Source organism: Lissotriton vulgaris, chromosome 8 (assembly GCF_964263255.1).
Source record: "Lissotriton vulgaris chromosome 8, aLisVul1.2, whole genome shotgun sequence".
In the NCBI taxonomy this organism is placed as follows: domain Eukaryota; kingdom Metazoa; phylum Chordata; class Amphibia; order Caudata; family Salamandridae; genus Lissotriton; species Lissotriton vulgaris.
This window is the reverse complement of record NC_141696.1, coordinates 1122698957-1122987314: the sequence shown is the minus strand read 5'-3', so window position 1 is coordinate 1122987314 and position 288358 is coordinate 1122698957. Positions and strand designations below refer to the sequence as shown.

The 288358-nt window shown below is 47.4% G+C and overlaps 1 protein-coding gene across 1 annotated transcript; it reads right to left on the bottom strand.

Annotated features, from left to right (window-relative positions):
• Positions 1 to 110301: 110301 nt before the first annotated feature.
• Positions 110302 to 287977, bottom strand: SPRYD7 (SPRY domain containing 7). Its single transcript, XM_086934955.1, has 5 exons — positions 287762 to 287977; positions 232202 to 232318; positions 192485 to 192651; positions 153863 to 153965; positions 110302 to 111972 (listed from the first exon to the last, which is right to left on the bottom strand). The coding sequence occupies exons 1-5, from the start codon at positions 287862 to 287864 to the stop codon at positions 111875 to 111877; spliced, it is 588 nt and encodes a 195-aa protein (XP_086791081.1). The 5' UTR covers positions 287865 to 287977; the 3' UTR covers positions 110302 to 111874.
• Between the last annotated feature and the right edge of the window lie 381 nt (positions 287978 to 288358).

Here is a 288358-nt window from a genome sequence, read left to right as displayed (position 1 = left end):
GCTATTTGTGGCCTTTGTGCCACTTCGTGTGCACGGAAACCTGTCCAGAGAGAGATACTCGGTAACAGGATGATGTTACAGCAACATATCGATGACCTGATGAATATAGATCCAGATTCAGATTAACATGGGTTTGGGTTTGTTGCCTATGATAGGGCAAAAGGAGGGCCTGTGGTTCCGTGGTTTACGAACTGGGTTCGATGGTTCCGAACCCGTTCAATAAAGATCGTCGGAAATGGACGATTTTGGTGTCAGCAGACCGCAAATGGCGAGTGTGGAGTGTCTGAGTGTTTTCGTATGAATCGATATAGGAGAACACTCCGTATTCAAGGATTTAGTTTGAACCTTCGGGTTCCATTTTGTATACGGCAGCCATTTTGTGTGGTTGCCCTAACATAGGCCTGATGACTGTGGCCGAGCGAGTCCTTGAGACACGTACGCCTTAGCTGACTTCTGGGTGACCTGGCCAAACTGACTCCTAGCCCGAGGCTGACCTCGCTGAGCCAGTTCCTTGTTCAGCAGCTGGCCTGATAAAGATCAAAGAGCAGGATATGCCCGAGTTTATGGTACACTGCTCCCACCTTTCTATCTCCTCTCCAATCTGTTTCTGCCTTTCCTTTACGACATAATCATTGATTTGGGTCGAAGGGTTTATGATGGGTTTGTCCGGCCTGATCGAACAGGAAACCGGGAATGTGCGTGGTCATTTCTGGTGGGCTGGACAACGGAAAATGGGATTGTCTTTGACTGTCGTCATTCGCTACTTTTGAAATGTTACACTGTCATTGGTCAGTTTGTGATGCACCGAATGTAAATTGGAATGTTGCCTGAGGCTTGATTTTTGGCATAAAAGACCATGCTCCGCTTATCGAATTTGTGCAGTCTCTGTCGAACTACCCGTGTGTACTTCGTAGATCTCTGTTCCTGGTTGCAGCCAATAAACTTTGGTCTTTGACGTCATCAAGAAGTATCCTGTGTCTCTGTTTGCCAAGACAGGGGAACTCAAAGGTATCAGGCGTTCTTCCTGATGCCACTGGGTTCTAAAACCCGGTCCTTCAGATACACATCCAGTCCCCCTTAGAAGCATGCTACCCTATTATAAACGTGGGATACCCAGAACCGAAATCAATACAATATGCTGCACGACGGTGGCCTGGCAAGCCCTGGGCCGGAGGGCTGACAAGCTCCCACTGTATGCCCGGCTACTCCCAATAGTGCACCATCGAGCTCTGTTGGTCACGCAGGAGTTAGGGGTGCTGAATATCCTACAACAGGCAGGTCTAGAAAAGATGGAGGACAACTACCTGAATGGTAGGTTTCTCATGTCAGAGGACTTAAGGAACCAAATACATAAGGAACCAAAACACCACTGTTTGCATTCACATACCATAGACTCCGGGCAACTGTGAGGGAGCTCTACCCCACATTCCCAGTGGAACCTCCGGCACTATTCACACTACAGAAGCTTTTGGTTAGTCCCACGTGGCACAAATTAGTTACTAAGTTATACAAAGTGGCTAGGGACGAAATAAAGACTGACTCAAATCTCAGCTTAGACCACTGGCACGAGAAGCTCCAACTCCAAATTACTCAGGAGGATTGAGTGTACTGTTGTAAGCAGACCTAGGGCCAGATGTAGGAAGGCAAATACCGATTTCGGCCGTTACCGACCGGTATTTGGAGTTTGGGATGTAGGGGCATATTAAAATACAGATTCGGTAATTTTGACAGAATCTGTAATTTTACCGATTTGGTAAAATTTCCGAATCTGTATTTTGACATTTAGGTAGCACTGTAATCAGTGCTACAGGGGTTTAAGAATTCGTTATTTACCACCAACTAGAAGTTGGTGGTAAATAATGAAAACCCTTTAAAAAGCATTTTTTTTGCTTTTAAAACAGTGCCATGTTGCAGACATACATGCCCTAAGGGCATGTATGTCTGCAACATGTGCACCCATGCACAATTGAGGGGTGCAACAGGGTCTCAAAGTGACACCCTGCCACCCTTCTATGTTTCCCCCAATTACCGAATCGGTATTTACCGATTCGGTAATTGCCATTCATTCCTATGGGCCTCCAGGCCCATAGGAATGAATGGCAATTACCGAATCGGTAAATACCGATTCGGTAATTACCGAATCATACCGATTCGGTAATTAAATCGTTAAAATTACCTACATCCCGATTGCCAGTTCTTAAATACCGAATCGGTATGATTCTGTATTTAAGAATCGGTATCTGGGATTACCTACATCGGGCCCCTAGTGGCTTCCAAGGTAGCGCACCTTTAGATGCATGAGGAAGTAGCTACAGGACCATTAGCCTAAATAGGTAGTATACTCGTTCTCATTTTGTATTGTTTACTCAGGTAGCTTTCTTTAAATAAAAAATTGGCATGCATAACATTTTTAGTATAACGTTTTTTCAAGTTACAGATTTTTTTGTGTGTATATTTTATTCTGCAAGCATTTTGCATTCATGCTTCTGCATGTAATTGCATTATAGGTAGCTTTAAATTGTTACATTTTGCGAACATGAGTTCACATTTTTATACTGGACGACTGCCATTATCACAAGCTGAGCTCTCAGCGCACTGCATTTCCTTAGAGCACTCACCTTAATAGCAAAGGATTTTGTATTACTGAATCATATGGACACATTTGAACAACCCATAAATATGGATACACATCTTTCTTATGCGTGAGATGTTTGCAAGTACTAGTCAGATAAGCGGAGGTGTCTTGAAGGTTTGTGAAAGCAGATACAATTGTTGAGGAATGCTGGGCCAGTGTTATGTAGCGCCTTGAAATTGTGGGTGACTTTTAATTGTGTTCATTTGTTTATGGGGAACCAGTAGACTTCCTTTAGGTGTGGTATGATGCAAGTGCAGTGTGGGGGGCTGAGGAAGAGTCTGGCCACAGAGTTTTCAATGGTCTGCAGCTTTCTGGTGAGTGTTTTTTTTGTAGATCCCATAGAGGGTGTTTTCATAGTCCAGTTTGCTTGTGACGAGGGCGTGCGTGGCGATTTATTCAGGTGTTGTCCCAGGATCTTTTCTGCTCCAATGAGTAAACAGGTTCCCTCTCTATGCACTAGACTGTTCAGAGGTAGCAAAGTAAACCAGTGAAGCAGTGGACCATAAGCCATAGACAGCAGACACAGCACAAAAGAGAAAATAACACACAGCACACCCAATGTCAAGTGATAGCTAACTCCTTTAAGAAGAACAAGTATTTAGTTAGAGGTAAGTAAAGTAAGATTGTTAAAATACGCACAGTGCTTCACATGGGCAGTACGGTCTTGAACTGAGTACCAGCACTAGGTTAATTTGGAAGGGAGAGTACTTGCACTTTTGCAATAAATTTAATGGGAGAGTACCGGCACTTCTCAGTAGCAAAAAAAGAGCAATAAATAGTGAGTCCCTGCACTTTTATATTTCCATTTAAAGCACTGAATATATATACACAAAATACAACTTCAGACATTTTTAAAGTATTTACACACTAGGGGTATGACTTATGCTTCCCATATGCTAACTACAATGCGCAGTATGCACACCGACTTGTTTCAAAATAAAAATTCAATTTGCGACCAATGTGCTAATAGGTGGCATTGCAAAGCGTACTTCCCGGGTGTCACAAAACAACCTCTTTGATGAGTATTCAACAGGTTGCACTGTGGGATCACTTGTTATTGGCCGCAACTGTAGGAATGAAGCTTTGCAAAGGACAGCAGACCGCCATCCCTGTATCTCCATCCCTAAAAAAATAATTTAAAAAACCTTGTGTACATTAAAGAGACAGGTGCAGCTTTGAAAAAATCTTTTTCCCTTTTGAGAACACAATTGGGGAGCAGGCAGTGGTCCACGTGATCCCCAAAGTGTCAGATTACCCTATATAAATCAGTCACCACTCCAACTCTGGGGTTGGTAAATGATCAATCGTTTGCAACTGCAACTATGAATCCTAAATAGGAGGATGATGCCTTGTTTATGCCTTCTCATATTTGCTGTTCAAAATGGATTGCAAAAGCCTTTTTACGATTGCAAGTAACCTTCTGACTCCTAGTTACTAGGTAACCTTGGGTACAAGGTTGGACAAAGTAGTAGGGTAAAACCATTCCAGGAAAATGTCCCCACAAAACCAGTCAAAAAAGCAAAAACCTGAAAACTTACATCACAAGCTGGAACACGGTCCTTCCCAAATGCCAAAAAGTTATTTAAGTTCGAGTAATGAGTCTAGCGGGAATACAGAAGTCAAGGTTTCAGTTCATTGGTCAGAATCACTTGACAGAGAATATTAGGAAGACTTTCAACTGTTCATATGTTAAATGCACATGTTCTGGTGTGAACATGGGCTTCTATTGGAATTTTCCAGGGCATATTATCAAGCCCATTATTGCCGCTTTAGCTGCAGTTTTCTGCCGCAAAAACTGCGATAATTTTAACACCCTGCTTGATAAGATGCCCCCACATCTTTAAGAGACTGTGCAGGGAGGAGCTCACATATTACCAACAGTGAGGAAGGAGGACACTTTATAATGAAATACCTAAGAGAGAAGCAGGACCCCTTGCAAACCAGCATGATGTCAGACTACTAATCTATTTGTATGCCCTGAACGTGGGTGAGACTTAAGATGCCAATAATAGAGAAACAGATCAGGCAAGCAAGGTTCTGCTGGTTCCACCTGCCTACCAGAGAAAAGTCAGACAGCTAGGAGTACAACCCAAGGAAGGGTTGTGGGTTGGCAGATAGTAAGCACAACTGCAGCATTGGTGGTAGAAGCCAGAAGGAGATAAAATGAGTAAGAAATTAAACAGTTGTGATGTTATAAAGCCACATGTACTCAACTGAGTACCAGAAGGCTCTTATATATATATATATATATATATATATATATATATATATATATATATATATATTCTATTTATTTTATTATGTTTTGGCTCTCAACGAGGGCCACATAAAATTCACGATACAATTTACATACAAAGAAAAGAGAAATTCAATAAACAAACACAATACAAGTTACATCCATTGGCAAAATAATCCAGAATAGGCAGCGTCAGACATCTCCATAACACATTAATAAATAGCTAAAAAACCTTTAAAAAAGTTAAAAATGTGGAAGCAAAACATTTCATTTGGGGGACAGTATAGAAATTGTAAAAATATATTTACATTAGAGATACCTAGTAGGAAACATATTGGTTTTAACCATTTAAACCGCAATGAGCGGAGTGCCGGGCAAATCAACAGGACATGCGTTCGATCCTGAATACTCAAATTACAAAAATTGCACGTGGGAGAAGATCCATACCATTTAGATAACAGTAAATTATACAGTATATATTGTCTTGAATATGAATGCCACAGTTAGTTTATAAGTTGGAAAATATAAGTCCACCGTGAAACCAGAGAAGAAAATCCTGAAATCTATATTATATACCTATACATATATATGCAAAAAAGAAGCAGAGAACTCTGGGTAGTTCTCAAGTTTAGGTGGAAAGCAGCTCCTGTATGAAGCACTCTCAACAACAGCAACACTCTAGATCTGCTCACCTCAAATGTCTGCTTTTCTATCAAATTCTTTAAGCGTAGGATTAGCACAGTGCTATCCACGCCGAGATAGAAATGGACAAAGTCTTTTGCCATTTCTACAGCAAAGGTTTTAAGCATAGGACTAGCACAGTGCTGTCCTTGCCGAGCTGTAAGATGACAAAAGCCATTTATCACTCCAGGCACAATATTACAGCTTTGAATTGGTAACATACCAACCAAGCCAACCTGAAATGAATAAAAGCAACCCCTGACACAGTGTTTTGCTCTAATTAGAGCTCTTCAGAGAGGTATAGCTTTGTCCAGACACAAGGGAGCACCCAGTATAAGTAAAAAAATACCCCTTCAAGCATAGAGTGACGTATAAATTATGCAAAAATGAACTCTATGCCCAAAAGGCGTGTATACATGCATTAGTCATTCGGAACATCCGCTGCTCCTGTTCCCAACCAGGTCACAAAGGGTACCCAGATGTCTTTTGGCCTGGATCTGCTTGGCATTAGCTGCCAATAATGGGACAGTTGATCTGTGCAGGTGGTGGCGGCTCCCACCCATTCTGCTATAGGCGGAGGTGTCTGCTTTTTCCAATGTATCGCCACCTGCCTTTTTGCTAAGAGTAACAGGATTGCTGTAAGTTTTCTCTGACCCTTCGGTACCTCTAGCACATATCCCAGTAATGCTATCAACGGTGTACATGTCAGTAGATTGCTCGCCATTTGGCCAATGTGACCAAATACTGCTAGCTAAAATTGTGCTATCGGTCTGCATTCCCAAGCTAGGTCAATGAATGTGGCTCTTTGGGAGCCACACCTCTAGCAGCGCGTGTCTGGGTGTAGTCCCATGCGGTGTAACTGAGTTGGTTTGCGATACACTCGATGCAGATAATTAAAATGAATCAACCTAAGCAGATAATTTGGCGATAGGTGTTCAATCTGGGCACAGCAGAACGTTTATTGTTTGTCTGTGAAAATAATAATGCCTGCGTCTGTCTTTACTACTACTAAATTGAGAAAAATCCTTATTTTAAGACTTTCGGTATTTACAGAAGGCATTTAGGAGTCCTAAAGTTAGGACTCCTAACTTTAGGACTCCTAAACTGAGAAAAATCCTAATGTTAAGGCTTTCGGTATTCACAGAAGGCATTTAGGAGTCCTAAAGTTAGGAGTACTAAAGTTACTACTACTAAATTGAGAAAGATCCCAAATTTAGGACTTTCGGTATTCACAGAAGGCATTTAGGAGTCCTAAAGTTAGGATTCCTAACTTTACTACTACTAAATTGAGAAAAATCCTAATTTTAAGACGTTCGGTATTCACAGAAGGCATTCAGGAGTCCTAAAGTTAGGAGTCCTAACTTTACTACTACTAAATTGAGAAAAATCCTAATCTCAAGACTTTCGGTATTCACAGAAGGCATTAAGGAGTCCTAAAGTTAGGAGTCCTAACTTTACTACTACTAAATTGAGAAAAATCCTAATTTTAAGACTTACGGTATTCACAGAAGGCATTTAGGAGTCCTAAAGTTAGGAGTCCTAACTTCTGTGAATACCGAAATGAGTAAGTTCATTCTGTGAATACCAAAAGTAGTAAGTGCATTCTGTGAATGCCAAAAGTAGTAAGTGCAATCTGTGAATACCAAAACAGTAGTAAGTTTAGGATTGAGTCTTAAGTTCATTCTGTGAATCGGGCCCGCAGTGTTTGTGGTAAGAAAACTGTTTCCTGTGCTTCCAAGTATACCTGCAGTAATCTAGGCGCTAGTATATCTGCATATTCTTTGTAGAATGCCGTGGTCAAACCGTCAGCGCCTGGGGCCTTATCTGTTGGCATGCTGTTTATTACTTAATAATAATAATAATAATAATAAAAACATTTATAGAGCGCCTGGCTGCACAAAACTGTGTGTCCCCGCGCTAACTGCTTACAATTCATAAACTGAGGAGGATGAAACCTGAGGGAGTAAAAACAGCAATTATTTGGGGAATAGAAGAGTTTTCAATTTGGCCCTGAATAGTGTTTCGGAGGGTTCCATCCGAAGAGGAAGTGGAAGGGCACTTGCCTGTCATCCGCCGTAAATGGTAGTTCCATATATTCACGTTGCCATCTATTAAACCATACTAACGCTAGCGTGTCTAGGTAGTCAATTCTATCAGACTGCAGTGGGTCAGTTTGGGAGGTATATAACGTTTGATAAAATTGTGTCATAATGCTTAGTACATCTAATGGTGTTCGGGCGGGCGTACCCCTTTCAGTTCGGAATTCGGTTATGTATGCCAAGCTTATTGGTGCTCGCATTAGACCTGCTAGTGTTTTCCCTGGCCGCTTTCCCTCCCTGTATCTATGTGCCTGTGCTTATTTGTGCATATATTTGGTTTCCCTGTCTGCTGCTCCTTGAAATTCTGTCAGTTTACTTCTTATCTGTGCTATCGTGGTAGAAGAGGGGGTGATATAATATTGTTGTTCTAGATCTCTGATTTCTCCCTCCAATCGTTTGATGGTGTTATGCATGTCTCTGAGTACTCCTGCCTTTAGTGTTATGCATTCTCCTCTTGTTACCACCTTAAAGGCTTCCCAGAGTGTCCCCGGTGAATCTACAATGCCTTCATTTATTGTAAAGTAGTCTATTATCTTAGTTCTTAATTCATCTCGAAACACCTGATCCAGCAGGGCACGAGATGGAAATCTCCAGCTAAATGGTTGGGTGTATGGTTTGGGTATGTGTAGAGAAAGTACGCGGATGATGAGTTGCTTCAGCTACCCTGGCGTGTAGATCTTTAGCTGTGAGCCAGTAATCTAGCCTCGACCACGCGTTCCGATGATATGTTATGCAGGTTCCTTCTCCGTCATTGGGGTGTAACACTCTCCAGGAGTCTACAAGCTGGATGTCATCAATGATATCTTTCAACACTGCAGCTGCCTGTGGGTGATGTTCCCGGGGTGCTCCCTGTCTGTCTGCCACTGTTGAAATTACCACATTAGAATCTCCGCCCCATAAAAGTGCTGCATTCCCCATCACCTGAAGCTCGCACCATATCTGTTGAAAAAATGCGGGACTAACTGAATTTGGGCCGTATGTGTTCACTATTTTCATCGGACTGTTGTATAGTTGCCTTGTATCAGGATATATCTCCCATCCCTATCTATTATTGCGTGGTGTGTCTTCCACTGAAGGCCTATCTATATTAATACTGCCACCCCTCCGGAATAGTTAGAGTATCCGGAGCCAAATATCTCCCCCCATCTGTTATTTTTCAGGATTCTGGCTGATGCATTTGTCAGATGTGTTTCTTGTAGTAAACAAATGTCCACCGCGTGTCTGGTGAGATAAGAGTGAATGAGTCTAGTCTTTCTTCGATCATTTAGCCCTCTTACTTTCCAGAGAAGGCATGTCAGTGTATTCACGGTGTTGCTATGCGATATACTTTAAGTATAGAGAGTATTTCAGCCATATCTTATTATTACTAAGAAACGCGTCTGCTGCTTAATAGTACTTCTGGATATTTTACCATCTGCCACTACTCGTGTAGGTGTATATGCGTAGGTGCGTGACGTCTTCCCTCGGTAACAAACTACCTGTACAGGTTCCGGCGGTGCTTCATAACAAAACATTCCTCCCCTCCCTTCCCCCTCCCACACCAACCCCCCAATCAGGTTGTGTACTTCCCTCCAAAGTCCCGGATTTTGAAATATAGGGATTCTTCCCATGGGAGTACGTGGGGTCGACGGCAAACACCCCTGCGTGTTCAGCAGTTAGCACTCAACATGTGACCTTGGCCCATAGTCCCATTTGTCTCTCTATGCCTTCATTAACTTTAAGGCTGAAAGTTCCAGTGTTCTTAGCACCCAACCCGGTGTCAGGCACAGTGTCTTTCTCAATATATCTTATGTGCATTGTTTATAAAGATACATAGTGTCACATCGGAGCCCTCACACAACACGCAGGAGACGGTAGGGTTCCAGCAGGCATTTCCTTTATTGCAATGATGACATCACTGTACAGCATGCTCTGTGCCCTGACCTCTTGCCTCGAGGTCCTGATCCCAACTGACCCCTGATCCCCTCCCCTGACAGGATGTGGTGTCCGGTGCCCCTGTCCCCAAGCCCTGAGTCCCCAGGGTCCTAGTGCCATCGTGTGGGCACGACATCTCCCCCCTTGTTGCGAACAAAAGTTGTTCCAATTGTCCCATGGCTCATGGCAGTGATAGAAAAAGAGTAGAAAAAAGAGAGAGAGATATGGAGAGAGAGAGAGAGAGAGAGATATCTCGTAATATGCGGAGAGATGTGTTGAATGATATTCCTTCACATCTCTTTGATCAGTCTCTTGGTCTTTTTGCATTCTCTCCTTGGTCGTTGTTCTCCGACATCTGGTGTTGGGTCTTCCTGCGATGTATCTCTGGTCTGTTCTTGCGTTGGCGTCTCTGTTTCTTCTTTGGTTTTCACTTCCTTAAAGTGGGAACTGTTTCTAGTGATCTGACGTTGGCCAGCTGCAGCTGTGATCATGGGCCCATTCACTTTCACCACTTTTAGTGGATCCCTTGCGAACGCGCTGTCTGACTTTCTCACCTGCCGCTGTTTCACAAACACCATGTCCCCTTCCTCTATCTTGTGGTTTGTTGCATGTCTTCTTTGATCCTCGTGTTCTTTCATCTTTGCTTTCTGCCCCTTGTCTTTGATGGCGATGTTTTCCTGGTCCACTTTTTTTTCTTCCTTTATCTGTGGTAGTCGTGTTCTGCTCACTCGCCCTAGTACCAATTCAGCGGGGTATCTTCCCGTGGAACTGTGGGGTGTGTTCCGATAGTCCCTAAGTACCTGGCATAAGGCTTGTCCAATTGATATTTCTGTTATCTTTGCTCTTTGCACCGCCTTTTTGATGGTCCCCATGAACCTCTCCGCCATCCCGTTTGCTTGCGGCCACAGGGGGGTTATGCGTCTGTGATGCCTAGGTATGCCATGAATCTCTTGAATTCTTCGCCTGAGAAAGGTGGGCCATTGTCTGTTTTTAATGTCTGCGGCGAACCCCATGCCGCAAAAATGTCATCCAACACTGGCAGTGTTGCGTTCGCAGACGTCGATGACACTGGCTTTACTATGGGAAACCTTGAGTACTCATCGATCACTACTAGAAAGTAATTTCCTGTTTCTAGAGACCCATAAAAGTCTGCGGCCAGCTCCGTCCACACCGCTTTTGGTAGTGGAGACATTTACAGTGGTTCCGGTCTTGAGGGTGGTCCTATTATTTGACATACATGGCACTTTGTCACCATTTCCTCCACCATGCTGTCAAGTCCTGGGAACCACACCTTTTCCCGCAGCATCTTTTTGGTGGCCACCATGCCCCGGTGTGACTCGTGCGCCAATTCCACTGTCCTTCTTCTCAGCGTTTGGGGCATCACTATTCTAGTGCCTCTTATTATTGTTCCGTTTTCACATTCTGATAGTTCCTCGTTTATTCTTTTGAATGCCAGCAATTCTTCTTTGTCTACTCCTTTGCCTACTCACATGTTACTATTCACGTGTCTCCATCGTTGAGCCTTGTTCATCCTCATTGCCTCTTGCATGGTGTCGTCCTGTCTCGTTGCTTGTTCCAGTTCACTCACTGTTATTGTCGCAGGTGTACTGAGTTTCAGTGCAAAATTTAAATATTCTTCTGCCATCGTGGTCACTTGGGAGTTTGGTGGTAGGGGGTGTCTTGACACGTAGTCTGCTGGATTTTGTTCTTTGCCTGGCTTGTGGATGATTTTAAAATTGTAGTCCATGAGCCTGATTCCCCATCTTTCTATTCTTGGCGGTATCTTTGCATTCGGGTTGCCATATATTGTGATCAAGGCCTGATGATCCGTTACGATCGTGAACGGCTTTCCGTACACGAACATGTGGTAGTGTTCAAAGGCCCACACTACCGCCAGACTCTCTTTTTCAGGTTGTGAGTATCCTTTCTCAACATCTGTCAGACTCTTGCTCCCATACGGGACGATGTGTCTTGGGGATCTCTCCCGGGTTGATGTTGTGCTAGAATTGCTCCCAAACCCACGGGGCTTGCATCCACTGTCAGCTCTGTGCATAGTTTCGGGTTGAAGTAGGCCAGATGATCCACTGCTGTCACTGCCTTTCTTATCTCCTCGAACCCTTTGTCACACTCGCTGGTCCATCGAAAGGTTTGTCCCTGTTTCGTCAGCTCTCTCAGTGGTGCGCTGACGGTGGCAAAGTCCTTGATGTAGCGCGCGCAGTAGCTCGCTAGCCCCAGAAACAATCTCACTTCTGCCACGTCTGTGGGCTTCTTTGCCTTTTCCAAAGTTTCCACCTTGCTGTGGTCTGGCCGCATTCCTTTTTTGGAAAAAATGTGACCGAAGAACACCAGCTCATTTCGCCCCAGTTCACATTTTTATTTATTCAGCGTTAAACCTGCTTCTTCTAGGTGTGAGCCCACCGCGCTTAGGGCAGTGTCATGTTCTTCATCCGATTTGCCGAACACCAGGATATCATCACTGTAATTCAGGCTGTTCTTGACCGGCCTAATGACTTGACGAATTGTCTCTTGAAAGATTTCCGCAGCTGACGAGATCCCGAAGCTCAGACGCTTGTATCTAAATAGCACCAGGTGGGTGGAGAATGTCGTAATATACCGCAACTGTGGGTCGATTTCCAGTTGGTGGTATCCCTTGCATAGATCCAATTTTGAGAATCTTCTTGTACCCGTGAGACAGCTAATCATGTCGTCTAGGTGTGGGCCTGGGTGTCGCTCACGTTCGATTGCCTTGTTCGGAATCCTCATGTCCACGCATATTCTTATTTTCGATTTGTCTTTCTTTGGGACAGCCACGATGGGTGACACCCACGGTGTCGGTCCATCTGCTGGTTCTATGATGTCCTGTTTTAGGAGGGCTTCCAGCTCTTCCTCCACTTGTGGTTGTAGATGTATGGGCACCCTTCTGTGATGTTGCGCAACTGTTCTCACCGTTTCATCAATGTGTAACGTTATCTGTCGACCTTTCAGTTTTCCTAATCCTTCTATCAGCTTTGGATATTCTTTTAGAATGTTTTTTTTCTCTGACATGTGATACGTCATTTCCATCAGTCCCATCACTTGTGCTGTGACGTTGCTCAACAAACATGGCGCGGGGATGTCTCCTTTGAGCACATGTATCTATTCCATTAGCCTTTGATCCTTGTATCTTAATTCTTCCTTGACTTTCCCCAGGTTGATCACTGGTCGCTTTGCCCCCCATGTGAAGACTTTCACTTGTGACGGCTTCAAGGTCGGCTTTATTTTCATTTTCTCATACTCAGATAATATTGCACGTTGCACCACTGTCCAAGACAAAAGTGGCATCATGTGGCCCCACTTTTATTGTTACCGACTCCGTTTTCCTTATTTTCTTCTTGTACACCAGGCATATTGTTTCATTGCACTCTTCCTCATCGTCCTCTGAGTCTGTGTTAACCTCTGTCATGAGGTACAGTCGCTCTGTTTTCTCTTCTTCGTAGTCTTCCCCTGACTCTGCGGATGAACTTCTCACTCCAGTCTCGACATGCCTGATGTGTCTCCGGGTCGACATTCTTCCTCTGCTCGTTCTTCCACGGTCATTCCTGAACTGTGCTCCTCGACATACGCTTGCGTAATGGTCTCTTCCATTGCATTTTCTGCACGTCTGGCCAAATGCTGGGCATTGTCCTCGGTGTGGGAACTCTAGTCCGCATCTGTAACACGTTCCTTCTTGCGGCTTCCTCACTGCCTGGTCACCTCTGTCTTGTCTCCAGTTTCCTGTTTTGCTGTTGCTCGCCATCCGATTAATTTGTTCTCCACCTCTTCCTTTGCCACGTTCCATTACTTGTGCGTGTGTTGTTGCTCGCGCTTCTGCCCTCCCTAGTGCGAGGATGTTCTCTAGGGCTATCGGTTCTTTTAGTATTCTTGTTCGGAATTCTATGTCCCAATAGCCTGTGATGATTAGTAGTTGTATGGCCTGCTCGTTGTCGAATTTATCAAATTAACAGTGGGTCACTAGTTTCCTCAACCTCGTTGCGAAGTCGTCTAGTGATTCATCAGCTTGTTGGAAAGCAATCGTGAAACTGTATCTCTCAAAATCCACATTTCTTTGCGGGTCAAACTTGTCCGTTAGGCATTTTATTAGTTTGTCATAGGTGTCAATGTCTTTGGTTGGCAGTGTCACCAGCAGGTCCTCGACCTCATCACCCACTAAATTTAGAAACAGTCCTCGTTTTTTGGCCACTGTGACATCTGTTGCCTCTGAATAGTTTTCAAAACGCCTGAGCCATTTCTCCCATCTTATCCCTGTTTGCGGTTCAGACAGGCTGAATGGCAATGGTCTTCTATATTGCGCGCTTTGTTTTGGGTCTGCCATTTCTTGTTTCTGCTTCTTTTTCCTCCGTCTTATGTGTGTTTCCTTGGTATCTTTGGCTTTGTGTCTCTTTATTTCCTTCTTTATTGCCTTTGTTAAACTTTTATTGCTTCTATTGCTTTCCGTGTGCTTGGTGCTCTTTTTCTATTACTTTTGCTTTTTTGTTGCCCTCTATTTTCTTTTGTTAGCCGTTTCCTTCTTTGTTTGTCTTCTATTGTGCTTATTTGGGTGTTTTTCCGAGAACACCGGCACTTTCCTTTGAAGATCGATCTCTTCCTGACCTTAAGATGGCCGCCGAGCCTTTCTGGCTTCCTATTGGTCTATTTGCCTGTTTCCAAGATGGCCAGCGATAGTCTCGCGAGACTTCGCGGCCAATCCGCTTCTTGCCTGGCTCTAAAATGGCCGCCGGTGCTTTCCTGCCTCCCTATTGGACCTTGCGCCTGACTCTAAAATGGCCGTCGAGACTCTCGCGAGAGCTCGCGTGACGGCTCTTTAAACTTCGCGCTTCTTTACTCAGCGCTTACCGGCACAATCGGGCAGTCTTCGCAGCGGTCGGGGTGGGCTCCCGCGTCGCTGTGTTTCTTCTTTTCTTCGTTTTTCTCCCTCACATCAGCTTCTTCTTCTCTGAGCACGACGGTGCACTCCCGACATGAAGGACGATCTTCTCACCGATCTGCACGCAGGTCAGTGCGGTCACCTTCGTCGCCAGTTGTCACATCGGAGCCCTCACACAACACGCAGGAGACAGTAGGGTTCCAGCAGGCATTTCCTTTATTGCAATGATGACATCACTGTACAGCATGCTCTGTGCCCTGACCTCTTGCCTCGAGGTCCTGATCCCAACTGACCCCTGATCCCCTCCCCTGACCGGATGTGGTGTCTGGTGTCCCTGTCCCCAAGCCCTGAGTCCCCAGGGTCCTAGTGCCATCGTGTGGGCACAACACATAGCATGCCACTTATCAGCAGTTTCAACACACCAGTTCTCTCTCAGTTCAGTCATTGTCACTCAAATTGTTTTCTGCCTGTTCATCTACTGCCGACATCCGTTGTTTGTGATCCTTGGCCATCTGTTTCGCATAGTTCAATGCTGCTTTTGCGTCCATGAAGAAAGTGGGTCAACAGTGTCCTTGGATTTTGTGCTTAGCAGGGTATATTAGTGCATATTTGGTTCCAAGTTGCTGAAGTATTTTTTGGCCGGCAAAATTCCCTGCGGGCAGCCTGTACTTGCAGTGTGAAATCTCGATAGATTAAAATGCTGTTTCCTTGGTAGTGGAGGGAACCTTTGTCTCTGGCTAGCCTTAAAATCATGTCCTGATCTCGATATTTTAAAACCCGCACCAGTATTGGTCGTATCATTGCCCCTGATGGTGGTCTGGGGCCCTAGAGTGCGATGCGCTCACAAAATGGCGGATTTACTGACCCCGGGGATCCTGGTTTTTGTGATCTGCTTACCCTCGCTTCGTATGGCCTCCGCACCGCACACGCCGGTCTCCTTCAACTCTTCGCTGCTTCTTTCCCGTCGGCAAGATCCGGTGTATGTGTGTTACTTATTTGGAGCCGTGGCTTCTGTCTGCAGCGCCTTTGTGGGCTGGTAAGTGTATCATGTACAGTGTGTCGGCCGCCCGGGGATCAGTGATCCGCTGGTTGTGTCTACACTGTTTGTGTCTCAGGAGCGCGCCTGCTTCTGTGATCGCGCGTCTGCAAAAAGTGCGCTGTCTGACCTTTAGATTTCCGCGCCGTACCGGCGATTACCGATGTCTCCTCCCGGCTTTCCGCTCTGTCCTCGCCGGGTGGGCTCCAACTCCAGTCCCTGGCTTCCAATTTGTGACCACATGACTAGGCCGCTCAGGAGTGCAGGGTGTTCGTCAGTTATAAGTCAGCTCCCAGGCCGCACTTCCCCTTTCCACTTCAGCAACGGTCACCCATTATAATCAGCTGCTGGTTTCGCTTGTTTGAGACTATGGGTTCTTGTCTAATGTGCGGATATTTTCCAGATTTTGGGCTCGGCCGGCGGAGCCTCCTTAGTGTGTGGCCATCTCGCTGCTCAGCATAGCCACGCCACCCCTTGGAGCCCACATTTATGTAGTCTTAGCGGCTTGTGGTAAAACTGATGGATGTGGTTTTAATTTCTGGTGTTGGTTTATTCTGTGCGTTAAGGTAAGAAATGGGCCTTTTCCGGGTGTATGTGGGGAGGCTGTTGTAAAACTATCAGACGCATTAACTTATCCGTTGTTTTCCTTCTCCCTAGCGCGCAGGTTTCGCCGTTAACATGCACAGCGAAACTGGTAGAGATGTCGTTTGAGATAGGATATTTGCGGCTATCTTCTCTGCCTCATTACCTTAGCGACCAGTGTCGTATTCCCCTTATTCTGGTGGGGCCTGCCACGGAAGCAGAAGAGCAGAACATGTGGTGCTGCTAACCAAACGGCTCCTGGTCTTGGAGCTCTTGGCTTTATTTAGTAAGCTTACTAGTCATACTAAAGAAGGAGTTCTTAGTGCCACGCCTCGTTGTCTTACGAAAGTGGCAAGCACGACTAGAGTTTTTTTCTGCATGACAACTACGGTGCTCCAGAAGCAGTGCTGTAAGTTGAAACAATTCATATGAGCCCCCATAACTTGGTGGCAAGCGGTGAAAGCCGAAACGGGTTGTCACGAAGGAAATCTGAAAAGCAAAGTATGACAGTTGGTTTACACTTTAAATTTATTTTTATTTTTATCTCGACTGCGAATAAATTGGCAACACGAAGGTGTGCGTTAAGGTAAGAAATGGGCCTTTTCCGGGTGTATGTGGGGAGGCTGTTGTAAAACTATCAGACGCATTAACTTCTCCGTTGGTTTCCTTCTTCCTGGGCGCCGGTTTCGCCGTTAACATGCACAGCGAAACTGGTAGTGATGTCGTTTGAGATAGGACATTTGCAGCTATCTTCTCTGCCTCATTAAATTGGCAACACGAAGGAACTCTGTTATGGCTTACTTAATTGGTCACATACCTTCTGCATTTTGAAATAGCTTACCTGGGTGAGGGCCCTGCTGTTGAGAGCTTTGTGTGCCCAGAAAGCTTTCACGAAATAGAAATACCCTTAATGGTACTTTGGTGGTTAATACACTTTCCGGATACCTCTGTAGTTTGTTAAGCCACAGTTATAACTCCTAAACTAGGGTAGAGGTATTAATGTGCCTTTCTGTAAAGACCAGCGTCTACCATGTAGATCCAATATTTTTATTTTATGGCTAGGGAGTGCAGAGTGGCTAGGGAGTGCAGAGTGGCTACGGAGTGCAGAGTGGCTAGGGAGTGCTAGGGACTGCAGAGTGACTAGGGAGTGCTAGGGACTGCAGGGCGACTAGGGAGTGCTAGGGACTGCAGAGTGACTAGGGAGTGCTAGGGACTGCAGAGTGACTAGGGAGTGCAGAGTGACTGCAGAGATTAGGCTAATGACAATGTAAATGACAATGCCATTTATTTATCTGTTTTCAAAACCAACACATAAATACAAATTTTGTCATTTACAATGCCAATAGCTCTAACTTTTCCAAAGGCGAAACCATTGCATTGTAAATGCTTGTTTAAGTAGTCCCCACCTCAGAGGGCAGATCAGACGTTTTTAAGATGATCTGCTTTCTAGGGGAGAGGGGGGAATCACTAGACACCAGGGATTGTATGTTGTATATGGCAGGGAGTGGCCCTTTGGGGGCAGGTCTACTATATTTTTAGGCCCATCTTCTCCCACGGGGGTAGAAAGCCACTAGACACCAGTGATTTTTAAACTTACATATCAGGGAGCGGCCCCCTGGACAAGGCTCACTCACCGTTTTCTTGGGGCATTTTTATGGACATTTTCGGCCCCACCCCCGGGGGCAGATGGGCCATATTTTAAGGCCCCTCTGCCCCCCGGGGGGCATAAAGCCACTAGTCACCAGAGGCTTTACTTATTTATTTAGTCGGGGAGCGGCACCTTCGGCTAGGGTCGCTCCCCTTTTTTAGGGCATGTACTTTGGCTGTTTCTGCCACCCTTAGGGTTAGATCAGCCATATTTGTAGGCCCATCTGTCCCCAAGGGTGCAGAAAACCACTAGACACCAGGGAAAGTTTCTGTGTATGTGTGAACTGGAGTTTGTGATATTTGTGAGGGTATTTCTAGAGCGCGACGTTCGCTCCGGAGGGAGCATCTTGGCGCTGAAATCCTGGATGACCGGTCCTGGGGATAGTAGGGGATTAGATGGCTGCCTTGGAGTAGTCATCGGAGAGGTTAAATATCCAGGTCTTTAGGGGTTTTCTGAAGGGTTTTTCGGGGGTTTGTTGTCTAAGATTGTAGGGCAAGTTGTTCCAGGCTTTAGTGGCCAGGAGGCTTAAGATTTTTCCGCCCTTCGTCTTCAGGTTGTATTTAGCAGGGAGAATGAGGTTGTCCTGGGATGAGCGGAGTGATCGAGTGGGGGTGTAGTGGGGAAAGCGTCTGGAGAGGTATATTGGGCCGGAATTGTTAAAAGCTCGAAAGGCGATGATCAATATTTTAAAAAGAATTCTTTTGTGAAGAGCCAGCCAGTGCAGGGATCGTAGGGCTGCGGAGATAGATGCTCTACGGGGCAGTTTGAGGACCAGTCGAGCGGCCGTGTGAAGCACACTTTGTAGTTTCGATAGAGTTTTCTTTTTTGCGCCTGCAAGAAGACCGTTGCAGTAGTCTAAGCGTGAAATTATAGGGGCTACTGTCACCGTTTTTTCTGGCGTCAAGTGGAAGGAAGTCAAAGAACTTTCTTAGTGATTTTATTATTCCGAAACATTTACCTGCTACAGTCCTGGCATGTTGATCGAAGGAAAGGTCTGAGTCGAATATGACCCCAAGATTCAGCTGATGGTCTGCGTGTAATCGGTGGGTGTGGGCCTGTGCTTGGATGGTGATGTGTGTGTAGACTGACACCTGCCTGGCAGTTGGCTTGTGGTGTGCATGAAGTGGCGCTTGGCTGGCAGTGAGCGTGGCTTGGCACTTGGCTGCTGTTGAGCGTGAAATGTCACTTGGCTGGCGGTATTGTTGGGCTGGTGGTGTTTGTGGACTGGCGTTTGACTTGCGATCTGTGTGGCTGGCATTTGAATGGTGATGGACAGACTTTATCGTTTTTTTATAACGTTAACTGTTTTATTTTTTATTTTTTGTCATCATTTGTGATAGTAATGTTTTCTTTCTCCTTTTTATTCTAGATCAAAGCTTTTGTTTTCCTTTGCTGTGACTCCTGCTTACAGTTTCGGTGCTGGTAGATCTGCAGTTTGTGTAGGTGCATGTGTTTGGTAAGAACATTGTTTTGTACTGTTTACTCAAAATGAGTATCATTGTCCTGTATAAATGTGTTGTTTTGTAAATACTGCAATACTAGCAGCATATTTAGCCTCTATTTGATTGTGTGTGAAATTCTACTTGAATTGTGCACAATATGTATTGTGTTGTTTTGTGTATGATTTTCTTTTGTTTCTGCTTTCTAGTGGGATATAGTTGGTGCTTGCTGTGTCTGTGCAGAGTAGGTAATGCTGAGTAAAGCTTTCTTTGGCAAGCGAGTGGTGTTGTTTTACTGTATAGAGGTCTTTGTGTGCTTTGTATTGATTGTCTTAACTCTGATCATGATTATGAGTCTGACTCTGTATTTGAGGCAGAGAAGGAAGTCTAGGATTCTGGCAGTGAATTTTCTGTCTGAGTGGCATTTTCGGATGATGAAGCCACTCAAAGGAAGTGCCTCTTTTAGAGGAGGATACTGATGTGCCGATTGTGCTGCAAGAGGCATCTAGATTGCAGCCTCGGGCTGAAAGGCTTCCTATTGAAACAGCTGAACTTTGGGTTGCCCAAACATGGTGCAGCCGGCATTGCTTACCTATGTTGGTGTCGCAGGGTGTAGAGTGAATACTGAAAACCTTTTGTTTATACATTTCTTGCAGTTGTATATGCAAGATGTATTTTTATATGATATTGTTGACCAGACTAATTTGTATGCAGAACAGCATATGAGGGACAACAGTGCCATACTTAAGCCCCACTCTAGAGCTACCAGCTGCAGCTCAGTTATTGGCTCTTGGTACCTCGGGTTATTGGTGAACCTACTAGCCCTATATATCCCCGCAACCAGAAGGGGCTCCAGCAGACATAACAGTGTATTGCTTTTGAAAATCTGCCATAGTTAGAAAAAGTTACAGATAAACCAGAGACAAATTGCAGTTTTTTTCAACTCTATTTCAATATTTTGTATTTTTCAACTGTTTCTTTTTATAGGAAACCCTTGAAGGATCTACACAAATGGCCCCTTGCTGAATTCAGAATAATTTTGTCTACTTTGCAGAACTATATAGCTCTGCAAGATCCACCATGGGTTTCACACTCGTTTCCACCACTAACTGTAAGGAGGTTGATAGCACAAAAGATAGGAAAAATGGGTTATGGCCCAGTTAAATGCCAAACCTTTGTTGAAAAATGTGGTTTTCTGATTCAAGTCTGCCTGTTCCTAAAAGCTCTGAAGATGGTGATTTTAGTACCGTACACCCTTCGTTGATGCCATTAGCAGGTAAAAACAGATGCATTTTTCTGCAGCACCCACCCCCCCCAAAAAAATGTAGCTATATTTAGGCTAATTTCTCAGTCCCCTCCAAGGGAATCCACAAACCCTGGGTACCTTTAGAATCCGCAGGATGTTGGGGAAAAAGGTTTCAAATTTGGCTGGATACGTTATGTGGACAAAAAGTTATGGGGGTTATACTCGCAACTACTGCAAATGTCAAAAAAACAGGAAGGCTTAGCACCGGGGAGCAGGAAAGACCTAGTAGTGAAGGGGTAACTAAAAAAATAACGTGACATTCATTTATACATTCAAAGAGTTAAAAGTTAAAATATTTTATAATTAAATAATAAACATTTTAGATTTTTTAACAATATATCATTTGTAACTATTAAAAATAATTTAATTAAATGTAATATTTCCTATTAATTCCTATAACTTACCTCCTTATTTTCTATGGGAGGGTGTTGCAGTACCGGAGGCTGGCCATGAGTGGTGCTGGATTTACTCCAGCTCTAAGCCCTTTGAGTCCCTTTTTGGCTGTAATAACTTTAAAATTGTAGTGTGTGGTTAGAAGTGGGCTCAGTCTTTTGTGAATGGGTGCATGTCCCACCCACCCCAGGCTCCTCCTTACTCCTTCCTAAACCCCTCTCATTTAGTATTAAATATGCCCTTCTTTCCAGCAAATCCCCCGGTCTCTCCCCCATTTACTACTAAACTATTTATTTTTAGGAAGTAGCAATTCACACTAGTAAATTTGTCTCCGCCTCTTTTTTCAGGTGGTGAAGACGTGTAGGTTTACACTTTTGATTAACATTATACTTGGATTTTGAGGAGCCAAAAGTAGTAAATGTACTCAAACGCATAAAAGTAAATTACATGTGTAAGTTAATCAGAAGTGTAAGATACCTTTGTGAATAGCCAAATGAATCCTGTGCACCTACTCTGCCCCTTAACCGGCTTGTCGCAAGAAGATGAGTCACTGGCAAAGCATTACCTTATGCGCAGTTGCTCGTTTGCGGGTAATGTAGATATCCAGTGTTTAGATCTTGTAACAGTAAGAACGTCGGCATGAGCACCCTTGATTTCCCGATATATTCTCATATGGTGTTGATTCAAACAGTCAAAATTACATTAGCGTCACATAAGGTCTTATATTCAATGGTACAACATAACACAACAAGCATTTGCAATGTGATAGGTCTCGCATTAGGAAAGTTTGAGCTATTGTTATTGTAAATGACACATTTTTTATTTATGTGTTGGTTTTGAAAATAGCGAAATTAAAAGCTTTGTCATTTACAATGCCAATACTTTTAACTTTTGCAAATGTGACACCTATAGCATTTGTAATGCAACATGTTTTGTATTTACGTAACTTAGATGTATTGATATTACAAATAACAATGGCTTTTAATTTTTTTAAATAATTAATTCTTAATTAAAAGTTATTGTAATTTATAATGGCAATAGCTTAAACTTTTGTAAATAACTTTTGTGAAGATTATGTTCAGTGTATTTTATTGTGACGAAAATCCCAAAACAAGTGAAATATTAACATCTTTTTGTGACATTTGTAATAAAGCTTGAAACATTGAGAGAACATATTTGAACCAGTTGTTGTTGAATGGTTGCACAGATTGATGCTGTGGTGGTGCTGAGTGATGTTGTGGTGGCGACGAGTGATGCTGTGGCGTTCAGTGATGCTGTGGTAGCGCATAGTGATGTTGTGGTACCCCTGAGTGATGCTGTGGTGCTCCTGAGTGATGCTGTGGTGGTGCGATAGATAGATAGAGTGAGGGCGATAGATAGATAGAGGAAGGGCGATAGATAGAGTGAGGGCGATAGATAGATAAATAGAGTGAGGGCGATAGAAAGATAGAGGGAGGGCGATAGATAGAGTGAGGGCGATAGATAGATAGACAGAGTGAGGACGATCAATAGATAGATAGATTGATGGCGATAGAGTGAGTGCGATAGATAGACAGATAGATAGAGTGAGGGCGATAGATAGACAGATAGATAGAGTGAGGGCGATAGATAGATAGACAGAGTGAGGGCGATCGATAGATAGATAGAGTGATGGCGATGGAGTGGGGTGATAGATAGACAGATAGATAGAGTGAGGGCGATATATAGATAGATAGATAGATAGATAGATAGATAGATAGATAGATAGATAGATAGATAGATAGATAGATAGATAGATAGATAGATAGATAGAGGGCGCTAGATAGATAGAGGGCAATAGATAGATAGAGGGTGATAGGTAGAGTCAGGGAGATAGATAGATAGACAGATAGATAGATAGATAGATAGATAGATAGATAGATAGATAGATAGATAGATAGATAGGTAGATAGATAGATAGATAGATAGAGTGAGGCCAATAGACAGATAGATAGATAGATAGATAGATAGATAGATAGATAGATAGATAGATAGATAGATAGATAGTGAGGGCGATAGATTGATAGATAGAGTGAGGGCAATAGATAGATAGAGTGAGGGCGATAGATAGATGTGTGTGGTTGTGTGTGTGTGGTTGTGTGTGACATTGTGTGTGTTGTGTGTTTGTGAGTGTTTGTGTGGATGTGTGTGTGTGGTTGGATGTGTGTGTGTGCGTGGTTGTATGTATGTGTGTGTGCGGTTAGAGAAGGATGTATGTGGAAGAGAGCAGGAGATCAGCACAGCAGAAGAGAACAGGGAGTTAAAGAAGGAGGCAGGTTGACGAGAGCAGCAGATCAGCACAGGAGAAGAGAACAGGGAGTTAAGGAAAGAGGTGGGTGGAAGAGAGCAGCAGATCAGCACAGGAGAAGAGAAAACAGGGAGTTAGAGAAGGAGGCGGGGTAGAAGAGAGCAGCAGATCAGCACAGGAGAAGAGAACAGGGAGTTAACGAAGGAGGTGGGGTGGAAGAGAGCAGCAGATCAGCGCGGGAGGAAAGAACAGGGAGTTAGAGAAGGAGGCGAGTTGGAAGAGAGCAGCAGATCAGCAGAAGAGAACAGGGAGTTAGAGAAGGGGACAGGTGGAAGAGAGCAGCAGATCAGCACAAGAGAAGAGAACAGGGAGTTAAAGAAGGAGGTGGGTGGAAGAGAACAGCAGATTAGCGCGGGAGGAAAGAACAGGGAGTTAAAGAAGGAGGCGGGGTGAAAGAGAGCAGCAGATCAGCACAGGAGAAGAGAACAGGGAGTTAAAGAAGGAGGTGGGGTGGAAGTGAGCAGTAGATCCGCACAGGAGAAGAGAACAGGGATTTAAGGAAGGAGGCGGGTGGAAGAAAACAGCAGATTAGGAGAAGAGACCAGGGAGTTAAAGAAGGAGGCAGGTGGAAGAGAGCAGCAGATCAGAACAGGATAAAAGAACGGGGAGTTAAAGAAGGAGGCGGGGTGGAAGAGAGTAGCAGATCTGCACAGGAGAAAAGAACAGGGAGTTAAAGAAGGAGGCGGTGGAAGAGAGCAGCAGATCAGTACGGGAGAAGAGAAGAGAACAGGGAGTTAGAGAAAGAGGCGGGTGGAAGAGATCAGCATAGGAGAAGAGAACAGGTAGTTAAAGAAGGGGGCGGTGGAAGAGAGGATCAGATAAGCACAGGAGAAGAGAACAGGGAGTTAAAGAAGGAGGCTGGTGAAAGAGAACAGCAGATCAGCACAGGAGAAAAGAACAGGGAATTAAAGAAGGAGGTGGGGTGGAAGAGAGCAGTAGATCAGCACAGGTGAAGCCAACATGGAGTTAAAGAAGGAGGTGGGGTGGAAGAGAGGAGCAGATCAGCACAGGAGAAGAGAACAGGGAGCTAAAGAAGGAAGCGGGTGGAAGAGAACAGCATATTAGCACAGGAGAAGAGAACAGGGAGTTAAGGAAGGAAGCGGGTGGAAGAGAACAGCAGACCAGCACAGGAGAAGAGAACAGGGAGTTAGAGAATGAGGCGGGAGGAAGGGAACTGCAGATCAGCATGGGAGAAGAGAACAGTGAGTTAGAGAAGGAGGTGGGTGAAAAGGGAACAGCAGATCAGCAAGGAAGAAGTGGGCAGGGAGTTAGAACAGCAGGCTGGGAGGGAGAGGGCTGCAGATTAGCAATTGTTGCCAATTTAGCCCTGTCACTTAAAAGATTGGTTTGCATCTCTGCCATGATGTGCATCCAGTAGTTTGTTTTCCTGCCGGGCTGTGTCTTCCATCCTTCAGAGGTTGGTATTTGAAGTATGATTAAAAGCTGGTAATAGCAGTAATGGCTATTTACAGCGCTTACAATCTGCAACTAGTTGCTGCTCTTTGCACGTGGTGGAAGCTTGGAATGGTACACTCAGTACAGCAGCTGCTGTTTGAGCATGTATGCTCTTGCTCTGCTGGTGACACTGCGAGAGGGACCCTTGAGCTCACCGACATTTAAGAAAATACTTTTCACGAGGTCAAAGGGGAAAAACATAGTCTTTCTAAATGACTGGGGAAGGAGGAGCGTGACTGCATAGATTGGCACTGGGGTGTGGTGACTGTGAGAGTCTGGGGAAGGAGGAGTGTGACTGCATAGATTGGCACTGGAGTGTGGGGGCTGTGAGAGTCTGGGGAAGGAGGAATGTTCCTGCATATATTGGCACTGGAGTGTGGAGGCTGTGAGAGTCTGGGGAAGGAGGAGTGTGACTGCATAGATTGGCACTGGAGTGTGGGGGCTGTGAGAGTCTGGGGAAGGAGGAATGTTCCTGCATATATTGGCACTGGAGTGTGGAGGCTGTGAGAGTCTGGGGAAGGAGGAGTGTGGGGGCTGTGAGTGTCTGGGGAAGGAGAAGTGTGACTGCACAGATTGGCACTAGAGTGTGGGGGGCTGTGAGTGTCTGGGGAAGGAGAAGCATTACAGCACAGTATGAGACTGGGGGGTGGGGAGCCTGGGAGTGCCTGTGGAAGGAGTAGAGTGACTGCGCAAAATGAGACTGTAGGGTGGGGGGATGTGAGTGGCTGGGGATAGAGTAGTATGCTGTCACAATACCAGACTGGAGAATACAGGGCCAGGGTGTAAGAGGACGTAGTACAAAAGTTGAATGAGAATTTAGAAGTGAAATGGCACAGCATGAGACTGGAGGATGAGGGGTCTGGGAGTGCCTGGGGATGGAGACGTGTGACTGCACCAGTATTAGACTGGAGGGTGGGGGGGCGTGTGAGTGCCTGGGGACGGAGACGTGTGACTGCACCGGTATTAGACTGGAGGGTGGTGGGGCGTGTGAGCACCTGTGGATGGAGGGGTGTGATGGCACAGCCTGAGACTGGAGGTTGGGGGACTAGGAGTGTCCAGGGTTGAAGAAAATGATGACACCGTATGAGAATGGAGAGTTGGCGCCTGAAAGTATCTTGGGATAGAGGCGTGGGGTGGCACAGTGTGGGGAGCTTTAGGGCCTGCAAGGTTGGCGAAGTGCGAAGTCACAATAAGAGTCTGGAGGATGAGAGGCCAGGGAGTTTCTGAGGAAGGAGGGTGTGACGTCGTGGTGCGATCCTGGAGGGTGAGAGGCTTGGGCACCTCCAGAGACGGCGGAGCGTGATGCACAACATGAGTCTTGAGGGTGAGGACCTGGGAGTGTCCTGGGATGGAGGAGTGCAATGGTACAGTGTGTTCATGGGGGGGTGCGTGGGGGGAGGGGCTTGGGAGTGTCTTTGGGTGGAGGGGTGTAATGTTGCAGTACAAGCCTGGAGGGTGCGAGAATTGGGCGCCCATAGGGATGGAGGAGTGTGATGTCACAGCATGAGCCTGGAGGGTGAGGGGCTGCATAAATATTCACCTGGCCATTTGTCTTGAAGCCTGCACGTTGAAAAGAAGTGTATCCTTTTGATTGGCAGTTTTAATGCATTCCATAAAGAAACAAAGAATTTAGCTAAATGCAAGTTAACGTGTAAACCAATTTGGGACGACTTTAAGTTCCCTCTCGCTTACTCCCAAACGTTGACACGTATGGCCGAGCTCTAACGACCACTGTTGGTGGCGTGAGCACAGCCCTGCAACTGAGGAGCAGGGAGAACGAAGACTAGCATTCGGAGCAGTGGCAGCAAAAGGATGTATGCAGCTTACCGCTGCAGAGCACCTTCTCATATAACTGTACATGTGCAAGGGGACAGTATAGTACATGGCGACACAACACATAAAAAGATACCGAAAGGCGACGGCACACTCTCCGGTGCAATGCCTCATTCCCTAGGAAATACCAGTGAAGCCATTAAACTGCTGGAAACTTCCCGGAGAAAGTCTTTTCACCAGGGCAGATATGCACTGCACAGGAAGTGTTGGATGCGGCCACAGGAAACTACGCACTGACAAAGAGTAGTACAGGTCGGGTGGCTTTGGTCTGCGGAAGGTTAATCCCCAGCATTGGTCCCTGTTGCGTGTTTCACACTGTTCTTCCTGCTTCTTCAGGACGCCGATCGCCAAAGTGGTCGGTGAAGCGAGAGGAGCCAGTTAATGTAGAAGGGACACACGCAGCAGCTCAGCATGCCGTGAAAGCCAGCATCACACCGCAAGAAAAGACAGATGGCGGAGAAGTGCAATAGAAAAAGGAGCGGGGTGAAAAAAACGGAGAACTCAGTGTCAGGCAAACCCCCGCACATAGAGTACGTTGGGGTATGTCCTGAGGGTGAAATAGACGCGAATCACAACAAAAACATCATCAGTAACGACCATGACAGAGAGGCAGCGGCCGCGAGACGCGCTCTGTGGAGGGGGAGGGGTGAGCAAGACAGAGGCAGACCGAGCCAGTGAGAAGGAGACATGTGTGTTTGCCATTGTTTAGCATTAATGGCGTGCTGCCCAGAAGAAAAGCAAAGCCGGGCAGCCTATGTTTTAGATTAGGAGTGCTGCGCCTTTAAAAAAAAAATACACTCCATCACAAGTTAAACAAGCTGTCACTTTGTAACTAATAAAATAAACTAGGTTTTAGTAAGACGTATTGGAAACCATAGAAGGAGGAAAGGAAGCGCTGGGAGGGGGGCTGGGCAACCATGCCAGTATTCCGATTCACGAGCAGATAGTCCCGTTTATGACCTGCGGAGCGCGTGAAGTGGCTGGTGGCAAATGGAATCAGAGCGGCCGCTGTCGCTTTGATGTTCTTTTCTTGTCTTGCTTTGTGGGAGGGGTAGGGGGAGCGAATTCCTGTGCCCGCGCTTGGATCACATGAACTGTACGCGATCCGCAGTGGGTAGACTTTTAGGTCTCCTTATTATAAATCTCGCCTACTATCCCTACGGGATGGAATAGAAGAGACCTAAAAACACACAGTGTATAGTCTCTAGGCTCCTGCCATTCGAGCCCTTCTGTGCATCACTCTACATTCGTTTCCATTGAAAGAACATATTAACTTCAGGGCGCTCTATTTTATTCACCGAGCATTCTATCATTTTGGTCCTCTTCTTTTGTCTGATCTGGTAGTACCCTCTATGCCAACCAGAAACCTGTGATCTGTGACTCTTGTCCTTTTTGAAGTTCCTCAGGTCTGTAGGGTCCGTTGTAGCAGATGGTCATTTTGGTTCCTTGGACCCAAGTTGTGTAACGATTTGCATACATAGCTGCGTCTGATTTCAGAATTTCCTTGCTGTAATTAAGCTCTCAAAAGTTACTCAGAGCCTGAGTCAGAGTTTGGCGGGCAGGTTACTCTGTCACAAATAGCATCTTATTACAAGTGCCAAGTGATGTAATGCACTTGGGGACAAGATATCGATCACATTTATGATGGATCAACCTGTCTGCCAAACTCTAACTCTGGCTACAAGTCTATTAAGGTTCTGTCTGTAGTAATCACTTCCTTTCTTTCACTGCCTTCTTGCTATCCTTGGTGAAAAGAAGCTTCATCTGATGAAGGCCGAGCTCTACAATTAATAAATGAATAAATATGGAAAAATCTTCAGAGAAAAAAGGTAATTTCTGTGAGAAAAAAAACAAAAAGGTTTGTGCTGTTCTGTGACTGTCAGTCTGTGCCATGAGACCCATTACCCTAAGAGCTGGAGACCTTACAAGAAAGAGCTAGTAGTCTAAGTGAATGCCGACAAACGTTCTAGAAGACAGATACATATACAGCACTGTTGCAAAAAGAGGAGTCCGCGGTAATGCATGTACTTAAACACTGCTGCTCGTTCTTTGGCAATGCAGTGCATGCAGCACGCTAGTTACCCTTGATGCTGAGATTGTGGACCTGAGCATTGCAACTCACCCTTTGATATCACCAAGTAGTCTCTAGATTGCCCCCATAACAGAGGCAGTGAATACTGTCCACGAGGCAAAAGGCATGGGTTCAGTTTCGCCATTCTGATTTGTGACCCTCAATATCTTCCTCGCTCTTGACTGTTCAGGGTATAGTTGAGAAATATTAGTAGGCCGGGAACCACCTAATAGTCGAGATTAAAGTCTTCGGTTTTGCCTCAAAATGTTTACTTACTGTCAAATAGGGAGGTCCAGCAAAGAGTTTTAAACGAATAGCCCCGGCTGTTACCCCAGTGAACACTGCCATTTGTAACAATTCACTAGCCAATGGGCAAGTCCTGCCCTTTTGCAAAACAGCGCCTGTTACTCCTCTTTTCAAGAAAACATCTATAGATTCCAGCAAATTATCACCCCATCTCCTTACTCCCTTTTCTCACTAAGAATCTAGAGACCTGGGTTAATTCCAAACTATTCCTATATATTGAACAGAACAATATTGTTAACAAACAAACTCCAATACGGTTTTAGACCTATGATGAGTACTGAGACTGTGTTAATGGCTGCAGCTAACAATATATGAATGATCTTAGATGATGGGGGCTCTGCAACCTTCATTCTCCTTTATTTGTTGGCAGCATTTGACATGGTCTCCCATCCCACTCTTTAGATAGGTTTGATTGGTATTCAATGAAGTGTTCTGCAATGGTTTGAATCTTTTTTGAGTGCTGGAACATAGGCAGTCCAATTGGCATCCATCCGTTCCAGTCAACCGATGTGATCAGTGGGGTAAAACAGAGCTCTGCCCCTAGCCCTACACATTTTAATATCATTGTAGCCCAACTGGAAGAACTGATTACCTCTTTTGGCTTTCAAGATTATGCCTATGTGGACAATGCCTAGAACATCATGCAAATGAATAGGAAACTCGGTATCTTACAGGGTCTCTCCAAATGTCTGTTCGAAGTAGCTAGTTGGATGAATATCAGCTCCCTTCGTTTGAATTCCAATAAGCTGAAAACTTGTGTTTGCCAACTGTTCTTGTTGGTCTTCATTGTGGTGGCCTCAGTCGCTGGGTACTTGTTACATTCCAACAGCTAATTCCCGCTATCTTGGAATCTTTTTTATTTTAGAAAGTCCTTTGAACCCCATGTTAGGAAACTCATGACCACCTGATTATGAAAGTGCTAAAAAAAAGACTTCCATTCATTTCCCAGGCAGCAAGGCAGCTTGAGATACCATCACTGATCATTAGTAGGCTGGATTACTGCAATGCCCGGTTTGTTGGTTTTCCAGTCTATCTGATACACAGACTGCAGCTAATTCAGAATGGTGCTGCAAGATTGGTACTAGGTATGTGGAAGTTTGACAGTATTCATTAAAAAAAACTCCATTAGCTTCAAGTACAGGACAAAGCCGCTGTAAGACCCTCTGCTTCTGCCACAAAGCCTTCTACACTGCCCATCGTCCTAATTGCATTTTCGCTATGTTCAGAAGATATCCCTCTCCAAACTGTTACGTTTTGCTTCTACTAATCTTGTTGTCGTACTTAAATTTCATAGGCCCAGGCTTGGTGGACAAGCCTTCCCAATGGTTACAGCACAGACATGGAACAATCTCTCCTTGAGTTAAGTTCCATAACCAATCCTTTAGGATTCCGTAAGTCCCTAAAAATCTACTTATTTCAATATTTGTTAGTGCAGGGATGCTTTCCTCTTGAGCCCCAGGAAACCTTTGTGTAATTACGCGCTCTAAAAACTAAATTTGTCTCCTTAAGAATGAGACCTACCACAGGAGTTGCAATGTATGCTTCCACATATGGTGGGTGGATTCCTTTGCTGTTTTCTTTTTCTCCCTCTGAAGTGCCTAATGTAGGCAGTTTGGATCCCGAATGGGCAAGAGACCATTCTTCCCGGGTTCTTTGACTGTTTTGGAACTTCAGTGCCTTCAAGCTTAGCCCTCTTCCACTGGGACCAGCAGTCCTGAAGGGTGTTTGCAATGACTTTGGTCCTTAAAAACTGTCAGAGCCAGTTTTGGTTTTATGTTCTTCTAGAACCAAGAGTGTTGCTCCTCTCCTTTTTCTACATCTGAAATGGGAAGGTCTTTGCCGTAAAATGTTTCAGGGAGTCCTCTACAAAAGTGTTTGTGGCTTTGTGATCGGGAAATGCAGAGGAAAGCCAATCCTTTGTAGGTCTCGGCTAGCATAGGCTGCGCACATGCGCAGTCTCGCTGGTGAGATTTAATGATATAGAGTACGTTTCACTAGCGAGGTTAAGCCCCGCCCCTCAATTCCATTGGCTGGCGTCACTGTTCATGCTAAACGGTGGCCAGCCATTGGAAAAGAGGTCCTAGTGACATACTCTTTTCACTTTTGAAGCTATCCCACATGGACTAGCTTCCTTGACTTACTGCTGTGGTAAAAGGTTTCTTATCTGCTTTATGGAGCGAAACAGATGGCCCCATAAAGAAGATAAGAAACCTTTTACCACAGCAGGAAGTCATTTTAGGGGCCTTTCTGCGTCTTGCCTCCCGCTGTTCTGCCCACCCAAACACCCCAGCTGCTCCTTCCTGAACCCCCACACGTAGTTAGGGGTTTGTTTTTTTGTGTGCGCAGGTGCCCACCCTGCGTCTTTGTTTTTTTGTTTTTGTTGATTTTAAATTCATACAGGTGCCCACCCTGTTTATTGGAGCAATAGATGGTGCCCACCCCGCATGCAGCCTGCTTTGTGCTTTTTGGAGCAGAGCGGGTGCTCACTCCGTGTTTGGTGTTTTAGTTTAAAACTTCTGAGGGAGCCTACCCCTCAATGACTGCCACCCAGAATTGCCGCTGCAGTCCCACCGTGGCCGCCCTAGAAGTCAGGCCAGCCTGCCTGTGATGAGGGCGGGGCCGCGGCAGGACCGGAAGATGGAGGGCAGCCTGGAGCCTCACTGGCTCTGCACTGGAAGTCCCGGTCCCAAGGAGGGGGACCGGGTGAAGCCTGGCGCATGGAGAAGACGGAGCTCTCGCGAGGAGAGATAACCCCGCAAGCGACGCCGCCTATGTCCTGCGGAGGGGAGCCGCGAGGCACATTGCCAGTGCCTCCCCCCCTGCGTATCCAGAGAAGAGGAGTCTCCTGCGCCGTAGCCCGGTGAGTAAGGGCTGGGCAGGGTACATAGCTGCAGTTCACTCCCGCTCCCCGAAGGAGCAGGTTATGTTTTTGGTGCTACTACGAGGCACCGAGTCAGAGCGGCCATTCATTCATAGAGGTCTTTTTAATCGAGGATGTACCCATGCACACCAGGATGCAGGTGCCGCCAGATTCTGATGCACAAAGCACGATTTGTTTCTGTGGCTGTTTGTGGTATATTGCTTTTGTGTTCTGCTACCGTGTCTACGTGTTTTTAAAGTGCTGTAAAGAACACGCATGTCGGATGGTTGGTGAACTGAAAGCTGGCCAAAATATTTCTACTCGGCAGTGGGGGGTCTACCACGGTGCTGGCGGTGTCCCCGGTGCTGCTTGGCGGCGACGCTGGTTGCTGAACGTGGCGCTGTGCCTGTGGTGCTGGCGGTATCCCCGGTGCTGCTTGGCGGCGGCTCTGGTTGCTGGACGTGGCGCTGTGCCTGCGATGCTGGCGGTGTCCCCGGTGTTGCTCGGTGGTGGCGCTGCTTGCTGGACAAGGTTCATAAATTTGAAGCAAATCGCTTCAGTGCAAAAGACAAGTAGCTGGGTTGTGTTTGGAAATAGTTATTTGCATATATTGTCAGTCAAATGTATGCCTGGAATATTGATCACTAGTGACTAGTCTTTTTCTTTGCTGGTTGTTCATCATATTAAGGAACTTCCATGACATCTCCTGTCTCCAAAACTGTGAGAGTTGCAACACCCTCCTCTGCCAAAGGTCATTGAAAGAGATTGGTGTATTAGTTGAGGGGGTGAGAGCCCAACTCAAATAATCACAATTGTTGTCAGGGTAAAATCCCAAAATTCGCTAAATAAATCTGTTTTTAAACGTCTGGGAGATTGGCACAAAGCAGTCAGGCTTAACTAGGAGGCAATATGTAAATAATTTAGGCAGCACTCAAACAGTGTTTAAGTGAAAACAACACAAGCAAAATTCCAAACCAGAAAAATAGAGAATAGTTTAATAAATATTATGACCCCAAAGCAACAAAAATCCAATCAGTAGCACCAGAGTTATGAATTTTTAAAGTTTACGGTTTAAATTGTGCCCAAAACATGTTAACTGCCAAACACAGTTAACTGGATGCGCTTGACTAGAACAAGGGTAAGGTTTGTGTGAAAATGCGATGGAGCAGGGGTCTGATATAGTGACCAGGTTCATCCCAGGGAAAAATTATATCTTCGGACTTAGTCTCTGCAATGGAATTAAAAAATCCTAAGCAGGCTGTAGCCGAAGAGGGCTTCATTTCTTTGTATAACCGTAGGACGCGATCTCAGTGAAGCCGTTCACTCGTAGCAGGAAAGCTCAGAGCGAGAGAAATATCAAATTCCCTCACCAGATGGATACATTTAGCTTCTTCGTCTGATGAAGACTTCAAGCTTCGGACTTAGTTGCTTTGGTTGGAGCTCAGATTCTTCCAGCACGGCAAGGTTACTGGCTGTAACCGCAGTGGCTCCACGAGGCCAGATACTTTCTCCGCAAGGTCTCTCTGAATCAGATTTCATGTTGCGGAGAAGAACGAAGTACTAACAACATAAATATTTAACCAGTGGCGATGCACATTTGTCAGATTGGCTTGCTAGGTTAGTCCCAGTCCCCCTTCAGCTATAAGAGAAATAAACTATCTCTTTTAGTCACAGGTTTCAGAAAAACACCAGGAGTAGTACAACAGCAAAGGGCCCAGGACCTTGGGGACAGCACGTGGGGTGTCAAGACTCACTTCAGCAGGTGCAGGCACCAGGGTCATGGGCAAATCCAGTTGGAACTGGTTACCTAGGAATGCAAGAAAATGCTTCTTGGAGCTTGCTGTGTCCCTGTAGCCCAAACAGGTCAGCCATATAGCTCTTGGGATCCACTTCTTTGTCCTGGGTACAAGAGGGAGAGCATATCCAGTCTTCAAGGCTTTTCTCAGGTCACTGACAGCTGGTCCAGACCTCTTTTCTTCCACAGGTTCAGAAGTGATCTGAGGAGTAGGTTGGCGCTCCTTAGTATAATTTGAGGGCTTAAAATGCACTGGGAGATTCCACAGTGCAGCTTGCACTACAGAACCTTAGGCACTACAGTATCCAGCCTGCAACAGGTGAGGAGGAGGTGAGTTCTCATCACACCTAATTGGAATGCAAGCGCTTAAAAGGCACTGGGAGGATCTCACAATGCAGCATGCACCCAAGCTGTTCCTGGGCCAAGAGCAGACGTGTCAGTGCCAGTCAGTGGCCACAAGAGGCTGTGCTGGGGCACCTCTCTAACATCTTCTTGCCTAGGACTGGTTCTACTTGACTCTGCAAATACCAGACGCCTGTGAGGAACAATACTGTATACAAGCTTGTTCATTTTGGTCAGTGCTCTTTATAAATGGCATGACAAACAATCCTCTTCCTCAATTTTGTGCCCTTGCAGTAGGCACTGGAAGTAGAGGAGTAGTGGGGGGAGGGGTGGTTGCTGAAACACTCCCAAAATAACCCTGCTGTAGTTCACAAGTGAATGAGCAATAAACAGGCCTTTAAAGTAAGGTTTTAGCTTGTCACATTTGCTGTGTATTAAACGACAGAGGTCAAATGTTAGGCTAGGTCTTTCAGGGAGCTTGGTGTTTACTTTTCTTTCTCCACTACAAAGTGAGAGGATGTATGTGACAATCTTGCCGATATGAGAATGTAAAAAGGCTGTCGGATGCTGGCCGATATCAGAGTTATGGAATATCTGGAAAGCGGGCTGGAGAACGGGGAGCCACAGCAAATTAAGATATGACGATTAAAAACTGGCTGAATGGGATCTGTGAGTGGAGGGGGGGGGAAGGGAGTTGGGTATTAGATTAGATATAAGGGGAAATGTATCAAATCCAGAATAGCATTGTATATTAAATTACTGAATAGGCTTAAGAAAACTGAAAGACTGTGATATGAAAATGGAATTGTAATTATAATGGAAAAGTATTGAACATTATGTGTGTGCACATAACCCCAATAAAATATGTTTAAAAATAAAAAAAAAGGCCGTAGGACACTATTTGTTTTGTAGCACACAATAAAATGTAAATACATCTAAATCAACTGTACAAATATTTTAGAATAAATCCGAATTAAGAAAGCACTCGGGTTTTATCCCTACACGCTCCACAACATATAATTTGAGGGCTTTATTTGCGGTGTTACATCTTCTGAAACCTGACCTACCGGCGGTGGCAGTTTTGTTAGATGCCACAAAGGCATTCGATTTGATTGCATGGACATACATGTTCGCTGTTCTACACCGTATGGAGTTGCCTTATTTTTTTACCAGCTGGATACGACTGCTATACACAGACCTGGTGGCCAGCGTGCGGGTGAATGGGCATGTCTCGGAGTGCTTTCCAATTTGTAGGGGCACTCTGCAGGGGTGCCCACTTTCACCCCTGCTATTTGCACTTGTACTTGAACCCCTTGCGTGTGTGTTACGACAGAGGCATGCTGAATCAGCCTTGCGGTTTAATCTGAGACCGTTGTCTGTATCAATGTATGCGGACGATATGGTCTTGTATATCAGGGAACCAGAGCAGCGCCTCGAACAAGTCATAAGGGAATACATTCGATTTGAGTGGTATTCAGGCCTGTCCATCAATTGGGGTAAATCTGTGATTCTTCCCCTCACGCGGTGCACGGTACAGTTTGTGCTGAATTACCCTTTGGAGTGGGCCTCTGAACCTGTGCGATATCTCGGTATTTAGGTGCACCAGGATCCGCAAGAAGTTATCAGGGCTAACAATGGGGTGGCAGTTGCTAAACTCGAGGATCAGGTGGCTCGTTGGATACAGCTGCTGCTGACATTTGCAGACAGGATTGCCTTCATTAAAATGGTGGTGTTGCCAAAATTCTTATATTTGTTTGTTAATGTCCCTATCCCTTTGACACACCATTTTTTTACGACGTTGCGCTCCCTACTGATCACGCTGGCCTGGGGGGGAAAGGAATCACGCATTGGGTGGGAGACCTTGACGAAGCCCTATGTGCTAAGTGGCTTTTCGGTGCCGGACATGCACCTATACTACCTTTGCGCGCAGGCGCAGTTTGCCTTTTACTGGCAGAACGCTCCTCCATACACGCCGTAAGTAGCTGTTGAGGCGGGCGCGGTGCACCCTATTCCACTCAAGGCGATGATTGTGAACCCACATACGGTCTATGAACGGGGTGAGGTGGATACGGTGCAGTGCACGACTAAGGCCTGGGTGGAGCTTGGGAATAGAGCACAGCGGCTACCTCTGTTTGCTCCTGCTATGCAATTGTTGCATCATGCCAATCTCTCTGTAACGGGCGAGGCTGGGGCACTGAGGGTCTTGCGTACCGCGAGGGTACATCTCATGGGAGATATATTTCCAGATGGAAAGTTCCTCACATTGCCCACCTTTTTGGGAGCTGAAACCAATGAGACTATGCCAACATTTATATATGCTAGACTGCGGGCAGCGGTGCGCAGTCTCTATCCGAGTTTTCCTGACGAACCGGCTACGCTGGGGACGCTGCAGCTCGTTTATACAGCAACCACCACAACAAAATTGGTATCTCGCCAATACCATGTTTTGCAAATGGAGGAGGGTGCCCCACTGAACAATTTCAGGGCCAAGTGGGACAGGTGCTTGCCGCAACCACTGATGGATGAGGAGTGGGAGGAAGGCTGTCGCATGACTGGGAGCTTTGCAGTTAATGGTAATTTTAAACTTATTCATTATAAGTTCCTGCATCAGATGTATTATACCCCGGCACAGTTACATAAGTATGGTCTGAGAGCTTCCCACTGTTGTAAGCGCTGTGATGAGGCTGACTTTATACACCTGGCGTGGGGATGCCCGAGAATTCTTACATTCTGGGATATAAATGTAAATGTAAATTGATACTTGTATAGCGCACTACTCACCCGCAAGGGTCTCAAGGCTCTTATACGAATACCGCTGTGGAACCCATTCTGGCTTTCCCTGTGAGGCGTCCACTCCTGGGCACCCCCAAGGTGGAGGCCAGGCATCCTTAGCGTTGTGGAGATTAAGCAAGCTATTGCCCGGAGTTGCAGAGTGGGACTCCATGATTGGAATAGGCACCGAGGCGAGAATTATCAGGTCCGTGGAATTTTGAGCCCAAGATCCGCCGAGGCGGGGAATTGAACCCTGGTCCCGGGCTAGACCTCTGCATCAGGGTCTGCTGCTCTAATCATTGATTCAGAAAAGGGGGTGGTGATGAACAGAGTGTCTGAATTAAGCAGACCACTCTTACCCAGTCCAAAGATCAGGGCTTTATCCAGCACCGTTATTTAGCTCACTGCACCATCCCAGCTCAGAACCTGGCTATATGCAAATTAGTCTGTCCCTGGCCCAGTGCATCATGGGAACAGGGCAGACCAAACTACCAAGCCAATTCTTCACCAGAAAGGAGACAAGCTTCCGGGGACCGGTTTCTGGCATTTCAGCCGTCGTCGGCCCGGCTTGCTTGAATCCTGATGGTGCAGTGAGCAAGGGACTCATGTCTGAGTATACCCTGCCACACCTATAGTGGCCAAAAACGATTCAGAAAAGGGGGTGGTGATGAACAGAGTGTCTGAATTAAGCAGACCACTCTTACCCAGTCCAAAGATCAGGGCTTTATCCATCACCGTTATTTAGCTCACTGCACCATCCCAGCTCAGAACCTGGCTATATGCAAATTAGTCTGTCCCTGGCCCAGTGCATCATGGGAACAGGGCAGACCAAACTACCAAGCCAATTCTTCACCAGAAAGGAGACAAGCTTCCGGGGACCGGTTTCTGGCATTTCAGCCGTCGTCGGGCCGGCTTGCTTGAATCCTGATGGTGCAGTGAACAAGGGACTCATGTCTGAGTATACCCTGCCACACCTATAGTGGCCATGGGTATGAGTGTTCTGTTTAATTCAGATACTCTGTCCATCACCACCCCCTTTTCTGAATCGTTGTGTCCACCATAAGTGTGAAAGGGTATACTCAGATGTGAGCCCCTTGCTCATTGCACCATCAGGATTCAAGCAAGCCGGGCCGAAGATGGCTGTAATGCCAGAAACCGGTCCCCGGAAGCTTGTTTCCTTCCCAGTATAAGAATTGGCTTGGTAGTTTGGTCTGCCCTGTTCCCATGATGCACTGGGCCATGGACAGACTAATTTGCATGTAGCCAGGCTCTGAGCTGGGATGGTGCAGTGAGCTAAAAAACGGTGATGGATCAAGCCCTGATCTGTTGACTGGGTATGAGTGTTCTGTTTAATTCAGATACTCTGTCCATCACCACCCCCTTTTCTGAATCGTTTTGTCCACCATAAGTGTGGAAGGGTATACTCAGATGTGAGTCCCTTGCTCATTGCACCATCAGGATTCAAGCAAGCCGGGCCGAAGACGGCTGTAATGCCAGAAACCGGTCCCCGGAAGCTTGTTTCCTTCCCAGTATAAGAATTGGCTTGGTAGTTTGGTCTGCCCTGTTCCCATGATGCACTGGGCCAGGGACAGACTAATTTGCATGTAGCCAGGCTCTGAGCTGGGATGGTGCAGTGAGCTAAAAAACGGTGATGGATCAAGCCCTGATCTGTTGACTGGGTATGAGTGTTCTGTTTAATTCAGATACTCTGTCCATCACCACCCCCTGCTCTAATCATTGAGTCACACTTCTCCACTGATGAAGTGACGACAGCCTTGACGAGTATGACTGGTGTACAGATTGCATGTGAGATGCGGATATGTCTGTTAGGTATTGTCTCCAAAGTCCCGGCTGGTCTTCGTAAACTAGTGGTGCTCTCTCTACAGTTGGCTAAGCACAGGGTGGCCATCTGCTGGGATGGCAGGCCTGGCCCTAAACTCAAACAATGGTTATTAGATATGGCATACTGTCGTAATCAGCTAGTTTGCTATGCAGAAAGTCTACCGGTTAGGTCTCGCCCAAGGGATGTATGGGGACCCTATACAGAGTATATGCTTGCACACTCGGATGAAGACTAAAAATGTGTCCTTTAGATATGGTATGTTCTCAATGTATTGCACCTCCACGGCTAACCTATCTGCCACATGATCCTGCGTGTACCCGGATGAGGAAGCCGCTACATATCTGACGAAGGATCATGGTCAATGTGCTTAAACTTACCATCAGGCATAATGTACTGTAAGCCCTGATGGATGTTTCTTATGGACATACTATAATACATGGTCAGTGTACTTAAATCTTAATACAGGCCTGATGTACTGTACTGGAGAGGAATGTGAATGCTCATGACAACTGTATGATGCTTGGTTGTTTTTTGTATCTGTTTCTTTAAAATGAGAAATAAAACAACAACAAAAAAAAAGAATTAGGAAAGCACAAATTATACCCATTTTTTTGTAAAGTTCTTAAGTGTGGTGGAAACAAATATATTAATAGGATAAAAACAAATCCATACACAAGGTGATCACAATTTCCACACATTATCATTTGTGCGCTGTAAAAGTGTATGTCTGTGCAAAAGTAATCGTAATTTCAATTGAAAATGTGTTCGCTTTAATGGCAGTTCACTTTCTACCATGCATAATAAACTCTGCATGGTACACTACTCCACTACTCCACGCGGGAGCGGCCTTCCTCCATCTGGCTTGGGACTGCCCGTTAGTTAAAGCCTTCTGGCAGTCAGTGGTGGAGCACATTCGTACAGTTACCGATCTCCGGATAGAGCTGACTCCCCTTCATTGTTTGTTAGCCTTGGTCCCCAAACCCAAGAAGCGTAATCTGTCATACAAAATGTTACAACTGCTTTTGGTATTGGCAAGGAGAAGAGTAGCGATTACATGGATGGGACAGAGGGCCCCGGAGGTGTCGCAGTGGCTTAGAGATGTGGGGGAATGGTCCCTAGCGGAAGAAACATTCATGCAGCACGTGCGTAGGGATGAGAAGCTACAAGAAGACCTGCTTGCGTGGAGAATGATGCGTGTGGTGGGAGCGACTGCTGAGGATTCGCATGGCACGAGCGCGGAGTTGTTCACCCCTGAGGATACAGGGTCCGAAAGTGAGGGTGGAGGGGAGGGCGAGGGAGGGCATTGATTTGGGGTAGGGCCTGGCCGGCCACGCACGTATATTTTCCATCATGGTGATGTTGTGTTTTGATCCCTGAAGGTTTTCTTTCTTATTCTCGTAAATCATTGCTGTCTTATCTGCCCCTTGGAGTGCCATAATGAGGTGAACGAACTGTATACACATTTCTTTTATTAATTGATGCCAGATTGTGGGGGGTTTTCTATTGGGGAGTTGGGGGGTAACCTGAATAAAAGAAAAATAAAAGCGGATCAGAATGTCCTGCCGTACTGATGCATTGATATGTTCTCCATCAGCTCTGACACGTTACCACCTACCGCCGCCCAGCTTTCAAGATGTTGGCTGGTGGGCTGTGTGAAGTTCACCTGTAGACCTGCAGAGTATAGTTATTACTAATGGAACTGTCGGCACAATTGTTTGTATGCTATATGAATCTGCGACAAAAATAACTTTTTCAAAAAAAATAAATAACACTTCTCCACTCTAGAACAAATTCATTAGGGCATACTGTTCCGATATTGGCTTCAAGGTAATACATTAAGGACCAAGAACACCATGTGTCACTAAGAGAGTCTGCTCATAAACACTTAAATGGTTAACCTCATTTCTGAAAAACAGACGTTTTCAAGTTTTTGAGGAAACATTCTGTTGGAAAACCCTCGCCTAGGACCAAGCTGTGCCACAGGGTTAATCTCTGAGCCCTACCCTGTTTAATGTCTATGTCCAACTGTCTGCAGACATCATGATGGAACATGGCTTTTCAATAGTATCTTAGTCAATGATACCCAAATGAACCTTCCTACCTCGAGTGAAGTCACACCCGACCACTGTGCACTGTTGCAAAACTATTTTAGTTTTATTCTTCAGTTCTGATTTGACATTCTATTTCGGAAATCAAATGTGACATATACAAATTTGTTTTCAACAAATCAATACATAATATTCATCATTCTGAATTATTCACCGTTTACATGTTTAACAGCAGAACTAATATTGTGAGCAAATTAACAGAAGGCAAGCATAACAGATTTTGCAGACATATATATTCTGTTGCACTTTTTCAATGGAATGCCCGATGCATTTCGAGCCAGAAGTGGCTCTTCTTCCGGGGCTTGAAATCTAAACAAATGAGACATGTATGTTAAATGAAAAACAGTCTGGCAGACAAGGGGCCAAAAGTTGTGTGGTTAGATTTGTTGGCGTACTGGTGCTCAAACTGAAGGATTGTGTATTAAAAGTGATAAAAAACCTCCACCTCTTTACCCGTGGTCTATGACAATGACGCTTACCCTCCTCGTGGCGCTACTGAGTCTTGCTCTAAAACAAGGAAAATGAACGATGTTGACCAACATCAAAACCTATGAAAAAAACGAATTTGCACAAAACAACTAAACTACTTAGAACTTCACTCACCTTCGGTGAATTCACTGATCTGTTCGTTTTCCTGACTGCAACTGTCGGTTCTACTGAAAAAACACAGACGCGAACTGGGTAAGCCTGATCTAAAACTCAACCAGTCTACCAACCGCTGAGCCCCCAGGGCTTATCACGTACCTTAAATGCTCCTTCTACTAGCTTCTCTGCTGTCTCAACTCGCGCTGTGTACAACAAGCTGCTGAATGCACGAACGTGACTTCCATCTTTACGCCTCGTGTGAGGGATTTTTGCCCAATCAATCGCTCGCTTTCCTGCCTTCCATTAATCAAAGACTAGAACGTTAACTGAACGGCGAACCTGGCCTTACTTCCTCACTACTCACATGTCACGTGATCGTAGGTTGTGAGCTAAACACACAGTGAATCAAAGACTACTCTGTATGAGCGGCGCAAGGGTGCTTTATCCAAGCGGCGCAAAATCATAAACACAAGTGAAAAAACATACGTCAAACATGCAGTGTATCGCAGTGGTGTGAACAAAAGATGATGTGGGTAAAAGTTTCAAGCTCATAGAATCATGGCGGAGAAACCAGTACTACATACATTTTCTCATGGTGCACAAGCCAATATACATTTTCATAAAAAACATGAAAAATCAATTTTTTCATTTAATCCTTTGGGATCCTGTGTTCCTAGCCTTTTTATCCAATACATTTCTCTCTGTAGGAGAGATCTGGTAAGAGCTGTAACTTCAAAATGTTGAACTTGTTCTAATACTTAAAACTGTAGTTGGGCTATGCTGTGCTTAGCCTCCATCCAATGCACTGCTAAAGGACTTTTGATGGACTGATTCCTAATGGTGCTTTTGTGTTCGGTGATCCTCACTTTTAATTTACGTTCTGTTTTACCAACATAAAGTTTCCCGCATGGGCACTTTATGTAGTAAACCAGAGTGTTTGAATTGCAGTCTGTATTATGAAACAATGGTATGGTTTTCCCTGTTTGTGAATGATGTAAGGATGTTCCTACTATGACATTGTTGCAATGTACGCAGTTTCCACATCTCTTCATCCCTTTGTAGGATGAAATCTGTTTCTGTTTCTATTTTGTTTTAACTAATTCTTTCAGGTTTTTGGAACTGGTGTAGGCAAAAATTGGTTTTTGATCAAAAATTCCGTTGAAATCTCCTTCATTTTGCAAAAGTGCCCAGTGTCGGTTCACTATATTTTTGATTTTTTGAGAGCTTGTAGAAAATTTAGAGACAAAAACATGTCTTTCTACACTTTGCTTGGGTCTCTGTTGCAGCAAGTTGTCTCTGTCGCATGCCTTTATACGTTCCCTTGTTTTGACCAATATTTCTTCCGGATATCCTCTTTCCTCATATTTTCTCTGTTGAGTGTCCAAATGTTTTTCAAGATCTGCACTGTTTGAGCAAATTCTTTTGATTCTCATAAATTGTGAGAAAGGTAAATTATTTTTCAAATTTTGGGGTTTTCGCAAGATACTGATGTAAACAATGCATTGTTGTTTCAAAGCTTCCACCCCCAAAATTTGAAATTACCTTTCTCACAATTTATGAGAATCAAAAGAATTTACTCAAACAGTGCAGATCTTGAAAAACATTTGGACATTCAACAGAGAAAATATGAGGAAAGAGGATATCCGGAAGAAATATTGGTCAAAACAAGGGAACGTATAAAGGCATGCAACAGAGACAACTTGCTGCAACAGAGACCCAAGCAAAGCGTAGAAAGACATGTTTTTGTCTCTAAATTTTCTACAAGCTCTCAAAAAATCAAAAATATAGTGAACCGACACTGGGCACTTTTGCAAAATGAAGGAGATTTCAATGGAATTTTTGATCAAAAAACAATTTTTGCCTACACCAGGTACAAAACCTGAAAGAATTAGTTAAAACAAAATTGAAACAGAAACAGATTTCATCCTACAAAGGGATGAAGAGATGTGGAAACTGCGTACATTGCAACAATGTCATAGTAGGAACATCCTTACATCATCCACAAACAGGGAAAACCATACCATTAATTCATAATACAGACTGCAATTCAAACACTCTGGTTTACTACATAAAGTGCCCATGCGGGAAACTTTATGTTGGTAAAACAGAACGTAAATTAAAAGTGAGGATCACCGAACACAAAAGCACCATTAGGAATCAGTCCATCAAAAGTCCTTTAGCAGTGCATTGGATGGAGGCTAAGCACAGCATAGCCCAACTACAGTTTTCAGTATTATAACAAGTTCAACATTTTGAAGGTACAGATCTTACCAGATCTCTCCTACAGAGAGAAATTTATTGGATAAAAAGGCTAGGAACACAGGATCCCAAAGGGTTAAATGAAAAAATTGATTTTTCATGTTTTTTATGAAAATGTATATTGGCTTGTGCACCATGAGAAAATGTATGTAGTACTGGTTTCTCCGCCATGATTGCATGAGCTTGAAACTTTTACCCACATCATCTTTTGTTCACACCACTGCGATACACTGCATGTTTCACGTATGTTTTTTCACTTGTGTTTATGATTTTGCGCCGCTCGGATAAAGCACCCTTGCGCCGCTCATACAGAGTAGTCTTTGATTCACTGTGTGTTTAACTCACAACCTACGATCACGTGACATTTGAGTAGTGAGGAAGTAAGGCCAGGTTCGCCGTTCAGTTAACGTTCTAGTCTTTGATTAATGGAAGGCAGGAAACCGAGCGATTGATTGGGCAAAAATCCCTCACACGAGGCGTAAAGATGGAAGTCACGTTCGTGCATCCAGCAGCTTGTTGTACACAGCGCGAGTTGAGACAGCAGAGAAGCTAGTAGAAGGAGCATTTAAGGTACGTGATAAGCCCGGGGGGCTCAGCGGTTGGTAGATTGGTTGAGTTTTAGATCAGGCTTACCCAGTTCGCGTCTGTGTTTTTTCAGTAGAACCGATAGTTGCAGTCAGGAAAACGAACAGACCAGTGAATTCACTGAGGGTGAGTGCAATTCTAAGTAGTTTAGTTGTTTTGTGCAAATTCGTTTTTTTCATAGGTTTTGATGTTGGTCAACATCGTTCATTTTCCTTGTTTTAGAGCAAGACTCAGTAGCGCCACGAGGAGGGTAAGCGTCATTGTCATAGACCACGGGTAAAGAGGTGGAGGTTTTTTATCACTTTTAATACACAATCCTTCAGTTTGAGCACCAGTACGCAAACACATCTAACCACACAACTTTTGGCCCCTTGTCTGCCGGACTGTTTTTCATTTAACATACATGTCTCATTTGTTTAGATTTCAAGCCCCAGAAGAAGAGCCACTTCTGGCTCGAAATGCATCGGGCTTTCCATTGAAAAAGTGCAACAGAATATATATGTCTGCAAAATCTGTTATGCTTGCCTTCTGTTAATTTGCTCACAATATTAGTTCTGCTGTTAAATGAGTTTAAACATGTAAACAGTGAATAATTCAGAATGATGAATATAATGTATTGATTTGTTAAAAACAAATTTGTATATGTCACATTTGATTTCGGAAATAGAATGTCAAATCAGAATTGAAGAATAAAACTAAAATAGTTTTGCCACAGTGGTTGGGTGTGACTTCACTCGAGGTAGGAAGGTTCAGTATCAGGCACGTGAGGACAAACGTGCTACCACCGTTGCACGCATATGAGTATTTTTTGAAAAATAAAAGCTAAAAATATCCAACACTTAAAATTTAAAGATTAGGTGTGCTTCTCCCCCATACTTTCAATGATACCCATATGACCATCTACCCAACACCTGATACAACAACTCTTTCCATCCAGCTTAATGCATGTCTCAGAGATGTCACTGATTGGATATCCAGGAACAGTCTTAAACTCAATCGAGATAAGACCGAGGTGCTGGTAGTTGGCAACAATTCCTCTCTTTGGAAAGAACTGCAATGGCCCAACTTTCCAAGGGACATATGGAGGAGAGTAAGATTTGATTCTTATAGTTTGCCTACTTTTTGCTGATGTTTCACTGTTTTTCGACTTTAGTCTGGCTGGGGCCCTGCTATCCAGGACCCCAGCCTAGCTGCTTCCTCTCTAAAATGATTCCATGTACTTTAGGTACACTCCAGTTTGGTTACTGGGGTACCCTTATGAGTCCCTAGTATATGGTACACTAGGTACCCAGGGCATAGGTACCCCAGAGGCCTACCAGGGGCTGAAGCATGTATTATGCCACGTCTGGGTAGCCTTCCAAAATGACACCACAGGTCTGCTACAGCAGCCTGTGTAAGGTGGTGTATGCTCCCCTTACTTAGATATAGGTTCCCTATATCTACCTTATATCACTACACATATAAAACTATCAGTCACCCCTATGGCAGGCCGTATCAATCCTGAAGGCAGGGGGATGGGTTTTGTGTGAGAGGGTGCCCATGCATGAGAAGGGCCCCTCTGCAGCCTTTGGAATCTATTCTCCGGGGTTGTTCTGTGATGCAGCCAGACAATATACTCTTAAGTGCATTATAACCTCGCAGTAAATGCTAACTTTGGAGTGGCTGCAAGGAAACATCTAGTGTTTGGTGTCAAACACTTTGGAATCACACCCCCGCCAGTCCTGGTGGCGGGGGTATGTTTCCACCCTCCTAGAGGGAGAGACATGACCACACCGGTACACTTGGTACCAGCTTAACAGAACCCTGGCATCACAAAATGGATGCCACAGACACGAGTCTGGCCTCCTGCTGCTGGATGAAACTCTGGCAGAGGAGGCCTGAACAATAGGTTTCATGTCACAGGGAGGTGTCACCACGTCCCAGACAGGCTTTAGTGTATTGGGGCTGGGTGGGTGCACTCCAAAAGTGCTTTGAAGTCAGCACTGGGGGCACATTTGGTGTCCCTGTGCATAGCCCAGTTCAAACCGGTTGCAGGGGCAACATAATCCCCCCCACCCCCAACTGAAATAAAAAGTCTGGGTTTCTGGATAGATGGTCATCTTACCATGGAGCTCCAAGCCAAGAAACTAGCTGCCGGCTGCTTCGGTCTACTCAGGGCCTTAAGGAAGGTTTTGAGTTGACTTCTGCATACTACTTAAAGAACAATTGTTCAAGGCCTGATGCTTTCATGTCTTGACTATGGCAATTCAGTCTAGCTAGGAAGTCCTCTGAATGAGAACAAGCGTCTCTGAATTGTTCAGAATGCTGCTCCCGAATTCTCTTGAAAATCCACAGCCACCATTCTGTCTCATAATTTTTGGTAGGTCTACAATGGTTGTCGGTCCTCAAGAGTCAAATTTAAATCTCTGTCTGGCACAATGAGTGACCTATAATAAATGTTTTCCTCCAATTCAACAGTTGTTAACCCCCTACAATTCCAAAAGATCACTATGATACAAAGATCAGAGAACCTGCACTGTACCAAAAATAAAGAAATCTAGGAGCAGAGGGGGTTCTTTAGCTTACTTGACACCAAAGCTTTCAAACTCGCTGCCTTTATCCTTGAGGATGATTGAGGAAGAAAACAAAGTTCCAGAAACTACTTAAAAAGTATCACTTCGAATGAGCAACTTGTTTGATCTTCCGTGCGATGGACCCGTTTTTAGCACTGGGAGGCTTGTTGGGTAGCCATGCGTTTTACAGATCCATAGCATATGGGCCAAATTTTTCGAGGAGGACAGATCCCAAAGTGTGTAATTGCACCCACATTTTTCATCCCCTAAACCATTAGTATGTGGGGTTCCACAGGGTTGTGCTCTAAAGCCGCTTTAATTCAATCTTTACCTTTCTCCCTTGCCAAACATTATTGAATCTTGCGATGTCAAGCTAGTGTCTTAAGTTAACTACCTTTGCAGCGTAAATTAAACAAATCTTGTCTGTCTGTTTTTTGAAGATGAAAACTATAAAGAAGTTTCTTGATCTGTTTCCTGAGGAGATGAGGAAAACAGCAGTTCCTTCCTTGGTCGCGTCCCACCTTGGCTGTGCAAACAGTCTCTAACTTGGCCTTTCTGCGTATTTGATATGCAGACTTCAGGTAGCGCAGAATGCAGCAGCAAGACTAATTAGGAGAGTTCATAGGCACCATCATATCTCTCCACATCTGAAACTCCTGCACTAGCTCCTGGGGGAATAGCATATTAACTTTAAAGCTCTAACATTGGCTTTCAGAGCTTTCCGTGGTGAGGCCCCACGCAATCTGTTGAATAGACGGTCTACATGCACTCAAAAGAGGGTACTTGGATCCAACAGTAGTCGCCTTATGCGGATCCCTAAATATGTGAAGTCTCGTCGTGGTGGCAGTTTATTTACTGTGCGCTCAGCAAAATTAAGAAACAGTCTTCCTTTTAATCAACGGCAGGTTGAGTCCCCGTCAGTCTTTAAAAGGCAACTCAAAACCTGGCTGTTTGACCTCGTTTGGCCCCATTACGTTAGGCCTGCCTTATACTGTCTGCTAGAGTGCTGGAACTCTTCTGTCGAAGCAGCTGTGTGCTTTCTCAAGTGCCATTTGATTTAAGGATTGGGTGTATTGGTGAATCTGAGTACCAGTACAGGAAGATTGGATATTAAAGTGGGTTAACATTGACTATAGATACTTTGCTGTCTGTTTATTTGAGGATAAAGAATATATGACAAAGTTAAAATGAAGTAGGAGACACTAGAGGAAATAATGGCCCAAGTTTCTTGTACAAATGACCCGTCTCTGGCATAAAAAAACTGTGAGATTAAATCAGATAGAATTATTTAAAAAAAAATGTTTTACCTTTATTACGATCTACACAGGTTACACAGCTACTTGTCCACAACCCTGAGGCTGGCAGCACATTATAAACAATTTGGTCTTATTTAACACAGCTGTTACGCCGACATCCCGGGGGACTGGCAGTGGATCAGGATTTATTGTAGATACTCTAGTAGATATATGCACCAAGCGAAGTCAAAAAGCGTATAGTTAGATATTATGTATACAATGTTATAACCTAATAACCCCCCATCCCCCTACCATGTCATCAAATCTATACACCCGAAATGTATCTACACCCAATTATCACACACACACCCACTTCACGTCACAAGGGGTCCTGACTTTATAGAATCCAGGGGACCCTCACTGAACCAAAGTGACACCACAAGGCGAATACGATTTGCCCTATTCCCTAGGCTGGAGGGTTGTCAAGAGGGACTAGCGGCCTGGAGGTCAGTACCCCCCTGCTCCATCCATGTTATGAATGGTTTCCATATATCCAGGGGCCTAGACCTGCTAGGCATCAACTCCCAGTAGGTCGATAACTGATCTTTACAGTATACTACCGCGTTTATCCATTCGGTTACTGTAGGCTGATGCAATTTTTTCCAGTGTATTGCTACGTGACGCTTAGCAAGCAGATGTAGCATAGTTGTCAGTTTACGGGGGCCATTGGGAACCTCCAATACAAAGCCCAGTAATGCTACTAGTGGCGTGATCTGCAGTGTTACGTTCACAATGTTACCAACATGTCTAATTACATCCGTCCAAAATCAAGCTATGGGGTTGCGGAACCATGCTAAATGGATAATTGTTGCATCATGTGCTCCACATCTCCAACATCTCGCATCTTGTTGTAACCCCATCCGATGTAGTTGAATTAGTGTACGGTAGATTCTATGCAAATAATTAAAATGTATAAGGCGCAATCTATAGTTCGGCGAGAGATGTTCTAGTTGAGAACAGCAGAATTGCCACTGTTTGCCTGTAATGGTAATATCCGCTTCCCTCTCCCATTCTGCTTTTGATGTAGTTAAAATAACAGGGGAAGACTCCTGCGTTACACTATAAATTCTTATAATCAACTTCCGCTGGGGAGGATTGGTTAGGACATTTTCCAGAGCTGCTAGCGGAGACGGAGCTTTTGGAAACTCTACGTATCTTGCCCTACAAGCCGCCCTGATCTGATAATATAATATCGCATCAGAAGCTGAAGGTGTATCCGGTTCACACATCTGCTGGAGGGATAAGAATATATCCTCAGGGTACAAATTCCGCCCCACCATTAATCCACGATGGCTTGCAAGCTCAGTAATAGCCTTGTCCATTAGCAGGCCTATCAGCGGATTACCAGTGGCATAGATGGAGCATACAGTTCTTTGTGTCCTGCCCTCTTCGCTATGTTTTTCCATGCCCATCTCATAGTTTCCACAGTGTTTATGTCTGAGTGAGAACGCTTATATGGATATACTGCTGTGTTTAGAGGAGCGGGCGCGACCATATCTATCTCAATCGCCACATGAGGCTGGTATGGAGTCGGATGGTGCCAAAAATGTTAATACTATGCCTGTGCACAAAAGGCACAGAGCTCAAAGTCGGGGGCTCCCAGACCTTCCTGAGACAGCGGGAGAGTCAAAAGCTTCCAAGACACTCTGTGCTGTTTTCCCGCCCATATGAACTCAAGGATCCCTGTATGTAACCGTTTAAAAAAGTTAGTGTTTAATGGCATTGGTATGTTGACAAACAGGTATAGCAGCTTCGGAAGTATGATAATTTTCGTAATTGCTATTCGCCCGGTTAAGGAAAGCGGTAATCGCTTCCATTTCTGTACCTTATTTTCAAACCAGTCTATCACTTTACCGTAGTTGGCTAGCCATAGTTCCTGTATAGACCTGCTTATCCATATACCTAGATATCTTGTTTTGCCCGTCGCCCTCTGGATAGGGAACTCGGTGTCACATTAAATGGTATTAGTATCTGTAAGTGGGAGCAGCACAGATTTCGTCCAGTTGATCTGCATCCCCGTCAATCCCCCATATCTAATCAGTTCCCTCATGACTACATCAGAATTATCTTTGGGGTTTACTAAATATATTGTCATATCATCCGCATACATAGAAATTAGTAGCCCTCTGGAGGTGAAACCAATGCTCCGTTGTGTGTGATGTTGACAAAGCCCCACCGCCAGAGGCTCGGTAGCAATCGCAAAAAGTAGGGGCGATAGAGGGCAACCCTGTTTCGTCCCCCTAGTTATGACAAACAGCTCCGTAATCTGTCCATTCACCTTCACTCTCGTCATTGGGTTAGTATATATTATTTGGACTTGCTTAATGAAGACAGGACTAAAACCCATTCTGGTCAGTAGGGCAAAGAGGAATTTCCATTCCAAAGAATCAAACGCTTTGGTAGCGTCTAGCAAGGCGGCAACTGCTTGTACATGTGGCGCTAAGTAATGTAGCAATTCAAATAATACCCTCAAGTTATGTGATGTCGATCTACCCGGTATAAACCTAGATTGGTTCGGGAGGGCTATCTGCGGAAGCATTGGCTACAATCTGTTAGCCAGAAGTTTAGCATAAATTTAGGAGTCTAGATTAATCAATGATAATGGCCTATAAGTCAGGTTTAGTGGGATCCTTATCGGGCATCACTAAAGTAATTATAGTGGTCTCTCTTAAGGTAGGGGGAGTATTCCTGTTTCCATTGCTTCCAGGTAGACCTGTAGAAGTCTATGTGCCACAATATCCACATATTCCTTGTAGAAGACAGCGGTGAGTCCGTCTGCCCCTGGAGATTTATCCATCTGCATTACAGAAATTACCTTCCTCACATCCTCCACGTAATAGGTAATTCCATGTTTTCTCTTGCACCATTATTAAACCATGCCAAGGCGATACTATCTAAATATTCAGCAATATCCACATTGGTGGAGTCAGTGCGAGAAGCGTATAATGACTGGTAAAATCGGGCCATAGAACGTAGTATGCCCTGTGGAGTCCTGACAATCTCCCCGCCCTCCATGTGCAATTCAGTAAAGACTCAGAACCTCTTGGGGTAAAAAGTAAATTATCCAACGTTTTCCCAGCCCTGTCCCCTCACCATAATGCCTGGCCTGAGCGTGTTTATATATGTACCCCGTTTCCCTCTCTGCCTCCTCCTGAAATTCAGTCAATTTCGCCCTCAGTTGTGCCATAGTGGCACTAGATGGATTCTCCCGGTTATCCCTCTCACAGTTCCGGATCTCTCACTCCAGATTGTGTAACGTTTTGTGTATAGCCCTCATCACTCCTGATTTTACCGCCATGCAATGCCCTCTGGCAACGACCTTGAAGGCCTCCCACAGAGACCCTGGCGATTCCACGACCCCTCATTTATCTCAAAATATTCCACTTGTTTTTCCCTAAGTTCCTCCTGGAATACCTGATCTCGTAATGCCGCAGATGGAAATCTCCAACTAAATGGTTGTATGTATTGCGGTGGAATCTGCAATGTAATCTGAGTGGGTGCATGACCAAAGAGTGTGCGTGGATGATGTGTGGCTTCCCTGACCCAAGTACGAAGATCTCCAGACAGCAGCCAAAAGTCCAATCTGGACCAAGCATTTCGATGTTGTGTCACATACGTGCCTTCTCTAACCTCTGGGTGCAGAGAGCGCCAAGTGTCCACTAATTGTAAGTCGTCTACAATATCCAACAGCATGGCCGATGCTTTAGGATGGTGTTCCCGAGACATCCCCCGTCTGTCTACTAAAAGGAACATCACAACATTGAAATCACCCCCCCACAAAAACGTTGCCTTCCCCAGCGACTGGATACCATGCCAGACATGTTGAAAAAACATTGGGCTATCTGTATTAGGACCGTAGGTGTTTACTATCACAACCGGAGTGCCACAAAGCATCCCCTGTAGCAGTATATACCTGCCCTCATTGTCAATCAAGGAGCAGTGTGTGTTCCAATGTAGTCCCCTACGTATTAAGATCGCCACCCCCTGGAGTAATTAGAATAGGTGGCTTCCACCACCTCCCCCCACCTGTTGTGGCGTAGTGTGTTCGTGTTTGCAGACATTAAATGCACTTCGTACAGGAGACATATATCCACCTTATGCCTGATCAAGTAAGAGTGGACTAGTCTGGCCTTCCTCCTGTCATTTAAGCCTCTAACATTCCACAAGAGACTTGTGATGGTGGACATGATTACCGCAGGGACTACTTATTTTAAAAAAAAATGTTTTTAACTTTCTAAAATTTTATTTGTCATTTTACAAGTTACAACAGAGCGGCATACAGTGCATATCTCAATCCACAATGCAAATATCACAGATACTAGCAATGCGTATAGGACCGAATAATATCATGACAATGTCAAGACTCTCATATGACTGATTAATAATAGATCTGAAAACCCATAGCTATTCCCAACTTCCCTCCGCTTTCCCTCCTCCCACCTCAGAAAACTCAACCGCCAGGTGCAAGTAGAAATTAGTGATCAACTGTACAGTCAACATAGTGAATTCTCTTAGAGCAGATGCTACGTTTCACCATTAATACCACAAGTATCGTCATCAGGACAGTACTTTAACCATGCGTCTAAGTGAAGGAGCGAAAAGCCTCCATTACAAGCTCAGCACTTCAATAGTGTCCATAGTGAGTTTATGTTGGAAATCGCGCCTCTCAGAGCGCGTCAGGGTGCGCAAACAGGTATGCCGTAATAGGGCTCCAAAAGTCTTTGTGGCGGGAGGCTTCGGGCAGCTCCTCCTCATATGCGTGTAGCAACTCCCTGCAGTACGCCAAATCCGTTAGCCACAGTTTAATAGTAGGAGCAGACTTTGAGTCCCATCTCTTTGCCACAACCCTCTTTGCCATCAAGGTAGATACCGCCATTAGGCGTCTATTAGCAGACTTCAGCTTCTTCACATAACCTAAAAGGCACACCACAGGCGTACCGGGCACCAACTCAAGCACCACTCCCGACAAGATTAGCGCTACATCTGTCCAAAATGCAAAAACTTTCCCACTTGACCAGGCGACATGATAGAAGTCAGGGTCACTGCGCACACCTTGCCGAATCCCTCAGTTCATACCTATAGAGCTGTAGTGATGAGTAATATACCTGATGCAAAAATTTGAAATGAATAATCCTGAGGTTGCAGTTAGCTGTGAGTCGGCCCGTGATTTGGCAACATGCGGACCACACGTCCATCGGGAGTGGAGCGTCCATCGCTGATTGCCAGCGTTGGCGCGACGGATGGTCATCTAGCTCCTGCTCCCGCTGGGAGGCATAGTAGAACCTCGTGATTAGCCCTTTTCAACTCATCCCAGCCACTCCTGCCTGCTGCACCCGAAGATTTACCAGCTCCTCCGGGAAACTCGGGTGCACAGATAGTGTAGCCTGTCTTAACCTGACATACATGAATCGGAACATAAAGGACCGAGTGACATTATTTTGGGCCTCATCTATGGTTTTGAATCTGCCCTCTGTGTATAGATCTCCTATTCGGGTAATGTTCGCAGCTGCGAGCTCCTCCAATGCAGCGGGTTCCCGAGCGGCCGAGATCCCCGGGTGCGACGCAATAGGCAACAGAGGGGCATATAAATAAGGGACCTGAGCTCTAGTAGCTAGTGCACTCCAAGCCCAAGACGTGGACAGCGGGGGATTAATTTCCCGCCTAGGCCCACAGGAACCACCCGAAAGAACCGTAGCCTTTACCTGAAGAGGGTGGACCGCGCCAGCCTCAATGGCAACATGCGGCTGAAAAAGCTGTGGAAAATGCCAGTTATGGGCAAAATGTGCTTTCGCGTAAAGGTAATACAATCGGAAATCAGGAGCTTCAAAGCCGCCCCACTATATGGTTGCACAAGTAGATCCCATCGGCAACGTGATTTCTTACCCCCCAGACAAAAGTAAGGAGCGTCGACTGCAGCGTTTGAAAGAAGGATATATTCTGTTTTATCGGGATATTATTAAAAAAAATTCAGCATCTTAGGTAGGAACAGCATTTTTACCACTGCGATCCTGTCTGCCAGTGACATGGGGAGACGTACCCATCTGTCAGCTTGCTCTGTTATAGGCATGACCGCCCGTCTATAATTTACTGTAATCACCACAGCGGGATCTCTATGGATCATTACTCCTAAATATTTTACCGGCTAAGAAGTCCAGTGCAAAGGGAAATCCATCTCAATCTCCCTCGTGCCCTCCGTCAGCGGAAAGACCACGGACTTGCCCGATTAATTCCCAAGCCAGAGAACCTCTTGAATTGGACATATTCCCCTCAATAAGGGCGAGAGATAGACCGATGGCTCCTGAACGTAGAACAGCATATCATCCGCATAAAGCGAGACAATAAGCGGACGTTGCCTAAACCGTGAGCAGCAATGAAATTCTTTTGACGGAGCTTGCACGCCAGTGGTTCATTCACCAATGAGAAGAGTATGGCAGTAGGGGACACCCCTGCCGCGTTCCCCTTTCCATAGAGAATAAGGATGAAACCCTGCCATTGACACGAACTCTAGCGACTGGCCTGTTATATAAAACTCGGATCCATTGCACAAAGAAGGGGGAAACCCATTCTACTGAGAACAGTGAACATATAGGACCAGTGGATAGAATCAAACGCCTTTGCAGCGTCGAGTAGTACTGCAACTGCTTGAGAAGTAGGATTGAAGTAATGCAATGTAGAGAATAGCGTGCGGAGGTTGTGCGTGGTGGACCTCTCCATCACGAAACCTGACTGGTCAGGTAAGACCAGCAGGGGTATCAGGGGTTGAAGTCTAATGGCGATCATTTTAGCTAATATTTTAGTATCAATATTAATGATGGAGTGGCCGATACGACCCACACTGATTAGGGGGCTTGTTCGGTTTCAGAAGGGTGACCAGTAAGGCCTCACGCAGCGATGGAGGCAAGATCCCATCATCATAAGGCTCCGCGTAGACCTCTAGCAGCCGCGGGGCTAGCATGGTAGCAGACCATCGGGTCCCGCCGCGTTACATGTAGGAAGCGCAGGACAACCAGCCCAACGCCACATCGTCCAAGTAATCATGCGTCTCCGCAGTTGAAGGGCAGTCTCTGGCGGCATAGAGATATTTATAAAATTTAAGCACTACATCTCAAAGTGCTTCCATCGAATGATGTGATTCGCCTGCATCATCAATGAGCTCAGTTATGGGCTCCTGGCTTCGGGGTTCATTCAGTTTCTGCGCAAGAGTGCGGCTAGGCCGTCCGCCCTCACCATAATAGCCCGCTACCCTACGTCTAGAGCAGTGTCGTATTTCCTGGGCAACGGTGTCGTTATGTTCAGTGACAAGATCGCATATCCGAGCCAGCTTATCTGCAATTGGAACAGCATCAAAGGCATGCTCCAAAACCGAGATATCCTCCGCCAGCCTCCGTATCCGACGCCGGAGATCCAGTAGCACCCCCGCTTGTGCGCCTATGCATGCCCCCCTGATGGTAACCTTGAAGGCTTCCCATTATTCCCCCGCACTATCCACCGTGCCCTCATTTTCCTTAAAATAGTTCACAATCGCCTTCTCAATAGTTTGACTCAAGAACACTGGGTCCTTGAGCTCGGATGGTTGGAGCCACCAAGCAAACTGTGGTGCTTCATAATTCGGCAACAACAGCTCCATAAGTACTGGGGAATGACCAGAAAGTGTTCTGGCATTATGTGTTACATTATGGATGCAATGGCTCACCACACTTGAAATCAACCAATAATCAATACGGGACCATGAGCCACGCCCTGAGGATACACACGTACTCTCACATGCTTCCGGGTGCCGAAGCTGCCAAACGTCCTGCACATGCCCAGCATCAATAAGGCCCCACAACACGTCCCCTGCACTTTGCCAGCCCGCACCTGAACCAAGGTGATCCTTGGTTTCATCCGGGTACACATTAAAATCCCCCCCCCCAAATAATTTCAGCAGGTGGGAATTGTAAAATCCTGTGCCACACATCCGCAAAAAACGCCGGATCATCCACATTTGGCCCGTAAATATTCACCAACAGCACACTCTCTCCTCCCAATCGGCCATGCAATAGTACAAACCTACCCCCATCATCTGTGTCTGCCTTGATAAGCGTGAAGGGGACTCCTTTCTTCACCAAAGTGATCACCCCTCTAGCATATGAGGAATAGGAAGAAGACACCCGCACAGTGGCCCAACGCGCCCCAACATTTCGTTCTGACGCAGCTGTTAGGTGCATTTCCTTCAAGAAAGCAACATTCACTCCCATACGATCCAAGCTTGCGAACACCATCTTGATCTTCCTTGGAGAATTCAAGCCGCGGACATTCCAGGTAGCAAACTTAATGGAAATACCCATTACCCAGTGGCAAGGAAATGTGACAGCAAACCTTGTCCCCTGCACTTTATTGCCAGCCCGCACCTGAACCAAGGTGATCCTTGGTTTCATCCGGGTACACATTAAAATCCCCCCCCCCAAATAATTTCAGCAGGTGGGAATTGTAAAATCCTGTGCCACACATTCGCAAAAAACGCCGGATCATCCACATTTGACCCGTAAATATTCACCAACAGCACACTCTCTCCTCCCAATCGGCCATGCAATAGTACAAACCTACACCCATCATCTGTGTCTGCCTTGATAAGCGGGAAGGGGACTCCTTTCTTCACCAAAGTGATCACCCCTCTAGCATACGAGGAATAGGAGGAAGACACCCGCACAGTGGCCCAACGCGCCCCAACATTTCGTTCTGACGCAGCTGTTAGGTGCGTTTCCTGCAAGAAAGCAACATTCACTCCCATACGATCCAAGCTTGCGAACACCATCTTGATCTTCCGTGGAGAATTCAAACCGGGGACATTCCAGGTAGCAAACTTAATGGAACTACCCATTACCCAGTGGCAAGGAAATGTGACAGCAAACCTTGTATTTGCAGCATAGAGACCATAAATCACAGCTTAGTATGCGCATCATAACGGAGCACCTGGCAGAGAACAAAGAACACCCATCCAACCCCAGACCAGTTCCGGACGGCCCACCACCCACTTCAGCACCCCAACTCTGCCGAAGCCACCATAGCAGGAGTTGACCGAGTGGAAAATAACTTAACATCCCAGCTCCACCTGAAAAACCCAATGCACTGTAGCTTGAAACACAGGCCCATTGGGGATTAGAACTTAATGAAGATTGCAGGCCCCGGGGGCGAATTCGAAGCCGCACAGCTGAGAATCAATCAGGTTGAATGAAGCCTCACAGAAACAGCTGACCCCCCCAGCATTTAAAGGAAAAAACAGGTAGTCAAAGCATACATTGAACAGCAATACAACAGGTAAGCAGGATCATCTCTGCGCTCCCCTGCTCACAGGGGGCTGCAGCCCAGCAGTAACAGAAAGAAGAAAATGCGACCTTGTCCAGACCCCAAGGACAACAATAAACATACATCTTCAAATATAAGCGGAGCACCTTAAGTAGAGGCTTCGCTAATCTCCACCACCATACCCTCACAACTCATCATCCTCTTGCCCCTCCCTCCCCGCCGCCTCAGTAGAGTCTCGTTTCCTACGCTTCTTCTTTTTGGCATAATCCATTGCAGCCTTTGGGGAGGAGAATATTTTATTGTCAGTAATGGCCCCAATGCGAAGGCGGGCGGGGTATAGCATGGCGCATGGGACCTCCCTGCGCGCAGGAATTGCATCATCGCTCCAAACTCCCTCCGTGCGGCCTGGACGGCGACCATGAAGTCCGGGAACGCTAGTGAGTTCCCTTGGTGCTCAATCTTCTCCTTTTTCCAGTGCCAGGCGTAAGATGGTGTTCCTATCCGTGTAGTTCAAGATCCGAGCTATGATGGGACGGGGAGTGGCCCCAGGGACAGGGCGGGTAGCCAGTGAGCGGTGGGCAGGCTCCACGATGAACATGTTCGACAACTGCTCCGTGCCAAAAATGTCCGTGATGAGGCGCTCCATGTATGTTTCCAATTTTACCACATTTGTGGACTCCGGCAGTCCCGTTATGCGGATGTTGTTGCGCAGGACCGGGCCTCCAAATCTTCATTTTTCGCCTGTGTGAGCACCAGGACCTTTTCCATGTTCATTGCTTTATCTGTGGCCGTTTATAGCCCATCCTCCGCAGCCGAGACTCTCTGCTCTACCTCCCCCATGCGTGCATTTTGCTTTTATAACTGCGAGAACATATGATCTAGTCTGTGATTTACAGCCACCATGCCACCCTCTATTGATTGTAGAGTTCACTGCATTCGCCACCAATGTGGCCACCAGTGTGGGGTGCCCATTCGCCTCTGTATCTACCTCTGAGTCTGAAGTAGTCTTCTGTGGAGTCTTCGGCACCCGCCGCGACTCAAATGGGAGCTTGGTTTGAGTTTTTTCTGACCGGCCCATGCTTGCAAGTCGCGCTGCAGCCCACAATCCAGGCAGCACAACAGTTGAAATGACAAGTGTCTCTGTAGAGCTCCACCAAGTCGTGCCAGAGAGAGAAAAGCAGTGCAGCCCTCGTGTGGCCTCAGCAGGCACGTAGCTCCCGCAAGGACCTTCCAAGTGCAGCCAGCCCACCGCAGCCCCTCACATACTTAAAAAACTGCACAGCCAGACGTCCAGGGATCCAGACTCAGCAGAGTACACAGCAATGTGGCGGTTGGGTCACGCAGTACCAGCTTAATGCATGATAGGCCTCAAGGAAATGGGACATCAACTAGGCAGCAGGGTCAGATACTTAATAGAGGGGGTTTCAGTTGCGCGTTTTCATGTATGGGTAGGGAAGGTCAATAGTGGCCCAAACAAACTTCCCTCGCCGATAGTGCTCCTGTGTGTGCTTTACGCTGTTTATGGTCGTTAGGGAAGCCACAGGCCAGCGGAGCAGCAGCAAGCAGGGAAGAAGGTAGCAGCTGCAGGAGTCCGCTCAGTTACTCACAGCGATGGCTCCACAATTTGCGCGCACTCTCTCCGGGCCTGAGCCCACGCAGTCCACCAGTGCCAGCAGTAACGAGGCCCGGATCTCAGCAGGTCAATCGGGGTCCCGGGCCGCGCCGCCAAGCCAGCATTTCAATTCCCTGCACACAATGTCCGCTGTAGGTCCCAGCAGCCCATCTGGCCCTCCGCCGCCTTCGCCTCCAGCCCCGCACTAGATCCAGCAAGCTAGGCGCAGCCCAGTCCCCGGCCCGGGCCCACCTCCGTGGTCCAAGCCGGGAGACAGGCCGGCCCACTCACCACGTCCGGTACTGACGGGCACCGCTGTCTTGGATCGCCAGAAGCCTCAGTCCCCCGCAGCACACTCCAGGCCTCTACCGCCGGCCTCTGCTCCGATGTTGTCCCCGCAGAAGGGGGATGCCGACACAGGCCTCCAACAGGGCGGGGGACGCAGGCACACCTCCAGCGCCGGGCCCCGCTCCCCCGCAGCCTCCGCCGCTGACTTCTGTCTCGCTGGGTGGGCTTGCACACTACGGAGTCGCGAAGCTCCAGGCACACCTCTCGCTGCCGTCTCCGCAGGCCCCCGGTATCTCAGCAGACGTATCGCCTTCCGCCCCAGAGGGCTGCGCAGATCGGGAAGGCTCCAGGCACGGCTTCCGCACCAGCAGCAGAAGGTCCGCTATCGTCCCGCTAATGACTCAGCAGCGACGGCACCTCTCAATGTCTGCAGGGAGCCGTGCAGACGACCACGAGATCCCCCGCCGCTCGCAGGAGTCCCACGGCCGCCGCAACAGGCCCCGCCATGAGGCCGGCTGAAACGCTGCAAAGAGCGGACTCCAGGCGCCGCAAATTGCCTCAAGTGGTACAGAGGCAAAGCAGGAATATATACCACCCTCTTAGGGGCTTCAGGAGCCCAAGATGTCATGGATGTTGGTCGGATAGAAGCTCGGTCATGCAGAGCCTCACAGCAGTGCGGCCATCTTGCTGCGTGCCCTCCAGTAGGGACTAGTTATAATTGTGACCTTTTAGTCTGATCCTCCTGTCCATGGTGAGCGTACCGTGTACAGTAACAGTAGTGTGCAATGCAGTAGGTCTACTTCCTGATCTGGCAACAGACCTGAGTCGGTTTATACGTGATCTAATATACATTTCAGTTCCAACATGTGACATGGCAGGTACAATAAACCAAACAAAATCCCCCTCCTCCCCTCTCCCACACCAAACCCCCAATCAGGTTGTGAATCTCCCTCCCTCTCTCCCATGAACCAGTAACATTCAGTCCATAGTGACGAACAAAAGGGAATCATCCCACAGGGTAGCGTGAGGTCGTTGGCAAACGACCCCCACTCTCTTGGTAGGGTGGCTGAGACTACTACTCATGACCACTGTCCAGGACACCTGTCAAATATACTACCCAGTTACAACCCGTCAGAACTTTTCAACCATTCAACTCTAAGGACACAGGCACCTTCACCCCACTACCCACAAATCAACTATGACAGCGGAGAGAGTACCATTCACTGTACAATTTACACTTTGCGTGCACTTATCGGTGTGTCTATTGTATAGGGCCCGGATCTTCAATCATTGTCGCTCATAGTCTTGTCCATCTGTGAGTCATTTACCGCCCTCAGCTGTTTATGATCTTTCGCCATTTGTTTTGCATACGCAAGGGCAGCTTTAGCATCTGTAAAAAAGGTTGGTTTGCCGTGACCCTGAATCCTCAGCTTGGCAGGATAGATTAAGGCGTACCTTGTCCCGATCTGTTGGAATATTTTTTTTCGCAGGAATGAATTCCCTACGGGCTGCTTGAACTTGTAGCGTGTAATCCAGGTACAAAGCTATATGATTGCCCTTGTATTGTATCTCTCCTTTCTCCCTTGCGAGTCTAAGGATCGTGTCCCTGTAATTGAGGACTCTTGCGATGATCGGCATCGCAGACATGCCCCGTCTCAGTCTGGGACCCAGTGAGCGATGTGCCCATTCAATCAGAAACATAGCGGAGAGGTCAGTCCCAAAAAGTTCTCTCATCATCTCTTCTATGTACTTTTCCATATTTTGGATGTCCGTCGATTCTGCAATCCCCGTAATGCATACGTAGTTCCTCCTCAATCGCACTTCCAAATCCTCGTTCTTCTGTCTTATTCACTGCAATACTCGATCCATACCTCTCAATTTTTGGTCCATGTCGGTTTGACCTTCTTCCGTTTCCTTGACCCTTGTCTCCAGAACACTCATACGACCTTCTTGTTTTTTGACACGTTGTGTAATCCTGCCCATGCTTTCCGCTAGGGAGTCCATCTTGGAATCTATCCCTTGCAGACTAGACTTTAGATCTTTAAACATTTCCCTGATATCATCGGCGGGAGGTTGATGTCTCCCTGCTGCTCCTGCTGGCTAGCTTCACTATCCGCATTTTCACTAGATTTTTTGTCAAAGTTTATCTTGGGCTGGCGTGTTTCAGGTTTCCCCAGCTCTGTTGACTGCCTTTACTTAAGTGTGGATTACGGGCTGGTCTGGCCCAGGTCCGGTCAATGCTAGATGATACTCTATGCGGCCAATGATGCTGTAGTTATCTAGTACCCCCTTCTCACCTTCACTTCCGTTGTCCACCGCCTACGGCCTTAAGGACCTACTGCAACTTACAGCTTACAGACTTCGCACACACGGCGCATCCAGACCATTGTACTTTCACCAGAGAGTCCGTCTGGTGTGAATGTAAACGTGCCCGCAGTCTCATATCCGAGCAATATTTTCTCCCCCCAGCTCCAACGGAGACCGCTATGCAGGCTGGCAACACGCCGAGCCCATAGATCTGCCAGGGCACACAGCCTTATGGACCCCCCGATGAGGCACACAGGTACGTGCTCTACACACCGGCTACAGTATAGTCGTAGTGGCTTCACAGATGATGTATATAATGCTGACAGGCCCCTCCATGCAGTACAACATTTCGTAAGTATGTGGTGCCCCTCCGCACCCTGAGGCAGGAACACTCCACCCTGTCGCTCATACCAATGAGGCAGACCACAAGCTGCAGCTTTCCAGGGCCAAGAGAGACCAACTTATGAAGGCTCTCGGATGTCACTGTGCAACTGGTCCCTCAAAGCATATGAGCTAGCCGGCAATCTTTCCCTTTTCCGCTGCCTCGATGCACATTCACTGGCGCTGTGTTTCCCCACGCACTCACCTACATTTCGCGACGGGGCCCAGACCGCACCGCCGCAGTCCCGGACAATTCTGCCCGAGCCGCCAGTTCCACCAGCACCCCCTATGAGGTGCGTAAGTCGCGTCCAGGGCCTGCCGTGCCGGTATCTCCTCTTTGCAGCTGCACAGCCTTTCTCGGCCCGAAGTCGCGCCGGTACTCGCCTCCTCCAATCTTCTAACTTACAGTGAGTCAATTCCGGGCAGTCTCCATCCCATCTCCATGGGGAACGATACCATGGCGACGGCGATCCACTGGCCGGATACCTCCCTCACTTTAGTGCCAGGCTCAACTTTGCAGAGCTGAAGGTAGGACTCCAGACAGCGGTGCGACCACCGTCTATGTTCCGCTCAGCCCCGCCGCCAAACCTCTTCGGAGCTCGCCGGGTCGTATTGCCAGCTGTAGTGTCTCGCTTAACAAGCGTCTAATGAGTTCAGAACGGATAAATGCCGGATAATGGAGCCTCAGGCAGCGGAGCCGGTTTAGTGTGCGGCCATTTCGCTGCACAGCTCGGCCACGCCCCAATCAGATAGAATTCTTAGTTATGTTTTGTACTGACTGTACAATACTGTATCAATCACATTGAACTGGTTATGCACTTAAAAATAAAATACTAATCAAACATTAATTAGAAAAAGAAAACAAATCAGATAGAATTTTTGTTCAACATGTTTCATGCCTCTGTAGTCCCTAAGGATCAAATGGCTTTTTAGGAGGACCTATCAAAATATACATAATCTTCACTTCGCTGTGGGACCCTAATCTAGTGGTAAAAAAAATGTGTTCCCCACCTCTGGGAAGAACACCAGAAAAATTGGTTAATCACCACCTTACACTCCTATGTGTAGGTTGAATCCTCATACTAGTGACCGACCCTCTGTTAGGAATGGGCCCTTTGGAGTACGTAGATAAACTAATCTCAGGATTGTGTCTGAGAATGACGGGACGACTGATTCCCCTACCCTTCGTCCCAGTCCTCGGAAGTGAATCAGCCGTCACATCGCTTTGCCAATGCTGGTTTTAATTAAAGCTTCTCCATTAAACGTCTTTGGTCATTTGCTGGCCGAGATCTGCAGCCATTGACTAGCAAATGGTCCGTTATGATATCAATGCATAGTCAGGCAGAATCTCTGAATATTAGAGCTTTGTTTTGTTACCTTTGTTACTTATTTAGTTTTAAATGGGGAAGATAAAAGTGAAGAAAGATGCTGAATACACTTCGAAACGTAAGAGAAAGCAATGTTTAATTGCACATACAAATTATTTTAAATGCCTGTTAAACCTATGGATTTTTAGCCAGTGCTTTACACTTTGCTCCAAAGCCTTCAGAATGACCTGTAACATCTTTTCTTTGTACATTTTTTTACTGAGAAACAAACATCAGCATTTCAATCACATTGCAGAGGAAATAGTACATCAGGCTTCATAGGAACAATAGGTAAACTACATTACACAGAATATACTTTGGAAGGTTTAGGGTGAAGGGGGATCTTCATTACTGAGGACAAGGGGCGGTTGACATATCTCCCCGGTGGGAATTCCACAAGCCACAAACATGGTTCCATTTCTTGGGACATCCACGGGTCACTTACACCTTTTTTCCTGAAACATTGCCCAATCCAAGTCTTTTTCCCAATCCCCCACCGTAGGCGGGAGCGGCGCTTCTCATCGCTCGGCAATGTTTCTGTTGGCGAGCTTGAGCACCATAGTGACCCACTGTGTCAGGCAGACATTCAAATCTGTTTGCTCCCAGACATTTATTAAGCACCTGCGGGCTTACGTACGGATAAGACAGTGTTAATAATATTGTGAATGATACGCCAATAGGGTTGGATCAGTTCGCATTCCCAGACAATATGCATAAAGGTACCTAACTGGCCACATCCTCGTCTACAGTCCCGCCGTCCGCCCTCCCCATCCGCACCAATTGAGGCCCGTCACATATACCCTGTGTATGAGTTTTAGCTGGACAAGTCGGAGACGGGCTGGTATTGCCACTACTCTGGGCTAGGAGACTGCCTTCTGCCACTCCTCATCGTCCATTACTATGCCTTCTCTGGACCACTTCTCTCGAAGGGCCTGGAGAGGATCTGACATGTTGTTAACCAGCTTTTTGTATATCAATGAAAAGGTGCTGTCAGGAATATGACCATCCAGTACTCTATCCTCTAGCAGGGAGGATTCAGGTGGGGTGGCCCCGGGTTTCAGATGAGTGCGTAATGAGTGTCTAACCTGTGTATAGCGGAAGAGTTCCGATGTCGGCTAATTTGAATTGCTGTTGTAAAATGGCAAATTACTTAATGTCTGTTCTTTCCCCACAGATCTCCTATTTGGGAAATGCCTATGAGATCCCACTTGTCGAACCCTTTACTCTTCCACAAATTACCCAGTTGTTCAGTCGCATAATGGTGTTGCAAGTGTAAGCCTGCACCCCCAACAAAGCAATTTAGTGGCAGTATGCCAGACATGAACAGCATGTTTGGTGGGGCCGGTTAGTTTATAGCACCGGGCCTTAGATTAGAGGGCTCTATTGAAATGTTCTCTAGAGAGGAGCCATCTATCCATTCTATAACCCGGGTCTCCTTGTTGGGTGTAAGTGCAGTGATTGATAGAGGACAAGTGGGACGCCCAGTAGTACAGTTTGATATTAGAAAGGCTAATGCCGCCATCACACCAATTCAGGGAAAGCTTACTGAGAGCGTTGCGCGGCTTGCCATTCCATAGTAGATCTCGCTGGAGGCCTTCCACTTCTTTGAAATGGGACGCAGGTATCGGGTCTAAGGAGTTCTGAAGGGCATACAAAAACCGGGGAAGAGACATCATTTTAAAAAGACCCGCCTTTCCCGGCAGGGAACGGGGGAGCGATTTCCATCTGTCAATATCTTTAAGAAGCATGACCAAGGTGGGGTGCAGGTTATGGGCATAACGAAGGGAGGGGTCAAGGGCAAGAAAGATTCCCAGATAGTTAAAGACTTCTGTGCGTACCTGTATTGGACACTCTCGGGGTGGGATCGGGGGCCCTCCTGCCACTACAAACAACAGGGCTTTACTCCAGTTTATAGAGTATCCGGAATATCTGCCAATAATCGTGAGGATATCTAGGACCACAATCAAGGAATTCCTCAGATGGGTTAAGTAGAGGAGGATATCGTCAGCGTAAAGGGCGATACGGTCCTCCCATTAAAAAGACCAGCACATGCCCCAAATCATCGGGTCTCTGCGTACCCAAGCTGCTAATGGTTCCAATGCCAAGGCTAATAAAAGAGGGGATAGTGGGCATCCCTGCCGGGTCCCCCTACCCAACTCAAAGGTGGCCGATTTTTTATTGTTGACCACCACTTGGGCTAAAGTATAATAGTTGCACCCATTGTATATATTTCTGGGGCAAAACCCATCTTCTCCAACACCACCCACAAATATGGCCATTCAATGGTGTCAAACGCTATGGTGGCGTCTAGGGAGACTATAACTGCCGGCTCTAGAATAGAGGCTGCTCTGCTCAACACCCCATGCACCCTGCGCAAGTTAAGTGCAGTATTACGATGTGGGATAAAACCGGACTGAGCCAGGTGAACCAGGGTCTCGACCACCGTTAAAAGCCAGTTAGCTTAGAGTTAAGCCAGAATCTTGCGTTCTGCGTTCAATAAGGTAAACGGCCTGCATGATCTGCAATCCGTTTTGGGTTTCCCCTCCTTATGAATCATCACAATAGTGGCCATCCTTTGGTCTAGAGGTAGGAGCCCTGCGTCCCTAGAGTCCTCATACATAGCGTTTAGGTATGGGGCTAGTCTGTCTGGTTTGAGTTTATAGAGTTCGATCAGCAACTCATTAGGGCCAGAGGCCTTTCCCAAAGTAAGGGGCCTGATCGATGTTACTATTTTGTCGTTGGATATGTCACTCTCCAAGAAATCATGGTCGTCCACCGACAACCTGGGCAGTGCTATGTCTGCAAGTATTTGGTGGGAATCCTCTTCAGAACAGGGAGCAACCAAAGAGTAGACTGTGTTAAAATGGGCCGCTATCAGGTCCACAATGTCTTGTGGGTCCGTAATGGACCTACCTCCTTGCCCATGGAGCTCCGGCACTAGTCGGCTTGCCCAATCCTTCTTATACAACCATGCCAGTAATTTCCCAGCTTTGTCACCCACCTCATACAACCGCACCTGCGCTGCTCTCCCCAGGGACTTAGCCTGATCAGTCGCCAGTGCCCTGTAGTCCTGCTGTTTAAGTTTGATAAGGTGGAGTTTGTTGGGTGTGACATCTGATTCTAAGTCTAGTTCTAACTGGCTAACTTCTGCCTCCATGGCCTACATTTCCCTACGGCGCTCCTTCTTCTTCCCCGAGATTAAAGAGGGGGCCTGACCCCGAATTACCGTCTTGAAGGCCTTCCATAGTGTCTGCGGGGATTCTACAGAGCTCTCATTATCAATGAAGTAGTTGTCCATGGCTATAAGGAGTTCCCCACGGATCTGAGGATCTCGAAGGTACCAGGAGTTAATGGGGGCAACTCGTCCCACCTGTTTGTAATTAAGATCCACATGAAGCCATACCGGCGAGTTATCAGAGATGCCTCTAGCGAGATCTTTAACTTCCTGAACATGGGCAATTTGAGATGCGGCAATCAAAAAATAATCAATCTGGGATAGGTTCCCGTGTGCCCTGGAATGGAAGATGTACTGCAGTGTGTTTGAGTGAAAGGCCCGCCAACTGTCCACCAGCCCCATAGTCTCAAGGAATTCGGGTAGCCAGCCAGATGAGTGAGCAATCTCCCGCGAAGGAAGACGTTCTAATGTACCTAAGACCACTGAGTTTAAATCCCCCTTAACAGTAACAGACCCTCTGGGATGTCCAAAAGTAGTGTTCCTAGGTCCCTAAAGGTGAAGGCTTGGAGGCCCGGGGACACGCAAACTGACAAAAATATGATTGGATGTCCCTCGCATGTGCCCGAGATCCCAACATATCGCCCCCTGTCGTCTATCCAGGTTTCTTGCACTACCAGGGGGAAGGACATCTTCATCAGGATGCCTACCCCTCGGGAGCCCGTGGTGAATCCTGCATGGGCCAACATTATGTAAGTGCAGTGCTTTACATGCATTACCGATAAGATGGGTTTCCTGAAGTAGGATAACGTCAGAGGCCTGGCACTTTATGTATTGAAGGACCACACTACGTTTTATCTTGTCCCCCAATCCAATGACATTCCAACTTAACAGTTTAATTCCACCGTCCCAACATATCCTTTGCGGAGAATGCAGTACATATTTCTACTTCCCCAACTAAAACTGCAATAGAAGTCGCTGATGCAATAAATGCCACAAAAACATAACATAACACCCCCTTCCAACAACCCCCCACCCCTGCCCATCAAAAACGTGCAGAGTGCCTGTCGCCCCAGAAAAGGTTCAAGATAGAAAAGAAAAGAAAAAGGGGGGAATTTAAAGCACTCCATTTCCCGACCCCGAACAGGTCAAATGTACACCCTTATGAAAGTAAATACCTCAGGTCCAATTGAGTCAGCGTACCCCAACAATAGGAAATAGGAAATAAAAAAAACTCCCAGGCCTCCCCCATTTCAGGCCCCATTTACTCAGTTCAAGTTCCACTTCCAAGCAAGTCACCGTCTCAGGCTTGCCGACTGTTCACACTGTCTGCCGCCATGATCGCTTGACTCTTTATTCCGCAGCGTTCGATCCATTCTGCCGCGGCTTCAGGATGTTCGAAAACCCACGCTCTCCCCTCCGCCTTAATTCAAAGACGTGCCGAGAACAAGGTGGAATATTTCAGACCCTGCTCCCTGAGGTCGCATTTGATTGACCAGAACGACCTCCTCTGCCGTTGTACCCACTGTGTGAAATCCGGAAAAAAGGAGATATCCGCGTTTTCATACCGGAGGGGTGCGCCTGCCCTGGAGTTCTGAAGGATAACATCTCTGTCACGATAGTTCAAAACCCTTGCCAGCATGGGCCGCAGGGGAACGCCTGGTTTGGGACGGCCGCTTGGGACCCTGTTGGCATGTTCGATGATGAAGAACTTACTGACTCCTTTGGGCTGTAGATGTTTAAGAATAATGTCCTTGACAAAGAGATCAGGAGATTAGCTTTCCGATTTTTCCGCAAAGCCCAGGATGCGGAGGTTTTTGCGCTGCAGACAGCCCTCGTAGTCGTCCAGCTTGAAGTCAGTAAGCGTGCAAAAGTCCTGGAGGTCACGGATTTCCCCCTGAAGCTGGGCAACATCACCGACGAGACTAGTGGTAGTAAGCTCTACTTGCTTGACCTTCTCGTTCAGCTTCGCCAGATCAGCCCTAATAAGGTTAACGTCGATCGCCATTGTGTCCAGGGAGGTCTTGACACCGGTGATGACCTCCATCACGTCTTTAAGTGAGGTCTCCTGTTCCTCCTCACCCAAGCCCCCTGGAGCTGCGTCTCTGGACAACCAGGTCTGTTGCACCTCTTAAAGCACAGTGTACCGGTCCAGTTTGTTAGTTTGTGTTACCTTTGACCCACGGGCCCCTGCGGCCTTGTTGTGCTCCATTGCGTCACTCACTGTCCACTGCCAGCCTGTCCGGGTGCACCCAGGCACACCGTCACAGATAGCACGCTGAGGACTGACTGAATGATGAAGGAACCAATGCGCCACTGCGGGTATCCCATGGACCCACTCCAGGTCTTCTTCCCCCTGGCGAAAGATATGCCCCGGCGTCGATCCTAACGGCGAAGGCGGCGCCCAGAACTGCCCCAGTCATTTCGGGACCCTATGCTGGCTATGCTTCCCGTGTCAGGCTGCGGGTCTCTTCCCCTCTGCGGTGGTGGGCCTCTCTTCTCCTCCGGTACAGATGCAGGGATTCTGCTGTTTCGCCCACGCACCCTCTGAAATATCGGGGCACTGCGGGGCGCAATGCCAGCACAGCCGGGGGTCCTCAGGAGGTCACGTTTAGCTGGCGCAGCAGTCAATTGCTGCAGGGCACGACAGGGCACGACAGGGCCCAGCGGTGCAATGGCGACGTTCGTTGTACCTCAGGTGCCGATCCGGCGCAAACTGCGGGTCTCCTCCCACCGTCTAGGGCACTCATGTGCAGTCATCCCCGATGGGGAAAAGGTCTCTCTCCAGACACGGAGCCACAGTGTGAAGGCACTTGACTGTCTAGGTCTCGTCCCCGGCCTTACTCTGCACTGTGAGTCCCGGCGTGGACTCCAGGGGTAGGCCGCACTTTCTCAACGGCCGTAACTTCAGTCTCCGACGTCGGAGACGAACCAGGGTTGGGGGGGTTCACGACCGCTGCTGTTCCGACATGCAGAACTGCTGTCGGACGGGCCAGATCTGTACCAGGATAGACGTGTGTACAGGGCCAGTCGCAGATCTGCGCTTTATGGGGCCGGCAGCCAATGACATGTAACATCGATCACATTTGAGCATGTGGGAGACGCAGCCCCGGGCAGCCAGATTTCACGATTACCCAATGCATTTCGAGCTAAAAGTCACCCTTTTTCCGGGGTAGTATGAGCACAATTTATTCACAACAAGCATGTCCATCCACCTAAAAGAGCATGACCGCATTCACTAAACCACATCACAACTCCATTACATCTATACATTAGAGGATGGAATCCTCCCCTTGTATGTTGTTACTTTGTATCATTACAGATTGGCCCCTGATGAGGGGACATAGGTCCCGAAATGCATTGGGCTTGAAGAAAAATAATATATGCATGTTGGTAGTAAGCACATAAATAAGTGAATAACAGCAATGTGAAGAAACATTATATGTAACATGTTATTAACCATATGTGAGCTAATATGGACGACTACTATATGCGATATGTTGAAATGTATAAATCCTTGATTTAAATACAACTCAAATAGAGGAAATTGGGAACAATTTTGACAATTGACTTTTGTGAGCTGTGCCGCGGGATCAAGTACATATACTTGTATTTATGATCTAGTCCGGGGTACTACCTTGTCCGGAAAGATTGTTAGGTAAGGAGGCTGAGATGACAGTGCCTGGAGTTCACTCACTCTCCTGGCAAAGGTTATAGCCACCAAAAAAGGTGGTCTTGATGGTGAGCAACAATAGACAGTCATGCAACAGCTCAAACGGTGAGCACCAAATTAAGGTCCCACTGTGTCATGGTGAAGGAGGTAACAAATGGGTTAACCCCTTCAAAAACCTCTTAAAAATAGGAGATTTGAATAGAGAGGGCTGATCAGGCAGCCAACGAAAAAAAGAAAGGGCCGAAAGGTAGCCCAGAGCGGAGCCCTGTTGGGTCAATAAAAGTATAAACAGAAGGACTGGACATAAGGGAGCAGATAAGGGGTCAATAGATCTGTCTGTGAAATATTTACAAAATTTGTTCCATCGACAGGCGTATACTGAGTTTGTAGACGGACGCCTGGCTGTCAAGATAACCTCACAGACTTCAGGAGGAAAGTCAAAAGCTGTCAACTGTTGCAGCTCAATCTTCACGATCGGAGGCAGAGAGTGTACAGGTTCTGGCGGAGAACCCTCCCCTGCCTCTGCGAGAGAAGATGCCCCCAGTACTCTGATCCCCACCTCTCCCAGATGGCCATCCCATCCCAGAAGGGACACGTCAGTCACTGTAAGGTCTGGGTGGGGAAGGGAGGGGGGGGTCTGCCCTGGAACCAATTGCAGTTCATTAGCCACCACTGCAGGTAGTTCGCGGTGCCCTCTGATATCTGAACCAGGTCGGTGAGATTTCCTTGATACTGTGCCCATTGGAACTTCAGGTCCCAATGCATAGCCTGCATGCGCCACCGTGCGTGGGTCACAAGCATGATGCAGGAGGCCATGAGGCCCAACAACCTCAGAGTCATTCTCACCATGATCCAGAATAGAGGCTGAAACATCGGTACCATAGCCTGAATATCCTGGACTCGTCGCTCGGGAGGATAGACCCAAAACTGCACTGTGTCCAGAATTGCTGCAATTAAAGTGAGCGTCTGGGAGGGAGTCAGGTGTGACTTCGGCACATTGATAGTGAAACCCAGCGAATGCAGGAGGTTTGCCATGGACTGGAGGTGGGAGACATCTATTTGGGGGGAGCCTGTCTTCAACAACCAGTTGTCAAGATAGGGGAAGACTTGAACCCCTGATCTCCGCAGATGGGGTACTGCCATCACATTTGTGAACACCCGAGGGGCACTGGTTATGTAGAAGGGGAGCACATCAAACTAAAAGTGCTCATGACCCATCGTAAACTGCAAGTAGAAAAGATGGCCAGGCATGATGGGGATATGAAAATAGGCCTTCTGTAAGTCCAGTGCTACCATCCAGTCTCCGAGGTCCAAGGCAGACAGGACCTGAGCCAGGGTGAATGATCCTTTTTCAGGAAGTAGTTGAGGGCTCTGAGGTCTAGAATAGGACGAAGGCCTCAGTCCTTCTTCGGGACCAGAAAGGAGCGAGAATAGCAACCACTGCGTACTTCAGGCCCAGGAACCCTCTCTATAGCTCCCTTGGCCAAGAGAGCTTTGACTTCCTCGTGGAGTAAGGCAAGGTGATCCTCAGTCAGTGTACTGGAGGCTTAGGTGGAGGGATAGTCTCGAAGGGGAGGGAGTAGCCCCTTCAGACTATTTGCAACACCCACCTGTCCGATGTTATGTCTCGCCAGTGGTGGAGATGATGGTGCACTCTGCCACCGACAGGACCAGTGTGAATCTGGAGGATCGGACTAGGAAGGTTTTGGGGTGAAGGAGAGGGGGCAGTGGCTTGGTCCGACTTCTGGTTCCCAGACCCACGAGGCCGGGTGGAGCGGCATCCGCGAGCCCGCAGAAGTTGCTGAACTTGCAGAGGTCTCAGACCAGAATAGGGTTGGCGTGGCTGGTAGCCCCTTCCATAGCCACGAAGGAAGGAAAAGGTGGATGAAGGCTTAGGGGTAGCTGTAAGGCCCAAAGACTTGGATCTGGCCCGCAAGTCTTTAAAGTGCTGAAGGGCAATATCTGCCTTGTCTCTAAAGAGACGGGAGCTGTCAAAGAGCATGTCCATGAGATTGGCCTGGACATCCCTGAAAAACCAGACGTCCTCAACCAGGCGTGGCGGTGAACAGCCACCGTCGTGGAAATCGCTCAACCTAGCGAGTCTGTCGTGTCCAAGCCACATCTGATGGCAAACTTAGCTGTGTCTCTCCCATCTGAGATGGCCTGAGAGTAGGTTCCATTCCTCCTCTGAGACCCTAGGCAGCACTTGCGCAATCGTATCCCATATCGAATGGGAATAACAGCCCAAAAGGCATGTGGTGTTCACCTACTGCAAGGCTAGACTGGCAGAAGAAAAACATTTCTTCCCAAAACTCTCCAGTCTTTTGGATTTCCTTTCTGGGGTGTGGAAGGGAACGAACCACAGGAAGTGGAAGCCTGGACCACCAAGCTTTCGGGTGGGGTGGGTAGTGAGAAAGGAAAATGCTACTTACTAGTAAGCATCTTTTCTTGGCATGTAGAGCTGCAGATTCACACACTATACATAGATCGCGATCTGGTGTTGGGACGGGAAGTTTGCAGTTTGTTATTGTCTTGGAACAAGTCTTTGGAAGTCTCGAGATAGGAGACTCCACCTCTGGACAATAGTACGCATGTGAATCGTCTCCATCATCAAATTGTTTTTTCGCCAAGAAGGGAATGATGGAGTTTTGTGAGATACAGAAAGAAATGCCCATGTATGTTGTATCTAATTAAGATAATACTGGAACAGATAAAGATAGCCGGTGAGGTGGGTGGGCATGTGTGAATCTGCAGCTCTACATGCCAAGAACAGATGCATACTGTTAAGTAGCATTCTCCGTTCGAGGCATATGAGCTGCAGATCGCACACTATGCACAGTTTGCATAGCATTACTGTCCTTTAGCGGTGACCAGCAGTATCTGTTGCAGTAGTTTGAAATAGTGTTTTGAGTACAGCCTGGCCCACACTAGCTTGTGGTTTTGCTTGCATATCTACACAATAGTGGTTTGTGAATGTGTGCTGTGTAGACCATGTAGCTGCTTTGCAGATATCATCTAAGGGAATGTTCCCTAAAAATGCCATGGAAGCCCCTATTATGCGGTTAGAATGGGCATCTGATAGAGACGTCTAGCCACAGATTCCTTAACTTAGAATATCCCCAGGTAGGGGGCGGAGCTTGCTGGCGTCCATGCTGGACGTGTGAGCGCTGAGCTCCTCGCCGAGGCCCCATCAAAATCCTTCAAAACTATCCTTAAAGTGCCTAAATAATCTCATCTGCAGTGGTGCGCTCCCCTGCTCCGCCCGGAGCATCCAGACGGACCTAATTCGGGCTGCTCGGCGGCAGCGCGGAGAGCCACGGGGGAGGACTCTGACGGTGGTGGACCAGGCCTGAAGCCGCGGCCTGACCTGAAGGAGCACCCCGGCGACGTCACTCTGCGTGCGGCCTGGGAGGCCCTGAGCGATCCGGAGGTGGGGACCTGAGGTCGGGGGTGGAGCGTTTGCTTCCCGTGCCCTTCGTTCTCCCTACCGAGAAACACAGTGCCGGGTGCGACCTGCTTTGTGGCAGCCCAGGACTTTGGTGAGCGATAGCTGAGGAGTTGCTGCTGGGCACCCAGGGACGCTACTACCAGGTGACCCTGCCTCGGCCCCCCCACTCGCATCGCCATTATCGCCCGATCCGGCCGTGGGAGGCCTTGGACCGTCGGCGTGGACTGCTGGGTTGTCGGTGCATTGATCGCACCGTCGCGCCTGCGGAAGACGGGGGCCGGGAACTGAGATACCGACGGCCGGCGGTTTAGCCTGTAAGTACCCCGGAGGTCTCGGTGGATTTGCGACGTGGGAGGGTGACCTTGCCTCCCCTGCCAGGACTACAGCTGAGCTCTGCGCCCCTCGAGCACCGTTAGGGGTGGGGGCATCACCAGACACAGGACTGAGGTGCACTTTGAAGGCGACCTGCTGGCACACTCCTGAACACACGTTTGCCGCCATCTTGGAGTCGGGTCTGGCCATATGGCGGCCATTTGCTACAACGCTTGAGGCTGACTGTGGCTGCGCTGCAAGACTACTCATAGAGGGAAGGTCCAGGCCGGGAACACCTGGCCCGGGATACGGACTGAGTCCTCATCAAGACGCGCTGTGCCCAGGGAGACACATCGCGCACGAACTGTAGAGTGATTATCTGCAAGGTCTCGTAGTGTGCTACTATTTGACACGTACGAGAGGGGCGAATTGCTGTAGCGGCTCCCCACAATCCTGGTGTCGCGTGAGGACTAAGCACCGACGCCTGGGGCTTGGGGTCCGCGTCGAGGCCGGGAAGAACACTGGGCCGCTCCGACGTGCTGTAGAAACCTGCGGTGAGGGACGCTTGCATGTCCACCAGACTAACCATGGGCAAAAATGATAGGACACAATCTAAAATCACCTTTGAGCAGCGGCGAGCCAAGGGGTCCGAAATGCCGGCTCCGGAGACATCCCCGAAAGGAGCAGCCTCGGAAGGTTCCATAAGCTTGGATATCCGCGAAATGCTTGTCGCGATGGAGAAAGGGACACAAGACAGTATAGCATCAGTTGGGACTAAAATTGATGCCCTGTCCTATCGCATGGATCGTCGGAACGGGTGGATAAACACGCCGAGCGTCTCGACATGGCGGAGCGACGGCTGACAGAGGCGGAGGAAGCTCAGTCGGAGTGGGACAAGGATCGTAAGCAATTTGGCAGGCTTTTGCAGGTGATCCAAGACAAATCGGAGGATTTGGAGGCAAGGTCGCGGAGATCCAACGTCCGTATTACAGGGGTGGCGGAAACTACACAAACGGGCAAGATGGAGCTCTTTGTGGAGAAACTCTTGAAAGACCTACTTGGGGATGAGGTCTTTTCCCCTATGTTTATAGTGGAGAGAGCCCACCGCACTCTGGGACCCAAACCGAAGCCGGGTGCGAATCCGAGACCTATCATAGCGAAGCTCCTGAACTACCGGGATAGAGACACTGCACTTCGCTTGGCTAGGGACAAGGGCAAGCTGCAATATGAGGGGATGGACATCTCACTCTATCCGGACTTCACTGCAAAGGTCCAGGAGGAGAGGAGGCAATTTGCGCCATATAAAAAACAGCTGCGCGATCTAGGGTTGGACTATGCGATGCTATACCCGGCGAAACTTCGAATTAACAGACAAGGGCATTCACATTTCTTCACTGACCCCAGGGAGCTGCAGAAGTCACTGAATGAGTGGTCCAAAGAGCGCAGGAATAGCCCGAGGAGAGACCAGGAGGACCTTGCTTCCTCTTCGTTGTTGCGGGGTCGGTGGCCCTGCCTACAGAACCTAAAGGTTCAAGGTATCTTGTGTGTAACTATCTACTATTACGGAGCATAAATGGAGGAAAATGAAGTCCTGAGTTTGGACGGTGGTCCTGGCCTCTTAAGGGTGCTGTCCTGGAACGTTAGCGGGCTGAATGATTACAGGAAGCTACGGAAGGTTATGAGCTATCTCCACAGGCACTGTATCGATGTAGCCCTGCTGCAGGAATCGCACCTCCCCCTCACAAGTAAAATGTTGTCTGCTAGAGGTCTGAGTGGCTGTAGCGTGGCGGCTGGTTTCACTACCCACTCGAGGGGGGTGGTGACGTGGGTAAACCCCAGATTGAACCTAAAGTTGACTCCCCTGTCTGCTGATCCGGAGGGTCGGTACCTCATTGCTCGTTGCACAGGTAAAGGTCGCGACTTGCTGGTGGTAAATGTTTATGGTCCGAACTTTGATAATCCTGCTTTCTACTCAGCCCTAGCGGATATGTGCAGACTGTATGTTGGTTCCAGAATGATGTGGGGGGAGATTTCAATTTTGTGATGCACCCAGATCTAGATCGGTCAACGGGGTCAGCCCGCAGCCCTGCGGCAGCTGCCACTCTCATGCACTTGGAACTAATCAAGTTAGACCTGGTAGACATATGGAGACACAAACACCCAGGGAAGGGAGGGTACACGCATTACTCAGCCTACCATGATATACACACTAGGATTGACTATTGGTTTGTGTCTACCCCGCTCCTGAGGTCTGTGACGAGTTGCACAATTCTCCCCCGCACGTTGTCAGACCACTCGCCACTGCTTCTGTCCCTCACTGCACCTGCTAGGAAAATCCCCCCGTTCACCTGGAGGTTCCCCCCATATTCCTTGTTGGACGAGGTATTCAGAGGGGAGATAGCAGAGGACATAGACACGTTCTTTGAAACCAACTTGGGGTCAGTGGACTGCTTTCAGACGGTGTGGGACACCTTTAAGGTTTACATCCGTGGGATGACGATAGCAAAACACTCTGGGGTACTCAAAGCTATCAGGCATAGGCTCAAAAGTCTCGAAGCACAATTGGCAGATTTAGAGCAGCAACATAGGCGCACATCGGACAGAGACACGGAAGAGCAGATTAAGAACCTTATTAAGGAGTTCAATGAGGAGGCGGACAGGGAGGTCAAACATATGGGGAAGTATGCCACAGCACGAGCATATGGGGAGAGGGATCGCCCGGGTTCTTTGTTAGCCAGGCTGATGCGCAATAGCAGACCCCAACTTGTGGTGGAGGAATTAGTTACATCCTCGGGAGAGGTAGTCACGGAGGAAGCCGACATAGTTGCGGAATTTAAGGATTACTACTCTAAACTCTATAGTACTAGAGCTGGGCAAATGGAGGATGAAATTGACGACTACCTGAGCTATATTAGGATGCCCTTCCTAGAAAACTTCCAAAGAGAATTCCTAATGATGCCCATACAGCGGGACGAGATTCTGGAGGCACTGGAAGGAATGAGGTCATCCAGTGCTCCAGGTGCTGACGGTCTCACAGTAGCTTTTTATAAGGCCTTCAAAGATACTCTCATACCGCATTTGATGTCCCTCTTTGATGATATATGTCAACAAGGTAGCATGTCAAAGTCCATGCGTGAGGCCCTTCTTATCACAATCCCTAAACCGGGGAAGTCCCCCAGGGAGTGCGGTTCTTACAGGCCGCTTTCTCTGCTGAATGTGGACGCCAAATTATATGCGAAAGTACTAGCGGCGAGATTGGCTATAATTGTCCCGGAGATGGTCGTCCCGGAGCAGGCGGGCTTTGTTCCTGCTAGGAACCTGACGTATAACCTCCGCACTGTCCTAGGCACCATCCAACATGTGCGACAAGATAACAAGGCACTGGCGATATTCCTGGACATGAAGAAGGCCTTCGACTCTGTGGAGTGGCCCTTCATGCTAAGGGTACTGCGGAAGTATGGGTTGGGAGAACCCTTTTTACAAATGCTAGGTGCCCTTTACTACAAACCCTCGGCGCGGCTAAAAATGGGAGATACTGTCACTGACTCAATCGAAATCAGCAGAGGCACTAGACAGGGTTGTCCCCTGTCTCCGCTACTGTATGCACTGGTGGCGGAGCCCCTGGCGTGTGCGATCAGGGAATACCACGAACACGAGGGCATCAACTTCCCTGCGTATAAGATCGGTATATCCACGTATCCGGATGATACCTTGCTCTATGTCAGGGAGCCGGAGATTAATCTTGCTTCGGTGCTGCGGGAGGTGGTGAAATTTGGAGCGCTTTCCGGTCTACGGGTGAACTGGGACAAATCGGTGGCTCTCCCGCTCACTCCGGTTACTGTCCCGTTTGCAATGGAATATCCGCTACAGTGGACCTCGGATCCCATACGGTATCTGGGGATTCGTCTACATACTGACCCCGAGCTATTGGTTCGGGAGAACTACGGGAGGGCATACAGCAAACTCGAAGACGACGTGGAGATTTGGTGTAGATTACCGCTGTCCCTGATGGGGAGGGTAGCGATAATGAAAATGGTAGTGCTGCCTCGGTTTTTGTTCCTCTTTACCAACATACCTGTGGTTCTGCCCAAATCCTTCTTTCGGCGACTCACGCAAACCCTTATTAGGCTGGCGTGGGGAGGCAAACAACCCAGAGTTCAATGGAAGACATTACTGCTTCCCTATGAACAGGGGGGCCTGGCAGCACCGGACCTAGAACAGTATTATCGGATCGCGCAAGCGTCGCACCTACACACGTGGATCCATGGAGCTCCCGATATACCTCATGTAAAACTAGAACGGCTGATGGCGGAACCGGTACCACTCCCGGCCACGATATGTCACTCGGTGGACCGCAGGACGGGGGTCTTGGATTCCATTACAGCCACGAATCATGCATGGCACGAATTATTGAGAATGCAGGATGGTGTTAGGCTATACTCCCCTCTTATGCTGGTGGAGTGGGCGGTGTGGATACCCCCTCTCGCAGACAAAGGGGTGGTAAAGGCACTGCAAGAACTTGGGATTGCAAGGTTAGGGGACCTGTTCCTAGACGGCACTATGAAGACACTACCTCAGGTTCTACAGTCGCAGGCGGGGAAGTCGCTGCTCCACAGCTTTCAATACCATAGGGTGCGCAGTGCCCTGCAGGGACTGATTGGCCCGGAGCTTGCGGAGCCTCAAGAGGTGCCGGAACTCACCTATGTTATTAAGAATCCTGCACTGGCAAACTGGTGTCCAAGCTTAAAAAAATGGGAGACAAGCATGGGAGACAAGCATAGGACACGTCTGCAGTCACCGGCTAGGGTAGCCTGGCAGACTGATCTCCAAACGCCGATCTCTGACGAGATGTGGAGTTATTGTTGCACCAACACCAGGAAAATATCTCTGAACAATAGACATAGATTGATACACTTTAAGTACTTACAGCGGGTCTATTACACGCCGGAGAGACTACATAGATATGGTTTGAGGGGAACCGCGGAGTGTGAACGCTGCCGCTTCCCAACGCGGACTTCATGCATATGGCTTGGTCTTGCCCCGGTATCCACAGGTTCTGGACGGAGGTATTCACGGAATTCGGGCTGATCCTAGGAATTGACCTTCAGCCCGACCCTGCCATGGCACTGCTGGGTTACTCCAAAACTATCCCGGTGGCGATGCGTAGACTGGCAGATATTGCTCTGCTGACTGCCAAACGTACGGTAGCCATGTGCTGGATGAGAGGGCCTCTACCAACGAAGAAAAGGTGGGAAGCTGATCTGCTATACTGCAACACACAGTCAGTGACATATAGCGAATTGCTTCCTCCCAAGAGTCGCCCCAAGTATTTCTGGGGACTGTATAGGGCCTATCTGGATGCTAAAGACGACGCAGACTCGGGAACTGACCCGGAGGACGCAGGGGAAGGTGATGATCAAGAGGAGGTAGCGGCGCACCTGGACTGCGACAGCGCGCTTGTTTGAAGAGGCTACTGACATATATTGGAGGTTTAGCCTGCAGGGGTCCCGGTACTGCATAGGGGGGGCCAAGCCTGGATGTGATGGGAGGTGTAACGTCGGGAGGGAGGCGGTGTAAACTGGGGCCTGGGCCCAACTCTGAGCTTATACTGGTGGGTGGAACATAGGGACTGATACTTCAGGCACACGGACAACACGTCTACTGTGACACACGCTGAGGAGTCTGGCACGCTTTGGGTTGGGGGTGTTAACTGAGTAGGGGGCGGGTGTTTTTTAAGGGGTGGGTATCTCGCACAGTTTTTCTTAAGGTGCACTATTTTCTGGCCTACAACCTCGAGGGTTCCAACGTACCTGATCACCAACAACAGCGAGGTCGGTGGTGGTTCGCACATCACGGATACACTATATGACAACAGTGAGTGATGGTTGGGGTCCAGCCTCGGGCGTTAATGTACTACGCGTTTATGTTCTTTGTTCTCATTGTCGCCAGGCCCCCGGGATGCTGGCATGAAGGCGGTGTAAACTTTCCATAGACTGAAGTACTGTGATGATGTAGTCTGCTGCCGGCCTCAGGGCTGTAGGCTGTATGAGCTGTGTGACAATTGTATATGCAATAAAGTATAAAGTTTAATTAAAAAAAAAAAAATCCCCAGGTGTCAGACCGTTCTGGAAAATTTTGTGCAGCAGCACCTCCGCGCGCTGGGGGGCTGGCGCCGTACGGCTCCGCCCTGACGTTGTCCATGGAAGTGGCGTCAGCAAAGCCATATGTGCCCCGCCCCAGTGCGCAGACATCAGTTTTCTTCTTTTCCGCGCCATGACGTGGATCCTGGAAACCAGCAGTTCCTGGCCTAGTTTTGGGCCTTCTCGACACTGTTGGTGTTGTACCGGAACAGTGTGTAATGATCCGCACCTTATTTGCATGTGGTGCATTGGTTTGCACCACGTTTCCAAGCAATGCGGCGATTGTCGACAGATGAAGCCAAAATCCCTTCGAGGACGCCGTATGAAGCTGTTTCCGGCCCAGCCTCTTCTCGCTGCTGCTCTCCCTCTCCAGAGGGGGCTAGTTCCCAAGGCCGCTTCCGCGACCGGCACCCTAAAAAAGGTAAGCGGAGCCACAAGCGTCTATTGAGGCGGAGGGTACTCAGGCCGAGCCCTCGTCGGCGGATCCTTCAGCGACCAGGGTTGTGTGCACCGACTTAGAGACTCCGGAGCCGAGGCGACGATGTTGGGCCGTGGCCCAGACCATCCTGGTTGCTCTAGCACAGTCCGCCAGTCAACACATAGCCCTGTGCAGCTTCCTGCGCGGACGATGGAAGCGGCGTTGGCGACGCCGGCGAACCCGAGTTGGACGCCAGGCTCACACCGCCAGTCAACACATAGCCCTGTGCGGCTTCCTGGGCAGACAGAGGAGGTGGTGTCGACGCCGGGCGCAACGTCGGACCCAAAGCCGGGCTCAACGTCCAAACCCACACCCAGCTCTAAGCCTGCTCCCACGTCTGGGCCAATGCATAATCCGATGCCCGTTGACATCGAGGTGGCATCCCTCGTGGAGGCCGTCGACGTCCAGCCTACTCCAACATGGCGCCCACTGACGCCGCTGTCTGTCTATCCATCCATCGCCGCCGGTGTCCATCCGTTCATCTACACCGGCGTCCATGCTTGGGGTTGACCTCCCTCTGGATTCCTTGTTTCTATCTCCTCAGCGGGTCGGGTGACACCGGTATACGCTACAGCCTTTTCGGAGGCTGCTGCTTCCCCTGGTCGGGAGCCACTGGTGCAGGTCCCTAGTGTCGCATGGCCTTCGGGTCGTTCCCCAGCCCTCTCTTTATGGCAACTGGGAAAATTAACCAAATGCCGGCGGAGGGGTAGGTCGATGCTGCACGAGCGTTTGGAACACGGGACCCGATTGGTGTCCTTATAACCGCCGGCAACTGTAGCAAGTAATCCTTGTAACAAGTATAGCCAGGTCTACAATGACTTTAAAGGGTATGTAGTTTTTGCACTTACCTTTATGTAGATAGCTTCACCCTGATCCTGAAGAAGTGTCCTGATCATACTGACTACTAAGACACGAAACATGTTGATCATCTGAGAGTAGGGCACGTACTACTAGATACCTTAATACTAGTTTTTTGCCCCTCTCCACCTTTTAGTTAGGCAGTTTACCTTCTGAATAAAAGTGTGTTTAGGACAAACTGACCTATTTTAACTCGCCTCCCCCCTTGCATCTACACACACTAGGCCCCTACTGCACCCACGAGTGGGAACAAAAGATCCTCGACAAAGAGCCCCGGTTTCGGGTGTCCGCCAGGTATTGCAGCGCCGACCTGGCGAGGGGCAGGCTCAAATGATGAAGCATAACACCTAGCTGCTAGGTGTGTGAGAGCCCTAGTTCCCACAAGAAGAACTCCCATCCTTACAACAGACCACACACCACTAACGGAACTCACTACCTTCAATTCAGAGGAACTTCGTATTTTTCTTGATGCACCTGGGAAAATTAGTCTCCAACATCCAACAGACGGCCTCTTATTCCCTCCTAGGGTGACTACTGAGCTTGGGGCAACCTATGCGTGGACTATCAACCAGGCAGCTGCTATCCTCGGCTTTCAGCCTCCTGTGGTACCCCTCATTCCTGATCCCTTAATGGATCTGCTTCATCTCGAGCCCATTACTGTGGAGCCTTTGCTACCCCTTGGGAGTGCTTTATTAGAAGTCCTGCCTGGTGCATGGGCACAGCCCTCTTCCGGAGCCCCAGTTGATCGGGCCATTGCTGGTAGGCACCGTCATGCCCCTGGGGATCCACTTTGCCTGTCCCTACACCCTACTGCTCAAGCCTGGTAATTCAGGCGACTTTTGGGTTACTGGATTCCTCCACTTTGCCCTGGTTTCCTCCCACCCGGTAATCCAAGTGGCTGGATGCATGTGAAAGACAGCTTTTTGCTTCTTCGAGCGCAGCCATCCACGCTTTAAACACTACATGCGTGTTTGCACGTGTGTCGTCTGCAATCTGGGACTCAGTGGCCAACTTCCTTCCCTTCCTGAGTAATTGCGCTCAGAGCTTCTCAGTCTTGTCCTTCACGGCAAGGAGATGGCACATTTTTCAATACGCTCCTGCCTGTATACCACAGACTCTGTGGGCCGTGCTCTTGCACAGTCTGTGACTTTGCCCCGCCATGCCTGGATGCATGACAGTCGATTCCCTGATAATAATATTCGGGGGAGCCTCCAAGACATGACGTTTAACGGAATAGATCTTTTTGGGTCCCATGCGGACTCGGCTATTTCCAGGCTTGTCAGGGCTACTGTAATTCTGCTGTGTCACTGACTGACTTTCTCATATGGTTGCGGGTCTTTCTTTATGACCCAGTGTTTATCAAAGACAGGTTGGTGTCTCTGTATTGTCTGTACAGTCGTATGGCTGATTGTCTTTTTTTCAGTCCTCTGACCGTTTTGCCAAGAGGACACCCCCTTCTTGCCAGGGGTTGACCCTTGCCTTATGTGGGGTATTGGCTGGTGGCAGGTGTCTGCATTTCCCTTTGTTTGCTCCTGTGGAGTTTTCATTATGGGTATCCCTCTAGGATTCATATACCCCTTTACTCCGTCCCGCAGGGTCCCATCGCTCTGTTGTCTGCTGGTCTAGATCTATGCTGTGTAGTATCTACCTCACATGGCCTGGCATCATGCTTTTTATCGCATAGTCCGTTCTTTGACGCCAGCACCTTCTGGGTTGTTCTCGCCGGTAAGGAGTTGCCGTGGGCCTCTCGGTTATACAATTGTTATGGCCTTTTGGCTTATTCCCCAGCAATGTTATCCACATCCCAGCTGCTCCCACGCAGGGATTTCTACGTTCTGCTGGCAATCTTACTATGCTCAAAAACCGAATAAGGGCTTTGACTCACCTTCAGTAAAGCAGAGTCTATTAATATAATCAACAACGAAGATGCCAATACTGAGTTCAATTACAAACAATCCTTTGTTTTTAAGGCTAACAAACAGACAATTATTAGCCATACGTTTGGAGTTAATCCATCAATATTTATTTCTTTTTTAGAATTTTTTTTGGGAACAACACAACCACAATAAAATCTTTTTATATATATACATGAAGAAACACCTCAAAATAAATTGGGAAACAAACATACACCACATAAATGGACAAACAAATATCACACTTTTTCACCCTGAAAAAGTGTGATATTTGTTTGTCCATTTATGTGGTGTATGTTTGTTTCCCAATTTATTTTGAGGTGTTTCTTCATATATATATATAAAAAGATTTTATTGTGGTTGTGTTCCCCAAAAATTTTCTAAAAAAGAAATAAATATTGATGGATTAACTCCAAACGTATGGCTAATAATTGTCTGTTTGTTAGCCTTAAAAACAAAGGATTGTTTGTAATTGAACTCAGTATTGGCATCTTCGTTGGCACTCTTACTATGGCAGGTTTGTGGAGCCAGTTCTGCCTGGCGTCTAGGAACCGTGAGTTGGGTCCGAGTACTCCCTCGTTAGGCTCGTCTTTTCTTCCAATTGTCCTGCGAGGGGAATACTCTCTCTTCCGAACTGGAAGCAGATGCTGCCTATAGCCTGGACTAGTTCCACCTTCTGTATAAAGGCGGGTACTTTTGAGTGTACCCTAGTCCTTGGGTTTGGCCTCTTGAGGCTGTTTCTGTGCCATGATCTTCCTAATGGCTTGTGCGGGATTTCCTGCCTTGGTCTTGGCCCTGTCCTCTTACATCACCAGCTCTTCTCTAGCGTTTGTTGGCTGCTGCCTTCTTGCTATTGTGCGCATCTCAGCTGTTCCTGCGATCTTGCTTCCTGGTGCTCTTCTGTTTTGGCACTACAGGAACCCTCTGGCCGATTACGAGCGTCCTTCTGGTTGTGTATGGGCATCCTTTCAATGCTCTCACGCGTCTGGCTGACGAGGGTCTTGGCAATACTTTTCCTCTGTGGTACACACAGGGGTGGTATGCATTCTCTCCACCATACCACTTACCGGTCTTCAGGGCCCATAGGTTCAGTTCAACTTCTTGTGGGGTACTGAACTTCTTTTTCACGCAATTTTCCTTACAGGGTATGTTTTTGTTCCATATCGGCCCTTGCTAGGCAGGGGTCAGTATCCTGCTGCCTTCGTCTCTTTACAGGAGCAGGTTCAACAGTGTTTTACGTTGTTCAAGTTGTTTAGCTGGGGCTAGCTCTGACTTCTTGTTGCCACCTTGGATCCTGCAGATCCTTCATGCCCCCTTTGCTCGTCTTCTTTCGAAGTTTGGCATTTTTCACTCCGGCACCAGCGTGGGGGCTTGGTGTTTTTCTTCTCTCCTTCCCTCTACATTTAGGGATTTTCGTGTTATTCTGGTTGGGCTGTGGTGCCCTAGCTTCCCCTGGATTCCTGCAATCTTCAGAGCATAGGGGTCTAGTGGTTGGCTGCGCTGTCATTTCTGTCCCCACTGTGTTTCGCCCTTGGTTGGCGACACTCTTTTGGTCATGTTATGGATGAATAGGTTCTCTCTGGACCTTAGTGGGGTTCAGTCGCAGTCCCGCCTCCTCTAGGGATATGGCTTTGGTATCTATTTTAAGTTAAAGAATCTGCGGCTAGAGGTCTCTATCAGACGAACAAGTTACTTACCTTCGTTAACGATGTATCTGGTAGAGACAGTCTAGCCTCAGATTCCTTAACGCCCACCCGTCCCCCCGTCCTGTGACTACCTTTTCAGGTTGGGCTCCTTTCCTTCGCCTCCCTTAGGGTGGCTTTATTCCTCTGCGCAGTGAACTCTTCTCTTCACTCTGACTCACGGGGCTACATTCTGTTTTGTGGCTCTGCTCTACCCATCATTGTGATTGGACAGTAGCCCCATATGCCATTTGTCCCTTGCAACCCTTACCCTGGGTTGCCCGTTGTGAGTCTAAATCCTTCTAACCCCCCTTCCTTCAACCGCTTGAGGCCAGGCATGTCTGCGCAAAAGAACACTGGTATTAATAGTTCAGGAGGCTGTGTCTACAGCATCCAGAGCACATTGAATGGAGGTATTGGTTATAAGTTTCCCTCCCTGGATGAGATCATTGGCCCTTGTTTTATATTGATCTGGAAGGGGTTGCAGTAGGGTCTCTAGTTCGTCATAGTGCACCCTATCGTATCTAGCCAGTAAGGCCTGTGTGTTGGCAATTCTCAATATGTTGGCTGCTTTGGACGCTGTTCATTTACCAGATGCATCCAACAGTTTTGACTCCTTATCAGCAGGTGGAGCATCGTCTGAAGTCTGGGAGTTAGCCCTTTTCCTGGCGTTGGAGACTACCAACGAATCTAAGGGAAGCTGGCCTTTAATGTAAACCGGGTCAGCTGGGGCAGACTTGTATTCCTTTTCAACTGTGGGGGTTAATGACTCTAGCCCTTACAGGATCTTTAAAGACTACAGGAGCGTGTTTGATTACCCCTTTTAATAAGGGGAGAATGGAAGTGGACCTTTGGGATGGTGCAAAAGTGTCCATGAGGAAATCTTCTATAGGGTGTGTGTGTAAATTTACACAGTGGTAATCTGCAGCTCTATGCATGAGCGAAGTGCATTCAATAGTGTCCTCTAGAGGGGATAGTCTAGATCGGTAGATATTCTCTTGTGGTATATTAGGAACATCTGGTGTGCCATAATTTTCCCATGGGTCCTTTAGAATCTAAAAATGACTAGGCTCCCTTAGAGGTTCATCATCCCCTTCCTCCCCAGAAGTGTCATCATCCTGAGGTGGATGAAATTCTGAGGGTACTGGAGATGGGATAGGAGAGATGTGGTGTGGAAGAGGTGGTGGGGAAGGAATCCTTAAAAAAGAGATGTGGCAATGTCTCTTTTTTTTTTTAAAGGGAGTGGAGGTGGTGCATGTTTGTCCATTTTCCTTTTCTTGGAAGGATTAATTATAAGGTGACCTATTTCTGGGTCTAATTCAAGAGTTTTTTGGGTTTGGGTCAGGTCGAAAGAGCTCCTCCTCTGGAGTGTGTTGCTTCGGTGCCGATTTTTTCGTGTCAGACTGTCTACCACAAGTTTTGGAGTTGTTTTATGCTCCTTAGGTTTGGAATGAGGAGTTTTCTTGGGTTCCGTAGGTTTAATCAGGCTCTTTGGAACCTGTTTGTTTGGTTCCACTGATTTCCTTGGAGCCGAAGTTTCTGTGCCAGTGGTCTTCGGAACCGGTGTTTCTTTGGTTCCAATGATTTTTTCAGACCTGAAGGTTCAGTGTCAGGGGATTTCGGTGCAGAGTGCGCCGATGTGGAACCAGGTTTCGGTGCGGACGAAAACAGTGGTTTCTCTTTGGGTTTGTCTTTTGTTGTCTGTGCCGGGGATGGGGTTTTGATACGGACGATAGGCTGGCTCAATCCAGACTGGCCAGAAGGCTTATGTGTGGACTTCTTTGCCGGGCCCAAAGGCGGGGCGTGGGAAGTTAGTGTCCCGGTGTGCACCTAGGCCCGAAGGTGAAGGTGTTACCGAAGCCTGTTTATGAACGGGTGGGGGGATTGGTCGACGTCAGTACTTACGACCCGCTGACATGGAGTGATGTCTTCGACTTCGGAATCGTCTGTTTTGGAGGTGCTAATGTTGCCCTCTTCATCTGCTACTGGTCCGGTACATTGATGCCTTCTACGAAGATATCGTCCGGTATCAATGATGATCCCGTATTGTTTCCTTGGAGCGGAAAGCGGCACAAAATGGACAGTCTTTGGCCCCGTGCTCGGATGAAAGGCAGAGGTTACACACCTCATGAAGATCGGCGTGTGGAAACTTGGATCCACATTGAGGACACTTTTTGAAAGGAGTCCTTTCCATGAGCCAAAGGGCCTGATGGCGCAGATAGGCCCGAAGGCCATCGTAGACGACCCGAACCGAAGAATTCAAGTTTGTAGAGATGCACGTCGACTGGGAAACGCGATCGAACACAATAACGAAGAAAGGGTAAAGTATTGCGCGTCGAAAAGTAGAACGGTAACAACACCGAACTGGTGCGCGCCAAACACATCCGAGCCCGATGGCGGAAAAAAAATGATCTGAAGATGGAGTTGATGCCCCTGCACACTATTGTCCAGAGGAGGAGTCACCTATCACGTGACTTCCAAAGACTTGTTCCAAGTCAATAACAAACTGCAAACATCCCAGCCCAACACCAGATGGCGATCTATGCATAGTTTGCGATCTGCAGCTCATATGCTTTGAACAGTTTGTTCGCCCTGTGCTGGGCAATGGCGGCAGGCAATCATCCTATTCACAGGAGCCCCTGTGCTGGGTTTGGATCAAGTACTCAGGAGGACGTCTTTTAAGGCCTTGTTAAAGGGCAGTAGGGGTTCTGAACTCGAGACCCCGGGCTGCAGCACCTCTGTCAAGACTTTAGTCTTGACCACCACTGTAGGAAGCTGTATGTCAAGGACCTCTGCAGCCATACACACCACCATAGCAAAAGATGCTCCCTCCTCCGTAGCCAGGGTAGGAGGGGAAAGCATGCCAGTATCTGCCGATTTGTCCACCCCACTGGCATTACGCAGTACCTCATACCAGTCCATATCCTGGTGATGCAGTATTTCTAAGAGATCCTGCTCCCCCTCCCAATCCTCTTCCTCGAACATTAAAACCTTCAGAATAAGGCTGGGTAAATGGCCTGCAGCCGTACACGACTCTGGGCTCGGAGTCGGGGGACGCCCGGCCGGCTCACTGTCAGGAATGAGAATCATGGAGGTGCCACAGAGGGCCTTAGCATCGGACAAGACGCCGGGGAAGGTCGCTTATGTGGTGCGACCAGCGTCCGTCCGGACCAGAGAAAAGGTCCACTCAGAGGCTGCAGCAGAGCCGCCAATGCAGGAGCCATTGAGGCCCCTCCGTTTCCCAAACCTGCAGGGCCCGAAGGCGCTCCGGCACGGTCAGGCCACCCAAATATGGCACATATGGCATCATAAAACTCTTTACTGGGCGGGGGTCTCTCCCAGCACTGCAAAGGGAGGGAAGCGCGGAGACGTCCCAGGCGCCCGTCCGCGGAGTGGGGCCTCAAGCGCCGAGGCTCCTCTGCTGGGGCGTGAGACAGGCAGGGCAAAGTCGAAGCACACTTAGACTTCCTGTGGTGTCTCTAACCTGACTTAGACGATTCCGACTAAGAGGACTTCGACTCACCGGAGCAGTGCTCGTACCCTCCTCTCAACCAAAGACCTGGACCGTAATCGAGACCGACGCGGTGATCACCGAGGTGCAAGACGTCAGGCGCAAGAAGTTTAGGGACTGCTCTCTCAAAGCCTTCGAAGCTACGGCCCAGCAGTCAGAGCACGACTTGGGAGTTGTGTTCGCGCTCCAAACTCCAGAGACAAACCAGATGGGGGTCCATGACCGACATGGCACGGTGACAAGCGCCGCACGGCTTGAACCAGCAAAGTCTTCTTACTCGACATGACACAACAACAAAGTCAGAAAAAGTCTGTCAAAAAATGACAGGAGGGAGCTCTCCAACGGATCGGCACTGATGGCGTGGAAAGAAAAGAACTGACGTCAGCACGCCAGAGTGGCAGTTATATTGACAACGCTGACGTCGCGGCGATGACATCTATAATGACGCCAAACGGAGTCGACCGATGCCATCTACAGGAGAGCAGGGGTACTGCTAAGAAAAATCTCCCAGATTCAGCCTGATGCCTGGAAGTTCAAAGGTAAGAAATCTGCGGCTAGATGTGTCCATCAGATGTTTACTCTTACTTCAGAAGTTAAAATGAACATTGGTTAAGCCATCCTGAACCAGAAAATATGTTAAGGTCTTAAAACACCTCAAGGACAAGCACTGCTCACCATCCATTAGATGAGATGGTTCAGATCCCTACAAAGTCAAGAGTACTAATAATACCTAGCTTGTAGCTTGTATCTTCTTCTAGGAAAATGTCTCCATTAACCGTGCCGTGCTCGCGTCAGCCAAAGGCCGACACGAGCACTATCTGCCCAGTGCAGTGCACGACCGTTGGCCGACTAAACCACGACCACAGAAATTTGAGGTTAAGGAGTTAGCAAACTATATAAGAAAAACGTCTTCAACTGGAGTTCTGTTCACTTTGCCTGTGATGCTAGTGGGTTTGAACATTTGTGGTCAGTCAGTGCCACCGGTTATTATTAAAAAGAAAAACTGAGAATCATGTACGGGCAGGGCTACCATAGGATCAATGAAGCTCCTGTAGGTGCAAAATAGGTTTATTTTTTACCCATCTCAATAATACTCACTTCATCTACCTCAAAAGTATGAATAGCGAGCAGATCTGGACAGGTTTTAAGCGAGTGATTGAAAGGTCAAACTCAGTTTTCTACAATGGGTGAATTAGTTCACTGAGCTATCAGATCAGGTTATGCCATTCTTGGCAGTGTTTGGGGACACCCATGTCTTCTCTCCCTATTAAGCTGGCAGAGATTGCACTCTCTGGAAAACCTAATTTCTATACTTTAAGTGATCGTCTCAAACTTTAAATTAACCATGGGCGTAGTTCGCGAAGTAGCACTATGCGTAGCTACGCAAAGTGCAATTCTCACTATGCGAGCTACGCGTAGCACTTTGCGAAATGCGTAGTACCCTGTTCGCACTGTGCAAGATGCAGTTTTCAATGATTGCACAGTACGGACAAGCATCAGGCACTGTGCAATCATTGAAAACGGCATCTTGCACAGTGCGAGCTGTAGTTTTTTGCCGCTCTAGTAGATTTTTACTCGAGCAGCAGCTTTCTCAACGCGGACTGGTAGTTAATCATCGCGAGCGGTTGTGAGCATACGCGACCACTCGCAATGAGAAACCTGACCTCCCCGCGTTGAGAATCTCGCCGGAAGGTTTATTTTCCACGCTAGCGATTAGCAACTTGATGTTGCTGATCGCGAACGAGGAAAAAGTCTCACCGGGATGTCATTTTGCTTGCTCACGGTCGCCAACTTGACGTGGAGTACTGCGAGCAAGCAAAAAATGACCGCTGCATTACGCTACGAGTGTTTGCACTGTGCTACGTGCAATTCGCGTAGTTGCTAAGTAGCGCAAACTTCGCAAACTACGCGAGCAGAGCATAGTGCTTTGCCCAGGGTTACTTTAAATGAATAGAGTTTAAGAAAGCTGAGAGATGACACAGCCATCAATGTTTCGATGTTGTGTTGTTGCCACACCTCTAAATGAAGCCCTAAATTAATGAACCTCTTCTACGCTCAATTTGATTTGATTTCAGTTGAGGAAGAAGAATGTAGCAAAAGGGCTCCAGTATTAGGTGCGCGGATTACACTTGCCATTTCATCTTCACAAATAGAATTCCATACTTAAGAATTACAGAGAGAATGCTTATTCTGTTTTGAATTCACCACATTCTAAAGTAGAAATAAACTGAAATATATGGTAACAAGAAAAGAGTGTGTAATGAGTGTACGCAGCTAAGCCACTAGCACTAACTATTCCATGGATATTGTCCTTGTTATTCCTTGCTGAATGAAAACAGCCTTATTGAGTAGCAAAAATACCATGAGTGGTGTCAGATATCTGAAATTGTCAGTGGTTTATCCTTCGAGCTAATTACAATAAGACTACAAGTGGGTAAACTACACAGGTCGGCAGTTTTTAGTAAAGTGTTTCCGAATGTTTGCTGGACACTTTCAAGTACCACATTTTGCAAATTTTGGGCAAACACAAAATTACTAACTGAAGACAGGAAGATCCGATTTTTTTTTTTTGAAAACCTTTATTGGAAAATCAGGATATACATGCGCAAGCCCACAACCATCATGGCCGGCTGCAAAACAGTCAATAAGAACAGGAGAGTAGCATGCAATAGGTCAATATACTAGCAGGATACGTAAAAGTACATTATAAGGACTGTGGGGTGTGCGACATAGGATATGAGGTCTTCTTTTTTAAATTTAGAAGAAGAGAGGGGGCTGCAACAACAAGGACTACACACCTTACATAAAGACAAAATAAAAAGAAGCAGGGGGGATAAACCCCAGTAATATTCGGTGGTGGGCTATAAGTAAGCAACTCTACAGTCAAGCAGCCATAGCGCATAACCTGGACAATAGCAACGATATAGAGGGCAACTTTACCAAGTCCGATCCCCGAAAGCCCACCCCTAAAAAGCGAGGGATAGAGAAATATTGAGATGCCAATTGGAGAAAAGGAAAACAGGTGCGAGACCCCGTGACAGTCAGCCCCACTAAAGAGGAAGACCCTCCCAAAGCCGGAAAAGAGCGATAGGGACCATAGAACAAAACAAACTAAAACAAACCCCCCCCCCCCCACACCCGCCACCCTGCACCCCTGTAATGGCTACGGCCTAACCCACTAACAGCGTGCCTGTCGCCCCGGAACTGCCCCACAGTAGGGAAAATATAAAGAGTGGAGGAGGAGAGGAGCGAACCCGCTCCCGGGCACCCAGTGCCCCCTCGCCGGCGAGTGAACATATCAGCACAAGGGGTAATCATTGAGCAATGTATATACAGTAGGGAGAACTACGAGCGGAGCGTGAGAATTAACACAATGAAAACAGGATTAAGCACAAGGCAGTACAGTTCGCAGTCCCAAAGCATCCATACCCACTGTAGTAGCGATGTCGTGAAGCAATACCCCCTGCAACCAAAAGCACAAGCAAGAATGGAAGCCAGCCTTTAGCAGTCCCTCGGCCCTTCTCGTACATGAAATTATTGAGCACAGTACATGAACCAAAGCAGCAAGAACCAGGTCAGAGTAGCATATCCGGGAACAGAGTCAACTCGGCGCAGCATCATGGAGGTCAACGTGTCACTCAGCCCTCACAGTATTGGCACAGAGGACGATGACCCGGAGGGGGGATAGTTATCCTTGTCCAGTCTTACGTGAAATACCAGAATCAGCGACAGTACCAATCTCCAGCAAGTGCGGCGTGTGAAACCAGTCAGCGATACAGCCCTTCCAAACTCCATTCCACGAAGCAACACAGGAGACCCCCAGTTCAATGTTAAAGCACAGCAGGAACAGCGCAAGAGCGTCTTGCGGCAGGTCGTTGGGTAAGGATATCGCAGCCAGATCCAGACTCGCATGTCCAAAATGCTCAGTGCTTCCATCAATACACATATGGAAAGTCCGAAGACGCCGAGATTCCGACCATCCAGCTGCGGTGAAAGGCGCCATCTTGTAACCTCCTGGCACTGAAGACGGCGTCTCACTGTACAAGAGCGGGCCAGCCGATATCATTGACTCCACCGCTAGGATCGTGGTATCCAACTTGCCCCCCAACAATAGGGCGCCCTGCACCAAGGTTCCACGGAGGGCAGCCAAAGAAGCCAGTAATGCGTCGAGGCGCAAACCAGTGCTGTGCACCCCGTGCGGCACGGTCTCCTTCACCATAGTAGCGCGGGCAGAGTAGGGCCGGTGTGGGGCCGGGGTGCGGGCTGGGAGACGGCAAATAATGTAGCCCCCCCGGCGGGGCCACCGAGAGCTAGCAAAAGGCGCCGCTGGGATTAGCGCAGGTGAAGGGCGGCTCACGAGAAATTAGGGAGCCTCCCGCAAAAGTCGGGATGTTTAGAAGAACATCTTTGGGCGGAGCGGATACAATGTTGCATTGTCCGGGGAAGCGGGGGCACAGGGAGAGTCGCAATCTTCGCATGTAGTCAGGAGAAGCGCCGTAACACGCTCCCTCCGAGCAGAGCGATCTCTCCAGGTCAGCGGCGGCCGTTGTTGTTCACTTGGGGTCCAGCCTCGCAAGATGGCCGAGTCCCCGGTCTTAGAGCTGCTGCGGGCCGCTGGAGTCGCCGACGTTTTCTCGCCCCCGGGAGCAGGTACGGACCTCGGACTTGCACCCTCGATGAACGGATACTTTCATATCCCCGTATCCTCCGTTGTGCCGCGGCGATTCACGCAGGATGCAGTCTCGACAGGAGACGATGATCGGAGCCGAGGGACTAGGCGGCCATTGCGGTCGCCGGCTTGGCTCCTCCCCACCCAGTGGTTTTTAATGAGCTGCTGGTTCTGAGAACCTGAGGCTTTAACCACGGTGGAGTAATCCCAAAAGAACAGGAAGTGTTTCGATGGAAAATAAATGAATGACCAAAACATGCCATTCATACAAATTAGTTTGGACAAATAAAAAAAAAAAACGAGTGACGTGTCACCAAAATGTCACTTAACATGAAGCACACAGAAGTCAAGGACGTTTTCATTCTCGGAACATCATAATAAAAGTTTTTAAAGCATGAAAATCATCATAGAATTTAGTAAACTCCATGAAATCTCTTTTCATATCAGAACATTACGTAACGATCGGAGTGAAGAACAATCGGCAAAATAAAGGACGTGACCATCAGAGGGTACATTTGTTTTACATTTTTTACTGCAAGCATATGCTACGAAATAAAAAAAAAACATTTTGCTGCCTAAAGGTGGGCGGTCATAGGCTTTCAATAAAAAAATGCAAATTAAAAAGCACTGCATATAATTTAAATAGAACAGTATCGGTGCTTCCTAACAGGCGGGTGTACTTAGATTAGGCAAGCCTGCCTGCTAGTAGAGATTTCCTGGTTTGTTTTTTAATTTAATTAATTTCTTTATTGCATTTTTCAAAAACCAAAAAGTGAACAGAAATCTTATGGCATAAATATGCAGACTCACCCAATCCGATATCAACCACGTTATTAAATCAGGATTTCACTTAATACATATTAACTATGTATGAGATATTCTTGCTATTTTAGTTTTTTTTTTTAACCTTTATTTGTAGTACATGGAGTTACAAGTATGGGCTACAACCATCCCGGCCGGCCGCTAAACAGAACGAGAATAATGCAAGCAAAATGTATAGTTATAGCGGTTCGGAACCCGGGGTTATAAAATAACGGTACATGACTTGTAATCAGACACAAACAGATTGAAATCAGGATTGAAGAGGTTCATTTTCAAATATGAAACTAAGGAAGAAGTGTCGCACAGTCGTACACAGTCCCGCAATAGTGTGCAAATCAGGATATCTACAAACAGTGTTAATACGAAGGGAATATCGGGGGGGTAAGATATACAAAGCAGAAGAAATGCAGGCGCAACCCCAGCGTGTAGCAAGTCCAACTCCCGTCCCTCATCACCAAACATACCGCAAAGAGCGTGAGCGACAACGACACTAAAAAGAGAAGAAAGACTAAAGGGCCATAGAAACAAATAACGCTCAACCACCCTTCCCGCAACCCACCACCCTGCACACCAGCAGAAGGCCATGGCCTACTCCCCCAGCAGCGTGCCTGTCGCCCTAATAGAGACTCGAAATATAGAAAGATAGAGAAAGAGGAAAAGAAAAGAAGGTAAGCGGAGGAGGGCCCTCCTCGTGCCGCCCGGCCCCGCCCCTCGCCCCTACACTTCGGAAATCCCAGAAAGGAAGTAATACTGTAATGAGGAAAAACAAGTCCCAAGCACAATAGCGATGAAATATCGAACGAACATACCCACTGCACCATCTGTCCACAATAAAGCCAATAGATCATGAACCACTTCATCCCTGACCCTGTTTGGTAGCGGTACCGCCAGAAGTCCACTCATTAATCAATTTAAAGCACAGACCTGAGGGTCCAAACAATATGGGTGGATCCGGGTGGGGCGCCGACCCAGAAAAGCACAACAATCCAAGTCCATCGAAGTACCGACAGCAAAGATCAAACAATATCAACTCCGGTCTCGGGGACTTCCAAAAGCTCACAGTTAATAACACCATCCAGGAGAGGAGAGTCATACAATTTGGCCACCGCTGCGACATAACCAGGCCAGTCCAAGAGGGAAAACAGCGCTCCATCCCCAGCCGCCAGTTGGACACGTGCCCCAAGGAGGCATCCATACGAGCAATCAAGTCGGTCCGCGTGGGCACGGGAGCCCGAACCTCGAGCGGCTCCCGGTGCCTCTGCGGTGCTGGATCTTCCTCCATGGACTCAGCAGCAAGTTCATCTGCAGCTCCCTGGAATCGGACAGTGGTCGTTACAGACGGCGAGACAGCAATGCGGTCCATTCTTTCATCCAGGTCCCAGGCATGGCAAATCATGGTCTCGTGTAGGACTGTTAGGGCAGCTAACACGTCCCAGGATGTAAACTCCTGCGTATGTTGTGAGCATCCCGGCCCCATCCGTGCAACAGCAACCTGGCGTGGACGCGGGCCGTAGAGGAGAGTACCAGCCGCCATCTTAATCCAGTCGGCCCCTTCCCTCTTCACCACTGTCAGGGACCAGGCCTCACCTCAAGGGCGCCACGGGATGCGTTCCCGGGGCAAAAAACTGTGAGGCAGGCTCCTGAAAGGAGAGTCACCAAAAGGCTAAAATTCCTGCCGGGCCCCGGGAGTCGCCTGCCTATGTCAGGGGCAGTCCTTGGCTATACCCGGGCAATAAAGTTTGGGGAGGGGGCCGGAGGTATGCGCCCCCTCCGATCCTGTGCCACCACACTGCCCCTCAAGGGTCACCGCCCAGCGGACCGGGTCTTCACCGCTAGCAGCGGTCCTTTATGTCAACGGCACCCACCGATAGGCCCCCCACCGCCATCAACGGCCGCAGCTTCGGCCGGAGGCCCTGACGAGTCAAAGCCCCGGTCTCATCGCCGCGGAGCTGTCGGGGACGGTTCTCAGGATCTGCTGCACACAGGAGCTTCGGGAGCAAACGGTAGGTGCCCGTTTTCTTTCTCCTATTAAGGTATGCCTTCGTGGCTCAGGATAGACGTCAGGATAGACGTTTGGGGCGAAAGGGCTCTCGGAGCCGAGCGACTATGCAGCCATTTCGAATGCCTGCTTGGCTCCTCCTCCCGCTATTTTAGTTTTAATGCAAATATTGGTACAAAAGTGGTACCATCAGCTTTGACTTACTGAAACCTTCAGACACAAGTTGAAGACACAACGACGACTGAATTAATAAAGACTCAAATATTCACAGAAAAAATGCCTCGTCACAGTAAAGTATTAGCCAAGCATCCTTGGCCCTAAAGTGCACTTCTTTTTTTTTTTAGGCGGAAGTGTACTTGTGCTCAGAAAAATGCTGTCCCCTCCAGTGTAACTGTGTTGGGTGTAAGCAACATGTGAATGACAACAGAACAGTTCAATGAAGAAGAGGGCTGACACAAAGCCTGTCCATGTATGTACACGTGTGCATTAATGTTTTGATTGCATGAGACTGGCCGCTAAATAAAGAGTCATCTGCTGGCCAGACCTAAAACTATTGTTTTCTGTATTACATTGCTTTTATGAGATACAGAATTTTTTCGTCGACGATTGAGTGTACTTTTGATATGTAAACTAGTCCCCCATGCTTTACAAGCTTAGCACTTCACAGAAGGCAGGTTGATAAACCAAACAGCCAACAGCATGAGAGAAATACTCCTCTGGGTGGAGCCAAACCCCACCCTACACATAAGCACTAGTAACAAGATATCATGCAGACAGTAGACCTAAAATAATTGATGGGTGGGTGGGGGGAGGAACCGGAGTAAGTCTCAGGCTGGTAAAGGGAAAATGTTCCCAAGAAATGAGGTTTGTCTGAATTTCAAATGCAAAGACACTGAAGCCATAGAGGCCGGGCGTAATGGAAAAAGGAGGTGCCAGAAAAATATGAACAGGAAAGCAACGTATTTCTGCCACGTTTCACACGTTTACTGGGCATTAAGGAAGGTCCATTGCCCAAGGTAAGCTCAGCCAGTAATCAGCACTCATGTAAAGTTGTAAGTGAAATAAAGATTACATTATTACCTCCTCACATGCAGCCACTGTTCATGGTGTGCCTTGGACACACCAGCATAAAACTGGAGATAAGGGTAACTCAATATATCCTGCATTACGGTTTGGTGAGTGTGCTGCTTTCGAAGTGGACCCGTAGAAATGCATCAGCCTGCACTAGCTGGATGAGGAACAACAAGCACTAAACTCCGCTTCAGCTAGGTTTTGGAAGCAGGCACAAGGCTGATGGGATAGAAGAGCAAAAAGGGGAAAGGTAGATGATGGAGATAGAGACCGATTTGAAAATGAAATAAGTACAATACATGGAACTAATGTTTCTTTCTGCAACTTATTTGTAGTAAACTACTACACTTCCTCATATTCGGACATGTCAAACGTGTCCCTTGAATTTTATTACCTTGGAGTTTGTTCCACTTATGATGGATGACCTGTATGGTCACCACATACTACTGTAATAAAAGTACTTCAACTGTGATGCGTTCATGACAATTTAGGGAAGCACATCAAGTTCCACATGTGATTCAGAAGAAGGATTCAAACTAATAGAGCACTCTTTCTCCACTGAAGAGCCCATTCCTGCATAATATGGAGTTTACCCTCAAGCTACCTTATAGCCCATGACGTTTTGGATAATCCAAGAGTCGGAGGAAAGGCAACCTGTAACCACAAGCATTTGCAATGCAATAGGTCTCACATTAGGAAAGTTTGAGCTATTGGTCTTGTAAATGACACATTTTTTATTTATGTGTTGGTTTTGTAAATCGGGAAATGAATAGCTTTGTCATTTACAATGCCAATACTTTTTATTTTTGCAAATGTGATACCTATAGCATTTGTAATGCAACATGTTTTGTATTTCCGTGACTTAGATGTATTGATATTACAAATAACAATGGTTTTTAATTTTTTTAAATAATTAATACTTGAATCAAAGTTCTTGTAATTTATAATGGCAATAGCTTAAACTTTTGGAAATAACTTGTGAAGATTATGTTCAGTGTATTTTATTGTGACGAAAATCCAGGAACAGAAGTGAAATATTAACATCTTTTTGTGACATTTGTAATAAAGTTTGAAACATTGAGAGAACATGTTTAAACCAGTTGTTGTTGAATGGTTGCACAGATTGATGGTGTGGTGGTGCGGAGTGATGTGGTTGCGACGAGTGTTGCTGTGGCGTTCAGTGATGCTGTTGTAGCGCATAGTGATGCTGTGGTGCCCCTGAGTGATGCTGTGGTTGTGTGATAGATAGATAGAGTGAAGGCGATAGAAAGATAGAGTGAGAGCGATAGATAGATAGATCGATAGATAGATAGAGTGAGGGCGATAGCTAGAGTGAGGGCGATAGATAGTGCGTCGGCTGAATTTACAGGGTGCATTTGGTGTTGGAGGGTGGAGTTTGAGTTGGAGGGTGGAGTTTGACTTGGAGGGTGGAGTTGGAGGGTGGAGTTGGAGGCTGGAGTTGGAGGGTGGAGTTGGAGGGTGGAGTTGGAGGGTGGAGTTGGAGGGTGGAGTTGGAGGGTGGGTTGGAGGGTGGGTTGGAGGGTGGGGTGAGGAGGATGAAGGGGTGTGGGGGGGTGTGATGGTGAGGGGGTGTGAGGGTGTGAGGATGAGGGTGTGAGAGAGGGTGTGTGAGGGTGTGTTTGAGGTTGAGGTTGTTTGGGGGTGCGGGTGTTTGAGTGAGGGTTTGTAACGGTGAGGGTGTGTGAGTGCGTGAGGGTGAGGGGGTGTGAGGGAGAGGGAGTGTGAGGGTGTGAGGGTGAGAGGGAGTGTGAGGGTGTGTGAGGGTGAGAGGGTAAGTGAGGGTGAGAGGGTGGGCGAGGGTGTGTGAGGGTGAGTGTTTGTGAGGTTGAGGGGGTGTGTGGGGTTGTGAGGGTGAGGGAGTGTGAGGGTGAGGGGGGTGAGGGGGTGTGAGGGAGGGTGAGGGGATGTGAGGGGGTGTGAGTGTGAGAGGGTGTGCGAGGGTGAAGGAAAGCTCTGGCATTGGAAAGACAATGCGAACCCCTGCACCACGGCCTGATGGACAGTGTTTATGCACCAGCGCCAGTGTGTCATACTAGCTCCCCCTGCCCCCATCCAAACCAAAAAGGGAAAAATGTATAGCCCACAATTCTTAGCATATTTATTAATATTTGTTAACGATGAGAAAAGCCCTGGTTAGAGAACGAGGCTTTATCCATCACAATCCCCGCAAGGTAACCCAAACAAAATTTGACATTTCTTTAATGTCTGCAGCCTGACAAGAACCAAAATGATGCGGACATTACACCCAACACCGTGAAAAACAGTACCTAGCTTGAAATCCTTTGCAATCCCCTTTGCAGTAGCACTAAATACTGAATGAGAGCACAGACGATGCAAAAATGGGAAAGAGTAAGGCATCTATACTAACAGTTTGCACGCACGCACGCCAAAGAACACTACCTAAAGTTGTCCCTACAACACTTTCATTGAGATTGATTAATGCCTCTTTCCTTGATCACTGCGATACCTTTACTGAGGTGAAAGCAAAGGGAAACATGAATATATGAGGAAACAGGGAAAGATAATCAGTTTAACCAATAGAGTAACAAATGCACCTATGTAAGATAGATAAATATCCTACTAACTTCCCAGAAAAATGAACAGCTTTGTACATGGAGATTTCTCACGTAAAGGAGGGCGCAACGATTTGACGTGGATCATTGTAGAATGTGGTTGAGTGGCGAAGCCTGAATCAGAACATCCACTTATTTAACAACAGAGTACACATCTCAAGTGAATCGCTGTGGGGAGGGGGGTGGGGGGGAGGAGAAATGCGAGTCACGTTAGAGGGAGCAGAGCGGGAGGGGGCTGGGGAGCAGAGCCTTTGAAGAGCGGAGAAGCAAATTGCCTTCAAGACAAGTGTGAAGCAGTGGGCAGGGAAGCACAGGAGCAAATGGTAAGGTCGGGTCTGATGCAATTATGGCAAGCACGCTGGGGAAACCTGTGGGAGGGAGGCTGAGGCTTTGATGTGGGGAAATGAGCGTGCTTGTGGTCACGTGATTTCACGTGAACTGTTGGAAATCCGCACTCGCAATCCGCCTGGTTTAACTATCTGGTTTCACCCCAATAGGTCTCTCTGCGAGACCTAAAAAAGGAAGAGTGACACCTATTTTAATGAGGGAGGAAGGTAGGTCTAATAGAGAACTTACGTGGAGCTGCTTTGCCACGGGCAGAAAAGGGGTTACAAGATCAATTGACACCTTGGGATAAAGTGGAAAGAAGTCTGCTCTTTCAAATATGCCACAATGCAGGAGAGATAACGTTTACCAGCCATGAAAACAGTGCCTTGGAGCTCTAGTCCTAGCAAATAAACTTATTTCGAACACTCTATGCCACTGGTTCCCTAACGTTTTAGAACCACAATTTAAATTTTAGAATGACAAACTTTCGCATCCCATCTAGCTTTAGCAGATGCGAGGCAGGCATTACAATTTTCTTCTAAGTAAAGCATTATATGGTAGCGCACTTTCATTTACAAACATCACATTTTCCATTGAAATGGTCACTAAATTTGCAGACATACAGTTTAACTGATAAAGCTATACTGCATACAATTAATGTGACGAAATCGTGTTTCAGTGACTATTTACCGTTTGCTCATCACCAAGTAAAGTGTCCTGGTTTACGTTGATCCTATTAAAATCATTTTTCCATCACACATTAGAATTACAAAAATAAAGTGCTTCATTTTGGTTTTCCTATCTGCTGAATGTGTACAGTTCATTCACAGGTATATGCGTTTTGTTGTGTGTGCCAGAGAAACAACATCCTACCGCCTTTCCTTTCACACACCTGTTCCCCAGGAAGTATGTTACAATTCACTTTATGTTCTCTAACTGCAAAGCAAGAGGAGTATGTAAACACCAATACACGTTAACAAAAATCTGCATATTGTCAGAAGACATTGCATGACATTTGACCTCGGACTTTGAAGCGCAGCAAATGTGACAAGATAAACACAGACTTTAAAGACCTCTTTATCTATTGTTTGGACTTTTGCAACCCACAGCATGGGAATCACTGCTCTAGACTTTTGCATTGATGTTCTTTGTGTGGAGGTGAAGGCCTCAATGTACTTTGATACTTCTTTGTTAAAATTAGCACCTAAAACACACCCTCAGATCCAGAACCCTTCTCCAAGAAGGGCAACTGACCAAGCCTGGGGTGCATCTTTATTTCGATAGCCTGTCTTCCCTCTATAGTGGCAGCCATATTGGCTGTTAAGGAGGCATATAGAATGTTACCTCCATCATAAAGCTTTAATATCCAAAGGGTTTGGTCAGATTTGGATGTCTTCAAAAAGGTCTAAACCTCTAGAATAGAGCTGACCACATCAAGTAGCCTATCATGGCAGAGTCCGAGGCCTTTTATATGAAACTTTCTCAAGATCCGTCATGATGACTGACAAAAAGAGGTTAAGGTTTTGAGAAGAGGGTTGACTGCCTTTGTTCTGACTTTGGACAGAAGGCAATAATACTCACTGATCCCATTATTTGTGGTAGGGTGAAAATAAAAGTTTACCAAAGGAAGAATATTCATGAAAGCAAGAGGGGTGATATTCAGGTATAGTCAACCCTCTAGTAATGCATATAAGCAAGAAAAAAATACTGTACGAATAGAAAAACCAGTCATATTCATATTTTAGTCCTTCTTAATTGAAGATACAAAATACAGGAATCCCTCCGGAGAAGTTGAACCAGAAGGCATCTCGCACTAGATGTTCTCTTTTCCTATTCCCCTTTGGTATTTTTAAATTCCTAGTTAGATTTATTGTTAACTTCCCACAGATGTACTCCTGTAAGGAGGACTAAGAACCTTGACAAGTTCTGATCAAATAAGTTAATGAAAGAAATCAGTTTAGGGCCCAGTTCAGAAGTAATAATGAATTACAAATCTAAGACCCAACAGGGGGTGGAATTGAAACCATATAGCTAATGCTTCTTGCCACTCTTTGTGGGTTAGTCACCACTCTTAGAATGTTTTTAGGGCAGGGAGATGGTTCTGGGTACTCTTTCAGGGGAATCAATATTTGGATAGCAAAAGGACATATTTTTGATTAAATCTGTTTTATTGGTTTTCAGTAAACATTTACAAGTTGTTATTACATCATTTCTGTAGCTGGGAGAGACAGTAGATATTATCTGTCACTAGATATCAGTATATGTGAATACGACAAAGGTGTTCCAGTATTGGGGTTTTTCGTAATGCTTTAACACATGGTTGTTTACAATACAGATCTGTCCATAACCAATATATCTGACATATTTGCTTATTGTGCAGAGAAGCATAAGGACATCTTTACACAGCCTGAGACAACCTCAAAACATTCCAGTACACAGACTACCTGAAGTCCTTCCTTGAGCAAACGACTCATGAGGATTACCAAGGTATCAAGAAGAGAGTTCTAGTTGCTCCAGAAAAGTGAGGACACACTCAAGGTCCAAATATCTTTTCTTGAATGAGGCCTTTGATGCTGTACAATCAATGTATTATGAGACACGGCCTACCTTTGAGTCCAGAGACACAAAGAAGGGTCTGGGGGGGCGTGGCCAAGATGGCGGCCTGAGAGGACGCGACTGAAAGAGGCTCCTGTCCCAATCCCCCATAGTCATTGTAAAAGCGCATTATTTCACCCCCACTAGCGCTAAAACAGCTACCTGCCGTGAGCGAAACTCCGGCTGAGGCCCCGGCCGCGATCGCGAGAGCTGGTGATAGGGGCGCGGCTCCCTAGACTGAGGAGATGGCCATCCCTGGCCGAGGACGTGAACGGAGCGGCCGGCCTACAGGGCGAAAGCGGCTGGCTGGGCTTTCCGCTGCAGACTGCCAGGCACCACACCACGGTGTGACGGTCCCCGATTACCAGAAGGAGTGCGGGAGGAATAGTGCGGAGGATCGGCCGCCGCTCGCTCGGAGGGGCCCACGGAGCTGAGGGCGGAGCCCGGCAGCGGGAAGCACTACCCGAGGCTTAGGCTTGGGCCTCCCCGGCGTGGGCTGTGGCGGCCGCCGCGGCCGGCTGACGAACCCGGACACGAAGGTGAGGGGCGAGCCGGCAGGGCACACAGGGGGTGGGACTTGGGGGGCAGGCAATCGAGACCCCGGCGCATGACCGGCCTACCTCCACCGGAGCCCCATAGCACACAGCCTCACCACTGGGGACCGCACCACGAGGCAGCAACAGGGCACAATAGAGACCGCAAGTCTACGCGGCCTAGCCAGGATTGCCAGAGGGCTGCGACGGGGGACAGACACCAAGTCACCGGGGAAGGCCTGCAGCACTGAAGGAGGCAGGTCCGAGTGCCGAGGGTGCCGTCTCGGGGGGCGCCCGTCGGGCCCCCGGCGCTTTGCGACACAACAGTGCGGCTCACGGAGCGAGGAGCGGGGCCGGAAGGCATAGGAAAGGCCACCGCACGGAGGTACGGAGCGCACGGGTGGGGCGCCGAAGGGATTCCGCTCGGAGGGCTGGTGCTCGTGTCCCCGGCGAGAGATTGCCCAAGATCTGTGCACCGAGGCCTCTACACGCACGGCCTACATCAGGCGGCCTGTGCCACGAGACGATCCGGGGAGCAGCCACTACCGCGAACCCGCGCAGCCTCACACGGGGTGCGGAAACACGGCATCGGGGGACCGGCATCGGACCATCAGGTCATCAGGTGATCGGGGGAGGGCCCACGCAGCTGATAACGGATAGATACTAGTGCGGAGGGGACACGCCTGAGGGTCAATATTCGAACCTACAGCGGCCAACGCCAGGCCCACACGCGGAGAGACGGCAGCCCAGCTACCAGGACACGTTTGCAGGCCCAACGTGGAAGAAAGCTGGCCCGGGAGATACGGGCACATACGGGGTCCATCGCAACGTTGTGCAGTTCACAAATTCAACATACCGCCTCCTTCATAGACCCGCCATAAGACCAGGGAATCACTGGGGACTCTGCAGGCAAGGGAGGGGCTACCGGACTGGAAGGGAGCAGAACATGTCCTCCACGAACCGCAGAGGGGGGCGCACAATCCCGGAAATGTTAGCTAAAGGAACGTCTAAGGGGGAAAAGAGCCCCGACAAACCAGCACACCGAACCAGCCGAAAGAAAAGGATAGGGACGAGGGGGAAGCTCCAGCGACGAAATCATTCATGGAGGCCCTGTTCACGTCTCTCAGGGAGGACATTCAAACCCTCAAGCAAGAAATGGCGGGAGGTTATAAAGAGCTGCGCCGCGACAGACGACATAGGGGAACGAGTGGCGGCGGTCGAGAACACTGGGCAAGCTAGGAGTGAAGAGGTGGAACTTCTGCAACAGCAAATCTTCAGGCTCCATGAACAGCAAACTGACCTACAGTCTCATGCAGAGGACCTTGAGAACCGCTCAAGACGCAACAACATACGGGTTCGCAATGTGCCATCCAAGACGGAGGGGGGGGGACGTCACGGCATACCTGCAAGATCTGTTCCGTGAAGTTCTAGGGGAGGGCGAGGACTTTGAGATCCGAATCGACAGGGCCCACAGGGTGGGCCTGGCACGCCAAGCGCCTGCCCCCCCTCCAGATATCCTGGCCTTCTAGCCAGACTATCCCCTCAAAGAGCGCATCTTGAAGGTGGCACGCCAAAAACAACCCCTTCGCTTTCGGGGTCAAACAGTAGAGCTATTTCAGGACTTGTCTGCAATCACCCTACAGAAGAGACGAGCATTCAAAGTGGCAACCACCTTCCTGCACGACAACGAGATCCCGTATTCCTGGGGACACCCCTTCAGACTTATTTTCAAATGGAAAGGGGCCCTTCAACAGCTTCGATCCCTGCGAGACACGTGCGCCTTACTAGGCATTCCCCATGAGAGGGACACACCGGGCGACGATTCCGGAACACGGCCCTCCCAGTCAAAGTCTCCGCAGTCAGCAAGAGATGGCTGGCAGAAGGTGAGAAGCAGACGCTCACCATAGAAAGGGTTCAAACCAGATCCTGAGACTGTGGCGCACGAACACGCAGTGGCGATACAAGAGGTCTCCAAGGACACGAACGCCGGATCATGAGAGGACATAGGCGGGGGTGTTCGTTCGCATTGCTGCAGCACTACTGTGGGGGGGCGGGATGGGGGGCCTCGGGCCGCCATTGCCACACCTTCCCTTCACTAGACACTATACCACAGGCCTGGACTGTCGTTGGATAGGCCTGGGACAATGTTCGCCAGTTGGGACTTCACAGTTGGGGTTCGGGGGGGGAGGGGGGCGGGAAGGTGCAGGAAGAGGGACTCGCTGTGTTTGGTTAGGTGACATCGGACCGAGACAGAGGGGCAGGGCACACACTACAGGATGGCTGACGAGCCCATCCAGGTACTTACCCTTAACGTAAAGGGGCTCAACAACCCAGTCAAGAACAGGGCAGTGGGGGGGGGGCGGGAAGGTGCAGGAAGAGGGACTCGCTGTGTTTGGTTAGGTGACATCGGACCGAGACAGAGGGGCAGGGCACACACTACAGAATGGCTGACGAGCCCATCCAGGTACTTACCCTTAACGTAAAGGGGCTCAACAACCCAGTCAAGAACAGGGCAGTGCTTTCCTTCTTAGAAAACTCTGGGCGGCCATATGTCTGCTCCAGGAGACACACCTACTGGCTAAAGATTGGCACCGCATGAAGTCCAGAGCCTTCCCGAATCAATTTTACTCTTCCACCACAGAGAAGAAAGCAGGGGTAGCCCTTTTATTCGCTAGACACTTCAAAGGACGGGTGGGAGATAAGGTGGCAGAAATCAAAGGCAGACTCCTGGCCCACACTATTTTTATTGGAAATTTGTTGTTCACAGTAGGGTCCATTTACGCTCCCAACAACAAACAAGAAGCCTTCCTTAAAGGGGCGCTATCGGATGTGATGGGTAACGAAGCGAGACACATCCTGATAGGGGAGGGGACATAAATTTGGTCAATGACAACGAGAGAGATAGATCAGGGCAGAGTTTTGGCGATTCAGGGGCTCTCTCCACTGCAGGGAAGCAATGGTTGGCCGACAGGGGGTTTGTAGACACATGGAGATTCATCACAACACCCCAGGGTATACTTTCTATTCCCATGTGCACCGCACGTACGCCAGGATAGATCACTTTATTTGCTCCGCAGAGCTGGCCCCCATGGTCCGAGATAGGAGGTCACCCCAGTGGCCCTATCGGACCATGATGCGGTGGTCCTCCACTTGTCGGTCCCACGTACACAGTCGCATAGGGGTAAATGGCGCCTCAGAGAGAATTTGCTTTCCCAAAAGGGGGTCACACAGCAACTCTCCCAGAGCATCACAGATTTAAGCAGAAATGACACAGGGGAAGTGGTTCTGACTGCGGTTTGGGGGGCGCTCAAAGCGGTTTTCCGAGGAGAAATAATGGCAATCGCGGCAGCAGACAATAGAGAACGGAAAGAACGGCGCCAAGAGCTGGCGGATCAAGTGCTAGAGTTGGAGAGGGTTCACTGTTGGACGGGGGCCCCCAGAATATGGCGCAAGTTGAAAGCGGCCAGAGCGCAGCTCGCAAGCCTTGATTTGGATCGGGCAGAATATGCGGCGCTGTGCCTTTGTCATACGTACTACATGGGGGGGGGACAAAACTGGCCGCCTGCTGGCCAGCAAGCTCAAAGCAAAAATTGTCCGTTCCAAGATCCCAGTTATCCGCGCAGAAGGGGGAGAAGACAATCGAGAAGACGACCGCATTGTGGAAACGTTTCAGGCATTTTATGCCAAGCTGTATGCGGCTGACCCAGCATTGGATGAAGAGGCCGGGACAATGTACCTGGATGCCGTAGACGTCACGGCCCTCAATGACGCGAATGCCCTAGCTTTAGATGCCCCCATACGCCTAGAAGAGGTAATTTCGGCGATTGCCAGACTAAAACCGCTGAAAGCGCCGGGCCCGGACGGGTTCTCCGCGGGCTTTTAGAAAACGTTCTGCCCCCTCTTGGCGCCTGTACTGACGAAATTATTCAATTCCTTCCAGGGCCCAGGTTCGATCCCACGGGAGATGCTGGAGGCAGATGTCATAGTTCTACCGAAGTCAGGCAAAGACCCAGCACTATGTGCCGCCTATAGGCCGATCTCGCTCCTCAACCTAGACTTATTTACAGGGATTCTGGCGGCGCGGTTAGGCCCATGTCTTCCAGGCATAATAGAACCAGACCAAGCGGGCTTTGTAACCTCCCGGCAGTGTGCAGACAACACCGAACGCTTGATGCATGTAATTGACAAGGCACACTTCAATGCCTCAGATGCGGCCTTGCTATCCTTCGACGCCGAAAAAGCGTTCAACAGGGTTGACTAGAAACACCTGGATAAAATGCTAGCGAGGTTCGGCATGGGGGACAGGTTCCGGGCCTGGGTGGCCAGCTGCTATGCGTCACCCCAGGCAACGATCAAAGTGAAAGGGATAAGCTCCAAACCGTTCGAGATTAGACTGGGCACGAGGCAGGGCTGCCCGCTCTCGCCGCTGCTGTTCGCCATCTACATCGAACCCTTCGCCCAACACATTCGAGACAATCGAGATATCACGGGCATTAAATTTGGGGGTGAGGAACAGACCATCAGCCTCTACGCGGACGACATTCTTGTCGCCGTGGACAACCCTAAGGTATCGATACCAGCATTTCTGAAGGAGATGGAGATGTTCGGGAAGGTATCGGGCTTCAAAATGAACGTAGGGAAGTCTGTATTTCTTCCCCTGGGAAGCAACATCCATCAGGCCAACAGGGGACTGCTACCGATGGGGGGGCTAGCCGTACAAACGACACTGCAGTACCTGGGGATTGAGCTGACACCCACGACAGCCCAGACAGTTGAACTAAACTACTCCAAACCTCTGACGCGCATCCAAGGGGATATTTTGAGATGGCGACAACAAACGCTCTCATGGTTAGGACGGGTGGCTGCTGTCAAGATGTCCCTATTGCCAAAGGTGCTTTACCTTTTGCAGACCATCCCGGTCACCCCTCCTATAGGCATGATCAAGAAGTTGCAAGACACCATGCAGCAATACATCTGGGCCGGTAAACGCCCTCGAATGAGGCGCGACTTGATCACACGGGTGACGGCGGAGTAGGGGCTAGGCGTGCCAGACTTCCAGCGCTACTTCCAGGCTTCACAGATGCGATACCTTTTAGAATGGTCCCGGCCACTTTTGGAGAAACACTGGCTATTCCAAGACAGGAATCAGATCAAGAAAACCTAGCTGACAGATCAGACATTTCCAGAATGGAACTCCACTCACTTCCCCCTTTTTCACATGACACGACACAGTCTACAATTGAAAGTGCTCCTACGCAATACCGTTAGTCGTAGCACGCCTCAACCCGCAGCGGGTTGGGAAGCCCCTATGATGAAGCATGTCACCGTGAGGAAACTCCGGTGAGTGAGGGGACTAAAGTAAAAAAGTTTTTTCCCCTTTCCAAACTTGTTTTCCTTGAGACATATCCCATTCTGGAAATGTCTCATCTGTCAGCTAGGTTTTCTTGATCTGTTTCCTTCAGATTTTTTTGCGTACATTAGGTTGTGGAGGGCGAACCTAGCTGTTTTTTCCTCTACCTCCCCCCTCTTTTTGAATTTTATTCCAAGACCGGGCATGGCGGGCATGCCACTCTGGAGAGTCCCATTCCTGGCACGTCCAGATAGGCCGGCCTACATCAAAAAATCCCCCATTACAAGGACGCTTCTCCAGGTATGGGATGCAGTGGCGGTCCCTAAGGGCCTCGCATCCTTTCCATCACCGATGACGCCCCTACTGGATAACCCAGCATTCCCGCCTGGGTCGGTCCCTGGCTCTTTCCCACAGTGGCGGCAGATAGTGTTGCTCAGCGGGGCATCTGTTCGATCTACAGGGCTTCAGGACACTGGACACAATAAGGGACATGTACGCGATTGACAAACCGCAACGCTTTCAGTACTTTCAGATCAGGCACTGGCTTACGGACAAGGACATTGTACCTCACGTGAACCGCCCCCTCACCCCGTATGAGAAATGGCTTCTTACCAAATCCACAGATTCACGGACAATCACAGAATTAAATAAACTACTGACTCTACTACTCCCCCCCCCCCATGACGCGATCAGCAGGTCAGAGACAATGGGAGCGAGAGCTGGGACGCACGCTCTCGGATAAAGAATGGCAAGACATCTTCTAGCGGGCGCACTGCACCGCTAGAAATACAGCCAGTAGAAAATCAGCGGTAAAGGTGGCCTACTACTGGCACCTGACAACGGAACGTTTGCACCAGAGCAACCCACGGAGAGACCCCACATGCTGGAGGGGATGTGGACACACGGGGACCATGCTCCATATACTTTGGGAATTCGCAGAAGTGCAGCAATACTGGGAGGCGGTACTCCGGGACATAGACGCATACTTTGAGACGGAGATCCCCCGCTTCCCGGCATACACGATACTAGGTCTCCCCAACAAACTCACTTTCCCGCTCAAATCACTACGGGGGAAACAGAGGGGACTAGCGGTAGGGGTAGCGGCACAACACATCCTCTCCCTCTGGGGCACCTCACGAAAGCCTACACACACAGGGTGGCTTCACTGGCTATGGTACATAATGGGGATGGAGAGGATACAAGCCTCACTCACACAAATATCAGACACTTTTAAAGAAACATGGCTGCCATTGGTCTCCCTGCTAACCCAAGAATTTAACGAGCTTACGTGCCCTAAATACCTAAGGGTTCTCAGATTAGCAGATGAATTCCACAAAACGACAGACGATTCGGGGCGCAATGTCTAAATCAGGTCCTTTCAGTCACCCACCGACGACTCATCAGAACACACCGGAGGGAGGGGGGATGAAGGAGGGAGGGCACCAGGGGTGGGAGGCAGTTGGGGTTAGGGAGGGCCTTGAGGGGGTATGGGTACAGGAGTTCTAGTTTGCATTGTGACAGATTTCTATCTCACGAGTTCACATGGACACATGGCATCTGCCCCCAATGCTCAGATATCTAACGCATATGTAGCGAATGGGATTGGAAGTCACCTGCAACGTCATATCTGTCCAAATGCTATTATGTATTACATTGCTGAACTCAATAAAAATAAATTTGATCTAAAAATAAGCGACTGGGTATGCCTGCAAACTGTGTCAGTGGAGAATTATGGCAGAGTGATCCTAGTTTGCATGATGACAAAATACCTTAACTAGGGCTTGTTGTACAGTACCTCTCAATCAGGAGGCCTGGGGCTTCAGGAGTATCTGGAACCATAATCAGAATCATGAAGCGCTTGCACAACAAACTGTTTGCAGAAGGGGCAAAAACAAACCATATCCATTTTCTTGTCAACGCTACATTGAAAACCTGCCTGTAACTTTCTGAATGTTTATTTGGAAGTCTTCCATTTGATCAAATTTCAGGAGCTCATGTTAATGGATAAAAATAAATGTTGTAGGTCAAATAAGAGAGAAACAGAAAGCTACAACACTGGGTGCAACAGGAACTTTATTAATTTAACAAGTGTGCCAAAAAAAAAAAAACATTATCAATTGTTATTTACATACCCACAATTTCTCAACTGGAACACACCACATGGCCTACAAAGTGCAGATCATAGCTGCATTAAAAATGGCAGCATACAGAATTAGTGCCTCTGGACAGATATTGTTTCACTGCAGGCCTATCAATTTATGAGTGCAAGTGAAAACTAGGAAACTAATATTAACACTGTAAATTGTTTACTTAGAATACAATCTTTTTGGAATCCAGAAGAACAGTATTATAATGCCATAACCAAGATTTTTTCAAAGGTGAACTCAAAATCTGTTAATGCTACCTTCACAATGACAAGTGTAGGTCTCTGTGTTTTGGTCAATGGGAAGGATCCGCCAAACCACTATACATCAATAACTTTCTGCAAAATATAGTAATACACAACAGTGGATTTTGGACTCATTTACGTAAATTTTTGTAACACTCCGTGATACACAAAAGCAGCATCTGCTCTAGGGTCAACTCCGAAATCCTGGTTCTTGAGGCTCAATTACTAACATCAATTTTGGGAATAATATATATGTTTTTCAAATATAAACATCTGGCTACACAGACAACTCATTTACAAAAATAGTTCCACACATTCTTAGTTTATTGTTTAACTTAAAAAAATACACACAAAAAACCAACCCTGATCTGTTTACATTAGTAAAGTCTTTTCATTTCAATACTAGCATTAATCAATAAATTATCCAATGACCATTATTCACAACTGTATAACGGTCCATAAAACTAACAGTCCATTCTGATGTAGAACTTCATCTTACCCTAAATGTAAACCTACCATAGAATATATACATATTGTTTTAATTTTTTCCCCAAAGGGTCCAGAGGGACACCATATAGGCAAAGAATCACAGACGACCGAAATCCTGTTGGTCAGATGCAATGTTTTGGCATTTACAATGATAAATACTCGCATACACCATAGGCCTTGCATTGGACAGACAGAAAATACAAAAAATGGTATGCCTCCTCAAAACAGATGTTAAAAGTGGATGCCATGGCTGATGGAGAAGTTGGACTTGCTTTGACTATCACTATTAGCCAAGATACACAAACAAAAGTGAACAGGCTACTGTTCCAAAATGAGCACAGTCTCTATGAGAAGTGATCAAAAAACAAACAGCTTAATTGCCATCACCCCATAAAGAACCTTTCATTAAGGTAATAGTATGTAAAACAAGAAATATTTAAAAAACAACATCAGGCAAAGGTTTAGTTAATACAGCATCTGTGACACTGGCATACCTTCATTCCCAATTACATAAGCAACAAGAATTTAAAAAAAGAAAAAACAACACAAACAGCTTGCAAGACCGCAGAGTTTCACGTCACACATGGACACGCTTTAAAAATCAGCAACCGGTTAACAGTTCTCTGGTGCAGATACAAACACTCACAGACAAAATACAGACAATATTTCCAAGACACCATGTGAAGCTCTGGGTGAACAGCAAAGGCTTTGCAAGAGTGCTGGCGTGCAATTCCTCAGGGATGTAGGCGCCTAGAAAATCTGTTGCTCAAAGAGAATTTTTTCGAACCCTGCTGGAGCCGTGTGATAGAATTCACTAAACTGGCAATCCAAAATAGCACTGTCGTCCACTGCAAGACAAAAAGGGTGGGAGAGGGATCCAAGGTAAATGAGTTAAATACCTTTAAATGGATGCAAACCAATCTGTACAATGTCCTTTGTTCTCAAAAATATAGTTTTTACTATTAGGCACTTTCTATACAACTTCTGCAAACTATTTCTTGATAACATACATATATATAAACGTGTAATTTATTCTTTCATGCTAGACATCCTGACTGATTACGGATACCCCTCTGTGATGATAGTTCACCATTCAAATAAGGTTTAAAAGTGATATTCAACACACAACAAATTTGCAAGCAGTGATTAACACCTTCATTCTGCACAGCCTATTTTAATCACTACGCAAGTCCAAGAAACAATCAACTGAGATGCGTACCAAGTTTGTTACATGCACATGAGGGCTTGGTACGCCTTGGTGTGTTGAAAGTAGTCTTACAAGCTTACTAGCAATGTTACTTAACATGGAGGTTGGTGATCCTTTAAGTTTGTCACCCTGGGGCTTCTTTGTCTTTAGAGAAAACTACTTCTCTAAAGAGCTAAGAAAAATGCTATTGACAAGGATTAATTCTATTAGTAGTATTCAGGAGAGGGATCTGCCAAAAAACAAAAATCTCAAGTAACTGACATTAGAAGCCTAAGTACTTACTTATGTCACAGATACCTCTGTTTGGGTATGATGTTCCAAGCAGCCGCAGAGGGAAGAAGCTCTACCCTACCTGCGCCTCATTCCCTTCTGCCAACTAGTTGCCAAGTCTTTATAACATCCTTAAGGTGCAAGCGATCCGGCTCTCCACAGGAGCAATAACAAGTGGGGAACGGGTTTACTGAATCTGGGTTAGCTGGTGCATACAGGCCAGGCTCTTACCACAACCCCTTCAAATTTTAAGACTCTCCCATATGCTTTATGAGGTTCAGCAGTAAAGCAATATCCAGAAAAAGTACATGATCATCTGGATTGGCACGGTGGGAGCGGACATCTTTAACAACACAAATCTCAACAAGACAAATCAACAAGGAACACCAAAGACAATCATCTTCGCCTTTAAACAATGAAAAGGTCTTCACAAGTGCCACAAACAACACAGAAAAAGGTTCAGTATAGACAACGGTACATTTTTTTTACTCACAAATTAGCACATATACTGTACTACATTAAAATGTTTCTTCACTAAAGCTAGACATGGTTCAGACAGCAAAAGTAGGTGTCCCTGACAGAAGAAATACAACCTTAGTAGAAATCACGTAAGCTTTACTCTTAAAAGTTCAGCTGAAATGATTAATTCCTTCTGTCACACACATACACACACGCTGGCCAGCAGTAGTGCAAACACACACTCCAAACCCTAAACCTCCACCCCTGAAGCAGCAACGGTGCAGGCTTCTATTATGGCAGAACAAGTATTGGCCGTGGCAGCCAACAATATTTTACCTTCAGTAATGCTTTTTCTGGTGGATACTTTATCTAATTGCAGGTTCCAAAATTTAGAACAATCCCCATGTGCCAGAATGGATCTGGAAAACTCCAACGCACCACTAGGTGATGCTGTGCGGCTCAGAGTTGGTTCATACTGCCCCAGAAGTGGCAGAGCAAAGCCACATTTCAGCACGAGCCCTACATGCTGATATTAGTTTTTTCCCCTAGTGCAGAAAATTGTTGGTACCAGTCTTCTAAAAACTAATTGAACAAGTTACTTACCTTCGGTAACAATATATCTGTAAGAAACATTAGTTAGTTAGATTCCTTACCTTAGAATAACCCCCAGGCGTCAGACTGGATCCGGAAAATTTTGCGTAGCAGTATCCTTGCACGTCGGTAGGCGTTGTCTGTGACTCCGCGTCAGTCTGCGGCTCCGGGATGACTGAGTACTTAGACGCCGCCCTCGCACGCTGACGTCAGTTCTTATACACAGCTTTTCCGCGCCAGAAATGCAGAGCCGTGATAAAAACCGACTCTGGTGCCATGAAAGTAGGGCCCTGAAAGGGATGACCTTAACCCTAGATATCGGTTCGCAGAATGGGGAGGATGGGTGGGGCGGTAAGGAATCTAACTAATGTTTCTTACAGATATATCGTTACCGAAGGTAAGTAACTTGTTCATCTGAAAGAAACACGTTAGTTAGATTCCTTACCTTAGAATAGATACCCCAGCAATACCAACCCCGGTGGTGGGTCTGCGAACCAAAATCACACCAGAAAGTCCTGGAGAACGGAACGGCCAAAGAAGCCATCTCTCCGGACTTAGCTGTCCAGGCAGTAGTGTCTAGCAAACGTGTGCAGCGAGGCCCACGTAGCTGCCTGACAGATGTCCTGCAAGGGGACTCCACGACCCAGGGTAGTAGTAGCCGCCGTGGCCAAAATGGAATGGGCCCTCAGCCCAACAGGAGGCTCCTTTTTCGCCAGGGAGTAGCAAACCTTGATGCACATGACGACCCACCAAGAGATGGTTCGTTTGTGCACTGCCCGTCCCTTCTTCGCGCCCACGTAACCAACAAAGAGCTGGTATTCCACTCGGAACTGGCGTGTGCTGTCCAGATAGAAAGAGAGCGCATGTTTTGAGTCCAGACAGTGGAACCTCTCTTCCTCTTTCGAGGGATGCGGAGGCAGAAAGAAGGTGGGCAGGTGACAGACTGCCCGATGTGGAAGGCTGTGACTACCTTGGGCAGGAAAGAGGGACACGTTCTTAAAACAACCTTATCCGGGTGGACAGAAAGGAAAGGAGGTTTAGAAGAAAGAGCCTGGAGCTCACTCACTATACTGGCAGAGGGATGGCAACCGGGAATGCAGTCTTAAGAGTTAGAAGACGAAGAGGGCAATTGTGAAGAGGCTCGAAAGGAGCGCACATCAAAAAGGTCAGAACCAGATTCAAGTCCCACTGAGGAATCACGAAAAGAACAGGAGGAAACATGTGAGTGATGCTCTTTAAGAATCTATTTACAACCGGGGACTTGAAAAGAGAAGGCTGATCAGGAAGCCGTAAGAAGGCCGAAATGGCAGAGAGGTAGCCCTTGATAGTGCCCAGAGCAGAGCCCTGCTGTGCAAGAGAAAGAAGAGGAGAACCTCTGAAAGAGGTGCAGAAAGGGGATCCACAGCCTTTGCTGTGCACCATGCCACAAATTTGTTCCACCTGCAGGCGTATACCGTTTTTGTGGAGGGACGCCTGGCTGCCAGAATGACATCACAGACTTCAGGAGGCAAGTCAAATGGCCTCAACTGCCGCCGCTCTATCTCCACGCATGGAGGTGGAGGCTGGACAGGTTTGGGTGGAGGACCGTCCCCTGCTGCTACGACAGAAGGTCCTCCTGAAGAGGCAGACGAATCGGGGGATCGACTGACATGCTGAGTAGCTCGGTATACCAGTACCTTCGCGCCCAGTCCGGAGCCACAAGGATGACTTGGGCCCGGTTGCGCCTGATCTTCTTCAGCACTCTGGGCAGAAGTGGTATAGGCGGAAAAGCGTACAACAGACCGCAACTCTACTCGCGAAGAAAAGCGTCTCCGAGCGAGTGCCGCCGAATAGATCTAACCAAGGCACTCCCCACTGCCGAAAGAGGCCTTGTGCCACGTCAGAGTTCAGACGCCATTTGTGATCCATCATGCACCGACGGCTGAGTTTGTCTGCCCTGGCGTTCAAGGAACCTGCCAGGTGTTGAACCACCAGGGTAACACCCTGGTGTTCCAGCTATTGCCAGAGGTGCAGAGCCTCCTGGCAAAGGGTCCATGACCCCACCCTGCCCTGTTTTTTGCAGTACCATATGGCGGTGGGGTTGTCCGTGAACACCTGCACTACACTTCCCCGGACAGAGGGAAGGAATGCCTTCAGTGCAAGCCGGATCGCCCGCAGCTCCAGAAGGTTGATGTGGAGCCGGGACTCCGCCGGAGACCAGAGGCCTCTGATCTCCACCTCTCCCATGTGGCCACCCCAACTCAGGAGGGACGCATCCGTCAGAACTACGTGCTCCGGTTGGGGTAGGGAGAGGGATCTGCCGCTGACCCAATCGCGGTACGTGAGCCACCACTGCAACTGTCTCGCAGACCCCTTCGAGATCAGGACATGGTCTGACAGGTTGCCCTGACGCTGGGCCCACTGACACTTCAGGTTCCACTGCAGAGCCCGCATCCGCCATCTGGCGTGATGCACCAGAAGGATGCAGGAGGCCATCAGCCCCAGAAGCCGCAGCGTCAACCTGACTGAGACCCGGGATAAAGGCTGAAAGTTCGGAATCAGAGTCTGAATATCCCGAACCCGCTGTTCGGGAGTATAAACCCAAAACTGCGCCGAATCCAGAACCGCTCCGATGAAGAGGAGCCTTTGAGAGGGACACAGGTGTGACTTCGGCACATTGATGGAGAACCCCAGCAAGTGCAGGAGGTCGGCTGTAGTCTGAAGGTGGCTGACGACTGTCTGGGGCGAGCCCGCCTTTAACAACCAGTCGTCGAGATAGGGGAAGACTGACACCCCTAGCCTGCGCAGATGAGCTGCGACCACCGCCATCACTTTCGTGAACACCTGTGGGGCGCTGGTGAGGCCAAAGGGGAGCACGGTGAACTGGAAGTGCTCCTGGCCTACCGGCAGGGCCGGGATGTGGAAATACGAATCCTGCAAGTCCAACGCCACCATCCAGTCTCCGGGGTCCAGGGCAGCTAAGACCTGAGCCAGAGTCAGCATCTCGAACTTCTCCTTCCGGAGGAAGCATTTGAGGTTCTGTAAGTCCAAGATAGGGCGTAGGCCCCCTTTGCCCTTCTTGGGAACTAGAAAGTAGTGGGAATAGCAACCACATCCTACTTCTGGCCCAGGAACGTGCACGATGGCCCCCTTGGCCAAGAGGGACGACACTTCCTCTTGCAGAAGTTGCAAGTGATCCCACGACACGTGGTGGTACTGCGGTGGCATGGCTGGAGGGGTCGCCTCGAAGGGGAGGGAGTAGCCACTTCGGACGATTCACAGCACCCACCTGTCCGACGTGATGCTGCGCCAGTTGAGGAGGTGATGGCGGACCCTGCCCCCCACTGGCGTCAAATGGGCCTGAAAGCTCGGACTAGGAAGGCTTTGAGGCGGATGCTGCGGGGCCGGATGTGGACTGGCCTCGCCGCTGTCCCCTGGCACTGCCACTGCGGTTACCACATCCGCCGCCGCGCTGGATGTTAGACTGCGGCCCGTGGCTAGCAGGAAGTGAAGGGGCGCCCCTTCCTTGGCCACGAAAGGAGCGAAAGGCAGACTGCTGCGGACGTTGGCCCGAGAGGCCCAAGGACTTGGCCGTAGCCCTGGAGTCCTTGAAGCGTTCAAGCGCATGATCTGCCTTGCCACCAAAGAGGTGGCTGCCATCAAGCGGCATGTCTATGAGGGTGTTCTGGACATCAGCCGAGAAGTTGGCGGACCTCAGCATGGCGTGGCGGCGAACCGCCACCGTTGATGACATCGCCCTGCCCAGTGAGTCCATGGTATCCAGCCCACATCGTATGGAATACTGCGCCGCGTCTCGTCCCTCCGCGAGGGCTTGAGCGAGCTTCGCCCGGTCCTCCTCCAGGCACTCTGGCAGCACGGCCGCAACCGTATCCCACAGAGTGGGTATAACGGCCCAAAAGGCAAGCGGTGTTGACTGACCGCAGTCCACAACTGAGGGACGAGAACAGTTTCTTACCAAACTGTTCATACCTTTTGGATTCCCGATCTGGGGGGGCAGTTGGGAATGAGGATTGGGAAGTAGAGGCCTAGATAACCAGGCCCTCGGGGGTGGGGTGGGTGGATAGGAAGCTAGGGTCGCCCAGAGCTAGGTGGTGGCGCCTAGCGACGTTCCTATTTACAGGGGGGCCTGTAGCGGGCCTGGACCAGGTGCCCAACAGGACGTACATGAGAGCCTCATTAAACGGCAGCAGAGGTTCCGGAGAGCCTGTCTGCGGTTGAAGGACCTCAGTGAGGATGTTAGACCTCACAGTAGCGACGGGGAGCGTAAGGCCTAGGCTGTCCGCGTCTGCACCACTCTACAAGCAGCCCCCTCCTCCGTAGCCACAGTAGGAGGGAAGACAAAGCCAGTGTCAGGGGAAGTGTCGAGACCACTGGCCTCCCCTAGCTCCTCTGTCCAGTCCTGAAAGGACAAACTCACGTGTCAGCGGGTACTCAGACCTCTCCCAATCCCCCTCGTCCTCCATCTCCTGAAATTCAGGGTCAAAGGATGGAGCCGGATCAAAGAAGAAATGCTCTTCAGACGGTCTAATGCCGGATCTGGACTGAGGGAGGGATCAGGGGCGGAGCCGGGACCGAAGTCGCCGACGGCGCCGGGCCGAAGCACTCGAATGCGCCAGGGCCGACGCACCCGACGGCGCCGGGGCCAACGGACCAGGCCCGAGTGGACTCCCAGTCGGGGTCGCGTGACCCGACGGAGGAGAGAGGGACCTCATGGCCATGAGGAAGGCCTCAATCTCCTCCGGCGTCGCGTTCAGCCCAGGGACCGGCGGGTATGGAGCTGGCCGGGAGCTGGCCGGGAGCCGGCGGAGCCGCGGGGCGGTGTCGCCTGAACCCCCCGCCGCATTGTGCGAGCGTCGGGGGAGTCGGACGAGCAATGTTGTCTCTTCTACTTCTTGTGCCTCTTACCTGAGGACTTGGAGCCCGACGAATGGTGTTGACTCGCGAGCTTCGATGACTGTGGCACTGCGACCAGTCCCTCAACCACCTCTTGGACCGGGACCTTGAGCGGCGCGGGGCCGACTGCCGGAGCTTGAGGCGCTTACGGGACCGCTCCCGCATAGCCTTCAACGTCAAGGCCTGGCAGTCGGGGCACGACCAGTCGTCGTGGTCGGCCCCAAGGAAATACAGGCACAGGCGGTGGAAATCGGTAACCGACATCAGTTGGTTGCAGTCGGTACAGGGCTTGAACCCGGGCATCCCTACCGGCACCGAGAGTCCTGAAGAATCGAGAAGAGATCAAAAATGACCAAAAAAGTTTAGTCAAAAAGTGACTAGGGTACTGCTTCCTCCGGACCTGAGCTTGCTGGCGCGGAAAAAAAAAGAACTGATGTCAGCGTACGAGGGCGGTGTCTAAGTACTCTGACAACGTCATCCCGGCGCCAACGACGGACGCGGAGCCGCAGACGACGCCTACAGACGCGCAGGGGTACTGCTAAGCAAAATTTTCCGGATCCAGTCCGACGCCTGGGGGTTATTCTAAGGTAAGGAATCTAACTAACTTGTTTCTTTCAGATTGGGACATTTTAGATCAGGGGTCTCCAACCGGTCGATCGCGAGCTACTGGTAGCTCGCAGACACCCTGTGAGTAGCTCGCGCTGCTTGCTGCTCAATTTAGTAGCCCTTTAGTGTTTAGGCTGTTTTGAGGCTCCGTTACCCGCCCTCACCCAAACCAGCTGCTCAGATTGTCTTTGAGCTGAGCTGGGGCGGGGCAGGCCAAAGAGGAAGACGTTCCTCTCCTTTGTACGTGCAGAGGGGTGTCTCGTGACCATCTATGCGCCCCCTGCCTTTCCCTCACTAGCAATGCATTGCATTGTTTGTCACGCGTGCGAAGGGTGCTCGTGCGGAGCTGTTGCAAACGTGGCAGGGCAGAGCAGCTGGTTTCCCGGTCGCGTAAGCAGTGTAGAACTGCCGAGACCCACACCATCTGCCTTTTCAGCAGCACAGCCTGCCACCAAATATTTTCATCGATAACCAGAGCAGCAGGTAAGCCGTGTGCGCACGCCTGGCCTGGGGACTTGAAGTACGACACTAAAGACCAGGCCTGCTAAAGACCCTGCATACCATCATGTGTAAGCCTCCAGCATGCAGGGTCCTGTCCTCAAAATACAGGCCTGGGACAGAGTCTTCTCGCCATGAAGCGGTTGGTCATGGGAGCCTGATAATAGGAGAGGCCGCTCCGTGGTTTTAACAACTGATGTTTAATGTTGGTCAAGTCACGTGGTTGCCAATTTAAGAAAATAACTCGTAGCATTCGGAATGAGAACCCTTTTTACAGCGTTTGTCAGTCAGACACTGCCCAGTGCTGCCCCCCATCCTCCTCTCAAGCTGCTGAACGGCTCCCTTGTATGTAGGCATCGATGTAAGGATCAGGTAAGATGACCTCCCTTGGCAGTATCATTCATCTCCCTGCCACCGCTGTCAGCCCACGTAGATTAGGCCCGGGAGCTGGTGGTAGTCAAACTCGAGGAGGGCATGCGGGGTGTACTGCTCCAAACCACTGAACGCTTTTCTGGTTCTCAATACATGACAGATATGCTGAATCGAGCGCGTCAAGTGTGCTGAGGCGGGGGCCACAAATCTACACACCTTCCTCTGATGACGTGGGGGAGGCAGGTTCCGCGCTCTCCGGAGCCATTCTGGGGACATTTCTCCACCCCAACACCTGTCCTTTGGTGTCTAAAAAAGTGTGCCTGCAAGCTTACTCAGTGGTTATGCATGGGGTTTACCAGCACAGACCTGGAGGAATGCAGGAGGTACCAGCACTTGCTGAAAGGATGTGAGTCACGCCAGCTGGGTGAGGCTTTAGTGTGGTCAGGCGAACTTAGCCTTTAATCTTCCTGAAGTCGATACCATGGGTAACGCAGACTTGTGCCATATATAAAGCGCTATGAAGCCACTGACTGAACTGTACCGGCAAGAGCTATAAATTAAAAAACAGAACTATGTATATTTGTATGGAAGACGTTCCTAAACACCATTCTTTAGCGTGCCTTAGTGAAGGACATCTTTAAACAATTTCCTTTTCTAGACTACTAGAGCTTCTGGCCTGTCGGTAGGTGGTTTGGGTGGACCCGAGATTGAGATTCAGACTGTTAACTTTACTCTGTTTTAGGTTTGAGGGAGAGGGTGATTTACTACAGCAGGCATATTTGGTTATTCCGCTGTATAAGAATTTGAGTGTTGTGCACGTCTTACAATTTTAAATGGAGCCAGCAGTTTTCCAGCACTTGCGGCTTTGGAAGCATGGTTCTGCTCTCAGTTTACTTCAGAGATGGGTTGGTGACTGCAAGTTTCTGAGAGCTGCCTTGGGAGTCAGGGTGAGGCCTGGCCCATTCATCATTGCAGGGCTGTCTCCTGTTGCACGTACAGTAGGCGTCAGTTACAGGGTAAAAAGCCTTGAGTTTAATATTACAGTAATAGTAATAAATTGGTGTAAGTGACAAGGCCTTCTCAATGAAGTGTGCAGCTCAGACCCCGTGCTCCTGCGATAATGCCAAAGTCCCTACACTAGTGCCCCCTGCTACTCCCCATGTAGCACCAACTTTGCTTCTTTTTTATGATGCCCCGATTCCTTGATAGTACCAACATTTACCTCTCCATACAGTACCCACCCTGCAACTGCCACAGTTCGTTCCTCTTCTGTAGCGCCCACCTTGCAACTGCCAAACAAAGTCCTTACCTCTCTAGTGCCAAGATCGCTGCTACCAGAGCTAGTCTTTGCATCTATCACCAAACTCCCCCTACCTGTAGGGAGCCTTCATCCTCCCACAATGTATCTTTCCCTTTCTGCGCCCTTTCTACTTCCACAATGTGCCCCTCTCACAAAGCCTCAGCCTTCCTACCAAAAGTAATTATCTTTCCAGCTAATTACTAACTACACTTATACTGAGCCTTTATGTTCGAGCAGGCCTGTGTTAGAGAAAGTGAACATAAACAACTAAGCATGCTTAATTAGACTTAACTTCCCATATTCCAAAATGCTTACAGTGGAGCAAATACGTCCTTGCTCCTAAATGATTATTACATTCAGAATAAACCTTTTACAGAACATGGAATAGGCCGGGTGTGAAAGCAACTTGCCAACAGGCTCAGAACACACGCTAAGTGAAATGTTTCACGGGTGAAATTAGGATGAGAGATGGAATGGTAGTTTGTGATGAAGTCGGGAAGCTCATTATCATTCAGTAATTTTATAAGCAACTATATGAGGAGGACTGATATACCAGCAGGGGTGCACTATTACTTGCAATGGGTCGACTCTTGACAACACAAATCCAAAGTCAATCCTTTCAGTGTTTCTAGGAAACATACTTTGTTCAAACCACAGTATGGGCTCTGAAGAAATGAGACCTAAAGTCAATGAAACTGGGCGTGGGGGGGTCTTTCGGAAAAATGCACGAGTTCCTTGGGGTTTAGTAGCTCACAACGATTTTCACTGGCCAGAAGTAGCTCTCACTACACAAAAGGTTGGAGACCCCTGTTTTAGATGGTAAAAAGCCCACTTCACAGATCAGGGAGTGGATTACTTACATTTGTGGATTACTAAAGACAACCCTTCACCGGAGGGACAGGTTGGAAAACCCCATAATCCAAGGCCTCTTTGTCAAAACCGTGCACAACTTACAAAGAGAGGTGTTCAATCTCCCTATAACCTGAGGACGAAATCACAGAGCCTATCAATGACTTTTGTCTAGAAAAGCACCAGGCCTCTGTGGTCCGCAGATGTAATTTTACACCAAATTTGCTTCCCTGTTAGCCCACTACTTGTTGGCCATATTTAAGCACGGTGCCTCCCAAGGCTACTTTCAGATTGACTTGAGGGAAGAACTCATTACAGTAATTCCCAAACAGGGTAGGCTATCAAACAACTGCTGCTCCTATCGCCCAATATCAATCCTCAACGTAGACGTTCAGGTGCTGGCGAAAGTCTTTGCTGCTAGGTTAAGCAGTTTAGTGCAAGAAGACCAAATGGATTTATGCCTGCCTTATTATTTGCCACAGACTTAGATGTTTACACCTGATCATGGCTAGGGCGCACGAAGTGGGGAAGCCCTAGTACGTTTATAATGGTTGACTTCGAAATGGCCTCTGGTTTTGTAAGTTGGCCATTCTTACACCAATTACTGGAGGGAATTAAATTTGTGCCTCTTTTCAATAGTCAATACACTTTTACTTGGTCCCAAACAAGACTTGACACTCTCTCCTCGCCACTCATTAGGATTGCCCCTAATCTTAGTTACTGTTCCCTCTAGTGATTAAGCCATTGGCTGAACGGGTAAGGCAAGATGCTGAGGTACAGGGTCTTCAATGGGTGGTGAACATGTAGGACAGAGGATTCCTATACGCAGATGACCAGCTCCTTTTCCAGCAGAGACTGGCAATCTCTGGGCCCCACTTGATCAACATACTTCAGATATATGGCGAAGCATATGGATCCTTGTTAATTTGAATAAATCCATTGGTCTTCTTGACAGAGGATGCTGAGATACAAGGATGGGAGAGATGTATGTTCCACAGTGGACGGGTTCAAATATCTAGGAAATTCCATCTTGAAATATATAAAGGTGTTGGGAACCTCAAAGTGGGTCAGTTGATACATCAGGTGCAGAAAGGTATGTTTGCATGGGATAAATTCCCACGTAAGAGAGTTGGAAGATTCACTGTAGTTAAAATGATTCTTCTCCCCAAAATAACACACATTCCCAATATACCCACGACAGCTCCCTCTGGATTACTTAAAAATAAAAAGCAAAGCCTCAGGCCTTCTTATGAGTTAGATTGCCAAGAGATGATCGGTATGCTATAGGGCTTGCACATTCCCCAAGCCCTCTCACTTCCCTGGTCCACTAAGCTGAGCATAGACAGCTGGCATGCTGCACTATAGTGGAATGAGTGAGATGGTAGCTACAGTAAGGAGACACATCTGTGGCATGGGATGATGGCTGTGGTTGAGAGCTAAGAATCAGGGCTCCCATTCGTAGGATCTAACAGGAATCTCCAAGTTAAGCTATGTCTGGGTGGGGAATAACATTATGGTTTTTGAGGATTTAGTGAAAGAATTTGCTTTGCACAATACTCAAGTTTTACCATTACCTACAGGCAAGTCATTCTTTAGATGACCACAAACAGGCCCTGACAGACTTGACGGAGTTTAACCTACTAGAAGCCAAATGGACCAGTGAGCCCCTCACATATTTGTAAGTCATTGGTAGTCAACACAGGGACGCCTTAAGGGACCTGCAGGAGGAGTGGCAAAGGCACATTGTACAGCTAGAAGCCAAATGGGTAGTAATGAAGATTGCGCCCAGACTAATTGTGATCTCAATTAGTCTATGGCTGGTGCAGTTTAGATAGCTACACTGGGTATACTACACCCCAGAGAGAATGGGAAAGATGAAACGTGGTCACAGACTTAAAACGCCCCGGTGTGCAAGAAACACATTAATGCATATGGCGTGGGAGTCCTTGATTATAAAGAAATTGTTGTTCCGCATACACACAATACTAGGGAAGGCGGTTCAAAGGCAGGTCACAATGACTAAGTTTACACTCTTGGACCTGGAGGGCCCCAGAGAATCAAGAAACCTGGTAGGAATGGACCTATTTGTAGCCAAACGAGATACTTTGATCTAATGTTGCCCCCTCGACAGGGGAATGGAAAAAGAGGATGGACACCTGTGCCAAAGCAGAGGAGGAAATGTATACCAGCACAAAAGCAAGAAAATATGGGGACATTTTAATCGCCTACTCTGATAACACAGTTATTTGAAGTAGGCTGGAGGACGAAATGTTAATCATAGTGAGGAATAACTTGTGTTAGGAAATGTGAACTATTACTATATGGTCCCATACGAAGATGCATGTTCTTTTTCATCTTTTGCATTCATGAGAAAACAAATAAAAAGATGTGTGTCCCTAACAAGTTGCTCTAGCTGGGTGGATAAAAACAACCAAAACATGGGCGTTTGTTGACAACGCGTCAGAAACAAGTCCAACCATTTGAGAATGAGATAGAAACAGAGTAATTTGAACGAGGATGTTTTTTAAATTAGCAATATAGAAAACCATAGCGTCAAAATCATGATATTGTAGGAAATCGCGTTCTCAGTAACAATTAAAGTATGATGCTAAGAAACCAAAATATGCACAAAGTGCAAGCCAAAATGCTCCAGTAATTTGAAAAAAATTAAAATGTGTAGAAAGAAGGAATACAGTTATCTTGGGACAGTAGTACAGCAGCTCTTGCATTTTTTAACTAGGAGAGAAGACTGAGCAGAACATTTGTTCTTAAAAAAAAGTCAGACCGCAAGGCTTTCAAAAGTGCAACAGAAACTAAATGAGATGCATATTTTTTTGGACAGGTTCCATTTCATTCACAACACATGAATAGAATACCTGCACTGGAACAGACTAGCCATGCTTAACCTTTTAAGGCAAATCAAGGTATTTAAGAAAATATTCACGTTTTGTACAGGGTCGATTTCTTCTTGCCTCTTCCAACTAGTTCCAGGTCTATGTCAAATTAGTGATGGAAAAACAATTTGCGTACCTTAAAACATGAGTGCAGTGCGTCATGCTATTCATGTACAGCAATCTTCATCGGACAATCATCTTGGATCACCAAGTCTGAACTCAGATTTGCTTCAGAGGGTCTTTTCAAGCCAAAAACCGCTTTCACTTACCTGACTTGCCCCCAAAACAGCAACATTTGTAGTCATTGCTAAGGGGATGGTAAAACCCGACTGTGGAGAGAAAAGTCCTGACATTTTCAGGCTCATTACCAGTATTCACCAGGCTAAAGTGGGAGAGACATTGTAGGAAGCTGGCTCAGCACATACTATACCAAAGTGTGTCCCCAGAGGTATAGCAGAGGCTAAATTAGATAATCACTAACTGCTCTATTTGTGGTAGTGTGGTCGAGCCGCTAGGCTCATTAGGAGGGTATGTTAAGCATTTATTGTATTCACTCAATCAAGGCTGATGTCACACACTCAGTGACAGATTCAGACCAATTAGGTAAGTATAAAAATAGGTATACTTATTTATAGAACCAAGCAGGACTTGGTACAGGTAGGTAATAAATACTTTCAAATGCACAACTGTTCAAGGAAATACAGTTGTTCTTGTAATTACAACAGTTACAGGTTGATATTGCCTTTTCAGAATACTTGGCATTACACAGTAAATACTTTCCAATTACTTTTTGGATTACTTTACAATAGTGCTCACTTTTCCCCATACGTTAGCAGTTCTACATAGAACACGTTTCTAGACCCCAAATCTGAACACTTTAATTGCATCACAAACGACACTGTGGTGGCCGGGTGCAGAGTGCAGGGGCCCAATGTTAGCCAGCAGGCTAAGGGGGCGTTTGGTTGGGGTCTTCTGGCAAGCAGGTCACTTGGGAGTGGGAGCACATCTCCTAGGGTTGCAGTCTGCACTGCAGGGACCAACAACCGACACAAGAACTGCACCACCAGTGGCTCGAGGAGGCTGGGTGCAGGAGTTAGAGCGGACGTCGGCGTCCCTGGGCTTCTCAATCGAGACCGTCTGTTTCAGAAAATAGCAGGCTCGGTCAGGGGGACATTTTGGAGGCGACCCATGTCTGGGAAGGTGACTGGGGGTTTGGGAGGATGCTTGGACACCGTTGGTTGGGCCACCCAAGGCCGGGAAGGCATTGAGGGCTGGAGTGTCTTAGGCGTCAGTTTCCTTAGGCTGCATCGGTCGCAGTCCGTGTCAGTCGGACAGACGCGATCATACTTCCTGGACCGCTTCGGTCAAGGGAACAGTTGGCTTATCGCCTTCAGTCATGGTCGGGGAACCTTCAAGTAAAGGCTGCAGGTTTAGTTTCAATGCTTGTGGGCGGTCAGGGGTCACCGGATCTCAATGTAGGATCGTCAGGGTGGGGGGGACCTCTATGGAGTATGGGGCACTCATATAATGACAAGTAACAACCCCAAGCAAACCAAAATTCCAAAGTGCAATGAAAACCAGCAAATTAAAAATGACACTTTACTGAAAAACAATTTTTATAAAAAATCACCAGAGTATTTAATAACTTTCTAATACAAATTACACAAAAAATGATTATATTTTAAAAAACCATATACATAATAATTAAAACCGACATGAACATAAAATTTAAAAATGATGGTAAGGGTGAAGTAGTGACGGTTTCTTCAACGCGTTTCGACACCAAGTGTCTTCGTCAGGAAAGTACCATGATATAATTGATCTAAAATTAAAATTAGAATAGACAGTCTTTAACCACATCGCTGCTGTGCATTTTCCCCTCCTGTGCTGCTTGAGACTCATTCCCATTGTTCATGACGAGCTCAGCTCGTCATCAGCACAGCTCCACTGTGTCTCATGACGAGCTGAGCTCGTCATGAGCATGGAAGGGGTTAATACAGATTTTTACAGACTTTTCTACCCAAGTACATTATTAATTGCCGGTACATACATGGTCATAGTTCTAATTTTTTTAAAACATAACAGTTTTTGAATTTACATTAGGTAGTACCCTGGAGTGGGCTTTGAGGAAACAGAATTCAAATGTTGTATGAGCTAACAGTAAAAATAACCACTGGCACATGCGCACCTTAATGTTTAGTTCTTTTATATCAGAAGACACTTTTGCCTTTAACAAACTGGATATCGAAATGCGGCCAGCCCCCATCCTGTGTTTTGCTGCTATAACATTACAGTACCGCCCTATAGATAAACGGTTATTTTTACTGTTAGCTGATACAAAATTTTATCATCTAATAATTGGCAAGATTTAGTCTTAGTCACCTTCATATTGGGTATCTAGTTTTTGGCCTATATGCGCTATCTCTTTACTTACACGCTCTGTCTTGAATTCTGTTTCCTCGAAGCCCACTCCAGGGTACTCCCTAATGTAAATTCAAAAACTGTTAGGTTTTTTAAAAATTAGAACTATGACTATGTATGTATCGGCAATTAAGTTCTACCTAGGTAGAAAAGTCTGTAACAATCTGTATTAAAAGACTGTCTATTCTAATTTTAAATTAATTATATGATGGTACTTTCCCGACGAAGACCCTTGGTGTCGAAACGAGTTGAAGAAACAGTCACTACTTCACACTTACCATCATTTTTTAATTTTATGTTCATGACTGTTTTAATTATTAGGTATATGGTTTTTTAGAAAATATATGCATTTTTTGTGTAATTTGTATTAAGAAAATTATTAAATACTCTGATGATTTTTTATAAAAATAGTTTTTTAGTAAAGTGTCATTTTTAATTTGCTGGTTTTCATTGCACTTTGGAATTTTGGTTTGCCTGGGGTTGTTACTTGTCATTATATTGCTTGCCCTGACCCAGGAAATTGATCCACAATCAAGGGGTCCTTGTTATTTACCATTGTATGGGGCCACTCAACCATGACCTATGGTGGCCGGGTGCAGAGTGGTGTAGAATCACAGAGACAAGACTCTGAAGGTTAGTCATTCGTTTGAACAAATCTGGTGCTCACGGGAGACAGTCTGATAGTGGAGGGCAGGGAAGGTCCGCCAAGCTCTGGGGCTCTCCTGCTGCTGTACATGCCAGTGCCTTCGCTGTAGGCAGGTTGTGGTTGGGACAGGCCGGTAGGGCTGGGGCCAAGTCAGTTGGTGTCCTCTGTTTCTTCCTGGGTCAGCACAGCTTTTCAGTCTTCCTTTCTTCCTCGAATCTGAGGAGGCAAGGTTCAGGGTTGCTAAATTTAGGGAAGGTTTAGGGGTGTGTAGGTTGGGACCAATGGGTACCTTCCTTTGGGTGGGTACTACCCCTATTGCGCTACCCTCCAGTGGAAGGGGGCATTAGCCTCTTCTTAACTGGCCGAGTCCCCTCATCTTCAAGATGCAGGGGACAGAGATGTGTGCTTCACCTCGCTTCCCTGACCTGCCGGGTGGGGTCAGAACCAGTGTGAGCCAGTTGCTGGGGGCAGCAAAAGGCAGGGACAGCATCCAAAGGCGGTAGGCCTTTGAAGCTTCCCCTTTCGTGGGTGCAGCCCATCCTGGGGGAGGAAGCATGACTCCTCTGCCCAGGATGGGCTTTGTTTCTGCACCCAGAGGGCGGAGGTCCTCTACCTGGGGTTCCAGAAACCGGTCTAGTTGTAGCAACGGTGGGCATACCAACCCCACTCTCAATCCTTTAACAACCAGCCCTTTTAGGGTATGGCTGCTGTTGCTCCAGAGAAAGGAGAAGAAATCAACAGGCACAAGTGCACTCAACAGTCACCAAGGAGGACACGCAGCAAGAAGAAGGCCCCTCCTCAACCAGGGAGCAGTGCAGAACCAGTCTAGTGGACAATCTGAGTGATCGCATATTAACATCAGATGAACAGACAGTGTTGAACAGAGGACTTGGATTTGTCCCTATTTATGCCGATGACCAGTTCCAGACACAATGTGAGCGGACCAAGTTTTGACCTTTGAGAAGGCAGTGACCGATGAAGTGTTGACCATGTGGACTTAAAAAAACAACACTTCCATAATTTACCCTCTAATGAGACCAAGGCATTACAGACTTTGGCGAGTAATGTTTCTATAACCATCAAGCCGTCGGACAAAGGCAGTGCCATAGTCATCATGGATACACCAACATACCGCACAGAATGTTTACGCCAACTTAGCTATAGACGCTTCTACCGCCCTCTCAAATAGATCCTACTCAGAGAATCGCATGAGAAATTTCAGACCTCGTGGATAAAGCTAAAAATGAAGGGTGGATTACGACCCAAGAGGCAAGTTACTTGATTACCACGCATCACATATTTTTATGTATTACCCAAAATACATAAACCCCAACGAACACCACCAGGACTTCCAATAATTTCTGCCATATGTTAACCATTGTCAACTTTTGTGGACCATTTTCTGCGCCCGATTGCAAGTGAGATGCCCACGTATCTCCAAGATACTAAAGACATCATTAGAATATTACCGGAGATAGAGTTCAATGCAACCACTGACTTTTTAGTTTCTTTTGACGTGGAGTTTCTATATTTTTCAATCCCTCAGGATGAGACTCTATATGCGATAAGGCTGCTCCTGGACAATAGAGATTTAGATACAATATCACCTGTACATTTCATCATGGAACATACCCGAATGGCGATGAAAGAAAATATCTTCAAATTTGAGGATACGATCTACTTCCAAATATCAGGTACCTCGATGGGCAGTGTGTTCAAGCTTAGTTTAGCTAACCTCCAGGTCCATCTTTTTGAACAAGACCATATAGTCACCAGTGACAATCCATTACACAATCAGATTATTTTAAGGAAGAGCTACATCAATGATATTTTTGTTATCTGGCGGGGTGAACCAGCAACCATCCAGGAGTTTCAGACATGGCTTAACTCCAGAAATGATTTTCTGAAGTTGACAGTGGAATTCAGTAAAACAAGCTTGCCATTTATAGATCTACAGATCTTTTCAACTGTGACAGGACTAGAGAGCGAACTTTACAGAAAACCAATGCCAAGGAATTCACTTTTATTGATAATAGTTATCATCCCAGATTGCTTTGCGATAATTTACCATACGGTCAATTCCTTCGAATTCGAAGGAACTGTTCCACCAAAGAGAAATTCAAAGAACATGCAAAAAATCTCTCCTTGCAGCTCCAAAACAGAAGATACCCCAAAAAATCTCATACACCACTCTTGTAAGATTGCATCAAACAACAACCGTTAGGTACTACTTGGGTTTCCAATACCAAAACCTCAGAAGTTGAGATTAAAGTATGTAAACACCTTCAGTACACTGTAGAGTGGGATCCAGAAAAATGTGCGAAAACACTGGCAGATCCTAAACATTTGCAATGAAGCTATACCGCCACCTCTGTTCGCCTTAAAAAGGAGTTCAAACATACAAGACCTAGAATCCAGTAATCTCGGATACAAGAGACTCTGTGGAATCTACCAGCAGTCCAAGGTCATTTTCCCTGTGGTTCATGTGCTGTTTGTCCACAAACAGAACACACCACCACAGTGGACATAGGAACAGACAGACCATGGTCACAAGTCAAGCACACAAACTGCAATAGTGACAAACTCATCTATTTAATCACGTGCCCATGCAAGCTCCGCTACGTGGGTATGCCAACCGTAAAGTCAAGCTCAGGATACACGAACATAAAAGCACTATAAGGCGCAATAAACAAGCCACTAGGTTAACTAACCATTTTCTGGCCCTGAAACAAAGCGGACGAGCTCAGATGGACGGTTTTGGAGCAACCTTTCATCCCTGCCCATATTACAGATAGAACGAAATTCTTGTTTCTAAAGGAGCAGAGATGGGTCTTCAATTGAGGAGCGACAGTAAAGGTCTGAATGATGATATACCGTGGACCTTACTATAGTCCCACTGAGAGCTTCCAGCTTTTCTGATGCATCTAAACACCACGATTGCTGTTAGTTTAATGCTTAGTTTTATGCACAAGATTAACAATATGGAGTTATGCAGACACATATATATACAAAGCATCCATCAGTTAAAATAGATGCTGCTATGCATATATTGAATGCCACATCAAGTGGTGTTCAGCATATCACTGTTTATGTGCAGTCATTTTAAGATCTATGTCAAGCAAGGAAATACACTTTTATAAATATTTAATATGCATGCTTCACAAACGATACCTTGATTCTTAATGGAAAGATTGTCTGCCTGTTTGTACTCTGGAGGCATTTTGTGATTAAAGCAATGTAGGCACAGATTACCCAATCATATATATATATACCAACTAAGAGGTCTGTCCAGCCCTCCTGTGGCATTTTGGAAATATGCATTCACAAATATCTAGTCTACATACTTCATTAATGCTTCTCTGATTCCGAATGGAACGACCATCTGCCGCTTTGATCAAATCGCTGCAGACATAGACCTCCCAAAGATGTATATACTAACTAAGAGTTCCGCCCAGCCCTTCCACAAGGAGTTTTTAGAAAACTGCAATGCGATGTCGCCGCATGTAATTAGATTCTGCTTTATAAATGTACATAGACAAAGTATTATATAGATCAGTCAGAATCTATATTTGTTATGATTACACAGGCCACTGAACGGCACATTGGGTTACCATACAAGCGATAAAAACACGATAACCAGAAACACTAATCAGATGAGCTAGAAACTATAAATTCCACGATTCCATGGGCCAATGAGTAGTTCTTGGAACGAAACGTCATTGAGAAGGGCTACATAGATACGCCAATTAGACCCACCGGTTTAAGGCGGCCGAGACACAATATGTATAAAAAGCTCAGTGTAGCCTGCCATTGGGTACCTCCGGTCGCAGCTCTTGGAAGTCCGGGGTACAGAGGGACAGGCGAGTGCACCTAAATACTCCGTAAACGCCTAAAATCTATGGTCCAGTGGTTTAGCAGCTTTCTCGCTCTTTCTTTGGTGGCTTTTTGTCTTCAATGTATGGGCTCTACTGTGCTAAAGAGAGTTTCTGATCGATTTATATGCGGTTACATTTATCGTATTCCGATAGCATATACGATCTTTAAATATAGAACGTCAACTGTTACTATCTGCCCTTGACCATGTTGAATTGCCTCAGAAAGGCACAGTCTAGATGATACTGAAGACAACAAATGTAAACGGAGATTATCGATAGGCTAAAAGAAAGGTTGGGTATTCAGTAAAGTATTACTTAGATCTTTAAATACTTGACTGACTTCTTGTAATTTGTTACCAATGATCTTTGACTGCATATTGTTACAATCACTCAGTCATGTCAGTGAAAATGAGGTATATGATAACTATGCCATAAAGTATGGATACCCACTAACAAATACGAGCAGTGGTATTACTCTGCATACTCGTTCCTATTTTTTAACAAATCTTGATGAAAAATCTGCCTTGGCTATCAGTTGGCATCTATGCTTCCCAGATAGGTTTCATATATTTTTGAAAGCACATGTCAATTGAATTAAGATAAACAAGGTTTAGGGTGTTAAAGTATCAGACTGGAGATTGTTTTTTCTGTCTGATTTATGCTTAAAATGTTCCCTTTTTTAGAGCTGTGCCTCCCGTCCTGAGCTATTGCCAGGTGAGGTGAGGAATCTTACTTGTAAACAATGGGTAAGCATACTTTGTACTTCAATTTATAGTGTATACCATAAGGTACATGAAACGATGAGCACTTTTGGCTCACGTAATTGAAAGACTATTGAGCGCAAGCAAATGATCTCTCGGTTATTGTTTTCATTTTACATTTCTTTGTCTCCAACAGGTATGACCAACATATCATACCCACCAAAACTGAGGCTACTGGTTTTTGTATGTTGTATACGTTCTAATTACACTACTAAGAGTTTGATCACAGATCACTTAGTAGCATTTAACATCTAGCCTGAGGAAGGCCAAGATCTAATTGATACTACTGGCCAAAACATGTAGACCTGCTTTCTGGACTGTTGTAGTTAATATTTCCAAACTGCACATGTACTGTTTTTAACCTCGACACCGAGAGTTAACCAATAAAGCTCTTTTGTTCCTTGGTAGTCAATTTTAGAACACGTATCACTTTCCTTCTTGCACTGCGCCCATCACTCGAACACTATAGCGCTTTACATTTGGTGGATTTCAGTAGATCCTATATCTGAATAACACCTACAAAACATCCGTGAGCGCCTCCCTCCCAGTGAGGGGGTTGTAGCCCTTGGCTGTACTAGGGGTTGCAGCCAAGAGGAGAAATCCCAAATGATGAAGCATGCCACCTCGGTGGGTGATGGGATTTCGCCCTTATTTAAGGATTTCCCCAATGTATGACTGAGAGCCCTTGCTTCTGCCTTATGTCTTTAGTGCTTGTTTAAGTCTGTTAGACCCACGGATAATCAGGTGTTTTGTAGCAACGGTGGGCAGCCATTTAGGAACCACACCAGGGCTGGTCGATTTTCAATGAGCATCTCGAAGATGTACTCCGAGTGCATTTTACATTAAATCCCACACTGGCATCAGTGTGGGGTTTAATGTGCTCAAACGTTTGCTACCAAAATTCTCAGTTTTTAGTAAAGCCATTATGGAGCTGTGGAGTTTGTAGTGACCAACTCCCAGACCATATATTCATAATGGGTTTACTACACTTACAATGTCTATGAAATGACGTAGACACTGTAGGGGTACTGGGCTCATGCCTCTGTACCCTCACCTTTGGACTAGTGCACCCTGCTAAAGGGGTGACTTACCTAGGCTTTACACAGTGGATTGCAGGCATGGCATGCGGGGTGTGTGCCATGTCGACTCTTCACTTTTCTCTGCACCAAAATACAGAGCCTGCTGTGGCAGTGTATGGGTTAAGGTGCAGGGACTCTACGGGTGGCACAATCGGTGCTGCAGCCCTCAGAGGCCTTCCTTCGTCACAGTGCCCTTGGTACCCATGGTACCTTTTACAAGAGGCTTTCCTGTGGCCAGGGATGTGCCAATTGTGGATACAAAGGTAACATTTTGGGAAAGAACACAGGCGCTGGGAACTTGATTGGCAGGGACCCAGGGCACATCAAGTTAGGTTGCATCAGATGTCAGGCAAAAATGAGGGGAAACCATGCAAAGAAAGGGAACTTTCCTAAAGCCATTACATATACTGTTGGTGTACCAATATGTGAGGGCAGCTCCAAATGGGAGTACAAAATCCCCACTGTGTCCACAAGGGTGGCATAAGACACCATTACTAGAGAAACAAATACAGTGGGATTCTGTTCTCTGGAAAAAGGAGAGAAAGAATGAAACATCCAGTAATTACCAAAAAAATTAAGCTAAAAGGAACCACTGCAAGCTGCTTTTGATTAATTCTGACCATACATAACAGGAGATTTGGGTCACTAAAAAGACATTCTTATGCAAGATCTACACACAGGAACCTGGAAACGAAGTCTGTTGTGAATGTGGAACTAACTAGTTCAGAACTTGATCCACTAAATAGCATGAAAGGCACAATGGATAGTGAACAATACTACAAACACACAAAACATGAAGTGATTAATGCTTGCAATTTATCTTACAAACTCTCAGGGTAACATTCCAACCCATTGTTCTTTTGACCACCATGCCAACTCAGATTAGACCAAGCCATGTGCAAACCAGTCTTGGTCCTGCTACATTAGGAATAGTCCAGCAAGAACTGCCAAGCCACTCCTCTCTGAACCAGAACACAGCAACCTAAAACCAGTTTCGCCTGGGCCTCTTCAGTAAAGTGCAGCTTGGTTCCAGTAACACTATAAGCAATGGACCCACGTCTTAGCATACCATTAGTCACGAAGGGCGTTAAGGTGTCACTTGTTTTGTTAGTCTCTGGCTGGCATATCCCACCAGTGTGCTCTGCAACAGAGTTAGTGATACAGTCAATACATAGAGCCTTTTGCTTAAATGATAAAAGTTGTTTTTGATTCCTTCAACTCTGGTAGAGGTTTTTGTCTGTGCTGACAGAATATAGGCTTTAAATGTTGCAGCTGCAGCAGATTTTCTACCTCAGCAGAAGGGCGTATAACTCGCTGGTGGGAGAAAGATTCCCCTTTAGTCGAACTGGTATACTGGAATCTAGTCTCTGCTTCACTTTTCATTTTCTGGATGTCCTCAACTATATGAGATCAACGAGCGCGCTCCATAGAAATGGATCTCTTGTATCTTCTGTTTTGCATTTGGAGCAAGCAAAGCGATGTATAATCATGACAAATGATATGGGACGAACCATGGGCTAGCAATTCTACTGATTCACTGGCAGGAGTGATCACCTGATGCAAACTTATCATTTCTTTTTTATGAATGTAATGAAAATCCTCCCTGCTGTTGTTTATGTGTTAGGTATATCTGAATCATCACGGTGCTCCAGAATAAGCCAATTGGCAAGCTTAGAGCGTGTCTGATCAACTGTAGATCATTGCCTAAACATGCAAAAGATATTTGGCTATTGCTGGACGACAACAAATGGGAAGTAATGTTCTTGAGTGAAAACTGGTTGAAAGATGAAACCTTATCTGCGGTGACCCTGGCTATTCCCCCAGGTTTAAAAATCTGCTGCCCAAATAGGGAAGGGGAGAAAAGAGGAGGCGGGGTAGCCATTATTGTGCATGACTCCTGGGAGATCTCCACCTCAGCGCTGCGCAATATGGGCTTGACAGAAGGATTGAACTTCTGTATAAAGATCGGTCCTACCGCTTCCTTTGGGGGACTCTTGTTATACAGGCCACCAGACTGCTCACCAGGTGTAATCCCTGATCTCTGCGACTTCATTTTCCAAAAGACGCTGCAATATTCCAATTTCACAGAACTAGGTGATTTCAACCTGCATTTCAATGATCCTGGCTGCACTCAAGCGTCTCAGCTCTCCAAGTCACTTAATGGAGCAAACATGTTTCAGCATGTAAATCTCCCCACACATAGGGCAGGTCATAACCTAGATCTCTGGTTTTCTAACATTCCGTCCTTGGTAGCTGAGACCCCATATCAACTTGTCTGGGCTGACCACTGCTCGATTCCTTTTTCATTCAGTCTGGAAAAACCAAACCAAGATGGGGAAACTCACTATCTGTCTAAAAGAAGACGCTAACTGTTGAGACCCTTGGCCCAGTATTGCGGGGGAGTCAACCACAATTAACTAGCGATCCGAACTAGGACATGCCCGCACTAAACAGGCGGCTCCCCACCTCCCTAGATACCATCGCCCCAGCCAAAGTAGCGAAAATCACGAGAAAAACTCCTTCGGCCTGCTGGTTCTCGGAGACCCTCAGAGTGAAAAAGAGTAAATGTCAAAAAATGGAACGCTTATGGAGGACAACAGATTACAGCCCAATGGCCAAACTGGCATATAAGTAAGCCCTGAAAGAGCTCCACAAATTGATGCAGGTGGCAAGGAGGGATTACTTGATGAAGTTCATTAACAACTATGAAAACTCGGGCAAGGAAATCTTTAGGATCGTCGGCTCCTTTATCAAACCGGTGGAACAGGAAAACTCAATACAGTCGTCCCCCTCACTGTGTGAAGCTATCAAACTTTTTAGACAGTAAAATTCGGAAAGTCTACAACACCTTCACGACGGCAGTAAAGACAGAAAAAACATGGGATATCCGTAATTCCGAAGATACCTTCTTAGAATTTCTACCTATTTCCCAACAGGAATCCCTGGCAGAGATCATACGATGCAAGTCAAGGTCCCCGGAGGATCCATGCCCCCCAAAATTGGGGAAGGAGCTGGCCCACCTGGTGAACCACGCTCTGAAATATGCATGGAACACATACCTTTCTTCGGGCATCTTCCCTGATACATGGAAACATGTCTTGTTACTGCCCCTCATGAAAAAATACAATATGAATGAATGAATGAATGAATGAATGAATGAATGAATGAAATCCATCTTATATTGCGCTTCTTAGCCCAAAGGGCGTCAAGGCGCCTAATCCAAAAGATATCCACATAGCAAGCTTAATGGTAAGCCTTAATAAAGCACCATGTTTTTAATGGTTTCCTAAAAAGAGGCACCGAAGGTTGCATCTTTATGTCGGAGGGGAGGGCATTCCAAAGGGCGGGGGGCTAAGGTGGCAAAGGCCCTGCCTCCCCATCTGACTTTCTTACTACGCAGCATGCACAAAAGATTCATGTTGGAAGAACAAAGGCTCCTGCTAGGAGAGTAGGAGGTTAACAGAGAGCCTAGTGCATCTGAGGGTCCTGCCAGAAGAGCTCCAAAAACCAGACAAAGAATTTTGAACACAATTCTTTGCTGGATCGGGAGCCAATGGAGGTTCTTCCTGGCTAGAGTAGCAGAGAAAGACTTGGGGGCGTCCAGTACAAATCTCGCCACAGCATTCTGCACACTGAAGGCGTTGAATATGGCCCTTATTAACATCTGCATACAAAGCGTTGCAGTAATCTAATCGAGAAGACACTAACGCGACTACAGTCTGTTTACGTGCCGGAGGGGAGAGATAGTGGACGATTCTCCTCAGAATCCTGATGACTCCCCAACAGGTAGCCACCGTTCGATTTATCTGCAGGTTCATAGCCAGCGAGGTATCAAAGATGACTTCTAGGTTCCTGGCAGAAGGCGATGGTGTAGGACAAGCTCCCAATGATGGAGGCCACCACTCACTGGACCAGACATCCTGGTCCTTACCAAAGATCAGCACCTCAGTTTTATTGCCATTCAGCTTCAGGGAATTACAGATCATCCATTCTGCAACTACTTGCATGCAGTTCCTGAAGCTGGACGCGGTGGTGCTGACCGAGTGGGTCAGGGACACCATAATCTGTGTATCATCTGCATATGATACAACCTCCATCCCCTGTGATTTAACTAACCTAGCAAGGGGGGCCACATAGATATTGAACAGGGTCGGACTTAACGCTGACCCTTGAGGGACCCCACATTGCAACGGTTTAGCAGGGGAGAGGAACTCTCCAAGCTTAACCCTCTGCTCCCCGAGTTCTAAAAAGGAAGACAGCAGGCTCAGCGCTGGACCCTGCAGCCCTACCTTCCTCAGACGAGTTGTTAAAGTCGAGGGGGACAGGGTATCGAATGCTGCCGTCAGATCTAAAAGGACTAGCAGGGTGGTCCGTCCTTGATCCACCTTAGTTCGGATATTATTCATCACCACAGTAAGTGCAGATTCCGTGCTGTGTGGTTTCCTGAACCCATGTTGGGATTGGTCCAGGTAGCCAGAGGAATCAAGGAAAGTGGTGAGATGAGAATTGAGGTGAGATTCCAGCATCTTAGCAGGGAGCAGGGAGATGGGCCTAAAGTTTTTAAGATTTTCTGGGTCCAAGGTAGGCTTTTTTAGAAGGGGCTTAACAATCGCCTTTTTCCAGGCTGCTGGAAAAGTACCCTGAAGGATAGCGCCATTCATCACCTCCAGTAATGGTGGTAACAAAGTATCCTTACAATCCCTCAGGACTTTTAAAGGGCAGGGGTCCAGAGGAGAACCCGACTTCGTTTTATTCAACAAGGAGTCAAGGTCTTCAAAGGTAAGGAGGGGAAAGACCGTAAGGGTCTGAGCCGAGTCCCTAGACCAGGGCTCTATACTATCTTGGGTAAGACTAAAGTCGTCGTTAAGAAACTTTCTCTGTGCTTCTAACATGGTGTAAATATCCACAATTTTAGAGTGGAAGAAATCAGAGATCCTGTCGCAGAGATCTTGGGAAGCTACGACTGGATCCGGTTCCTGTAAGGAGCACAGGGAATCGACAATCTTAAATAGCTCTGTGTGTGAAGTAAGGGACATTGTGCGTTTTGAAAAGAACTCATGTTTTTCCTTGATAATCGTGGCCTTATATTCTCTCAGTAACCGCTTATGGCAGTCTCTATCGGTAGACTCCCAGGATTTCCGCCATTTCCTCTCCTGCCTCCTGCACTTCTGCCTCAGGAGTCTCAAGGACTCTGTGAACCAGGGGGCAGAGGGTTTAGCCCTTGCTGAATAGCAAAGCGAGGCTGGGGCTAGTACATCAACAGCTCTCGTGATGGAAGTGTCAAGTTCGTGTGCGGCAGCACCGGCGTCTCTGGAAACCATATCGGCCACGGATCCTATTAAAGGGGCAAGTACCTCATTGGTAATGTTCCTGAGGCATCTCTTGGGGATTCGGTTGGCGGAAGCCTGAGAAATCAGGGGTCCTAGAGGGGAAATCAACTCCAAAGGCACAGCTAGATGATCAGACCAGTGGTACGGGGGGGCCGGAAGACAGCCTAGGGTCGTTTGAGAACACCCCGTCCAGGGTGTGCTCTGCCAAATGGGTGGGGCTGGACACCAACTGGGGAAAACCACATGCCATGAGAGGGTCAGTTAAGGAGTGTGTGTCTTTAGAACTCAGATCGTCAAAATGAAAATTTAGATCCCCTAGAATAGTAAAGCAAGGTTTACTGAAATAGGGTTCCATAATTCTAAATAAATCATGACAAAAATTAGATCTAGGACCCAGGGGTCTATAAATCAGAAGGCCCGTAAAGGATATCGAAGGAGAAGAAGAAATAACGAAGTATATAGCCTGGAAGGAATCGGAGGGCTCAGAAAGAACCTTTATGCGACATGAAAGAGGATTTATAGAGAATCGCCAATCCCCCTCCCCTACGTTCCACTCTATCCAATCTATGTAACGCATAACCTTCCGGGATGGCATTCAGAAGGTCCGGACCCGACAAATCCGAGGCCCAGGTTTCCGTTATGAAAACCCAGGACGGATTCCTGGCAGTGACAAAGTCATGGAAAGCGATATTGTTTTTAATGAGCGATCGAGCATTGATTAAGAAGCCCCTTTCCGAATGAAGGGGAACCCCATCCATGGAGGGAACTGATAAACTTTCTGAAACAGTGATAGGAGGGGGGTCACCATAACAGAAGCGACAAAAGAAAGAGCATACCAGGCTCTCAGGAGTAGATTTATGGTGGCATGGTAAGGGAGAGGGTTTCAAAGCAGTAAGATCCCCAAGGGCATAAAAGCGAACTACCTGACGGACTACCGAAGGAACTTCAGCAATACCACAGGGCACGTCCTGCAGCGCGTCCTCAGCGCGGATGGGCAGAACTCTGGCATAACTCCGGCAAAAATCCGGCGACCCCGCTGCGCGATTCCGCTGCGCGTCAGAATGACCCGCTTAAGTACCCGCCTAGCGTCCTGGTGACCACTAGACCGTCACCGCGTCTGGAAGTCGCCGCCGGGCGTACCTTTACCCCCCCCCAATATGGCCGCCAAAAAGCAACTACCTCGGGAGTACCGGGAAAGGGACCCGCCAAACAGCGGTGCTTTATCCTATTATGCTGCGAGTGAGTGGGCAGTACGAGTTGCTAACAATTAAAAGGGGGCGAAGGCAAAGGAAAATACAACAAAAATATTTAAAACGGGAACATTAAAAGCCTACGATCGGCAGCTATGCAAATTTCATCAGCGCAGGGCGCTCAGCTAACGCAAATAGGGCTTCACCCTCAATTTAACCTGCTTAAGTACCCGCCTAGCGTCCTGTTGACCACTAGACCGTCACCACGTCTGGAAGTCGCCGCCGGGCGTACCTTTACCCCCCCAATATGGCCGCCAAAAAGCAACTACCTCGGGAGTACCGGGAAAGGGACCCGCCAACAGCGGTGCTTTATCCTATTATGCTGCGAGTGAGTGGGCAGTACAAATTGCAGTACGAGTTGCTAACAATTAAAAGAGGGCGAAGGCAAAGGAAAATACAACAAAAATATTTAAAACGGGAATATTAAAAGCCTACGATCGGCAGCTATACAAATTTCATCAATTTCAATATGGATCAGGGGGAGCTAAACAACTATCGCCCGATTTCACTAACACCAGCAAAGATGTTGGAAAAAAAAGGTACAGCGACAGCTGGCCAATTTAATTGAGGGGTATGACATTTTGCATGACACGCAGTCCGGTTTTCGTGGCCGGCTTTAGCACCGAAACTGCATTGCTGGAGGTGGCAGAGTCAGTGAGAATACCTGTGGACGCAGGAGCATCAGCAATGCTGGTGCTTTCGGACTTATCTGCAGCTTTCGATACTGTGGACCACCAAATCCTGGTAGAGAGACTCCAAGCAATAGGAATTGGAGAAATGGTACTTACTTGGCTGAAGCTCTATCTTAAAAATCACACGCAGAAGGTTGCCCTCCAACCCTTTCAGTCGGAACCCAAGCCACTATAGTGTGGGGTACCACAGGGATCGGCCCTGAGCCTGCTTCTTTTCAACATATATCTGGCCCCCCTGTTCTCGCTCATAGCAAATTGGGATGTGAAGGCAATAACATGTCGATGACACCCAGCTGGTGTTCTCCTTTAACCCCTTGACCGATGCAAATTCAGCCGCGGTGCTGAGGAAATAGAGAGTGGGTGAGGTTGGGACGGCTAGGGGCTGTCCTCCGCACACGCCCACTGTGACGCGTGACGGCTCCTGGCCGTCACGCGCACACAAAGGGTTAAGGATCTGTCTGAGGACTCCTTCATTAGGTTCAAGGGTTGTTTGAGGGACATCTCCCGTTGGATGAACAATAGCAAACTTAAACTTAATGCAAAGAAGACAGAAGTGTTGTTCTTTGGCAAGGCTCTCCAGCCGGCAACTGGTCTTTGGTGGCCGGCAGAAATGGGCTTGCCACCTACTCCAGCAATCACGGCAAAAAACTTGGGTGTAAAATGGGAAGCGGATCGCTCTTTCACAGCCCAAGTTTGGCAGTGTAGCCTCATGCTTCAACAAATTAAGAAGCCTGAGGAAATGTTTACATCTTTTGATGGAGGACTGTTGTAGCGTCACTGCCCATGCCACAGTGACATCTTGGCCGGCCTATGCAAACTGCCTGTACCTGGCTTTGCCCACCTATCTGGTCAGAGACTACAAAAGGTACAATATGCGGCTGCGAGATTAATTAGGCGAGTACCGTTTTGGCATTTCATCTCCCTTCACATAAGACCGCTCCACTGGCGGCCAGTAGCGAAAAGGATTGAGTTTAATGCCTTAACAATGGCCTAACTACCTTAAACACCGGTAATACCGCTACCAACAAAAATTATCACTGAAGTCCAACTCTCAGAACTTGCTTTACACACCTCGCTTTGCTAAAGCACACATAGGGGGCAGATCTTTCACAGTGGTAGCGTCCAAGCTGTGGAACTCCCTGCTGAATAATATCCGCCTAATCCAATCTGAACCGTTTTTCAGAAAAACCCTGAAGACCTGGCTCTTTAGCCTTGGTTAGATCTTTAGGCTATGTGCCTCTCATGCCTCCCGGCTATAGCGCTGGGACATCTCGGTTTGAGGTAGCTGTCGCGCTCTATAAATACTGATATTATTATTATTATTACTCCGGCAATGAGGACGCTATATGCTGTGCACATAAGGTATGCTTACTCAGTGTACTAGTTGAATCACTATTTGAGGAGGTATTTCAGACTGTCCTTCCTCATGACAAGGTGATCGTTAACATACTTAAGAATATATTCAACATTAAGGTAGACAAATTGAGTTGGGACAGCGATGAATATATTGGTGTGCTACATATTTGCTGCTTGTCAAGCTTGAATGACTTATTGGTGTGTGAGAAAATATTAACTAGTCCTTGCTTGTGTGAAGATTGGCATGACTAGCTGCAGCTAGCTCATGTAATGAATCTTCTTTCCAGCATACAGCATCTTCCAATGCCCCAATCTGTTTTTTTCACAGGCTCAGCCCCTAGCTTTATACAGGGTTTAAGGCCACCTGAGCTACCCACCATCATTTCTGCTGAGAAAGTATTATTCATACACTTATGCAACCAGTCTAAACATTGTCCTTGAGGGAAACATCAACTGTGCCCGGCCCACACTGGGTACTGTTCGCAATTGAGCTGTTCAGTCACAGGAGCCACTTTAGTTGCATCCCTATTGACCTGTTCATGCTGTTCGAAATATCTTCGAAGCAAACTGCCAGCTGTAAACATATATGAAAACAAGATATATCCAAAGAATGGATGATTTGCCTGGGCTGTCTCGCACAGTGACGTTACAGCATCCTGGGACCAGATGTGCAATAAAAATCAATACCCTACTATGGCCTTTTCAAACTCAGCAGTGTCTTGTTCAAAACACTCCTCCTCCACGAAGGCAAGCAGACAAGTAACTCTTCCAGAGACTTTGACTTGTCTTCTGAAAACAATGATGCATGATAGGTTCAAAACACTCTACAACTATAACATTGCGGTTCAGCATCCCCCAGAAAAACCATTCGTGACGGTTTACACCTTGACAAAATCATGCAACATCAAGCAACCTTTCACTAAAAAATACTGTGTTATCCATCCAATGGGACCACCTTGAATATACTTGGGCTTATTAGTGATACAACACATTTGGGCAAAACATTACCAGACCATAATCCCTAGAACTCACACTCCAGTGGAGCAGGGTTCCTGCGCTGATACCGAGTTGGAAATTACAGCCCACGCTATTAGAAGACCTGGTCTTTCACAGTGCACTATCCACAGCAATAGGCAATTATTTTCTTGATAATGCGGATACAGCGAGCACGCGTCAAATCGAATGGGACGCCTTTAAAACCGTGATACGGGGGTAGCAAATAGCACGAGGGCGGGAGCACGATGAGCTCTCATCGAACAGCTTACAGAGGTCAAAAGTCGCCTGGGTAAGTTAGAGCAGGAAGCCATACTGAACAGGTCACAACAGGCACAGTTACAAGAAGCACATATAAAACACGCAGAACTGTTGGAAGACCTGCGTATTTTAGACTATCGTCTTTATACTCAGAAACAACATGCAACAGCGGGTAGAGCAGGCCCACTTCTCGCTAGAATTATTAAAGACGTCTCGTCGGTCTCCCTTATTCTTGAGATCCGAAATATGACAGGTGACGCTGTCTGTACCTAATCAGAAATAAACACTGCCTTTAAAAATTAACATGAGAAGTTATAGGAGAAACCGGCAGACTTTGATGATGCAGTCTTTGAGCCCTTCTTTGAAGGTCTACAGCTCCCACCATTATTAAATAACTACCAGGAGGAGCTGAGACAGCCCGTGACTAGCATGGAAATTAAACAGGCGATTGCAGCTCTTCCTTATAACAAAGCACCAGGGAGTGATGGGCTGCCCATTGAATTTTATGCAGCTTACTCAGACTTATTGGTAACCCACTTACAAAGGTTGTATCGGACCTCATTAGATACTGGCACACTTCCCCTTACCATGTTAAAAGCAACGGTGGTCTCGCTCATGAAACCGGGCCGAGATAGTGAGCATGTGGCGGGGTATAGACCCCTCTCACTTCTAAATACGGACTATAAAATACTGAGTAAATTGCTGGCGAATAGACTATATCCGTTTATCCCGCAGTTGATACACACTGATCAATGTGGCTTTGTCCTGCGCAGAAGCACTGAGCTTAATATCAGGATACTGCACCAAATAATGACTTCCACGCCGGCAGGTGTTACTGCTGAGGGTTGCATTTTGCTCGATCTCCGTCAATCCTTTGATTCCCTACACTGGCAATGTATGTTCTATATCCTCTCGAGATTTGGCATACCTGAGAAATATAGAAGTTGGGTGAGACTGCTACACATGAACCCTACGGCGCGTGTATGTATGGGACAACATATTTCCCAGCAATACAATGTCGCGCGGGGTACCAGACAATGTTACCCACTGTCACCCTTGTTTATTTTGGCTTTAGAGCTGCTCCTACATAAACTTCGTACTACGACGGGTCACAGAGGGATCAAAATGGGAACCACTGTGCATATCGTCTCTGGGTATGCAGATGATTTAATTTTATATCTCAAAAATCTGGACGAGGACTGTGAACCCATGCCTACTATCTTTGATAATTTCCAATGGCTCTCAGGTCTCTCTATAAACAAGACCAAGTCCTATGTATATTTTTTCACTGACTGAACACGTAACGGCCCCATATGCTTTGGGAAGTGGACGTTTCAGACCACACCTATTACCTACAAATATCTAGGAATACAGATATACGGGGACACAGTGGATATCCTAGACTGTAACTTAAACCGTGCTATAGCTGCTCTTAGACCCCAAATAAAATTCTGGACTTCCCTGCCCATATCGGTAGCGGGTAGAGTGGCTATCGCCAAAATGGGGATTCTCCCCAGGTTGTTACATTACTTCACTAATTTGCCCATCATTGTCCCAGCACAGGTATTTAAGTTATTAAACTCCCTATTAATTGACCTGATATGGGGCACAGGCCGCAGGCGTAATGGACTAGCGAAGCTACAATTAGACACAAAACATGGGGGCACCGGATCTGAAAGCTTATTGCTATACGCGCCAGCTACAATGGTTGGCATACTGGGTGGCTGGCCGGAATCTTCAGAAGATTGATATGACTTGACAGCCATGAAAAAGAGGGACATACATACACTTTTATTACCCACAAGCAAGATTCCTCAGCCGGCGTCCCATTTACTGAGAGTTGCGTTATTATACTGGAGAAGTGCTTTGAGATACTGCTCCAAACGCCCTTACTATCCCCCTCTTAGGAATCCCCTCACAGATGGGAACTGTTACTGGTAGGAGAAGTCTGGGGGGATGCTGGAGTAAACACGTGGCCATGTTCTTTTCGGACGGTGCCCTGATGCCACATGATGTCTTTGTACGAGAGCATGGAGTACCAAATACATGGTTTCTCCGGCATTCTACCATTTCTCACTACAGACGCACCACCACATGCACTTACTATGCAGTATTTGATGGGAAATGGAAGCCATTTGATGAAATGGCTTTATCGAGGGATTCGCACGGTAGCAGCAGTCTCGCTCCAGTCCCTCCGTATCAAATGGGACGTGGGCCGCGCACTCTCTGACAAAGAATGGGGCACTATGCTGGAATATCCAAAGAGAGTATCCAGGAACCCTAAATTAAAATGTATCCAGTTCATTATCATACATAGGGCCTATTTGACTCCGCACAGGTTGAATTCCATGTTTCCAGACACAGTGGATAGCTGTTCACGCTGTCACTCATCGGAAGCGGAATGAATACATATGCTGTGGAGTTGCCCAAGATTAAGACACTATTGGGCATCAGTATGCAAGATAATGAAATATGTCGCCCCAGTACGGAATAATGACTCGCTGGAGTACTGCCTGCTGGGGCTGGGACCCAGAGGGAAGAAGGGATACCCTATCAATAAATCGGCTACTCAGGCATTAATACTAGCCAAGTGGAATATCACCATGAAGTGGAAGACCGCTAAACTGCCATCTCTACAGGGTTGGCACAGCGAAATGGTTAGATGGGGCAGGGCGGAGGGTGCTGAACTGCAAAGGGAAGAGCACAAAGGATTGCGTAAAAAAAACATTTCCATGGCATGGAATGTGCTGTAGGAAGAATTTATAGCAATCAATACACAAACATACTGATGGACCCACATAGACACTCCATAGAGCCTCTTGACAGACTACTGAGAAGAGGAGAAGCTGATGTACGTCTCCATTATACAGTGATAATTATTGTTCATATGTGGTGCATTGGATTTACACAACTATATTGTATTGGTGTGGGTCAATCAGATGTGGAGGATTCAGGCGGAGTCTGTGGGGGGGTGTAGGGGTTGGCTTCAGTATTTATTTATAGGAGACATGATTACCAGGGATTGTTACTATGGTCAGTTATACAACATTATGTAGCCAATTGAGATGTAATCATACAGTGCAACAACAGGACAGATGTGAAATAATGGGACTTCCCTAGTTTGTCATATGTCGACTGTTGATTTTGTTGTATATATGGGGCAGTACTTACCTATATGCTTGCATTTACGTTCCTTATGGGATTTACTATGCGGTCATGTAAAAATACCAGCTAATGTCTCCTGTATTACTTTTCAGTATATAAAATCAATAAAATATGTTTTAAAAAAGCCATCCAATGGGAAAAAAAGCAAAGCATGCAATTTTTACTTCTAGGCAGCAACTTTGAAATTGATACTAACCATCTCCCTTTGTTACGACTGCAAATGTTGGACCGGTTAGAAAATTAAATACAGTCGGGATGTTCAAGCAAGATGAATTGTTTAAGTTACAGGAGAACCCTCAGACACAGAGAATACTCTTTAGCTAATGCTCAACATCCAATGGAAACATCAGATATGCCTATCAGTTGGATCCCAATAAAAAGTAAGATGCAAGCAGCTTAGTAAAGAAAGATTTTTCATAAATTTGGCTCAACATTGCTAAACAATGAACCTCATACATCTAGCAGCTGAAGATTAATGTGACCTTAAGGTCTACTAGTGCATACACTCTGTTGATTTCAATAGCACAAGAGTAAAAGCGGAGGACAAGATCTTTAAACCTAGCGAGAAAGGTGAAAAGCATGTACGTGGTTATCATCTATAATAGCTTTAAACCTATAAACCAAATCGGTATTGTTGTTTCCAAACTAGGAACCCATTTGCATACAAGCAATGATAGCAAGGGCCCTTTTTAGGTCTCGTCCTCGAGACCTATTGCTGCAGAGATGCCTCTCAAGGGAGACAGACAGGGGCACACGCAGAGATTCAGACCGGGCACACGCAGCGATTCAGACCGGGCATGCGCACGTCCAGCCCGGCTCCACATTGACACAGCAAGTCAGCCTCTCTCACTCACGCACACACACACAGCAACACTCACGCATGCACACGCACACACACACCCCTCCTTACCTCACCTCACTTCTAAAGTTCCCTTTAATACCCCTTTCCGTTGAATGGCGCCCCCAAAAGGCACTCCGATAGCTTCCCCCTTCCCTACAAGAATTCCCCTGTTCACACGCACACACACCAGTGCTGTAGGCGCTTACTTGAGCATGGCCTCTTCTTTCTCCTCCTCCTACTTCTGCCGGTCCATGACTGTGCTCCTTCTCGGTCAGGTGGCTCAGGTCAGGGATCTCGGGGGCCGTGCGCGGGCCCTGCACCAGGGGGCCCGCCGCTGCCTCTCAATGGGATCCACCAGCAGCAGCGTTCTATCCGCCCGCCCCGCCGGCTCTGACTCGAGCCCCAGCACGCGCCTTCACCGTCAGTTGAACGTGGTCACCCTCACGAAGAGCGCGAGCCGTGTAAGGCAGCCACGGAACGCGAGTTCACGCGCCTCCTCCCAGGGCCTGCAGCTCCGATCCATTCCAGCGCACACTGCTCGACCAAATGCTCGCCACAGCACCTTCTGAGGCCTACAGCTTCTCTAACTGCCCACAGCATACCGCACTCCCCTCCACCTATCCAGGATCTGCAGCTCAGTGACCCAGCGCCTACAGCTCTATACATTCAATGTACACAGCTCCATCTAGTGCTCAGAGCCCACAGGTCCACCTATTGCCCACAGCTCCAACCGGCGCCCACCTCCTCCACGAAGTGCTCGTAGCTCCTGCTCCGTACGATAGGCACAGCTCCACCCAGCGCCCACAGCTTCACCCATGGCCGACTACAGCTCTACCACAACCTAGAGGTCACAGCTTCACCCAGTGCCCTCCAGGGCCCCACCAAGTACATAGGGGACTGCCCAGGACCCGCGGCTCTACTCTTTAAGTACCCAAAGCTCCAGCTGGTCCACGCGTGGGGCCCACCTACACCAACCCCTACACGAGCCAGGAGTGCCCCCGACCCCTAAACAAAGAGCCCAGAGTGCAGTGTGCGAGTTGCCTTTAGCACCAGTGAAACCTCCGATCACACTCGCACAAGCGCCCTTTTCACAACCACTCACTGAGCATTTTTCTGTTATTTCGTTTTTACAAAGCACTAGTGCACTCGAGAATGCTTCATGGCGCTTCATGACATCTTTGTGTGCGCGCACGCCTCTGTGTGATGTGTCTATTCAGTGCAGGTAATAATAGCCCATAAGATAGCTCAGTGAGTTGAACCCTAGCTAAAATGATCTCAGTGTATCCCTTAGGTTGTTGATCACAGTACGTCAAAAACGATGTTGGGGTCGATACTTATAAAACTGGATTTAAGAGCCGTAGGCGACTCCGATCATGAGATGTGCTGCAGAATTGTTCAATGTAAGTATTGCGGTTCATTTTCATTTCAATACCTATTAGGAGCGCTCCGCCCGAAGAGCAAAGGGGCGTTTTGGATCAGCGAAAGCCACAGCACAATAATTAACAACCAATAGGAAAGCAATAGAAGAAAGAAAAAAATGGTAAATGAAAAGAGCACAGGATACGCGGTATCAAAGATAACATTTAATTAATTTTAAAAACTCGCGGGTGCTAGCAAGTGGCAGTTCTTAGCATGTGGTGATGCCTCTTTCACCCCGAAAATTAGGACACTTGCTCCATTTTAATTGGCTTAATTAAGTTGACATTGTCTATTAAACTCAACCTGACTTTGGCAATGGTCGGCAAATAGCCATATTTTGCTTCCTATGTTCTTCTCGTGCGGCCCACTGGGGACGTGGACTGGGGTTGCAGCCTAATTGTAAACTGACCCACACAACCAAGCACATCACCACCCGCAATCCAGGTAGTTATATATGTGGACGCTTCACTGTGTAATTAGCTACAATCAATCATCTAGAACTTGAATAAAGTCTTTATTGCTCGATTAACAAAATTCAATGCAATTAAAACAAGACGTGTGTACTTGTCGAGATACCCGATTCAGACGGGAGATGCCCGAATTTTAAGGTCAAAACAAGTTAATTCAAGTCTTCCTCTCTCGTTAAATTGCCCCTTTTCAATGCAAGTCAATAGGGTAAATATATCCTAATTTTTTTTAATGTCCCTTTTGCTGCTTTCGAAATGTTTGCATTTATGAAAAAGTCTTTGTCAATCTGCATTTTTCTTGTGCACGACAAGAGGACTGGAGTACGTGGTACACGAGTTCTTTCTTTTCCCGAAGAAGTAAAGCCTTATACATTTGCCTTTTGACTTCTTTACTAGTTCTTTCTTCCGTTTGGTTTATTTATTGTTAACAAAAACTTAAAAGTAGGTGAACATAGCTGTTTTCTTTAGACAGAACTAGATTTATAACTGGTCCTGTATGTTTTATAAACAAATCATCTCCCCTTACTATTCATGATTTATTTTGTTTACTCCTACTTTAAACATGTAGTGCTTACCTGGCGCACCACCAGAAGCATTCGTTCTCAGTAGTATTACTCCACTCAGGGCTTTAAGCGGGGTGAAAATAGTGGCTGGGGTGGTCTTTAAATGGAGCGTGGTTTATGTAATTAGGAGCGTGGCTTAAACATGTGTACTACATTTCTATGATTTCCTAAGTGTGCCATCTGAACAGTATTTTGGTGACTCTGAATTTTTTGTTATTGCATCAGATATGTAACACAACTGACAGACTAAAACCAGCCAGAACTTATGACCTTGCGGTGATTTTGATGTAAATAACTAATGTTGGAAATGTTTTAATTATGTGACTGAATTGTTGAGATCTGTGGAACGGGCCTTCAAAGTGTCTAAATTACGCCTATTATATTCACTCAATTTTAGACATGTATGCTCTATTTCTCTCTGCGCCCTATTAATACACAAGTAAACCTTACCGGCTCTTGGAGCAGCGATATTGTATATGTTCTGTGTGTGGGCCTCTGTTCCCGGTTTTCGTGCCTTTGTTCCCGGTTTTCGTGCCTCTGTTCCCGGTTTTCGTGCCTCTGTTCCCGGTTTTCGTGCCTCTGTTCCCTGTGCCTCTGTTCCTGGTTTTCGTGCCTCTGTTCCCTGTTCGTGCCTCTGTACCCTGCTCGTGCCTCTGTTCCCTGCTTGTGCCCTGCTTGTGCCTCTGTTCACTGCTCGTGCCTCTGTTCCCTGCTTGTGCCTCTGTTCCCGGTGTTCGTGCCTCTGTTCCCGGTGTTCGTGCCTCTGTTCCCGGTGTTCGTGCCTCTGTTCCCGGTGTTCGTTCCCGGCGTTCGTGCCTCTGTTCCCGGTGTTCGTGCCTCTGTTCCCGGTGTTCGTGCCTCTGTTCCCGGTGTTCGTGCCTCTGTACCCTGCTTGTAATCCGGTGCTTGGACTTCTGTTCCCTGCTTGTGCCTCGTTCCCTGCTTGTGCCCTGCTTGTGCCTCTGTTCCCTGCTCGTGCCTCTGTTCCCTGCTCGTGCCTCTGTTCCCTGCTCGTGCCTCTGTTCCCTGCTCGTGCCTCTGTTCCCTGCTCGTGATCCGGTTTTCGTGCCTCTGTTCCCTGCTTGTGATCCGGTTTTCGTGCCTCTGTTCCCTGCTTGGGATCCGGTTTTCGTGCCTCTGTTCCCTGCTTGTGCCTCTGTACCCTGCTTGTGTCTCTGTACCCTGCTTGTGCCTCTGTACCCTGCTTGTGCCTCTGTACCCTGCTTGTGATCCGCTTTTTGTGTCTCTGTTCCCGGCTTGTGATCCGCTTTTTGTGCCTCAGTTCCCGGCTTGTGTGTGGCTCTGTGTAGCTCGGTCTGTGTGTGTGTGGCTCTGTGTGTGTGTGTGTGTGGGTGCGTGTGGCTCTGCGTGTGTGTGTGTGTGGGTGCAAATGCAATAGGTCTCACATTTGCGAGAGATTAAGCTATTGGCATTGTAAATGACAATGCCATTTATTTATATGTTTTAAAAACAAAAATAATGTCATGAGCAATGCCAATAGCTCTAACTTTAACGAGGACGAGACCTTTGCATTGTAAATGCTTGTTATTTCGGGGTGAGATAGGATAATGCTCTGAATGAGTTTGTAAGTAACAGAAGACAGGTGCATTTTATTTTGCTTATGTCCAGCACCCATGACCTTTTGCTTTTGTGGCTTGCTTTGGTTTCCTCAAACAGTTATAGCAAACTACTTAAGAAAGGTGTGCAGTGGGACATCACAGAACATATGATAGCAACCTAATTAGGCTCTGTACATTTGCTATCACCCCAACTCAAATCCAGAGCCAAACTAGTTGTGGTAAGCTTTTTGTAGTATGCACCTAAGTCTTTGCTTTGATGAGGTCGAGAAACCTTTGAGTTAAAGCGCATTATGCGGACTGATTAATAGGCTTCGGCAACCCATACGATTAAATCTAGCAGCTAAAAGCCATAAAGTTATAGGAGTTGGTTCACAAAGAAGAATATGCAACTCTGAAGATGTGCAGCTCCATCTTGGGGGTGGGTACATTCTGTGTATAACAAGGATCATGTCTTAACTAGGGCTCAGTCATGTCAAAGGAGCAGAATGGTACCTATGCTTAGGAGCAGTCCAGAAACATGGAGAGCACTGCACCATAGACCAATGCATAAGGTAAGGAATATTTGGACAAAGACTTGGTCTCATAATTAGTGGCTTGGGCCCCCCCCCCCCCTTTCTTGGTACAGGTACCTGCACATAATAGAGTTTTAGTCTTCAGATGTTGTGATACTTGGTAAGAGGCGAATTGGCAACCCTGGTAAAAAAAAGTGTGTGAAGACCAACATGTGAATATCCGTGACATTAAGGCTGTGCTAAACCAGCAGTCCACCAAACAGGGCACAGTTAACAGGATGATTAGTAACTGTTTGGTGCTGGCTGAGGAGTGAGGGACAAAGGTGAACTTCGAGAAGATTCCTGGATTCAAAGACTTGCCGAATACTGAAGTAAGAAAGGATGTACAGAGATTGCGTCTTACCACAAACCCTTTCTTATAAGCTTAGTTTAGGAAAAGAATCCTAGTCTTTATAAGATGTTGTTTAGTAAGCAATTCTAAAATATTAACAACCGATTGGGGCGTCAAAACATTTTGTTCCAGCTTATGCCCGAAAAGGGCTGACATCAGCAACTAATTCCATATTTCTGTTGAGAGAAGGAAGTAAGTTTCGTGACCCCCAAAATCTAATTATAAGATGTAGATTGCAGGATCCACTACTGAACTCAGAACACTGAATTAATTGAATGGTTGTTCTAGTGATCTGTCACCTACACCACTAACTGTGACATTTGATATAACAAATGCCTCATGATAGTTGTTCACGTCCATATATCCAAACCTTCTGTTCATGCATTTTTTACAACTTTTTATTGTTTTTATACACAAATGACGAGCACATTGGAAACTGGCAAACTGCCATAATATATATGCTCAAACTATTTACAGGCTTATTTTTCACAATCAACCATGACATTATAAACAAGCTTGAAGGGCAAGATTTCTCGCAAAGGAAATAATTCCTGGAAGTAGAACCCTACCTTTGCCTCATATGTTTTATACCTTCCCAGGCAACCTCAGCTTTGTTAAAAAATTCTTAGTATCCTACGTAAGATCAGAGGGTATTTGTATTTCTCTCAGAATTCATTTTTTCTTGAGCAACACTTAAGAACATTCACAGGTGGCAAATCATATCTCAGTCATCATTATGAGGTATTTCTTTTTGCTCACAGTTAAAATTCTAAGGAACTACATTGAATGCTATCTGGTTTCAACCCAGCAAAGCTAGGATTTGGATTTCTTGAATTATGGCTATTGGTTTCAAGCCAAAATTGAGTTCAAATACACAGTTTGAGGCCTAGCATTCTTCGAAATCCCATTGTGTTTATGCTTATTACAATGCCATCAATGTTGAATATTAATAAAATATCTAATCATTTGAAGCAGAATAGGTGGAGAATGTCGGCCAAGACAATGTAATTAAGAAATCACCCACAAAAAGGAGCATTTTATATTCTGATCAGGATTTTTTTGAGGACAGTAACCAGTGGCTTTAACAGTAGGTCAAAGAGTGGCGGAAAGAAACTGGTTGACTAAACAATAGGACAAAGACAAAGTACACTTTGTGTCAAGAGGTAATGAGTTTGTGAGGAGAGGTTTTATCCTTACCATACACTACTGGGTAGACAGTGCCTCGGATTCCTGAAGCTGGACAATGCATATTCTTTCCATTCAAATATACATTCAGTTCTACATGATCATAGGTGATGCCCTGAAAACAAAACAGGAACGTCAACATGAAGCCACTGAGGAACAAGACATTGTTAGTTATTTCCATTCATAGCATACATGATCACTCTTCCAGTTATCACTTTCAAATGTCTGACTATTACCGTAATAGATGATTGCTTTTATACAACTTGCTGGTTTAATGTATTCATTGGGGATTCCCAATATAACATTAGAATGGTATCTTGTATTATTTTTAAGATGTACATAAACAAATGTGTGCCCTGTATCTGGCCCGAGTTGAGAGGCTTGATGTATCAGTGTTTTACCCATTCTTGGTCTATGGGAAAATGCAATGAGACATAAAAGCTTTAATTTTGTAGACCTTTCAAGGCTGATAAGAATTGGTACCCTTTCCAAGTACCTATGAAAGCATAGAACCCCCAGTTTGTCCCAACTATTTTATTGTGCTCTCCCATTTCAACTTAAAAGCGAATATAATACTGAGGTATTCACACAACTTAACCAACTACACATCCCCATCTTTTAACATCATTTAAACAACCCCCATTCTCTTTTTCCAAATATCATTAATCTGGACTTTAACAAGTTGATAAGCAGATACTTACTGCTACAACACTTATTTCAAAAGCAGTCATCCTCTTCTGTATGTGTACGCCATTGCAAACTTGTCCATATTTTAGTAGAACTTCTGTTACAGACTTACTAAAGTCTTTATTTAATTTCCTCAGGCACACTATGATATTTTTGCATGTTAGAACATGCATTACGTGTGCAGTCCACTCTGGCCCAGTACATCACACTAGGCTGATCTGCAACTTAAGTGGATTTTCTCTCATGAATGGTGAGCAGGTATGTGCCCAGTTTACACTACTGCACACCGATTCCTTGCCACAAACGTGGAGCTGTGTAAGTAAGGTTACCTTTAAAGTCTACTCATAACTAACCAAATGATGCATTTCTTTATTACATGTTAAGTTATTTCTCCCCCTACCCAGCAAGACCTAATCCTATGCACCATTTCAACTAATTGGCCACACGACCTCAAATGAGCACAGCTGTCAATTAGTAAGCTTGGATCCTGACCTAGAAGTGTAGCTGAAAATATTTTTCTCCAGGGACCCAAGTGCTTCAGGCTACTATATTGTAATCAAGTGTACCTGGTATCCGGAGTTCAATGACCGCCTCATTCGAATGATGTATCCTAAATATCTAGAGTGCAATGGACATGAATCGCATGAAGCAAATATGGACGACACTGGGACTAATGGTTTCCAAACCTAACACTGCAAGAACATGGGGGGCTGAGCAGCCACCCCGACTGAGGGACGGAAAGCTCGATATGGACTTATGTATGTTGGCTGAGAGGTGGGGTATAAGGGATGGGGTTGCCTCAAAAAATGGACAAAAATCTAGGGGTCATGGAATGCTTACAGGGGCCACATTTGTAATGATTCTGCTTTTTTCGGGTTGGTGGGACCGTAACCATTTCTATCCAGGTCCCTCACAAAGCTTGATTGATATTGGGGATGAGACAGAAGTGCTGGGGGGGTGGGGTTGGGGAGGTTGTACTGGAAAGTGAGATGCTTATTCCTCCTAATGTAAAGTCAGTGCACCAATATACTAATTACCTGCTTTTTATTACACAGTCAAACAGAGTTGATCAAACAAACAAAGTGTACCTGATATCCTAAATACATTTTGGTTTTCTCCATACTTGTTGAGTGTACAAAGTCAATAGTGAAAGCAGAAATGTTGGTGTTGTAGGTGTACCTCTACCAGAGGTCCACAGCTTTCGTAAGGTCCACATTCTACTTCCAACTGCTGCAAACGAAAAGAGCTTGGATCGACAGGAGTTCTTGGATCGACAAAATGAAGAAAGTCCCTTCATTACGTACAAAGGCAGAAGTTAGCGAATACCTCCAATGGCTCAGGTCATTCGGGGGACAGGCTTATCCAAGCAATCCCTCGGAACTCATCTCTTTATATTTTTAGCTGAGACCAGATCTGCAACAATGTTGTGCTTTGGCGGGGTTTTAAATTTCATTTCCACATTCCTTTTAGCTCTCCATCTGGGGCATCCGCTCATTGTTCCAAAACATTAGCAGAACTTACCTGGATACAGTTGGTTTATCTAATTCTCCATATTAATGCAAATATCCTCTTGTGCACATTTTCCATTGGATATCTGTGCTTGGTGCACTGTTTCAGGAGAGTCTCATGGAGGATTAGTTAGATATTTCAATTGACACTTCTGTCAACAAAGTTCATAAATAAGAAAGGACACTGTTCCTTTGCTGCTAGCGGGGCTGGAACCTTCCTTTCGGCCTGATCATAGTCCATTTGCAACATTATAGGAACTTTCTATTTGAAAAAGCCAGAGAGAAGGAAGAACTAGAGAACTACATTTCTTTATGTTTACAAAAGGACATGGGAATGTGAAGAAAGCCTTCGGAGAATTGAAAAAATAAACTGAAAGAATTAGATACAGAACTTATCCGCATTAAATCCAAGCAGTGAAGGACTTTGTTTTGACCACTTTGAATACCTAAAATTAAAATATAAACTCCAAAGTAGAGTAGCAGGATGTATAGGACAGAAAATCTTTTACAATCTCAAGTAGGGAAATATATCAAGTGGCAGGCCAGATGTTTTGGGTCATTATAAGTTAATAAAGTACAACAAACTGCTGTCACTGAAAATTTCCAAAATGTCTGCGACAAATGATTGAACTGGATAGGCACAGCTCCCTGTGGTGTCAAGACACAGGAATTACTGATAGAACTTAGTTTTATCTTGGTGTGAGGTTTAACTAATACAGGAGGTGGCTACCATTTATGTGGGCTTGACCCAGGAATTTTGATGCACATGCTATGGAACTGCAGAACGGGAGCGAGTGAGTTGGTGTTCTGGACAAAATAGATCAGTTTCTTGGTAAAACACTAAGCAAGAATATCAATGATTATCCCATTTAAATTTCCAGATTATCTAACAGTTTCTCACAAAGCAGGTACTTTAGAGCTTTAGCTGCAGCAAAAAAAACATTTTAAATGCTATGTGGTTTTGCTATACACCGTTGTCTGATGACTTACTCCACACAAACAAATGATGGACGGAATGCTGAATTAACCATACATTCACCCCCAGTCAAGAGATCTGGGTTAAATTAATTATTCTTGCCACCCCAGTTTAGACCCAGCCATATGGAAATCAGTCTTGATCCTGTGCCTCATGGGAACAGTCCAGACCGAACTACCAAGCAAGGTCCTCCCTAGACCGGAAATAAGCCTCCTGGGACCGGTTTCTGGTCTAGTGTGGGCAAGCTGTAAGGCTTTATCAGAGGGTAGCGTTAAGCAGTTGTTGCACACACTCAATCAGCAAATGATGGCAAACACTTAAACTGAACTTTTTTGATTTGTATAAAAATATTATTTAGTTGTATTTATTTCCTAGAACCAAACAAACGTAATTTTACAATGCCAATAGCTCAAACTTTAATAATGCGAGACCTATTGCATTGTAAATGCTTGTTAAGTCTGGAGGAGCCCTCTTTTTGCAGCAAGAGAGATCGGTATTAGTTTGGCAATCCCCAAGCTTCCGGTAGTACTGGTTGTGCACTAGCACCAAGGGTGTGTACTATCTCCACAGATCTTTCCGTTATTCTTGAAATAAGCTGGCTTACATCTAGAGAACAGACAATCCAAATCTTTGCAGTAGAATACATGTACTACTGTTGGCGCATGATATAGTTTTGCTTACACTGACTGAGCTCCCAATGCACAAACTTAAACTTTGTCGTAGAATACCATACAGAAAAGCAGTTAACTTTCAACATAGAAAACAAGTCATGACAATGAAACCCAAGGCAGACCTAAGCTCATTTTACGTTAACAATGAATCATTAGATAGAGTGAGAAAATCTGATAATCTGAGCACACGCTTTGATAAGGTGGTGTAGAATCAATATAGAGAAAAGGTGGCGGATACTCTAAGGCAAGCTGCAGTCATTAGATGCAAACAAAAAATACGGCCTCAATCTGAGCTTCTTATTGCATGCATATAGATCAAAGGCAGTAGGCATGAACGATCATTTATGGAGCTTCTGTTGAGTATATAGATGCCTCCGATTTACTTAAAATAGAGTACAGATATTTAAGAATGTTGCTCTCATTGAGAGCTGAAGCCCCCGATAGCTCTATTTGTAATTAGGTACTCAACCAATTGCAGATACAATTGCTCTTGGTCCAGTTTTTAACGGAATTTGACAACGTAAAGAACGAGCATGCTGACATACCTGCACTCATTGAGGGAGGTAATCACCCATAACAATTAAACTGTATTGGTGAAAACCTATGCGAAATGTTTTAAGTTGCTTGAACTTGAAACCAAAAAGATACAATACTCTGTTCCTGTGCAGCCGTTGAAGCAAAAAGCACACCACGCGAATAACTAAGTACACGAACAGCAAGGATATAGCCACTGAAAGAACCAGAAGAAGGCGTGCTCGCGACAGGCTGGGGAGCACGCGCACACGTTCCAGGCAGCGAGGGAGGCGTGGCGCGCACCGCCTCCCTGTGCCGTGTCGCGCGCAATGGATCTCGTCCCCTTTTGCTATTCCCAGTGTGCGCACCGCGGGGGCCTGTTTCTTACGCTGGGGGCCGGCAACCGCCGCTCTCTGCGATGTTGGTGGAGATGCGCCCCCGGTCTGGGGGAAGCTGCCGGTTTTGCAGCCACTCTCGGTCCTTCCCCTGAAGGTATGGCAGATCTCCCGATGCATGGGGCGGGGGTGTGTGTCAGTGCAGGGGGGGGCTGGGTAGGGGGCAGCGGCGTGTGTATGCGTGCGTGTCTGTATGTGTGTGTGTGTGTGTGGTGGGGGGCTGCAGCGTGTGCCTGTGTAATCTGTGTGCAGGGGTGTGGGGGCTGGCTGTGTGTGCACGGAAATAATGTGCGCGCCCACGTGGTCAAATCTCTGCCTGAAAAAGCGCGTGGCACTCTGCTGTCCACATTCCCCCAAAAGTAACAACATTAGTTGTCTTGCCTTAGACAGCAAAGCTTCGCTTTGCTTTGCTTTCGTTTAGGCTCGACCGGAAAAAGGACTAAATCGAACTAAGATGCCATGGTGCCAATGAAAAGAAAAGAGATCGGTGCGGGGGCTGGGGAGTCGAAGTCCACACCCCGATTATCAGCGCATCAGACCTAGTGCTCTGTGATGGTGGGTATCTAGATTAGGAATAGATGGAGTGTCCTAAGCCGTGGGTTGCAGGCTGTCAATGGGAGCCCCTCTGAGAGGTATCTGACCAGTGGAGACCAAATGTAATCAAAACCTTTCCTGGTGTCCTCAACAAGATCAGTCATTTGCTCCAGAGCCAAAGCCCGCCACAGTCGTGCACGCTACTGGGTTAGGGATGGGGCACTCCAGCTTCTTCCAAGCCGCAGCTACTGCCATTTCCCCCCAAGCAGAGCCATAATACGGATTTGTCACTCTGTGTCTGTATTTTCAGAAGTGGATCCCAAACCCACAGTAAGACATGTTCAACAGAGTCGAGAATGGGGTAGCCCAAGATAAGTTTTATTTGAGACAGGATCTCATTCCAAAAAGGCTTGATGACAGGGTAATTCCACAAAATGTGTCCCAAATCGCCTAAGAGGGGCCACACCCCCTCCAACACCTATCAGAGCATCCAGGAAAAATCGTATGTAGCTTCTGAGGGTACAAGTACCAGTCGTACATAATTTTGTAGTGTGCCTCCTTGAGATACATGGAACAATTGAATTTCGCTATAACCCAACCCAAGTGTTCCCGCTGCTTGTCTTCCATAGGGGCCTCTAACTTATCAATCCAAAAATGTTTGAAGTGTGGCGTTGCGCTGTGGATCAGTGCTTGGATAAGAGCATACAAGAAGGATATACACCCCTTGAAAGAGGACCAAGACTGTGCAAAACTCTCAATAGGAAGCAACTCCCTGGTTGCGGCCTGCCACACGAGGGGCTGTTGCACCCAATGTTTTAACTGCAAGTAATGGTATTCTTCCTTGATAGTTAACACAAATTACGCCTTTGCATTCCCGGAACGCGAGAAGTTCCCCCTTATCAAACAAGTGGGAGATCATGAGGCAACCCCCGTCCCACCATGCATCAAAGGGGCCGTACTGTAAAGCAGGGGGGAATGCAGCGTTAAAGTGTATAGGCGTGTGGGGGGATGGAAAGGTCGTTAGTTGAATTTTGGAAGTGAGAGTGCCCCATACATTGAGTGTGGTGGAGGTAGGAGTGCTAATATAGGCAATGACTGGCCTATCTCGTTTATGTTTCCAGAGGAGATCCCAAATAATGCGCCCAGTTATCTGTCTATCTATGTGAAGCCAGTGCTTCTCAGATTCCCTCAATGACCACTCCGTGATCACACCCAATTGTGCTGCTCTGTAATAGGATTGAAAGTCCGGTAGCACTAGGCCGCCCTCGTTGAGTGGTCTACCTAGCAACTTATATGGAAGTCTAGCCCTCTTCCCTTGCCAGATAAATCTGGTCAGCATGGTTCTCAGGTTCCGAAAAAGTCCCCTTTCAACCAAAATAGGAAGCCCTTTGAAAAGATAAAGTAGACGGGGGGCAGATTCATCTTAATGGCATGAATCCTGCTTAACAAGGTGATGTACACCGCACTCCATTGACCCAAGTCGCTCTTTAATTAGGTGTATAACAAACCTTATCTTTGAGGGAAGGCCTTGAGCATTCAGCTCTGAGAACGTTCCGAGTCCCCCTGTCAAGGAGATTTCTGAGCCATTTTTTGATAAATTTCGACACATGATCTTGAGGCACCCAGTCAGAACTCCTGGGATGTTTGAGGTTTTGAGGCGAGAGCATTTCCTCTCCCAAGGGGTCGAGGATCGCGCTTTTGGAGGGGGAAGGGAGTTCATCCGTAAATTCATCAAGAGCCTCTTGACCATCATTAAGATCGAAGACATATTCATCAATGAACTCGGAGGAATTAACAGATATGTCATCGTCCATTTCAAAGGTTGTGTCGTCAAGGACACCCTGGGTGTTAAAGGCGCGAAGGCCTCCACTGTTAGATGAGGTGCCAAGACCTCCACTGTTTGTCGAGGTGCCAAGACCTCCCGAAGTGTTGGTGTTAATGTGATTAGTTTTCTTAAGTCTTTTTATTCCTTTGGTTCCCACTGAAATGAGGGTGGGAATAAGTGACGTCCTCCAAAGGGAGTGGACGTTTGGGACCCATTAGCTCAGACAAACTTTCCATCATGCAGGATTTAACCTCCATGTGGAGCATAGCTTTGAATGATCCTTTGTCCAGACCCGGAGTAGCGGCCGACGCCCCATCAGAGTCTGAATCTGACATGGCAGAGTAGGGGTGAGGAAAGTAACTTCTTAGTTGTAAGGATTAAAAGGTAAGCATTTATCTATTTATTTATAAAGATTTTTTAAATCAAGGTTTGTATAAGGGGTAAACGCGTGAGGTAGGTGAAACACAGCTGATCTCGTCGATAAACCGCTCGAGCACGAGCCTAATCGGCTGTTGCCATGGCAATGCTCAGAGCGAGTGCAATGCACTCGAGGAAAGGTCCTGTGTAACAATGGTAAGACAATTGGTAAAAATGTTATTGTCTGTAGAGTTATGAAAAGTATCCGTTTGAAGAGACCCCCTAAAGCCAAGTATGAGACCCTTTGGGACGTCAATTTGGTTCTTGATCTCTTCAACAATTGGCCTCCTAACTCTTTTCTGAACAGAAAAAATCTTTCTATTAAATTGGCTACCTTGTTGTGTCTGATTTCTTGCAGAAGAGCTTCTGACGTCAAAGCTCTTGAAATTGCAAGACGTTCTTACAATGTCTTTGGTGTCAAATTTGATATTTTCAGGAGAACTAAGACTATGTCTGGTTCTATTTTTTATCCTCGTTTTGACCTTTGCCCTAAACTCTGCGTTGTTGAATGCATGAAGGAATATGATCGAAGGATGGCTCTTCTCCGTTCTCAGGGTGTCTCTGAATTGCTAATTTCTTTTGTTAAACCCCATAAAGGTATTTCCTCCACTTCTATTGCTAGGTGGATCAAAACTGCTATGAGTCTTGCTGGTGTTGATTTACATAAATTTCAGGCTCATTCCTTAAGGGGCGCTATGGCCAGTAAGTCTCTCTGGTCTGGAGGTAAGTTAGATGACATCCTTAAGGATGCGGATTGGTCTAATGCAAGTACATTTGCTCGTCATTATTGTAAACCTATTGAGCACATGTCTAATGGAAAGCTACCAACATGCATAATGTAGCCTCCGGTCTTGTTATGAAATTGCGATTCTCATATTTACATGTTTAGAGAATCTGGATTTCATTAAAGACACGGACATTATCTGACATTATCCCTCCCTCCCACCCTCTGGTGGTGGCGAGTGCTATAATTGATATTATTGTTTATAATATTTTCTCTATTACAATATTTTGCTATACTGCCTTGTTGTTTATTACATTTGATTGTAATGTACTCTTGTTGTATTGCCTTTCTGCAATTTTGTTCTCTGGAACTTATTTTCTGATTTCCTTTTCAGAAAATTCTTGATTCCTGTTTCTCTTCATTATCTTCGTTGGATTTCCTTCCATCATCTTCATTATCTTCGTTGGATTTCCCTCCACCATTCATTACTCTTCTTCGTTCGTGTTGGACATGGATTTTACAGTTTTTCATGAAGTTCTTCCTTTCTTGGACTATTCATTTAAAAGAGGCAGATTATTGCTGTTTCATGGGCTTTATGTGTTGCCATTGTTCTGTTTTAGAGCTTAGTCTATTGTGATGTATGCGGCTGCTTGGGTCTGCAATAAAAGACTTTGCATAATGTCAGCCTCCGTGTCTTTAATGAAATCCAGATTCTCTAAACATGTAAATATGAGAATCGCAATTCATCTTAATGGCATGAATCCTGCCTAACAAGGTGATGTACACTGCACTCCATTTACCCAAGTCGCTCTTTAATTGATGCAGGAGGGGAGGAAAATTAGCCTGGTATAGGTCCTGCACCCGCGGGGTAAGCTAAACTCCCAAATAGGTAATTTCCCTCGAGGTGCAACGAAAAGGTGACAATCCTTCGATCCGCCGCCATTCGACCTTGGGTATTGTCAGGTTCAGTAGAAAGGATTTTTTTAGGTTAACCTTAAAGCATGCCACCCCTTCAAACACTTTCAGCTCAGATTGGATGGCCGGAAGAGAAACCTGGGGATCCGTAACCGGAAGGAGCATGTCGTTGGCAAATAACGATATCTTATGGTCATCTGTGCCAAAACTCAACCCTCGAATCTCCTCATTACCCCATTATCCTATGTGCCAGAGGTTCAATGCTCAAGGCAAAGAAAAGGGGAGAAAGGAGACACATGTCAGAGGGAATGGGGAGGACACCACTCCGGTAACAAGGACCGAGAACGAGGAGAGTGATAGTTAGCGCGAATCACCCAATGAAGGTGTAGCTGAAGCCAGAGTGCTGAAGTATTTTAAATAAGAAGGGCCATTCCACACGGTTTAAAGCTTTCTCCGCATCTAGCGAGAGAAGCGCTGTGGGAATATTCTTTTTGTTGGCCAGATTCTAGACATGTAGCCAGGATTTTGGAATACATTTTGGCCTCAAGGTTCAACAAAGCGATCGGGGAAGAGGAGTGTGCTGGATCCTTACCAGGTTTAGGAATTACAGTCACTAACGCCTCTGCCATGGAAGGAGTAACCTCGTGTGCAGAAGCGATGGAATCAAATAGAGTAGGAAAGAAGAAGACAAGCTCAGGTGCGAAGGTACGATAGAAGTGGGCTGAAAAACCATCCGGGCCAGGAGCTTTCTGGAGTTTGAGGGAATTAATCGCCTTTTGCACTTCTACAACAGAGATAGGCTGCGACAGCTCTTCATTGGTACACGCCCCTACCTGCGGAGGTCTAGTGCGTCTAAGTAGCCCGAGCGGACATTCCACCTGAGGCCTCCGAGGTATACTGGGCTCTATAAAAATCTTCAAAAGCTCTCACCTTACCCTCCTCCGATTTCTGAGAGATGCCGTTGCCATCTATTATGTGTTTGATGTACTCACGTGCCTGTTTGACCAGTAATTGGCGCGCCAATAAGGTGCCCACCTTATTCCCACTCTCATAACCCCTCGCCTGCAACCGTAAGATAGGTTTTTCGGCTCTATTAGTGTAAATGGCCTGTAGTTTCCCCTTTAGAGACGTACCCTTCCGAAGAGTCAGATTTGAAGGTTGGGCCTTATGTGCCTGTTCAGCCGACTTAAGTGTGCTTTTGAGCTGAAGTCGCTCCGCACATTGTTGGGAGGGCAAAATAGTGGTCATTTCAATGCACTTGCCCCGAATTACTGCCTTAAGTGCATCCCAAGTGTTAGAGTGAGAGGTGTCCTCAGGGTGGTTTATCTTGAGGTACCGCTTAATAGTCTTCCTAAGTTCATCTCTGAGAAGTCTCTCTCTGCATAAAAAGTTGGGAAAATACCATCTGGCATGTTTAGGGCACAAGTTTGGCCAAGTGATCGTCAGTGGGATTGGCATCCCTCCAAACATCTTCCAGCCCCAAACGTTGAAGTTTTGAATGCAGCGCCGATCCAAATGCATCCCCTAGAGCACTGTACAAATGTGATGTGTCTCTGTCCAAATCCCAGACTAAATTTAAGTCTCCCAAGAGCAGTATATCCCCCGAAATTTTCTAGCGTCATGAGGAAGGAAAGAATGAAATCGTGTTGACCCATGTTAGGTACATAGAGCGCTGCAAATATACATGGGCGCCCTCGAAGATCGCCCCTAACCATGTTGTATCTACCTCTCTGTCCGTTTCAGGGTCCTGAGCCTGAAAAGGAACCCCAGCATGAAACACCAGTGCCACATCGTTTTGTTACGAAGAGTGCAAGGACCTAAATATGTGGGTGTAAGCCTTATGGCGCTATCTCTGATCTTTGGATTTTTTGAGGTGTGTTTCTTGAAGAGCTATGATTTGAACATTGTGATCAAGCATGTATTTCCAGAATCGCTGGCGCTTGTTTGGGGAATTCTACCCCCTAGCGTTCCATGAGACTACTCTAACCGCCATGAGTACATGAGGAAGATAGTTGCCCTAGAAACAGTAGCTCCACCCACCTCGACCCCATGTGAACCCCTCTCCCCCACTCCACCTTAAACAAATAAATGAAAATGGCACCATGACATCCAAACAAATTTAAAAATCACAACAAACTAGTAAAATGAGTATGTGTTGTTCCCCTCCTAGAGTGGAATCCCAAAACTAAACTACACCTCAGGGACAATACCATTTCCCGTCCCCCAATCCTTGTCAAATCAAAAAACTAGGCAATCCTGCATAGTGAAGCAAGTCCCCCCTCCCAAACTGAGTACTCATGAACTAAGACATTTTGAACTGAGCAGTGAATAAACAAGACACTGTCTTTCAAGAACAGCTCCAACTCACGATCTGAGCAGGTCCCGGCACCTTAGACCCTTCCCCTCGAGACCCTTCCCCTCAATGTGTATAGAAGTCATCTTCTGACATGACTACACCATGCCATTGCGCTCCTGTGTCGCCCATATCCGGTGTCAGAAGTAAGGTCACAGGTGGCCTCGGGGCACCCAGAACCCAGCCAAATGCGAAAGATGCAAGTCCCCCACTCCATCAAAGTCCCCAGGACTCCCAGCCTGATCCATCTGTGGGCGCAGGTGAGAGGCGAGTGAGTACACCGCCTCACGATGGCCGTGGTTTCCTTCAGAGGGGTGTCCATTTGGTCATCAGTCCAATCATACAAGGTGCTGGGGATCATTCTGTTCTCTCAATCAGTGGACTCATTCTGGAGCTTTTGCGTTACTTCTTCCCATTCTGCGCCATTGCTCGCCGTTGCGACGATCTGGTCGGTCATCTTTTTCTTGATCCAATGAGGCTTTGGAAAGCTCCAAGCCCAGCAAGGTCGCCGCTTCCGAGTGATCCACACAATGTTGCTGTTTGTTGTGCCACAGGAAAGCTATCCCAAAGGGGTACATCCAGCGGTACCGGACAGAACATCCCTTGGGCGGCGGTTCTCCCCTGGAAGGCGTGGGCCTACTCTATGGACTCTTTCCAGCCGAACCTCCGGACCATCCAGAAGAGACCCTCCATGAAAGCCTCCAGGTCTGGGACTTCGCAATCCTCCTCCAGGCCGCGGTCTCTTATGTTGTCACGACAAGAGCAATTTTCCATATCTTCACACTTGAGTAGGGAGTCGCGAAGTTGCTTGCGTAGGTCGGCCGTGCTTTCTTCCAGAGTTGAGATCTTAGCCACCATCTCCTGGTGTTGCGCTTTCAAGTCAAGCGTGCGAGTGCCCACGGAATCTATATCTGCTTGGACGGTCATTAATTTCTCGGGCACCTCCGCGCGGAAAGTTTCGAAGGAGGCTTCCATGTCTGCCTTAATGTCCTCCAGTAGCTTGGTGTGTAGTTCTTGTTTAAAGTCGCGTAGGGAGGCCAAGAGGTCGTCACGTGTCAACGCCATGGGTGCTCCCTCTTCCGTAGTCCCCCTTCCATCCGACGTGAAAGTTGGAGACCCTATTATTGAGGTTTTTCTTGGGTGGCATAAGGGGGTCAGCTATCAGCCGCCTCTCAAACTGAGCATTCCCAGTAACCGGTAGTAGACACTCCCTCGCCGCTCCCCGAGTCTCACTGCTCCACCTTATCAGGGCCAAGAAGAGTCCGCCTTCAGCGCCCCTCTTGGCATTCTACAATAGACTGTATGCTCAAGAATTGATAGCACCCAGTCATCACACCTGCACGCTCCGACAGCTCTTCCAACTATGCAATTTTTCTTGTCGTCGCCCGGCGCAATCCAGAAATCACACCCCAGCAAGAAAGGACCGTCCGTCCTCCATATTGGGGTCAGGCACTCCACTCATGAGCAGCCCCACTTGGAGCATAAGGCCCCCTCATATGGCTTTCTTGGCTCACTCCAGCCCAGTGGGGACGCAGCTCCGGTTGGATATGTGCTTGCAGCTACTTGGAGAGTACTCTTGGGGCACCACCATTCACCCCCAGGAGTTAAGGGACTCCGCTCCGCTTGGCAGTCTGCAGCTGATGGTGCAGACTGGGCTTCACTTCTGGGGGCAGGGAGGGCGCAACTGCAGGAGATGTCAAAACCTGCCAAGTGCGCTCTGTAGGTCGCAGCCGTTTGCCATTTTGCGCCGCTCCGTCGCAGGTCAGGGGCAGGCCCGCCACTCTCAGAATATGCTCACCGGGAGCTCGCAGAGGTCCAAAGTCCACAGGAGTGCCATTTCCTCCAGCGCCTGTGCGCTGCCTGCCTCTTCTTGTGTTGCGCTCAAGCGCCCTCTGGGTCTCCGAATGTCGTATGCTATGACCCCAGGTGCAGCACTACCCCAGCATCTCGGAGCGGCGCACGCCAATCCGGTAAGGTGCCTCGTTACTTCAAATTCAGTAGGGCCTGGAAGGGAGCCGATCGGATTCACGTCCGATCAGCCATGTTAGTTGGCCACGCCCCCCCTTTGGATTGCTTTACAGAATACTTTCTGGATTACTTTTTTTACTGTGTTATATACCTAGATATCACACTGGGACATTTCCTAGACAGAGAGTAAGTTTTTAGTTATTTGCATTTTTTCAAAGTTTCATACAAAACCAACTCCACAAGTAGAACAATTTTTTTAGGAAAAACAGTCAATGTATTCCTATGGAGAAAACTGAAGTTAACAGTTTGAAGGTAAGTACAAGTTTGTGGAAGTTGGTATTCTAGTGTTAGAACCAGGGTTCCTCCAGGGTCGAGGAAGAACTCCCAAAGCACCCTCAGCGGCACTAGAGCAGTCGGGTGCTGAGGCCCATTGTGATCCAATAGGGGATAAGGGGCCTCCGGTTGGTGGCTGCTTGCAAGCAGGCCACAAGGTTGTGGGAGCAAAGCTCCTGGGATGTGGCTCAGGGCAAAGGGGGATCTGTTTTATAACCCAAAGTACACACGCAGCAGCGGCTGCGTACAGGGTGCTGGTTTGGTGTTGATTTCAATTGGGATTCTCCGGCTTGTTTTTTGTAGAATACAATATTTTAGTATAAATTAAATGAAAAGGAACCACACAATATATGTATAAAAATATGTATTTATTATACAACACAGTACGTAATAGTATCTCCTACACGGAGATAGACACAGAGCACACAATACCTTAGAAAAGAAATCACAGTAAATAGCACTAATACTCAGTGGGCCCCAGGGGGGGACCAAACCATATACTAAGAAAGTGGTTAAAGAACCACGACTCGAGTCAGAACTCTCGAGGGGCGCAAAGGGGAGCACAGCAAACTAAAAATATGCTCATGGCCCACCGTAAACCACAGGTAGAATTGAGGTGCAGGCGGAATGGGAATATGGAAATTGAGGTCCTGCAGGTCCAATGCTACAATACAGTCATCCAGGGCAGACAGTACATGAGCATCTTGAACTTCTTCTTGAGGAAGCTGTTGAGGGCTCTGAGATCGAGGCTCGGACAAAGGCCTTTGTCCTTCTTTGGAACCAGAAAATAGTGGGAATAACAACCACATCCTATTTCTGGCCTAGGAACCCGCTCTATAGCTCCCTTGGCCAAGAGAGTCTTAACTTCCTTGTGAAGTAGAGTAAGATGATCCTCCGTCCACCGATTGAACTCCGGAGGGGTAGTCTCAAAGGGGAAGGAGTAGTCACAGCGGACTATTTGCAACACCCACCTATCCGAGGTGATGTTCCGCCAGTGGTGGAGGTGATGGCATATCCTACCACCAATTGGAACGCGTATGATCCAGGCGGGATTCGGACTAGAAAGGTTTTGCGGTGAAGCAGAGATTGTGGCTTGGCTCAACTTCTGGCTGCTGGAACCTCGAGGTAGGGGTGAACCACATATATGGCCCTGCAGAGGTTACTGAACATGCGGGCCTCTCTGGCTGGGGTAAGGTTGATACGGTTGGAATCTCCTTCCAAAACCACGAAAGGAGCTAAAAGCAGACACACATCGTCACCCAACAGGACTTATATAGTTCCTGCTTTACTAACACACCATAAACCCCTTTTTTTCGGATGCTTCACTAACCTTGGTTGCCATGGCTTAGTGATTATTGCGGGCAGATTACGAACAAGTTATTTGCACATACTAATAGATACCTATGGTATAAGATACTTATTAGGCTTCTCAAATGTACCTGTTACATTTATTTTTGTGCACAGAGCGGGGCCTCATCACTCCGAGTCGTTGCCGAGTGAGGTGAGGCTATACTCCCACAACTTACTGGGTAAGTCAACTTATTGATTAATTCTTTATAATCATAAGATGCTGTTTGACCCTTTGGGCAACTGATATTTTATATATCACTGGCCACTTAATTGAAGTTTGGCTAAGCTGAGTCACTTTGTTTCTTACTTAATGATTTGATCCAGGACCCCTATGTTTCCTGGTACTGCATATACACATTTACATAATATTTAGTGAGTGTGTTTCCTTGTTTCTCTTCCCTTACAGGAATGTATCCACTCCAAACCATATAATTGACAAGGATACGGTAGGATCGTCCAATTGACGATACCAGTCATCATATATTATTTTTCACTTTACGTTTACTTTGCACTTCTAGTTTGAGTATAAACTTTGCAGTAGCAGAATCACATCTTTGGCCCTGAAGAATGCCGGTGGACTTTTCACCTCAAGGCAGAAACATGTTGGCCTGTTTTACCAATTAGCAAAGAATACAGTGATTTTTTCACACTGTTCTCTCACTCGCTTTTAATTGACGTCTAGGTGAATACCAAATAAAATATTTTTTTGTCTGGATAGTCATTTTAATTTCACTCACCACACTTACTGCACTGCACTTTATCAGCACCTCCGAGGCGAGGACACTATCATTCATTGAACCTTTGGCACGTGTCATCCCGCCAATTCATCTAGGCATGGAGACACCAGCCAGGTTTCACATATCCTAAATGAAGATGCTCCGCCACGAGGGTGGGCTGATAGGACTTTGTTTACATCAATAGTGTCTCTTGACTACTGTAGGGCTGGTCTAGTGCATGTCCAGTTCTGATGATTTCTTTTCGGTGAGAACATCTTAGACTCAGCTTAATTATAGACTGTCAGGTTTTTTGTTGTTTCTAGGGGTGAACCACATACATGGCCCTGCAGAGGTTACTGAACATGCGGGCCTCTCTGGCTGGAGTAAGGTTGATACGGTTGGAATCTCCTTCCGAAACCACGAAAGGAGCTAAAAGCAGACACAGGCTGGGATGTTGTGGTGAGGCCTAAGGGCTTGGCTGTAGCCTGCAAGTCCGTAAAACGCTCCCGCGCTGCATATGCTTTGCATCCGAAGAGACAGGAGCCATCAAAGGGAATGTCTATAAGATTAGCCTGGATATCCCCTTAAAAATCCCTTTAAAAATCCAGTTGTTCAGGGATTGGGGGTAACGTATATAAACCCCACCTGTTGCTCTTGGGGCTGGTCGTGGCTAAGCGGGACCTGGCCCGGGCATGGAAGTCAGTGAGGGCTCCCCCCCTGTCTGCATGGAAGGCTGGGCTGGATTATTTCATGGGTCTGGAGAGGCCGATCTTTGAAGCGAGAGGCTGCCCGCGCAAACACTTCAAAATCTGGAAGCGTTGGGCCGACTACCGTGGTCTGTCTCTTGACCCCCGGCGGAGCAAGAGGAGGACATTTGATCACAGTGACAATTTTGGCCCGAAGCGGCAGCGCCCTGGTGGCACTACACCTGCTTATCTTTCTCTATTGCTTTCTATACACGTGTGGTGGGGGGGGGTTGGGGGGGGGGTGTTCGGAGCGGGGGGGGTAGAGTTGTGGGTTAGGGTGGGTAGCTGGGGAGTTTCTATACTGAGCCTATTTTGGGTCTGCTCTATCATTTGCTGCCTATGTAATTGCTATATTGATATTGTCGTGGTGATCTTCGAGTGTGGAGATGCCACGTTCTTGATGCTCATTTGCTCAATAAAATTGGTTGTGAAAAAAAAAAAAAATCCAGTTGTTCTCAGCCAGACGTGGTGTTGCGTGGCCACTGTCGAGGAAATCACTCTGCCTAGCAAGTCTGTTGTGTTCAAGCCAGAGCGGATGGCGAACTAAGCTGGATCTCTCCAGTCTGAAATTGCCTGGGAGAGAAGAACCTGGTCCTCCTCCTAGACTCTGGGCAGCACCTGCGCGACAGTATACCAAATCAAATGGGAATAACCCCCTAAAAGGCATGTGGTGATCACCGACCACAATACTAGACTGGCGGAAGAGAACATTTTCTTTCCAAAGCTTTCCAGTCTTTTGGAGGGTATGGAACACAGGAAGTGGAAGCTTGGACCACCAAGCTTCGTGGAGTGGGGTCAGCGGTGAGGAAAGCTGGGTCACCCCGTGCAGGGAGATGGCGGTGGGTAATCGTTCAGTTCACAGGAGCCCTTGTGCTGGGCTGTGAGCAGGTGCCCAGAAGAACATCCGTCAAGGCCTCATTGAAAGGCAGCAAGGATTCCGAGGTGGAACCACCATGCTGCAGGACCTCTATCAAGACGTTAGTCTTGACTGCCACCGTAGGAAGCTGCAGGTCCAAGACTTCCGCAGCCCTACCCACCACCATTGCAAATGATGCCCCCCTCCTCCGTAGTCAGGTTAAGGGGAGGCTGCATGCCAGAAATTTTGGAGGTGCCCAGGCCACTGGCATCCCCGAGCTCCTCAGACCAGTTCATATCCTGAGTTTGCGGGATTTCCAAGGGATCATGCTCCCCCCTCCCAATCCTCCTCATCCATGCCTAATCCTTCAGAATAGGGCAGGTTGAATGGCATGGAGCCGTTCGGCTCAGGTCTCTGCATCAGTGAACGTCTGACCGGCTAAGTGTCCTCTGGAATGACAATTGGGGAGGTGCCGCCAACGCCCTCGGCACCAAGGAAGGTCGCAGAGGGATGACCGGTGAAGGTCCCGACCCGGAAAATGGTCTAGTAGGAGGTCAGAGCCAAAGGCGCAGAACCCATGGCAATGCCTTCAACCGAGCCTGCGGGCCCGCCTGCAGGGTCTGCCCTCCCAAATATGGCGCACATGACACTATAAAATTCCTTTAGTTGGGAGGGGGTAGCTCCCGGGCCCGTAAAGGGAGAAAAATGCAGAGCCTACCCAGGCACTTGCTTCACAGAGCAGGGCCTTAAGCGTTGAGGTTCCTTCATCTTGTGTCGGAAGGGGCGAAGTCGAAGCATGCTTGGAAATCTTCTGGTGCCTCAAACCAGACCACGACGACTTCGAGAAAGAGGACTTCAGTCCTCCAAGAGCAATGCTCGGATATTCCCCTCGACCGGTAACAAGATAGACTTTAGGGCATGCTCCGTCAAAGCCTTCAGCACCACGGCGCGGCACTCAGAACACTATTTCGTGTTGTGGTCCTGCTCCAGGCACCAAAGACACCTGGTGGGGGCGTGTGACCAACAGGCGCCGCACGGCTTGAACTCTGAGGTCTTCTTGCAAGACATCCCTAGCACACCAAAAAGAGTCAACAAAAAGTCGAAAACTTTGTCAAAAAATGACAGGGGGCAAGTTCTCTTTGACAGCTCTGCGCTTGCTGGCGCAGAAAGAAAAGAACGGACGTCAGCACGCCTGAAGGGTAATGTTAGTTACCCAGTAATCATCTGTTCAAGGCATGTAGCGCTGTAGATTCACAAGCTTTGCATACTTCTGCCATCTAGTGTTGGGTCCGGAAGTTTGCAAGTTGTTTTTCTTCAAAGAAGTCTTTCCAGTCACGAGATAGGTGACTCCTGCTTTCGGTGATAGTGCGCATGGGCATCTGGGTGAAGAGCGGGGTACTGGGTGGCAGGAGGAGAGAAAAGGTGGGAGGAAGGAAAAAGGTGGGAGGAAGGAAACAGCTGGAAGATACAAGCAGAAAAAGGCAAAAGAGGCCAGAAAAGCAAGCAGAAAAGGCAAAACCGAGCAGAAGAGGGCGAAACAATGGACAGAAAAACTAGTAGAAAAGCTACACAGGGCAGAAAAACTAGCAGAAAAGGCAAAACAGAGCAAGAGACGAGAAGAGGAGGCACAGAGGGCAGCAGGTAGACAGGCAGCACAGGGTAGCGGAATTCAGGCAAGCTGGACAGGAGACTTGATGCAGGGGAAGCTGGCTGGGGACCTGCACAAATGGGTCGCGCTCCGGCCTCCATTAAGTAGGTCCTGGAGGGAGAGCGGGTGCTGGGTGGCTGGAGGAGGGAAACGGCTGGAGGAGGGAAACTGTAGGAAGAGGAAAAAAATGAACAGAAAAGGCATAACAGAAGGTAGAAAAATGAGCAGAAAAGCAAAATAGTGGAACAAAATAGAGGGCAAAAAAACGAGCAGAAAAGGCAAACCAGAGCAAGAAATAGGCAGAGGAGGCACAAACATAGGGCAATAGGTAGACAGGCAGTGGATTGCAGGCAAGCTGGATACGAAACATTTCCCATGGGGAGCTGGCACAAGGACCTGCTCAATGGTATTCACTGTGGCCTCCATTAATTAGGTCTTGGGAGGAAGGCAACAGTGGGACAAGGGAACTAGCAGAAAAGACAGAAACAGGGGGCAGAAAAGGCAAAAGTGAGCTGAAGAGGTCAAAACCGTGGACAGTAAAACAAGAATAAAAGCCAGAGAGCAGAAAAACGAGCAGAAAAGCAAAACAGAGGGGAGAAAAAAAAATGCAGAAAAAGACAAAACAGAGAGAAGAGCAGAAAAGGAAAAACAGGGGGCAGAAAAATGAGCAATAAGGTAAAACAGAGCAAGAAACAAGCAAAGGAGGCACAAACAGAGGGCAGCATGTAGACAGGCAGCACAGGGTAGCAGAATGCTGGCAAGCTGAACAGGAGAACTGTCACAGGGGGAGCTGGCACAAGGACCTATATAATCCCACACACTTAACAAGCACTCAAACCCCAAGTTTACTGTGGTTGGAGATTTTCACCATCTTGAAAATGCCCTGGCACACAGGGACTATTTGCAGTAAGGCAAACAGGGACTAACGAATACGTGGGTAGGGTTGCCCTCAGTAACTTTAACCTCATTGGTCGGGGAGTGGCCAGGGTTCACCCTAAACCACTGGTTGGTGCTAACAAGTAATGTGGTACCTTACTGAGAACACTTTCTGGGCCTGCTGAAGAACAGAAGAGGGCTGGACCTGCTGTCTGTGACCGGAGAGGAACCCTGAAGTAATGGATCTGCGCGCCTTTTACTGAGGAAGAAGAAATAAGACTCCCTAGAGTCAGCTGTCTGACCTGTGTGGCTACAGGACACAACCAGCTTCAAGAAGCCAGTTGATCAGTGTTAACTGGACCTGGACTGCATTTTGCCGTCACCCTCTGCCTAATACCTTAGGAGTCTCTAAGTGCCCTCCCCTGGGCCTTAGACGTGCACTCCTATGGTTATTTGGGCACTGGAAGAATGATTAAAAAAATTTGAAAAACCTTCTGCTCCAGAGAGACCAGCCATGTCAAGTACCTGACTAGGGGGTCTCTGCACCTCAGAAACAAACATCGAAATCTCTTTCTGCAATGGGACTTAAAAGATTTTTTACCTAAAACTTGAATAGCTACAGTGCATCAGTGGGACCAACCTGCTTCAAGTATCCGGTGGCGACTACAATTTCAGCTTCAATATGCCTGGTCAGGATTTTCAACACAAAAAAAACAATGTCACTTTTTGAATTGGAACTTTAAAATATTTTCGCACTTTTCAACTTCCAGGCTTCAGCAGGACCAATCTGCTGATGTATCCGACCTGCAATCCATTACGTTCAGTTTCAAATCTTACCTAGGTCCTGGTCTACCACAACCATTTGACACTTTGCGATTTTTAGCATTAAAATTGAGTTGGCACAGCAGAATTGTAAAGTTGCCCTTCGCAATGATCACGCTGGAGCATAAATGTGCTTCAACGTATTTATTAAACATAATACAGCATTAACTGGAGAGCGCCGGCCGGCGCTGCTGTCTGTACAGTCCGTGGCGCGCTGAATGAATCTGCGCGCGCACCGCCTCCTAAAATGGCCGCCGCACGTCACGTCTACGTGACGTACATAAACTAGTGCGCTCACTACATATCTCCCCTTTTTACCAAACACTGAGAAGTCACTTACAGTTCATTGTCCATTTCGAAATCACGAATTCTGGAGGGCCTTACCACCGGCCTTCCGCTCCTCGTCATCCTCGTGGGATTCTCCAGGGTCTCTTGGCTCTGCATCTCGGTGCCTTCCATCCTTTCCTCCATAACCCCGTTCTCTTCCATGCTTCTCTCCGGCCATTCCATGTCAGTCCCTCGACTCTCGCTCGCTCCTTCTTCCTCCTCTCGTCCTGCTTCCTCACTTACTCCACCTTGCTGCTCACTTTCACTTTGCCCTTTCTCCGTGTTCGACTTCACAATGTCCTCCCATTCCGTTCCGGTGTGCCCCCATTGCAATACCTTATTGCATCTCGCCATGCGGTCCTGGGACCACACGTTACCATCACTCAGCAGGGCCGCTTGGTCGTACACCTACCTGACTTGCAATGGTTTGCTATATTTGCTGTCTCCTTTCTTCTGTAGAGTGGCTAATTTTACTCTCACCCACTCTCCCTTCTCCAGCTCCGTTCCCTTGACGTTCCTTCGTTTGTTGTAATGATTGGTGTAGATGGCTTGTGCTTTTTCCAGGTTGGCTCGCACCACTGCGGGAGACCACTCACTGGTGATGACCTTCTCCTTCCAAATCCTGTTATCGTGCGTGAAGGGTTCACGCCCTCTCAATATCTGGAACGGGCTGTACCCTGTGCTCGTGGGTGTGATCCTGTAGGCCCACACCATGTTCTCTAGCGCTTTCTCCCAATCTTTGTTGTTGGAAATCGCGGCTTGTATGGCTCCCATCACCACCCTATTGAACCGCTCCACTAAGCCGTTACCAGCAGGATGGTAGATCGCTGTGTGTTTGATGGTGATGCCGTTCCTTTGCATAAATATGCTCCATTTTTCCGACCTGAACTGGGGGCCATTGTCACTCAGAACGGACTTAGGGATTCCTTCCCTGGTAAAGGTCTCTGACAGAAACCTTAAAATGTTCTCCGTGTCCATGGTTTCATCCACCCTTACCTCCGGCCATTTGGAGTATCGATCCATGAGGACAAATACATACTTCTGCGTGCCCTGATCATCTAGAACTGGTCCCAAGATGTCAATAGACAGTTCTTCCCACGGGTTCAATGGGGGATCGAACCTACCTAACGCAAGACGTAGGGGTTTGAGTGTCTTGTCCGCGCCCTGGCACTGTGAACACTCTCTGACGTGCCTTTCCGCCCTCATGTCCATGCCTGGCCACCAGTAGTTTTGTTTTGTCCTCAATTTCAGTTTCCCTATGCCTAAGTGGCCCTCATGTAGCATGTCCAAAAGTTTGGTGATGAGGTTCCTTGGGGGGGGATCACCTCGTCTCCTCTGTATGTGAATACCCCTTTGTCTCCCACCGACAGTTCTTCCCTTACTTCGTAACATGGTCTCAAACTTTCTCTCACGTGTCTTTTGTCTGGCCAGCCTTGTATGATGTATTTCTTCACTTCCTGCATATTGCTGTCCTCCTCGTATGCCTCCGCCCAGTCCTGGTGGCTGATTACTTTCTCCTGGTCTTCTACGAGAGCTACCAATTCCCCCTTTCCTGTGGGGTCTTCCTCTCCTGGCTCCATGGCAGCCGCTCTGCTCAAGTAATCAGCTACTCGGTTCCGATTCCCCGGAATGTACTCCACATCATACCTGAACTCAAGCAGTTTCAAGGTCATTTTGGATATCCTGGGAGTGGCACTGGCATGTCCACTCTATGTTAATACTTTTACCAACGGCTTGTGGTCTGTTTTAAGTAGGAATCGGGTACCCCATAAGAATTGCCGGAATCGCGTCATGGCCCATACCACCGCCAGCATCTCCTTTTCGATCACGCTGTATTTGCTCTCAGTATCCGTCAGTGCTCTGGATGCAAAGCTGATCGTCTCCATTTCTCCTCGTCCCCGATCCTGCATGAGTACAGCACCCAGGCCCTTGTCACTGGCGTCGGTCGTGAGCACCGTGGCGCCCTGTGGGTCACATCCTTTGAGCGGTACAGCTCCTGTGACATCTCTCTTAATTGTTTCGAACTCGGTCTGAGTTTCTGGTGTCCACTGGAACACTGTGCTCTCCCGGGTCAGCAGTCTCATATGATGAGTCTTCGAGGCAAAGTGTACCACAAACTTGCTGTAGTACTCCGCCATCCCCAAGAACGACCTGACTTCTTCCTTGTTCTTGGGGGGCGGCGCTTCAGCGATTGCTTTTACGTTTTCCGCCTTGGGAGTGATGCCCCGTACTCCAATTTCATGGCCCAGGTATGTTACCGACTCTAGGCCCAATCGGCACTTTGTCCACTCAGCGGTGAGGCCCTTGCTTTCCAATGTCTGTAACACCCTTCCGAGCTTCTGGTCGTGGTCCAGTCTGTCGCGCCCCATCACCAGAATATCGTCCTGGAAATACTGGACGCCTTTGATGTCTCTGAACAACTGGTGCATCATTTTCTGAAACACTGCAGCCGCCGAGGCCAGCCCGAACGGCATGCGGCAAAATTGGTAGCACCCAAACGGTGTGATGAAGGATGTGAGACGTTTGCTATCCGGATGTAGTGCTATTTGGTGGTAGGCAGAAGTCAAGTCGATCGTGGAGTACCACCTTATTCCCCTGGTCTTAGCCAGCATTTCTTCAATCCTTGGGAGGGGAAATTTTTCTACAACAATGTTCTTATTCAGTTCTCTCAAGTCCACACAAAGCCTGACCTTTCCGTTGGGCTTCATGACTACCACTAGGGGCGCAAGCCAGTCGGCGCAGGTAATTGGTTCAATTATTCCTCTCCTCTCCAACTCTTGGAGTTCAATTTGGACTGCATCTCTCACCGCTATGGGCACGTTCCTCACCCTGTGGGCTACAGGGGTGGCTCCTTCCTTGAGCACAATCTTGTGTTGGAATTTCTCCATCCTTCCTACCGTGCCTCCAAACACCTTTGGGTAGTTCTCCTTCCATTTATTCAGGTCAGGCCACACTTCCGGTTCTGTGAGTAGAATTTGTTCCTTCCCTCCTGGGTCCAATTTGATTCCAAGATCGCCCTGGTCTAGCCAACCCAGCACGGAGGGCCCTCTCTCTGCTATGTACAGTTTGCACGACGCTGAACGGCCTCTGAATTCAAACTTCAAGCGTCGGAATCCCACCATTGGGATGCGATCGCCGTTGTAAGTGACCGGTCGGATGTCCAGTTTCTCCAACTCTGGGCCTAACTTCGGTCTGAACGTTTCGTCCCACACAGCCCGCTGAACTATGGTGTAGGGGGAGCCTGTGTCTGCTACTACGCTGATGGTGATTCCGCCCATTGACATTTCCAGTACAGGTTTGGTTGTCCTCTTTCCTTCTACACTTAGTACCTGGTCGTATATGCATAGGACAGTGACTACATCTTCCTCCGCGGCCTCCTCCTGATATTCTTCACCTTGTGTGAGAAGGTGGCCTGATATGCAGTGCTCACTATTCTAGTGAACACTATGTATCAGTCCAGCAACCCTTATTGATGATTGGTTGTAAGTCAACCTTATAGACCAGCTATCCTAGTAGCGTGGATACGAGCAGTCTAAGGCTAAAGACTCGAGAGGGCGCGTTAAGCCCGCTGTTTACCACACATATACCCCTTGAATACCAAGTGAAAGGACACCACACAAGTGTTATGAAAATAAACAGTTATTTATTTAAAGATCACAACAGCCCTGTACTCTTTATGAGGACAGGGTACTAAGCACAAACCAAAACTCTTACAAAAATACTTAAGTTAGCACAGTATATACAAATGCCCGAGGGGCACGGAAAACCATATACTCTGAAAGTGGAATGCGAAATTCCTAGCAGGTAAGTACAGTACTAATAGCTTTTGGAATCGCTAGGACTTGACTAGGGAATCGTTAGATTATGTCTAGGAGGCCTAGGGGACTCGGGTGCAGTGTGTGCACTCTCACGCGAGATGCGGGACAAAAGTCTATGGTAGCTAGGAATTAGAAAGTTAGTGTTCTCGGGCGAACCCGACCTGGTAGGGAGAAAACGAAAGTAGATTCTGACCCTTGGATAGTGAGGCTATGCTGGGGCACCGAAATGCCGAAGTTACCTAGCCCAGGGGCTGCAGCTGCATAGGTCTGAAAAGACGTCGGGAATCCTCGTAGACGGACCAGGAGCCGGAAGAAAAGATGCTGGCCGGTGACCAGTGAAGAAAGTTCAGTCGGATCCAAGCCTGGATCTTGAAGATAGATGACACCTGAAAGCAGAGGGGACCAAGTTCGAGACTACTAGCCAGTAGTCAGTGGGCACCAGGAGGGCACCGGATGGTAGCCACCTCGACTAGGTGAGTGGGTGACGCTTGACTCGAAGATCTCACGGACCAGGAGGCGTTGTCGGCGACCAGGATGGAGGATCGAGCTGTCCCACGAAGATAGAAGCTGTCGGCGTCGCTGGACCCAGGATTGGGCAACAAAGCCTTGGCAAATTCAAGCCCACGCGGTGGACCTAAAATGGCGTCTGGAGTGGACCAGGAGGGTCCGGGGTGCCTCTCTTGAAGAAGGAAGCAAAGGCCAGCCTGGAGCAACCAGACCAGCAGTCGTGAAGTCGTTGGGCGTCGTTCAGAGGGCCACAAGCCAGCCGGCTAGTAGCCAAACAACGCGGTGCACAGCAAACAGCAGAAGGGCCCCACGCAGATCGTGGAGATGCAGGGGGGCTGATCTTGGGTGCTGGAGCTGCGCAGGGTCGGGGCTTCTCGGACCCCAAAGCACTCACCAGTGGAGGACACGGTGGGCTTGCAGTAAAGATGTCGTGCAGTCTTGGCGATCGTCGGTCCCTTGAGGTCTCGTCGCACTCACGGTTCTCAGCTGGGCTGTAGAGGTGAGTAGAGGTCAGAGGGGCCAGGGAAGCCGGGTCTCGTCGAGCTGGGTCGTCGGATTCGTGATGAAGGACTTGCAGCAGACCGCAGTGTTCTTTAGGATGGTGCCTGCGGATGCAGGGTGACTACTCCTTAGCCACAAGGGAGAATCTTGAAGAAGAAATCGTGAAGTCCTTTCGAAGAAAGTGGTATCTTGATTCCAAAGATGATCTAATTTTAACAGGGGGCCCGCTCCCATCTTTATACTAAAAAAGGGGGCTGACCCGGTGACTAGGTCCTGCCTATGGGTGGGACTAGGTGGGGGGTGGTTACACCCCTCAGCCATGCCGGACTTCCCCAGGCCAGGGGCTGGTGTGCCCCTGGAACTGGTTCAGACCGGCCTATGCGTAGTGAGCACCGGGGTGCCACTCAGCAGTCACCTTCCTGTAAAGCCCTGCCTACCCAGGATACACAAAACCATGTCTGGGACGGTGCTAGCACCGCCCCTGACAGGAAACCCTTTGTCCAGGCTCCCCTCGCTGGAAGGACTCCCAGCTGCAGGGGGTCAGACTCGTGTCTGTGGTGGCAGCATCCATTTTGTGGAGCTGAGGCTTCAGTTAACTTTAACCGGGGTTCACAGTTACATACATGTCGTGTCCCTCTAGAAGGGTGGAATGCTAACCCCGTCGCCAGAATTGGCGAGGGGTTAGTATTCCAATTCGTATGACACCTTACTCGACATGTTTTGATAAAGCAATACCAAAGATAGCATTTAACCGCGAGGATTATAATGCACTTAAGAGTATATGGTATGCGATATCATGGAACAGCTATTAGGACTTGATTCCGCAAGCTGCAGACAGGCTCAGCTCATGCCAGAGCACCATCTCACACGATTCCAAGCACTCTGCCTTCAGGATTGTCAAGGCCTGCCATAGGAGTGACTGATAGGAATCTGTGTGTCCATTTTAGGGTTAGGTATAGGTATACTACACCTACAGCAAAGGGTGATTACACGACTTTGCCCCAGCTGTCATGCAGCCAGTTGTGTCAAATTTAGGAGGCCAGCCAGGGGTGGCACAATACGTGCTGCAGCCCCTGGCAGCCCTGGGTACACCTATGCCCTGAGTTACAGGGTCTGATAAGGTGGCCCAGTACCAATTGGTAGATGCACCTAGGGTACATGAGGTAATTTAGAAAGAGAACAGCCAGGCTGTGGGTCTGATTGGCAGGCCCACAGCCAGAGAAAGTCGTAAACCAGTGAAACAAAAGCAAAAAAATCTGGGTGATCATAGGATTGCAGACCCTACTCTCCTACATGACCCCCCCCCAAACTTTGGGACAATAAGCTAACCTTGACCAGGTGAGTCTTCTTGTTCTAAGTGGAAATATCTGGAGAGCCCATCGGCATTGCCATGATCAGTACCAGGTCTATGTTCCACTGTAAAGTCCATCCCCTGTAGGGAAATGGACCACCTAAGCAGTTTGGGGTTTTCACCCTTCATCTGATTTAGCCACAAGAGGGGCTTATGGTCGGTCTGAATCTTGAAGTGAGTGCCAAACAAGTATGGCCTCAGCTTCTTCAGGGCCCAAACCACAGCAAAGGCCTCCCTCTCAATAGCTGACCAATTCTTCTCTCTGGGGGTCAGCCTTCTGCTTATAAAAGCAATGGGCTGATCCTGACCATCAAAATTCAGTTGAGAAAGAACAGCTCCCACACCCAACTCAGAAGCATCTGTTTGGACAATGAATGGTTTGGAGTAGTCTGGACTCTTAAGGATAGGTGCTGTGCACATGGCCTGCTTTAGGTCATCGAATGCTTTTTGACAGCCTGCTGTCCACTGAACCTTTTTTGGCATTTTTTTACTTGTCAGTTCATTTAATGGTGTCACAATGGAACCATAGTTCCTGACAAATTTTCTGTAGTATCCAGTCAGGCCCAAGAAAGCTCGAACCTGAGTCTGGGTGGTTGGAGGAGCCCAGTCCCTGATTGACTGTATTTTGCTCTCCAGTGGCTGAACCTGGCCTCCACCTACAAGGTGGCCCAGGTATACAACCTGTGTCTGCCCTATCTGGCACTTGGTGGCCTTGATAGTGAGGCCTGCTGCTTGCAGAGCCTCTAACACTTTCCTCAGGTGGACCAGGTGATCCTCCCAGGTGGAGCTAAAGACAGCAATATCATCTAGATATGCTGCACAGAAGTCATCCAGCCCAGTAAGGACTTGATTCACCAACCTTTGGAAGGTGGCAGGTGCATTTTTCAGACCAAAGGGCATTACCACAAATTGATAATGCCCACCAGGGGTTGAAAATGCTGTTTTGGGCTTGGCATCCTCAGCTAACCTGATTTGCCAATACCCAGCTGTTAAGTCAAATGTACTTAAGTAGTTGGCAGAAGCCAATCTATCTATAAGTTCATCTGCCCTTGGTATTGGATGGGCATCAGTCTTAGTGACTGCATTGAGACCCCTGTAGTCTACGCAAAACCTCATCTCTCTCTTACCACCCTGGGTGTGAGGTTTTGGCACTAGAACTACTGGACTAGCCCAAGGGCTATCTGAGGGTTCAATGACTCCCAATTCCAACATTTTCTGCACTTCAGTTTTTATGCAGTCTCTAACATGATCAGGCTGCCTGTAGATTTTACTCTTGACTGGCAGGCTGTCACCAGTGTCAACCTCATGGGTGCACCAATTGGTCTGACTGGGTGTCAGAGAGAACATACGTCTGAAAGACTGAAGAACCTGTTTACAGTCTTTCTGCTGATGTTCAGAGAGGCTGCCACAAAAGACAACACCATCTACTGACCCATCATCAGGATTCTGAGTGAGCAGGTCTGGGAGAGGGTCACTCTCTTCCTCCTGTCCCTCATCTATGGCCATGAGCAAGCTCATGTCCTTCCTGTCGACATATGCTTTGAGCCTGTTGACATGGAGTACCCTATGGGGACTCCTGGGAGTTCCAAGGTCCACCAGGTAGGTGACCTCTCCCTTTTGCTCAAGGATTGTGTGGGGCCCAGACCATTTGTCTTTGAGTGCTGCTGGGGCCACTGGCTCCAGCACCCACACCTTCTGTCCAGGCTGATAAACAGTCAGGACAGCCTTTTGGTCATGCCAAGCTTTTTGAAGTTCTTGACTGGCCTTAAGGTTTTCTGATGCCTTCTCCATATACTCAGCCATCCTGGAGCGGAGACCAAGTACATAGTCCATTATGTTGGTTGCAGGCTTTTTGAGAGGTCTCTCCCATCCTTCCTTCACCAAACACAAGGGGCCTCTCACAGGATGCCCATACAAAAGTTCAAAAGGGCTGTAGCCAACCCCCTTTTGTGGGACCTCTCTGTAAGCAAACAGAAGGCAGGGCATCAGGACATCCCATCTACGCCTGAGTGTTTCAGGTAGTCCATGAATCATCCCTTTTAGGGTCCTGTTGAACCTTTCAACAAGCCCATTGCATTGTGGGTGATAGGGTGTAGTGAATTTGTAATTGACACCACACTCCTTCCACATAGCAGTTAAATAGCTTGACATGAAGTTTGCACCTCTGTCAGAGACAACCTCCTTAGGGAAGCCCACTCTGGAGAACACTCCAACTAGGGCCCTTGCCACCACAGGGGCTGTGGTGGTCCTAAGTGGAATAGCTTCAGGATACCTGGTGGCATGATCCACTACCACCAGTATAAACTTGTGCCCTGATGCTGTCTGGGGTTCCATTGGACCAACAATGTCAATCCCCACTCTTTCAAAGGGCACCCCCACCACAGGCATTGGTATAAGGGGGGCCTTTGTTGTGCCACCTGACTTACCACTGGCTTGGCAAGTGACACAGGAGCGACAAAACTCCTTGGTATCCTCATTCATGTGAGGCCAGTGAAAGTGTGAGACAAGCCTGTCCCAAGTCTTTGTCTGGCCTAAGTGTCCTGCTAAGGGAATCTCATGGGCCAAGGTAAGTAGGAAACCTCTCTGAGACAAGGGTACAACCAGCCTCCTGGTCATGCCAGGCTTGGGGTCTCTTGACTCAGTGTACAGGAGTCCATCTTCCCAGTATACCTTGTGGGTACCTGTGGCGTTCCCAGCAGCCTCAGCAGCAGCCTGCTGTCTGAGGGGTTCAAGAGAAGGGCAGCCTAACTGGTCCTTCCCCAGGTCTTCCCTTGAGGGTCCCCCTGAACCCAAGAATTCAACTTGATCAAGTTCAAACTCTCTAGGCTCAGTTTCCCTCAATTCCTGCAGGTCAGCCTCCTCTGAGACTTGATCCACAACCTGGGGCAAGGGGGAAGGCACAGCCTTAACCCTACTGCTCTTTTTCTTGGAAGGTGTCTGGTCCATTGTTCCAGGATCCAGCACCTGTTCAGTGGGGCATCTTCTGGCCTGTGACCTAGTCACAGCAAACACATGTGCTGGCAAACCTAACATTTCCAGATGAGTCCTCTGCTCCACTTCTGACCATTGTGATGACTCCAAATCATTGCCCAACAAACAATCCACTGGGAGGTCTGAACTAACTACAACCTTCTTTTGGCCAGTTACCCCTCCCCAGGAGAAAGCTACAATTGCCATACTATGATTGGTAGTGACATTGCTTGCATTGGTCACCAGGAATTCTGTACCTGGCATGATCTGTCCAGGGTCCACAAAGCTAGGTGTCACCATTGTGACACTGGCACAAGTGTCCCTATAGGCCTGAGCCATTTTTCCATTAATAAAAGGTGTCTGTCTGTATTTGCCCAAAGTATTGGGACTTATGTCAGGGGACATATCCATATCCCCTGTACTGACAAGGACAGCCTGAGTGAGGGTGCCAACTAAGTTGTCACTCCCCTCAGAACCCAGGGTTAACCCTACTAAACCCTTGGGAGGTGCACTACCACTGCTGGCTGTACTAGGGGGCACAGGTGCCTTAGGGGCTGCAGTGGCAGGAGTCTGCCCTCCTCCTTTCTTGGTGCACTCACTAAACCAGTGAGTTTTACTTTTGCAGTATTGGCACCACCTTTTAGATTGGCCTTCTTTCTTCTTTTGGGGAGCCTGACCCCCACCCTCTTTGGGTTGTTGGGGACCTGTCGAAGACTTTTGGTCATTTTGTTCCCCTTTCGAATCCTTACCCTTCTGGTCTGCTTTCTTCTGACCACCTTGATTCTGGCCCTGGTTCTGTTTAACTCTTGTTCTAACCCATCTGTCTGCCTTCTTTCCCAATTCTTGGGGAGAGGTCAGATCTGAGTCAACAAGATGCTGATGCAACAACTGGTTCTGACAATTGTTTAAAATTTGCTCTCTCATCATCAAATTGTACAATCCTTTATAATCAGTAACCTTACTGCCCAGCAACCAGCCCTCAAAAGCCTTAGTGGCACAATCTACAAAGTCAGCCCAATCTTGAGACTGAGTTTTCTGGGTATCCCTGAACAGCACCCTGTACTGCTCAGTGGTTAGGCCAAACCCATCAACCAGTGCATTTTTCAAGACTTGGTAATCATTAGCATCCTCCACCCTTGTGGTGAGGAGCTTGTCTCTTCCTTTACCCTCAAAGGAGAGCCACAAGATAGCTGCCCACTGACTTGGGGGAACACCTTGCACAGTGCAGGCCCTCTCCAAAGCAGTAATCCATTTGTGGATGTCATCCCCTTGTTTAAAGGGGGGCACTATCTTACCAAGGTGTTTTGTATCAAAACTCCTTTCCCTATTGCTAGGTACAATGCTGCCACCAGTGGGGACTGTCCCACTCAATTGTTGCTCTCTAGCAAAGGCAAGCCTCTCTTTGGCCAGGGCAAGTTCTTCCCTTTCAATCCTCAGATTGGCTGCCTTTTCCTTAGCTTCATACATTCTCCTCTGGGGAGATGTCATTCCCCTTTGAGAGGAACGTTGAGAGCCATTGGTATGAAGGGATCTGATAGAGCCTCTTGATAGAGATCTATCTCGTCCATTCCCAATGTTAAGCTGACCTGAGAGTGGCCCCAAGGGTCCCCTAGTGCCCATCTCATGTCTGCTTAAGTTGGACCTGGTTAGTCTGCTGACTTCTACCTGTTCCTTTTCTGCCTCATCCCCTGATACCAAATCATCATCCTCATCATCAGCATCATCTGCTTCCTGAAGAGGATGGTCCTGGGCATCAAAGGGACCCTGTAAGGAGGGCATGTTGCCATCTGAATTAGAAGGGTCTGGGTTACCAGCCCTCCTTGCATCATGAGTCTCTAAGAGACCAATCAGAAAGGCAGTTGTGGGGTTAGACCCCTGCTTAATCTTCCTAGAGGTACACACTTGTCGTAACTCATGGAAGCTAAGCGCAGTATATCTTGAAGGGATGACCTGTGGAGGGTCAACTGACACAAGGGGAACCTCAGTGTTTCCTCCTTTGTCCGACATACTGTTTCTAGTGTGGTGTAAGTGATGCACCTACCTACACTATGTGTTTACCTACTGATCCCTTGCTAAGAGTTGCAGCCAAGGTGTGCTAAGCCTTGAGGAGCTACAACAGCTGGTTCAGTAGAACTCAGAGTATTCTAAGCTTTAGTTATGTGTACCTAACAGTACTTATGTGATCTTTCAACAAGATATTCTTAGGATACGTGTGGCAAAACAACAGCAAGCTCAAATCCCAACCGCTGCTCACCAATGTGAGAAGGTGGCCTGATATGCAGTGCTCACTATTCTAGTGAACACTATGTATCAGTCCAGCAACCCTTATTGATGATTGGTTGTAAGTCAACCTTATAGACCAGCTATCCTAGTAGCGTGGATACGAGCAGTCTAAGGCTAAAGACTCGAGAGGGCGCGTTAAGCCCGCTGTTTACCACACATATACCCCTTGAATACCAAGTGAAAGGACACCACACAAGTGTTATGAAAATAAACAGTTATTTATTTAAAGATCACAACAGCCCTGTACTCTTTATGAGGACAGGGTACTAAGCACAAACCAAAACTCTTACAAAAATACTTAAGTTAGCACAGTATATACAAATGCCCGAGGGGCACGGAAAACCATATACTCTGAAAGTGGAATGCGAAATTCCTAGCAGGTAAGTACAGTACTAATAGCTTTTGGAATCGCTAGGACTTGACTAGGGAATCGTTAGATTATGTCTAGGAGGCCTAGGGGACTCGGGTGCAGTGTGTGCACTCTCACGCGAGATGCGGGACAAAAGTCTATGGTAGCTAGGAATTAGAAAGTTAGTGTTCTCGGGCGAACCCGACCTGGTAGGGAGAAAACGAAAGTAGATTCTGACCCTTGGATAGTGAGGCTATGCTGGGGCACCGAAATGCCGAAGTTACCTAGCCCAGGGGCTGCAGCTGCATAGGTCTGAAAAGACGTCGGGAATCCTCGTAGACGGACCAGGAGCCGGAAGAAAAGATGCTGGCCGGTGACCAGTGAAGAAAGTTCAGTCGGATCCAAGCCTGGATCTTGAAGATAGATGACACCTGAAAGCAGAGGGGACCAAGTTCGAGACTACTAGCCAGTAGTCAGTGGGCACCAGGAGGGCACCGGATGGTAGCCACCTCGACTAGGTGAGTGGGTGACGCTTGACTCGAAGATCTCACGGACCAGGAGGCGTTGTCGGCGACCAGGATGGAGGATCGAGCTGTCCCACGAAGATAGAAGCTGTCGGCGTCGCTGGACCCAGGATTGGGCAACAAAGCCTTGGCAAATTCAAGCCCACGCGGTGGACCTAAAATGGCGTCTGGAGTGGACCAGGAGGGTCCGGGGTGCCTCTCTTGAAGAAGGAAGCAAAGGCCAGCCTGGAGCAACCAGACCAGCAGTCGTGAAGTCGTTGGGCGTCGTTCAGAGGGCCACAAGCCAGCCGGCTAGTAGCCAAACAACGCGGTGCACAGCAAACAGCAGAAGGGCCCCACGCAGATCGTGGAGATGCAGGGGGGCTGATCTTGGGTGCTGGAGCTGCGCAGGGTCGGGGCTTCTCGGACCCCAAAGCACTCACCAGTGGAGGACACGGTGGGCTTGCAGTAAAGATGTCGTGCAGTCTTGGCGATCGTCGGTCCCTTGAGGTCTCGTCGCACTCACGGTTCTCAGCTGGGCTGTAGAGGTGAGTAGAGGTCAGAGGGGCCAGGGAAGCCGGGTCTCGTCGAGCTGGGTCGTCGGATTCGTGATGAAGGACTTGCAGCAGACCGCAGTGTTCTTTAGGATGGTGCCTGCGGATGCAGGGTGACTACTCCTTAGCCACAAGGGAGAATCTTGAAGAAGAAATCGTGAAGTCCTTTCGAAGAAAGTGGTATCTTGATTCCAAAGATGATCTAATTTTAACAGGGGGCCCGCTCCCATCTTTATACTAAAAAAGGGGGCTGACCCGGTGACTAGGTCCTGCCTATGGGTGGGACTAGGTGGGGGGTGGTTACACCCCTCAGCCATGCCGGACTTCCCCAGGCCAGGGGCTGGTGTGCCCCTGGAACTGGTTCAGACCGGCCTATGCGTAGTGAGCACCGGGGTGCCACTCAGCAGTCACCTTCCTGTAAAGCCCTGCCTACCCAGGATACACAAAACCATGTCTGGGACGGTGCTAGCACCGCCCCTGACAGGAAACCCTTTGTCCAGGCTCCCCTCGCTGGAAGGACTCCCAGCTGCAGGGGGTCAGACTCGTGTCTGTGGTGGCAGCATCCATTTTGTGGAGCTGAGGCTTCAGTTAACTTTAACCGGGGTTCACAGTTACATACATGTCGTGTCCCTCTAGAAGGGTGGAATGCTAACCCCGTCGCCAGAATTGGCGAGGGGTTAGTATTCCAATTCGTATGACACCTTACTCGACATGTTTTGATAAAGCAATACCAAAGATAGCATTTAACCGCGAGGATTATAATGCACTTAAGAGTATATGGTATGCGATATCATGGAACAGCTATTAGGACTTGATTCCGCAAGCTGCAGACAGGCTCAGCTCATGCCAGAGCACCATCTCACACGATTCCAAGCACTCTGCCTTCAGGATTGTCAAGGCCTGCCATAGGAGTGACTGATAGGAATCTGTGTGTCCATTTTAGGGTTAGGTATAGGTATACTACACCTACAGCAAAGGGTGATTACACGACTTTGCCCCAGCTGTCATGCAGCCAGTTGTGTCAAATTTAGGAGGCCAGCCAGGGGTGGCACAATACGTGCTGCAGCCCCTGGCAGCCCTGGGTACACCTATGCCCTGAGTTACAGGGTCTGATAAGGTGGCCCAGTACCAATTGGTAGATGCACCTAGGGTACATGAGGTAATTTAGAAAGAGAACAGCCAGGCTGTGGGTCTGATTGGCAGGCCCACAGCCAGAGAAAGTCGTAAACCAGTGAAACAAAAGCAAAAAAATCTGGGTGATCATAGGATTGCAGACCCTACTCTCCTACACCTTGATCGACGCATTTCACTACGCCCTTGGATAACTTCTTCCGGCACACTTTCTCATAGTGGCCTATGATGCCACAGTGCAGGCACTTGGCCCGGAACGCCGGACATCTTCTGTCGTGTGCTTCGTGGGACCAACTTCCGCACCTATAGCAAGTTTTCCTGCCGTCATTACTTGCTTGCTTCCCCTGTGGTCCGGGATTTCCCTGCCATCTGTTGGCTCCCTTGGGTACTGGGTTCTTGCCTCTTTGGTCTCTGCGATGTTCCTCCTCCTGTATCCTGTTCACCATGGTTGGGTTTGCTGTGTCTTTCTTGGTTGCGTCGGCGCACCTCCGTGCGAGCTCTGCTCTTTTGACAATGACCATTACGTCTTTGAGTGTGGGGTCTCCACTGGCCCACAACTTGTCCTGCACGTTCGTGCTAGTAGTGTGCATTACAATCTGATCCTTGATAAACTCGTCCTCCCAAAGTGCGTACCTGCACGTGGTCGCGAGCTTCCTCAAGGCCGCTACGTATTCTTCTATGGACTCTCCAGCCCGTTGTTTCCTCTGCTGGAAATTGAATCTGTCCACTGACACGCAGATTGTGGGTCGATAACGTTCATCCAGATCTTCAACTGCGTGGGCATACACGTCATCGTCGGTACTGTCTCTCTGCTTGGGCACCAGGCTCTTGTAAATCCGGAGTCCCTCCGGTCCCAAGTTTAGTAGCAGCATGCGTTTCTTCCTCTGTGGGGTGAATTTTTCCTCATTCTCATCCTCCAGGACCCCTATGAAGTTATCTATATATTCCTTCCAGTCCTCCCACTTCATCAGTGGATCTCCTGGTTTTGGTAGGAATTGTACTGGTGCAATTGCATACCCTGCCGGTGTGCTCATTTTCACTTCCCTGGTTACACTTGCTTTATCTTCTTTGCTGGTGGGGCTACCTGGGGTGCTGTCCTTTATTACTGTGCTGGTTTGTGCCTGGGGACTCTCCGTGCTAGTCCCCAACTTCTCCTCTTTGGTAGCCAGCTCTGTTCCTCCCTGACGCAGTTACTTAGAAATTAGCGCGCTTGCTCTGGCTGATATGGGGTGTCTATGTCCCCGTCCCAACCTCCTTGCCGCCTGTGTGGGTAGCTGTGGCACTGCCACGCTCTCCAGGTTTGCCGTACCTTCCGGGTGTCTTGCCGTGTCCCCTGTGCTGTTCGGGGTGACTGGGCTGTGCTGGGGTGGATCTCTGCCCTCACCGGGTGGGCGGCGAGCTGCCTCTTCTGCTCCTGCCCACGTGGTGGGTCCGATTTTTTTTTTTTTTCTGTGCGTGGTCCTGCTGGGTGGATCCCGACCTCGTCGCCACTGTTAAGTTGCCCTTCGCAATGATCACGCTGGAGCATAAATGTGCTTCAACTTATTTATTAAACATAATACAGCATTAACTGGAGAGCGCCGGTCGGCGCTGCTGTCTGTACAGTCCGCGGCGCGCTGAATGAATCTGCGCGCGCACCGCCTCCTAAAATGGCCGCCGCACGTCACGTCTACGTGACGTGCATAAACTAGTGCGCTCACTACAAGAATGTAATTTGTTAAAAATGTGGAGTTTATCGTATCTGTTAGACGGACCGGGAGGGTCGGCCAGGGACAAGGGGAGAGGTCTCCGGGGAGAGCCGTCTCCAGCGATCGTACAGACGAGTAACTTCCCCCCCCACGGAGGTACACCACACAAAGATAAGGTTTAACGTTCTTTATAAGCAATCTTTAAGTACGGTAGAATGGTACAAGGAGGTCTGGACTCATGGGTCCCCTCGATTCTAATCTCTTGGATGGGAAGGGGGTAGCGGGACAGTCTTGTTACCAATCTGGTAGATGCGATGATATGATGGATAGCTCACAATCCTCGAGCTCGGCTTCTAGATGGACGGGCCGCGGCAGCGCCGGCAGGTCCCGAGATGATCGAAGGTAGCGACGGTCCGCGGCGGCGCCAGCAGGTCCCGGTGAAGGTGGTAGTTACAACGGTCCGCGGCAGCGCCAGCAGGTCCCGACGAGGATGAAGGATTCAGAAGGTTGCAGCAGCGCCAGCAGGCAAGACGATAGTTCACAAGGCAGGGCTACGGCAGCGCCAGTAGTCCGTAAAGGATGAGTTCTTCACGGTGTCTCTCGACTCCAGGATACAACTGCCTTCCTGCTCTGGAGCTGCCCCAGTTATAGGTCTGGCGCCCTTTGATGTCCGGACCCTCGCACTTGGAGGTCGGGAGGTCCGGGATGAGGGAGTCCAGACACCCAGCAGGGGGGTGGAGCCAGCGCCCGGGGGAGCTGGGGGTACGATCGGCACCTGGCGGGGGAAAGCCACTGACACTTCTTTCTCCCATTGACCTGCCAAGTGGTCCGTTCTCCTCCTGGGTGGATGGTGGTGCCGGGATGTCGGGGCCTGGCCAGGCCCAGGGTTAGGGTCGACCTGAGGCCACACGGCCTCGTGGTGCAGTGTCCAAGATGGCGGCCGGGCCGGGCGAGGGAGCCGGTAGTGATTCGGCCCCATGATACAGAGATGTCCGGGGGCAGGAGTCCCGAATGAGACGGGGTGCGGGTTGCTTCTTTGGGTAACACCTGGTGGGCCGGGGCTCGGGCCCTGTCATGCGGGGAGGGAGCAAGCCCTTCATGTGGCCTGTCCAACAGTATCCATGAGAGGCGAGCATGACAGGGAGGAATAAGAATCGTCTTCTCAGCAAGTGAGATTGATGAAGCACCCACCGCTATGAATTAGTCAGATATCTACTGTATGCTGCACTGAGCAGCAAAGTGTTTCAACGCCTTAACCGCAGCGGTTTTTCCGCTGCGGTGCTGGTGTTCTATTAGGTGGGCGGGGCTGCGTAGGCCGTTTGCCGACGGCAGCACTAGCGAGGTGGTGCTCCCGTCAGCCAACGGCAGCACGCAAGGGGTTAATACTGGACATATTTTTGTTGTCTTGTAAATAAAAATCAAAGAAAATGTGTGTGAAGGGATTGAATGAGGTGCCACTGTACTAACTGTAACTGATTATATTGTTTCCAGCTAATCCCTGCTGGACTCCAAAGCTGTACCTTAAACAGAATGGTCAAATTTTTCAGGAGTTTGCAAAGAAACAATCATCTTTTGTTCTTCCCTTTGGGAACGGATCTCCGTTTGTTTTCTAGCACATACATGCCTTAAAATCGCATCATCAAAGCAAAACAGGCATTCCACAACAAAGCAACGCACAAAAAACGAACACCACCACCTTTTTATGGCTCTAGGGATAGAGTTTGGGGTTCTGTTCCCCACTATCCGGTCAAAAGCATCAATAGCTTTTATTTGCCTAAACCAGAAAGTTGCTCAAAATATATATATATTTTTAACTTACCACAATATCCCCTTCCTGAGGGAGGCTGTTAGCTGGTAATCGCGTCTTCTCCTCATTGTTGTGGTAGATGGACCCATCATTCCTCATTACTAGACTGTGGACATCTCGACCAAGAGGAATCTGATTCAAGTTTGCCTTTTGTGTTGCAACTCCTATACCCCAGATACCTACAAGCATTAGGAAGAGAATGTAAATATTTTGTTCCTTTACCCATCTTTTAAAATAACATGTGAAACAGAAAAATGGCAAAGAAGAAATTAATGATTTAACTTAAGCTGTAAAAGGAGACACTTTTATGGAACAATTCTTTTTATTGTTTTCTGAGGTAAGGAAACACATACACCTGCCTACAATCACCGGCTTGTGACAAGTATACAGGAGCCGCTACCGAACATTAGCGCAACAAAGACTTCAGAATTAACTGAATGAAAGAGAATCTATCGCAAGAAGATGCAACATATCTTAAAACTCTCGATTTCAATGAGCGCAATGGAAAAATACAAGATATAAAGAAAGAATTTAAGAATAGGAATTTAAGATAAAGCGGGATAGTGTGAACAGTGCCGATGCTAAATTATACCATGCTATATTGACTAGGAATGAGCGTGCATTCTGGTCCCTGGTGGGACGCGGAACAAATTCATTTAAACAGCCAGACAACTTCTTTATCCCAAGCAATAAGTGGGAAAATCACATCAAAGCTCTACACAAATCATCTGTAACATGTTAATATACAACATCTAAAGCTGATGGAACATTTGCAGAAATAACAGAAGAAGAAATTGTTGAAGTAATAGCGAGCGTTCGCTCATCCGAGGCAGCAGGACCAAATTGTATCCACACACTGTGCATAGACCGCCATCTGGTGTTGGGCCCGGATGTTTGCATTTGTTGTTGTATTGGAAAAGTCTTTTGGAAGTCACAAGATAGGTGCTCCTCCTTTGGACAATAGTGCGCATGGGCATCGCCTCCATCTTCAGATTGTTTTTTCGCCAGAAGGGAAATGATGGAGTTTTGTGAGAAACAGAAAAGATGCCCATGTATGCTGTATTTAAATAAGACTAGAACAGAAAGGTATCCGGGAAGGTGGGTGGGCATGTGTGGATTTGCAGCTCTACATGCCAAGAACAGATGCATACTGGTAAGTAGCATTTTCCATTCGAGGCATATGAGCTGCAGATCACACACTGTGCATAGATTGTATAGCGGTACCCCTCTTTAGCTGCAATCACCAGTATCTGTTGCAGTTGTTTGAAATAATGTTTTGAGTACAGCCTGGCCCACAGTAGCTTGTTGTTTTGCGTGCACATCTACACAATAGTACTGTGAATGTGTCCGGTGTAGACCATGTAGCTGCTTTGCAGATGTCATCTAAGGGAATGTTCTCTAAAAATGCCATAAGGTTAATAAGAATGCAAAATCAGTAGCTATTACTAAATCAATCTTGAGATTCATGAAAAAGTGTGGAGGAAATGCAATTATTCCATCACTTAAATAACTACAAATGAAATGATTCTGTATTTATTATTTGCATCTCCAGTTATGAACAAGAAAGCCATCCTTGAACTTGAGAAATGTTTTATGAAATGTGTACACACCTTACTTCATTTAAGACAGGCAACTCCGCACCGTACGATAAGACTGGAATTTGGTCTAAAATCGATGGAAACACTGCATAAGAGAAGTTGCGTTAACTATATTATTGATTGTGCTAAGGCTGATGCATGTAGACTGAAATGTCTAATATTTGAAGAAGTCAAAGAAGTCAGAGATTTGCAACTATATAGTATAATGATGGAAATAGGATCCTACAATCTGCCTGATATACAGGAGATGGGGCGAATGACCAGGGATGTGTGTAAAAATCGAATACGTAATACGCTAATGACAAAGCAGTAGAATCTAGATCTTCTACAAGCTGGGAAATATAAATATAAACATGCGGACTTAGTAATTGATACTTATACCTTACAGGCTCAAGAATACTTGGGATGGAATTTGTCCAGTTACATAAAATGGAAATACTTAAGGTTTAGACAATTTTATATTCGATTGGGGAGTTTGAAGGGACTTGGAACCAGGCACTTAAAGGTATACAAGTATGCCGGCTTTGTGGAATCTGTACAGAAACTCTTTAATATTTAAAATGCGTATGCCCAAAGCTGTTGCCCAAACAGGGATATATTTATGCCCTTTGTTTAACCCCTCGCATGCTCGTGACGGAACCGTTCCGTCATGAGCCTCGGGTGGGCTGTGCTGGTGACGGAACGTTTCCGTCACGGCCCGCTCGCTGCGCCTGCGCGGCGTGAATTTTGCGTGCGGCCCCGACTCCCCCTTAGCGCTGCGGCGGAATAGCCGCCGCAGCGAAGGGGTTAATAATGTTAAAATAATAACAACTGCAGAGGCTGTACGCTATTGTTTCAGGCTCAAAGAGGACAGTGCAATTATAAGGACGGTTCAGTTTTTAGAACATGCCTATAAAACATTAACTGCTTAGACTGTTTTTAATATATGGCTATATATATGGTATTATGAATTACATATGTTCTTTTATATGATGCTTAATCATGGAAATTACTTTATCTCAACGTTTGCATTTTAATTTCCAGGAGAACGCATTTTCTCAAGGCTAGATTAGAGTAGGCCGATATAGGCACCATCATGGATGAGGGTATGTGGAAATATTGCTGTGAAATAACTAAGCGCATTTCATTAAATGGAAGGCACTGCCTCATACACTTTAAATTCCTCAACATGGTGTACTACACACCTGAGAGACTGTGCCGATATGGGTTGTGGGACACAGCAGCCTGTAATCGTTGTAGAGAGAGCAAGGCTGGGTTTCTGCACATAGCCTGGCTTTGTCCTGGGATTGCAAAATTCTGGGATAAAGTTTTTGATACTTACCAGACTTTCGCTCACTCCAGACCCTCTACTTGCCCTGGTGGGATATGACAAAGACCTATGAAAAGATGTCAGGCGTTTGGTTGCTATAGGATTGCTGATGGCCAAGCTCAGAATAGCGATACGCTGGGTGAAGGGTCCAACTACGAAGGAGTGGTTCAATGACATGTTGTACTGTAACACACAGTCAGAAAATTATAATGAACTACTATCCCCTAAGAATCAGCCTAAAAACACTTGGGGATTATATCAGCAATATCTTGTGGGAAAAGAAACTGGGGAGCAGGAAGGAGGTTGGGTTAACAAGATTGGATGTATATTGATTTGGAGCTCTGTATGCTTTGACTCACATGCTGGATGATGGTAGAGAGATATGTTGTAAGCCTACCTGTTTAGAAGTGGAAGTTGTGTTCTCTGTATAACCACTTCCATACTAGCTTTCAGACTTATTCCCTTTTTGTTGTGACAATCATTGTGCACTGGCGTCCTTCGATGGGGCCACCCTGCGCCCAGCCAAAATTGATTTGCTTTGTACTATGTCTGTTAAATACTGTAAAAACGGTTTAAATAAAATAATTTAAAAAAAATTAAAAGTATATGGGGAGTCTTAATAGAGGGCAATCAAACATCTTGTCGATATTATTCCCCGCCAGCATCGGTTGAGTTTAGGGCAGTGGCAAAGTAAGAGCAGGAGTGACCTAGTTCCTCTGCATCCCCTCCAGCAATCCTTAGATTTGTGTTTAACCACGCATGAACCCTCTCCGATATGCAGTACTAATAAGAGGCTAATGTGATTTGAGTTTCTCTCACTGCTGCACTGGATGCCATGACATTTGCCTTTTGGAAGACCATGTTACATTCCCTGGTGTCTAATGATCTGTCAAGCTCTCTCCACAACTCCTCTGGCCCATGGTCTTCTCATTGGTCCGGCCATGAAGAAGGTGTTTGTAAATTTCTTATAAAATATGCTTGTCCCCTGTCTTAGTGATGTTACATTTTTCAAACTGGAGTAGGGGTCTGCTACCTGCCCGTCTGATTATGGGGTGTGTTATTCAGTGGCGTACCTACTTATGAATACCTAACTCTTGCACCCTCTGGCGACCTATATATAACCTGCTTTAAAAGTCTTTAATCACCCCGCACCTTCAATCGTACAAGTCTCCAATCTGCCTACACACTGCCTTTCACCATTCCCTGAAATCCTCATCTAACTGCGGGGATAAAGTCAGGATGTCCAATTATTGGGGTCATGGAGGATAGAACAGTGACCAAGCCTGGCTTAATCACTGCCATATGCAGGTCTTCAAAGTCACACTCGTGGTCACAGGGGAGGAATTCAACACACATACTCTGTGGTTCTTGGAGAGCCAGATCGTCTTCCAAACGTGTGTGCCAGCTATGATCTGGTCTGTGAAACACCTGTTGTGATTCTCATTTTCCTTGAGGTGCCACTGAACTACATTTTGCGTTGCACTGTAATAATGCAGGATATTTGGGTCTCCCAGGCCTCACTCCTTGACTGAGCAGTACATTTGTTAGGTTGCTAATCTAAGTCACTTCTGAAACCATAAGAAGTGGTTAGACATCCATTGAGTGTTCCGTCTGGTGCCTATTGGAGACTGGAGTGGCACCGTTGGATCAACGTTCAGTAGCCTCAGTAAATCTGTCACTTTTACCACAGCGAGCACTCCATGAGGCCAGCTCCACAGTAGTTCTAAATACCTGCTTTCAGTTGCCTCACTAAGATCACATAGCTCTCTCATGCAGTCTTTGATGCAGCAAATTGTAGACCCAGGTATGGAATACCGTTCAATACCCATTGTATTGGACAAAACCCAAGTACTCATCATGGGCCCACACCCCGATGCCTGGAACGACACCTGGTGCCCCCCTGCCCTTGGGAACCCACCCTCTCCCACAGATCACGCGCGCAACCTCAGATTCATCCTGGACTCCAAACTCAAGATGGACCGCCAGATCAAGGTGGTCATCTCTTCTTGCTACCACTCCATCCACCTTCTCCGAAAGACCTTCAAATGGATTTCCTTTTAACACGGGAAACCAATCACCCACGCCCTCATCAGCAGCAGACTGGACTACAGCAAAGCATGCTACACAGGGATCAAAAAGAACCTCACCCGCAAACTCAAGAACGCCGCCACCAGGCTAGTCCTCAACCTACCGCATCACGACCAGACCAGCCAGCACATACAGACACTACACTGGCTCCCCGCAGAGAAGAAAATCACCTTCAAGCTCCTCTCCCACGCAGCCCTCCACAACACCACACCAGCCTATATGAACCACTGCCTTTCGTTCCACGTACCCCAAAAATCCCTCCGCTCACCCCAGCTCTCCATTGTGACGGAAACCTGCACCAAGAAGACCAGAACAGGACGACGCTCCTTCTCCTTCCTTGCGGCTAAGGCATGGAACACCCTTCCTCTCCACCTCCCACAGATACCTTCACTTGCCACGTTTTTGCAGGGACTCAAGACCTGGGTCCCCCCTCTCCCCTCCAGCACCTTGACACTTGAGGGTGAGTAGTTGCGCTTAAACCCGTGATTGATTGATTGTAGTGAGAGTTGCGACAATAGTTCTGTTCTTGTCATCTGCTGCAGAGATAGACTAAGTAATTGTGATTTTTTGATGTTCATTTTAAAGCTGGAGGCTTTCCCAAACAGCCTCACAATTTCAATCACTTATGGGATGGAGCGCTCTGGGTCAGTTAGTATCAAAAGCACATTGCCCGCATATATGCAAAGCTTATGTTCCGTATGGCCAACTGTTACTCTACCTGATAGTCTTATTCTGCCTAATAGATATTGCCATAGGATCCATATGCAATGCAAATATAAGGCCTCTCGATGTCAATCTCCTTCAGACAATTGTGGTGCCCCTTTGATTTATATATTTTGCCTCCTCAATTGTTTTTCAGATATCAGATCGTATTTTGCCACACAGTATTGAAAATACATCACTCATGCCCATGAAAAGATTCTCCTGGGCCTGGAAACTGATTCCTGTTTTTGAGACTCTGATCTGGAGAGCAGATCTCTTATGCTGGAGTTCTGTTTTCCCGTTGCTGCCTGCCATTGTCTCCTCTATATATTACCCAATGTTCTGATCGAGTTATCAGGCTGGCCCTTCCTGGTCACATTTCAGGGTCCCGCCTTTTTGTGCCGGGCCAGCGTTCTTTTGTTCACGTTCCTCTCTTTTCTTTTATTGCTCTGGATGCTTTAGTCTGAGTAGGTAGGCCATTGTGTGTGATTGGGGGAAGGGAGAGGGGGCACTGCGTTTGCCTAGATTGGTAGTGGAAGCCTTGCTTCAGTCCTTTCCCCACTGTTCCTCTATCATGTGGGCCTGCTACCCTTTTAATTCCTCCCGTCCCACTGACAAACTAATCTCTGCACTGACCCACTCTTCTGTGTCTAGTCAATACCCAGCCCGGCTTGCACCGATGCTGCATACCGGCCTCTAAAATCGTAGGCGCCTTGTTGTGCGGAAATGCACCATTAACTGTAGGGTGGAACTGTACCTTGCGGGTTCTATGTACCTGCAGCCCCTGAGGGCCTATGGTTTACAGGCCCCTGTGGTGGCACCCAAAGCATTACCTTGGTCAGGAGCCACTTGTACTTTTGTCCAGGTCTGCCCATTGGCTGCACGGAGGAGAAGGTGTCTTGCTTCGCACAGCCAGTACTCTTGAAAGCCAATCCTCACCGAAAGCCAGTCCTCACTGCTGGGCTCCCACGGCCACCGGCAGCCACTCAGCCACTGGTTGTGCAAGTCATTTCCTTTCTGTTCGAGCTTCCATTCCCAGCGTCTGCTTGCCTCGGGATCTAGCATGCTCTTCACACTTACCATGTCAGAGCTTCTCAGTGCGTGAGGCTGGTTGCAATGTTGGCTTGGCCACTTTCAGCTATCTGTTTGATGTCCTCGGGAACCAGCCTGTTTCTCCTGGTTTAAGATTCTGTGTATTGCACACTAACAGCAGGGATCCAGCATGTGTGATGGGCAGCTCTGATACCCAGGGAGAAAGCTTTCTTAGGGTGAGCCGGGACAGAGGCTTGCGGAAATAGTCTTACATCGCCACCATCTTGGCCCTAACTCAGACATGAACTGTTAGATGACACGTTTTGTGGAGAAACAATAAAACACTTTTGGAATTTCTTGCAGTGCTTCATTGTCTTTTTTCCTGATGTTACATTAAACTTCCTGTGCTCAACAGAACGTTTGCAGATACACAAGTGACGATGTAAGACACTTTGTCTGTACCCAATCAAAAAGTATGCCGCTTGATACCATGGCCAGCCTAAAAAAATAGTGGTTTGTTTTCAGCATGTAGTCAGCAGCCATTCTGGGTCTGCAAACTGGACAGTAAGATGCAACCACTTACCTTTTAAGTTGTAAGGCATGTAATAAATACAGCTGTAATAAAGGAGGTGTATAGTACACACTAATTTTATATGTATTTATCTATATATATTTTGTGCTTAGAGTAAAAAAAAATAAGATGCAGTGGGTATTTCCACGTTTCAAAGACAAATGTTTACTGGTGTTTGAATGTACAATGATATTTAGCCATTTACAATCGGGACCAGTCCAGGCACATGGCATGAAGACATGTATGTACTAAAGTATCCCCTGTTGCACACTATAAGGACATTGCAAGTCACTGAGTGGACAAAGAGTTCCACAACCTGGCAGTGCCTGCCACGAAACTTCTAGCCTCACAAGATGCTGTTTCAGCCCTTGGAATTACAAGATTAAAAGATGATAAAGATCGAAGTGCCTTTCGGGAACATACCACACAAATCTGTGTTTAAAATAGTCAGGACCCATTTCATGTAGTACTTTAAAAATAATACAAAGGGACATCAATTAAAATTGCCTTCTAACTGGCAGCCAATGCAATAGTGACAGAGCGTAGGATACCGATTGATATTCTGGAATAGCAAGCAGAAGGCGTGCCGCAGCATTATGAAGAACCTGCAATTTATTTAAAAATCTAGATCGGATATTAAAAAAAGAGTGCACTATAGTAGTCAAACTTCGATAAAATAAGTGCAGAAATGACCGCTTTCTGAAGGTCTAAAGGAATAAAAGATAAGACTTTCCGAAGGGTTTTGATCATGAAAAAGCAGGAGGAGGTGACAGCATTTATTTGTCCTTCAAAAGAAAGTTTGTCAAAGTAGACTCCTACGTTTTTCACCTTAGTGACTGGGCTAGGAAAATCTAATTCCTGCAGCCACCAACTGGGTGTCCAAAATGAGGTGTCACACCCAAATAAAAGAACCTAAGTCTTTCCTGAATTTAACTTGAGACAATTTCTGTACATCCACTTTCCAACTTCATGCATACAGCCATGGAATCTAGAAGCGGTGTCCTCAGGACTACCAGCCAGTGATGCCATGATTTGTGTCATCAGCATACAACACCAGAGTAAAGCCAAATGACTATTATAGTGGAGATAGGGGTGACAAAGATTAAAAAGTGTCCTGTTTCATGATGAGCCCTGCGGTGCCCCACAGGAGAAGGAAAACGGTGTAGACATAAAACCATCAAGCTCCACCAGTTTCTCCCTATTTGAAAGAAATGATTTAAGTACGTAGGTTGGGTCCAGTAACTTCTATTTGCCCAGTGTCCCTATAAAAGGGTTCGGACAAGACTCTTCCCACTATAGTCTTATCTGTTTGAATTATAGAGATTATCAAACCATAATGTAAATACGATAGTTATCTCAGAAGGGAGGGATAAAAGGTCACCATTTCCACCGTTTATAGCTGTTGCCGCTAAATGTGATTCTCTGCTGTAATTGTAAGCCTAGCAGTCTCTCTGCTTTTTTTCTATTCTCAGAATGCCTAAATTTCAACTTTATAACATTCTTTTCAGCTTTGGTAGTGAAGAAACTTTTGAGAGAGAAATTCTCAAGTCTACAATATATGCTGTAGGGTGAGAAACAGTCTGAAATATATTCCCATGTCAAGGTTTTTTCTTTGTGCAATTGCTGTCTCACGTCAAGAGGCCTCTCAATTTTACTGGCTGCCCACAGCATTTGTGCTAATTATACTGAACCCTTGTTCCATTCCTTATAGAGTTCTACAAGTGACCTGAGAGTATTATTCGTGTCATGTTGTTTATATTTAGTACCTTGCATTTTCCAGAGCAGCAATGGTGGTCGCCAGAGGGCAAAGTGCCCACGGTCAAGATTGTGACAGGCAGAGAAGTGGTATGCCTCTCCAGTATCTCACAATGCAAGACAGAGGGTAACAGTAATCTAGGACTAAGAGGTATTCTATATGCAGTCTTGCCACTAGGTAGTTCTAGTTAGGTCTGCTTTTGGCCCCGTTTCACAAATCTTCCCAAACCTTTCCAAAATAAAAATAAGACATCCAACTTATCTACTTCCTGGAAATGCATTTTTTTAGACTTCTTTAGACAAGACTACAGCAAAAACTGCTGAACTGAATTACACAAAGTTAGAAGATGGTCCGCAGATTGTGCTTTTAAGGTCTCGCCTAGAGCGTAGCGCGCAGCACTTCTATAGGAGTGACCTTTAGGAATCGGTCCCCTCTTTTCAAGCACTCGCGCTGGCATCCACCTTACTGGAGCGAGCAGCAGCGCCCGTGCTAATTGAAATGATGGCCTGCGTGCCGCTGCACGCTCTCATGGAGGTAAGCACAAGCACAAGTGCTTGAAAAGAGCTGTTAGCATCTGTGTGCATTTGAGTTCGCGGCCGCACTTGTTGTTTGCATGGGCTCATGCTCAGCAGATCGCTTCTTTTGTTTACACTTTCTACTTTAATTAGCTTTAATGGGACTGAATCAAAGATCTCTGCGAATTCCACAAATACTTTTTTATCACACTCGGCATACAGGTTTAATTTTTGGGAGGAGAAACACACTGGTTTGTGAAAGGTGCCGCTTTCACTTAAGCGCACCTTTAATTGTTTGTCAGCAGTGCTGCTTTTACTTTAAGCACAACTTAAATTGTTTGTGAATGGGGCCGCTTTCACAATAAGTGCGTCTCTTTCCTCCACAAACCACTAACGGGTATTTTAAATTCTCATCTCTAAGGAACGGCCGTCTTCTCCAAAACATGGCTTCTCCAGACAACCTTATTTTTAAGAGTAATTTGTGGAGAGAATCTCTTTGTCTCTCTCCTCTCTACACAGGAGGGCAAACTAGCAAACACAGGCAAATTCCAAAATAGCAGACAGGCATGATGTCCCGTTGTTGTTTTACAGGCATTGTAACTTGTTAGAACTACTTAAATTAATGTAAGACAAACCAATTTAATCATGCATGCCAAAATGTGTCTGTTTGCTTTGCAAGCATTATCTATTTAGGAAAAGCATGCACACGCTTCACAAAGCTCTTTATAGGTCTCGCCTAGAAATGCTTCCAAACACTGCGAGATAGATGCTGCCCAACCCCAGCCTTCTTTCTTTGCATCCACAGAAGTCGTGCAGCGCCAGAGCAAATGCATCGCAAATGCTTATTTTGGAAAATATTTAGAGGGTTGGAAAAGAAAAGAAGTGTGTGGACACACTCCCTGTGTGTGGGCCCCCTCCCCTTTATTTAAATAAGTTGCCCTTAGGGATGGGGTCCCCAGAACTTGTATAGGCTCGAGGAGGGGTCCACGCACCCCCCTCACTCCCATAAAAGATAACATACAGATCTGGAGGATGGGCTCCCCTGGGCCACAAAAGGCTCAGAGAGGGGGCTGTGCACCCCCTCCCCTTTCAACTAATATGCAAGGTCCTCTGGGATGGGGGCCTCAAGAGGCTCAGGGAGGTGAGATGTGCGTTCCCTGTCAAAAAGCAGGAATTGGCTAAACCTATAGGTCTTGCCTATGCAATATCTATTGGCTTTGCCAATGTTTTAGCAGTGATGTACACCAAAGTGGCTGCTGTTCAGTATGGCTAAAAGTTAGTAGGGTAAAGGAGAGTGAAGTGTTGTAAAGTAGAGAAGAGTGTTGTATTATGGGGTGGAATACAGTAGAGTTGAGTGGCGTGGCATGGAGTAGCGTGGTATTGTGTCGAGAGTAGAGTGTCGTAGAGTGGAAGGGCATAAAGCTGAGCTGCCAAGAGGGGAGTACAGTATAAGAGTGGAGTAGTGTATCGTAGAGTAGAGCTGCATCGGGTGTCATGCAGTGGTGCAGAGGGGAGTGGCGTAGAGGGTGTTGGAGTGGAGTAAAGTGTTGTAGAGTAGAATGGCGTATAGCGGAGTAGATTGGCATATAGTGGAATGGAGTAGAGTGGCGTAGATTGAAATAGAGTGCTGTGGAGTGGCACAGCGTAGTATATCAGTGGAGCAGAGTTTAATGGAGTGGAGCGGGGGAGAGCGCAGTGCATTGGTTTTGAGTAGATTGGCGCAGAGTGCAGTGGTGTAGGGAATTGATTTTGAGTAGATTGACGTAGAATGCAGTGGTGTAGTGCATTGGTTTGGAGTAGATTGGCGTAGAATGCAGTGGTGTAGTACATTGGTTTTGAGTAGATTAACGTAGTGTGCAGTGGTGTAGTGCATTGATTTCGAGTAGATTGGCGTAGAGTGCAGTGGTGTAGGTCATTGGTTTTGAGTAGATTGGCATAGAGTGCAGTGATGTAGAGTAGCATTGAGTGCAGTGGCATAGAGCAGAGCAGTGTAGAGTAGACTGCAGTGGCACAGAGTGCAATTGCACAGATTGGAGTGGAGTGAAACAGAGTTGCGCGGCCCAGAGCGGGGTAGAGCGGCTCTAAGTGAAGTGGCATAGGATGGAGCAGTGCAGGTTAGAGTGCAGTGTCATAGAGTGCAGTGTCGAGTTCAGTGGAACTGAGTGCAGATATGCAGAGTAGAGCATCAAAGTCTTTGGTTTTAAGAGTGCAGAGTGGTGCAGAAAGCAGTGACGTAGAGTACAGTAGTGCAGAGCAGAATAGAGTGGCGTAGTGTGCAGTGACAGAGTACCTCAGTGTAGCGTGATGAAGCATGTAATGGCATAGAGTGCAGTGGCATAAAGTAAAATGTGATTATAGTGGTGCAAAATGCAGCGGAGCAAAGTAGTTGGCATAGGCGCAGTGGTGTAGTGTGCTTTGGTTTTGAGTAAAGGGGTGTAGAGTGCATTGGCATAAAGTGCAGTGGTTTAGAGCACAGTGGCATAGCATAGACTGTAGTGGCGTGGTGCAGAGTGGCATAGAGTATATGGCATAGAGTAGATTGTTTCAGAGTAGAAAGGAGTAGTGCAGGGTAGAGTACAGTTGTGCAAGGTACAGCGCAGTGGTACAGAGTAGAGTGGCACAGAGTAGAGCAACACAGCATTGATCGCAGTGACGTGGAGCAGAGTGGCGTAGAGTAGATTGTGTCAGAGTACAGTGAAGTGGTGTAGAGTGGAGTGGTGCAGGGTAGAGCGAAGTGGTATAGAGAAGTGGTGTAGAGTGCAGTGTTGCACAGCGGTGTGGAGTGGTGCAGAGTGGAGTGACCTAGGCTGGAGTGGTCTAGCATTCAGTGTCATTGAGTGCAGTAGAGCATAGTAGATTAGAGTGGCGGAGTGCTATAGCATAGAGTGCAGTAGAGTGGTACAGAGTAAAGTGGCTCAGACTGGCATAGAGTTCAGTGGCAGAGTGTGCAGTGCTGCAAAGTAGGGTGTCAGAGTGCAGGTGTGTAGAGTGGCATAGAGTGCAAGGTTGTAGGTCGTTACAACGAATTCCGTTGCAACGCATGCCTTTACCACGCATGCGTTACAACGGAATTAGTTTTCTACGTCTAACCTTTACCACTAATATTCCTTTACCACGCAAAAGATTAACAACGGTTTTCGTTGTTAATTTATGCATGGTGAGGGCATATTCTTGTTAAAGGTTATACCTCTCCCCTTACATGCCCCCAGCCTCCACTCCTTATAATTACCCCAGCCCAATTACATTTCCCCTTACCTTTTTAACTGTCTCCTCTCCATCTTCGTTGGTTACGTCGGTTGTACGTCGTAAAGAGGAAGCGGAAGTTTGATTCCGTTTTCTCTCTAACAACGCTGATTGCTTGATCTTCGGCACTGCAGGTTAGTTTTCTTTGGGGGGGGAGGAGACCCCCCTCAACCCCCCCTTTTTAATCCCACATTTTTTTCGTTTTGGGGGGGAAACCGCCCCAAACCTCCTTTTTTTTTCATTTACCACACATACCTTTACTACGTATTTCGTTGTAAAGGTATGCGTGGTAAAGCCTCTTGTTGTTACCACACATGCGTTGTAATGCATGCGTGGTAAAGGTTTTCGTGGAAATGGACGCGTTGTAGTGGCCGTTCCAGAGTGCAGTGGCATAGAGTAGATTATTTCAGAGTAGAGTGAATTGTAGAGTGGTGCAGGTGGAGTGGAGTGGTACAAAGTAGTGGCGAAGACTGCAGTGGTGCATAGAGTGGGGCAGAGTGCACTGGCAGAGTAGAGTGGTTCAGAGTAAAGAGCCGTGTGGTGGTGCAGAGAGGAATGCAGTGACGCAGTGTGGAATGGCATAGCGTGGAGTGGTGGTAGAGTGCAGTGGCGTGGTAACGCGAAGTATGCATGGTAGAGAAGAATACTCCCATTACAGACAACACACCTTCAACTGAAATACCCATTACATTTGTACAAACACAGTTTTACTGATAAAAGTATACAGCGCACAAAAACGGTAATGTGTGAAACAGCTATCACGCAATGTATTGATTTGAACGTCAGCACAGTTCATTTAAAAACATTACAATTGTGTTACGATCTAGACAAAAAACAACATCCGTAGAGCCTTCCTCAGGCAGACCCCCCCCCCCCCACTAGTCAGCATGATTATCACATAAATCTCCTCCTTTGAAGTCAGATAATGAAAAATAAACAGCAAGCTCCCTGGAAGACACAGCCTGACATTTGGTCTCTGTTTTTGAATGCACAGCAAACGTGACAAGATAAGAACAAGATTTAAAGGCCTCCTACCAAGCTAGGGCAAACATGCAGTGGAGCGGGCATGGAAATCACTATGTCCTGGGACATAGAGTCGGCACCGGAGATTTGGTCCCCAGGGCAATTAATGGGTCTGGGGGGCCATGTGCCCCTCCACATTTTACAAATTTTGAACCAGGCGGCCTTTAGAGGTTTGGAGAGTGTGTGGGGGGGGGGGGGGGGGGGGGGGGGGGGGTCATGCTCCCCTCATTTTACAAATTTCAACCTTCAAGGGTAGGCTCCCCAGGGCCTCCACTGGCTCAGGAAGTGGGAACCGCACATACCCCTTCCCACAAATATGTTCAGCCCCAGGGGTGGGCTTCCCAAGACCTCTAACGGCTCGGCGAAGGGAGCCGCATATCACCTCACTGCATTCACAATATATTCCGGCCCAGAATGGGCTCCCTGGGGCCTCTGATGGCACTAGGAGGGGGGACACGTAGTCCCCTCCCCTTTATGAACACAGCCACGGGTGTACGCTTCCCTGGGCTTATAATAAATAAATACGGTCCGGCAACCCTATTTTTTTTCCAGATCCCACAAGTCTCACAGGAACGCAGCATTTTGGTTGCCTTTTTTTTCTTTTTTGGCCCCAGCAGGGTTCCTCTGGGTCTCCCCATGGGGATCAGGGTATTCCTACCCAACCCACACATCTATATTTTTTCTTAACATAAGGACAGAGGTCTACGTCCCCGTGTACTGTAATAACTGCCATCAACATTTTTCTCATGTTGCTGGCAGCCATTCAGAGAACTCGCTTGAGTCCAACTCCTGCAATGCAAATAAAGCTCCATCTGCCAAACAGAATCCTCTATTTTTAAATTGGTGCTCCTGCTAAAGTCTCTAAACTTACAAAGACCCAACTACCAAAATATAAAATTATCTTAAATTTCTAAAAAACTACAGAATTGATTTCTGCCAAATCACAAAAAGCACAATCTGCGGACAGAAATATAGCTTCCTGCCAAATTTGGTGAAATTCCGCTCAATGCTTTTTGCTGTAGCCCATCTTAAAGAAGTCTATGCAAAATGCATGGATATTTTGCGTTTTGAGGCCCCCTTATTTCCCGCTTGACGTATCACCCCGAAACTTTCCTGGAAGGAGCTGAGGTGGATGAACTTTTTGAAAGTTTTGGGAACATTCGCCAAACAGGGAAAAAGTTATTAGCAAATTAAAGACACTTTCTGTGAAAAAGCAGATGTCTTAAAAGCGGTGATTCCCATGACATCCTGCAATAGGGCCATGTCATTGTATTTCTTCAAAGGGACGGTTTTGTCAAGGAGCGGGTCTAGGGTTGAATTCCTCTTAGTATACGGAGACTTGTGCCAAATTCATGAACAAATCTAGAGAACTGTGAGAGGACAACACATTTACATGAGTTAGGCGCATATATTGTGCCCGTTATCAGCTTTAAGGTGGCAGTTATCAGTTTCACAAATGCAGATCTGCGTTCCGGATTAGATCAGGTCTTATCTTATATGGTAGAATTTTCCTGAGGATTGGGGCTTCACATTTTTGGAACTTCTGGCATTTTTCTAGAGAGTTTAGGAAAGAACTTCTATAACTACTGCTAACCACGCAGTCCACCCAGTCATGTTTGACTTTCTCTCATTCTGATTGAGAAAAGTGTGCTTTATGAAGAAGCACAATAACAGCACTTTAGTGATAGAGTAGTGTAGGACTTTCTTCCTTTTCAGGTCTGGTATGACACAGCAGCTACCTGCATGACCTATTCTTAACAATGCATTGATATTACAGAAGGGGCACAGATGTTTGTGCGTCCCCTTCTGTAATACTGAAAGCGCTGGCGCTGTATGTGCGATTTCTCGAGAGGGTGTTGCCGTATTTGCATGGGGGCGTGGCCCTCATGCAAATGAGGAAATCCCTTTGCCTCTGCACCCGCACCATATTACAGACGCGGGCGCAGAAAAAAGAAGCGCTCAGGAGATGCACTGACAGACGGAGGGAAAGGGGGTCCAATGGACCCCCCTAAATATATCCCTGCAGGCGGGTGCAGTCACTGACTGCACTCACCTGCTAGGGGATCTCTAACCCCCTTTAATAGTGCAAAAGGGTTGCTGCTCCGTTTTTCACATGAATGCGCTGCCCTGGGGGCAGCACGAGTTTGCGGCTGCCGTGGGGGCAGCGCATTCACCATAATGCGGCGCATAGTCCTGGATCGCGCTGGGCACACATTTGGAAAGCTGCCCCTAGCTCAATCCAGGAAAATGCCTGCATCCATAATATGGCCCCTGGTGCCTTTGGAGTACCCGCATTGTGATACATAATCACATACATTGTTTATGACTTGCATTCACCATATACAGAAAGCAATCTTTTTAGGTCTCGCCTAGTGAATGCAGCGCATGCGCTGCTTCGCTTGGCGAGACTATTGTTGTCGCTGTAGTGAGTGAACGGAGACAAACCATGTGCGCGCACGGACAAGCGATGTGCATGCGCATGGCGTCCAGGGGCGTAACAAACGCCCCCGCAGCCACCGCCGTGCGGGGGGGCCCCACTCTCTTCAGTAAATGAAGGGGGCCCCCTTGCCCTCAGCTCTTTGGTGAAGCTGTGAGAGAGGCTTGCGCTGAAGCAAGCCTCTCTCCCTCCAAAGCAGGTGCAGGCTGTCTGCAGCCTGCTCCTCTGAGCCCCTCGCCCCCTCCCTCTGACTGAAGAGAAACAAAGTATCAACATACATTGTTTCTCTTCCGTCAGAGCCCGGCCGGAAAAGGGAGGGGGTGGGGGCCCTGGTGCCAATGTGCAGCCCAGGTTTTGTTAGTTGGTTTCAGAGGAAATATGCGCGAGACCGGAAATGGGTCTTCTTACTACATACATCACAGGAGGACTTCGCCATAAAAATCATGTCTGCAGGGTTCCTCTCTGTAGAGAAGTGACACGTGTGGATACGTGTGCGACACGCTACTTGCACACATCTCTGATCTCTGTGTCTGCTCCACCCCCCTCTGTAGGCCATGGATCTGGGGGTGCCTGTGCTTGCGAGGAGCCTCCCGGGAAACGATGCAGTGGTATCCCACGAGGACACAGGGCTGCTCTTTTCAGACCGCAGGTAAGCAGTGAAAAGCCACTTTAATCATCCGACATACTTGAGGCTTATTGTAGTAATGCTGTAGCATTATACGTTGTTTTTATCATTTACAACGTCACTGGTGTGTTGAAACACGATACTCAGTGCAATAGCACTTACCTTTCACCCGTAGGCTGATGTTTGATTAAACACAAAACAGCTAAAAGCTAAACATAAAACTATTTTCCCATACCATCTGCCAGACAGCAAGCTGCCAAGAAACTTGTGAGTTTGAAGTCCGATTCTTCAACAAGTTATGATAACTATTGCAGTTCTCCAGGAGTAGGTCAGGTGACAGGTCTGCAGAAAGTGTTAGAAAACCGGACATGTTAGCAAGGTTGAGAGGTTTAGTCCAGCAGGTGCCTGAGCCCAGCGAGGTATCTGCAAAGTTTGGCTGCAGTAGAGACACGTGTGGAGCCTGAGAAGAAATCTAGTAAGCTACGAGGAAGCATGTGCAAAGAATGTTTTTCATCTGAATGTCGTGTCTGGCTGATATCATCCTGATTTCAAAGGTTTAGAGGCCTCAATTGGCAGAGGGTTGATAAACATTAGTACCTGCAATTAGAATATGAACACAAGAAAGTCCGTGAAGGGTACTGGAGGGATACAAGGGGAGGCAGTGTTCATCAGGAGTATTGGAGGGATACAAGGGGAGGCAGTGTTCCTCAGGAGTACTGGAGGGATACAAGGGGAGGCAGTGTTCATCAAGAGTACGGACGAGATGCAAGTGGTGGTTGTAGTCATCAGGGGTACTGGCAGGGTGCAAGGGGTGGTTGTATTCACCAGGAGTACTGGCTGGGTGCAAGGGGTGGTTGTATTCATTAGGAGTATTGGCAGGGTGCAAGGGGTGGTTGTATTCACCAAGAGTACTGGCAGGGTGCAAGGGGTGGTTGTATTCACCAGGAGTACTGGCAGGGTGCAAGGGGTGGTTGAATTCACCAGGAGTACTGGAAGGGTGCAAGGGGTGGTTGAATTCATCAGGAGTACTGGCAGGGTGCAAGGGGTGGTTGTATTCACCAGGAGTACTGGCAGGGTGCAAGGGTTGGTTGAATTCACCAGGAGTACTGGCAGGGTGCAAGGGTGGTTGAATTCATCAGGAGTACTGGCTGGGTGCAAGGGGTGGTTGTATTCACCAGGAGTACTGGCAGGGTGCAAGGGGTGGTTGAATTCATCAGGAGTACTGGCAGGGTGCAAGGGGTGGTTGAATTCACCAGGAGTACTGGCAGGGTGCAAGGGGTGGTTGTATTAATGATGAGTACTGGCAGGGTGCAAGGGGTGGTTATATTCATCAGGAGTACTGGCAGGGTGCAAGGGGTGGTTGTATTCTTTAGGAGTGCTGGCAGGGTGCAAGGGGTGGTTGTATTCATCAGGAGTACTGGCAGGGTGCAAGGGGTGGTTGTATTCTTTAGGAGTGCTGGCAGGGTGCAAGGGGTGGTTGTATTAATGATGAGTACTGGCAGGGTGCAAGGGGTGGTTGTATTCATCAGGAGTACTGGCAGGGTCCAAGGGGTGGTTGTATTCTTTAGGAGAACTGGCAGGGTGCAAGGGGTGGTTGTATTAATGAAGAGTACTTGCAGGGTGCAAGGGGTGGTTGTATTCTTTAGGAGTGCTGGCAGGGTGCAAGGGGTGGTTGTATTCTTTAGGAGTGCTGGCAGGGTGCAAGGGGTGGTTGTATTAATGATGAGTCCTGGCAGGGTGCAAGGGGTGCTTTTATTCATAAAGAGTACTGGCAGGGTGCAAGGGGTGGTTGTATTTATCAGGGGTACCTGGAGGCAGGCCTGCTGCAGAGTGTTCTAAGTGTCTGTCCTTGTGGGGTACTGCTTTAGAGGGGGGAGGGGTGCAGGCAGGATGACGCATACGAGGTCTGGGTGTGCACAGAAATGCAGACTCTCTCATTAGGGATGTAGTTTTGTTCTTCACGAAGAAGGTGTTTGGCGAGAAGCAAATACGAGAACCCAGCCCTACTTACTCACTATCATGAGTCCTAAATACTGCTGGGTGGCGCACACATAACCGCCGTTGTTCGGATGCTCCCGGGGTGTAATGAAGATGGGCGAACGAGATGGGGGGGTCGGTACATGGGGTTTAATGTCAAGAACTGTACAGGGGCATCATGGGCGCGAGGCGGGGGCAGGCTGAGCCCGAAGGCCTAGGGATGTTTAAACCAGCAGAATGTCACTCATTGGTGACGCTCACATCCGGTGCTGCCCGGTGAGCCTCATCCTTGACGAATAGCTCCAGCCCTACAGCACAGCGACATAAGGACCCACACTTGCTGCACTCAGGGCTACTCACTTAGGTTACTAGGACTTCATGCCAGTCATAAAGCGGTGAGCCCAAATACAGTGGCTACTGAGTGGCATGTGCTGGCACCAGGGGCAACTTTAAGGCAGAGCCACTGGTGCAGCTGCACCTGGCACTGAGCTGTGGATGGGGGCCTGTGTTAAGAAATAACATGGGTTTAAATGCACCTGCTGCAGAGTTCATTGTGTATGGAGCAGTTTTCAGGCAAATTTCTAAATAAGTCTGGTGATTAGAGAGATCCAGATTTTTACTCTAGTGGCAGTTTTGACTCATCATAAAGTAGAGAAGAGAGTTAATGTGCCTGCTGGAAAGAACACGTCCTTTGCAGACAACAGAGCTGTATTTGATGTGGATAGCTCAGTGGGCTACTGCTTTTGTCACCGAGATCCTTTTGTTATTTGCAGTTCATAAGTTGCAGTCCTAATATAGCACAGTGACCTATTAACTGTCAAAACAGAGCTGCATCAAACTGGATGGCATGGGTTAAAATGTTATGTTTTTCCCCAGTGTTTAATTATCGTAATGTAGCAAAAAATGGTTTGTTTGGGTAGAAATACATTCTTATTAGTAAAGCCAACCCCAAGCAATGTGGTAGATTATAAATCCTGAGTTTGTGCTTTTCCAGACCAAACAATCTTAAAATATACTCCTTTCTTGTATAGATGACGTGAGTCATCTATACCATTTAACATTATTATTTAACATTTCCTGTGGACTGATTTACACACGTATGGTTCATTGTCACTGTACATATATGTGATGTAAAGTGTTGAGACACCCTACACTGGTATGAGTATTGATATTAAACAATTGAAATGCATGTGAGAGGCAGGGGCGTAACAAACACCCCCGCAGCCCCGGCGGTGAGGCGGGTCCCCAGTCTTCAGTACATGAAGGGGGCCTCCTCAGCTCACCTGCTGAGAGCTGTGAGAAGTTTGCTCTAAGGGATCGCTGTAAATAGGCGTGTTAACCCAGGGATCTTTCTGCGTGGGGTGGAGGGGCTTGGGGGGACCAGGATTATGTTGCAGTGGAAGATTGATTATGCGGAAGGTTTCACTCCATTCTGCGTCAAGACAGGGCAAGTTATTCTGTACAATGCCAGGCATTACTCTCTGCCCTCTCTTCCCCTGTGGGAGAGCACCTGTGCGCTCGGTCCTGTACTCCGCTCCATAGCAGGACAGAGGGGCTTGGGCCAAGGAGGATTCACACTGCCTGCCTGTGAGTACCCAAAGCAGACCTACTTTGGCTCCGACGCAGTTACTGACAGAAGCTTTGCCCGGGCTGGGGGGCTGGAGACGGGGGCCATGTGAGTGCGGCCCAAACAGGGGATAAAGGAAGGTGTCCTGTGGGTCTCCTGTGGGTGCAGCTTACGCTAGGGGGAAGGGAGGGAAGGGGTGCTGTCTGCAGCCTGTGAGTAGCCCAATGGCCATGGGACAGTGCTAGCGGCAACCTGTGAGAACAGCCACTGGGTCCTGAAGATTGATTTTAGCAGCTGTGACAAACAGCACCGAATACAAGTTCTCCCCCAAAAACAACTGTGGATTGTGAAGCTTTCTGCTCCAAAATCTGCACATTTGGTTATTCACTGTGTTGTTTCCACCCGCTGCATTTCAACGAGTCTTATTTGCTGAAACATAACGGAGGCAAATTTCTTGTATCTTCAATGTTTGCAAACAGGTGTTTGCGCAGGAATCCCAAAATAATGACGCATTCGTATTCAAGGCCTAAATGTTGAGAGTTCGGAAACGACACATACAAACCCAGAGTGTAAACGCTTGTTTGTCATTTTCCGAGGCATTGTCCATTTTTTTTTGCTTTCTTTTTTTAATTAAAAGATCATAGAGCCGATTACGGTATACAATTATTAAATATGTATTCCACATAGAAAAAGGAATATTCAAGATTTACAAGTTCAAAAATAATTATAAAGTATCAATTTTTATAACAAAGTTTTATTATATCAACTTTTAAAAGAACTTTCTCAATGGTACTTCAGTGACCTGCAGTTCATAGCCTGAATCCTTGCGAGACCCACTTGTCTCTACATCCTTCCGAGGCTGGTAAATTGAGAATCATGACATTGGATAATGCCATCACCCATTATTTACAGCGTTTAGAAACACATAAAGTAAGGCAGGAAGAGCTGTATTGTCATGCTGCCTGATAATGCAATTCTGGTCAAATTGGAACTTTTCATTAAACGGCTTTTGTCGGGCTGGATGTAAACACAGGAATAAGCAGTTGGTCCTGAAACGAGGGTCACTAGAGAGGGATGAGCGAGGGGTGTCTCAGTAAGGCCTCTCCTGCAGGGCTCATGGACCAAAGGGCACATCTCTGTACCAGGGCCGGTGACTCCCTCTCACTAGTGGACCAAGAGGCCAGGAGGGCGAGGAACAGAAGATGCAAGAGACTTGATGGAAGGGAAGGGGTCAGGCAGAGGGGAGAAACTGAAAAGTGGGGATGGAAGGACTGTGTAGAGAAATAGAAGGACAAGAGGGGGACAAACTATCGAACAGGCAGGGTTCTGGCTCCTACTAGTCAAATTAGATGTTCGACCAGTTAGCTTTTTTTAAATTCAGTTTTCAATATATGTTTATAAATAGAACTAAAAGCTTATTTCACGCCACGTTAAAAACCCACTCCTATAAACGATTTACAAAAGAAATAATAAAAGCAGGAACTCTTTTAGACGTCATTGCCCTCTGGTCAGCAATGAAAGCGTGTAAACAAGTGTTAAAGAGCAATTTCACTAACAAGACCTCGTGCCACTCGTGAGTCAATCCCCTGTGACGTCTATCTCAGCACGCGCCAGAGGGACTCATCCAACATGATTGGATGAGCTCACTGTCACCAGATGATCCTAAGATCGTTGTGCACTTCTGCTTTGGCTAACCACGTGCTGGTGACATCATGGATGCGTGAGTTTGTTTCAGACTTGAGGAGTCCACAGGGTCCAAGTTTGGACAATATTATCAATAAGGTTTTATTGACCGCTTCTGCAGATACATGGCAGATTTCAGCAACAGAATAGCTCCCACATACAATGTGCTCTATTGGCTTTTCCTTTACTAATGTCTTGGTACTCAAAGCTCTGATTCAGACTTTGTCAGATGGTCCAGTTCTTTTGATTCAACTTGGTCAGCTTGAAAGCAGCACGTGGGCACTTAATTTAAGTGTTATCAGGTGCACAGCCGGAGACAGCTGAGGGTATCAATGACCATAAAACAAGGAAGGGATTGCAGTCATGTGCAAACCACGTAGGTCCTCATTGCCCAGAATGAAAACACACCCTCTTATGTGCATCTGTGTGCTTGTTCTTGTTGCTCATCTCAAGGTTATGCACTTATTTCACCTAGAAATGCCAACACTGTAACAAAAGAGTTAAGAAAAAAGAATAAATAATACTGGCATTGAGTTGTACCCTTAATAACAGTGCTTAGAAACTGTTTGTGTGTACCCCTCTCTCTCATGCTTGTGTTCTTTTTCTACCTTTTCCACTTTCTTGTTCTTTAACCCAGGCTCACTTTTATGCTCTGCTTTGCCCTCTCTGTCTTTCCATATATATATTCCTCTATCTCTCTCATACTCTCTCTTGCTCTCTGTTTAGTCGTCTGACTCACTTTCTCTTTCTCCTCAATATCCCTCTATATGTCAATTTTTTTCTCTTTGCCAGGCTATTCCATTTGTTGTCCTTCTGTCTCTGTCTCACTCAGCTTCGCCCTTATGCTCTTTATTTGCTGCGTGTTTGCCCTCTTCCTTGCCTCACTGTCTTCTCATTGTCTTTTCCTACCTGTGAAGCATAGTAGCCTAGTCTCAAGCCCGAGTAGGCATCCTTTGACTCCGCAAATCAGAGTCATGAAGTTCCAAATGGCCAGGCTGTGCGTGTGCGTACTCTAGAGAGAGGCAGGGAGTGAATATCTGCATCTATGTTAGATTGATATATAGCAAGCGTGATACCCTCAGCCATTTACAGCTCTTCAGCTAAGCAAACTGAATGGTGGGATTTCCAACCTCATACGTGAGGGAGATTCATAACATCTCCAAAAATGCAACATGCAATTGGCTCAAAGGTCAGGACTGTCTGGAGTTTGTCAAACCTGCCATAGCTGACTTGGTGGGGTGTCAGATAATAAAGTTTTTATAATTGTTATCCTCTTCATCAGACCCTTAGGCTGTTCTTAATGTATAGTAAGTTTACCAGAAAAGCCATGTCACCAGGGGCACCCTATTCACCCTATTCAGGGCCATCTATTAATTTTACAAAGCATTGTAATTTGTAATCTATCTATCTGGCCAGAATAGAGGAATATGGCTTTACATTTTAAGGATTGTATATTGTATTAATCTTTGCAATCAAGACAACTAAGGAAGTTTTTTCCCATTGCTGGGATGAATATATTTATTTCACAAAACAGAAAGCGGCTGACACAAGAAGTTTCTGAAAGTAAACAGTTCTTATCGGCATCCTATTTCCCTTCTGCTCTTCATTTTGATCTACCTGCCATGGGTTGCAAGGGGAGAGCCATGGGTCGCAAGGGGAGGGCCATTGGTAGCAAGGTGTCACAGGTGCGATCCCTGGCGACTTCTAAATGATAGTCCATGGCTGCATCCTTCCTCTTGGTACCTTTCATTGGCTCCTGCCTCTGCTTCAGTGCCTCACTAGGAGCCACTGCCTCGAAGCTAGCACTGACTACTAGAGAAAAGCACAGGCCACCAACCTCTGGAGGGCCTAGGATGACTAGGTGTCCTGGATTCGCCAGGACACTCCCGGTTTTTCACGAGCTGTCCCATTAGATTTCGACAATTTTAGCACATGTCCTGCATTTCAGAGAGGGTTGACTAAAGACATAGGGAGGCACGTTTTTGTGTGTTTCATGGGCAGTATGGCGGGTCGCCGGCTTGAGAGCTATTGACGGACGCGGAGAATGGGGGGCCCCCTCCATGTACTTCGCAGGGGGGCCCCCTCAAGTTTTGTTACGCCACTGATGGCGTCTTCTCTGCCTAGCACGCCCCCACCATGCACTCACACTACAAATGCAGACACGCGCTTGTTGCTTACTGAAAACAGACTTGAAGAAACGGTTCCCAACCTCTCTTTCCTTCTTTCATTTAGTTGCTTCCCTGTGAAGCCAAAAAAGAAAAACACTCTTTTCCAAAGTGCAGCCTCAGGATGGAGAGAAATAAAAGGTTTTAAATTTGAAAAATAAATGCATAGCTAAATAAAGCAAGACAAAGTGGTTTCAAAGTGGCCAGATTGGTTTATTCAGATCCAAACACATCAGCCTCACTCTACAGACTTTACAGTGAAGCGCTACTTTTCATTTCTCATCTTTCTTTGAACAGCATTGTTGTCCCCAGGTGGGGAAGTGTACCATTCCTGGATATATTGCAATACCTGGTTGATGAGTGGATTGGAAAACAAAATGTGTACCATGGCTCTGTGTTTATGGACGTGGTCTTCATAAACCATACTGCTTACGTTTTCTATGGATATAAGCAATTGACATTGAAACGGTTCCCTTCAGGGCCCTGTAGACATGTCCTTAACTTTTAAGGTAAAACCACTCGCTGATTTCTGAATAGTGAGTGAGATTGTTAAGGTAACCATGTTGTTTGTGCTACATTTCACATGCTTTACTTAATCTTGCACTCCCTATGAGTGTTTGCTTTTACTTTAAAAAAAATAAAAAAATTCAGGCAGGATATTACTCTTATCAAGTGCATAATTTGAATTGAGCCACATCCAAGTGTTTATAGCGGGCACAGGTTGGTTGTAGCTGAAGGCAGTGCGAGTTTCTCTCAGTGGGGCAGTATGGTGTTCAGTGGGGGAAGAGGATGTGGCACTATGGCCAGAGCTGTCGGATTTCCAACTGGGGAACCGGGTTCAGCCTTTATGACCAGTCCACCAGACCACTCTACTGAGGGAGCATATTCCCATGCTTGACCTTTGAAGGCCCAAAAGACCTTAGAAGGCCTGATGTCTTAGCACAAGCAGGTGTACCCTAGTCGTGTCAATTGTGGGTTAACCTAGAAGGCCTGACCACCACAATCCATACTGTAGTTCATCTCCAGTCTTGGGGACAGGCCTACGAAGCAGGACACCCTAGAGCAACAGTGATCCAGTCACTGTGACTCGGTCACTGAGCTCACATGAACCTTGAGCAGGTTAGGGCGGTGCGAACCGTTTGATCGCACTGGGTACCTATTTTGGCTGGGTGCGTAGTGTTTGCAAGTATATTATGGTTTTAAAAAAACTTGCTGCTGCCTTCCTGGCCTCCAGAAATTTTCAGCAACAATAAAAATGTCATGATAACTTCAGTGATTAATGTTCTACCTAGAGAGAGATCAGAGTTTTGTCTAGTGGAAGGGTTGACTCCTGGAAAGTTAGCACGAGAGTTAATGTGCCTGCTGCAAAGAACATGTACTATGCAAATCACAAAATGCACATAATGTTAACTATGTTAGTAGGTTACTGCTTTTGTCAGAGAGATCCTTTTGTTACTTGCAGTCTATAAGTTAAAATCCTAACACAGAACCGTGAGCTATTAAACTATACTGCCTACTAGTATGGTTGTCATGTGGCTTCTACACCTTGTAGTCCTTTGTCTTATGTAACATTTCCTATACAGTAATTTACACACATATAAATGATTGTCTCTGTGTAGAGTGTGTGATGTAAAGTGCTCTGACACCATACACTGGTATGAGTGGCGCTGTAAATCAAATTAAATGCATCTGAGAAAGAGTGTAGTTATGGAGACTTGAGTGGGGACTGTTAAAGGGTGGTAGTGAGGGAGTCCGAGGTGTAAGTGATCATTGGGGGCAACAACAAACATTGTTGCACAGGGCGCCACCAGCACTAAAGCCGGCCTTGCTATCTAGGCCAGTCCGCCTCACCCATTGGTACCTTCATTGGCCTGGTTTCAGCAGTAGTAGCTGCAACTCGCCTTATCCACGTCTGTGTGTGGAGTTGAATGATGGCTTGTAGGAGAGCGGGGGGTATACCCCAGTGGACCAATTTTTGCCATAGGCAGCCGTGTGGCACTCTATCAAAAGCTGCCTTAAAATCAACAAAGCAGCAGTACAGTTGCATGCAGCGGACGTTGGCCTTCTCCATCAGTACGGATAATGCAAATAGGTTATTGGTTGTGCTAGACTTTGCTACAAAGCCGGTCTGGTTGAAGGGAAGATGCTGTGTTAATTCAACCCAGGATGTTAGTTCTTCCAGTAGGATGTTGGCATAGTATTTGTATTCAATGTCAAGGAGAGCTATAATTCTATCCTTTTTGGGGTTGTCTCTTTTGCCACTTTTATAGATGGGATGAATGATAGCACCTTTCCAAGAATACGGGATGTAGTCGTTCAGCCTGCAGTATGAGAACAGTGGTTCAAGCAGACCTGACCACAACGTTTCGTCTGATTTAAACAAAGCCTGAGGTAATCCGTTGGGACCGGGTGCTCCATCTGACCTACCCTTCCTGATAATCCGAGCGATGGTATTTATTAAAATTCTGTGTGCCGTCTGCGTCCCTTGGATGGAATCATTTCGTGGCTCCTCGAATATGGGTATATCCAAGACACCTTCAACCTTGGTAGTAGGCCCAGTGTTTCCTGTAGAATTGTCATCGGTGGATGGTGGTGGGGATTTGAGTGTAAAAAGAGGGCGAGGGGGCTGTTGCCCGCTTGAGTTTTCTCTGAAGTGATTGAATAGAAAGTTAGTCCAATCGTCAGCACTTATGTTTGCAGTGATATGTTCTCTGCCTCCTAAAGGGCCTCTGTTCACAAGGTCCCAAAATAACTTTGTGTTCGACTTTTTGCTGGCATGGACTAACTTCAACCAAACCTGGTCTGACGCCGATTGTTTGTCTCTATGTATGGATGCCTTAAAAGCTTTTTGGGCTTGCTTGTAGTAGTTAAATAAAATTACGTTTCCCAGGCTTTTTCTGGTCCGACGGAAAGCAGCGTTTCTTAGTTGTTTTAACGTTTTTGTTGCAGGAGAAATCAGAGGTTGAGGAGGATCTGGCCGGGGAGGGGGTTTGATCGGAAATTCATTTAATAAACTGTTTACAAGCGTTCCTCATCCGTTGATAATAGACGCGTCTTTTTCACCTTGTGAACCTAGAAGATTACAGCATTTCTCCATGACAGTGGGGACGACGCTTGACGACCATTTCATTCATCTTAGATTCCCTGTATGACTGTCTGATATCATGCGAGCAAGTGCGTGTTGGTGAGGGATATCGGAGGATAATGTTATTATTTGGGGTCGATGATCACTTTTCCCCAGTGGTGCTATATGATGGCACTCGATTAGGGTGAACATTTTGCTGTTGGCCAGTGTGAAGTCCAGAAATGAGTGGGTTCGTCCGTTGGTTCTTGTTCAGGCCGTGGGGTATCTGTGGGTGAGCGACCATTTATTACTATGTAGCCTACTCTGCTAAGTTGGAGAACTGTGTATTCGCCCAATTTAGACGGTCTGAGTCCAAGCGGTAGTGTTTACGTGGCGAGATGTGAGGGGACCGCTGAAAGAGTTATTCCTAGGTCTTCGAACTGGTTGTAGAAAAGGTTAGTATTGAAATCTCCAGAGATTAGGCAAGGTATACTGCCGTATGTGCTTAAGATGTTGCATAGGATTTCGATCAGGCAGTCCAGTTTGGATTTTTCTCGCTGGGGCATGGAGAGATGTAAACATTTAACAATAGTTACTTACTCTCGGACGAGGAATTGTCAGCCAAGATGCCAGTGACCCAGTCAAGATCAAATTTTAGATGTCTAATGCATGCTGACAGTCTGGTAGCCACGTAGATAGACAGTCCGCCACACTGTCTGCCGTGTTTGCTCTGCCTTGTGGCTGGCGATGTAAATTCCAGATACCCTTCGAATGGGTTGCTTGTTGATTGCCAGGTTTCCTGGAGAAAGATGATGTTCCAGGAACAGATTGTTAGTCCATGTTCCAAATTATTTCAATTGATCTTGCTTTGGGAAAGGGCTGCTGGCAGCCATGACCAATCTGAACTTCTGGTGGTTTGCTGGACTTCTCTGCACGCATCATTACCGGCCAGGGAACAACTTCTGGCTGACTTTAAAATTGAAAAAGGAGCGTGGCTTGTGCTTGAAGCTGGAACCTTGCTGGGAGCAAGTATTGAAGGATATCAGGGGACTCGAGGCACTGCTATAATTATTCCCCAGTTTTTAAATTGGTCAGCTTTTGATTGAACCAGTTCCCTGATGGCTTTAGAGGCTAGTGTGATTAGGGTCGATTCTCCCGTGTGGAGGCAGGTGAGGGATTTAAATTCAATGGCAAGGATGTCTTTTGATTCGAGCTTGCACAAGTCTAGACTGGATTATGTTCCCGCAATGTAATATGTCTGCGGGCCATGGGAGATCTACTCTGGTGTAAACAGCAATTTGGGTTCATTAGAGTCTATGGCCAGAGTTTGAATTCCTGCAGGTATGAGCTCGGATTACATATGCTTGTCTACTAACAATCGTTCAGGAGTTGATGTACAGTACTTAGGGGGGTCTTGCTCACTAACTTGGTTGGCTGATGGTGACGAAAAAGCTGTTTTTCGTGTGCATGCCAAAGGCAGTTTGCTGAGTTGAATTGCCGGAGACTGATAGTCGCCTTCTATGGCGAGGTTAGCTGTGCTGTGTGGACAGCAAAACACACTAGATGATGGACGGAATGTTGCTGTGCTGTGTGGGCCTTGGCTAATAATAGACGGTTGAAGTGGGGAAGATGATTCGGTGGATGGTAGACGCTTTGGGGGCGGCGTGGATGTAACCAGTCTGGTGACAGTTATTGACTAGTCATGGATTTGTAATTGCTTATTTCCATCGTCTCTGATTTTTCCTGAAATATTGGGTATGGGGAGTGCCTTGGGGCTTGTAATGACTCCGTTTTTGTGGAGAGTTTTGATTGTGAAAGTCTTTTTAAGGGGGTTGGAGCTGGGCTACTTCCGACTGACTGGGGAATGCAGTGGGCACTGTACTCAATACCTGTGCTGTCGCTGTTTGGTTGTTTGTAAAATAGCTACAAATAGTTTTTTTGGAGTACTTCCGTGAGCCTTTTGCGAAATTTCTGAAGTCTTTTTTTTTCCGTTTTGATAGCCGGTGGGCGGGTGACTGGGGTGGTTTGACGGTAGTTATTGAATTGGTGAGAGCATTGGGGACTGCTGATGCTTTAGACGATGGTGGGGAAACTGGTAATAAGTTGTCGGGCATGTGCTCGTAAGCGGAATGTTTGTCATGTGGAGGAGCCCGGGACGCAGAGCTAGAAGGCCTACACTCTGGGATCCTCTGCATTTCTGTTAGTACTGATGTCAGAAAGTGGGGCAATGAGGATAAAGAGTCGATGATGGGAGAACAACAGCATACTGATTGTACTAATTGCACTTGAGATTGTGCCCGGATTATCAGCGAATTGAGCACTTCCATTTTTTTGGTTGATTCCTACGATGTGTACACGACAAGAGTATTAAACAAATCTATCTGTTGATCCATTTTGTATGATTGGTAATTCAATGCTGACACTGTAGAATGAAGCGTTTGGAGGAGTTGCGACCAAAGCTCGTTTAGGTCCGGAGGTGAAAGGCTAACAGGCAGTCTGTTGGGTTCTTTGGTAAAGAAGGATAAGTCAAGATAAGTGTTGGGCATGGTGCTGTTGCCCCAGCCTGTATTGACCTTTTGTCGACAACTATTAACAGTTGGTGATGATGTTGTGTAGTGCTTAGTTGCTCATTTGCCCTGGTTGCTACTTGTGGGTTGAGGACTTTGGTTTTTGCTGTTGACTGGACCTTGAGTGCTTGGGGCTTATTTGCTAAAGGGGAAAACTGGCTGGGGGTCCAAACGGGGTGATGGTCTGGAGGGGTCAGCTGGCTTCGGGTCAAGAGGGGAGAGGAACCAGAGGCTGGTACATGGACTGATGCGTGGGCGTTGTTCACATGAAAGTCAAAAAAGGACTGGTCGAATATCTGAGCATGTGCCTGAGGAGATGAAGTGGTCACTAATGGTTCGTTTTTTGGGGGTCAGGACTTATTGGAAGGCCTGGAAGCGATGAGCTGAGACCTTTGTCGCAGGCGTACGCATGGATCATGGGCTGGACAGACTTTGATGCTGGGCTGGAACTGAAAGTAAAGGTGAAGCAGTTGATGCAGTTGAAGCAGGAAGTCGAGGAATATCTAGTGAAGTTGATCTTAACTTCGAAGAGGATGCAGAGCTTCTGAAGTAGTCCCTCAAAGACATTTTGTTTGATAACGAGACTGGGAGGACTGGCAATCTCGGGTGGGTCTCTTTGTGAGTTTGATTTTCCTTTAGCACAGCAGCTCCACCCGCTCTGCTTACTGTTTGATGGACGAGGGGAGGCTGAACTTGAAATGTAGATTGGGGGGGTGGGGGCGGATTGTAGTTTGGATACAATGTCCGTAACTGTATCTGCAGTTGTGTCTGTAGTAATGCCCGGTTGTAACTGTGAATCAGATGATTTTGACGGGTTTTCAAGTGACAATTGCTCTGCTGCTGTTTCGTTGGGGGCCTTCTTTTTAATATCTTTTTTTTTAAGGATTAGGTGGGGTGTTCCTGTTTTTACCGGATCTCATCGCTTGGGAGTTGTCAGGGTAAGGGTTAGAGATGATCCTCGCGTGCCCCCACTGCCCAAACTACTTGCTGCTTAAAGTGATCCGCACTACAGAGGGTATCACCTGGGGGGAGTCGTGGCTCAGTTATACCGCACGGGGAGCAAACAATTGGTTAATTTCCTTGACAGGTTTTAGTGAGACAATGACTGCTCAGATGAAGCGATGGCCGGTGCTTTTATTTGTTTGATTTAGTTAAGTGTTGTTTTAAAAGCGCTTGTTGAGGGGCACCGGTTGGTTTGTTGGCGCTAATAAATCAGCTGGTGTTTTTGCTGCAAGAGGGCCTCTCTCTCATGGGCATATGCTGAGTGTTGAAAAGTAGGACTGGCCAAGTAAATGATCGAGTAAATGCCCCTTTAGGATTGATGGTTGACGGAAAGTGTAGCGGGCACATGAAAGAACTCCGACATCTGCGCCAGGCTGACTCTCCAGGGCGCTCACCAGGGTGCTTGCCGTTGCTAAAGGGCTTTTCACCGCTACACCCCCTGCTCCCACCGCTGCTGTCTGAGGGCTGTAAAGGACTGTGGAGGCTCTGAAGGGTGGCTGCCATGGCTCCTGCCTGCCCTGCACGGCACCTGCTCCTATGGACTGATGTCTGATGCCTGTGGCTACTGCTGCTGCGGGGATATCACACGCAGCTCCTACCACTGCAGAAAACTTGCGGCTCCTACGCGGGTGTGGCACCAAGCTCCTAGTGTTTGGGTTCTCTCCTGCGTGGGTGTAACACCAAGATCCTAATGTTAGGAGTCTCTCGTGCGGCTCAAGCTGCTCGTGCAGCTCCTGCCACAGTGAGCTGCAGGTGTCTCACGCGTCTCCGGCCGCTGTGAGCCGGCTTTTTTTCCGCTTTTGGGCAGTTCCGCTAGGGAAACTTGTGACTCCATGCCTCTGTGGGCAAACTATTACCCCGCTGCTGGGCAGTCCAGCTGGGGGAGACTCGCGGCTCCAGCCACTGTGGGCAGGCTCCCACCCCCCGCGGCTCCCAATAACTTAATGGAGGCTTTTGGTGTGGATTTCAGCTTTCGACGTGGCTGCTGGAGACGCCGCACGCCGCAGGGGGGGTCTTGCAGACGACTGCTCCTCTCTCCTCTCTCCTCACGCACAGCACACAGTGGCAGCGGCAGGGAACCGTCACCGCTCCACTCGCAGCTCTGCAGCCTCCAACGGCTCGGATATATACAATGTACTAATGGGTCAGGTTGGAAGCCATATGAATTTTCATTAATGGAGAAGTAACCGAGCAGTCAGTATGCTTTCTACAGGCCAAAAACAAGACACAAATTATGAGTAACATGAGACTGTACATGGCAGTAAATCCAGAACAACCCTGCTGGTATTGTTATAGGGTACAGAGTCAGGCGGGAGCTGCATGCATCAGAATGCCGGAGGGGCTGACTGGCTTGGTTCACATCATTGATCTTAGTATGTATAGTGTTATTGAGCAAACAAAAGTAAAAGCACCTTAGGCAATTATGTCCCATTGGTAAACAGGGGATTGACTCACCCGCAGGCTTCAACTATTAAGGGCAGTATTGCTGTATGGGGTGGCCTTAGTCTCACAACAGTATATTACACACCGAATTATAATGCCCTCAAACTAGAAGTGTAAACTCTTTTTTGGGTGAATACCAATGTGTGTTAATTACTGCTGTATATTCAGATGTTTACTTCGCGTTTCAGGTCTCTTCAGGTCCTCTTAGAAAGTGGCGATACTTCGATAATGCGGCATGTTGTCCCATTCAAATGACTGCCATTCATGATCTCTTTCCATCTTGTCTTACTCTATTGTCTGTATGTTAGCTGCTGAAGCACGATGTGCGGGCATCCCCGCAGCAGACATTTGCCATCCTGACACTTACTGGGACTCTTGCTGTGCTACGAGATGCCCTCTACTAAGGATGAGCCACTGCATCATGTGGACCACATTCATACTTTCAGCTATCGCCGTCCTCCATTCCTGCCATCCTAGAGTGCTTGGAGCAGTGCAATGGAGCAGCAACTACCCATTCTCTTCAGCGAATTACAACATCCACTCATCCCACAACAACCAGAGCAATAGGTGTGCGGAGATCCTAACCCAGATCTTTACTCCGTGCAATAACTGGGGACGGGGCACAGCTATTAAACAACTCTTTCAGGCACTACAGAAGGAGGATTCACAAAGGAGCCACATTTAACAGAGCAACACAAAACTGTATACCATAGCCCACCTGGTACAGGGTCTAGTCCTCCTCTTTCCAACGTAGAAGGGCCTTTGTCAGGAGCATGGAAGCAGGCCTCTTTTAGCGAGTGCCCCATCTTCACCTTTTACCTTACATTTAAGGAATGTGGCCCAGGATATACAAATATTTAATAAACAGTATGTTTGGCACTGCCACACATCACTGTGAACAGTTTCTGATCCCGCTGATTCAGGACAATGAAAACTCCAATGCAAAACAAAAAAACAACAAGCATTTACAATGCAATGGTTTCGCCTTTGGAAAAGTTAGAGGTATTGGCATTGTAAATGACAAAATTTGTATTTATGTGTTGGTTTTGAAAACAGATAAATAAATGGCATTGTCATTTACATTGCCATTAGCTAAATCTCTCGCAAATGTGAGACCTATTGCATTTGCACCCACACATACACACAGTGCCACACACACACACACACACACACACACACACACACAAAGGCACACACACAGAGCCAGCTGCACACACACGCACAGAGCCAGCCACACACACACAGAGCCAGCCAAACACACAGAGCCAGCCCCACACACACACAGAGCCAGCCACGCGCACACACACACACACACACACAAAGAGCCAGCCGCACACACACACACACAGAGCCAGCCGCACACACACACACACACACAGAGCCAGCCGCACACACACACACACACACACACAGAGCCAGCCGCACACACACACACACACACACACCGAGCCAGACGCACACACACACACACACACACAGCCAGCCGCACACACACACACACATAGAGCCAGCCGCACACACACACACACACACACACACACACACACACACAGAGCCAGCCGCACACACAAACACACACAGAGCCAGCCAAGGCTGCAAAGAAGATAAAAAGTAACTGGGTAATATAAAGGAGGTACAGGAATATGAGTAGTAGAGATTGAAAAGGTGTGTGGCACATGAAGAGGTCTGGCAAAGGTTATGAGGTAAAAAGGCTGAGTGGGTGTTAAGGAATGGGTGGGATCTGCAGAGTGGGAATGAAAGTTGTCAGGGGTGGAAGAAAGGAGCCCAGGCTGGGGTTCAGGATGCAGTGAAGAATAGCAAGCGACACAGAAGGCAAGGAGCAGCATTAGCACTCCATGTGACCTCACACTGGACAACCGGACAGAAACCGCAAGATTTCCAGCCCACAGATTTACATATTCTGCGCACTAATGCACCCATCACTGGAGAGACTAAATTGCATGCATCCTAGCATCAGAGCGCAGACAGCAATGGGGAGGGGCAAATGGAGCAAAGAGACAGGAGATATTACCGGTAGCAATGGAGGAGGGGGCACAACTGGGTGCCCTGGGCCATTACCTAGAGCAAAATGCGAGCGGGGTGCATCGCCTGCAGCAACGGGGGAAGTGGTGACATAGCAGGGGCAGATGGAACTGGGAGCATGAACCACAGCAGTCAAGGTGGGAGGTAAAGGGATGGGGCAGGCATTGAGTATTACTAGCAGCACAGAGGAGAGAGTGCAAACAGCGATGGCAAGAAAATAGGAGGAGCAGGGGAAGTAGAAAAGAAGGGAAGAGGAGATGAAACGAGCTAAGAAAGGAGTGAATGGCAGAGCTCAGAGGAAGTTGAAAGAACAGGAGTAGTAGTAAAGCAGTGGGGGGGGAACAGAAGGCAGTGACAGCGGTATGGGAAATAGGTGAGTGATAATGCGAGGGACACGGATGAAGCGGTGGAGGGAGTTTAGAGAACAGACACAGAAGGTGCACTGAGGATATGGGAGAGTAAAATGGGAACGTAAAGAGTAACAAGCAACGTCAGGGGAGGGTCAGAGAAAGCAAACAAGGACAAGGCAACCAATTGGTGACTTGGCAATGAACCTGTGGCAAGCAGGGACCGAAGAGGGTCAAAGAAAGCAACAAAAAGGGACAGAGAAGAGTCAGAGAAAGCTAGCAGAAACAGGGCAAGCAATCTGGAACAGGGCAAATAATCTAGGGCACGTGGCGATAGGTGAAAAGGCAGGGTCAGAGGGACTCGGCGAAAGTAAGGAGGAACAGAGGAGTCAGAGAAAGCAAGCAAGGACAGGGCGTGGATCTGGGGAAAGCACAGAAAGCAAGCAGGGACCGAGGATCGTCAAAGAAGGAAAGTAGGGACAGACGAGGGTGAGAGAAAGCAAGCACGGACAGGGCAAGGAATCCTGGACAAACAAGCAGGGACAAATGAAACAAGGAGGGTCAGAGGGAGTCAGCGAAAGTAAAGAGGGAAAGGGAAGGCTCACAGACATCAAGCATCGACAGAGGAAGTTCAGAAAAGCAAGCAGACACAGAGCACAGAATTCGGGGCAAGCAAGCAGGGCAAGGGAAGCAAGCAGGGACGGAGAAGTGGCAGAAAAAGCAAGCAGAGACAGATCAAGGAATCTGGGACAGGGCAGGCAATTAGAGGCATGCAGGCAGCAACCTAGCAAGCAAGCAGGGTCAGGGAGGTTCAGAGAAAGCAAGCAAAGACAGAGCAAGGAATCTGGGACAAGCAAGCAGGAACAAGTGAAACAATGAGGGTTAGAGGGAATCAGCGAAAGAAAAGAGGGATATGGGAGGCTCACAGGACTCAAGCAACGACAGAGGAAGTCAGAAAAGCAGACTGGGACAGGGCACAGAATTTGGGGCAAGCATGCAGTCACACAGGAAGCAAGCAGGGTCGGAAAAGTGTCTGAATAAGCAAGCAGAGACAGAGCAAGGACTGTGGGACATGGCAGGCAATTAGAGGCATGCAGGGAGCAACAGGGCAGGCCGGCAGGGGTGGCGGGGATCTGGGGTTCAGAGAAAGAGCACATAGGCAGTGGAGGGCCAGAGAAAGCATGCAGGGTCAGACCAAGGAATCCTGGATAGGACATGCAAAGAGGGACATGGAAACATGGATAGGATAGACTCACAGAAAATCTGGGCAGCGAAGCATACAGGGAAAAAAAGCATCGACAGGAGAAGCAAGCAAGAACAGAGGACGCTCAGAGAAAGCAGGCAGAGACAGGGCAAGGAGCCTGGGACAGCGCGTGAAAGCATGGACATGGGAAGAAAACAGGCCCAGGGGCAGAGCATGGAATCTGAGAAAGAGCAGGCACACAGGGAAAACAAGCAGCGACCGGAGAAGCAAGCAGGGACAGAGGAGGGTCACAGAAAGAAAGCAGGGCATGGAATATGGAACAGGGCATTCGAGCATTGAAAGCAAGCAGGAGTGAGAAGCTGGAACAGGCATAGTAGGCAGCGACAGGGCAAACAAGCAAACTGGGAGATGAAGGAGTGGAGGAAAAACAGGAACAGGGCACATAAGCAGGGGCAAGGAAAGCAGGGCGAAGGTAAGCAAGCCAGGACAGGGAGTGGTTGTGACAGGAGGAAATGAAATGGGTACCAAAAGTGGACAGGATATAACGAGTAAAGACATTGAGGTCATATAAGGTCATATTAGGAAAGGGCAAACAGGTGCACGAAGAACACGCAGGATTAGGCGCTACAAAGAGAGTTCAGTTTATGAAAGTGCAGAAGGATGGAGCCGGGAAAAAACACAGGGGAAAGTGTACAATGATAGAGGCGGCGAGCGCTGAGGCTTGGACAGCAAGCAAGTGCGAAGACCAGAAGGTACTGAATGGGAGAACACGGAAAACACCCAGGGCGAAGAAAGGAAGATGCAAGCACCCGGGAGAGAAGGCGGAGACCAGAGGGCAAGGAATAGCAAGAAATAAATAGGGAGAGGGAGAACAGGTGGTGGGGGGGAGGGGTGGGGGAGCAGTCGGGCATCGCGAAGAGTCGGCAATAGGGAAGAGCGGAGATGCAGGTAAAAGTGAGTGTAGTCACAAACATGGGCAGGGCGGTATGGGGAAAGCAAACGGGGACAGGGGGAACAGGCAGAAACTGTGAAGAAGGGGGAGGAACGAGAGGCTGTAACCGGTGCCATGCATATAAAGATCAATAAATAGCCAGCACGCGTGTGCAAAGTCTCTTTAACTGAGTAAACTCGTATCTATAGCTCCTAGAGCAACCTGGGTGTGCGCTGCGATGTACAAAGGTGTACATACACCGCTCTGCAGGGCTGGGACCAGGAACATAACGCAGACCCATGCAGCCCACGAGGGAAGGCGGGGGAGGCAACCTTCAGGGGTGCTCCAGTCGGTGGAAAGCCGGTAAATATATGTGAGATACGGGGGCTCCTCGTCAATTCTACACATCGGATCACAGACTTTGCCCCTTTGATTCACAAAGGTAAACGTGCACGTTCCTGTAAGTGTAATACTTGTAGGCGTTCAGGAACTACATACGGAGTTTTATGACTCCTTATGCTTAGGTGTGCGGAGTTCTCTGCCACAGTTGCGGTGTCTCCGGGTGCGGAGATCGCTACGCGTGAGTGGGAGTCGTGCTGGCCAGCAAGTAGTTGGCAAATAACTAAAAGTAGAAAGCTTGCAGGAAAGTGTCCCAAGCAGCAAAAACTTGTAACTAAAGTCAACGAGAGGGATAAACCGGGATGAAGCTGTTCTTTTAGGGTGGGGGTTGTAATAAGTAAAGGACCGCCTGAAGGAAGAATGAAACACAGCTGGGCTCCCTGGGTCTGATGACACAAGCGCTAGTGTACAGTGTCGCTGTTACACCAGAATAAATACCCCAAAACACGCCTGCAAAGGTCAGTCCGAGGACTCACCCCCCCCCCCCCCCGTCCACCCCCTTTTAAACCAGGGATTGTTCTTTTAGTTAATTCCCAAATCCAACCACTCTTAAGGTTGCAGACATGGCTCTCTTCAGAGTCTGCCTTTGTTTTATTGTGTTTGTATACGCTTTTCGTCGTTCCCTCGTGGCGCTTACTGTACCACAAGGGACGTGCTCAACACAAAGCGTCTTTGAAGCTTAAGGTCAGTGCTGCTATGTCTGCGCGAGTGTGGTGATTTATCAGCGAGAGTATAAGGGGGAAGGGGGGCACTACTGTAAGTGTGGGGAGGGCAGTGGGGCGTGTTTTGAACAGGATTGGTTCGGGGGGGGGGGGGGTTTACTATCCTGTTCAGGACGTAAGGAGAAGTGGCAGGATGACAATGTCTTTCATGTTTGGGCCGACTGCAAAAGCAATGACTACAGTATTCAAGAAACAAGAGTTCTAAAATCCTGTGTCCCATTTGCTGCATTGTGTGGCCTTGGGTATTTTTTCGTCCCATAAGTCGGTTCCCATTCTGAAAACGGAGAGTAGGTTAAAAAATGGGCTAAGGGTTGGTAAGAAAAACGATATAAACAACTCAACACTTATAGCGCTTCGAGCATACTGTGCATCCAGACATAGGTTCTCTTGCACCCCACTTTTCCCAGCTAACTAAGCCTGCCCCTCCATTCGCATTCACAACTGCAAGAAATGCAGTGAAGCAACCTAGCGCTTTAAACATATCGCAATGGAACATAAAGCAGCAGAGCATAGGACTGCTGTTTAAAGCGTGCATGAGACGCTTGCTTATAGACCCGGATTGTCGCGTGGCTGCTCGTGCCCTTTAATGAAGTGCAGCCTCCCAGTGGATTAGTGCAGCTTTTCGCGAGTACAGCTGAAAGCCCAAGAACGCCCGGCATCCCGGGAGGGGCGCATCCCACTCCTCCCACCCCCACCCTCGCAACTTCAGGGCACTTCTTTATGTACAGAGAGCTAGGTCGTGGGCAGCATTCCTCGCATTAAAGCGACGTATCTAGAAACGCCCTCCGCTCAGGGAGCACGTCCTGCCATCAGTACGGCTTTTCCTCACAGATAATTCTACTTTCGATGCAGGTAGGTCTTATGCGATCATTCTCTATCCTTGAACACAAGCAACGAGGGGGGAGGGGGCGGTGAGGAGCTCGCAAAGACGGAAACGCCACGGAGACGACAATCGCGCAGCCCACTCCTGCAAAAGACACTCCAAAAATGACCAAACATGACGACCAAAAATAAATAAATAAATAAACACGCCCACCGCCGCATGACGTGGTCAAAAGCCTAAAATTCTCGGGAACGCCCACGAATCTGCTCCAGCATTGACGAACAGATCTCTGTTCCAATGGCTAGCCTCCATTTATGGTGCTAGCCAATGGAACAGAGGTGCGGGACAACACACACATACTGTAGACATAAGATTTCGCCTGCGCGAAAATCTGCGCAGTGGGCAGCTTTCGACAGGCGAAACCTAAAAAGGAGAACCCAGAGCATGGTGCTATACATATGCACTATATAAGTGCTGATAATATAAGGACCACAGCATGACCTCAACAATCCAAACAAACAATCCTATCTCACTACAGCCTCAAAAGACTGCTCTCATAGTCAACGAACCTCCTGCACCCCTCCATGTAAACACCCCCAAAATGTTGGTAACAGCCACTGAAAAGGTTCAAACCAGAAAATCAAATCCCAGAGTCAGGTTTTCTTGAAAGTAAACCACTCCCATTAGGAGACCATCCCCCTTGCTTGAGGCATCCAACGCATTTAGCTTCTTTGGTGGGATTGCACTTCGCAAGAGTTAAAAGCAAAAAGCAGTGTGCAAATCTCCTAGGGTGGGACAGAAGAAGTCATTGTACATATTTCATTTTGCAGTGCTTAGGTAAACCATCCTACATAACAAAGCAGAGATTAGGTAAACACTCATATTTCACTAACCTGTAGATTGGATTTTAAATTCAAAGTAACTCTTGTTTTGATGCAATGGAGCATTGGCTAGGCAACCACCTGTGCCGCATATCCTTCTTCCATTTTTAACAATAACAACATCCGTTCCTGTGCATGAAACAAAATAGTAAAACTGTGTTGGTAACTTCAATTACAAAAAACAATTGTCATAGCATTGCTTTACAAAGTAAGGAGTGGTGTATTGATCATTCGCACTTCCAACAAGCATTTGCAATGCAACAGGTCTCGCATTTACGCGAGTTTGAGCTATTGGCATTGTAAATGAAAATGCCTTTTATTTATGTTTAGGTTTTTGAAACATAAATAAAACACATTGTTATTTACAATTTACGCGTAAATGCGAGACCTATTGAATTGCAGATGCTTGTTTGGTCTGGCATGAGTGTATTTCTGTCTTATGACCCTCTGGTTCTCAATTCTTTATAACATATACAGTGAGCTTTGGCTCCTCTCCTCCCAGAGGAGTTTATCCCTCTCACCTGATGCTATTGGATGCTTGGTGTATCATTCCACCTCCCACAAAGCTCTTGCTTTGTAATGCAACATCCCAAGTGCTCTGCATCATCACTCTTTACATTGTTTATCTCCTAGATGCAGCCTTTTCAGCTGTCCTGTGTTGCATGTTTCAGTGCAGCTGACTGTTTTAATGTTTTACTCAGGACTCGGAATGCAAGCGCTGGTTACCTCAAGGATTTAACAGCCTTGTGGCTCTTGGAGTGACCTTTGACTGGCACCCCTTTTTGTAAATATTTTTGTCCACCCTAAGCGTGGAAGGGTATTCTCGGATGTGAGACCCTTGCTCATTGCACCATCAGGATTCAAGCAAACCGGGCCGAAGACGGCTGTAATGCCAGAAACCGGTCCCCGGGAGCTTGTTTCCTTCCCAGTGTAAGAATTGGCTTTTGTAGTTTGGTTTGCCCTGTTCCCATAATGCACTGGGACAGGAACAGACTAATTTGCATACAGCCATGTTCTGAAACTGGGATGGTGCAGTGAGCTAAAAAACGGTGTTGGATCTAGCCCTGATCTCTTGACTGGGTGAGAGCTTTCTGCTTAATTCAGAGACTCTGTCCCTCACCACCCCTTTTTGTAAATATTTTTGTCCACCCTAAGCGTGGAAGGGTATTCTCAGATGTGAGACCCTTGCTCATTGCACCATCAGGATTCAAGCAAACCGGGCCGAAGACGGCTGTAATGCCAGAAACCGGTCCCCGGGAGCTTGTTTCCTTCCCAGTGTAAGAATTGGCTTTTGTAGTTTGGTTTGCCCTGTTCCCATCATGCACTGGGACAGGAACAGACTAATTTGCATACAGCCCTGTTCTGAAACTGGGATGGTGCAGTGAGCTAAAAAACGGTGTTGGATCTAGCCCTGATCTCTTGACTGGGTGAGAGCTTTCTGCTTAATTCAGAGACTCTGTCCCTCACCACCCCTTTTTGTAAATATTTTTGTCCACCCTAAGCGTGGAAGGGTATTCTCAGATGTGAGACCCTTGCTCATTGCACCATCAGGATTCAAGCAAACCGGGCCGAAGACGGCTGTAATGCCAGAAACCGGTCCCCGGGAGCTTGTTTCCTTCCCAGTGTAAGAATTGGCTTTTGTAGTTTGGTTTGCCCTGTTCCCATCATGCACTGGGACAGGAACAGACTAATTTGCACACAGCCATGTTCTGAAACTGGGATGGTGCAGTGAGCTAAAAAACGGTGTTGGATCTAGCCCTGATCTCTTGACTGGGTGAGAGCTTTCTGCTTAATTCAGAGACTCTGTCCCTCACCACCCCTTTTTGTAAATATCTTTGACTGGCATGTAGCACCTAAAATGTGCAGTACATAAATGCACAGGTGCTTCTAGTTGCTCTTGCAAGTAGGGGAGGGCAGCTTTTGTGAACCTCCATCGACACATTTTCAGTGCTGTAGCAAGACCGGATTTCATCTTATTCTGCATGAGAGTGCTCCTCTGCCGGTTGGCCTGTTTCACAGCCACTGAAATTGTGTCAGGCACAGTTCCACTTAAAGTAGGAAGGATTCGGATTGGCACACTGGTTGGGACAGACCATAATCACTGCACACTCCCCACAAGTGGACTCTGGCGTGTGTACTGCCTCCCGAAGGACCCAGCAGCAGACCACTGGGACATTGACCCCTATCGAATGTCTGTTAGCTGGATGAGATTTTTGGTCCTTTCAGTTGCCTCTGCAGAGGAGTTTTAAAGGGGACCATTCTTATCAGCAGGCTTTCAAACAGGCAACAGGTATGGGGACTGTTTCGGGTAGGGGAGTGGATGACTGAGGCAGGCACTTCACAATGCCTGCGTTTGTCCCGCACTCGGCTCTTTGCAGAGGCATCTCCTTACCGGTCCCCCACCATGCTAGGGTCTCAATGGATAACAAAGGTGGAGCAAGCACTTCCCCGTGTGACGTCACAGCAGTGGATAATCGCTTTGGTTTCACACTGTTGTGACGTCACTCAAGCGAAGTAACATATTCCAATCTGGGTATTCACAACAGAGGCTTCTGTTATGCTGTATATAACATAATGACATTTACCCATTTCATGTAAACCTGCATTTCAAGTAGACGAGTTGGGCACTGGAGATGCAGAATTGACCGAAGAGGGGGGAGGGGGGGGGGGGGGGGGGGTGCTGAAGGGTTGTGGTTGGAATGCAGACCTGTTTTTGAGAAGACTACGTCTGCCTTTCTCGTGATGCCCAGGACAGTGTTATCTGTACTGGGTTAATGAGCGCAGAGACCTTCGACTCGTGAATCAGGGGGAGTCTTAAGCTATGCGCCACTGCCGAGTGCACGGAGACGTTCCTTCATGGAGTAAACAGCAGCAAGTCCCATCTTCAGGGGGAGTTTTAAGCTATGCGCCACTGCCGAGTGCACGGAGACGTTCCTTCATGGAGAAAACAGCAGCAAGTCCCATCTTCTGCAGTTCGACTACGGTGTCCCGCCAGGGTCCCTCCACTCAGTATTTCCGACATAGAAGCAGGGGGCTCTTAATATGTAAACCAGAAAGCTGACACTCTCGTCAGAACTGATTGGCCTTGCGCGGGGAGGCGGACAGGCTGCGTCCGGTGAGAAGGGGCGGGACTGCGATTGCCAACTCCGAAGTGCGCCTTCGGATTGGCCCGCGCGACGTCACGTGAGCTATCTACGGTAGAAGCTCACGCGCGCGACCCGATCCGAAGGCGCGCGTCTGAATCCAACGCCGCAATAGGTAGTGCTGGGCGCGCGGCCAGCTCTTGTCTCCCTTCGTCGCCTTTTTTCGGCTGAGACGCCGACTATAGTTCTCGCTGCGAGAACGTGCTTTCAGCGCGTTCGTCGTAGCGAGACCTAAAAAGGACTCATCAGAAACAACCCACCCTAACTAAGAATCTCTAAAGTATTTCTGAGCCTCAGTTTACACAATTCAAACTAGTCAGCTAATTAGGATAGACATTACAGTGTCTTTTTTTTAAACAAACTTTATTGTACTTTTTCCATATTTATCCATACATATATATCATGACCTCACAAACATACGATTCTACAATTAAAGACTTGTAGCACAATCATACTGGATTATGTATTTACAATTATTCGCACATTTTACGTATAAGTGCACACATTCCTATACTCCTAATCTGAGGCACAACTTGTGCTACCTTCCTGTATATATTGGACATTACTCCAAGTTCGAGCTCAGCATTAGGGACACTGTAATCACCTGCATGTACACCCATTTTCAATTGTACAGCACATTAACTAATAGGATGCCTCTACAAAATAAAGAGCATACACAAAATGGTACATGTGTTTTGGTTCAAAAAAGCCCTCAAAAGATTCCAGCGACTAAATATATCTGTCTTGCCAACAACCGTGCTGTCCCGCCTGCAGCAATGTAATGTGCCCGATTTGGAAAAGCGGTGCAATCGGAGAGAACTGTTGTGTATAGAGGGAAGGCAGACCTGTTGGAGCACTCTTCTTGGGTCGCCCAGGGGTCAAAGCGCACGTGAGGCATGGCTTCTCAAGCCCATCACGAATCTCCTACCCAGAAGGCCCCTAGGAGTGCCTCTAAGGAGGAGCCATCTGGAGTCCAAGCCAAGATGGCGTCAGGGCATGAACTGTAATCCCACATTTCCCAAACCAAGAAAGAGGTAAAGGGATGTGGAAAGCTTCCTGCCTTATCCCTGTGAAACGGGGAGTTGTTCTGCTCTTCCCAGCATTGCAACACTTTCAGGAATTTTTTTATCACATTCATCCTCTCTGGCTTTAGTTCTATTCCAAGTATTCCTTCAGCCAGCCTCAAGCCTCCATTGCAAGCGGTCTCCCTCCATTCCTGTGATACATCAGTCACCACCAGCCTTCTCCAGCTTCTGAAGTCCTTCTGCCATTGCTAGGTGCTACCCAGAGTTGGGGGCCCTGTGGCTACTAGGGGTCACCCTTACCTCGGGCTGACCAGTCACAAAAGATTAAACCAGCCAAGTGTTGCATTGTTGACAAGACCAAGAGGCAAAGGCTGAGCGGCCTGCAAATAAGATCAGAACCCAGAGATTGATTTACTCCGCCACAATACACATGAAAGTATTTTTGAAAACAATAATTTCAATATGGGACTATCCTGTTTCGTTGTCTACAGTAAAAAAAATGTTAAAGTTGTTCAAAAGAGGTGTTTTAATGAAGAAGTGTTTCTGTGCAGAGAAGCACGTTCTGGCTGGAGGGGTTGGAGGTTTAGAAAGCTGCCATCTGCAATGTACAGCCAGCGATGAGTAGAAAATAAAGTTAGAGTTTTTAGACTATATCCCTTTGATGGGGGTGGGGGGGTGCTGATTAAATTAAGGTCAGTTATGATGATCAAGAGTTGTTTGGGACAGGCATAACCTAAATACACTGTGATGATCATAGATAAATTCATTGGAGGGAAAGAAACGAGGCTGAGGCAATCACGATGCCTAGAAGGGCAATCACAAGCAGTGAATACACCTAATATATATATTTTTTCTAAACCACACGCACACACGTAGAAGATCAGGGCAAATACCTTCAGTGGGTACGATCCACACCTCATCCCTTTATTGAGAGCAAGGGGAACCAGAAGAAAACCCTCCTTGTATTTTTAGTTTTTTAAAGGGGCAAACTATTAAGTGTGGTTAAGGCACACCCCAAACTACCTCATATTTCCTAGCGTTCTGCTTTAGGAAGCAAACTTTCACGCCCGCTACTGACAATTGTCCCCGTGGTGAGTCTTTAACTGCTAGACATGCCAAGTCTCTGCAACTAGTAGACATGCCAAAAGCATGAAACAAATGGACATACTGTGAGTGTGAAACTGGTGGACATGCCACAAATCTGAAACTGGTAGACATGCACTAAGAAAGAAAATGGTGGGCATGATGCAAGTCTTCTAACCCATGGGCAAACTGATGCTCAAGGATATTCCATAACCATAAAAGCAGTGGACATTCTCTGCTTCAGAAAAGTATTGACATACCAGGATTATGAACATGGTAAAACAATTATGTTGTGTCCAATGCTTCTAACGGATCAGTTCTATGGTGTGGTTGCCTTTTACCATTCACTTCCCAACCTTAAATTATCCAATACATCAGTAAACGGTCTCCATCCAAAAGGTTGTTACTTTCAAAGACACTTTAAAGCTGGGCAACAACAACTCCAGTAGAATAGTCAGGCACTGTATAGTTTAAGTGGCTTGCAACTGCTTGTCTGAAAAAGGAAAGGACAAGACCTGCAAGAAGGGAAAGAGTTACTGTGTCTGTTGCAATGGGAATGCCCTCTGCAAGGTATATGCCTGGAGTCCCGAACTGTAAGTGAATGTACTTATTTTGGCACTGGCATCAAGCTAATCTAGCATGTGCTTAGATGACTAGGCCTATACCTAACCATTCGAGGACCAGGACTTGCTAGCCCTGTGACTTGAAAGGGCACACCAAGAGTATTCTCATGGTAGGCAGCGAACTACTGTCTCTGTCCTGGGTGTAGCACATACAGTGGTGGTGTCGGCGAACAGTAGTTTGTGATGTATAGCCAATCACACCTTTTAATCTGTGTCAGCAAGAGGGTGGCCTATTGAACCTTTTGGTGTAAAGTACCACTGGCATGCAAAACCCAGAACCTTGCACGAACATCTTCTGTGTATGTCAAGTGCGTATGTACAGTGAGACTGCGATAGATACATGGTTCTACAACTGGGCGTGTATCTGAGTACTGAAGCCTGTGGGTCCGATTTTGGATGCCCCTGGTTTAGATGGCACAAGATGGAGGATGAAGGCAGCTTTCCCAGACCGTGGAAGAGTATTGACAGCATTCCTGTGGTTGAAGAGTGGAGATCCCAATGCTAAAGTGAAGAGGATAGAGACAAGCCTACTTTTAGAAATGTCATGTCTGATTTATTAGCAAGGGGCTGCCTGCTGATTAGTTATTTCTGTGCTATTCGGTAGATGGTAGGGGTGTAGGATGGGGCTACATTTTCTTTAGTTCAAGGTGAGGAAGTTTCTAGGCCAGGCCAGCCCTTTCATCCGACCTGAACTACTGCTTCAGAAAGACTAATAACAGTCAGATGCACAAAAACCAACTTCATTTTGCCAATGGGATAGGTGCTCCTGCTTAGTGTAATACTTCTCACAGTGCTACCTTCTGTAAGAAGCCTTAATTTACACAGATGCTGGGTCTGCACAGCACCCAGAGAAATAATCTTGAAAGAAAATTAGATACTGTGACTCCCTGAGATTGGTCACTTTTTGGATCACACAGAAGTGTCTACAACTTAATGGAGACACGACAGAGTTTCTATGTCAGGACCGGAGGCTTCGGATTATGCCATTCTTTCATCGCTTTATTCTCTACAGCAGCAAGAAAAAATATAACACAACTACTTTTCCCATGAACATTTGGGGGAAAGAATAAAGTCAAACATGAGTCCTATTACAGTGTCCATGTACAGGTACAGGTGTCTCCCATCATGCTCCACTGTACTTGTATCCTCCTCTTTCTTCGCTGCTCGCAGCAAGTTAAGTTGTTTTTTTCCTTCTCTCCTGGGTTTTGGGTTTCTGTGTGGTGCCTTTGGCCTTTGGGGCCTGAGACTCGGTGGGCTGCAGCGTTCCCAGGGCTTTGCCCGTTCATTGTGTGCCTCTGGCCACCCATATCGCTGGGACTCCCCAGACTATAGAGCGCCCTGAGGAGGGCCATTGTCTTGCCTGCCGTTTCCGCTGCTAGAGCCTAATTTAACTCGCTATGCAGGGGAATGCGGACAATTATCCGGAGGAAGACCCTCTGAACTATGTCCCGTTGGACGACGATTTTTACCAGGCGGTCGACGATTCCATCTACCGCGCGGTCGACCAGGCTATGGTCCCCCTGGAACAACGTCTTTCGGCGCGCCTGGACGAGGCCTATGCCAAGTTTGCCGCCTTGCTTCCGGCGACGGTCCCGGCCTCCGGGCCTGATTCGTCCCCTACCCCGCCTCCTCCCAAGAAGCCTTGCACTGAGGGGGTTGATTCGGCGGCTTTCGCCAGGGTAAAGAGTGCCTTCAAGGCCCTGGAGGACGCGCAAGCTCCCGCTCCTCTTCCTTCGGAGGCTCCGCCGCTTTCTCCACCTGCGATGTCTCCGGACCCGCAACGCGACGACGACGATTCCCCGGACTCGGAGGAGGAGGCCTGTTCTTCCAGGTCGTGGCTCCCCTCTCAACCCTCATCCTCCGCAGGCCCGTCGGACATGCTGGACCCGGACGATATCGTCCATCCCCGTTCCTCAGAGTGGGTCCCGTGCGACAAGGTGGCCCAATACGTCGCTAATAGGCTACAGAAGCCGGTGGACAAGGATGCTAGGAGCCGCCTGCGCGCGGAGTGTCCCCGGCCGTCGTTGGATGGCAAGGTGGCCATGACCCCGGACATCGATCCGAAGATGGCGACCTTCCTGCAGAAATTTGTCAAGGACCCGCGGAAGGGTATCGACAGGTCCTGGCGCACTTGCCAGGACAAGCTTCTGGATGCTGTCGGGCCCCTTACCAAGATCCTGGACATGGCGGAGGAGGCCAAGGTATCGGGTGACGCGATTTCGCCTGAGGTCCTTTCCAACTGGGCCCAGAGGGCCATTATCTTCCTTGGCAACGCCAACTGCGCCCTCTCGACGGAGCGGAGGCGCTCCCTGCTGATCAAGGTAGATCCCAAGCTGGGTGACCTCGCCTCGTCGGAAGCGGGTGCTGTAGCCCAGGGGGGCTTGTTTGGTGACCCGTTCATCAGGGAGCTGGGGAAGTTTGTGGCGACCTTCACGTCCCTGGATCGTGCCCAGTCCAATATCAAAAAGGTTTTCACGCCCCGGGTTTTTGACAAGGCCGGACGAGGCAGGGGCCGCTTGTTCGGCCGGGGCGCCAGCTCAGATCGAGGTCAAGGCTCCGGACGTGGCCAGTACCAGGACAGGGCCAAGTTCAATAATTTCTACCCCACGAGAGGGCAGAAGTTCGGAGGTCGTGGTGGTCAACGTGGCCAGCAGCAAGGCGGTGGCCGAGGTGAGTGTTCTGCCTTCCGCGAGTTTGAAAGTGGGGGGGCGCATGGCGCAGTTTCTCCCTGCATGGGCCTCCCTTACCAGCGATGCTTGGGTGCTGCAGACGGTTCAGGGCTTCCAAATGGAGTTCCATGGCCGTCCGTGTCAGCTACAGCGTCCTCGCCCCATTACCTTTTCCCAGCGCGATGCGGCTTTGGTGAGCGAAGAGGTCGCTGCCCTCCTCCAAAAAGGGGCGATTTGTTGCGCTTGCGAACACCCCTCAGGGTTTATAAGCAATCTGTTCTTGGTAGACAAGGTAGATGGGGGCAGTCGCCCCGTGATCAATCTGAAGGAGTTCAACGAGTGGTTGGTGTATCGGCACTTCAAAATGGAAGGGATACATTTGCTGCGCGACGTCTTGCGACAGTCCGACTGGATGGTCAGGCTGGACTTGAAAGACGCTTATCTGACGATCCCCATTTTTCCGCCTCATCGGCGTTTCCTCCAATTCAGGTGGGACGGCCAGGTTTACGAGTTTACCACTCTTCCTTTCGGGCTCTCCTCGGCACCGTGGTGCTTCACAAAGGTGTTGCGGCCGGTGGAAGAGGCCTTGCGAGCTCAGGGGGTCAGGATGATAGTCTACCTAGACGACATGCTACTCATGGATCAGTGCCCCGAGAGACTGCGGTCACAGTTGCAGTCCGCGGTCAACCTTTTGCAGGGCCTGGGGTTCGTGATCAACGAGAAGAAGTCTCTCTTGGTTCCCATGCAATGCGCTACATTCCTCGGTTTCACCATAGACTCGGTGGCGGCCACCTTGAGCCTGCCGGCCAGGAAGATGGCGCGGATCAGACACGAGTTGCGACAAACCCTAGCGAAGCGGATGATTTCTTTGCGCCACCTGGCGAGGCTAGTGGGCCTGTTGTCCTCTTCGATCCAGGCTATCTTCCCGTGGCCCCTTCACTATCGCGCCATGCAGCGTTTGAAGGCGTACCACCTGCGGAGGGGCCTGATGTACTCTCAACTGATTCCTTTGTCGGAGGACGTGAGGGACGAGATGCAGTGGTGGCTTACGCACATGGAGGCCTGGAATGGCCGTGCAATTTTCGGTTCCGCCCCAGATATATCGTGATAGAGTCGGACGCCAGCCGTTCCGGCTGGGGAGCGCGGTGCAGGGACTTCTCCACAGGCGGCGCCTGGTCTGCTCTCGAACAGACCTTGCATATCAACTGCTTGGAGTTGCTAGCGGGCTCCTTCGCAGTGCAATGTTGGACCAAGGACAGAGTGCAATCCTGCGTCCTGAGAATGGACAACGTGTCGGCAGTCCGTTATATCAATCGCCTGGGCGGCACCAGGTCCAAGATGTTAGTGGACCTGGCCAGGGATTTCTGGCACTTTTGTCTAGACCGCCATGTGTCGGTTACGGCAGAGTACTTGCCGGGTCGTCAGAACGAGGTGGCCGATTGGCACTCGAGGAATATTCTGGACGCCAGCGTTTGGAAGCTGGACCCTTCCCTGTTTGCGGAACTCTCTGACCTTTGGGGCCCGTTTTCGGTGGACCTGTTTGCGTCCCGTTTGGACCACCAGCTTCCGCGGTATTTCAGCTGGCGCCCGACCCTCTGGCGGAGGCGATGGATGCGTTCCTCCAAGACTGGTTGGGGATACAGGGGTATGCCTTTCCACCGTTCTCAATGATAACGCGAGTGTCAGCGTTGTTGCGACGCCAGTCGGCGCAGGTGGTGATGATCACTCCGTGGTGGAGGTCGCAAGTTTGGTTTCCGGTTCTTCTGGAACTTTCTTGGGATTTTCCAATCCTACTCCCCCAGTCTCCCCACATTCTGCTGAATCCGGTGGGAGCGCCCCACAGGTTAGTCCTGGAGGGCTCGTTGCGCCTGATGGCGTGGAGGCTCTCCGGCGACGCTGGACGTTGCCTGGCCTTTCGAGAACGGCAGAGGACTTGCTCTCCAAGGCGTGGGCCGACAGCACGACCAAACGCTACAGATCGGCTTGGCTCCGGTGGAGTCGTTGGTGTGTGCGACGGGGTTTGGATCCCGTGGGGGCACCTGTAGTGCGTGTCTTGAATTTCCTGGCGGAACTGTCTGATCAGGGCTTGGCCTATCGATCGATCAATACGTTCTGGTCGGCGGTGTCTGCGGGACACGACCTGGTTCAAGGGTCCCCGGTTGGTGAACACCCCTTGGTCTGTAGGCTCTTGCGGGGTATACGGCTTGCCTTGCCGCCGGAGCCTCGGTATTCCGCTCTGTGGGATGTGAACAGGGTGCTGAATCTGTTCCTTTCCTGGCAACCGAACAGGTTTTTAACGCGTAAGGAGTTGACGGCTAAGTTGGCCATGTTGTTGTGCCTGGTGTCCTGCAGGCGTGTCTCGGACGTGCGAGCGTTGGATATAACGGCCAGGGTTTTTTCTCCTGAAGGAGTTTCCTTTACCGTCAGCAGGCGGACCAAAACCAATACTAGGGTCATTTCGTACCCGGCTTTTCAGGACTCCCCTTAGCTGTGCGTGGTGCAGTGCCTCTGTGCTTATGAAGATATGACAGAGGATACTCGCCCTCCGGGCGAACGGCAGCTGCTTATTGCCCTGCGTAAACCGTATAAAGCAGTTACTTCACCGACAATCGCCCGTTGGGTGCGTTGGATCATGCAGGAGGCGGGGATTGATACTAAACAGTTTGGGGCGCACTCTACGCGAGGTGCCATGGCGTCTAAAGCTTTTGCCCTTGGGGCTCGGTTGGAGGATCTGATGAGAGCGGCCGATTGGTCCTCGGACTCCACGTTCAAGAGGTTCTATTTCAAGCCAGTTATTGATGTGGCCAGATTGGTGGTCGATAAGCTTTGAACTGGCATAATCCGAAGCCTCCGGTCCTGACATAGAATGCGAATTTGCCTAGCCTTGGTGCTGGTAAGTTCCAATTCTATTAAGGACTCTGAGGCGAGGATTATCCCCCCCAGTGACTTCACGGAAGTGTACCCTCCCCGTATGCAATGTAAGTAAAGCGGTTATGTTCCTTTTCGAATGTGCGCTTCTGGCTCTGCGGTGTACTGCTCTTCCCGTTATACAGCTGTCGTTCTATTGATATAGCATGGATCTGATGGTATGTTCTTTTGCAGGAGCAGATAATTCTAAATAAGATGCGTGAGTGGACGGATGTTCTGGCTTCGCGCGAAGAAAGAGGAGGAGACAAGTACAGTGGAGCATGATGGGAGACACCTGTACATGGACACTGTAATAGGACTCATGTTTGACTTTATTCTTTCCCCCAAATGTTCATGGGAAAAGTAGTTGTGTTATATTTTTTCTTGCTGCTGTAGAGAATGAAGCGGTGAAAGAATGGCATAATCCTCGCCTCGGAGTCCTTAATAGAATTGGAACTTACCAGCACCAAGGCTAGGCAAATTCGCATTGTTCTGTTTAGAAAGGCCAATAAGATTTGGCAAGATAAATGGTAGTGCCATGAATTGGGTACACCACCTTGCCCAAGAAGGTGGAGCGAAATCTGGGTATTCTACCAACCTCAGGGGATGCAATCGGCAGGTACCGGTTTTGGTATGCTACACATGCTAAAAAAGATATTTAGGCAGATACCCATGCAGTGCAGGAAAACCCTTAGACAGGCTCTCATTACCAGTCATCTGGACTATGGTAGTGCACTATCAATCAATCAGCATTTGTAAAGCGCACTCTGTCACCCCAGGGGTATCTGGGTGCTAGGTCTCTGTCGAAGAGCCAGGTCTTGAGTCTTCCCTAAGTCTGCCAGCCTGGGAACTGTTCAGAGCTGGAGGGGGCGGTCGTTCCAGGTCTTGGCTGCAATGTAGGAGAAGGAGCAGCCGCCGCTGCAGGTGCAGCAGATGGGGAGGGAGTGTGCGAGGGCGAGTGAAGAGGAGCATAGGTGTCTAGCAGGTTGGTGGAAGTTCAGTTTATGGTGAAGGTAGGCAGGTCTTAGGTCGTGGAGGGCTTTGTCAGCATGAGTGAGGATCTTGAACTGGCATATTTCCTGGATGAGGAGCCAGTGGAGGTCACGGAGGTGGGGTCGATGTGGGTTCATTTGGAGAGGTCTAGGATGAGTCTGACAGCAGCGTTCTGTATGGTCTGGAGTCTTCCAAGGAGGTGGATGGGATGGGTAGAGGGCGCTGCCGCAGTCAAGGCGGCTAGTGACGAGGGCCTGAGTGACGGTCTTTCTGGTGTTGGTTGGGATCCATCTGAAGATTCTGCGGAGCATGCGAAGTGTGTAGAAACAGGAAGAGGTGTTGTGTAGTTCCTTAAAACCTTTATAGGATTTGCGCATTTAGACAACATATACTGGTGGATTGGAGTCAAACTGATTCTGGACACCCCTACCAGATATGTTGTATAAACGCGCAGATCCCATATAGGTTTATAGGAACTACACGACATGGAGCCCAACGTGGGGCGCCATGTTGTGTAGTTCCTATAAACCAATATAGGATCTGCGCATTCAGACGACATATACTGTAGGATTGGAGTCAGACTGATTCTCGACACCCCTACCGGATATATATCAGCCTGTCTACCAGCTAGCTCACAGTGCCACTAGCAATTCCTCTTACCAAGGAGAGAATTATTCTTGGCAACTATCGGACATGACAACCCGGATCCCTCAGAATTGTGTAAACAGTGCAACTTTTCGCTCAGTCACTCATGCTCACTTTGTCTAAGAGAGATGCACAGAATAAACGGTGGGGACGTTTCTTAATAAGTATTTATTGAACCAGTGTTATTCTAGTGTAAAATAGGTGGTCTGAAACAACCATTAGACAATAACAGATATAAATGATAATAAGTAGTAACAGAGTAAAAGGATGGTAGATTTCTACCATTGTGCTAAAACAATGAATACAGGCAAGTATATAAATTACATGACAGTAAAATGCGCACTCCTAATATGCATCCATAACTAGATGTACCTGAATCTACCTAGCATGTATGTTGGTGTAAAGCCAGGAATCCCTCTAGGATAAAGTCTACCCACCTACCTGAAGTGAAAAACTGTGGGACCCCGTCTTTGGTCTCGAGGTGGACACACCGCAAGGGATGTCAGACCGCGGCGATCTAGAGTGTCTGCGTGCAAGAGCCTTAGCATATTGCGTCAGTGTATCGGCATGGAAGTCCTTTTCGCCTCTGACTACCTTAGCAAGAGATGGTGTATATATACCCAAAGTGATACCCCCTGGGGATATACCTCGCTGTGTTATGTCGGACTAGGATGACGGAAGGAATGACCCTTATAAAAAGTTATTATGCAGGAGATGGTAGGCCTGCTGTCCTGCTGTGATTCCAAGAATCCTCATGCACAATGAATGAGGCCTAAACCTTTCGGAGAAAACCCCATGTAATCTAAGGACATTAAAGTAACTAGGTAAAAGGTCAGTACTAAGAACCGGTTTGCAGTGTAATGGTAAGAGAGAATATAGGTGAAAGGTTAGGTGACTACCGGAGCCTATAATGGGGTACCTATATGGAACATAACAGAGGAGACTTAACTTGACGTTTCATGGTCAGTTGGCTGTTGAGGATGATGCACAGGTTGCGTGCAAGGTCAGTCGGTGTGGGTCCGGATTCTGCAGGCCAGCAGCTGTGGTCCCATGCCGAGGTGTCCATTTAAGATCAGTACTTCAGTTTTGTCAGAATGAGTTGGAGGCAGTTATCTTTCATCCATTTAGCTACATTGGTCATGGCATTGGAGAGGTGGTTTTGGCATTGGCTGGGTCATCGGCGAGTGAGAGGTTCAGTTGAGTGTCGTCTGTGTAGGAAATTATGTTGAGTACGTTGGATCCGACCAAGTCTAAGGGGTGAGGGGGTCATGCAAATGTTGAACAGGGTGGGGCTGAGGGATGATTACTTGTAGTACGCCGCATATGTTTCCTTTAAGTGCAGAGCTGAAGGGAGGCAGTCTGATGCTCTGTAAGGAAAAAGATGATTCACTTGAGGGCATCTTGCGGTATGCTTAGGTTGTAGAGTCTGTTGATGAGGGTGTTGTGGGAGACTGTCGAACGTTATAGAGAGGTCGAGGAGGATCCATGCCACCATTTCTGAATGGTTGAGAAGTGTTCTGATGCAGTCTGTAGCAGAAATCAGCACGGTTCCAGTACTGTGGTTGGCCCGGAATCTGAATGTGAGGCGTCCAGTAGGTGGTTTTGGTCCAGGAATTTGGTGAGATGCTGGTTTATAGCTTTCTCAAGAACTTTGGCTGGTTAGGGGAGCAGGGAGAACGTCTGTGTGTCTCCATCTGTAAGGGAAGGTTGCTGTGGCGATGGATGTGATGAGGATGCAGGTAAGTTGCATGCGGATTGTGTTTGTTGCAAGGCTGTGGAGGTAGTAGGGGCGGGGATGGGGGGGGGGCAGTGGGCGCCCTGGAGTGAATGGAAGACATGATGGCTGAGGTGGTCAGGGCAGTGAGCGGTGACCATGTGGTGATGGGTTGGCTGGTGTTTGCTGGTTGGTTGAGGTTGTCTGGGTTGATTGTGGAGGGCAGGATGTTGTAATTGTTGCAGATTTTGGTGGTCTTGCTGTGGAAGTAGTCCGAGGGTGTTGCAGAGTTCTTGGGAGGGGTGGATGATGTTCTCTATGGCTGTCGGGTTGGAGATTTTTTTGACTATTTAGAAGAGTTCTTTTGTGTGAGATAAAAAATGTCCAAACTAAATGATATATTAATAAAAAGTACATAAAAGCAGAGATTGGTCCACTAACCTTGGCACTCGAGTGGATGATTTTTTAGATGAATATGCACAAGCAAAAGGCTGTGACTTGTGATGAAGACAGGCCATGGCTCAAGTGAGATACCCCAAATTCTCTTATTGAATGTTTTAGTGGCAGACGCAAAATGTGAATGGCACTGGAACAGACCAATGGATGAAGACTAATGATCGAAAGCTCCTAAAAATATCTACGCATATGTATCTCTTTTTGTTTTAAGAAAACACGAGGCTGGTCAGATCTTAAAAAAATTGTACAAGAAAAAGAAGAGTAAGAATGTCGCAAAGCAGACTACTGACGCTCTTTGGAAATTACACATTGTTGGTTCAAGCGTACGGCAGGCAACAGAGTTCATTCAGTAAGAGGGGGCAGAATATGCTTGCCTTGTCTGGGTCATCTCATTTTGTCCAAAATAATATTAAGCACTTTGTTTTACTACATGATTAAGGTAGGATTCTGGTCGACTACAGAAACCTCTCACAAAACATAGGAACATTTTACCTAACACCATGATATAGTGGCAACTGGATAGACGAAGTTTATTATGCGTTTAAGTCCCTGCAAATAAAAATAGATGCATATCACTTTTTTTTATATCAGGTTAGAATATCTGCAAAGAAGTCAAACATATTTACATACAAAAAGAAGTCCCAAGTTTATTTTACTTGCTTTAGAGACTGAAAAGCCACATGGAAAAGGGCATAACTTACATGAACTATGGGCAAATTATGCACTATAAATTACTTCTTGATGTGTGAAAGTGGGTGTTCTAATGGAGTGTCAAAGAGGTCGGAAAAAATCATTTTGAGGGGAGTCATTTCTAATGTGTTTCTGACAGTTCTTTACATTATCCAAACTTCTCTTAAACAATCCAGATGTACATGTTCCAGAAAGTGAGGAAGTTGCGTCGAAATAGCAGTTTCATATGGATATTAAGCCATTACATTTAACAACCTTGTTATTTATTAATGACGATTCCACTTCAAGAGAAACAAGCATCGGCAAAGTCAATAGGTTTCACCTATGAGACGTATTGGCTTTGTCAATGCTTTTTGGCCATTTTAAACAGCAGCATGGATTCTGTGCAGGAGAGCTAAAAGTAAAGTAAATAAATAATTGCAGCACTATGACCTGGCCAGCGGGTTGGATCAACACGGAAAACGAGCGGGTTGGTGGGTCACTAGAGGGAGAAGGGGGAAAAGGCAGTTGGTTGCATCAACACAGACAATGGCTGGGGCAACAAGGACAATGGCTGGGGCAACAAGGACAATGGCTGGGGCAACAAGGACAATGGCTGGGGCAACAAGGACAATGGCTGGGGCAACAAGGACAATGGCTGGGGCAACAAGGACAATGGCTGGGGCAACAAGGACAATGGCTGGGGCAACAAGGACAATGGCTGGGACAACAAGGACAATGGCTGGGGCAACTCCAACAAAAGAGGGATATTAGATAGCTGGGGCAACACGGACGGAGAGTGGGTGTGAGCAAGCAGACAACAGAGGGTGGGAGGGATGTGCTGAGGACAAGCAGACAACAGAGGGTGGGGAGGGATGTGCTGAGGAGAAGTAGACAACAGAGGGTGGGAGGGATGTGCTGAGGACAAGCAGACAACAGAGTGTGGGGAGGGATGTGCTAAGGGCAAGCAGACAACAGAGGGTGGAAGGGCTGTGCTGAGGGCAAGCTGACAACAGAAGGTGGGAAGGACTTGCTGGGGGCCAGCAGACTGCCAATAGAAGGTGGGAGGGAAGCCCTGGGAGCAAGCAGATACACAATAGAGCGTGGGAGGGAGGTGCTGGGAGCAAGCAGACAACAGAGGGTGGGAGATATGTGATGAGGACAAGCAGACAACAGAGGGTGGGGAGGGATGTGCTGAGGGCAAGCAGACAACAGAGGGTGGAAGGGAGGTGCTGGGGAATGCAGACAACAGAGGGTGGAAGGGATGTGCTGAGGGCAAGCAGACAACAGAGGGTGGGAAGGACTTGCTGGGGGCCAGCAGACAACAGAGGGTGGAAGGGAGGTGCTGGGGAATGCAGACAACAGAGGGTGGGAGATATGTGATGAGGACAAGCAGACAACAGAGGGTGGGGAGGGATGTGCGGAGGGCAAGCAGACAACAGAGGGTGGAAGGGAGGTGCTGGGGAATGCAGACAACAGAGGGTGGAAGGGATGTGCTGAGGGCAAGCAGACAACAGAGGGTGGGAAGGACTTGCTGGGGGCCAGCAGAATGGCAATAGAAGGTGGGAGGGAAGCCCTGGGAGCAAGCAGATACACAATAGAGCGTGGGAGGGAGGTGCTGGGAGCAAGCAGATGGACAGCAGAGGGTTGGTGGACAGGAGAAACAGAGGGCGGTGAAGTAAATGATGGAGACAGCTCAAAAACACACTCTGAGTACTTAAACACAAAGAAAAATGTAGCACCTAAAAAATGAGCAGTGGAAGGGCACAAGTAACATCTGCTCCAGAGAAGGGTCAAACACAAAGAGGAAGGAAACGTACTGCAGCTGTCCAATAAGAAGCAAGCACATAAGAGTGACAAAGCTCACTGGTAAGTAATGGGTAGGTAGTCTATTCGCTTTGTTCGAAATCAAAAGATCTAGCAAGAGACAGCACATAGTCTTAGGAGAGACCTAGCATTGTGCCTAGCACACATTTTCTAACCCTGCTTGCGTGGAAACCAAGCAATGCCAAGTTTGAAAAGTTTAGTTGAATATAAGGAAAATGATCTCGTGTTTCCAATTGATCTTACATCATTCTTTCATAGTTTTCCCTTTCTTCAGTGTCCAATTATTTTTGGTCATTAGCATCACTGGAAGTTTTTTTTTCAAGTATTGAAATACAGTGCGGCATGCAGCACAAACATATTGAATGCAACCTCTCGGATGAAGCTATATAAAATAAATGAAAATGTTTTAATTATGTGAAATGTACAGTTTATGTTTGTATCACATACTCGAAGCAGACCTTGGATACAAAAATACTGACAAACCAAGCTTTGAGGCATCTTGTTGCCACCCAATGAAAACAAATGAAACATTTCTAAAACAATCAAAACAAACTATCAAATGATCTCACATCTGCAACATCAACAATGGAATACCAAACAAACATTTTACTTCATTTGCAGATTGGACATTGAGGCTGGGGCTTCTTCGTGAGCTGAACGAGTGGGGTGCTAATCGGTGATTTAGTTCACGATCAAAAAAAGATGATCAATAATGCAATGCCATATATAAAATGATCGAGAACTACATTTTGCCGTTAAGGAAATTTGCTCAGAGGCACACAAAGGCACAAAACGACTGTGGTAGTCAGGGTCACCCAGAAACATTTAGAAGCTACTCATGGGATATAATTCCGTTTCTGTTTTTGCGAATTCAGCTCAACTACATAGAAAACAAGCACTGGCAATGCCAATAGTTCTGGCTTTGGCGATGTGATACTATTAAGACTTTAAGGAAGCAGTACAACGTAGAAGTACACACCCCCGCTACAAAGGTGCGTTTTAACAACTCAGTGATTTCACTAAACACTTCCCTAGTAAGAAAATAGGCCACAGGCAAGAAAGCGATTCAGATTAAAAGCATGTTCAAAAGCCTGTACTTCAGAAACAATAATAAAGCTTAATTGTTTATTATTTACAAAGCGCTCCCACAAGCTGCAGGAGGCAGGTTGTGGAGGGATTTCTGGCCCCATGTAACGAGTGCAGCACATTTGGTTTTAACTATAGATAAAAAAATATTTATTCATTCGTGCAAGTCAGAAAAGAGGTAGTTCATGAAATAAATAACAATGTTGCAAAACATGAATATCAGGATATTCATGTATGAGGTCAGTCAAAATTAAGTATTCTGAAAAAGAAACGTGGACGTTGCAGCAGGAAGACTGCTATGCTAGAAGGGAACCGCATTAAGAGAGCTTTGCATATGTATCATCCGTGGGATATCAGTGTACGGTTCAAAATCAAATAGAAGGGATTTGTAAACATCATAGTGGATTTATTCTGTAAAGTGGATACCCGTTTTTACAGTTCATTGACGGTTTCTAAAGTAAAGTGTTGCATTTAGATAATGTTCGGCTTTAAAGCATGCTATAAAAATCCCACTCTTTGGAAACGCACAAAAGATACTGATGTATTCATTAGAATATAGAGTGGGATAGCCGTTTAGATAGATGCAAAAGCCCTTAATTACAAAGTTAAGCCAAAACCACAGAAAACTCCCTCTCCAGGGAAAGAACAGTGGAAATGGTGACCGAGTTAGCGCGATTGTGTGCTAAGAGTATTGCTTATGTTGGGACTAGGCAATTACATTGCTTACGGTTCCTTTCTCTACAATCATTCACCTGCCTGCCAGCTCGAACCCATTAGCTGAGTGAAGATAATTAACTAATAGCAAAGACTATATATAGTCAGTAATGCTATGATCTAACTGTATAGGTTATTTACGGCTTATGGTTCTAAAAACTGGAACTACAATGTTATCTACTTTTCAGCCTACCGTCACCTCTTCCACTGGCAATTCCAGAACACCCTACCAACAGCTAGTAAAATTCCCACCTTGCGTTTTTAAGGTTGGTACACTGCCTCAATTACTCGGGAATTTCACTTTCACCGCCTCTCAGCCCACGATTTTACCAAGATACACCACAGCTAATCGGCCAAAGAGACCTACGGGTGGAGTTGCCACCGACTCCCCAAATGGACAGTCCTATGGGTTGAATGAGTCCCCAAACTAACAGGCAATTTACCTCTCCCTATGGAATATATTAGCAGGCGTGATATGTTTCACTTACCGCTACAAAGGTACATTCTTAGTTCAAAGAAATCTGACAGATCGGCATGGGTTACCTGCTCTTCACAGGCCTTGAGGATTAGATCTTGGTCTTACATTGAAAGAATAGTAAAGGATACATTTGCGTTGAGGCTGAAAGTTAAATACGGCACTATACTGTCACCCACTGTTCCCCTTAATCTAAAGACCTGTAACCACTGTTATGCTCTGTGCTAACCTCTTCTGCCAAGCACATGTGCGCCATCTAAACAGGTTATTAACCAAGACCGCCTGCCCCCTATACTCGACACCTCTCCCAGCCTACCCTGTCCTCCCCACCTGTCCCAGCCGACGGCCGTGGTCTTGCGCGGTACCCCTTCCCTGGCCTCTCAGACACATTCCAGGTTTTTAGATGTCCCGCTTTATTCACATCATGGCAGCGCTCACCAACCTACGTAATTAGCCCAGCCAGTAGTACTTTGTCCTGTCAGTCAGCCTCCTCCAATGGCAAATACTGAAAGAGGAGAGGTCTGTGCAAATATAACGGCTATGTTGTAAAGGGTGACTACCGTTCTGAGGTGATGAACGCCCCTCACGACATAAGAGCATGACTTAACAGGTCGCCAATTACATATGTATTGTTTAAACAAATATGAGAAATGTAGAAAATGCCATGTATAAATGTTTAAATAATATTTAGTAAAAATAACTTTAGAGACCCTCCCGGAAGGAAGCGACCCCACCCCAGGAAAAAAAGAAGGCACCCAAACCTGACAACAAATGCAGCTGTCCACGTCCTTTGGGAGATGTTAAGCGAAAATTAATACAAATCTGTGCTCAGGAACTATATGGTCAGGGATGAGGGAATCAGCTACTGCTCACATCAGGCGCTGGGGTTGCCTAGTTAGCGAGATCCCTAGTTAGCGAGATCATCTGGCCCACACCCAGAGCGTGGAGACTACACTCTTTATTACCCACCAACTTTCCTTGTTTTGTGTCACTCTCGTTGGTGCATCTGGGAAGCTGCGAGCACCTGGGCTGCAGAAGGCCCCGCTTGAAATGCACGCACCAGAGAGCCGTCAGCCTGTACTACGGCCCACCGAGGGCCCATCTTATTTACCAAGGTAAAATGCAGTTTTTGTGGGCTACAACTGCGGAAGTAATGGTGTTACTTAGCTCAGTGGTGGGGGCCGGCAAGCAGTGTTGTGGGTGGGGGGACTGCATAGCAAAATTAAGCGATGGGCACAAACGGTGCACGAGGTAAACTGCGAGCAGCGACCTCAGAGCAAGGGGTGGTAGTGAGGGCGGGCTCTGGTGTTCTAAGGGAGTTGGGGGACAGCACTTGGAGAGTAAGTGACGCAGATGCAAGCTATAAACAATGATAAATCTGCAATAGCCAGATGGCAGGAGAAGCCATCACATGCTGTACAGTGTGATGGCCAACACAAATATTCTCTCAGTGAAATCTACGGGAAGGGAACTCTGCACACAAAGGAGGGATATTTACAAAAATGCACAAATAACAAGCAAGGAATTCCGAATGCCACAGATAACAACCATTGGTAATCGGTGGGTGTGCCAAAACCCACAGAAGAGCTAGAACACGTCTTGCAGGCAGCGCAAGTGTTGTCGAGGCACGACTTAAAAAACTTTTCTTTGATGGGTGCAGGTTCGGACTTTGCCCTATCCAAGACGACTACTATAAAAAGCACAAGTGTCTTCCCACATCATTTAGTATGCGCTTCAAATTTAAACGTCATTTAGCAGGGCTTTCACCTCAGCAGGGCCAGTTCTTTTTTAGATAATCAATTTTTTTTGAGTTTTGAATGCAACAAGGGAAACCGCACCATTCAGATTTACATCTTAACCGCATCGCTGCGGCGGTTATTTTTCCGCTGTGCGGCTTTTTTCGAAAAGCAGCGTTAGATGACAGCTCAGCTTGTCATCCACACACGACCACCGTGGCTGATGACGAGCTGAGCTCGTCATCAGCAGCGAAGGGGTTAAAAGGCTAGACCAAGGCAACAACACATCACATGGGCATAAAAGGATAGACAGACAAAAGTCTAGGGTCAGCATATCCACTTCCAATACAAAGGTCGCAACCATCCACATTAGTCTTCTAGCACTCCAACCCATTTGCCGCACATTCGGCGAAATTTCTTAGGACATCCCCTGGCCACGTAAAGAGGCCGTTCCTGTGTGGCACACAAATCCACCCCCCCCTTCGCCAGCGCGTCAGGAACCTCCCAGCCCAAGACTTCAGTGAGCTCCCCCGTCAAGGCCCCCAATACCCCTGTATTGCAGGACAAAGCCATACCATGTGATAGAAATCTGAACCGGAGTGGGGGCAGCGGGGACAGAGAGCGTCAGCCCGAAGCCCTGCGGGATGGAGACGCAGAGGTGTAAGATAGACAGCATTTAGGAAGTATATTTGGACCAATCGAAGCCTCGCTGAGACGCAATTATTTTAGGGGCTATCAGGCAGTCTCTCCAGTCAGTGTCCTCTAGTGCTCCGAGCCAACCCTCCCACTTGTCCCGGAGTTGGGAGAGGGAGTTGGGGGGTGTTGTTGGTGAGTGAACGATAGATGTGGGAAATCCCTCCTCTTCCCAAATCCCCAGTCATGACCTGCGCTTCGGGTGGCCTATATTCTGGCAAGGAAGTGCCATCTGGAATATAGGGGCGGAGGGCATGGCGCAGTTGCAAGTACCGGAAAAACAGAGGAGTGGAGGGAGTGTCTAGCCTGTAAATCCTTAAAGGAGCGCATATGGGTACCACTCCAGACATCGCCCAGCAGGGAGATCCTGAAGAGGTCCCAGGGCCAGAACCTTGATAGGGAAGCAACCTTTCGGAGCCTGGTACCGCACCACAAGGGAGTATATCGAGTCAGCATACCCGACCAGAGGGTATGACGCAGTGAGGCCCGCCAGGCCAGGAGTACTCCGCATGTGACCTCAGGGAGAGCTGGGGGAACAACGTTGCCATACAGCATCCCCTGAATGGAGGAGAAGCCCAAAGTGTGCAGTTTCAGGAAATATGCCGGGTCGGACCAGCCGCCGTTAAACCAGTCGTGAACCGTAACAAGCCTAGTTGCTAAGTAGCAGAGATAGAGGCTTGTCATCCTAAGACCCCCATCAAAAGGCAGGATTCGGCATCGGGCCAGGGCCAGCCTGGGCCCCCCCCACCCCCATAAAAACTTGGTGGCCAGACCATCCATTTCATGAAACCAAGACCTAGCAAAGCAGAGGTGCGTATTTTGGAGCATATAAAGAAAGTGAGGTGAAATCCTCATCAGTTCTATGCAGCATCTTCAAAAATCACTTTTTTTGATGCTGGTCTTTCAACTCTACATTTCTAGTTGCAAATTGGCTACAGTTAATAAAAGATAATTTCTGTTGAAAGAACTGAAAGAACTTTATGCACATTTATTGTTTTGAATAGGGAGCAACTCTCATCCCCATCTTGAGAAGTCGCTATGTTGTCCACAGCTCCAACCGTTTTCACGTTTCTTGTTTATGTGCAGGTAGTCTTGATATTTTCTGTTAGGCTTCCTGTACAAAAACCGCTGCAGAGTGCCTGACATATGAAATTGCCACTATGGGCAAATTATAACACACCATGGAAGTACACAGACTACCATTGGCCAAGGTAGGCTATATGATCATCAACAAGACATCTACAGGATCATCACATAGCTCCTCGTCCTGCTCTTCACACAGCATTGCCACCATATTTCTCAAGTAGAATTTACCCTGCCTAATATAAACTAAATAATAGCACTTTGTATAGCAATGGTTTACTTTTCTAACTCTCCCCTGCAAGATGTCTATTCAGCTGGGAAAAACTACAGCCATTAACATAATTTAGGGCTGCTGTGTTGGTTTCCTGGTCTCCTTACTAGGCGGCATGTCTTATATTTATGTTCTCCTCTGCCACAACCCCCAAAAGATCTTTCACATGGGGATCTGTAAACCTCTTCCTGCAGCAGCTCATAATGGACAGCCGGCATGCAGTAGGCATTTAATTTTTTGTGTTTTTCTTTCCTATGATGATTTCTTTTTAACTGGCTCTTTGGACCAAGGTAAAATGTTTAAAAGATGACTGCTGTACCCAAGGCAAGCCCATCTGCGACTGAACGGGTCCAGGAACGCTGGCCCTCAGTCTGCAGGTAGGATTTTTTATTGTCTCCCTCTCTTTATTCCCAAATGTCTCCCTACAATTGAAGCATGTGGTCCCCCTCTCAACCTAGCATCAGGATGAGTAATTGCTCACATTGTCCCTTCCAAATAGGTGACCCCCAATACTAGGTCTTCTAATGGACGTTCTGCACACCGGGCAGATAATGATTGGCTCTCATACTGTCATAGTTGCATTGATAAAGAACAGAATCCCTTTTGTTTTTGCTTTTTTTTTTAAACTTAAATTGTCGTTCATTGGTCAAACACCAACTGGACATTTTTTACATTTTGACTGCCCATAACAGTGATGCCTTATTTGTAAAGGAAACCTGGTTGAATGACTCTTCGGTTCTGGATACTGTCTCAGCCCCACCCTCAGAGTACTGAATCGTACACATAGATCGTCCACATAGGAAGCGCAGTGGTATTGCAAATATTTTTTTTAATAAATGCGATTGCAAAATTGACAAATTGTCTATCCCAGATTGTGAGGCTTTTCTCTTTTCAATAGCAATGTCAACGAAGTTCACGATATCTGGAGCATTAATCTATCGTCCACCAGGTTGTCCCAGTAACGGGTGTGCTAGTATTATTGAATGCCTTGCTCCAACAATTCTTACATATGCAACTTTACCATGTTGAGTGACATTAATATTCATTTAGATGACAAAACCTGTACCATTGCTACCCCTTTGACTGAAGACTGGATATCCAACCAATTAATAACTCCCCCATTCACAAAGCTAGACATTTGTTGGACCCATTATTAACCAATTTAACCCCTTCCATGCGGCCGCGATTCCCCTGGTGTGCTGTAAACAACACGAACAGGGGCGGGCCGTGACGAACCCCAGCCGTCATCAGCACACGAGCACCGTAGTGCATGACGGCTGGGGTTCGTCATCAGCATGGAAGGGGTTAAGGAATCAGATTATATTACAGGACCAGAGGCTTTGGATTATGCTTCTCTATTCTTTACTGCAAAATCACAGCAGCCAATAAAAACACACAATTAGTTTACATTAACTACATTGCCTATGATGCTTTCTCATAAGCCATGCATCCACAGCCCATAAGAGCCGGCTGCACAGTCCCATAATCCCTCTTTCTTTGCTGCGCAAGAGTTAAGTGCACCTTATCCTTCCTATGATATACGCTTTGTTTGATGGCCTTAACGACTTTTGGATATTATCGGCTTATGCGCGATTACGTTATGTGATAATTGCTTTCCTTTTAGAGCAGGAGATTTTACTCACGACACCTGTTTAGTGCTCCATTGCCATTCGCTTGCGGCGACTTCATTCACAGTTGCATGTGATTAGAGCGGTCACTGACCTTAAATTCTGCCATTTCTCAGTTTTTTCTCATTATGGAGCCTTTTTCCTTAGGCGGGTTTTCCCTATTAGGGCGCTTCTTGCGCTGGCGTTTGGGCTTCCCTCATCGCTCTCTCACGCCGCATACGCTGAGTGGCTCTCGGCCGACGTGTGCCTCACAAGCGCGCACCTTTTGGGGGCGCGTTGGGCTGCGCACGTCGGTTCCGATTTCAAATACATTTCACGCACTTCACTGGAGAAACCGCTTCTGCTGCAGGATCGCCTAATTGGCTGCAATAATCATTGCCAGATAGGAGTAAGCACACGCTCCTTATATTTTTTGTTTCTATTAGGCTTTAGGTCTCTGACCTTTGGATTACAGGTTTGCTGAGGGGGTTTAAGCTCTAATGAGTGTCTTTATTTGTTTTCAAGTGTGCTGACTCCCCGTACTCCTCCTAGTGAATATCTATATACTATTGGACCCTAACTTTTTTGGGCCATGGAAGATTGGGTTTGCTACCCTTAATGAGGATGAGGAGGATGTTTATGACGGGCAGACAGACTGTCATGGAGCATCACCTCGTTGAGGCTCTGGACGCCTCTGTCCAATCCTCGGTTAACAAAGCCATTGAGAATACGGTTCCTCAGACCATTCATCAAGCATTGGCAACTGCACTAAGACCTATTAAAAGGCAGCTGGAGAGCTTTGCGAAGCGCCATGGTTTCGGCAAGGAGATGCCAAAAGTGAGACCTGAAGCTTCGCTTTCTGATCAGTGCACAGATGCAGGATGGCAATGGCCACATTCGCAAGCCCTGTCTACACTGCCTAACAGTGCGGCGGGAGAACAATCTTACGTAGGTGGCAAGGCAAAGAGCAAACAAAGGGTGCAGGTAGACACTGACACCACGTCTACTGGCACAGACACTGACATGTCTGAGGAGGAAGCTCCTCCGCAGAAAAGAGGGAAAAAAATCTGCTCCGTCGATTTCGGAGGTTCCCAATACACCGTTCACTTTTGATCCCAGTGACATCATGCATCCCCGGTCCTCGGACTGGACTCCACCCCCTTAAGTTTCAGACTACCTACATGAAAATCTTAGGAAAAGTTTCTCAAAAGAAGTGCGTAATCGACTTCGGTTGGAATGCCCTCGCCCAGACATACCCGACAAAGTTGCGGAGACCCCTGAAATAGATGTGAGCCTTCTCACTTTTCTAAAGAAGTTTGCTAGAGGCCCGAAGAGGGGCATAGACCACGCTTGGCGCGGATGTCAAGACAAACTACTGGACGTCGTGGGTCCTTTGGCGAAAATACTAGAGATGGCACTTGTGGCCAAGGACGCTTCTACCCCAGTTTACCCCGACATCCTTGCGGGCTGGGCCCAACGGGCAATCTGCCTCCTGGGTAATGCCGATTGCGCACTTTCGGCTGAAAGGCGCAAGTCGCTCCTAATGAGAATAGATACCAACCTCACCGAGCTCGCCAATGCTGAACCCGGGCCCTTGGCCGACGGCAATCTCTTTGGAGACCGATTTGTGAAAGACGTGTCTAAATAAGTCAGGACATTTACGTCATTTGACAAGGCGCAGTCCGGAATCAAAAGAGTGTTCCAGCAAGGTGTTTTTAACAGAGCCGGACGAGGCAGGGGCTGCTTGTCAGGCCGTTTCTTCAACCAAGGATCCCAAAGAGGCGACTTACGTCGCGGCAGAGGAGAATGGGATTCAACTTGTGGAGGCACTTTCTACCCCTCTCGTCGCAGGTTCAATCGACGTCGTTTCCAGAGCGGTGGCAATAGAGCAGGCTTCCAAGCCCAACATTCTTCAGGTGAGTGTAGTGGACCAATCTCTTCTACCTTTGGGGGGGTCGCACACAGCATGCTCTTCAGAACTGGCAGAAACTGACTCAGGACGCATGGGTGTTAGTCAATCATGGGTTTTTATTTAAAGTTCTATTCCAAACCGTTTCAACACGAGTTTCCCACACAACTCCATTTTTCCCCTACAAGAATGCCGTTTTATAGACAAAGAAATCGAAGACTTGCTGCAAAAACACGCAATAGCTCCATGCAACGCGGGACTTCACGTTTTTTGCAGTAACATTTTTCTAGTACAGAAGAAGGGAGTTGGACACAGGCTTGTTCTGAACCAGAGGGATTTCAACCAGTTTCTTACTTACAATCACTTCAAGATGGAAGGGATCCATCTATTAGTGGACCTGTTGCAGGAAGGGTAATTGGCTAGTCAGGTTAGACCTCAAAGACGCTTATCTCTCCATCCCGGTCTTTCCTGCTCACCGACGCTTCCTACAGTTCCGGTGGAACGATCAGTGGTACGAATATTTGGCCCTTCCTTTCGGGCTCTCATCAGCTCCCTGGTGCTTCACCAAGGTGATGAAGCCGGTTGTGGCACACCTACGGGAACGAGGTGTGCGGTTAATCATTTATCTTGACGACATTTTGCTTACGGCTCAGAATCCAGATCTCCTACTACAACACCTGAAGCTCACGACTGCATTGCTGCAGAGCTTGGGGTTTGTAATCAATCATCCCAAATCAATTCTTTCCCCGACGCGGGCGATAGACTTCCTCAGTTTTACGATAGACTCGCAGGCAGCGCAGTTATGTCTGCCCAAGACAAAGTTGAAGGACCTCAAGAGGGAGATACTAGCATTACTCAACAAACAGATGGTCTCGCTCAGAGCCATTGCCAGGTTAGTGGGAATATTGGCCTCCTCGATTCAGGCCATATTTCCAGGCCCTCTTCATTACAGGGCCCTGCAACGGTTAAAAATACAACATCTTCAGAAGGGTTTGTCCTACACGGATTCCATTCCGTTGACTCAGGAAGTGAGGACCGAACTTCAATGGTGGCTGGGCCAAATGGAAGCGTGGAACGGCAGGGGGATTTTTGGATCGCAGCCAGAGCTAGTTATCGAGTCCGACGCCAGCCGCTGGTGCTGGGGAGTGCGTTGCGAGACATCTCCTCATGCGGAAGATGGTCCCCCCCAAGAGTTGTCATTACACATCAATTGCCTGGAACTCCTTGCGGGTTCATTCGCAATTCGGACACTATCCCCGAAGCAGACATCTTGCTGCATCCTACTCAGCATGGACAATGTGTCGGCGGTGAGGTATATCAACAAGTTGGGAGGCACGAGGTCGTCCCTTCTTGTCGAGATAGCAAAAGATTTTTGGCATTATTGCTTCAATCATCAGATCTCTGTGATTGCGGAGTACATCCTGGGCCAGTCCAATCAAGTGGCGGACTGGAATTCCAGACATCTCAGGGATTACAGCGACTGGAAGTTTCTCCCCAGGGTATTTCAGTGGCTTCAGAGCATTTGGGCCCCGTTTCAAATAGACTTGTTCGCCTCCAGGCTCGCTTGTCAGATTCCTCAGTTCTTCAGCTGGAGGCCAGATCCGATGGCAATGGCAACCGATGCATTCCTTCAGGATTGGTCGGGCGCGCTTACGTTTTTCCCCAGGGTGATGACACAGGTAATCAAGCAACGTGCGGAGGTAGTCTTAGTGACACCGTGGTGGACGTCTCAACCTTGGTTCCCAGTATTGCTAGAGTGGAGTTGCTACCTTCCCAGGATGCTCCCCAGCTCGACGTTGCTACTCTTGGGCCCGCTCAAACAACATCCAATGATTCTGGCGTGACGCCTCAAGCTGATGGCATGGAGGCTTTCCGGCAACAGTGGCACATGCCGGGAGTTTCAGACAAGGCTTCTGAATTCATGAAACAGGCTTGCACGTTACTCCTCGGCCTGGAAAAACTAGTTGGATTGGTGCCTGGAACGGCATCTGGATCCTGTGGGGGCAGAGTTAACCCAAGTGATAAATTTTCTCTTGGATAAAGCTTCGGAGGGCATTGCTTATCGCTCGGTTAATAATTTCAGATCGGCCATTTCAGCGGGTCATGGCCTGGTTGACGGGAAACCGGTTGGCATGCATCCGGTGGTATGCTAGTTTCATAAAGGCATACGAGTCGCCAACCGGCCTAAACCCAAGTATACGGGGTTCTGGCCTGTATCCATATTCACTTCCTTTTTAAGTCGCTGGCCTGCTAATAATCTCCTTTCTAGGAAACAATTAACAGCCAAACTGGCTATGCTGTTATGCCTTTTGGCGTGTACGCGTTCCTCGGATGTAAGAGCTCTCGACATTACAGGTACAGTATTTACTCCGGAGGGAGTTTCTTTTACTATTACTGAAAGCACTAAGACTTTTTCACGTCATATTGCCTACAATGCTTTTCCTGACAATGCTAAATTATGTGTGGTGCAATGTTTTAAAGTTTACGAGTGTACAAGTTCACTGAGGCCTCAGGGTTGTTCTAAGCTATTAATTGCCTTGCAGAAACCATTTAAGCCAGTGGCGGCAGCCACTATTGACAGATGGCTTAGATATATCATGCAAGAAGCAGGTATTGACCTCCAAAGATGTGGAGCACATTCTGTTAGGGGCGCTATGGCCTCCAAATCATATATGTTGGGTTCTAACATTTAAGATATCATGCGTTGTGCTGATTGGTCTTCCGAATCAACATTCAAAACGTTTTATTACAAGCTGGTGGGAGATATTAGATCAGTGGTTTTTGGCAAGCGTTAAACTAGCATAATCCAAAGCTTTCGGTCCTGCAATAGAATAAAAAATTTGCTAGCATTTGCGCCAAGAATTTTCAATTCTATTAAGGACACGGAGGCGAAGATTATCCCACCCGGCTTTAGTAGATTGTACTAAAGCTTACCCGCCCATGAATAATGTTATGACATGGTTTTGTTATACAGTGGTTACGGGTTCTTCATATCCTTTGTTTCAGGCTCGGATAAGAAATCTGATTAGAGGATGGATGCTCTCAAGAGTTTATGTTCTGAGAATTCCTGGTTTTCTTCCATGTTGGAGGATGTAATGGACCTGTTCACGTTATTCTTGGACTTTTGTTCCCTGCAAAGAAAGAGGATCATGGGAATGTGCAGCCGGCTCTTATGGGCTGTGGAGGCGTGGCTTATGAGAAAGCATCATGGGCAATGTAGTTAATGTAAACTAATTGTGTGTTTTTATTGGCTGCTGTAATTTTGCAGTAAAGAATAGAGAAGCATAATCCTCGCCTCCGTGTCCTTAATAGAACTGAAAATTCTTGGGGCCAAAGCTAGCACATATTTGATTCTCCTTTACCTTTGACATGGTCTGCCCATTTTGCAGTCCTTTTTTTCACTCTTAATAGACACAAATCTACAGATTCAGGACATTCACCAAGTTTCCTCTAGAAGGAGCTGGTCAAAACTGGATGGCCCTTTGTGGAACGCTATTTTAGAAGTTAACCTCCCCTTGCAGTGTAACTCCGTGGTGCTTGATACACCCATAAGAGATTCTTGGCTTACGTCGTCATTGGATATGTTAATTCCCATTACCAAAAAAAGCACAATAGAATTTTCCCTCCATCTCCACAGTGCAATGATTCTCTATATGAAAAGAAAAAGTCAGGTAAACACCTTGAGAGTGGGTGGCATAAAACATATAACAAAGACAAGAAAAGTTATAAGACAGCGTTAAAATATTACCAAAAACCTTGTTGGGAAGCCAAAGCCTTGTTTTATTCTAACAAAATAGCTGCTACACAGAACTGCCCTAAAACACTTTCAGGTAGTCAAAACTCTCTACGATCCTGCTAGTATTGAACCAGCTACCCCCCTCTCAACCTCAGAGGCAGAAAATTGAACACTTAAAAAATATTTTTTTTTAAAGCTGCAGACATTTAGTCGGCTCTCCCTATTGCTAGTGAGGCCAGGAGTCAAACAGCCTTCATGGAGTTAGAGTGCATTCTGGATAGGTTTCAGCTTTTAGATGTACCTTCTTTCAGGGATACTCTTGGAGCAATCAAATTTGGATCCCCTTCAGATCCCTGCCCCTTCCCTGCACCCTTCTGCAGTACTAGGTAAGCTCTCCTATCTGGCCCTGGAGCTGCTTACTCAACTAATGAATCAATCACTGTTAGAAGGCACGGCTCCTAAAACTTGGAAAAAAGCTCGGATTACCCCCTTATTGAAAAATCACAACGTGGATCCTCTCATTTGTTCAAATTACAGACCTATCTCACTGCTGCCATTTTGTTCCAAAGCGCTGGAATAACATGTGAATCAACAGCTCACACAGAACTTAATGGCCTAATCCACCCTTCGCAAAGTGGGTTTCGAGCAGGCCATAGCACGGAATCGACTCTTTCCTGTGTTTAAGTTCTTGAGGCATAAATTAGACAATGGAGGAGCCGCTGCACTGATTTTGTTAGATCTCAGTGCAGTATTTGACACCGTAAATCTCAGCACTCGCCTACAAAGATTTGAGGGGTTGGGAATACAGGATATTGCTCTTTCGTGTCTGGATTCCTTCCTGCATGACAGCCCTTTTCAACTACACACTAAACAACAAAGTTCAAAAGTTCATCCTTCAGCTTCTGGTGTGTCCCAGAGATCTACTCTGAGCCCAACGCTCTTGAACTTGTATGTTAGACGGTTGGCAGAGATAGTGGAAAATTGTGGTTGCATACTCTTCATATGCTGAAGATATGCAAAATATAGTACCTCTGTCAGCCAAGGACAATCTGAATGTGAAGGCCCTTAATTCGTGCCTCATCCAAGTTTGATCATGAGTGGGTGCTAACTCCCTGAAATTAAAAAGTGATAAAATCGGGGTTCTGTCAGTGTGCAATTTCCCTACTCCTTGGGACTCCCACCTTTGGCCAGCAATTATGGGCAGTGCCCCTTGTCCAGTTTGGCTTGTAAAGAACCTGGGCATTTTGCTGGACAAATGGACTATGTGCTATCACATTAACAAGGTGTTGTCTATTTGCTTTGGTATTCTGAAATGGCCTGAGAAGATTCCCTTCTTCTGCCCAGACAACCGTGGTCCAGGCCCTGGTCTTTTCCAGGCTGGACTATAGGAATGTTTTATATCCGGGTTGGCAAAAACAGTCCTGAACCGACTACAGGTTGTTCAGAATTTTTGCTCCATCCTCCTAAATTCGCCTCTACAGCCAGAATGTTGCAGGCCTTACACTGGTGACCTATTGGCACAAATGCCTATCAAAAACTGTACCCGTCTATTTGAGATCTTTGGTGTCTCTCTATTCCCCTGCACGCTCTTTGTGCTCTAGCCATCGTAGGCTGGTTGTAATTCCTAGAATCAGAAAATCCTGTCAAGGAGGATTGGCATTTTCTTTTCTCTGACCTAGACTTTGGAATGCATGTAATGTTAGGCTCCCATACTTTGGAATAATCTGCCTCCAACTAAGGAGGGCGTTATTCACTCCTATTTTGCAAATCTTTAAAAACTTGGTTGTTTCAACCCTCGAAATTTACTTAATTCGTTACCCCTTACATGGCATTCTGGTCGGACCCTTGTTCCGGATTTGAGCCTAGCGCTGGGAAACCTTTTCGAGGTAGCCTTGCGCTGTACAAAAAACAAATAATAATAAAGTACCTATTTACTTAAGTTATCTTTGCTACCTATGTTAACTAAACAGGTTACAGCCATTTTACAATTTATAACAAAAAAAGATATAGTGACAGACATCAATCTAAAATACCCTTATGTATAATTTTTTAGAATATTAAATTGGGCAACTCTGGGTTTCTGGATCTTAAAAATACAAACCAAAAGGGCTTTGGTTAGAAATGGGGTCCTTGGTTGGCAGAGGTAGGTACCTTTGTCCAAATAGGGACCCTTCTTCCTAGTCCGGTTAAGGGTGTTACACTCTTAAAATAACCCCAGCTCACCCCCTTGGTAGCTTGGTACGAGTATTCAGGCTTATTCTAGAGGCAGTGTGTCAAGCATTTGCACATAACCAACAGTAATACAGTGCAAGCACTACAAAAGGACACCATACCACTTTAGAAAAATATCCTATATTTTTATATACTAAAAACAATAAAAATCCACAGTACAGTACTTAAAAATCTTCAGTTATCAAAATAATCTTGAAAACCAGTTCCTTGAAGTCAATAGCTCCTTCTGAAGCTATCCTGCTGTCATGAACAAACAAATCCAAACAGTTTTGGCTGACCGCGGCGTCGCAAGGCAGCTACTGTGTCAGAAACACCTGCAAAACAGTATCTTTAGAAATACAGGGCATCAGCGTCAGTGGCATCATCTGGGATATCAAGGCATCGTCGTGAAGAGGGGCGGTGCGGAGTGCGGTGCCCACAGGTTGCAGTGTGAGCAGAGGCTCAGTGGCGGCATCAGCAGGCGTCCTCGGTGAGACCAGGGTTGTGGTGCGGCGTTGCCCTCTGCGGTGCCTTCAGGACACTAAGTCTGCAGCGGCGTCGTAGACGGCATTGAGTTGCTTTTTCTTCCGTTGCAGCACAAAACACACAGTCCCCAATGCTGCGGGAAGAAGATCTTGAAGTCTTTGCAGTTCCTGAGACCAGGGGCAAGCTCTACCTCAAGCCTTTGGAGAAACTCACAAAAGTAGATTGCAGAAAGTCTGGTCCAGTCCTTTCACTGCCCAAGACAGAAGCAGCCACTGCTGGTCAACCCAGCAAAGCACACAGCAGAGTGGTCGTTCCTCCTCACAGCTTCTCCGGCTCTTCTTCTTAGCAGGCTTCTTGGTCCAAAAGAGTTCTCAATTTCAGGAGTCTGGGCCCCAATATGTATACCACAAAATCCTTTGAAGTCTGAAGGCAGAGTGTGTCTGTACCTGGCCCAACCCAGTTCTGCCCTCTCTGATGTGACTTCCTGGCCTACTTAGCCCTTTCCTGACCCACCTAGACTATCCAGGGCCACTCCTGTTCCACAGCCCTTGTCGTGCAAAGCCCAGACAGTCAATCCACAAACCCAGCAGAGGCGAACTTGATGGTAAGGCAAGAAAATACCTATTTTCTAAAAGTGTTATTTTCAAACACAGAATGTAAAAATCGCCTTTACTAAAAGAAGCATCTTTAGATTCTGAGTCCAGGTGTACTAAACGTGGTTTCCTCACATTATTCCCAGGGCCAGTTATGTTTATTAGATGTTATAAACCAACTTCCCATTCTGTCCTATTGGGGAACAGATAACCTTGCAATAGTGAAAAATGAAATGGGCTGAAATTCACTATCAGGTCATGCCACACACACCAGGGCATGTCCTACCTTTCACATACACTGCACCCTGCCCACAGGGGTACCTTGTGCCTACCTTAGGGGTGACTGATATGTAAGAAAAGTGAAGGTTCGGGCCATGCCAGAACCAGACTGCACACAGACTCTGCAAAGGCAGGCCAGAATTATATTTTAAAGGCTGTTTGTGTGTGTGGCACAATCCAGTGCTGCAGCCCACCAACAGCATTTGATTTAGAGACCCTGGCACATGCAGTGCACTTTACTAAGGAATGACACATAAATCAAACAGGCCAATCATGGAAACATCGATCCATAACACACAGGAGCACTTGCACTTTTTCCACTGATCAGCAGTGAGAAAAGTGCGCAGAAACACTAAGCCAGAAAAAACAGTCAAAACCAGGAGGTCAGAAAGCAAAAACGCAGGGGAAACACGCCAAAAGATGCAAAGTCTAACACATGTCCCCGCTAGCTGAAAGTAGGGAGAACTACCCACCCTCCTGGGAGTTTTCTTCACTAAGGCGGAAGAACCTGGACAAGCCATCTGCACTGGCGTGTTCTGTGCCAGGACGGTGTTCCACCGTAAGTCCGTTCCCTGCAGGGAGATGGACCACCTCAGCAGTTTTGGATTCTCAACCCTCAATTGCATTAACCATCTGAGGGGCCTGTGGTCTGTCTGACCCCTGAAATGAGTCCCAACCAGGTAGGGCCTCAGCTTCTTCAGTGCCCAGACCACAGCGAAAGCCCCACTTTCTATGGCACTCCACCTCTGTTCCCTGGGGAGTAGTCTTCTGCTAAGGAAGACTACAGGCTGGTCTAGGCCCTCTTCGTTCAATTGTGAGAGCACCACTCCCACACCATGCTCTGAAGCGTCAGTCTGGATATGAAATTGGTCCCTCTGTCAAAAACCACCTCTCTGGGGAACCCCACGTGGGAAAAGTTCCCATTAACACCCGGTCCACCACTGGCGCCATCGTCGTTCTAAGAGGGATTGCCTCCGGGTAACAGGTTGCATGGTCCACCAAGACCAGGATGTACCTGTTGCCCATGGCTATCTTGTGATCCAGTGGCCCCACAATGTCCATCCCTATCCTTTCAAAGGGTGTTCAAACCACTGGAAAGGGTTGGAGAGGAGCTTTGACCTTCCTTCCACTCTTACCACTTGCCTGGCAAGTTTGGCACGACATGCAATGTCCATCTGACTGCCTTCACATTTGGGGCCAGAGGAAGTGGGTGACAAGCCTGTCAAAGGTCTTATCCTGCCCCAAATGACCTGCCAAAGGCACATCATGAGCCAGACCCAGTAGGAAGGTCCTGAAGCGCTGGGGTACCACCAAGATACGGGCTGACCCAGGCTCAGCAACCTTAGGCTCACTATATAGGAGACCATTCTCCCAGTAGATCCAATGTGATCCCGACTGATCACCAGCTGCCTGGTCTGCAGCCTGCCGCCCCAGACCCTCTAGAGAAGGGGACTCTTTCTGTTCCTTGCAGAATTCCTCCCTGGTGGGACCCCCTTCTTGCTGCCAATAGGTCAGCTCAGAGATGTCCTCCCAGTTAAGCTACCTGCTCCCCTGTAAGCACCGGGGCGTCCCCCTCAAGGTCGCCTCCTCCTGGTCCGTGGGAACACCAGGAGCTGGTTTCCCGCATCCCTTGCCCTTTCTCTTGGCAGGGACTTGGGCCAATGTTTCAGGCTCCAAGTCCTCTTGATCACCCTTTATGGCTGCCATGGACTGAGTAGACATGCATGCCCACTCTGGCAATCAAAGCATCTCCAAGTGAGACCTGAGCTCAACATCCTTCCATAAAGACTGCTCCAGGTCGTTACCTAACAGACAGGCATGGTAGGGCTCACAACCACCCTCAAGGGACCTAAGACCCCCCCACTCGAAGGGAAACTGCACCACCATACACTGGCGCTCTGAGTTGTCTACAGCAATTACTTGGTGGAAAGCCCCTGGGACTACCTGCTTCTCAGAGACCAGAAGAAACCGGACTGAGGTCTCACTGGCTACAGTATATGAGAGCCTCTACCCTTTTTCCATTGATGGTCACCCAGGTACTGTATTTCTTTATGTTAGGGGACATCTGGTTTCCTTTTTGAATTACTAGCCCACATTTTTAGGGATGTGCACGATTCCGTCTGCCTGTCCGGACGGGTTGCTACCACCATCTGAGCTGGCTCCACTACTCCTCTGATCCAGCTCCTTTATCCTGATCTTATAATCTAACATCATCCTTTTCTCCTCCATGGCTAACTTAAGCTTTTCTAGTTCTGCTGCTACTTTACTTGCTTCCCGCCTGTCCTTCAGTTCCTCTGGGGAAAAGCTACTGCTGCCCGGACTGGAGAGTCCCCCCCTCCCAAAAGCACATCCACCCTAGGAATAGGCTCCTCCGCCTCTCCACTGAGACCACCAGTCTGCTCGCTGGCATGTCTGGCTGCTAACCAGGCCCTCAGCGCCTTTTGTAGCTCCTCCTTTCTAGTGAGGCCTCTGACTTGGACTTTTAAGTTTTTGCAAATCGCTTTTGATTCCTTAACATTGTAGGATTCCAACCTATCCTCCTCAAAGGCAATTTCCAGGGATGCAACGGATGATGCTCTGGATTCAGGCATGACGAAGCAGCAAGTTCAAAACTGGCAAGATCAAAAATAGGCAAAAAAGAACCAGTACGTGGCACATAATGATCTGTGATATGGTAGTAGTGCAAACCAATCATTGTAAGTCAAGTACAAACGCAAGTCCTATCCTCACCACTGACTACCAATGTTAGAAATGGGGGTCTCTAGTTGGCAGAGGTAGGTATTTTTGTCCAAATAGGGACCCTTCTTCCTAGTCAGGCTAAGGGAGTTTCACTCCTAAAATAACCCCTGCTCACCCCCTTGGTAGCTTGGCACGAGCAGTCAGGTTTTTTCTAGAGGCAGTGTGTAAAGCATTTGTACATACCCAAAAGTAATATAGTGTAAGCACTACAAAAAGACACAACTTTAGAAAAATATCCAATATTTTTATATACTTAAGACAAGACAAAAAAACGATACAAATCCACAATATAGTACTTAAAAATCTTCAGTTATCAAAATAATCTTGGAAAACAGTTCCTTGAAGTCGATAGCTCCTTCTGGGGCTATCCTGACGTTGAGAAGTGTTAGACCTGACATCATTGGCTTGAGTCTCTCCTCCATTTTTTCTGTTTGCCTCCACTGTTTTACGATGTTTTGCTGGTATATGCTTTGGGCGCTGTGCCACTGCTGATCGGTGCCACAGCGCGAGTGCTCCCTATGTTAAATTGATGTATCTGTTGTATCCATGTTTGGCTTATTTGGTTTACTGTCAGTCCCTAGTGTATTCACTCTATTACTGTATGTGGTCATAATTGCTAAACACACAGCCTCTGAGATAAGCCTGTCTGCTCTGCCAAGCTACCAAGGGGGTGAGCAGGGGTTATCGAAGGGTGTGATCCCCTTGCCCTGACTAGAAAAGGTGTGTCCCTATTTGTCAGAAGTGTCTACCTCTGCCAACTAGAGACAGCCGGTTCTAACAAGAACAAACAAATCCAAACAGTTCTGGCTGACTGCAGCGTCGCAGGGTAGCTACGGTGTCGGAAAGATCCGCAAAACAGTACCTTTAGAAATGCAGGGCGTCGGCGACCTCGTTGAGCTTCCGAAAGCAGGGCATCCACAGGCATCTGTTCCGAAGGGGCCCTCGAAATCACACACGTCACAGATCGAACTCCTCTCTGTTGAACTCAGGAGCGATGGCATCAGCAGGCGTCGGGTGCTGCAGTTCGAATTGCAGCGGTGTGGTGTGGGGTGCCCTCAGGTCGTGGTGCGAGCAGCGGCTTAGTGGTGCATCAGATGGTGTTGTCGGTGAGTCCAGGGTCGCGGTGCGCAGTGAATGCAGTGCTCGTCGTGGTGCTGGCAGGTCGCGGTGCAAGCAGCGTCGTCGCTGAAGCGCTGTCGTCGGCTGACGAACTGGAGTCGATGGCACTGGTGCCGGTAGGCCAAGGCTGCTGTGCGGGATGAGGGCGGTGCGTTGTGTAACTTTACGAGCGGTGCCTTAGAACCACAGTGCAAGCAGCGGCGCTGATTTCGGCATGGAGCGGCGTCGTTGGGGATACCAAGGCGTCTTTGTGAAGCGTAGTGTTGCAGATTGCGGGGCCCACAGGTCGCGGTGCGAGCAGCAGGTCAGTGGCTGTGTCAGCAGGGGTCGTCGTTAAGACCAGGGTCACGGTGGGGGCGTTGCCCTCTGCAGTACCTTCAGGACACCAAGTCAGCACCGATGTTGTAGACGGCGTCGAGTTGCATTTTCTTCTGTTGCAGCACAAAACACGCAGTCCCCAGTGCTGCGAGCAGAAGAACTTGAAGTCTTTGCTGTTCATGAGAATTCTTGAACAGGGGGCAAGCTCTACTTCAAGTCGTTGGAGAAACTCACAAAAGTAGATTGCAGAAAGTCTAGTCCAGTCCTTCCACTGCCCAAGACAGAAGCAGCCACTGCAGGTCAACCCAGCAAAGCACACAGCAGAGTGGTTGTTCCTCTTCACAGCTTCTTCGGCTCTTCTTCTTGGCAGTCTTCTTGGTCCAAAAGAGTTCTCAAATTTAAGGGGTCTGGGCCCCAATTTTTATACCACAAAATCATTTGATCTCTGAAGGCAGAGAGTGTCTGTACTAGGCGAAAACCAGTTCTGCCCTCTCTGGTGTGACTTCCTGGCATGAGGTGGAAGCAGCATTGTCAGATGCAGACTAAGCCCATTTGGGTGCATAGAAATCTCCTCCCCCATTCTAAATGCAGCCTGCGTCTATTTAGTGCTTTCCTGACCCACCTAGACTATCTGGAGCCACTCCTGTTCCCCAGCCCTTGTTGCACAAACCTAGACAGTCAATTCGCAAACCCAGCAGAGGCGCACTGGATGGTTAGGCAAGAACATACCTACTTTCTAAAAGTGGTATTTTCAAACACAATGTAAAAATCACCTTTACTAAAAAATGCATCTTTAGATTCTAAGTCCAGGCGTACTAAACCTGGTTTCCCTACCTAGTTCCCAGGGCCAATTATGTTTATAGGATGTTATAAACCAACTTCCTATTCTGTCCTATGGGAACAGGTAGCCTTGCAATAGTGAAAAACAAAATGGGCTGTAATTCACTATCAGGACATGCCACACACACCAGGGCATGTCCTACCTTTCACATACACTGCACCCTGCCCACAGGGGTACCTTGGGCCTACCTTAGGTGTGACTGATATGCAAGAAAAGGGAAGGTGCACTTGCCAAGTCGGCATGGCAGATCCAGACTGCACACAGGCTCTGCAACGGCAGGCCAGAGTTACATTTTACGAGCTGTTTGTGTGGGTGACAATCAAGTGCTGCAGCCCACCAACAGCATTTGATTAAGAGGCTGTGGCACACGTAGTGCACCTTATTAGCGACGGACACCTAAATCAAACAGGCCAATCATGGAAACACCAATCCGTTAACACATTTTACCACAGGAGCACTTGCACTTTACCACTGATCAGCAGTGAGAAAAGTGAGCAGAAACACTAAGCCAGCAAAAACAGAGTGAAAACCGGGAGGTCAGAAAGCAAATTTACAGGGGAACATGCCAAAAGATGCCAAGTCTAACAGTTTTACTATGCATTCCTCTTTTAACTGGTGTCAAACTAACTTGACTGAAAAGCCAACATGGTGCAGATTTAAGTGACAGTCCATTCATGCTCTACCTTTACAGCCTTCAGACAAACTTAGAAAAATCATGGGTTGCACTTTTAAATACTGGACATAGTAAAGACCTGGTTTGTGACAGAGGAAGCTATATAATTCATGTGAAAACCTTGCAAAGAAAGAAAGATCGCAGTGAAAGTAGAGAGAAGACATTGAGCCCTCCATCACACCAAGACAAATCTAAGAATGGAAATCCTCGAAGAGGATGAACTCTTATGAATAAATAAGCTTTATAAGAGAACATAATACTTCTTTCTTAAATATTAGCTTACCAAAGACCTGTGTTGCCTTCACTCATCTTTTAAATATCTGAACTGCAACCTTTCTCCTGATACAATGAGCATATCATCTGTTTCACACATGTAACAACATTGCATGAACATTTTAGTAAAGAAGATAAAATGCAATGGACATCTTATGGGAGGTAACCTTTTTAAATATCTGATCTCAGAAAAGTGAGTCTCAAAAACATAACGAATCAGACCAGATTTAATCAATATTACCATCATAAGAAGACAATCAGACCAACTTCAGAGCCAACACCTCCAAAAATCTCTTAAGATATCCTTTGCACAAACTATACAGGGGGAGTATCTAGGAGCTTACTCAATAAGAATCCTGTAACTAGGTCCATTCCAAACCGAGCTAAACACCTCCTATATTACACCGCTCTTCAAAAAGAAACACCTTAACCCATTTGACCGAGCAAACTACAAGCCTGTACCAAACGGCCATACACTTAGGAAAATATTTCAAAAGACGAGAGGTTACTCAACTTTCAAAACTTACAGAAGGAAATGACCTGATGTGTGAACAGTCTGGTTTACACCAGGCAGTGGCACAGAATCAGCCACCATATCCATTTGGAATGACCTACAACTCACTGTGGACAAGAACCAAGAAGCCATCCTATTGCTTCTGGATTTATTAGCTGTATTTGACAATGTCCGCCACCACAAAGACTCCATCATCTCGGAATACGTGAAAATGCTCTAAAATGTATTGCTTCTTACATTAGAGACAAAATGGGGTTTACCTAGCAACTTTCACATTAGCCCTTCATAGTCAACACTGTAGCATCCCTCAGGGGTCCATTATATACCCTCTATTATTCAATTGCTAGCTATCCCCCTTACCATAACCAAATTAAAACATTTAAACTTGCCTATTAAAACTATGTCGGTAACAAGCAAATCATTCTAAAAATGGATGGACCAGAAGACCTCCACAACTAAAACCTTGGCGACTGCCTTCGCGTCCAACACATAGATGATGAGTAACCATCTAAATTTCAACACCCTAAAGACAGATCATGACCTGCGGACAATTGCAAACTTAAGGCCCCTCCAACAACATAAAGAGAAGTCAGAAACTTACAGGCACATGCATCAACCTTTTTTGCAAGCGCAAACGGTGCGATTCTCAAAAATCGTCAGTTTGCGCCCGCAAAAAGGGCTCCTGCGATGCATCAAACTGTAAGGCTCTAGCAATTTAAGAAATCGCAATTTGTTGCGATTGCATTTAAGGAATCACAAATTGCAATTCCTTAAATGCAATGCATGATGAAATCGCAAATAGCGATTTCGCTAATAAGGGTCGCAAACTACCATCAGTTTGAACTTGATGGTAATTTGCAAAAACTTTGAAAAATGCACAAAAGTGCATTTTTCACAGTTGTAGGTTTCACACACACACATGCCCTTGGAGCATGTCTGTGTGCAACATGTGTGCACAAATCAATTTCAGGGAATTAACAGGCTGTGCTTTTGACACCCTCGAAATTGCAGCCCTGCACCACAGATGAGTCCACTGCCTGAACCTTACCATAAGAAACCTACAGGTTACAGCACACAGACATGGAACAAACCAGCATTTGCAATGCAATAGGTCTCGCATTAGGAAAGTTTGAGCTATTGGTCTTGTAAATGACATTTTTTATTTATTTGTTGGTTTTGAAAATAGCGAAATTAATAGCTTTGTCATTTACAATGCCAATACTTTTAACTTTTGCAAATGTGACACCTATAGCATTTGTAATGAAACATGTTTTGTATTTACGTGACTTAGATGTATTGATATTACAAATAACAATGGCTTTTAATTTTTTTAAACAATCAATACTTCAATAAAAGTTATTGTAATTTATAATGGCAATAGCTTAAACTTTTGTAAATAACTTTTGTGAAGATTATGTTCAGTGTATTTTATTGTGACGAAAATCCAAGAACAGAAGTGAAATATTAACATCTTTTTGTGACATTTGTAATAAAGCTTGAAACATTGAGAAAACATATTTGAACCAGTCGTTGTTGAATGGTTGCATAGATTGATGCTGTGGTGGCGACGAGATAGATAGAGTGAGGGCGATAGATAGATAGAGTGAGGGCGATAGATAGATAGAGTGAGGGCGATAGATAGAGTGAGGGCGATGGATAGAGTGAGGGCAATAGATAGATGTGTGGTGTGTGTGGTTGTGTGCGCGTGGTTGTGTGCGCGTGGTTGTGTGCGCGTGGTTGTGTGCGCGTGGTTGTGTGTGCGTGGTTGTGTGTGCGTGGTTGTGTGTGCGTGGTTGTGTGTGCGTGGTTGTGTGTGGTTGGTTGTGTGATTGTGTGTGTGTGGTTGAGTGGTTGTGTGTGTGTGGTTGTGTGTGTGTGTGGTTGTGTGTGTGTGTGGTTGTGTGTGTGTGTGGTTGTGTGTGTGTGTGGTTGTGTGTGTGGGTGGTTGTGTGTGTGGGTGGTTGGGTGTGTGGGTGGTTGTGTGTGTGGGTGGTTGTGTGTGTGGGTGGTTGTGTGTGTGTGGTTGGTTGTGTGTGTGGGTGGTTGTGTGTGTGTGGTTGTGTGTGTGTGGTTGTTCCGTTCCACTGTTCTATCACTGCCAAAACAACCATGGCTGAAAATCCAACAATGTAAGTCAATTATGACTGAAACAAATACATTTAACTCGCAGGAGCGCTTGATAATGGGGCAAAAATAGTGTGTGCCAATAGCCCTTCACAGTCTTCACCGGTTGGTTACCAGTAGAGTTGATAATCGGTTTTAAGGCACTCACTATTGCACATGCACAAATATGTGGTTATTAAACCAACTATTTAATGAAAAAGCTTCACATTAATATTTGAGCCCTAAACTTGCACCCGTAGAACAAAACAATGCGGATGCCACCTCAACTAAGAGAACCAGTGCTGCTGAAAGTTAGTTTACTCCTTTCACTTCACTTCTAGACTTGCGATTGTCCACCCCTACTATTCCAGAGAGGAGTAACTTTTCTAGCTTCTCTGGGCTGGTGAAGACTTTATTGGAACTGGCAGCACAAGCTGTTTTTTTAGCGGGTTACAAAAAACTGTTTCGAAGGCCCTAGATATAGCACAGAAGTTAACGGAATAGAAAGAGGCGAGGTCATCCTTTCCCCTTACCAAGACGACTTTGGGCTCACAAAAGCATCTTGGAGCAAGTAACACAATTCAGCACATGCTTATTTTAAAAGGAGGAGCCTTCGGGTAAAACGATATTATTGCAAAGCAACCAGAAAGCGGCCTTCGTCCTCAATTCACCCGTCGGGGTCGAGATAATTGAATCATTTCAAGTCTCAAGCGCGCTTGCAGCTTTCATTAATTATAACAAGGCCTGCGAAGGGGAGGGGCGAGCAATACACCCCTGTGCGGCGTCTGGGTGCAGCCGTCTGCAAGGGGCCTCACCAGAGAGGAGCAGCGGTGCTGGGCGGCTCACAAACACTCAAAGAACACAACTGCAGTAGAGAAAGTCCAGTCAAAAGTACAAGGCACCCTGTGCAAAGCACATTGTAGTAGGCGTTTTTCAGGTTTTGAGAATAATTAGAGGGCTGTCCGTTGTTGCAACCCCACCTCCCCTACTTTGAGAACTGGCACGAGAAAAGAACAGATCCTGGGCCAGGATCTTGTTCAGAGACCACCTCATCGAGAACAGATGGATTGCATTTGCAGAAGTGGTACTTATTTTTATTTTTTTTTAAGGAAGGAGGCGCCATTTATTCAATACCTCGTCTGAGTTATCACTTCAGCTGCTTGAAAAGGCAAAATGCCTCTGCGTTTCCATTTTAAGATATGAGAACTGCACAGTGAAGGTAATGACTGTCTGCTAACTGGCAAGGAAGAGGAAGCCTGCCTTCCACGGATGAGACAGGTCTGCTGGTCAAAGCGCCTGCTGTGGGCAACATTAGCACTTGGGAAGCAGCAAGGTAGCTCATCACGCACAGTGCCCATTTCTGAAATCTGTGTGCAGTCTCAACATCACAGGATCGAATCCTATCCAGAAAGCCTCTTCAACCTATCATCCATCTGAAACTGGTGAAGTCAAAAACTTGTAGCTGGAGTCAACTAACATTCATCACTTTGGAATAGAATGCCCGATACCAAAAAAAAAAAAAAAACAAGGAAGACTGAGTTAGGACAGCGGTAGAGACAAAGAAACATGATGGAGAGAGAAAGTGAGAACGGGAATAAAGGAAAGGGGGATATGGAGGCAGAAATAACGATGATGATGAAAAAAAGAGGAGAAATAGGAGGCAGAGACGAAGAGAGCGAAAGGGAGAAAGAACGCAAGCCAGTAAGACAAATTGGGAGAGTAAACATGCAATGCGTGCTCTGTGCTGGAGGAGGAGGAGGTCCATTAGCCTGTGAAACTACCGCCGGCAGGGAAGAAAAAAAAATAGAGAGAAGGGGGGGTGTGTGATAAGCGTGAGGCGAGAGACGGCCTGGCGGCCGTCAAAGTGAAAGCCGTGGGCAGTGAATAAATTAGGGGAGGAGAAATGCCTGAGGCACAGCGCAAGCTGGGGGATGCCTGTGGGAGGGAGGCTGGTGGCTTTGATGTGCACGTGCTTTTTAGGTCAATGCGCTTGCGCATTGAGCTTTCTTTTCACGGGCACAGCATCAAATCGCCCGATTATTAAGCCCCAATATCTCTCGCAAGCTCAATGCGCAAGCACATTGACCGGCTCGACCTAAAAAATCAACCAGCACATTATTTTCAATAAGCCCAGATCTCTGTACTGGGGTGAACATATGACATTGTTCTGCATTCTGTCCATCAATTGTGCTTTTTGCATTTGTCATCCGAGTGGGAGGGGTATGCCCAGATGTGGATCCTGTGCTCTCCATGTCACTGGAGTCAAGCTATTTTGGCTGAAGCGGGGTAAACCCGGAAACCAGTCCTAGGATGCTTGTTTCCAGTCCAGGGAGGACCTGGCCTGGCAGTTCAGGCTGGACTGTTCCCATCGGGTGCAGGGTCAAGACGGATTTGTATATTTGCTGGGTTCAAACTGGAATAGCATAGGGAGCAAAGAAAAAATGGATTTAGGCCCAGATCTATACACTGGGGTGAATGTAGGATATTGTTCTGCAATCTGTCCATCAATTTTTCTATTTGCATTATTTTCAATAGCCATGTCTTTTAAGAAGAGCTGACCAACGGTTAGCCTGCGTATTATATAGAAATGTCAATTCATATATAACCTTTTCAGGCCCACATTAATACGAATACCATAACACTCAGCGTTCAGCATCTAACTTTAGCTTAATTGTTTAACACTCATATGAAGGCATATCTGCTATAGGCATTGTCCATCACCCAGTACTGTACCAGTCAATAAATCAGTCATCACCAACCAAACAGACATGGAATAACTGAAGAGATCGGTCACATTCTGCTGAGTAATAGAGGATTCTAATTTAGTTCAGCACACAGGTCCCAACTAGCTAATATGAATACTTCTTTATCTCTCACAACATTCAGATATGGGGTGATAGTATCTAAGCCCATCAGAGTAGATCTCCCCACCACTTCTCTCACCAACAATGCCTGCTCAGGACTAAACAAATGTAAACAGAATTTCAGGGAAGACAACCCAGTGCAGTAACAAGCTAAGTAAATTATGTTCATAAGAAATGCCATAGGAGGGACCTACCCAAGGGTGCTAGCTTACTGAGAGCCATAAACATTAAGTTTGTCTCTCACACCTCTTCATCCACCACACTGCTGCATTCCCTAACATGAAAACTGAACCTTAGTGGTCATCACACATGACATGGAAACACTTCCCACAAAGGAAAAAAAAACACAAAGGCAACATTCTTCAAACACATACCAACTTCCTGACTATGTAGCTAAGCACTGCAGGTCCAGATATAGGGGTAGTTAGCACTACATAAATGCTGCGATACAGACATTTACAATATATAGTAGTGTGTAATGCAAAACATGGACTCCAGCTAAGAGAAAATGAAAAATCTGATTTAAAACAGGGAGCTCCATACCTTTAAATACTGGCACCAATAAACAAATGTTTGAACATTATCTGTGAAATACTATCAATTTATCTTCTCTATTTCCTGGGATGCACTTGAGACAATAAACGTGCATGCTTTTTACCTCAAACGCTACTCTCAAGGTTTGCTTTGAATTAGGGTTTGCACACAATACGTTCCAAATGCAGTGAACCCCACTCAATTAAAATATTAAGATGTGCCCAAAAACGCCCTGCCGTAAATTTCCTTCAAAGGGTTTATAATTGATCCAGCTAGAGTATATGGGATTTTTTACCTTCTGCTCTGTGAAGTCAATTGAAAAACTATTCCAAAAACTGGATTAAGATTCTCCAGTATATTTTCAACTGGTGAACGTATGTCAAACATGCAACAGCACGTCATTTTTTTTTCCACTATGAAAATATTTTTAATAGGAGTAGCGATTCCTTCCTCTACATCCCCTTTTACATTGAAGGTGTCACATTCCGTTTCCAAACCTAGAAACGGACTTACTCCAGCCTTCTATATACAGCAGATTCCCATGTGCTTCCAGGGTGGAATTTATTATGCAGTAGGTTTGCGAATACCAAATGAGCTCCTGACAGTTTGAAAGGCCACCTAACAAACACACCCTTCACACGTGCTAAAATTACAACAACAAAAAACATCTGCATGAGGATTTACCCCCTTCGGAAGTACCATCCTTGGGAATTAATGTCTTAAGATATCTGATTCTAAGATTCGGAATGTGATCCACTATGCGACACAATATACAGCAGCTTTAGAGCATAAAACAATCAGGACTAGGACCCCAAGACTCAAGTGAAACGAAATACAAACTAATCACTTAAACAGTTGAAAGATGGCATTGGAATAGTCTTCACAGTAGTTCAATATATTTCTAAATACCCGCATGCTACCTATTGGAACAAGAAAAACAACATAACTGTTCCACTGTAATTTCAAGAGTGAGAATTTTTTTTTTTAAAGATGGCAATATTAGAACAGAAGCAATCACATACCAGGAAAAGCAATCATCATCATCATTGCCTTCGTAAAATAAAACAGATCACACAGGAGAAGAGAAAACGCTTGCTTTACCACGCCCCTTGTTTTTAATCCTAACAGTATATACACATGCGCACCCAGAACACAACACGGTTTATGTCTTGAAGCTCTTGGTCACATTTCTAACAAAATCCAACAGATAAATCTGAAACTTGAGTTTAAACCAAGTGTGCCTCCGGTATACTGCACTTCAACATATGATTTCACCTCTCAAACTGTTAGTTGTGCGCCCCCTTAGTTAGTTATACCTAACTAAGTTTGTGCTCTATAAAACCACATCGCCCCCATTGAAGCACAAACAAGGAGTCTGATGTGCACTAGAGAATGGAAGGCCTTACTCACAACCTAAGTGCCTCTGAACTCTGAGGAGTCTCTCTGGTTGGTTTAGTGCAGTGAATCTATATTTACTGCTAGATATAATTTAAATTGGCATAGCAAACACATGGGGGCATATTCTCTAGGAACTAATCGCCAAGTTAACTGCACTTTATCGCAGCCAAAGTGGCGATAATTTTACCGCCCCATTAACAAGCTGGTGATAACAGCCGATATCACCAGTTTATCTGTGAGCAGCCGCAAAAAAAAAAAAAAAAAAACATATCGCCACAGATGACCCCAGCAACTATCGCTAATGAGATGCAGAGTAGGCGTTCCCGTGCAAAAAGTTGCAAAAACACCACTCCTCAACATTCTCAATGACCAGCCAGATCGGCGATATAATAAAAAAAAAAAAACGATAAGGCGCGTTAGCAGCAGGAAATTAACACCGGCTCTGACCTGGTGCAAAGTCGGACGGCAGCCTACACCACAAAAGGGAGCCCAGCCCAGAGCCACAACTGAAGTACAACAGATGCCATGGAGCCAACCCTACAAAACGTCATTGCCCACTACAGGCTCAAAGGGACAACCCATCCTCCGCATCCTGACCACCATTGTCCACTGGCTGATGGTACCAACACAGCGGACAATCAACATCCCCTCTCAGACAAAGCTACAGGCTGTGCTGCACATGTTGGCCTCTGGTACCCTCCAACCAACAACCGCCTGAATCGGAGGAGTCACACAGCCAGCCCAATCCAAGTCCCTCACAACGGTCATGGATGACACCATCAGCTTGGTACCCCAGTATCTATACCTGTCCCTCATTGCGTGGGAACAGCTGGAGACCAAGCAAGGCATCTATGCCACAGCTGACTTCCTGTACATGTTAGGGGGCAATTGACAGCACATATGTCCTACTTGTAACGCCACTGCAAACGATAACCGCACAGAAAGCGCACGTATTCAATCAATGTCTAGGCAATAGTGTGCCACCGCGGATTCTCCACCAACGTCAACCACAAAGCAGTGTGCATGATCCCTACATCTTCCGACAGTCCATCATCAACCAGCGTAACCAGGATGGCACCCACGGAAATGAACTGCTCGTTGGCAAATACCAAATGAACTCAACACACACCTCAACCCCACAATCATGCAACTCGCAACACTGGGAATGCACATGTCACAAGCTCACATACAACATGCCAAACAACATGCACACCCACCAGACACGACAGCACAACTTACTGTGGGAACTTGGGCCTGCCATGTACATGAGCCATCAACGGCATGGCACCTCAGCCACACAATAGCAGAATGTGGGAAGAGGAGGGGGACCAGGCATGTGCGAAGGAGGCAAGTGACAGATGAATAAGAATGTACACAATGCCAAGTTTGGCATGGATGTGATGGCCAGACTGCAGTATGCAGACCACACACATATCCATGTCGCCACACACCGCTGTGTTTGGAGTGTAGTGGACAGTGGACACAACCATGTCACCCCAGCCAGTGGGAAAGATCGCGGAAGTGTAGCTTGTTACGTTCACCCCCCCCCCTCCCGTAAGCAGAGTGGCCCGGCGTACGCCAGGCAAGCGTAGGGGTGCAAATAAAAGGCACGTAACTCTGGGCATGGTCCTCTTCCGGAATGCTCAACATGTCTGCCGGGTGGCGCCTCTCACCCCACCACGAAGCAGACGCCAAGAGCGGTGTTGCCTGCGATCCTGTGCGCCTGCTGCACCCTGGGAACCAGTCTTGCCCGCTCCTGCCCAGCTGCCACCAGCGTGTGTCGAAGAGGGCTCACCATATGCAAGCTCCAAACCTGAGGCCCGCGACCCTGGCAGCTTCCCTAGACCATCACGGCCTCCGCAACACAGGCCCGCAGTACTCCTTACTCATTGACAAACTCAACCGGCATACACAGTGGACTAGTAGGTCACACATTTGGAACAGAGTCTTGATATCCTGATGGACGAGTTCATATGTTCATGGGACGTTTGATTCCATCATACTCCCTTCGATGTGGTGCCACCAAGTCTGTGCATAGCATTACAACCACACGTGTCTGTGGGCCCACGTGGACTACTGCCCTCGGCCTATGCAGCGCTCGAGTAGGTCACACAAGTGGAACGGAGTATCGATTTTTCAATGGCAGAGTACATATCATTGCACGCAAGGAGAAGTGTAAGAGGATGCCGCGTTTCAGTCAGGAGGAAAAAAGGATCATTGTTACAGAGGTGATCGAACACTACCGACAACTGCCCTGGTATCACTAACTCTGTGCATCGCGAACCAACGACACGTGGCTGTCGGCCACTGCTGAACGCAGCCACTGGCCTACACTGTTGTCGAGTAGGTCACACATTTGGGACGGAGTCTTAATTTACCAATGGCCGAGTTCATATCATTGTACCTGCATCATCGCAGACCTCAGCCCTGGTGCCACTGAGTCTGTTCCCTGACATTCATGGACACTCTCTGGTTGACCTTTGGTTGTGTCGGAGTCTACGGACTAGGGGGTAATCTTCATCCTCATGTAGCGGATACCGAATTGGTGGTGGAAACGAGGCTGTAGCATTCCACTCCTCCATTTGCTGCTTTCGGATGGCTACTGCCCTCTGCATCATGCCCTGGAGGACACCTTCCACTGTCCACTGCAACCCTCCGTCACATTCCTCTGTGACATCGTCGAGGATCCACTCAGTCCGCGTGGCCCTACCTCAGTGGACCGCAAGCCACCGCCCTGTGGCGGTGTGCCTGTGCCGGCCGCTGTGCATCCGGGGCCACTAACTTTGATTAGCTCAAGTCAGGGACCCTGTCTGATTGAATATTGGATGGCCTCTGAGGCGATGGTCTTGGGGTCGTCAACGCCATGTGTCTGTGGCCCTCCAGCCTCAACTGCGGTCCAACAGGGCTCAGACATCAAATTGAGTCCTGACCGGCTCGAACGCCACATCAACCCAGGAGGCACATGCCACCATCACCAGGACCACCTCCAATCGCCATCTGCCAGAGTCAAAACAGTCGTACTGACAGACTAACGGAGTTGCTCACACCCGTCATGAATGCCATCATCTGTCTGATTCCCTGCTCAGCACTCCAGGTGCCACTGACTCAGTGCACCGCAACCCAAGGACTGTTACTGATTGAGTTTTGTGCTGTGGAGAGGTTACGCAGCAATGTCACCTCAGACAGTGTGGGAGACCTGGGACGATGTTGAGTAAGAGGATGCAAGTGAAACACACCCCACTGAAGCTGCATCAGGTATATCCCGAAGGGATACAATCCTAGACAATTTGTACACATGAGAGCGCTCAGCTCTAGTGCCACAACCTAAGTGCACTGCAACTCACGGACACTTCTGTTTGCTTATTTGATGACCTCTGTACTTACTCCGGCTACCTCCATGTTGCTCAGTAGTTGTCTCTGTTAAGCTGGGGTTTTCAATTTCCATTTAATGTTGTTCACTGTTCAAGTTGTTGCGAGCACCAACCACTCCATGCAGGCTGGCTTACAATCACCCCACACACATCCATCACAGGTGTCACTGTACATGTGGCCCTGCCAATATAAGGGCCGGGCGCATGTACCAGTAGCCAGTTCCACATACTATCTGCGTGTGTCCCTGTGGTCATGTTGTATGCATGGGGGCGCTTGGCTCTATGACATTACATTGTGCTGTGTACAGCAGACGCAGACATGTCACCGCAGGCAGCAGGTTAGAGCTTGGACATGTAGCTTTGTCGTCACCCACCCAATACATAAGAGGCGTGGACTGGGCCATCGTACGCAGGTCTAGCATGGGTGTATGAGCGGTAATTGCGGGGCTCTGGGCGTGGTTCTGTACTGGAGATGTGCAAATGCATGAGTCTCTGTAGCAGTCTGGGTCTCCTTTGTGGGGCGTAGGTGGTCCCTGAAGGGTATTAAACACCCACCTACGTGATCTAGTTCGTCTTCCATTGGTTCGGACCCCACCCGCACCTGTTCGACCGCCTCCTTTTGGCATTCTGACAACTGGCATTGGAATGGCATGTGTGGCTCGGTGAAGTGTTGTGAGACAGTCGTGCTTGCAAGTGCTTCCTGCTGTGTGATCTGTGCAGGGGATGGCTTCTCCTCTATGTAGCTTGGCTGCCCTGGTGGTGGGTTGCCTGGGATGTCCATGAGCTGTTGTAGGGTGTCAGTGTCAAAGGTGTGGTGGTCTGCTCCTGTATCACTGATGAGTTGTCTGGTCTGCTCTGCTGGAGGTGTTTGCCCCTCTGCAGTGTGAAGGGGAGATGCATGTTGATGTTGTGTTGACATATATATTGGTGCATTGTTCTTGTTTACATGCAGACTGTATGGCAATGTACATTGTGACTGTTTGGGAGGTGCTGGATTTTGATGGTGGACAGTGGACATTTAGACTACATGACGGATGTGAGGTTGTACACTACAGTCCCATCTCACAGTTTCCTGCTCTGTTAGATGTAGTTGGCCTGTTTCTGCGCATGTACGAAGCCAGTTGTGTTCTCTGTTCTGCAGTGTCAGGGTTGCACATTGTCGTCAACGTAGATGTGCTGTTATTGCTATGTGTGTGTGCTGAAGTGTGCCACTGGGATCAGGGACAGGGGCGGCTGGTGACATTTGAAAGTGGTGGGCGTAAACTAATTTGCATATTGCACCGCAGCGAGCGAGCCCGAACCACCTTGCATCCATCCATACATCATTCATGCATCCACCCATCCATCCTGCATCCATCATTCATTCATGCACCCATCCATGCACCCATCCATCCATCCTGCACCAATCATTCATTCATGCATCCATCCATCCATCCATCCTGCATCCATTCATCCTGCATCCATCATTCATTCATGAATCCACCCATGCATCCACCCACCCATCCATCCTGCATCCATCATTCATTCATGCATCCACCCATCCATCCTGCATCCATCATTCATTCATGCATCCACCCATCATTCAGCCTGCATCCATTCATGCATCCACCCATCCACCCACCCATCCATCATCCATCCTGCATCCATTCATCCATCCATCCTGCATCCATCATTCATTCATGCATCCACCCATCCATCCATCTATCCTGCATCCATCATTCATCCATGCACCCACCCATCCATCCATCCAGCCATCCATCCTGCATCCATCATTCATTCATGCATCCTCCCATCATTCAGCCTGCATCCATTCATGCATCCACCCATCCATCCATCATGCATCCATCCATCATTCATGTATTTTTATGACCATATAACTTGCACACAGCTTGTCAGTGTTCAATACCAGTCTCGAACCTTGTACTCCAGCACCAATGATACATGATTAATATTAATTGTTTTTAAAACATGTATTTATTCGACACAAATTTCACACCTTAGTCGGAACACACGAAGCACATAGGCCACTCACAGCAAGCAGCATTATTTAACATTACTCCTCGACTCACAGACACCCAAAAATAATCAAACCCTGGTCCGCCACCTCGCCCTTACCTCGGCCGCACAGAACACACCACAGCAGGGCTGTCACAGCGAGCTATCCAGGGCTGCTCTGCTGCAAGACGCCGCTGGCAGGCACCTGCCACGTGCTGTGTGTGAACTTCTGCTAGAGGGCCCTGGCAGGCAGGTGATCATGATCGCGCGGCAACTGCTAATTTAAAACCAATACTATTGCAAAACAAATAGCAGAGAGAATATACAGTCTTCAGGGGGCACTGGGACACATACTTACTTTGCGAGGCTCACTGCAGCAATTTGGTAAAGGGCCGCCTCGTAGCGCCAGGATTGGCTGGGGGGGGGGGTACCATGACTCCTCGCCCAGTCGCCCTGTGTAACCCCGGGGGCTGCGGCCCGCCCCCTGGTCCTCTCTCTAAGGGGGAATTCACAGGAAAACGATCTGCGCATGCGCGGGCATGCTTGTGCCCAAAAATACACTTGCGCAGCAGGCCCATCCTACCCCCCCCCCCTGCGCACTCCGGGAAAGTCGGGTGTCTCCCAGGTTTCCAGGCCGGCAGATAGCGCGATTTTTTAAAATATTTGTATTGGGCTTTCAGTGACGACGCGGTATGTCCATGGGGCTTAGTGGGGCTACGCCCCAATAGACGCACTGCGCCTGATCAGGGACATGATCCAGGGTCATTGTGGGTGTGCAGTGTGCTACACATCGATGTGCTTGTGTGCCATTGTGCCCATCTCCCCGGTCCTCCCAGTCCCTGGTCGTTACTCGCCCTGTTGATGTTGTGTCAGGTCCTCTCGAGCTGCGTCCGGACTCCCAGCTCCTTGCACCGTCTCCACATTGATGAATGTGGCCTCAGTTTCCTCCAGTTCCTCCTATGGCGCAGGACTCCCACCTCCTGTCGCCGTTGCTGCCTCCCTGTTGGAAGCGGGTTTGTCCTTGGCTTGGTTTTCACATCATGCCAGCGCCTTTCGGCCTCTTCCATTGCCCTCCTCGACACTCTGACTGCATTCACAGTAGTCCAATTGTGGGTCAGTTGATGGTAGTGTTCTATCACCTCCGTAAAGCTGATCTGGATTGCCTGCGGACTGCACCCAGTCTTTCTCTCCCTCTTCTCCTTGGCCTTCCCCGACCCAGTTGCTCCTTGCTGGTGGTCTGTGGGGTTTGTGTTGGCCTCTGCACGCGGTCCGGGTGCATCCATGTTGCTACGCACTTTGGACTGTTTTTGGTGTGTTCTTTTTTGTTCTTTTAATTGTGCATTTTCCTGCCAGACGCGTGGGATTTGCAGGCGTGTCGCTGGTTTTTGCTGCTTTTTGTATCACAACTGGCCTCATTGCAAGTTTTTCTGCGTTTGTGTTTCGCATTTTTGCGGCATCCCGTTGACTTTATGGAGGACATTTGACGCTTTGTCGGGGGTCTATCGCATGGTGCCTCCGTGTTGTGAATACTTAGTTAAAACTGCATTCTTTTCCCGCGATAGACTGCGATGTTGAAAGTTGCGTTAATTTTGCGATGGTCATCCCACGTTCTTGAGAATATCCCCCTCAGTCTCCCTAATATTAACCATCTCTCAGCAAATAAGTCTGAGAATGCAGAAATAGCACTGAAAAATGAGCGCATGGAGTGGATAAGAAAATAAGTAAATTAATTGAATATGTATAAACCCTTTTCAAGGCATCCCTGAGATATATATGTTTTCCTAACTTGTGTTGTTCTTTTGGACTTTAGGGGGAGGGTTATGGAAGAATAGAAGAAAGTCGACACAAACGGGAAACACAAACATCGCGTAATATGTGCGATAAAAAAAATACAGTACACACATAGATTACCTTTTACGCAAGGGCGTTAGAGTATTCTGGCGTGGGGGTAGTGATAGTAACCTAAAGGGCACAGTGTCGCTCTAAACTGCGTGGGAAGGACACAGAATAAAACAGAAAGCTGGTTGTTACAAACGCATGTGTCCAGATGAATAAGGAGAGAAAATCCTAGGATGCTCTCGCGTTTATTTAATATGTAAATATTGAAAACACATAGGACTTGAGTTGTCAACGATGGGATATGAAGGGGTAAGGAGAAAACTGCACCTATCTAGAAGCCAATGTCAGCTTTCCTCACCCATGTGCTGCGTGTCCAACTGCACCGCTGGCATCTCTTTCAAGGGGATGTGCCCGGGGCCCCCATCCCCGCAGCACCTCAAGCAGCACAAAACTGACGCCATCTCGTGCAGGAAGCGCCCGGTCCAGGCAAAAACTGCTGTTAGGACTGAGGCACACCCCCGCAGCCACTCCTGACAGCAGGCGCGCGCCCTCGCAAGAGCTGCGCGAGAAGGTAGCGGCCATGTCTTAGCGTCTAGGGCCGTCTTACGAATGCAGATAAAGCTAGCGTGAGGCAATCACTACTTATATTGTACAATTGTATTAAGAGTTGTCCAAACGTTTTATGGCGCAGGTTTATTTACGTTGGTACAATAATAAATCTCTTTTGTTGTTCACAGTAACAGGATAGACGACCGAGAAATGTAATATAATGAGTATTCGAATGAGTACATCCTATTATTATTTTAATACAGATATACATATTTAGGAATTTAAGTAGAACAATTGTAGAAACCGTAAGTGTTCAAGTTACAAGATGGCCGTTTCACATCACCTCGATTTCAGAGTAAGGGGCGGAGTCTCATAATTTCTCACGATCCCACGTATCACTACGCAG

Bases quoted from the DNA above. Each gene is read 5' to 3' on its own strand.
- SPRYD7 (XM_086934955.1), bottom strand. From the start codon at position 287,864: ATGGCGTCAGTTTTGTGCTGCTTGAGGTGCTGCGGGGATGGGGGCCCC. The intron at 153,966-192,484 runs GTAAGTTAAAAA...TTTTGTTTTCAG, and splicing joins CTCAGGAAGGGGATATTGTG to GGCATCACCTATGATCATGT. The intron at 111,973-153,862 runs GTAAGGATAAAA...TTTGTCTTGCAG, and splicing joins TGTCTACCCAGTAGTGTATG to TGGACGACAGTGCTATTTTG.